This window comes from Capra hircus, chromosome 15 (assembly GCF_001704415.2).
Source record: "Capra hircus breed San Clemente chromosome 15, ASM170441v1, whole genome shotgun sequence".
Lineage (NCBI taxonomy): Eukaryota > Metazoa > Chordata > Mammalia > Artiodactyla > Bovidae > Capra > Capra hircus.
In genome coordinates, this window is record NC_030822.1 from 57,852,532 (window position 1) to 58,093,383 (window position 240,852).

Genomic DNA, 240,852 nt, shown 5'->3' on the forward strand with positions numbered 1-240,852 from the left:
AGTTTTATGATTTCAAGCCTTATACTTAAGTCTTTAATTTTAGGTTAATTTTTGTGAGTGGTATGAGATAGGAGTCCAATTTCATCCTTTTGCATGTAAATATCCAGTTTTCCTAACACCATTTATTGAAGATACTATCTTTTACAGGCGCTTCCCAGGTGACTGACTTCCCAGGTGGCCCAGCAGTAAAGAACACACCTGCCAATGCAGGAGACCCGGGTTTGATCACTGGGTCAGGAGGATCCCCTGGAGGAGGAAATGGCAACCCACTCCAGTATTCTTGCCTGGGAAATCCCACGGACAGAGGAGCCCGGCAGGCTACAGTCTATGGGGTCACAAAAAGTTGGACATGACTGAGCAACTAAATTACAATCCTTTACAGGCAGAGATTTTTTCCCCATCTGTTCTGTTGGTTGTTGAATTTCCAGAACCTGGAGGGCTGCCTGTAACATAGTAGGTGCTCGATAAGTATTTGTTGGGTTAATGAGTGAATGGCATTAGCAGAAGGGAAGAAAAGTGGGACCATCTAGGAAACTCCTCCAGTGCTCGTCAGCCCTCCTGGCCTTCTTGGATGGGAGGGTGGGGCCTGCCAGCTGAGGCAGGAGTGTGTCACCAGCCCTGGAGCTGGGGTCTTGGTGGCCTCCTCTGGTTCTGGGGATGTTCTGCGCAGACTGTCATGGTCTAGCTGTTGCCATGACTCTGGTCTGCTCCTCCCTTGGACACATGGGACTCAGCTGGCTACTGAGCAGCTTGTATTGACACAATAGTGCATTTCTTGGAATGGAGAACGATTTGGTACCCTGAGCTGCCATTACCTGGAAGAAGGAAACAGTCTGGGCCCCAGAGCCTGGAGTCCTGTGTGAGAACGCAGAGAGGTGGACAGTGGGGCGAGGCCAGGCCCAGAGCAACCCCAGCCTCAGCCCCGACAAGGGGAGGCAGTGAGGCCTTGAAACAAACTCGGTTAAGGAACATTCAGCCCACAGCACCCAGTGAAGAGGTAAGGCCCACTGAAAAGCCTGCATGCCCCCTGCTTCAGAGGCCACCGTCTGATTCACCTCGGTGCTCATGGGAGAGCAGTCTAACCCTCAGACCAAAGCAAGACTCTCAACACAACCCAACAGCCTCAACCTGCCTTTGTACCACCCTCTTCCAGAGTGGCAGATACCTGAGAAAATTCCCTCGGGCCTTAAAAACCATCTAATCCAGCCTCCACCTAGCACCCAAATCTCTATGACATCTCCAGCAAATGGTCTTCTAGCCTTTGCTTGAAGACATCCAGTGAGCAGAGCCCATCGCATTTTTGCAGAAGCCTTCCTTCTCTTGTCTCCCAGATCTGTTTCGCAAAACATTCCACCCATTCAGTGCCTTCCTTTGGGACTACTCAGAGGAAGCCGAATTCCATTTCAAGGTCAGAGTCGTCCCATCATCACGCCATCTCTAGGCCCCTCCCCTCACTTCTTTCAGCAGTGTAGAGCAGGAAGGACCCAGCACAGGGAGGGCTGAGGCCGTGCGTGACCCAGCTTAGAGTCTGCAGCGCTGTGCCATGCCGTGTGCCTGGGGCCCCATGGGTACCTGACAGTGTCCCTTGAATAAGTGGATGAGGCAAAGAATTGGTGCAAGTGTCTAAATGTAAGAGCAAGGAAATGCATCTCAGCAAGAATGTGACGTCAGCAAGGCCAACAATCGTTCACACCAGAACTAGTGCTAGTTCAGGGGACTTTCTCCAGAGCCCGTTATCAGAGGGTTTAGAGAACTTGCTTCAGTTTGTCTTCTCTCTTCTTTCTGGGTTTGGCCTCAAGCTCATCTGGCCCGTGTTCCCTCTGTCCTTACTTCTCTGCCCCTCTTCCTGTGACCACCTCCCCCGTCATCCTGTCCACCCTGCCTTAGACCCTTTGCTCTGGTTCTCTCTGCCCAGGGCTCTCTCCCTCGACATGCCCACTTGGCTAATTCCTCCTTCCTTCCTTCAAGCTTTTGGCTTAATCTTACCTGCTTGGTAAGACCAATCACGACCATTTCACTCAATACCTTCACCTGCTCCCATCCTGCCCTGGCACACCTGATCCCTCTTACCCTGCCGTACTTTCTCTTTTTCCCATAGCCCCTTCACCTCCTAATATTCTACAGGATTGACTTATGTTGATTCTTTATGTTCTGTCTCCACTGATAGACTGTTACCTCATTGAAGGGAGGGAACTTTGGGGGCTTTGTCAGCTGATAAGTCCAAAATACCTAGTACAGTGCCTGACACCTAATAAGGGCTCAGTAAATATTTGTTGGATGAATCTCCTACTCAGAGAACCCAGCAAGGCCCCAGGTCTGAATTGTCTACCATATGGCACAATAGGGGCTGAGCACATATTTGTTAATAGTTAGACTGATTGATTACATGACATAGCTTTGCTGCTCTATAGCATGTGTACTGGGTAGGCAGCTGAAGCAAGACATGTGTACACAGGCTCTCCTGCAGTCACCAAAGAGGTTGCCTCCACGGCCGCGGGTGCCCCCTGTGCCAGTCCCAAGCAGACCTGTGCAGTACAACTGGGTTCATGGTTGCCCCCTTTGCTTTCCAACCCATCTCACATCCTTCACGTGGCAAACTGAATAATGGCCCCCAAGATACTCAGGGATTAATCCCTGAATCTTTTGAATGTTACTTTATATGGCAAAGGAAGTTTGCAGGTATGATTAAAGATCTTGAGAGGGTGAGAGTCTCCTAGATCATCCCAGTCTGCCTTAAATGTAATTACAAGTGTCCTTGTAAGAGGGAGGCAGAAGGAGACGTGATGACAGGAAAGGAGGAGGCCGTGTGATGTCAGAGGCAGAAACCAGAGTGGTGAGCCTTGAAGGAGGAGGAAAGGGATGCAAGCTGAGGAATGCAGGCAGCCACGAGAAGCTGAAAAAGGCGAGGAAACAGATTCCTCCCTCAGAGCCTCTAGAGGAGCCAGTCCTGCCCAGACACCTTAACTTTAACCCTGTGAAACTGATTCTGGATTTCTGACCTCCAGAGCTGTAAGAGCACATACCTGCATGGTCTTAAGCCACTAAATTTTTGGTAACTTGTTACAATAGCCATAGGAAACTACTACAGGTCAGTCCACAGGCAGTTTCCCTTCACAACCACTAGCACAGGTATGTTTTCTCACGACGCATAGAACCTCAGACTCTCACAGACTCACGTTTGGGCAGGATGCTGCTGCAATGTCCTGGGTGATGGCAGCCCTGATAGCATTGTGTTGCTCCCAGTCGATCCATCTCATCCCTTATCTCTCCTCCTCTGCAGCTTTCCAAATGCTTTCCAAAGGTTTTGCTGCTCTGGAGCAGCGTCCCTGAGAAGACCTTCTCCATCTTCCTGCTTTGAGTATCTAATTAGTCCTAAATGAAGAGTCTTCCAAAAATGTACAGCACTTTGCACATTTGATGATATAATCACATTTATATGCTTGCTGTTGCTGGTGATCGTCAGCCTGGAGACTTACCTCCCCTCTGGGTCCCCATAGGTGATTTCAGGCACATAGAGAGCATAGCATGTCCCCTCATTTCCTAGGAACCTTCCAAATTCTAAAGCTCCACTTGTCATTTCACCAAACCAAGGTTGAGCGGACCAGCCCCTGAGTATTGATTCCCCCATGGACACAGATCACCATGAGGCAGGGTTCCCAGGACAGGGCTTTTTATACAGTAGTCAGCACAACAGTCCTGAAAGGTAGAATTATTATTCCCTCCTTACAGGTGAGGAAACTGAGGTTCAGGATACTGTGGAATGTGATTAGAAACCAGATATGGTGACCATTCATACTATGATCCAAATATTCCAACTGTCTCCTTTTCTGGGCACTTGGAAGAACCAATGAGTCAGTTCTTCGCATCAGGTGGCCAAAGTATTGAAGCTTCAGGATCAGTCTTTCCAATGAGTGTTCGGGACTCATTTCCTTTAGGATGGACTGGTTGGATCTCCTTGCAGTCCAAGGGACTCTCAAGAGTCTTCTCCAACACCACAGTTTGAAAACATCAATTCTTTGGCGCTCAGCCTTTTTAATGGTCCAACTCTCACATCCATACATGACTACTAGAAAAACCATAGCTTTAACTATACAGACTTTTATAGGCAAAGTAATGTCTCTGCTTTTTAATACACTGTTTAGGTTTGTCACAGCTTTTCTTCCAGGGAGCGTCTTTTAATTTCATGGCTGCAGTCACCATCCACAATTTGAGTGACCTCCCCCTCAAACACACACACACACACACACATACCCTCTACTGTTCAAAAGAAGTGGCGCAGGTGACTGCAGACCTACACAGGAAAAAGCCGGAGCTCTGCTCAGTGGCCTTCAGTCTCCAAGTTCAGGGAGCAGGGAGGAGCGGCTGATAGACAACAGGGCAGAGGGGCTAGGGGAGACAGGCCAATGATCAAAAGGATCAGCAGGCTGTTGGGAGCCCTAAAGGCCTGGATCGCAGTCCCAGAGCCATCTCCTGCAGCCCCAGAAGCAGTGCCCCATAAAACCGAATGGGTGTTTGAAGCCAGAGAAAGTCTGGGAGACAAGAGAGCTCTCATCTCTCCCGGGACTGGGCCGGAGACATGGTGGCGCGAGGCGCGGGTGGGGAGACAGAGCGTCGCCTCCACTTAAGTGCCTCCTCCCAGCACTGGCACCTCTGGAAGGCAGGCAGTGAGGGGGTGACGGTGGCACGGCGTACCCTCTCACCTGGGGTTCTTCTGCTCCCCAACCCCAATACCCAGAGCTTTGATCAGGGGTGGCAGCAAAGCTCTTGTCCCCCTGCAGCTTGCCAAGCGGCCTTCCGGGGAAACTGGAGCGCAGATTAGCGTCCTCATCCTGAACTCCCAGTGCGCATGCTCCGTGCAGGCTTGCGCTACAAGCCCGCACCCACGCTCGCCTCTCAGGGGTGCCGCCACCGGATGTTCTGATGCGCCAAATTCTGGGGAGTGGTGAGGATGTGGGTGAACAACCTTGCTACGTGCGTCACAAGGCCAGTCCCTTAGAGGAAGCCCCTCCCATGAGGGAAGGGATTCACACGATGGAGGTGCATGGAGACACGGTGACCTGGCTGGCGGGAGGGCTCAGGAGTTGGCTGCACTGAGTTTGCTCCAGCGCAAGTGTGCTCTGGAGGAAAGGGGGGCGCCCGATGGCTGGTGCTGGCAGACTGGTTCTCCAAAAACGAGGATGTCTGCTGTCAGGGGAAGGAGGACAGTGGCAGGGGCTTCACTCCCCTCTCTCTTTGGACGGCACACACAGAGCCATCTCCGCCATCTGCCCACAGCCTATAATTCAGCCACCCAGCTGCACTGCTCTGATTGTGGGGAGGGCAGATTACCGAGTGGAGCGCGATGGTTGGCAGGTGCTCGGGGGCCCAGCTGTCCTGGTAGCAAAAACGGGCTCCACGTGACACTGTACAGCTCGAGAAGGCCCAGCTCCCAGGACTCCTGTGCGTCTCCTTCCCAAAACGCAGACTGGCCCGCTTTGCCTTCATCGTTCTTTAGACCCAGGCTTCTCCAGCTGTCAAGTGCAAGTGAATGGTCCAGGATCTGGTTAGAATTCAGATCCCAGTTTAGAGCCTAAGATTTCTAGGTCGTTTCCCCATGCTCCTGCTGCTGCTGATCCAGGTACCACGTTTTGAGTAGGAAGTCTTTAGAGTTTACACAGCTTTTTTATGTATATAATCTCTCGGCTCACCTAACAACGCTGTGGAAAGATGGTGATACTATTTATTAATTGCTATCATTCTCAGTGCCTCCAATGCACAGCACTGAGCTCAGCACTTCATAAACCCTACCTCAGTCCTCACAGCACCTCAGCAAAAGAGTTCTTTCTCAGAATTTGCAGATGAGAAAAAAACTGACATTTTGAGATAATCCATAACCTACTCAGAATCATAAACCCCATGAGGGGTAGAATTAGAATTCAAATTCCCATCTTCTAATGCTGGGTCCCTCCTCTAATTATACATAATGTTGGCAAGTTTAAGCTTCTTTTAAAAACTAATGGTCAAGGATGTAAGCTCTGGAGCAAGTGTGCCTGTGTTTAGCAGAGATCCCGAGTCTGGACCCAACTCAGATTTCAATGCTAGCTTTGTTACTTGCTGGCCTGGTGGCTCAGACAGTAGAGAATCAGCCTGCAGTGCAGCAGAGCTGGGTTCGACCTCTTGGTTGGGAAGATTCCCTGGAGAAGGGAAAGGCTACCCACTCCAGTATTCTTACCTAGAGAATTCCACGGACCATAATCCATGGAGTGACAGAGTTGAACACAGCTGAGTGACTAACACTTTCACTTTTCACTTTTTTTCTTTGTAACTTGCTACCTGGGTGATTTTAGGCAACCTACTTAACCACTCTATTCCTGTTTCTTTCACTGAAATGGGGATGATAATCCTAGTTACTATGAGGATTATGTAGTCAGCTTTCTGTCTCTGTGGGTGTGGAACCTGCAGAAATGGAGGGCTGACTAAGAATCTTGAGTATTTACAGAGTTTGGTATCCATGGGAGGGGTCCGGAAGCCAATCCTCTTTAGATACCATGGGACAGCTGTATATACCATGATACCTCATATATATGTATAATCTTTGTAATAACCATAGTATTATCTATCTATTGTTGACCTTAAACAAATAGTTACTTCTTCAGCAGTGATGGACTTATTCAGGATCAGCAAAGAATTGCAATCTGGGGTCTGCAACCATGGCGAGTGCAAATCCCATGCAGCAAGGAGAAAAGAACTCTTTCATAGAGCGGAAGAGGAAGCTGCAGGGGCTATAGTGAGCAGAGAGTCCACTTTGGGAACTGAGAAGTCTAAGCAGAGTGGCTTTTCATTGGTTGAGCTCTTGCCAGGCTAGAAGAAAATGATTTTCCTTCTTCCTGTTGGACTCTGCTGTCATCTCGGGTGTGAGAACTCCCTCTTCTGACCTCCCTATTTTAATTGAGGTTCCTGTTTATTAATGTTTATATTATCTATCTAAAGAGATTACAGAGAGAGAGCACTTAGAGAAGTATCTGGCACTGAAATCAGTGATATTAATTACTTGCAAAATGGCGATATGGATACTAAGGATAAAAATTATCATTTAATCATGGCCTTAGCTTGTGTCAGACACTTTTCTAAGCATCTTAATGTAGTAACTAATTTAATTCTCGTAATAACCCTATAATCTAGGCATAATATTCATCACACTGTATAGAAGAGAAAACTGAGGCCCAGAGCTTTCACGACTTGCCCCAAATCACACAGCTAATAAGTGATGGAGCTGGAATTTGAACCCATTGGGGTTCACACAACACATCTTGACAGTGATTGAGTGTTTCCAGCGTGCCAGACACTGAAAATACAGCAGTGAACACAATAACCCCCCTGCTCTCCCAGGACTGACATGCTAGGGGTCCTAGAATAACACCTGCTGAGCACTCAGCATAGTGATTGGCACGTGGCAGAATTAGCTCTGCTTGCTCTCGTCCTCTTTTCTTGCCTGTGGCAGACATCACTAATTGATCACAGCACAGCTGTGATTCTTCCCCGCAGAGCTGGCCTGTGGCCCAAAAATTGGTCTCAAGACAGCCCTCCAGGCAGCCTCTGCCTAACCCTCAGGTCTGCACTGAGACCAGAGCTATGCGAATCCTGAGTGACTGTGCTGCAGTGGGACAAATGAGCATTTCTGCCCCCAGAGCCCGTGGTGTCAGCACCAGGAGGAGGCAGTTAGGACAGAGATAGACAGGGAGGCGTATATGGGGAAGAGCAGAGAAGCCAAGATTGACCAGGGTGGGGGATAAAAAGAATGGCCCACAGCCCTCAATCCCTGGTTCTTGGCCTGGAGCTCTCCAAAGAGGATGAGCAGGGTGATGGGGCTGGACTCTGATCAAGGGCTGGTCATCTACCTGAGGTCTGTCCCTCGTGGCACCAATTAGGACTGGAAATCCAACAAGGCTCAAGTGGGCCCCGGGTCTTGGGAGCCTGGTCAGCACCTCCTCCTGGTGCTGACACCACGGGCTTTGGGGGCAGAAACACTCATCTGTCCCACCGCAGCACAGTGACTCAGAACTGTGCTAGGCTCGGGGAGAAGTAGAAGGCGAGGTAAGGGGTGAGTAAGGGGCTCCCCCACCCAGGCTCTGGCGTCTGTTGCCTGCCACCCAGCCCACCCACTGCCCAGCAGTCGCTTCCCAGCCAGCAGAAAGCCGGGCTGCAATCCCCACTTTATGGTCTCTGCTAAATGAAGCACGAACTTAACTACATCACCCCTCTCCAACCCTGATAGGATGGGGAGGGGCTGGAGTGGCATGCTGGGCTGCTTCAGCCCCTAATCTAATCACCGGTATGGGTCATTTCAATTCCACACACCGGAGTGTGCTGGGGGCATGGCAGCTCATAAAAGCCTCCATGCTGGTGCTCAGCTAATTGTGAAGCGCTTACTGTCTTGCATGTGAATAACTCAGGACTGAGAGCTTCCAGCTGCTGAGATGGCATGTGAGCTGGGAAATGGGACAGGGAGAAGGCTGAGATGGGCCCTGTGGCAGGGAGAGAGGCATCGCCTTCTTGGAAGGGACACAGTAAGTTGGGTCTCTGCCCTGGGATGACCACTCACCACCTGGGAGTTGGCAGAGAAGCTCTTTACCTTAAACCCGAAGACCTGAAGTTTTCTGGAACCTGAGAACCACAGACTAGGGTAAAAATTTAAACGCTGCCCCTTTCTACTAACCTTGCCTTTAGATATATAATTAGATCCCTGAGAAGTGAGAGGGCCTGGGAGTCCTTAGGGCTGTACCCAGGGGAGGGCTGATGCCTTCGGGGGCAGCTTTGTACTGGTGGCTCACAGGGCCGCTCTTTGGTTCACTTGAGGACCTAAACCATCCAGCTTCAAGCTGGCCCCTGGGAGACTGGCTGAGTCACGAGATATTAGAGACCAAGGGCTCAGCATCCTTAACTACAGGGCTCCTTTCCTGTAGGACAACTGGGGGGAGAGGTGGGGATGTCCTGGGGGGAAAGTGAGATCCCTGTGGAGGCTGTGGGAGATCATAGCAGAAACCCTTGCAAGTTCTCCTGAGATAGAATGGCAAATGGAGGGCTGCCTGCCTAGCCAGGGGCTGCGCTCCACCAACTCTTTATTCTAGACATCAGTGAAGTCTCCAAGAGCTGGAGCTGTGATTTCTTGGTGAGTGCTGAAAAGACTTGAGATTCTGGGAAACAGCAGATGGTAGGAGCAATCACAGCTGGGAAAATCCCATTCTTGCTCTGTTCCTCAGTTTCCTTCCTCTGTGAACCAGGAATCATGAGACTGATAAGCACTTGGAGAGGCTGAGCCAACAATGCTTTGGAAGTAAGGGCTGTTGGTGCCCTGTCTTCCTCCCATTGCAGAGGGGCCCTCTTCCAGGAGCAGTGCTCTAGTGCCATTTGCTAATGACGGCTTTGCTTCCGGATGCTGACCTGACCCAGGACTTAGCATGTGTCCCCGGCTGCCATGTTGCGATCAGGGCCACTTGGCAATTGGACAGAGGAGATCCACACACTTAGGGCCGCACTCAGCATCCATCCAGGCTTCACTCCCGAAGGGCTTTTTCTTAGACGCTGACTTTGAGAACCTGGGAGCTATTCCCTGGGCAGGGGAAGCCAAGGGAACTGCGTGGGAAATAGGAAGTCCCTTGGGCAGTACCCACCCCCCCACCAACCTGAGTTGCCCACAGGGAGGTATATAGTGGCTTCAGTCCTTGGCCTTTGGATTCTGGAACAAGGACACTTCTGTCGAATCCAGCCGATAACTGTATTCTGATAGAGATTGCTAGAACAGAACCTCATGCTGAAGACTCAAGATTGGAATCCATCTGCTGATAGCAGGCAAGCCTTTTTATTTCATAATATATGACTTATCTTTCAAAGTGTGCTTAAGTACATTGCTTCATTCTCATCCTCAAAATTCTGTGATATGGGCAGAATAAATATACGCAGTTCTGATGTCAAACAGGGTAGGCTGAAGCTCAGAGAGGTCATTCTCAAGGTCCCCTGGCTAGGTAGTGATGGAGCCAGGAGCAAAGTCAGGTGCTTTCTCCAAGACAGGTGGAAAGGATGGAGACCCCATAGTGGGGACTTACTGCAAACCTTTGCCTCCTCTAATAACCGAGGAAGTGAAGAGAGATTTAGGGGTCAATTTAGAGGCTAACTGAGCAGGTCAAGGCAGAGGAGGCCAGGAATAGGAAGTAGGAATCGAGGAGAGAAACAGGTGGAGGTTTGCATGGACACTTCCTGTTCACAAACTTCTTCTCCTCCTCATTTCATTAACAGCAGCAGTGGAATTTCATGGACAATTGGCATTGAGCACTAACTGGGAGGTAATGAGAGAGGGAGGAGGCAGGTAAAGGCTGTTTGAATTTAAATTCTCTTTCTTCAGGGGGATGGGGGGCAGATTTTTTTTAAAGGCAATTTCAGTGCTGGAAAAAGTTGCAAGCAAACAGGAGTCCTCTGCAAGCAGTGTTGGGAGTGATGCCTGTCTCTCAGTCCCTCTGTGTTCTACTCACCAGCTCCTAGTGGCTGTTCTGAGTGAGGGATGCCGAGGGCCTGGGTGTCTGACCCTTGGCAGATTCAGTCCCTCAGACTTGCGGAAACACACTAGAAATCTGTCCCTTCATCAGTGGTGAGCTAGAACGTGTATCTCTGCAATAGTTACGGCAGAATTACCATGAAAAAAAAAAAATACTGTATGGACCTGGGCCAAGATGGGAATGAGTTAGAAATAGAAAAGATTTCTGTTCTAGGATTGTGTCATTGATCTGACAAGTGACGCATGCACACTCACACACACACACACACACACACACACACACACACACACACACACACACCAGGCCATGAAATATCCAAGGAGAGGAGGATGAGATTAGGTACATCTAAAGTTAGAGGAGAGGGGACAGAGTCATGGGGCAATCAGGTGGGAAGGGTGGGAGAAGGAGGCTGGAGTCTGAGCAGCGTCTTCACACAGGGACATACAGATGGATGAAACAGAAGACTAGAAGTACAGGCTTGGGTGGCAATAAACCCTTTCCTGAGGAGGCTGGCAGGCAGGCTGGCTTGGCTAGATTGAAGACTGTAATAGAAAACAACAAGAGGGACTGGCTGTCCAGTGATTAAGACTCCATGCATCCACTGCAGGGGCCATGTGTTTGATCCCTAGTTGGGGAACAAAGATCCCACGTGCCATGTGATGTGGCCAAAAAATAATAAAAATTATTTTAAAAAAAAGCAATGAGAAACGAAGAAAGTCAAACATTGTGGAAGGCTTGAGTTCTAATCTTAGTGTTCAGGTTATGAGGTCATAGGAAATGGCATAAGATTGGTTCATCAATCCAGAATTGACTACTGAGGAGACTGAACCAGAAATTGGTTAGTTACCCAAGTGCAAGGTGATCAGGGCTCATCTATCTAGACAAGAGGCTGTGGGCACAGATGGGAAGCTAAGGGGCCATCGAGACTCTGATGGCTAATTTTAAGTGTCACCTTAGCTGGCCAACTGATATTTGTTCAAAGATTATTCTTGATGTTTCTTTGAAGGTGTTTCTTAGATGTTTAAAGTCTTAAACCAGTAGACTTGGAGTAAAACAAATTAAACTTCTGAATGTGGGTGGGCGTCATCCAGTCACTTGAAAGCCTTATAGAAAAAGACCAACCTCCCCAGAAGCAGAGAGAATCCTGCTAGAAGACCAGCTTGGGACTCCAACTGCAATTCTTGCTTGGGTCTCTAGCCTGCCAGAATACCCTCTGGATTATGGACCTGGCAAGTCTCCACAGTCAAGTGAGGGTTATGGGCTGAACTGCATCTCACTCAGATCCATGTGTTGAAGTCCTAATTCCCAGCACCGCACAAATGGGTGTGCATATAGAAAAAAGGGGCTTTTAAAGAAGTAGTTAGGATTAAATGAGTTCCTTAGGGTGGGCCACTCCAATATGACTGGTGTCCTTAGAAGAAGAGGAAGCTTGGACACATATGTGCACACACAGAAAGAAAGACCACATGGGAACCCAGGGAGAAGGCAGCCACCTACAAGCCCAGGAAGAGGCCTCAGAAGACACTAAGCCTGTCAACACCTCGACCTTGGACTTCTAGCCTCCAGAAGTGTGAGAAAATCCATCTGTTTAAGCTCCCACGGGTCTGTGGTATTTTGCTATGACAGTTAGAGCAGGCTAATGCAAGGATAGTGGATTATAAACTTCCTGAAACTCCCAAGGGCCATGCATTAAGCTTGTCCCCCCAGCTCAGCGCCTCACGCATGGTATGTGTTTATGAGATGTGCTAGGTCTGGATCCCTTCCAATAGGAATGCACAGGGGAGATGGACTCCCCTGGGATGGACTCTCCTGAGATGGACTCCAGGAGACAGACATAGCTCCAGGATTCAGAACTTTGTGTTCTGGTTGGAACAAGGTTCTTCAGAAAGCAAGCCAAGTGAAGAATGATCTGAAATGGACTTATTCTGTATTCTCTGGTATGCCTAACATAATGCCTGGGGCTTCGTGGCCACTCAATACAAGTTTCGCTGAATGACTAACTGAATAAGTAACCACGACAGGACTGGAGATGGAGTGCGTTCTTAACACCTTTTAAAAACCAGTTTAAACATACACGTATGTTTGCATGTGCTTAGAAATTTTCTGAAAGAGGCTGCTAATGGTGGTCCCTTCTAGGGAGTGAACGGGGTAAGAAGCCAGGCTTACTTTTCCCTGGATACCTCACACTGTTTATGCATTTTCATCATGAGCGTATTACTCCTTGGTCATTCAATAGCTCATTAGATGATGTGTGTTCTGGGGGCTGGAGAGCTTTTTAACTCACCGTTCCTCTCCTTCCAATATTCCCCGAAAAAATGTTCAGCCTTCCCCAAGTGCCAGGAGAGCCCATGGATGGACACTAGCAACCCTGGGTCTTCCTAGCCACTCCACGACACCCAGAGGGAGCTCAGGGTGATGGCATAGAGCCCCAGCACAACAAGGTAGCTTTGGAAGAGCAGGCGGTCAAAGCGCTCCAGGAGGGCCAGCCACCCAAGCTCCTGTCGGTCCACCTGGTCCTGGGTTTGGAAGTAGCTGCCGATGGATCGAAGCTGGGACCAGACTTCCATCAGGGTCCCTGATGGGGCCTGGTACTCTTGACAGACGGAGGACTCTGTGTGAGAGGAAGATACTGTAGGTGAGCCAGGGGACACCATGGCTCCCCCTGCCTTTCCATCGAAGCCAATGGCCTTATCCTTCAAGGAAGGTTGAGGGCAAGTGGCCAGTGGGCTGGAAGATTGGGGATTCTCTCCCTACCCACTGAGGGGAGGCAAGGCTGTGCTGAAGGAACCCTGGAGAACACGGCAAGCAGGGTGATGAGTCTAGGTTACATCCTTCTGGGAGATTTTTCTGAGGTAGCACAGCCCTTGTTGACTTAGAGCCTTAGGGCAGGAATGGTTCTTCTTTAAACTGAGGTATAATTGATATGCATCATCATATTAGTTTCAAGCATACAACATAATGATTCAATACTTGTATATACTGTGAGATGATCACCATGATAAGCCTAGGTAACACCCATCATCTCACACAGTTACAGATTTTTGTTCTTGCGATGAGAACTTTGGGACTATAGCGTCTTGTTGACTTTCAAGAATACAGTAAAGTTAATGGGAAGTTGCTGTGTAACAGGGAGCTCAACCTGGTGCTCTGTGACAACCTAGAGGAGTGGGATGGGGTGGGAGGTGGGAGGGAGGTTCGAGAGGGAGGGGGCATGTGTATACTTATGGCTGATTCACATTGTTGTATGGCAGAAACCAACACAACATTGTAAAGCAATTATTCTCCTTAAAAATAAATAATTTTAAAAAACACAGTAAAAATAGGTACCACTTCATGCCTTTGCATGTCATCCTTGCCCAGGGGCCATACTCATGTTTGTATTACTCCCGTTTTAGTGTAAGTTCTGCCAAAGGGGGCACTGGGATGACCTGTATATTTCTGCACATTTGGCAACTAGAACCCAAATGTATACAAACTATTTGTGCATGTGTGTGTGCGTGCATGTGTGTGCAGGCATTCTGCTATTCTGAGGTCGGTGGCTCCAAACTGGTAAATAAAACTAGCTAAGGGGACTGAGGGGCTGATCTCTAGGCTAACATGGGGCTTTCCAAAGAGCCAGCAGAAGACTGTCTTGTCTCCAGAGAGTTGATGTAAAATGCAGGGCAGAGGCTAAGAAGCAGATGTTTCCATTTTTTCACACAGTGATTCTTGGCTACTGCTCCACCTGTGGGCACTGGGGCTGAGTGATCAAGTGAGACAAACGGGGACCTCAAGGCTTCTCACAAACCTGCTACCCCAGCAAGCTGGGCCCCGGGATCCATTTGAGGCTGGTCGGTTTCTGTGTCCCCTCGAAGACACAGGAGGGTCTGCTCCTGCTGGCTGCACTGCTCATCATAGAGGAATTTGACCAGCAGGATGGACTTGGATAAGCTGAGAACCAAGAAGGCCATGCAGACCGTGAAGAAGACCCCTGAGGGAAGGAGACAGCGGAGGTGGGGTTAGCAGGAGTCTCTGGGCCCCTTGCTTCCCTGTCTGAAAGGCAACATCAGATCTTGGACAGAAGTAATGCCAGACGGGCGCCTGGACTCCCCGGTGGTCCAGTTGTTAAGAATCCACCTGCCAACGCAGGGGACATGGGTTCCATCCCTGGTCTTGGATGATCCTACATGCCCTGGGGCAACTGAGCCCAGCGAAGCAGCTACTGGACCCACCAGCCTAGAGCCTGCGCTCTGTAGCTAGGGAGTAGCCCCTGTTCCCCTCAACTAAAGAAAGCCTATGTGCAGCAATGAATGTCCAGCACAGTGAAAAATAAATGAATAATTTTTTTAAAGGCCTGGTGACCCCGGGGCTGCTCACCAATCAGAGGGGTGCTCCCTGCACTCCTTGGCACCTCGTCAGACATGTTGACCCTGAAGACGGTATAGCCCACCAGCACGCTGGTCTTGAACAGAATCCTGGCTTGGCAGGTGGGTGGGAGATAGAAGCTGCTCAGGTCCACGAGCATCAGGAAGATGCTGGGGATCAGCAGGCTCACCACGTAGACCAGAGGGTGCCTGCGAATCACCACCTGGGCAGGGACAAGCAGTCTGTTGACAAGAGGGTCCAAGCCAATGGACTAGCCAAGAACACTGCCGTCCCAGCATTTTTACATAACATGAAAAGTCTACATAATTTATTTTTATTTTTTAAAAACTTATTTATTTAGCCGTGTCGGGTCTTAGCTGCAGCACATGTGATCACATGTGTGATCTTTCACTGGAGCACACGAAGTCTCTAGTTGTGGTGTGTAGGGTATTTGCAGCCCACTGGTTCCAGAGAGCACAGGTTCAGTAGTTGAGGTGCATGTGGGATCTTAGTTCCTCCACCAGGGACTGAACCTGTGTCCCCTGCATTACAAGGCAAATTCTTGACCACTGGCCCATCAGGGGAGTCCCTCTATGTAGTTTGGAAACAGAAGGTTATTTTGTGGTTTAGAAAATAGTGGGGCAGGGTGATCCTTTAAGCTCTTCTGCATAACTAATATGGATAATATTATTCATAATTATAAGAAGAAGAAGCCACCATTTATTTAGCACCTGCTGTGTGCCAGGCACTGGACTAAGCGTTTCATATGATTTGTCTTCTTTAGTCCTCACTGCAACTCTGGGGGCTGAGTATTATAACATCCATTTTAACCAGGAGACAGAGGATCCTAGAGACTAAATGGCTTGTCCAAATTCACATAGCTGGAGAGTGAGAAACTGTTTTAAAATCAGGTCTCACATCCAAAATCTTTCTTCTTAAACCACTTAGTTTGCAAAATATGACACTGGTTCTGGTTTAGTCTCTCTTCTTACTTGGAATGCACACACTTTAGTGCCTGTGTGTGTGTGTGTCAGAGACTGGCTAGGAGCAGATGGCACAATGAAACTAGGAGGGCTGAGGCGGGCTTGACAAGAGGTGGGCGGGACATACGGCGATCACAGGAGGAGGGCAGGCCCCCAGGGACTGGGGCACTGGCTGAGCTGTTCCTACCTGTAGGCCTGAAGGGGCCCGGGGCCGGCAATGTGGTTGAACCTGAGGGGAGAGGAGGCTGGGGGGACCCGTGGCATCCTCTTAGGAGCCCGGCCCGCGGGTGGAGGCTCCTTGGAGCGGGGAGAAATGGAAAGATAAACTCGTCACTCGGTCTCCCCCTCCCTCCAACCTCCAGCCACTGCTCCCCCTGCCTGCTGCTCCCAAACTGGACCAGGGCTCCCATCTCTGCAGGTTGCAGTCCAGCCTCCAAGAGCAAAAGTAGCTGTGAAGTGGGGCAACCGCAGAGATCCACCAGGGCCCCCAGCATGGCTGGGCAGAGAGCTGGTCCGGTAGCCGGGAATTTTTTCTTTTTAATTAATTAATTTATTTCTTGACTGTGCTGGGTTTTCGTTGCTGCCCACAGGCTTTCTGTAGTTGCGGCGAGCGTGGGCTCCTCTCCAGTCACGGTGTGCGGGCTTCTCGTTGCAGAGCACAGGTTCTAGGGTGAGTGAGCTTCGTTAGTTGCAGCCTGCGGGCTCTAGAGCGCAGGCTCAGTGGTTGTGGTGCAGGAGCTCAGCTGCCCTGTGGCATGTGGGATCTTCCTAGGCAAGGAAACAAACCTGTGTCCCCTGCATTGGCAGGTGGATTCTTAACCACTGGGCTGTGAGAGAAGTCTTATAGCTGAGAATTTAAGTCTCATAACATTACGGTGAGAGCCACTGGCATTTTGTTACACCCAGCTTCTCTGGGATGGTCATAGGACGTGTCTATAATGAACACAAAACCTATTCTCATCCTTCCTGGAGAGAAACAGGATATGACAGGGCTGCTGTCCCCATCAGACTGTGGACCCTTTGAGGGTGAGAATAGTAATTTTTAATCTCTCATGGGGGCAAAAATAATGCCTATTTTATGACAGAGGATGGGATGGTTGGATGGCATCATCATCGACTCGATGGGCATGAGTTTGAGCAAGCTCTGGGAGTTGGTGATGGACAGGGAAGACTGGCGTGCTGCAGTCCATGGGGTCACAAAGAGTCGGACATGACTGAGCGACTGTACTGAACTGATCAGTAGCTCAGTGGTAAAGAATCACCTGCCAATGCAGGAAACATGGGTTTGATCCTGGATTTGGGAAGATCCCCTAAAGGAAATGGCAACCCAGTCCAGTATTCTTGGCTGGAGAACCCAATGGACAGAGGAGCCTGGCGGGCTATAGTCCATGGGGTCAGAGAGAGTTGGACATGACTCCGGAACTAAACACACACACACACACACACACACACACACACACACACACACATTCAATAAATGTTCACTAAACAAATGAATGTTCTGAGCCCTGTGCTGCTAGATTTGAGAAAAAAAAAAAAAAAGTCTGAAACCTCCCATTTCTCTGATTCACCAAACAACTGAATGATTTCTGCATGTCAGAAAGTGTGCTAGACCCTTTTTCACGTGGAATGTGAGTTATTTAATACTCAGTGTGAGTTTGTTGGCAGGTAGTATGGCATCCTACTCTATAGATTTCTGAAAATAAGGCTCAGCCCCGTAAGTAAGCTGAGTAAACGGGATGTGCCCATGCACCTTCTGGTTCCAAGCTCTGAGCCCTTTCCCAGACAGCCCCCTCTCAGTTTGATCAGACCTCTAAGCTGAATTCAGGGTCTTCTCTCTCACCTTGGCCTCCCTGCCTGGAAAAGAATTGCATAGACGGAGTAGAAGGTGGTGGGGGAGGAGCCTGGCTGGGTGAGAGGAGATGTCACCTTGCTGGTGGGAGTCAGGGCTCCTCAGCCTTTGGGTCTGGGAGCATATCCTGACTCAGTGGAGCTCAGTAGACCAGGGCCATTTGGCCAACTGTAGTCTGACTGTGGTCTTCCGCATTAAACTTAATTGCCTGCAAACATGTAAACCAGAGTGACACTCACTGTTTTGCATCATTTGGTTAAAATACATCTCTACCAAAGTGCAGTCAACAAGAAAAACCATGAACTGTCAAAACCCTGCATCTCTCCTTGCCTTGTCGTGCTGTGCCAGGCGTGGCCGCGGTAGGTGGGGTGGGGAGAAGGGAGCTCAGGGCCAGAGTCCACACGAGGTCTTGCGTGGTGGGCCCCACCTGGGCTGTGGGATGGGGGGCGACCGAGTCTGCTGTCTCTGGAGGGTAGAAGCAAGAAGACCCCCCCGAGACTTCACGGTGGACGTTACATGAAGGAGATGAAGAGAATAAGAATGCTACCCCAAAGAGAAGCACAAGCAGGCATGTTTGGTTAAGCAAAGAGAGCCCAGACTTAGAGTCAAAGAACAGCAGAGGCCCTGAGCCCCTCCGTTCCATGTGCTGGTTTAAGGGACTCTGGATGGCATCAAACCTCTCCAAGCCTTGACTTTCTCCCCGTTTTTAAAAAACAGTTTACTTTTGCCTCGCCAAGCATCTTGGGTACAATTGAGATCAGCTGCTGTACTCTTTAAATAAAGTCCCCACGTAAATAGCACATGCTGAGACGATTCCTCTCCACCCAGAGGCTGATGCTGAGAGTGAATAGAAATCTGGGTCAGAACCAAAGAGGAGCAGTGTGGCTCCTTAGGGTCCCTGGTTCCCAAGAAAGTGCAATTTCACCGAACCTCAATGGCAAGCCACTCCAGTGTTCTTGCCTGGAGAATCCCAGGGATGGGAGAGCCTGGTGGGCTGCCGTCTCTGGGGTCGCACAGAGTCGGACACGACTCAAGCGACTTAGCAGCAGCAGCAGCAGCGTGTTCCGCAAGGTGTCAGGGAAGAGGCATGGCAAGAACTGAGAGGCTGGAAGGCAGGCTGGCTTCATGCAGTCGTAGGGAGTCCTGCACTTAGAAGGGCCCCATGCTTGGCTTGGTGTCATTTTGATGTTCTAATAATTTTCAAGCAAGGGACCTTGCATTTCCACTTTGCATGAAGCCCCACAAATTTATGTAGCCAGTCTCAATGTGAGGATAGTCCTCACTGGATATCGAGAGTAGTTGAAAGAAGAAAGGAAACAGGTAGACAAGGGTAGACAATTAGCTTGGGCTGTGAGATAAAGCAGAAAGTTCTCCAACTCAAAAAATTGTATAAGTTATAAGCTGACATAAAATCGTAAACTTAGGCCTTCCAAAACCACTTCATCCATTCTTCTGCCTTTTAGCAAGGATGAGCCAGTTCTTAAGATGGATCAAACAGTACCTGTAGTTTTGCTTTCCTTCAAGAACAAAGGACCCACCTTTTTCTTTAGGATGATTTGGGGGCAATACTACCTATGGACTAGTCTACTTTTCGCTACAAGCCCAGTGCAGCCTAAAGAAACTCTAATTTTATCCCACAGTTTTGAGAAATGTTTTATTCCCATGATCTCATTTGATCCTCAAAGCCCTTTATGCTCATGTTCAAGAAACATGAATTGAGCATGAACAGATGTCAGGCACAATCCTAAATATTAGAGTTAGAACTGCTGACAGGACAGGTCCCCGCTCTTGCCCCTGACTCCTGACCCCATGTCTTATGGGATCAGGAACCAGATTCTGACAGTCAGATGTTTCACAGGCCTGCAGACAGAAGTTTGCCCCAGAATGGACCATACCCAGAGTCTATACTTGATTTGATGATAACATTTGGGACTTTCTGAGTTTATATTTAGATGATATTTTCATCTTAGAGGGCTTCCCTGGTGGGTCAGACTGTAAAGAATCTGCCTGCAATGCAGGAGACCCAGGCTTGATCCTTGGATCAGGAAGATCCCCAGGAGGAGGGAATGGCTACCCACTCCAGCATTCATGCCTGGAAAATCCTATAAACAGAGGAACCTAGCAGGCTGCACTCCATGGGGTCACAAAGAGTCAGACATAACTGAGTGACTAACACTTCACTACTTTTTGGTCTTAGAATCAGTTCTGAAATGGGTTAAGATATTTGGGATGTTGGGATAGGGTGGCTATATTCTGCAGGTGGGACGGATATGAATTTGGGGGAGTCAAAATGTGGCAGACTCTATTGGGTTGAATGCTGTTGTTTATCACCAGTTCTGTCCAGCTCTTGTGTGACCCCCATGGACTACAGTCTGCCAGGCTCCTCTGTCCATTGGATTTTCCAGGCAAGAATATTGGAATGGGTTGCCATTTCCTTCTCAAGGGGATCTTTCCAACCCAGGCATGGAACCTGTGTCTCCTGCACTGAAGTTGATTCTTTGCTACTGAGCCTCCTCGGAAGCTCCACTGGGTTGAATAATGCTCCCCAAAATTCATGTCCTTCCAGAAGCTCAGAATACAGCCTTATTTGGAAATGAGATCATTGCAAATGAAATTAGTTAAGATGAGGTCTTACAGAACAGAGTGAGCCCTTAAGCCAATATGCCTGGTGTCCCTGTAAGAAGAAGAGAAGAGACATACAAAGGATAATACCTTTGTAAGCATGTGAAGATGGAGGCAGGCATTGGAGTGACGCATCCTACAAGCCCAGGGAAGCCAAGATTGTTAGCAACCACCAAAAGTTAAAGGAGAAGCAAGAAGCAGACTGTCCCTCAGAGTGCCCAGAAGGAACCAACCCTGCCTACATTTTGCTTACAGGCTTCTGACCTCCAGAACTACGAGAGAAGAAAGTTCTATTGTCTTAAAGTGGTACTTTGTTATGGCAACCCGAAGAAACTAATCAGGTGGGGACTTCCCTGGTGGCCCAGTGGTTAAGAGGCCAGGCTCCCAATGCAGGGGGCCCAGGTTCGATCCCTGGTCAGGAAACTAGATCTGGCATGCTGTAACTAAAGGATCCTGCCTGCTGCAACTAAGATCTGGTGCAGCCAAATAAATAAAATAAATAAATAATTTTTTTAAAAAATGGGTACAGGCGACTTGGCCAGTAACACACAGTGGGAAAATGTCACAAAATGGACTGGAACATACTGCTTCTCTTTAGCTGTGTGTCAGTCAAGTCCTGGTTCCACCAGTCACCTGTTATCCTTGGTAAATTGCTTAAGTTCTCTGCACCCCAATTCAACCACTTGTAAAAATGTGGATATGTGGAGTCCCCATCTTGTAGAGATGTAAGGATTAAACACAGAAACTTTTAAAATGGTGCCTAATACAGACTCAGTGCTTGGTTTTTGTGGTCGCGGTTATCATGCTTCCTTGGGCAGATTTTGAGGCCCATGATAGGAACCTAGAGTCTTGTTTTATTCATGCTGGTGTCCTTGGTGCTTAGCAATGAGCTTGGCACAGGATAAGAACTCAAAAGAGGTGTGTCGAGTTGTATTAGAGTCTGCTAATAATGGTTCTTTTAGTTCCAATGGGTAAGAGAGTGGAGTGAGCCCAAAGTGGGGCTCCCCTCTTGAAGTCAGTCTTCTGGGGGCCACTTCTCTGCAGCTCATGTCAGAGGCAGTGACCCCCGTATGCCAGCGGAATGGTACATCACCAGCTCGGCAAGACACTGCTCTCTGCAGAACTGCCCCTACCTAGAGCCCATCATTTCTAATGGACTAAAGGAGCTGGTGCCTTTAAATTCCACAGAAAGGGAAGAAAAAGCACTTTAGTTTCAGTCCGTGTTCTCCATTAGACACCCTTCAGGTGTTAGCAATATTATGCCACAATTTCATTATCCATTAAAGCCAGGTAATAATAAGTACACAAAGGTATTTGGAGCCTATTGATGTTAATGAAAGAGATCAATCTAATTCAGAATGTGTGTGAGGAGAGCTCCTTGGAGATGGAATAGGCCCCAAGGTTAGCCTCTAATTGCCTCCTTGATGATAGACCCCACCAGTACTCAATTTTGCATGACCGTCTTTATGACATAGTTGGAATTTTGACGCCCAGACTCACGCTTCATACAGAAGCCCATTTTCCTCCTCTCCCAAGCCCCTCCCAACATTCCCAATTCAGAAAGAACAGGAAAGTTGCTGCCATTTAAGTAAGATCCTTGTGCAAGAGTGAGAGCTTCTTGGATCTAGACCATGGGTCGAGTTGGTTTAGCAGAAAGTCCATGATTCACCCTGGAGGGTTTCTAGGGGTCCAAATTCTCTCTTTCTCTCTCTCTCTCTCTCTCTGGAGTGACCTGTAGAGCTTGGAAGGATCTTCTATCAAGTTTATGAGCTGCATTCAATCGATATCTCAACAAAATTAATCTACTCTAATCTAGAAAGGAATATTGCATCTGAAAAATAGGATACATGAGGCATATTCCTTCCACAAATGCCCCTCTTCATTTTTCTAGGAGTCTCCTATAGGTCTCCCAATTCCTGCTCACATGAGCATTTACTCCGGGAGAGGATATCTGGGGTCAGGGCTCACTATTGTTCCCACAACTGTCTGCCAGTTTGCATCCAATGCATGCAGGCTAAGTCACTTCAGTCGTGTCCAACTCTTTGCAACCCCATGAACTGTAGCTTGCTGAGTCCTATGTCCAAGGATACTGGAGTGTGTTGCCATGCCCTCCTCCAGGGGATCTTCCTGACTCAGGGATCAAACTGGCCTCTCTTATGTCTTGTGCCTTGGCAGACGGCTTCTTTACCACTACCACCACCTGGGAAGCCCTTGCATCCAACAAGAGTTCTCAAGTATCATTTCTACTACCCCATACTTCTACCATCATTCTTTAGAAAACAGAAAAGAAACAAAACAGTGCCAGACACGGGCTTCCCCGGTGGCTCAGTGGTAAAGAATCCGCCTGCCAATGCAGGAGACACAGGTTTGATCCCCAGTCTGGGAAGATCCCACGTGCCACAGAGTAACAAAGCCCATTCACCACAACTATTGAAGCTGTGCTCTAGAGCCGGTGAGCCGCAACTTCGGAAGCCCGAGCACTCTGGAGCCCGAGCTCCACAAGAGAAGCCCCAGCAATGAGAAGCCCGAGCGCACACCAACCAGAGAGTGGCAGCCATGCAGCAGCGAAGACCCAGCGCAGCCGTGAATAAATAGATAAAATAACTTAAAAAAAGGCACTGCCGTACAGAAATTGAATGCTCATCCTGTTTCGGGGAACCAGCGCCTCCAACAGTGTACTGAAGGAAGCCTCCCCTCCCGTGGCCGCTGGCTCGGGCACCAGGCTGCACACAGCGTCTGTGCCTCTGCTCTGGGCTCCCTGTGGAATGCAGCCTGACTCCAAGGTGTCAGCGGTGCTCTCTGATCAACAATACACGTCCTGGAGCCACACACAGATGGCGCGTTAGCAGGAACCAGCGGGCACCCGAAGCATTTGATTCAGTGTCAGCGGCAGCGTGTACATCAGGCCCAAGCGGAACATGCATTTAGATCTTTGTTCCTTCTTCTGCCGTCACCCTGCTTATTTAACTTCTATGCAGAGTACATCATGAGAAACACTGGGCTGGAAGAAGCACAAGCTGGAATCAAGATTGCCGGGAGAAATAGCAATAACCTCAGATATGCAGATGACACCACCCTTATGCAGAAAGTGAAGAGGAACTCAAAAGCCTCTTGATGAAAGTGAAAGTGGAGAGTGAAAAAGTTGGCTTAAAGCTCAACATTCAGAAAACGAAGATCATGGCATCTGGTCCCATCCCTTCATGGCAAATAGATGGGGAAACAGTGGAAACAGTGTCAGACTTTATTTTCTTGGGCTCCAAAATCACTGCAGATGGTGATTGCAGCCATGAAATTAAAAGACACTTACTCCTTGGAAGGAAAGTTATGACCAACCTAGAGAGCATATTGAAAAGCAGAGACATTACTTTGCCAACAAAGGTCCCTCTAGTCAAGGCTACGGTTTTTCCAGTGGTCATGTATGGATGTAAGAGTTGGACTGTGAAGAAGGCTGAGCGCCGAAGAATTGATGCTTTTGAACTGTGGTGTTGGAGAAGACTCTTGAGGGTCCCTTGGACTGAAGGAGATCCAACCAGTCCATTCTGAATGAGATCAGCCCTGGGATTTCTTTGGAGGGAATGATGCTAAAGCTGAAGCTCCAGTACTTTGGCCACCTGATGTGAAGAGTTGACTCATTGGAAAAGACTCTGATGCTGGGAGGGATTGGGGGCAGGAGGAGAAGTAAAAGACAGAGGATGAGATGGCTGGATGGCATCACAGACTCGATGGACATGAGTCTGAGTGGACTCCGGGAGGTGGTGATGGACAGGGAGGCCTGGCGTGCTGCGATTCATGAGGTCGCAAAGAGTCGGACATGACTGAGTGACCGAACTGAACTGAACTCTGCTGTATCTGTCCCCAACCCCATGCTGGGCAGCCAGGATGGGGACACAGCAGGTGATTAGATTAAGAGGAAGCTGGCCTTTTGCTGTCAGGACCCCAGCGGGTCCAATGTGGGCAGGAAACTGGGCTCTGAATTTCACATCATTGCCTAAAGGTTGTTGACGGAGACCAAGGTGACTTGACTACTCACTTCAGAGCTGGATATCTGGCATGGAGCAACGAAGAGAACACGAGCCATCACTGTGCACGTAGCGGGAACAGGGGAGTCGTGGAGGCTGGGAGAGGTCAAGGGGGCGAAGAACTGACCTGGAGAGTCACTCAGTCTACTTTGTCTTCCAGAGCTGCAGAACTGTCCCTGAGTTCGGCTCCCTGCCTCACCAAGCAGTATCGGCGACTCTTCTCAGGATTCTGCTCCCGAGGGCCAGGGTGGAAGGCAACCCCCCACCCACCCAAACAACCCACTGTAGCCCGCACGGCAACAGAACCCTGGGAAAAGCTCCCAGAGCAAGAAATCGGTTCACTGCCCTCTCCGGCTGCCCTCAGCGGAAACACTGAATGGAGAAGCAGCATGGCGGGGAAGACAGCAAAGAAACGCGGACCTGTTCCCTGTGATTCAGGGAAGCCTCTCCTCTCTTTAACAATATTTTATGCCTGTGCTCATCATATTTAAAATGGAGCTAGGACACAGAAAAACTTGACCACCATTGAGAAGACGATATTTAGGGTAGAGGGTGACATGTAACTACAAATAGCGGCTGCACTATGGAGAGATGGGGAGCGAGTGTGTGCGCGCGCACTCCCACACTCCGGCTTGCCTGCCCCTTCTCCCGTCTTTGTTTGTCTCCTCCGTGCAGTGTAGGTAATGGTGTGTGCAGCCTTCTCCGGAGTGCTTGGTAGGTGACTGTGTTCCACCTTGCACGTGCTACTCCCTCACATTTCCCTTTAATGCTCTCCATTATTCGGGCTGCATTAATAATGTTTGCAGGCTGATATCTTTAAAATTAATGAGGTGTTTACTCTGAGCCAAGAAACTCATTGAAATTAAAAAAGCTTTCTTTTCCACCGCCCCCCCTCCCTTTCCTTCGGTAAAAAAGTGGACAAACAAGCCACAATGTAAGCTTTGCTAAAAAACCAAGTAGAAGAGGCAAGGACTCAAGCCCTACCGCAAGGAAGGAGTGAATTGGGGTTAGCTGGTGCCCAGCATTATGCATCAGTCAGGTTCAAATCACAGCTGTATTTAAGAGGCCTTGTTTTAACAAGTGCTTTACTAGAAAACTGCATACCACACCTTCTAACCAATGGAGGGTTTCTGTGCCCTCAATAATTGCTTATTTCACCACCACCATCCTCCTTAGCAGGTAATTATCCATTGTAACCATAGCACCTTAGTGTAGTCTAATTTTTTCCTTCTTATTCAAAAGGTTTGTTTCTAGGAGAATTCAGCTGTACTTAATCCTGACCTGTCTGTAGCCTCTAGCTTTCAGTCAGATTACCTGGTCTGAAGGTCCCTCCCACCCCCCCAGCTACCACCATCACTAGCTGACTTTGTGCAGAAAAACAGGGTTGAACACTAATGACAAGTCTACTGGCTGCAGAAACTTGCTGCAGACCACATGTCAGGATGGTTTGTCAGGAGGGAAGGAGGAACGGTGCCCCTGGACTGCAAAGCAGCAGGCTTCACTGTCCTGCTCCCCACTGCCCGCTCCAGGCACCTAGTGGACACATTTCCCCAGGAACAATGCAGCCAAAAGCATTCCTGGTGGTGCATCTGAGAAGCCTGGGTTCTTATCAGGTCCGTGCTGAGCAGTTGTACTTCTCAGATCTGGAAACTACCAGTGGTCTCTGAGGATCCTGCTGGTGACAGGTTAGCTAATCCCTCAGGAAACTTAAGTTAATAATATGATAATTTTATGCATTTGCATCTGGAATAATTAATAATTTGCTTAATGTCACACAGGACATTCATACTGAAGAGACATTTTTCTCCTAAGTTTGGTTGCTGTGTGTGAGTTTCTTCTTTCTTTCTTTTTGCTTCTCAGTAGCAATTAGAAGTGAGAATGTTATATGTGCTGAAAGGCGTGAGGACTCCTGCTGCAGTGGCTGGTTCGGGGCTCTGTGTCTGAAAACCATCCTCTTTATGTTCATGAATGTAACCACTCCAGCAGGAGTCCAGGATCTAAGGCTGAACCTTTGGGCTCAGATGCAAATAGATGTCTGCAGCCATCCAAAAGAGCTGTGCTTAGGTGATACAAATGAGAAGATGCAGGAAAGCAGAGATTGCCCAGCCTGATAGGGGAGGTGAAAGTCTGCACAGAAGTGGGCAACAGGGACAGGAAGAGGGGTGGAACCTACATTGAACTGAATCTGTGCAAAATCTCCAGCGCTGTTCTGCAGGATGCGGTAGGTTGAGGACACAGAAAGAAGTTCCCATTCACTGTCATTCAAAAATGCCTTTCGGTCATGTGTAATGTCTTCTGTGCTTCTCAGGAAGGCCAGGTCTACATCTTCCACTGAAAATAACAGAAACAGTTGATTTCCCATAGAAACAGGCACCAAAGACAACCTACTTTTCTAATTCCCAATTAAAACCCTTCCTTTTAATTCTTGCTCCCATATGGACAGTCTTACTGAGATGGGGTTCAATATACCATTTTGAATTAGGGGTAATGATGAGGAACAAAAACTTTCTGGTCGTGAAAAAAAAGCAGCTATGAACTGAGGGTTTGCACTCCATTGTCTGTAGAATGAGAATTCTGTAACGTTCTCAATGGCAATGGAGGCCTAATATTGTGTTTTCAAACCAACAGCAACAAAGGGCCCTATCTCTGGGCACAGTACTGTGGTTAGTCTGAATTGCACCAGGAGCCAAATAACGGCAAGATTTTAGATTTACAAAAAGCCAGTTATGTGCAAAAATAAAATCAATTGAGGGGCCACATAACATAATTTCACCTTTGTGTGCCCACCCAGCACAAGTGCGTTTGCCCACTAGCAGACTATACTTCTCATGACTTACCTGTGTGCAGAATGCTACTGAAGGTTAGGCTGCAATTCTGGACATCAAATGGAAAAGCATATGTCTCCAAATTGCATGCAGAGACCACCTGGATGGGCTTGGAGTGTTTAATGGTCCCAGATGAGTTCACATAGACATAGGGAAGGTCAGGTGATCTTTCAATGTCCACACTGTGTGAAACAGAAGAGATCTTGTTGTTACAGAGTGAGCTTTCGTCATGTAATACGTAAACAGAACTGATTATGAGATGGTAGTGACCATATATCATCCCAGACTAGCCCAGAAGTGCAAAGACTGAATCACACTGTCCATGAGACAGTCATCTGGCAAACGTCGGTTCAGCGATGACAGCCTCATGGGCCAACTCACTTGCTACTGTTAAAACACAGATATAATCCAAGGGCAACATCAAGCATTAGCAATCAAATCTTTATCTTAAAGGGCTTCCCAGGTGGTGCTATGGCAACACACTCCAGTATTCTTGCCTAGATAATCCCATGTACAGAGGGGCCTGGTGGGCTGCTGTCCATAGGGTCACACAGAGTCGGACACGACTGAAGCAACTTAGCATGTATGCATGCATTGGAGAAGGAAATGGCAACCCACTCCAGTATTCTTGCCTAGAGAATCCCATGGACAGAAGAGCCTGGTGGGCTGCTGTCTATGGGGTGACACAGAATTGGGCACGACTGAAGCGACTTAGCAGCAGCAGCAGCAATCAAATCTTTATCTTAAAGGGCTTCCCAGGTGGCGCTATTGGTAAAGAACCTGCTTGCCAACGCAGGAGATGGAAGAGATGCAGATTCAGTCTCCGGGTTGGGAGGATCCCCTTGGAGGAGGGCATGGCAACCCACTCGAGTACTCTTGCATGGAGAATTCCATGGACAGAGGAGCCTGGTGGGCTACAGTCCATGGGATTGCAAAGAGTTGGACACGACTGAAGGGACTTAGCATGCACGCACACACTGTATCTTAAATGATGTCAACTCATGGCTTTGATACTGCTAACCTGAATGCTCCCAACAATGCAGCCCCTCTTCAAGTTGAGAAACAAAAAATAGTAACAATGTCTGAAATGCAGCAGCAACTGGCTTGAGTATTCTAAGCAGTCTACACCCCACAGAAACACAACCCAACACACTTACTACTCATTTATGATGATATCAGGGGCCCAGATGACACTTAGAGGTAGAGAGATCTCTCTAATCTCATCAAACATGCTGGAGTTCCAGGATAAAAACTCATCATCCCAAACCTGTAGCCAAAAAGAAAATGTCACAAAGAGGCAATGTCAGCCCCATCAAAGAACTGAAGAGGAATTTGAATGAATAACTCAATTGATCAGCCTGTTGCTACTATCTGTTAGGGGAGAGGACTTCTCACCCAGTTCCTAAAGATGTTTGCCCTAATCAGAAACAACAGCCATATATCTTACTCAGATTCTAATAAATCAGGAACATATGTAAGGAACTTTAAAAGGAAAGATAATATCTATTCCTGGGACTTCCCTGGCAATCCAGTGGTTAAGACTTAGAGCTTTCACTGCAGGGGGCATGAGTTTGATCCTTGGTCAGGGAAATAAGATCCCACATATGCCACATGGTGTAGCCAAAAAAAGAAAAAAAAAGATAATATCTATTCTTTCAAATAATTACATTTTTCAGCAGATCAATTTCAGGAGTCCAGCATGCATAGAAGGAAAAAAAAATAATCATTTACCTCACGATACCATATGCTTGTCTTTAATTTTTGATTCTGTGTATCCTGCAAAGCAAAGATTAAATACACACCAAATCTTAGAGAGTCAGTAAATCAAAGCCCAATTCAACAGTATGACAATTTAGAGGAAGAAAATTGCATCCAAGTAAATAATGTTGATTTTAAAAACATTACCTTGACTCTTTAAGATCTGAGTAGTCCCAGTTATTTATTACATACACCTGTTGCTATAAGCTTTACTGCATTATCTATGACAAAATGATGCTTTAACTGCACTTGACATGTTAAATGATTTGCTAATCTCTTTCCTACTTTAATAGTTACTCTGCCATTAATCAGACTAAAAGATGATATATAGTTATAGACAATTCTGGACTAAAAACATGAGACCAAGCTCTTATCTGTAATTAAGATGTTATTCCTAATCTTTGAATGAGTATTATTAATATTTCAATTGCCATTGGCAGCCTTTCCTGTTGTTACCTTATGTTTGGATTTCTCTGCTTATAAAACAGACTGAATGAGCTTAATCCAAGTGAGGTATATTTTTGCTGATATAAACAGATGTGATTTCCCCATTCTACAATGAATCAGCAATTAAAAAGGCAAAGACCCCGCAAAACAAAAAAAATCCTCTTCATTAAATTTTTTTCATATTGAATCTAGTAAAAAAAAAACAAAAACATGCTATAGTTACTATGTTCTTAGGGATTAAAAGAAAAGGAATATTTCATATCACATTCAAACATTAACTCAAAATGGATCATAAACCTAAACGTAAGAGCTAAAACTACAAATCTCTTGGAACAAAACATAGGAGTAAATATTCATGACTTTGACTTAGGCAATAATTTCTTAGATAAGACACCATAAGCACAAGCAACAAGACAAGAAGTAAATGGGACTTCATCAGAATTTAAAACTATTGTGCTTTCAAGTCAAATGACAGGAAGTCGATGACAATCCACAGTGTGGGAGAAAATACTTGCAAATCACATAGCTAGTAAGGGGTTTGTATCTAGAATATATAAAGAACTCTTATAGCTCAACAATAAAGATAAGTAATCAAAATTTAAAATGAGCATCAAAGAACATAATATAGTGAGAAGGAAACTCATGGAATGTGAGAAAATATTTGTGAATCATATAGCTGATAAAGGGTTATTATCCCGAATATTAAAGAACTTTTACAACTCAAAACCAAAATCCTTATATAAGAATGGACAAAAGACTTGAACAGACATTTGTCCAAAGTACTTATTCAAATGGCAATAAACACAAGAAAATATGCTCAGCATCATAGCTATGGACCAAACTGTGTTCTTCCAAAATCATATATGGCTGTATTTGGAGATAGGACTTTCAGGAGATAACTAAGGTAAAATGAAGTCACAAGGGTGGGCCCTCTTCCAAGAGGCTTGGTGGCCTTAGAAAAAGAGGAAGAGAGAATGATCTCTTTCTCCTTCATATGAAGACACAGTGAGAAGGCAGCCATCTGCAAGCTGGAAAGACAACTTTTACTAGGAACCAAATTGGCCAGAACTTTGATCTTGAACTTCCCAGATTCCCAAACTGTGAGAAATAAATGTCTGTTGTTTCAGTCACCATGTCTATGATATTTGTTATGGCAGTCAGAGTTAGAGCTGGCTTATACAATCTCTAATCACTAGGGAAATACAAATCAAAATCCACAATGAAATACCATTTCACTCTCATTAGGATGGCTACTTTGTTTTTTAAGCAGAAAATAAGTGTTGGTGAGGGTAATTGGAATTCTTGTGCACTATTGTTGGGAACGTAAAATGGTGCAGCTGCTATGGAGAACAGTGTGCCATTCGTAAAAACTTAAAAGTAGAACTACTACACGGTCCAGCAATTCCACTCCTTGGCGTTTACCCAAAAGAACTGGAAACAAGAACTAGGACAGATATTTGCACATCCGTGTTCACAGCAGCATTAGTCACAGCTGCCAAGGGGTGGAAGCAACACAAGTGTCCATCAGTGGAGGGATGAATGAACAAAATGTAGTGCATACATATAACGGAATATTACTCCGTCTTTAAAAGAAAGGCAATTCTGACACGTGCTACACTATGGATGAACTTGACGTCTTTATGCTAAGTCACAAAGTAAGCCAGTCACAGAAGGACAAGGGGATTCCAGCATACACTAAGTCTAGGTACTTAAGCCAGTCAAATTCAGAGAGACAGAAAGCAGAATGATGGTTGCCAGGGGCTGGGAAACGGGGAGTTAGTGTTTAATGGGTAGAGAGTTTCAGTTTTGGAAGATGAAGAGTTCTGGAGATGGACGTGGTGATGATTGTACAACAATGAGCATGTACTTAGTGCCATTGAACTGCACACTTAAAAAAATGGCTAAGATGGTAAATTTTATATTATGTGTATTTTACCACAGCAAAAATAATTATTTAGGGACTTCTCTAGCAGTCTAGTGATTGAGACTCCGAACTTCCAATGCAGGAGGTATGGGTTTGAATGATCAGGGAACTAAGATCCCACGTGCTGTGCGGCCAAAAAAATTTTTTAAATGACTACTCAATATTCTGCAATAACCTAAATGGGAAAAGCATCTGAAAAAGAATAGGTATGTATATGTATAACTGAATCATTTTGCTGTATACCTGAAATGAATACAATATGGTAAATCAACTATATTCCAATACAAATTTGAAAAAAAAATGAGCAAAGGACTTGAATAGATATTTCTCCAAAAGAAATATACAAATGTGGCCAATTAGCACTTGAAAAGATGCTCAACATCATTAGTTATTAGGGAAATGCAAATCAAAACCACAATGAGATACCACTCTACCCCACTAGGATGAAGAAAATTAAAATAACAAGTGTTAGGAAGAATGTTGAAAATTGGAGCCTCATACATTGTTAGTGGGATTTTAAAGTTGTGCAGCCACTTTGCAAAACAGTATTGTAGTTCCTTAAAATGTTAAATTTAGAGTTAACATATGACCGAGCAATTCCACTCCTAAGTGAATAATCAAGAGACTTGAAAACAAGTCCACACACTTAAAAAAACCTGTACAGGAATGTTCACAGCAGTTAAAAAGTAAAAATAAGCCAATGCCCATCAGCTGATGAATGGATGAACAAAATTAGTATATGTCCATTCAATAGAATATTTTCCAGCACTAAAAAGTAATGAAATATGATATATGCCACAATATAGATGACTCTTGAAGACCTTATGCTAAATGAAAGAATTCAGTCACAAGAGGCCATTTATTGTAAGATACCATTTATATGAAATGTCTAGAATAGGCAGATCTATAGAGGTAAAAATTAGATTAGCGTTTGCCTAGGGCTGGTGGGGATGGGATGCAGGATGTGACTGCTAACGGTATGAAGGCTCTTTTTGAAGTGATAAAATGCTCTGAAATTAGATATTGGTGATGGTTGCACAACTCTGTGAATATACTGCTGCTGCTACTGCTGCTAAGTCGCTTCAGTCGTGTCCGACTCTGTGCGACCCCATAGACGGCAGCCCACCAGGCTCCTCCGTCCCTGGGATTCTCCAGGCAAGAACACTGGAGTGGGTGGCCATTTCCTTCTCCAATGCATGAAAGTGAAAAGTCAAAGTGAAGTCGCTCAGTCGTGCCCAACTCTAGCGACCCCATGGACTGCAGCCCATCAGGCTCCTCCGTCCATGGGATTTTCCAGGCAAAAGTACTGGAGTGGGGTGCAATTGCCTTCTCTGGTGAATATACTAAAACCACTGAACTGTATACTTTAAATAGATGAATTTTGTAGTTAGGTTATACATCAATAGAGTTGCCATTTAAAAAATGTATTAATAGAGAAAAAGGAAACAATTTTTGTTGTTGTTTACTTTTTTAAATTTAAATTTATTTATTTTAATTGGAAGCTAATTACATTACAATATTGTATTGGTTTTGCCACACATCAACATGAATCCGCCACGGGTGTACACGTGTTCCCATCCTGAACCCCCCTCCAGGAGGGAGGAGGGAGAAGCCCTCCCTGTACCATCCCTCTGGGTCATCCCAGTGCACCAGCCCCAAGCATCCTGTATCCTGCATCGAACCTAGACTGGTGATTTGTTTCTTATATGAATATATAATATACATGTTTCAATGCCATTCTCCCAAATCATCCCACCCTCTCCCTCTCCCAGAGTCCAAAAGACTGTTCTATACATCTGTGTCTCTTTTGCTGATCTCACATATAGGGTTATTGTTACCATCTTTCTAAATTCCATATATATGCGTTAGTATACTGTATTGGTGTTTTTCTTTCTGGCTTACTTCACTCTGTATAATTGGCTCCAGTTTCATCCAACTCATTAGAACTGATTCAAATGTATTCTTTTTAACGGCTGAGTAATACTCCATTGTGTATATGTACCACAGCTTTCTTATCCATTCATCTGCTGATGAGCATCTAGGTTGCTTCCATGTCCTGGCTATTATAAACAGTGCTGCGATGAACATTGGGGTACACATGTCTCTTTCAATTCTGGTTTCCTCAGTGTGTATGCCCAGCAGTGGGATTGCTGGGTCATAAGGCAGTTCTATTTCCAGTCTTTTAAGGAATCTCCACACTGTTGAAAACATTTCCAGGGAATGTATAAGTAAGAAGGCTGATACAGACTACAGATAAATCCATTTCTTCCCATGGGCTTCCCTGATAGCTCAGTTGGTAAAGAATCTGCCTGCAATGCAGGAGACCCCAGTTCGATTCCTGGGTCAGGTAGATCCCCTGGAGACGGGATAGGGCACCCATTCCAGTATTCTTGGGCTTCCCTTGTGCTGGTAAAGAAGTCGCCTGCAATGCAGGAAACCTGAGTTTGATCCCTGGGTTGGGAAGATCCCCTGGAGAAGGGAAAGGCTACCCACTCCAGTATTCTGGCCTGGAGAATTCCATGAACTGTGTGGGGTCGCAAAGAGTTGGACACAACTGAGCAACTTTTTCACTTTTACAATCCATCATTAAAAGTTGCATTATTCAAAGAGAATAGAGATATAGAAGATCCAAGATGAAAATATGTAAAATAAAATGTGAAACGCTCCTCCTGTTGATTTTGGTTCAAAGGTAAAGAGTCATTTAAGTAACATTTGTACTTCTGTAATATTAAGTATAATACCAGTTTCAGTAAAACAATGGAGCTGGGGAGTTATGGCATGAAAGCAAATAAACAGGTCCATTTTCTTCCCTAGAACAAGATACATAAATTAAATTAATTTTCCAGGGAATTATCCAACCACATCAAAGATATATGATGTTTGTGCATAGGGTCAAGACTACCACTGTTCTCAGTCCAGGTTGGGTGGGGCTAGGGAGGTGCTATTGATATTTGCTCTTTGGAGGGGGTGCACCTGGAAGTGTGCAATACTCAAGACTATACAGGTGTGCACAGAGGGTGGCATAGTTTGAAAGAGAAACAATAAACTTTTAAAGTTCCCCTTTTCTGGAATCAAGAAAGCAAGTTGTTATTGCATAAATATTTCTAGGTACCTTTAGAAAAAAAGGATGGTTCACAAATACAGTAACCCCGTTATAGTTGTTCAACAAAGGCTAGCCTGAGTATACTTGCTCTACAGATTTTTGTGAATCTCAAACAGATACTTGGGAAAAGCAGGTTTTAAAATGGTATACACTTGTCCTTCAGAATCCATGGGGGATTGGCTCCAGAGGCTCCAAAACCTTCTTGGTTACCAAAATCTACAGATACTCAAGTTCCTTATGTATAAAACGGAGAGGTATTTGCATAGAACCTACACACAGTCTCCTGTATACTTTATGTCATCTCTGTGCTATAATTGCTGATTTGCTTTGGTTGCGTCTGACTCTTTGAGACCCCATCGGCTGTATCTCACCAGGCTCCTCTGTCCATGAGATTCTCCAGGCAAGAATACTGGCAGGGGTTGCCATGCCCTCCTTCAGGGCATCTTCCTGACCCAGGGACTGAACCCACATCTCTTGTGTCTCACGCTCTGGCGGATGGGTTCTTTACCACTAGCACCACCTGGGAAGCCCAAATCATCTCTAGAATACTCATAATTACCCAATACAATATAAATGCCATGTAAATAGTTGTCAGTGCATGGCAGGCAAATTCAAGTTTTATTTGTTGGAACTTTCTGGAATTTAAAAAATATGTATATTTTTGGTCTAATGGTTAGGACTCCATGCTTTCACTTTGGAGGACCCACGTTCAATCCCTGTCAGGGAACTAAGATCCCACAAGCTGCTGGGTATGGCTAAATAAATAAATAAAAATATTTTCGATGCAGAGTTGGTTCAATCCGCAAATATCTGCAGTCCTCCAGGACTGATTGTACAACGTGAAAACACTGAATTCACAGCATTTCCCTAAGAAACAGCTTGGAAGAGGGACAGAGGGGACTCCCAACCAATATCAGCTCTGTGGGGCTCAGGGCAGGGAGCTTACCTGTGGCCAAAGAATCAAAACATAAAACAGGAGCAACATTGAAATAAATTCAATAAAGACTTAAAAAAATAAGACCTCTAGTGAGAGCTCCAGGTTGGGCACACCTCTTTCTTCCAAGTTTCACTGGCTGAGACAGCCTGAGATAGATCATGTCTCACCCATGAAAGCACAAAAAGACTCCATTCTAGGCTTAGTTGCTTCCCAGGTGGCTCAGTGGTAAAGAATCCTCTTGCTAATCCAGGAGACACGTTTGATCCCTGGGTCGGGAAGATCCCCTGGAGGAGAAAAATGGCAACCCACTTCAGTATTCTTGCCAAGGGAGTCTCAAAGAGTTGGACACAGACTGAGTGTCTGAGAGTATATAGGCTTAGTTCCAGTCAACGAGGGTCCCCTCGTCGTAGGGAGAAAAGGTCCGGAGTGTAGTTTCCATTACCAAATAATACAGCTTTTCACTACTCTCTCCTAACAAATGCACCTTTACATCTACAAAGTGTCTGGACCAGTGTCTTCCCCACTGTGTATCCTGCTGACTCAGTCACGTGGCTGGAGAGGAAGGTCTCTATATCCTAATGTTTCCTTTCCACTGTCATTATATCCAGTTTGGTTCTTATTAACTGCCATGTTGATGCCTTGGCTTGTTTCTCTCTTTCTGCCCATCCCTTTGTCATGCTACACATAATAATAGTGTTCAGGATTTTTTTCCTAACATCTTAGAGGGGGTGTCTGGGAGGACTGGTTATTCAGCCCTAAAGAACACAATGTCAAAAAGAAGTTTGAGGCTAAAACTGAAGTCTTTTTTTTTTTTTTTTTCATCAAGAGAAACAAGTTTCTCAATGCCAGCTGGTGAACATAATTGGTTCTCTGGTGGCATTATTCACAGCTTTTCCCTCTGTGTATCTCTCTCTTTTTTTTTTTTTTCTTTAGATACCTTCCATCCTGCTTGTTAAAAGCAAAGGATATTTCAGAGAATTGGAATTCATTAGTCTTCCTAACAGAGGGAGTCTATTTAGATCTAAATTGGTGGTTAGCAAATATACAGATAATTCCCGGCACATTCTTATTTATCTTTCCCAGTTCTGAAGACTATAGAAACAGATGCCTCAACGTCTGGCTGGGAGGCTCTAGTCAATGGACTGGAATACAAAGGTATCTGTGATTCGGAATTGACAAAACTCAATAGAAACAAATGGAAACTCTTCACTGTTGAGTAGATTATCTCTATAATCAGATTTCCCTAAGGTACTCATAATACCCAGAAATTCTAAGACGAGACTGTAGTCTTTCATGTAAATAAAACAGGAGGCAAAACATTATAATGAAAGCGAGGTGCAGAGATGAAAGCTGGGCTGAAAGCTCTTCACTCTAAACAAAAGTTGCCAGCAGTTCAGCTGCTGGCAGATGCATCCAGCAAGTTATCTATTCACATTGGGAATGTCCTTGTCTGAGCAGAATCTGTGAGCAATTTTCCTCAAGTTCTTCAAACCAGTCATGCTTCTGGAACGAACCTAAGGATCAGCCCACCTGAATGTAATATAGACATTTGCAAAGACTAAGTCATTCATAAAGATTCTAGAATTGAATTCACATATCCTGATTAACTGATCAGGCAAATATCTACACAGCTAGCTTTGAAGGAAGGTGTGTGTGTGTGTGTGTGTGTGTGTGTGTGTGTGTGTGTGTGTGTGTGTGAAGTCACTTCAGTCATTTCCAACTCTTTGCAACCCTATGGACTGTAGTCCACCAGGCTCCTCTGTCCATGGAATTCTCTAGGCAAGAATACTAGAGTGGGTTGCCATACCCTTCTCCAGGGGATCTTCCTGACCCAGGGATTGAACTGGCATCTCTTATGTCTCCTGCCTTTGCAGGCAGGCTCTTTACCACTGAGCCACCTGGGAAGCCCGAAGTAAGATATATTGTCCTGAATATTGTGGTAAATAGGATCCTGAGTTTGAAAACCCTTCCCTCCAGTGGCTATTTTTAAATAATAATAATAATAATTATTATTATTACTGTTGATATAGGTTATGTTTAAATCTTTATTGAATTTGCTACAATATTGCTTCTGTTTCATGTCTTTTTTTTGGCCACAAGGCACGTGGATCTTAGCTCCCCCAGGTATTGAACTGGCACCCCCTGCATTGGAAGGTGAAGTCTTAACCACTGGATCACCAGGGAAGTCCCTCAAGTAGCTATTGATACATTAGGGTATGAGACATTTGGGGCTTGCCAGATGGCTCAGTGGTAAAGAATCTGCTTGCCACGCAGGAGATGGTGGTTCAATCCCTGGGTTGATAAGATCCCCTGGAGAAGGAAATGGCAACCCACTCTAGTGTTCTTGCCTGGAAAATTCCGTGGACAGAGGAGCCCGGCGGACTGCAGTTCATGGGGTTGCAAAGAGTTGGACACAACTTAGTGACTAAACAACAGCGGCATAATGTGTCATTTTAACAGTCAGCTATGTGCATGAAGAAATATACATACTTCATTGTATTCAAAGGAAGGAGACATTGCTGCCAGATTGGAGAATTGAGTAAAATTTCTTTTAGGAGCTGAGATTTGAGGGCTATAATCTTTTGTAGATGGAGAATGATAAAGAAGACGCATTCAGTTGAGGAAACGGCAGAATGAACAGGATACAGGCCAGACCCAAGAAGTTCAGGTTCATTGTAACATTGAGTACACGTAGAAGATAAAGTCAAGACAGGAGATAGGGATGAAACTAGAGGGATGGAATGTAAGGTTTTACATAGTTCAGAAGACAAGTTTTCCATATCCAATAAAATGATATGTCTAACACATTCTTGTAAAATATAGTATATTTCACAACAGTGGAGTAAAGCATTATCTTTGAAAAAATAATAGTGTTCTCCTTACCTATTATAATGGCTATGATTTGTTTTCTCTTATTAAGGTGGGAAGAGCTAGACCAAAAATTCAAATTTGATACCTTCAACTAGTTCAGACAAGTGAAACATTTAAAAAAAAACACTATTTCAAAAGATATTAATAATTCTCATCTCTTGATGTGACTGTTATGTAAGTGATCTAAAATTGTCAGTTGCCCTGAGGTACTGGGTAGGTAACAAGGAGTGGAGTGGCATGAACTGCATTGTTCTCAAGGCTTTGGCCTACAGGGCATTTCTTTGCACTTATGCGGACAGATCTGGATTTCAGATGTCATGTGGGCAACTAAGCATTGCCAGACCAGAAGCTCCAAGTTCACTGTCATCGATGGAATGATGCATTAAGTTCTTGCAGAGGCCTAGTGTTTTTTATAGTTTACAGCAATGATAATCTCAAGCTTTCAGGGTGTCAAATTATTTGGTGAATGTTAACTACTTTGCCCCGGTTTTCAGTAAGTCGTTCAGTGATTACTGTGTTTTTGTAATAAAGACTAAACTTCTAAAAAAAACCTCAATTTGATATTGTTGTTCCAAGGGAAAATATTAATATAAAAACTTTACTCCTTTCCCTTATCTCCAAATAAGCCTGTAAAGGAAAGTCGGAGCAATTCTACTTTACCTTCATCAATATGAAGTCAGAAAGCAGAAGGATGAGGAGAGACCTAGAAACCTGTCTCCGTCTCTTACTCAAAGCTGATGTTATCCCTGTGTTGGAGTTTCGTGTAACATGGTTCATATCATGTCTTTTTCAAATCATGCTTTTCCCATTGGACAATGTCCAATAAACAATACAGACATAATAACCTACTGACAACTAAATAGCAGGACTAATGAAATACGCCAAAGCCTTTGACTGTGTGGATCACAATACACTGTGGAAAATTCTGAAAGAGATGGGAATACCAGACCACCTGACCTGCCTCTTGAGAAATCTGTATGCAGGTCAGGAAGCAACAGTTAGAACTGGACATGGAACAACAGACTGGCTCCAAATAGGAAAAGGAGTACGTCAAGGCTGTAATATTGTCACCCTGCTTATTTAACTTCTATGCAGAGTACATCATGAGAAATGCTGGGCTAGATGAAGCACAAGCTGGAATCAAGATTGCCGAGAGAAATATCGATAACCTCAGATATACAGATGGCACCACCCTTATGACAGAAAGTGAAGAGGAACTAAAAAGCCTCCTGATGAAAGTGAAAGAGGAAAGTGAAAAAGTTGGCTTAAAGCTCAACATTCCAGAAAACGAAGATCATGGCATCTGGTCCCATCACTTCATGGGAAATAGATGGGGAAACAGTGGAAACAGCGTCAGACTTTATTTTTTTGGGCTCCAAAATCACTGCAGATGGTGACTGCAGCCATGAAATTAAAAGACGCTTACTCCTTGGAAGGGAAGTTATGACCAACCTAGATAGCATATTCAAAAGCAGAGGTATTAACCTTGCCAACAAAGGTCCATATAGTCAAGGCTATGGTTTTTCCAGTGGTCATGTAAGGATGTGAGAGTTGGACTGTGAAGAAAGCTGAGTGCCAAAGAATTGATGCTTTTGAACTGTGGTGTTGGAGAAGACTCTTGAGAGTCCCTTGGACTACAAGGAGATCCAACCAGTCCATCCTAAAGGAGATCACTCCTGGGTGTTCACTGGAAGGACTGATGCTAAGGCTGAAACTCCCAATAATTTGGCTTACCTCATGTGAAGAGTTGACTCATTGGAAAAGACTCTGATGCTAGGAGGGATTGAGGCAGGAGGAGAAGGGGATGACAGAGGATGAGATGGCTGGATGGCATCACGGACTCGATGGACATGAGTCTGAGTAAACTCCGGGAGTTGGTGGATGGACAGGGAGGTGTGGCGTGCTGCGATTCATGGGGTCGCAAAGAGTCGGACACAACTGAGCGACCTGAACTGAACTAGGCATCTCTTAAGTAGGTGAAGATGCAGTCCCAGAAAATTGTCTCTAAAATTCTAGATCAACATCAAAATAGAAAAGAGATTTAAAGGAGTTTTCTATTGGAGCATTGGTGTAAGACTACATTGTGGAGAGTAAGAGTGGGCATTTTCTGCCATTTGATTAAAAAGTATTTTCTAGGATCCTGGATATAGTGCTTTTACTAGTGTGAGTGGGGAAAGTAAAGCTGGGTAAAGTGAAACTGTTTGCTAAACGGGGGATTTGTTGTGTGTGCTCCATTTAAATGCATCTGCTTATGAGGAACTAATGAGTAGGGGTTTATCTAAGCTAGAGAAAAATTATGCTAAAATAATTTACATCAGATAAAAAATAATTTGAACCCTGGTATAATTTATACTTTTATTTTAAACTATTTTCCATCAATTTCAATACCTGAATCTCAGTCAAAAAATCAGAGTCTGTAATTCATAGCATAGCACTCAAATATTTACATAGAAAACTACCCAGAGGGATGGGATGGGGAGGGAGGTGGGAGGGAGTTCAGGATGGGGAACACATGTACACCCATGGCAGATTCATGTCAATGTATGGCAAAACCAATACAATATTGTAAAGTAATTAGCCTCCAACTAAATAAATTTATATTAAAAAAAGAAAAAATAATAATAAAATAAAATAAATTAAAGAGAAATTATTGAATTATTTTAACAAAGTACATTAAAATAATAACATTGTATTGTAGGATACATTATGCATGCAAATGTAAAGGGAACAGTTATGTGGAATTTTACTGTTGTAAGCTTTCTATATTTTATATGAACTATAATAACATTAATTCTAAGCACATTATATTAAGTTAATGATGGCTATGGAAACCCCTAAAATAACATCTAAAAATAATACACAGAGGGACTGCAAAAATTGATTTTTAGAGGAACTAAAATCAAATATTAAAAAATACTTAGTTTATCCCAAATAATTCGGGATAAGAGGAGCAGAAAACAGATGAGACAGCTAGGAAACAAATAGCAAGATGGTATTCATAAACGGACAAAACACTTCAGTTAACATGCACAGAGTGGCAGGTTAAAACGCAGTACCCGGGAACTCAGCAACTCAGTCACGTGGCTGGAGAGGAAGGTCTCTATATCCTAATGTTTCCTTTCCACTGTCATTATATCCAGTTTGGTTCTTATTAACTGCCATGTTGATGCCTTGGCTTGTTTCTCTCTTTCTGCCCATCCCTTTGTCATGCTACACATAATAATAGTGTTCAGGATTTTTTTCCTAACATCTTAGAGGGGGTGTCTGGGAGGACTGGTTATTCAGCCCTAAAGAACACAATGTCAAAAAGAAGTTTGAGGCTAAAACTGAAGTCTTTTTTTTTTTTTTTTCATCAAGAGAAACAAGTTTCTCAATGCCAGCTGGTGAACATAATTGGTTCTCTGGTGGCATTATTCACAGCTTTTCCCTCTGTGTATCTCTCTCTTTTTTTTTTTTTCTTTAGATACCTTCCATCCTGCTTGTTAAAACCAAAGGATATTTCAGAGAATTGGAATTCATTAGTCTTCCTAACAGAGGGAGTCTATTTAGATCTAAATTGGTGGTTAGCAAATATACAGATAATTCCCGCACATTCTTATTTATCTTTCCCAGTTCTGAAGACTATAGAAACAGATGCCTCAACGTCTGGCTGGGAGGCTCTAGTCAATGGACTGGAATACAAAGGTATCTGTGATTCGGAATTGACAAAACTCAATAGAAACAAATGGAAACTCTTCACTGTTGAGTAGATTATCTCTATAATCAGATTTCCCTAAGGTACTCATAATACCCAGAAATTCTAAGACGAGACTGTAGTCTTTCATGTAAATAAAACAGGAGGCAAAACATTATAATGAAAGCGAGGTGCAGTGATGAAAGCTGGGCTGAAAGCTCTTCACTCTAAACAAAAGTTGCCAGCAGTTCAGCTGCTGGCAGATGCATCCAGCAAGTTATCTATTCACATTGGGAATGTCCTTGTCTGAGCAGAATCTGTGAGCAATTTTCCTCAAGTTCTTCAAACCAGTCATGCTTCTGGAACGAACCTAAGGATCAGCCCACCTGAATGTAATATAGACATTTGCAAAGACTAAGTCATTCATAAAGATTCTAGAATTGAATTCACATATCCTGATTAACTGATCAGGCAAATATCTACACAGCTAGCTTTGAAGGAAGGTGTGTGTGTGTGTGTGTGTGTGTGTGAAGTCACTTCAGTCATTTCCAACTCTTTGCAACCCTATGGACTGTAGTCCACCAGGCTCCTCTGTCCATGGAATTCTCTAGGCAAGAATACTAGAGTGGGTTGCCATACCCTTCTCCAGGGGATCTTCCTGACCCAGGGATTGAACTGGCATCTCTTATGTCTCCTGCCTTTGCAGGCAGGCTCTTTACCACTGAGCCACCTGGGAAGCCCGAAGTAAGATATATTGTCCTGAATATTGTGGTAAATAGGATCCTGAGTTTGAAAACCCTTCCCTCCAGTGGCTATTTTTAAATAATAATAATTATTATTATTATTATTACTGTTGATATAGGTTATGTTTAAATCTTTATTGAATTTGCTACAATATTGCTTCTGTTTTATGTCTTTTTTTGGCCACAAGGCACGTGGATCTTAGCTCCCCCAGGTATTGAACTGGCACCCCCTGCATTGGAAGGTGAAGTCTTAACCACTGGATCACCAGGGAAGTCCCTCAAGTAGCTATTGATACATTAGGGTATGAGACATTTGGGGCTTGCCAGATGGCTCAGTGGTAAAGAATCTGCTTGCCACGCAGGAGATGGTGGTTCAATCCCTGGGTTGATAAGATCCCCTGGAGAAGGAAATGGCAACCCACTCTAGTGTTCTTGCCTGGAAAATTCCGTGGACAGAGGAGCCCGGCGGACTGCAGTTCATGGGGTTGCAAAGAGTTGGACACAACTTAGTGACTAAACAACAGCGGCATAATGTGTCATTTTAACAGTCAGCTATGTGCATGAAGAAATATACATACTTCATTGTATTCAAAGGAAGGAGACATTGCTGCCAGATTGGAGAATTGAGTAAAATTTCTTTTAGGAGCTGAGATTTGAGGGCTATAATCTTTTGTAGATGGAGAATGATAAAGAAGACGCATTCAGTTGAGGAAACGGCAGAATGAACAGGATACAGGCCGGACCCAAGAAGTTCAGGTTCATTGTAACATTGAGTACACGTAGAAGATAAAGTCAAGACAGGAGATAGGGATGAAACTAGAGGGATGGAATGTAAGGTTTTACATAGTTCAGAAGACAAGTTTTCCATATCCAATAAAATGATATGTCTAACACATTCTTGTAAAATATAGTATATTTCACAACAGTGGAGTAAAGCATTATCTTTGAAAAAATAATAGTGTTCTCCTTACCTATTATAATGGCTATGATTTGTTTTCTCTTATTAAGGTGGGAAGAGCTAGACCAAAAATTCAAATTTGATACCTTCAACTAGTTCAGACAAGTGAAACATTTAAAAAAAAAACACTATTTCAAAAGATATTAATAATTCTCATCTCTTGATGTGACTGTTATGTAAGTGATCTAAAATTGTCAGTTGCCCTGAGGTACTGGGTAGGTAACAAGGAGTGGAGTGGCATGAACTGCATTGTTCTCAAGGCTTTGGCCTACAGGGCATTTCTTTGCACTTATGTGGACAGATCTGGATTTCAGATGTCATGTGGGCAACTAAGCATTGCCAGACCAGAAGCTCCAAGTTCACTGTCATCGATGGAATGATGCATTAAGTTCTTGCAGAGGCCTAGTGTTTTTATAGTTTACAGCAATGATAATCTCAAGCTTTCAGGGTGTCAAATTATTTGGTGAATGTTAACTACTTTGCCCCGGTTTTCAGTAAGTCGTTCAGTGATTACTGTGTTTTTGTAATAAAGACTAAACTTCTAAAAAAAACCTCAATTTGATATTGTTGTTCCAAGGGAAAATATTAATATAAAAACTTTACTCCTTTCCCTTATCTCCAAATAAGCCTGTAAAGGAAAGTCGGAGCAATTCTACTTTACCTTCATCAATATGAAGTCAGAAAGCAGAAGGATGAGGAGAGACCTAGAAACCTGTCTCCGTCTCTTACTCAAAGCTGATGTTATCCCTGTGTTGGAGTTTCGTGTAACATGGTTCATATCATGTCTTTTTCAAATCATGCTTTTCCCATTGGACAATGTCCAATAAACAATACAGACATAATAACCTACTGACAACTAAATAGCAGGACTAATGAAATACGCCAAAGCCTTTGACTGTGTGGATCACAATACACTGTGGAAAATTCTGAAAGAGATGGGAATACCAGACCACCTGACCTGCCTCTTGAGAAATCTGTATGCAGGTCAGGAAGCAACAGTTAGAACTGGACATGGAACAACAGACTGGCTCCAAATAGGAAAAGGAGTACGTCAAGGCTGTATATTGTCACCCTGCTTATTTAACTTCTATGCAGAGTACATCATGAGAAATGCTGGGCTAGATGAAGCACAAGCTGGAATCAAGATTGCCGAGAGAAATATCGATAACCTCAGATATACAGATGGCACCACCCTTATGACAGAAAGTGAAGAGGAACTAAAAAGCCTCCTGATGAAAGTGAAAGAGGAAAGTGAAAAAGTTGGCTTAAAGCTCAACATTCAGAAAACGAAGATCATGGCATCTGGTCCCATCACTTCATGGGAAATAGATGGGGAAACAGTGGAAACAGCGTCAGACTTTATTTTTTTGGGCTCCAAAATCACTGCAGATGGTGACTGCAGCCATGAAATTAAAAGACGCTTACTCCTTGGAAGGGAAGTTATGACCAACCTAGATAGCATATTCAAAAGCAGAGGTATAACCTTGCCAACAAAGGTCCATATAGTCAAGGCTATGGTTTTTCCAGTGGTCATGTAAGGATGTGAGAGTTGGACTGTGAAGAAAGCTGAGTGCCAAAGAATTGATGCTTTTGAACTGTGGTGTTGGAGAAGACTCTTGAGAGTCCCTTGGACTACAAGGAGATCCAACCAGTCCATCCTAAAGGAGATCACTCCTGGGTGTTCACTGGAAGGACTGATGCTAAAGCTGAAACTCCAATACTTTGGCTACCTCATGTGAAGAGTTGACTCATTGGAAAAGACTCTGATGCTAGGAGGGATTGAGGGCAGGAGGAGAAGGGGATGACAGAGGATGAGATGGCTGGATGGCATCACGGACTCGATGGACATGAGTCTGAGTAAACTCCGGGAGTTGGTGATGGACAGGGAGGTGTGGCGTGCTGCGATTCATGGGGTCGCAAAGAGTCGGACACAACTGAGCGACTGAACTGAACTAGGCATCTCTTAAGTAGGTGAAGATGCAGTCCCAGAAAATTGTCTCTAAAATTCTAGATCAACATCAAAATAGAAAAGAGATTTAAAGGAGTTTTCTATTGGAGCATTGTGTAAGACTACATTGTGGAGAGTAAGAGTGGGCATTTTCTGCCATTTGATTAAAAAGTATTTTCTAGGATCCTGGATATAGTGCTTTTACTAGTGTGAGTGGGAAAGTAAAGCTGGGTAAAGTGAAACTGTTTGCTAAACGGGGGATTTTGTGTGTGTGCTCCATTTAAATGCATCTGCTTATGAGGAACTAATGAGTAGGGGTTTATCTAAGCTAGAGAAAAATTATGCTAAAATAATTTACATCAGATAAAAAATAATTTGAACCCTGGTATAATTTATACTTTTATTTTAAACTATTTTCCATCAATTTCAATACCTGAATCTCAGTCAAAAAATCAGAGTCTGTAATTCATAGCATAGCACTCAAATATTTACGTAGAAAACTACCCAGAGGGATGGGATGGGGAGGGAGGTGGGAGGGAGTTCAGGATGGGGAACACATGTACACCCATGGCAGATTCATGTCAATGTATGGCAAAACCAATACAATATTGTAAAGTAATTAGCCTCCAACTAAATAAATTTATATTAAAAAAAGAAAAAATAATAATAAAATAAAATAAATTAAAGAGAAATTATTGAATTATTTTAACAAAGTACATTAAAATAATAACATTGTATTGTAGGATACATTATGCATGCAAATGTAAAGGGAACAGTTATGTGGAATTTTACTGTTGTAAGCTTTCTATATTTTATATGAACTATAATAACATTAATTCTAAGCACATTATATTAAGTTAATGATGGCTATGGAAACCCCTAAAATAACATCTAAAAATAATACACAGAGGGACTGCAAAAATTGATTTTAGAGGAACTAAAATCAAATATTAAAAAATACTTAGTTTATCCCAAATAATTCGGGATAAGAGGAGCAGAAAACAGATGAGACAGCTAGGAAACAAATAGCAAGATGGTATTCATAAACGGACAAAACACTTCAGTTAACATGCACAGAGTGGCAGGTTAAAACAGCAGTACCCGGGAACTCAGCAACAGCAAGGAGTGAACAATTGGTATACACAGCGACCTGGGTGATCCTGCAGGGAATTATACTGAATGAAAGAAGGCAACCTCAAAGGTAACATACTATATGGTTCCATTTATATAATAGTCTTCAAATAACACAATTATAAAGATGGAGAAGAGATTTATTGGTTGCCAGGATTTGTCAGAAGAAAGGATTGTGTCTATAAGTGAGCAGCATCAGGGAACCCTGTGGTGAAGATTGTGTAGATCGATGTGGTGGTAGTGGAGGTCACACAAAGCTACACGTGTAATAAAATTACAGAGAAACACACACACAAATACACATACACACAAGTATATGTAATCTAGAGAAATCGGAATAAGCACCAATGTCAATTTTCCAGTATTGCTGCTATACCAAATTTATGCAAGATAAATCAGGGGGCATTGGGTGAAGGTTGAACAGAACCTCTCTATAAACTGACTTACAACTTCCAATAAATTTATAATTATTTTAAAATAAAAAGTTGGGGAAAAGCAACACCAAACTACTTGCTCTCTCTAAGAAATGACTTTGAAAACAATGCCACAGATACTGAAAATAAAAGGAAGGCAAAATATATACCATGCAAAAAAGAAACATAAAAACTTCAAGAAAAAAAGTATTACCAGAGGTAAAAAAGGGTATTTCATAATGGTAAAAGGTTCTATTTGTCAAGAAGACATATAATCTTAAATGTATATGCATCTAATAACACGACAGAGAAAGAGACAAACCACAATTATAGCTGGGGATTTTTATATACCTCTCCGTGAATTAATAGAACAACAACAAAAAAAATTGAAGTTGTAAGAATCCTTAGCAATACTATAAACATGTTTATTGAATTTATATTTATAGAACAGTGTACCCTTCTATTCAACATTGGACTAAAGGTTTGAGCCAGTGCAATAAGCAATGAAAGAAAAGGCATACAAATTGGAAAGAAAGAAGTACAACTTTCATTATCTACAGGCAACATGATCTTCTACACAGGAAATCTGAAAAAATCTACAAAAAGGCTGAAAAATTAATGTAATGGCAGGGTCAAGGCCAATATATATAGATCATTTATATTTTGTATGCTAGTGAGAAACAGAAACCTAAAATTAAAATACCATTTATGATAGCATCAAAAATGTGCATTACTTAGAGATTAAATTTAACCAAATACGTACAAAACCAAAAAATGCTAGACAGTACACAAAGAATTAAAGAGCTAAACAAATGGAGAGAGACAGTGTTGTCATGGATTAGACGTTAAGATTTCGACTCTCCTTTAATTGATCTATAGATTTCATGTAACCTCAATAACAAATGTCAGTCTTAAAGATGGAAATGAGTGAACTAATTCTTAAGTGTGTATGGAAATGTGAAGTACCTTGAAGAGTCAAAACAGTTTTAAAACAGAAAATTATGTTTGGAAGACTCACACCACCTGATTTCAAGATTTCTGTAATACGTAATAATTGACACAATATATTGATGTAAGGAGAAATATATTGACTAGCTGGACAGAACAGAATCCAGAAACTGTACAAAGAACTCTTGCAACTCAATAATAAGATAGCAAACAACCCTATTTTTTTTAAAGTAAAAGATTTGAAAAAAAGGTAAAAGATCTGAGTGAATACTTCATTTTAAAAGATAGATAGTTGACAAATAAGCACACAGAGGGATGTTCAACATCATAAGCCTTTAGTGAAATGAGTTTAAAACCACATTGAGATACCCACAAACCTGACAGAATGGTTAACATTTACAGAGATCGACAATATCAAGTGTGGTGATCATGCGGAGGAACTGAAACTCTCATAATTTGCAGGTGGAATATACAATGATACAGCCACTGGGGAAAGCAGTTTGACAGTTTCTTGTAAAGTTAAAATTGCCTTATACAACTCAACAATCCCACTCTCAAGTATTTATCCAAAAGAAGTAAAAACATATGCAAATATTTATAGTGATTTTATTCAAAATTGCTCGAACTCAGAAATAACTCACATGTCCAACAACTGGTAAATACGTAAACAAACTGCAGTATATTTGCATAATGGAATACTACTACTGATACGTGAAACAACACAACAAGTGAAAGAAGCCAAGAAACAAAGAGGAAAATACAATATGATTCCATTTATATGAGAAAGGCAAAAACATAGGGAGCAAAATAAAATCTGTGGTTGCCAGAGACTGGGGTTAGCAGAGGAAGGGATTGGCTTTAAAAAGATGAGTTTCAGTCTGTATAATATGTATCTCAAATTTTAAAATGCATCAAAAGTTCATAGGATGCAGTTAAATTAGTGTTTGGAGGAAAATTTATAACTTTAAATGCTAAAATTAGGAATGAAAATAGGTTTAAACTCAATAATACAACTTCCCAATTTAAGAAACTAGACAAAGAAGGACAAATTAAGTGCATAGTAAGCAGAAGAAAGGAAATAAACATAAGAGTAGATAGAAGTGAAATAGAAACTGAAAGGAAAATTCAAAAGCAACATTTGGTTCTTTAAAGAAATAAATTGATAAACAATTTGGCGATACTGGTCAAGAGAAATAAGAGAAAACACAAATTATTAATATGAGGAATGAAAGAGGTAGCATCACTGATGATCCTTTGGACATTAAAAGGGAATATTAAGAAAAAATAAATTTGCAACTCTGATAAAACAGACAAATTCCTTGAAAAATATAAATTCCAAAAGTGAAACAAGAATAGAAAATTTGAAAAAAATTGTATATTGTTAGTGAAATTGAATTTATATTTAAAAACCTTCCCACAAAGAAAACTCTAGCCCTAGATGGTTTTACTGGTGAATTCTATCAAACATTAGGGGAAAAAAATTATCTGTATTACACAATTCCTTCAGGAAATTGAGGAGGGAACACTTTTCATCTGGTTTTATAAAACCAACACCAAAAGCAGACAACTACATTACAAGAAATAAAACCATAGCCCAATAGTCCTCATTAACATAGATGCAACCTATCATAAGTAGGAATTCAAATGCAGAAATATATAAAAAGGTTTACATGTCAGGATCAAGTAGAGTTTATTCTAGGAATGCAGGAGTGGTTTACCATTTGAAAATCAATCAAAAATAATTTACCATATTAACTGCATAAAACAAAAATCATATGACCATTCAAATTGATTGAGAAAAATACTGGTGTAATTCATAACATTTATGATTTTAAAAATATCTCTCAGTGTACAAAAATAGCATGGGACTTCTTCAACTTGATAAAGATCATTTATGAAAAATCTAGAGCTAACACCATATTTAACGGTGAAAGATTTTTCCCTGAGGATGGAACAGATACAGATATGTGCTCTCATCCCTCCCATTAACACTGGTAGAGGTCTTGGACAATGCAATAAGACAAGATAAGAAGAATAAAGAGCACACAGATTAAAAAAGGAAGTAGTAAAACTATTTGCAAATGAAATGATTGCATATATAGAAAATATTAATTTTAAAAGAACTACTGGAATTAGTAAGTGAATTTTGCAAAGTCCCAGGATACAAAGTCAACATACAAAATTAATCCAGTTTCTTTATAATGGCAACAAATAAATAGAACATTTAAAGTTTTAAGTAATATTTATAACAGCATCAAAAATACTATAGAATAAGTTTAATAGAAACATGTATGACACTTCTACGTTAAAAATAATACACTGCTGAAGACACAAATAAATGGAGAGAAATACCATATTCAACAATTAGAAAACTCAATATTGTTAAAATATCAATTCTCCCGTTAAATTTCTCTGTGGATCTCACAGCATTCCAAACAAACTCCTAGCAGGTTTTTTTTTTAAGTAAAATGTGATAAGAATGAATATAAAATTTGAATATAAAATTTATTTGGAAGTACAAAAGACCTAAGAAGTCAAACTATCTTAAGAATAAAGTTCAAGGACACATACTATCTGATTTCAAGATAACAAATAGTCTGACACTTCTCAGTTAACTTAATTTTCAGTCAAGATACCAAAGCAATCCAATGGAAAAAGGGAAACTTTTTAAAAAATGGTGCTGGAACAAATTCTTTCTAAATGCAAAACAAAACACAAATCAGCAACAATAAAAACCTTGACCTATACTTCACACCATTATAAAAATTAATTCTCAACATATCATAGAATTAAATATAAGGAACTAAAAACCATAAATCTTCTGAAAGAAAATATAGGCAATGTTTTGATGAACATGGAGTAGATTTCTTAAGACAATATCCAGAAAGCACTACCATAAATAAAGGAACTGGTAAAATTGGACTTCATTAGATTTTAAAATTTTGTTCCTCATAAGCTCCATTAGACAAATGTGTAGGCAAGCCACAGCGGGAGAATAAACATTCGCAATACATAGATGACACAGGACTTGTATTCAGAACATACAAGCAATTCCTATATATCTATAATAATAATAAAAAGACAACCAACACTATAAAAAATAGGAAAAGACTTAAACAGATACTTCACAAGGAAAGATACACAAGTGGTCAATAAGCACATTAGAAAAGAGTCCCTATTTATTAGTCATGGGATGTATAAAATAAACCACAGTGAAATAGTCCTACGTGTTTACCATAGTGGCTAAAATTAAACAAAACCGGTAATACCTGATGTTGGTGAAGATGTGGGGAAATGGGAACTCTCATAGCTGATGGGTGGGAGTTATAACGTACAATCACTTTCTAAAACAATCTGGCAGTTTCTCATTAAATATATATATCTATTCTATGAGAAGTGGTGGTTACTCCACTTCTAGGTTTTACATATGTACAGCAAAATACTGTACAGAAATGTTCATAGCTTTATTCGTAATATACTAAAACTGGAAACAACACAAATGCTTATCAACAGGAGAGTGGATAAACAAATCATGGTATAGCCATAACCAAATGCTATCTATCAGTAAAAAAGAAAAACTGCTATGTACAACATGAATGAACCTCAAAAAACATTTCAATATATGTTAGGTGCAGACAAATACTGTTTGATTCCACTTATATGAGGTACCTAGAACAGCCAAATTCAGAGAGTCAAAAAGTACATTGGTAGATGCTAGGGGCCAGAGGGTAGGGTGGGGTGGAGAAGGTATATGGGGAGTTAGTGTTTGATGGGGACAGAGTTCCAGTTTAGGAAGGTGAAAAATTTCAGAGATGGATGATGATGAAAGTTGCATAATAGTGTGAATGTCCTTAGTGCTACTGAACTGTATAGTTAAATATCATTAAAATAGTATGTTTTATATTACTTGGCTTGTACCACAATAAAAAATATTAAAAAATAAATAAACATAGGGAAAACATTATGCTGAATGAAAAATCCAGACACAAAGTACATACAGCAAATTTTCATTCTTATAAAGTTCCAGAATTGGCAAAAATAATCTATGATGACAGATATCAGAATGGTGGTTTTCCCTGTGGATAGAGGGGATGGTGATTGGAAAAGAAATGGGGGATCTTTGTAAGGTGATGGAAATGTTTGATATATGGATAGGGATATGAATTGTGTGGGTGCATGCAATTATCAAAACTCATTGAACTGTACATTTAACATCTGTGCATTTCAGTATCTGTATATTATGTCTCAACTGGAAAAAGGTTTTGAAAAGTAAATTGGAAAAAAATTTTGAACCATGTTAACAAGCTCAGTAAAGTCTGATTTTAAAAGAAATCAAAGTAAATCTAGAATCTATTAATATTGAGACTTTGTAATTAAGAAAAAAGAGAAAGAAGGAGCAGAGATAATTATACAGTCTATCGTCTACTGAGGGTTAACTAAGATCTCTAGTAACTACATGCATTTTCTCATTTAATTCCCACAATAACCCATTTTTCAGCCATAGTAGGAAACACATGCTTTAATAAATAAATCTTTCTACCACCCTTAGCAAATGTCTTAGGTATAAAGTCCCTTAAAAACTCAGGAAACCAAGACATTTTTTTTCTCATTTTAAAACTGCAAGCAGTAAGTTGTAGAAGTTGTTTCATAAACCTACTGTTACCACCAAGAAATGCGAACCACATAAGATAATATCTATTACCATTTCTGGTTGCAGCGATACTCATAAAATATGTGTGTGACCTACGCCCACAATTCTGAAAGCATCTTAATTCTGTGAAATTCCTATTTCTAGACTATCTTCCCCTCACAGTGTAAGTTGGGGGCTAGTTAGCATGATTAGGTACCCCAGGCTCACTGCTAAGATGAGTCTAATATTAACTTCTCTATCGGCTCAATGAGAGTCTCAAGAAAAAAAACTTCTCTTGCATAAATAGCGGGTAATTTTACAAAAGAATCATGGGACTAGGAGATGGTAGGATGGTCCTTACCACATCCAGCACGGCGTGAACAGACACGTCCAAGTATACAGTGGTGGCCTGGGTCCAGTTGTGAACTGGCCTTACTTCCTTCCGATATGTCTGTAATAGCTGCTTGGTGAGATGATGCAGAGCAGGACTCCTGGAATGAGGCGTATCTATGGCCAGGATTCCTGAAAAAGAAAGCTGTCACTGTGAGGGTGAAAATAAGAACTTTGCATCTTCAGGAGACTTTAGACTGCCCAGGGCTCGGTCACTCCTGGAAGAATATAGTTTTTAGCTCACCCCAATCTGCTGAAGTTCACAACCAACTTGTGGACATTTTGTCAGACACATTTAAAGGATGCTGATGATACAGAAAACAAATTTACAAGTGACCAAATGGGAAAGAGGGGGTTAGGATAAATTGGGAATTAGGGGTTAACAGATACACAGTATGAAAAATAGGTTAAAAAAAAACCAAGGACCTACTATACAGCACAGGGAACTATATTCAACATCTTATCATAACTTACAGTGGAAAAGAAACTGAAAAAGAGCATATATGTGTAAGTAAAAGTGTTCAGTCGTGTCCAACTCTTTACAGCTTCATGGACTATAGTCTGCTAGGCTCCTCTGTCCACGGAATTTTCCAGCAAGAATACTGGAGTGGGTTGCTATTCCCTACTCCAGGAGATCTTCCCAACCCAGGGATCAAATCTCTTGTGTCCACTGCAGTGGCAGGTGGATTCTTTACCACTAGCGCCATCTGGGAAGCCCATGTGTGTGTGTGTGTGTGTGTGTGTGTGTGTAAATGAGTCACTTTATTGCACGCCTGAACACTGTAAATCAACTATACTTCAATAAAGAATAAAAAAATTAAGTCAGCTGATGGCCCAAATGCCCAATTTAGGAGAAATCTCACTGTAAAGATAAATAAACCAACTCCATCTCTGAGGGTGCAAACTTGAGCTACGTTTCCATCTTTACAGCTATCTTGCATCTTGAAGACAGCATCCTTTCTTTATTCCTGTATCACCCCCTCCTGGTACACAGGAGAAAGCTTCTGATGCACTTAGCCAGCTTCCTCCTTGGATTTTTCTTTCGATTTTTCCATTTATAATTCAAAAATCACATAGAAAAACCCAAGCAGAAACATGGACAAACCACTTGAATCCAAAGAGCTGTGTGGATTTCTAAATAATGGACTCAAGGAAAATCCAATTCATATTTTTCTCCTCAAAAATCATATTTGTTCTCTCACTTAGTCTGTCTTAAAATGCACTTGTCAGAAAACGAGATCTTCATTTTGGGAAAATTCTCTGAGGTCCCAGGGAACAACCATTTCCTGTGACCGAGGAATCTTGATTTGCGGAGGAGCCGTGATGAGCGTCGAGGCTGGAGAGGCCAGGGGAAAGGAAGCGAGAGAAATGAGCACCAGCAATTGGAAGCGACAGATCCGTGAGGGCTTTCTCGAAATTGCAAAAAGATATTTTGTTCACCAGCTTGGCCGGCCCCTGGGGGATTCAAAGCTTCCCTCAGTCATTGGACTGAAGCAAATTGCACACCCTCCCGCCACAGTGCAGGCGATCTCTATGTGTGGTGTCCTGCACGTGAATTCACCGCGACTCTCAGCGGTTTTGATGGTTATTTTGATGAGCTGCTGAAGGTACGCAGGCTCCATCAGGAAACTGTAAATGAGGTACCTTCCCCCTGTGCAACGATCCTGTTTATACCCGTCTCTTTATGAATGATACCGTGTCACTTGCCGCCACAGGCAGCAATTTCTATGATTTATCAATGCCAGTGTGACCAAAATGCTAACGACGGTGCTGGAGGGGACATCCAGACTCATTGTGTGCAGTGGAATATTCACTTTCATTACCATCCGAGCTGGGAATCTAATGAGCGTTTTAAACTCCCTAACTATTCATCCAACAAGACGCCAGAAGAGGTAGCCGCTCTTCAGGCGTGCGGGAACCAAGGTGGGTGGCTCACATCACGCATCATCTTTAGCTTTTGTGAACTGCGATTGTCAAAGATGCGCTATGAATCTTTGTTTTGTTGTTGTTCACTGGCTAAGTTGTGTCTGGCTGTCTGTGACCTCATGGACTGCAGCACGCCAGGCTTGTCTGTCCTTCACTATCTCCTGGAGTTTGCTCAAACTCCTGTCCATTGAGTTGGTGATGCCATCCAACCATCTTATCTTCTGCTGCCCCCTTCTCCTTCAGTCTCTCTACTTGGGACTGTTTCTTGCTGGCTGACCCTATGGGAAAGAATTCTGGACCCCAAAGCAAAATTAGTCTGGTGTTTTTCCTGTGAATTTCACTTACGGCAACTTCAGTTTTACCTCGCTTGGAATCTCCCAAGTCCCAGCTGGGAAAACACTGAAATGTGCGTGTTTCAATACAGGAAACCACCTGAGACAGTTAATAATTCTGAGAAATGAATGTTCTCTACACCCTCTGCTCATAGGGCCTCAAATTCCCCTCTGATATCTTTCCTGTGGATATAGGTCCCTAATGGATAAACATATTTTCAAGAATGAGTCAACGTCGTTGGGTAAAAAGAGAAAGTTCTGGAAGCTGGAAATAAGAACAAAAGAGCAACCAGGAGTGATAGAAAAATAAGCAAAGGGAAGCGTGCTTAAATAAACTACAGGGGGAAATAGTTCTTTGTTTAAAATGCAGAGAAATAATAAATTACATTTCTACTATGAATGCAAATTTGCCTGAGGAGAAAGATCAATTACAAGAGAGAGATTAAGGATTTAAGTGACCATTAATTAACAGTAAATTATGCCCCTTGAAAGCTAATGTGACATTCACACAAGCACTAAATGACTCACAGTTCAGTGATGTTTCAACAGACACTGATGGAAGCTATCAACAGACCCAGAAAAGATACCACTCTAGCACTGTCTCCTTGAATGCTAATGATCAGCATAAAATAATGCACTCATAAGATTTCTGAAAAGTAGAATGTGTTACGAACTGAGTTGTGAACCACTTCTAGGTGAAGAGAGGTTTTAAAAAGATGAGGATACACTAGAATTATTCCTTTGCTTTCCTTATTTCAGTGAGTTACATACATACCTATCTTAAAGTGTTCTGGGCACTTTGATGAAAAGAGCTGTTTCTGGTTTAATGAGTATACCACCTTTAGGACTATAAGAGACTAGAACTCCAGCAGGCTGGGACCTGGGACCTAGGGTCCTTCACTGTAGTGTTTGCACCTGGGCAAACATCTCCTGGAGAAACAGAATACAAAGAAGCTATAAGGGACTAAAAATAAGTATGTGCATGTGTAGTTAGGGCAAATTATGAACAAGATACAAAAACACCAAAATCCCAAATGCCACTTCTGAAGAGTGTTTGCCCCCCGCATACAACACTACCAAAGTGGTGGGCAAAATACCTAAGCCACGCCTCTGGCTCGATCACAGACCCACCCCTACCTTCATCCCATGTAAAGAGCCAGCTCAGCTCTGAGTGTGAGCTAGGGAACCTGTTAGTTGTATAACTTCTCCCTGCCGCAGCAGGGGCCCCAATAAAGACTTGCCTGAATTTCCTGTCTAGTCTCTGATCAATTTCTATTGAACAATAGATAACAGTACATATATCTGAGAGGTTACAATATATCTGAGAGGTTCCAAGGAAATAGTGGTTTAGGTGTGTGGTATTATTAAATACCTAATACTGATTAAATGCCTTGCTGTGTGCCAGGCACTGGGCTAGAGCCCTTTACGTAAATTATCTCATTTAACTTCTACAAGAGCTTTGTGAGATAGGTACTCTACAACCCTGTTAGGACTCACTTACAGGTGAGGGACTCTAGGCTTGGTGAGGTTAGTACTGCTGAAGATCACACAGCTTGCAGGAGAAGAGGATGGAATTTAAACAAGGCGGATCTGGATCCAAAGGCCAAGCTCTTACTCTGATACTACAGCGACCTGGCTCCCTGAGAATACTGGGAACAACAGTGAGTAGCCCTTCAAAAGGAAGAGTTGCATATGTACACTACCATGTGTAAAACAGCCAGCCAGTGGGAACCTGCTGTAGAGCACAGGGAGCCCAGCTCCATGTTCTGTGATGACCGAGAGGAGTGGGGTGGTGCTGGGAGGGAAGACGAAGAGGGAGGGGATTTATGTATACACACGGCTGTTCACTCTGTTCTACAGCAGAAACTGACACAGCCTTGTAAATCAATTATACTCCAATAAAATAAATAAATAAAAGAGTTGCATGGTGTACATTTTTGGAAAGAAACAACTCATTGTTATTTTCTGTCTTTGTGTGTTTTCAGGTCAACAATATCTTACATTTGCATTGCACCTGACAATTTCATAATGCTTTCTTATTTGGTCTTCATGAATATGCAAAATAAAAAGTTAACTTACAGGGAACCAGAATCTCTGAGAGGTACATGGACTCGCCCAGGGTCACATGGCTGGTGAGCAGTGTGGTAGGAGCACGTGGTTCTAATTCAGGCCTCCTATCCTATTCCAGCACACTGCCTCTGGGTCCAGCTCTAAATTGGTGGTTTGTTAAGTGCTCTTATATTTATAAATCAACCTGATATTAACCCAGTAAAATTTCAAAGGGTAAATACTCAGTATGATTTATGGTCAAGTGCTGACTATGAGACACTATTAAAACACTTTCTCTGCCACATTTAGAACAAAAATCAAGCGTAATACAAAACATTAAAAAGAGCAATCATTAAGAAGAATTTCTTCTATTTTCAAACCTTCATTTTTCTATTTTATCTTGCTTCGTTTAATGTTGACAATTATTTTCTGCTAAGAAACCCATTTGGCATTTAATGAAATTTCCTCTGTTTTCATTTTTATAATTAAGATATGCTTTTATCCTTTAAGTTCAACATCCAAGATTTTTAAACTTTAATGATAAGTGGCCATTTTTCTTCTCTATCCAATAAAAAAATCATTTCCAGCTGTTTGGCTACCAAATTCCTTCCTCATCTCTGTAATTGACTCATTCCACTTTCAGTTCTATTTTAAAACATGGAAATTCAGATATGAGCTCTAGGAGAACCCTCAGGAACAAAGGATGTTGGGAAACACTAGTGTGAACATAAATTTTTGATCTGTGTATGTTTTTTAGGAACCAATTGTATCCTAACTAAATGGTTCAATACGGTAGCGTTAATACTGGCACTATGGAAGTTTAATTCCAGAAATGTAGGGGGGAATATATATATATACACACACACACACACAACATATATGTATTAGTTTCTTAAGTATTTTTTTAGGGGAACTGTACATTCAAAACATGCAAGTTTCTACAGCTCATCTATAGAGAAACACTCCACATCTATACAGACTTTGTAGGACTGGATGTAAAACCCTAACACCAAAATGACACTCAGGTGTCTGTAGCTATGATGGATCCAAGGGACTCTCTGTGGGCTTCTAAAGACCAAGATTGTTTTGGAATAATAAAAATATACTCTTCAGACATACAAGTAAATCTGAGAAAGAATGCTCCAAACTCTCAACATCAATTGTTGTAAAGAGAGCTTGATTTCTGAGGAAGGAAAAATTTATCAAACAAACATTTATCAAACATTTCAGAGCATACTTTTAACTTTGTGGAAAGCCCCACTGTGTGGCCCTATGGATATACACACCTATAATTGTAGGAGCAAAGTCATAACAAAGTGTTGGTCTCCTTGTAGATTCACCGGACTGGCATTTTACAGATGGTAAATAAAAGCAAACACCTGTGAGGAGTTACATAGCACAACATAGAAAGGCTTGTCTGTAGGTTCTCGGCGTTAATATTCGATGCCTAGTAAAATCACTAACGTACTCACCTGAGGTAGCTGCCAGGACGAAGGGCCACAGAGGAGCCATTATACCTGCCAGTGTTCCCCAGGCACGTCCTGAGGATGAGAAACACAACTTGCCTGCTGGATAGAATGTCACTCAGTCTTTCCTAAAAGAGCTCCTTTCTGCTCCATTCTTCTCTGTTTGCCGGTTTATGCCGTCCTTGCTGATGCTATTTTGTAAACACTGAAGGGGACCAAAGGCAATACCAATGCCACACAAATGCTTTGGAGTTGGTGCCATTGCAATACCCCTTAACTTCTCCATTTGGTTCTGCCCCAGGATCAGATCATGGCCAACATTTCAATTTCCCTGACAGGAGATAGCTAAGTGAATAATGTAATCTAAGAGGAGCCCCTAAGGAGGGGAAATTCCACACTAATATGATTTCCTTTACAGCCTTTACCTAAGGCAATGCTCTTGCTGACATTCAGGACACTAATTTCATTAATAATTGAGATCCAAATAGCTGTTCTAAATCAGACTTATGCAGAACATCTTCAGCATTTGACAATGATTATTGGACTCTTGAATTACACTAAGCTAATGGAAACCTGGTATCATCAAATGAACAGCGACTGCGAACAGTACAGTGGGAAGAGTGGGTTTTGTTTTTCCTAATCCCCTTTCATTAGAAGAAACGTTGACTGTTTTTTCTGATAAACAGAAATGCTTCTTAAATTCTCACTGCCCACAGTGCAGAAAGTAACTACATAAGAGAGAATGTGTATAGGCTTATTAAAGATGAAATTACAAAAGTTTAATGTTCATAAAAAAGTTCTTTTTTCAGTTTCTGATTGAGCCCCACTCACTGTTAATTATTAAGGAAAAAGATACATCATTCCACATAAATTTATTTTCCATTAGTAGACTCCTAGATGCTCTAGAAACAAAAATTAAATTTCATACCATTTCCAGCATCTGTCTGCTTTTTACTCTAAATCAAATGTAGAGCCCACTGGCTTGAGATAAGTTTTCACGGAACAAATTGAGAGGAGAAATATATACCTGATCCCTGTTCTCCTAATTATGTGATCCCTTTGTTTAGAATCATGAGGCTCTCTCTCAGTGTACCCTGATTAGTTTCCCACTGCTGGTGAAAGAAGTTGCAAACACGGAAAGGGAGAAAACTAGGATGAATCCTGTAGTGTTGAGCTGGTTTTGGAAGTATCAGAGTGAGCTCTTGGTTTTCAACACAGGTAGCTAAATACAGAAATAAAAACAAATGTAAAGGTGTGTGTGTGTGTGCCTCTGTTCATAAATGCATATGTTCCTAGCTCTGTCCACTAGAGGGCCTGGGAGCAAGGACACCCCAATAGCAGTGAGCACGCCTAACACCCAGAACTTGGTCTCTAAATAGCACACGTACCTGCAAGGAAGAAATGAAGAAATGTGTGATTCGGGCCGGGACAGGAAAGTATAATATAAGAGTCTAGAACACCTCCTTGTACCATAAAGAAGTGCTAAAGAAATTATGGGGATGGGATACGTGGGCATGGCCAGCTTGAAGGGGCTCTCTCTGGCCCAATCTTTAATGATTTGACCTTCAAAACCAACAATGATGGCAAAGAATTATAACCTACAAAACAGGATAACAAATATTCCACAAGTCTATCCTGATTTAAATAAAGAGATGAATGTGAGGAAGGGAAATCTTTTCCTTTAAATTAGAATGCCAGCTAACAAATGTAGAAGAAAGAATGGAATCTTTGTAGTGATAACTAATTTACAGAAGAAACATCAATGGATGATGAAAACCAGTTGGTGAAAGTTGGATGAGGAACAGGACATTGACACAAAATACTTATTAATTACAGAGATTTAAAAAAATCTACTAGTGGAGAAGCCTGGCAGACAACACCTCAATCAAATAATGAAAATTAGCATCACCAGTTATGAGCTGTGCACCAGGAGACAGGATCTGAGGAGATGCAACAGCCCTTCTGTCTTCATCCTGCCAAAAATTCATAACTTGAATGTATCCTGGAGGAAACTCCATACTGAGGGACATTCTACAAAACAGCAGGCATGTGATCTTCCAAAGAATCACGGTTATGAAGGTTAAAGAAAGACTGAGAAACAGTACCAAACAAAAGGAGATTAAAGAGACCTGACAATTCGATGCCTGTGTGGTTCTCGAGTGGATACTTTTGTTACAAAGAACATTTTGTTAGAAATTTTCAAAATAAAAAATTGGGGAAAAAAAAGAACATTTTGGGGTGAACTAGTGAAACTCAACAGGGTCTGTAGTGACATAGTGATGTTAATTTCCTGATTTTGATTGTACTGAGATTATGTAAATTAATGTCCTTGTTTCTAAGAATAACTCTCTAAGTACTCACAGGTGAAAGGTCACCATGTTTGCAAAGAACTGTCAAATGGCTAACAGGGAGAGGGCAGTGAGTTATTTCTACTACGCTTCTAATTTTGCTGTGCATTTGAACATATTTCAGAAAAAAAAAAAAAAAAGGAAATGTAACCTAGCAGAGGAAACGGAATACAAAGTTAAGGAAAGTTTCAGAAATAACCTTGAGAGAAAGTGTTTGGTGCAGAGGTAAAGAATCTGCCTGCAATGCAGGAGACTCGGGTTTGATCCCTGGCTTGGGAAGATCCCCTGGAGGAGGAAATGACAACCCGCTCCAGTATTCTTGCCTGGACAATCCCATGGACAGAGTCTGGAGGGCTAGAGTCCACGGGGGTCACAAAGAGTAAGACACAAGTGAGAGACTGAGCAGGCACGCACAAGAGATAAGATCACCAAGGACTGGTCAGGGCCTCAAAGTCCCCTCACTCTCCAGAAATGCTCTGAATTGTTGGTTTCCACCTAAGATGAATTAGCACAGGAGAAAGGCAAGCTGCATACATCAGTGCACATTGTCATGGGCAGGGAACACAGAAGCTTGCCTTTATGCAAAGGTTTAATTGAGACGGTAATCAACATTATCATCCTGCCACACACTGTAGGAAGCCACAGCTCTAAGTCAACCCCTCCGGGACATGCTTGTCCTCCCTCCTGTCTCGCCTTCTCATATACCCATCTGTTACTGGAAGGCCATTGCTAATGATGTGTAATACAGGTACATTATGACCTTCATTAGCTAATTTAACAACAGTCTGGTGATCCTGCCTATTACAGCTTTTTATTGGCTGGTGAATTCTGCTGAGACAGAAAAGGTTTGTATGAGTGACTTATCTTCGAAGTAGTTTGCACCCAAATCCTTCCTGATCTTCCCTTGATCTCCCTGCTCTGCACCAGCAGATGACTCAGAGCTTTCTTTTCCAACCTTACTGTCCCATCTGGGTTTAGTTTATATATTTTCAGTGCCTTTACATTTGGTGTCTGTCCCTTGCTCAACCTTTAATTTCCCATGGAAACTGTCTCTTCTCACTGACTAAATTCAGCAGTTTTTACTCACATTGTTTCTTACCACCCATCAGTCAAAGAATTTACTCTCCTTCAATTCAGATCAGTCACTCAGTCGTGTCTGACCCTGCGACCCCATGGACTGCAGCACACCAGGTTTCCCTGTCCATCACCAACTCCCAGAGCTTGCTGAAACTCATGTCCATCGTGATGCCATCCAACCATTTCATCCTCTGTCATCCCCTTCTCCTCCTGCTTTCAATCTTTCCCAGCATCAGGGTCTTTTCCAATCAGTCATCTCTTCGCATGAGGTGGCCAAAGTATTGGAGTTTTAGCTTCAGCATCAGTCCTTCCAATGAATATTCAGGACTGATTTCCTTTAGGACTGACTGGTTCGATCTCCTTGCATTTCAAGGGACTCTCAAGAATCTTCGCCAACACCACAGTTCAAAAACATCCTTAGACATATCTTTAGGGGGCTTCCCAAGCGGCTCAAGTGGTAAAGAATCTGCTTGCCAATGCAGGAGACACAGGTTTGATCCTTAGGTCGGGAAGATCCCCTGGAAGAGGAAATGGCAACCCACTCCAGTATGCTTGTCTGGAAAATGCACAGAGGAACCTGGTGGGCTACAGTCCATGGGGTCACAAAGAGTCAGACACAGCTGAGCACACACACACAAGACATCTCTTTAGGAAGGATGAGTACAAGGTGAACCCTATTCAGGCACTTCAGACAAATCAGGGTATTAAAGTAAAAAAAGTGGAATTGTCAGGTGATATGCAGTAAGGCTTCTTAAATATCGCCTGGGAAAAAGAGACAATTTGAGGTTTAAATCTGCCATTCTCTAACAGCAGTTCAGGCCAGGTCAATCATTAAGAGAGCACCTAGAAATATATTTATTTCAGAGGTCCCCTCTCCACATTCCCATGAGCCTTTGCCCACTCTGTTTTCCATCACTTCCAAGTAAGATATGACACCCTTTAGATGGGCCAGTCTTTTGAAGAAGCAGGGGGAGACGGTTTATTATGCAAACATAATAAGGAAGTGTTTATTATGCAAACAGCAACTGAGTTATGTGTCCTTTAAGACTACTAAATAGTTTTTAATTACTGCTATATCAGTAAATCCCATAAATATGCAAATGCAATTAGTTCACAAAATAGGCCTTAAATATCTTTATTCCTCTCCAACAAAGTTCTTTGAAGTTAATCGCTAACTCTCTTTGTTCACTCCCTTGGCAGTCATGCTAAAATTGACAGGAATTTTGACAGATGTACATATTCAGGGGGAACCAAATTTTCTGAGCACATCTGGCCAGGCTGGAGGAGGAAAGCAGAAATGGTCACTGAAGCCAAACTCAAATATTTAATGAGTAGAGTCCCATACGAAATTTCTTCTGCTCCATAGCATTGTGCTCTGAAATAAATATCAAGGTAACCACTTGGGTTTCACTTCAAGTTCAAGGCTACATTCAACATTTGATTTTTCTCCTCGCACAGTTCAGTTCAGTTCAGTCGCTCAGTCGTGTCTGACTCTTTGCGACCCCATGCACGCCAGGCTGCCCTGTGGATTTCATTTTTTTTAATACTAATGTGCATTTTCTGGTCCCTAAAAATAAACAAAGACCCTGACCTTTTGTGGTTATGTGACATGGTTTTCTATGAGAACACAGGAGCTAAGGTTCCAGACTTTGGAGTCAGACATACCTTATCTTGCCTCCCAACTCCATCATTTGTTAGCTGCTCATGGGCTTGGTCAAGCTGCTTACTGCTTCTAAGCTTCATTCTTCATATCTGTAAAAAGGGTATAATAGGCTCTCTTTAGTTTGCTATGGTTGCAAGAGAAATTACCACACACTTAGCAACTTAAAACAAAGCTCATTTGTGACCTCAAAGTTCTCTAGGTCAGAAGCCCAGGCACAGAAAGGAATAAAATTCTCTGCTCAGAACCTCACAAGGCAGAAATCATGGTGGTCTACTGAAACGGGCTCTTACTGCATCAAAAGGGCCAACAGTGGGGACTGCCTTAGTGGTCCAGTGGTTAGACTCCATGCTCCCACTCCAGGGGCCATGGGTTCAATCCCTGGTTGGGGAACTAAGATCCTGCAAGCATCCAGAGTGACCAAAAAAAAAAAAAAGAAAAAAAAAGGGTTGGGTGGAACTGTGTACATCCCTTCCAAACTCTGCGTTCAGTGATATTAGTTAGTAGCTTGAAATCAGCCATGCTGGGAGCATTTGCCTTATGGGAACCAGCAAACACTAAAAATCAGGGTCCCTCCCACCAGCTGGTTACTATACACCCACTAACACACTAGTGCCCAATAACCTCCAACTTACAAGGCTTCACAGACCCCTCCATTACAGCACTTATTCAAGTGTAGTATCATTACTTGTTTACTCTCCTATCTCTTTCAGGATTCTGTGGAGTCCTTGTGGGCAGAGCACTGTGTCTTATTCATCTTTCTGTCTTCAGCACAGACCTTGCTACCTAGTGAGTGCTCATTAAATGTTTGAGAAGGATGGAAGGAAGAGAGGGAGGAAGGAATTAATAAATAGAAAATAATTTTGGTTTATGCAAGAAAGATGGTGCCAAGAAGGGCCTAGCTTTTTCACAACCACATCCAATATGCTCTTCTTTCACTTCATGGATATCTCATGAAGGATGGGGGAAAAAGATGATTTGGGTTTAGATCAAGATTGCTTTTATTTGGTTTGCTCCAGAACCTGCCAGCAAGACATGCAAAGGACAAACATGGGACACAAATGCAGGAAGTTCATGCCTCTCTTTGAATCTCTCAGAGGCGGCTTAAGATTCAGAGGTCTTGTGGTCATCAGGAGCGAGATGTCCCCCTGAAAGACGGACAAACATGGAATTGTGCGCTTGCTGTTTCTGTGTATGCTCCCCACAAGAGCAGTTCCAGGAAACTGCTTAGGCTGCGCTGTCAGGCCAAGAGCCTCACTCAGTGTGCCATGCTGGCCAGGCCTTATGCACAGGTCATGAGCCTTGAAGTCTTGCTGTGCCCACCCTGGGGAATCTCCTGTGACCTGTGGCTCACCACAGAGTCCAGCACTTTCTGTTTAGCTTCATTCAGGAGTGGAGAAGCCTGGAAATGGTCAATAACAGTGGCCAGTAAGATTTTTCTGGTTTGAGTCTAAATTTACGGATATTTCAGTCTCTGCTTTAGACTCAAGATGGGCAAGGGCTTTGATCTTCTAAAGCTTGTTTTACTTGTTCATTCATTCACTGTATGGAGAACTGTGCTAGACACTGGAGACCTAAAGATGAGAGGGTTCAAGGATCTTGGGGTGGAGGTAATAGATGAGAAACACCTAGACTACAATGAGATAAATGCCAGCAGACGGGTGAACTGGGCAAGATGAAATAAAAAGGGCACTTCTCTGGTGGTCCAGTAAAGACGCCATGCTTCCACTGCAGGGGGCACAGGTTTGAGCCCTGATCAGGAAGCTAAGATCCCACATGCTGTTTGGTTCGGGGAGGGGTGGGTGGGGAGGATGGGGGAAGAGCCTGGATTTGGGGTAGGTGAGGAGAAGATTTTTCACAAATGGCATTTGTTCTGGGTGAAGATCACAGTCAGCTGGGGGAGGAGAGACCTTGGAAAGCAGAAGGAATAACACATGAAAAGGCTGGAGAGTGAGATGAAAGAGCATGGCAGCACTAATAACACCATTTGCAGCAACTTCATGGACCAAGGGAGTATCGTGCTAAGTGAAGTGAGACAGAGAAAGACAAATATCATGTGATATTGCTTAACTGTGGAAGCTAAAAAAAAATGATACAAATGAACTTATTTACAAAACAGAAATAGACTCAAAGACATAGAAAACAAACTTATGGTTATCACAGGAGAAAGGAGGAAGAGGGATAAACTGGGAGTTTGGAACTGACATATACACACTGCTATACAGTCCTCTTTTTATTCCATCTTCCCCAGTTCACCCGTCTGCTGGCATTTATCTCATTGTATTCTAGTGGCAACCCACTCCAGGGTTCTTGCCTGGAGAATCCCAGGGGCGGGGGAGCCTGGTGGGCTGCCGTCTCTGGGATCGCACAGAGTCGGACACGACTGAAGCGACTTAGCAGCAGCATTCTAGGTGTTTCTTATCTATTACCTCCACCCCAAGATCCTTGAACCCTCTTATCTTATACAGCTAGTAGCAAAGAACCCACCTGTCAATGCAGGATCCGTAAGAGACATGGGTTTGAATCCCTGGGTGGGGAAGATCCCCTGGAGGAAGGCATGGCAATCCACTCTAGTATTTTTTCCTGGAAGAATCTCATGGACAGAGGAGCCTGGTGAGCTACAGTCCACAGGGTCGAAAAGAGTCGGATACAACTGAGCGACTAAGCACGCGCGCGCACACATATATAAAGTAGATAATAAGAACCTAGTATATAGCACCGGGAAATCTGCTCAATACTCTGTAATAACCTATATGGGAAAAGAATCCTAAAGTATGTACATACACCTGAAACTAACACAACACTGTAAATGAACTACACTCCAAAAAAAAATTTTTTTTTTAATTTTAAAAGAGAAGAAAAAAAAAAAAAAGCACATACTTTTCAGGGGGCTGCAAGCCTCACTTTGTAAAACTAGGGGGCAGAGAATTCCAGATTCACATGAGTTGAGTGGATTAACAAGTTCGTGTTAAAAAGTGTCAAGGGGGAAAATAAAACAGAAAAGTGAAATATTGCATAAGTCAGTGTTAAGTGCTGTTATTATAAAGCTGTCTCCAAATGGCCTGTAGCAATTATCCTGAAACTCACAACAGCTGTATTTGTCCCCTTTCTGCCACTGCTGAAATTTACACTGTCATTGCTCCAGGAGGAAGGCTTGGCACTAATAATAGGCTGGCTGACTATGGCTGGAGTGTGACAGACCTCTAGTTAGAGCCCTTGAAGACTGCCGAGTGGGAAAACGGAACGCTCTGAGAGCAAAGGGAGTGTGGTCAGAGCGCGCCTCCTTGTGGCAGCAGTCATAACTGCAGCCCCAGGAAACGCCAAGCTGTCTTCTATTTTATTACACGGTGCAATTTTCAGTGATTTTCAAGTCCCGTCTGGCCTCTATTCGTGTTACCACTCTTTCTCCTTTGTTCTGAATATCCCTCTTTGTACCCCCCAACATCAACTCACACCAACCTATCTAATCTACTTCCACTCTGTTTACAAATGTCAACTAATCCTTCCCTGCTCGTTTACTCTCCTTCCTCCAAACGCTTGGTTCCTGAGAATTTCCCAGTGACTCGGTGATTTCTCAAGGGGCTATCTCCCTACTCTGTTCCTAAGAGCAGGAAGAAGTAAAGCCTTGATGCTCTTTATCTGGAAGATTATGAATAGTGTTACTGAATGCATATTAGCAACTGCCCTCCACTCTTTTCCAGCAGCATATTGGACACCTTCCGATCCAGGGGCTCATCTTTCGGTGTCCTATCCTTTTGTCTTTCATACTGTCCGTGGGGTTCTCGAGGCACGAATACTGGAGTGGTTTGCCCCTCCCTCCTCCAGTGGACCACGTTTTGTCACAGCTCTTCACTACGAGCCGTCTGTCTTGGGGGATCCTGCACAGTATCGCTCGCAGCTTCATTGAGTTATGCAACCCCCCTCGCCACGACAAGACTGCGATCCATGAAGCGGATAATATTACACAGAGAGAATACAATTACGTAAAGTTGGCTGTCTTAAATTGTTTTTTGTTAATATATCTAAGAATTTGTGAACTCATATTTATTATAGAAGTACTCACAATAGAGATAACTAAGGAGAAACAAAGGCTTTAGCTTGACATGGCAGTGAAAACGATAGGAAAAGACTGTCCATCAGGAAGGGAGCCTGGCTGGCATACCTCACCTGTCCGCGGTTGGCTTTGAGCGGGGGCGGGGGGGAGTAGGCGTGGTGGGGTAGACAGGGGTGAACTCCAGGCATTTCCTGCTCTTTTCTTGGGCAGACAAATGTCAATCGTCCAAGGGAAGTTCTAGGAAAGCTCTGACTGACTGCCGTGCCTGCTCAGTTGTGTCTGACTCCTTGCGACCCCATGGACTGTAGCCTGCAGGCTCCTCTGTCCTTGGGATTTCCCATGCAAGAATACTGGAGTGGGTTGCCATTGCCTCCCCCAGGGGATCTTCCTGACCCAGGGATGGAAGCCCAGTCGTCTGCGGCTCCTGCATTGGCAGGCAGATTCTTTACCACTGCGTCAGCTGGGAAGCCCCCCTTAATTAAATGTTTACGTGTGTGTGTGTGTGTGTGTATGCTCAGTCCCATATGACTCTTTGTGACCCATGGACTGTAGCCCACCAGACTCCTCTATTCATGGGATTTCCCAGGCAAGAAGACAGGAGTAGGTTGCCATTTCCTACTCCCAGGGGTCTTCTCGACCAGGGATCAAACCCATGTTTCTAGTGTCTCCTGCATTGGCAGGTGGATTCTTTGCCATCAGTGCCACTTTGGAAGCCTATAAAAGTTCCAGGTATTGGCATTTGGAAGCAATAGCACACAGAAGTTGAGAGAAGGGAGCACAGAAACAGTGAAGAGAAATCTGAGATCTGGGAAGACTGCTGGAGGTTTCATACTGCAGAGTCCGCAAAGATTTGTGGGAGGCACTGATTTTATTATTTCTCCAGAAGACTATTACATTCCAAAGAAACTGATAATCAACTTTTCCAGAACCTAAGCCTGGCAGGCTACAGTCCATGGGGTCACAAAAGAGTCAGACACAACTTAGCAATTAAACAACAACAACAAATGGTATAGAAATATAAAAAGTTACCTTCAAATTAATACTGGAGGTGGTTTGGTCGCTAAGTTGTGTCCAGCTCTTGTGACCCCATGGACTGTAGCCCACCAGGCTCCTCTGTTCATGGGATTCTCCAGGCAAGAATAGTGCAGTGGGTTGCCATTTCCTTCTCCAGGGGATCTTCCTGACCAAGGAATTGAACCCAGGTCTCCTGCATTGCATGCAGATTCTTTACCAACTGAGCTACTAGCCCCTGCCAAAGAAAGTTCTTCTTGCCCCAAAATACTCAATGATGATTTTGCCATAAATTTTAGCAGTTGTTGTTGTTGTTCAGTTGCTCAGCTGTGTCTGATTCTTTGTGACCCCATGGACTGCAGCATGCCAGACTTATGTGCCCTTCACTATCTCCCAGAACTTGCTCAAACTCATGTCCATTGAGTCAGTGATGCCATCCAACCATCTCATCCTCTGCCATCCCCTTCTCCTCCTGCCCTCAGTCCTTCCCAGTATCAGGGTCTTTTCCATTGAGTTGGCACTTCACATCAGGTGGCCAAAGTATTGGAGCTTCAGCTTCAGCATCAGTCCTTCCAATGAATATTCAGGATTGATTTCCTTTAGGATTGACTGGTTTGATCTCCTTGCAGTTCAAGGGACTCTCAAGAGTCTTCTCCAACACCATAGTTCACAAGCATCAGTTCTTCGGTGTTCATCTTTCTTTATGGTCCAATTCTCACATCCATACATGACTAGTGGAAAAACCATAGCTTTGACTATATGGACCTTTGTTGGCAGAGTAACATCTCTGGTTTTTAATATGCTGTCTAGGTTTGTCATAGCTTCTCTTCCAAGGAGCAAGTGTCTTTTAATTTCATGGCTGCAGTCACCGTCCACTGTGATTGATTTTGGAGCCCAAGAAAATAAAGTCTCTGACTGTTTCCATTATTTCCCCATCTATATGCCATGAAGTGATGGGACTGGATGCCATGATCCTAGTTTTCTGAATGTTGAGTTTTCAGCCAGCTTTTTCAGTCTCCTCTTTCACTTTCATCAAGAGGCTCTTTAGCTTCTTTGCTTTCTGCCATAAGGGTGGTATCATCTGCATATCTGATGAAATTTTAGCAGAGGTACATGATTTCTAACTTGATCACATCATTTAAGAATAAGATATGAAATCCAAAATCTGAAGTCTAAACTATAATGGCATGAAGCCTAAACAATCCTGGAAGCATGTCGGGAATCACTGGAGTATTTAAAAACTTAAAAAATATAAAATTACATGGGCCCCACCTTCGCAGATTCCGATATTATGGTGAAAGGTGGAACCAAGCACTGGCATGTGTTTGAAGCTCCACAGGTGACATGTGCAATCAGGTCTGAAAATCGCAAGTTTAAATCAAAGCAAATAGATTCACTTACAGATGGGTGGAATGAATTACCCTTTATTCAATATTATTGAATTCTACTCCGATTCTTGTAAACAGAAACTGTCGAGATGTTTGCCCTGTCTCACTTCCCTTCGAGGATGGCCTTCTTCTCCAGTTCCAATGGCCATGCTTGGACTGTTCTCCCACCCACTCTGATCCGAGCCAATAGGACAAGGGATGGTCCAAGTGGACCACTAGACTCTCTCCCAGAACTTGGGCAATAAGTTACCAGCCAACTGGGTAGTGGTGCTGGGACTGGAAAAGGTCATGGACCCAGGGCTGGGTTAGCGGGGGTGGGGGGTGGATGTCCATTTCCACGGAGAAGCAAGGGATGATGACCAACTGACACTGATAAGAGAACAGAGCTGTAGAGAGGTCAAGGGTGAGAAGCCAGCGTTCAGCAAGTAGAGGAATGACCTCGATTGCCAACATGTCTCCAAGAACTGGCTTCAGTGCTTGTGCGGCCAGGCTACACCACCAAGAGGTTTTTGCCTCTGATTCAAAAAAAAAGCCCTCCCTGCTCCTTTTCACTGGGAGCTGTTTTGTGCTGGTTTCTCTTGCTTGCAACTAAAAAGTGAAAATGAAGTCGCTCAGTCGTATCCAATGGATTTTCCAGGCAAGAATACTGGAGTGGGTTGCCCATTTCCTTCTCCAGGGGATCTTCCTGAGCCAGGGGTCGAACCCGGGTCTCCCACATTGCAGGCAGACGCTTTACCGTCTGAGCCACCAGTGAAGTCAAAAGCCTTTGTTAAAACTATGGTAGGGACTTCCTTGGTAGTCCAGTAGCTAAGACTCCGCACTCGCACTGCAGGGGGCTGAGGTTTGATCCTTGGTCAGGAACTAGATCCCACATGCTGCAACTAAAGGTCTGGCACAGAAAATAGAAAAAAAAAAACCATGTTAGTTTGGCAAGGTGCTAAGTTTATACCCCAAATATCTTTCAGTTAGGTAAAGGATGTGAGCTGATGGTGCATATACATTTCTGAGCCTGTGTGAAATTATTCTTCACCACCATGATTATCTGCCTCACTGAACTAGAGGCGTCTTAAGGGAAAGAGGCTGTGCCTTCATCAGCCAGCCAGCACCGGGCATAGTCAAATGGTACAGTGGATACTCAATAAATGACTGTTGGATTCAACTCTGAGGCTTGCCAAATAATATATGTATAGTCTGCAAGGGCTATCATAACACAACACTACAGACTGGGTGGGGGCAGCGCTTAAACAATAGAAATTTGTTTTCTCAGAGTTCTAGAGGTTGGAAGTCCAAGGTCAAGGTGTCAGTAGCATTGGTTTCCTCTGAGTCCTCGCTCCGTGGCTTGCGGGGAGCTACATTCTCACTGTGTCTTCACATTGCTGCCCCTTGGCCTTTTTTTTCTGTGTCCTGATCTTCTCCTTTTATAGGGATTCCAGTCGTATTGGACTAACAGCCACCCTAATGACCCTATTTTAACTTAATTACCTCTTGAAAGGCCCTGGCTCCACATATTCTCCATGTAGAAGCATTCTGAGGTACTGGTACATGCAAATTTGGCGGGGGTGGGGGATGTACACAAGTCAGCTCAGAGCAATGTCTGCTCCTTCATTTATGTATCCAACTTGCTTTTATTGATTGTAATGAAACAAGCCTAGTATGATCCTTCAAACTAGAATTCTTGGGTGCTCCATCACTGCTAAATATGCCAACCTTCATATCCTTAGTCTGTAACTCTAAAAGGCTCTTAGCTAGAGATTGAATTTGCTCCAGATTATATAATTAGCCCTCAGAGGAAATCGAAAGCTGCAAACTTCAGAAAAATTGGTAAGTTCCTAGCAAAAAATCTTTTTTAGTATGGATTCAGCTTGGGTTTTTTGGTTTGTTTTATAAACAATTTTTTAAAGATTTTTTTTTTTATGTAGACCACTTTTAAAGTCTTTATTAAATTTGTTGCAGTATTGCTTCTGTTTTTTACGTTTTGTTTTTTTTTTTTTTTTGGTCGCAAGGCATGTGGAATCTTAGCTTCCCAACCAGGGATCCAACCCATTCTCCCTGCATTGGAGCTAAGCATAATATTCTACAGGTCCCTCCATGTTGTTGCAGATGGCAAATTTTCCCTCTTTTTTTGTGGCTGAGTAGTATTCAATGGCACCCCACTCCAGTACTCTTGCCTGGAAAATCCCATGGACGGAGGAGCCTGGTAGGCTGCAGTCCATGGGATCGCTAAGAGTTGGATATGACTGAGCGACTTCACTTTCACTTTTCACTTTTATGCACTGGAGAAGGAAATGGCAACCCACTCCAGTGTTCTTGCCTGGAGAATCCCAGGGCTGCCGTCTATAGGGTCACACAGAGTCGGACATGACTGAAGTTACTTAGCAGCAGCAGCAGTATTCCATTCTACGTGTCTTTATCTATTCATATGTTGATGGGCATTTAGGTGGTCTCCATATCTTGGCTATTGTAAATAATGCTGTTATGAACACAGGGATGCATGTATCTTTTTGAATTAGTTTTCTTTCTTTTGGGTATACACCCAGGAGTGAAACTGCTGGATCATATGGTAGTTCTATTTTTAGGTTTTAGAGGAACGACCATACTGTTTTTCAAAGAGACTGCATCAATTTATATTCCCACCAATGGTTTATGAGAGCTCCCTTTTCTCCACATCCTCACCAACATTTGTTATTTGTGGTCTTTTTGATAACAGTCACTCTGAAAGATGTGAAGTGATATCTCATTGTAATTTTGATTTGCATTTACCTGGTAACTGGTAACACTGAGCAATTTTTCTTTTGCTTGTTGGCCATATGTATGACTTCTTTGGAAAAATACCTATTCAGGTCTTCTATTTTCTGATTATGTTCTTAGTTGTTTATTATTGAATTATATAAGCTATTTATATATTTTGGATATTTACCCCTTATCAGACATATCATTTGAAAATATTTCTCCCATTCAGTAGGTTGTCTTTTAATTTTGCTGATGATATCCTTTGCTGTGCAACAGCTTTTAAGTTTAATTAAGTCTTATTTTATTTTTGCTTTTTTCTCCCTTTGCCTGAGGAGTCAGATCCAAAAAACAAATTGTTATGAATTTTGATTTGCATTTGCATTGAAATTTGCTATGAAACTTGATTTGCATTATCCTATCAAAAATGTTTGCCTATGTTTTCTTCTAGGAGTTTCTTCTAGACTCATGTCCATTGAGATGATAATGCCATCCAACCATCTCATCCTCTGTTGCCCTCTTCCCTTCGTGCCTTCAGTCTTTCCCAGCATATCATGAATATCCCCGGAGAAGGCAATGGCACCCCACTCCAGTACTCTTGCCTGGAGAATCCCATGGACGGAGGAGCCTGGTAGGCTGCAGTCCATGGGGTCGTGAAGAGTCAGACACGACTGAGCAACTTCACTTTCACTTTTCACTTTCATGCATTGGAGAAGGAAATGGCAACCCACTCCAGTGTTCTTGCCTGGAGAATCGCAGGGATGGGGGAGCCTGGTGGGCTGCCGTCCATGGGGTCACACAGAGTCGGACATGACTGAAGCGACTTAGCAGCAGCAACCAATATCCCAATCAAGCACATTTCCAGAATTTTTCTTCATGTTCTCTTTCTACTCTGTTTAACACATCTTTGCCTTCTGAATTTTATATAATTAGAATGATATACAGTGTATTATTTCATGCCAGTCTTCTTTTTCACAATTAAATGTTTTTGAAATTCAATTACATTGTTTTTTGTTTTTGAAATTCAAATATATTGTTTTATATTTATAAATGTTGTTATGTATAACAATAATTCTTTGATTTTTATTGCTGAGCAATATTTTATTACCTAGATATGACACAATTTGTTTATCTAATCTCCTATCGATAAACATTTCAGTTATTTCCAATTTGAGACTATTATGAATAAAGATATTATGGACATTCTTATTCAAGTTTTTTATGGATGCCCACTTTTTTTTTCTCCCAGGTAAAAACCTGGGAATGGATTGCTAGTTATTTAGAATATGTGTATGTTTAAAACAGAAGAAACTCTCAGTTTTCCAATGTGATTTTACCACCTTTTACTTCCACCAGTAATGTATGTGAGTTTGAGCTTCATATCTTTCCAAAACTTAATAAAGTCTTTTAAATTTTAGTCATTCTAGTGAGTGGATAGCAATATCACATTGTAGTTTTAATTTGTATTTCCCTGGTGACTAGTGATATATTGGTCATTCATATATCTTACTTTGTAAAGTATGTGTTCAAGTATCTTGCCCATTTTAAAATTGAGCTGTCTTTTTCTTAATAATCTGTAGGCATTCCTTATATATCAGGCTATAAATAATTTTATAAGATACATGTATTGTAAATATGTTCTCCAACTTTGTAGCTTAATAGTTTTTTGAGGAACAGAAAATGTTCATTTTGATGAAGCCAATATATCAATTTCTTCTTTTATGTTAAATGTACTTTCAGTTCAGTTCAGTCGCTCAGTCGTCTCTGAATTTTTGTGACCCCATGAATCGCAGCACGCCAGGCCTCCCTGTCCAACACCAACTCCCGGAGTTTACCCAAACTCATATCCATCGAGTCGGTGATGCCATCCAGCCATCCATCCTCTGTCATCCCCTCCTCCTCCTGCCCCCAATTCCTCCTAGCATCAGGGTCTTTTCCAATGAGTCAACTCTTCGCATGAGGTGGCCAATGTATTGGAGTTTCAGCTTCAGCATCAGTCCTTCCAATGAATATTCAGGACTGATCTCCTTTAGAATGGACTGGTTGGATCTCCTTGCAGTCCAAGGGACTCTCAAGAGTCTTCTCCAACACCACAGTTCAAAAGCATAAATTCTTCGGTGCTCAGCTTTCTTCATAGTTCAACTCTCACATCCATACATGACCACTGGAAAAACCATAGGATTGACTAGATGGACTTTAGTTGGCAAAGTAATGTCTGCTTTTGAATATACTATCTAGGTTGGTCATAACTTTTCTTCCAAGGAGTAAGCGTCTTTTAATTTCATGGCTGCAGTCACCATCTGCAGTGATTTTGGAGCCCCAAAATATAAAGTCCGACACTGTTTCCATTGTTTCCCCATCTATTTGCCATGAAGTGATGGGACCAGATGCCATGATCTTCGTTTTCTGAATGTTGAGCTTTCAGCCAACTTTTTCACTCTCCTCTTGCACTTTCTTCAAGAGGCTTTTTAGTTTCTCTTCACTTTCTGCCATAAAGGTGGTGTCATCTCTATATCTGAGGTTATTGATATTTCTCCTGGCAATCTTGCTTCCAGCTTGTGCTTCTTCTAGCCCAGCATTTCTCATGATGTATTCTGCATAGAAGTTAAATAAGCAGGGTGACAATATACAGCCTTGACCTACTCCTTTTCCTATTTGGAATCAGTCTGTTGTTCCATGTCCATGTTGCTTCCTGACCTGCATATAGGTTTCTCAAGAGGCACGTCAGGTGGTCTGGTATTCCCATCTCTTTCAGAATTTTCCACAGTTTATTGTGATCCATACAGTGAAAGGCTTTGGCATAGTCAATAAAGCAGAAACAGATGTTTCTCTGGAACTCTCTTTCTTTTTCGATGATCCAGTGGATTTTTGCAATTTGATCTCCAGTTCCTCTGCCTTTTCTAAAACCAGCTTGAACATCAGGAAGTTCACGGTTCATGTACTGCTGAAGCCTGGCTTGGAGAATTTTGAGCATTACTTTACTAGCATGTGAGATGAGTGCAATTGTACGGTAGTTTGAGCACTCTTTATGTTCTGTCAAACAAATACTTGCCTGTGTCTAGGTAGAAAAGATACTCTCTTATGTCGTCTTGTCTGTAGAAGCATTGAAATTTTCGTTTTACATTAAAAATAATTTTATGTATTTATTTTGGGCTGTGCTGAGTCTTCGCTGCTGTGCAAGCCTCTGACTGCGATGGCTTCTCTTGTTGTGGAGCACAGACTTCAGTAGTTATGCACATGGGCTCAGCAGTTGCAGTTTCCCAGCTCTAGAGCATAGATTTAAGAGTTGTGGTGCACAGGCTAAGTTACTCCACAGCACGTGGGACCTTCCTGGACCAAGGATCAAACCCGTGTCTGCTGTACTGGCAAGCAGATTCTTCACACTGAGCCGCCACGGTGGTTTTACATTTAGATCTTTGACCAATATGGAATTGGCTGTTGTATATAATATATAACACTATAATATTATGTATATAATATTCATTGTTTTTATACAAATATCCATTTTTAATCATCATTTATTGAAAATGCTTTTTCAGTGAATTGGATCAGCGTTTCTCTGAAAATCAACTGACTGTGTAAATTTATTTCTGGACTCTCTTGCGCTGTTGCATTTTATATTTGTCTATCCCAAGGTTTCTCAATTTCACAAGCTTTCTCAATCTCAGCACTGTCGACGTCTTGAGCCAAATAATTCTTTCTTGTGGAGAGGTTTGTTGTCCTGTGCATTATGCTTGCGTGCTAAGTCTCTTCTGATGTGTCTGACTCTCTGCGACCCCATGGACTTGCCGGGTTCCTCTGTCCATGGAATTTTCCGGGCAAGAATACTGGAGCGGGTTGCCATTTCCTACTCCAGAGGATTTTCCCAACCCAGGGATCAAACCCACATCTCTTATATCTCTTGCATTGGCAGGCAGATTTTTTAACCCTGCACCACCCACCTGACTCCCTCTCTAACCACTCCTAAACAGTGCCAGGTCTCAAGAAGCCACAGCTCAGACAGCCTGGCTCTCACTATGAGGGCCAACATTTTATAAAGTAGTCCACCCCACACAACAAGGACTTGTAATTTTTGCCCAACTTACGTGCCAGTGTTTTCCTACTCCTTGCCCACCCATTCAGCTCTCTGCGTAGACTTGCACTATCCCATATGGCAGCCGCTAACTAACATGGCTGTTTAAATTTAAATTCACTAAGATGAAATAAGGGATTTGATTTAGGTGATACCTGAATGGTCTAGTGGTTTTCCCTGCTTTCTTCAATTTCAGTCTGAATTTGGCAATAAGGAGTTCATGATGTGATCCACAGTCAGTTCCCAGTCTTGTTTTTGCTGACTGTATAGAGCTTCTCCATCTTTGGCTGCAAAGAATATAATCCATCTGATTTTGGTGTCAACCATCTGGTGATGTCCATGTGTAGAGTCTTCTCTTGTGTTGTTGGAAGAGGGTGTTTGCTATGACCAGTGCGTTCTCGTGGCAAAACTCTATTAGTCTTTGCCCTGCTTCGTTCGGTATTCCAAGGCCAAATTTGCCTGTTACTCCAGGTGTTTCTTGACTTCCTACTTTTGCATTCCAGTCCCCTACAATGAAAAGAACAACCTTTGGGGGTGTTAGTTCTAAAAGGTCTTGTAGGTCTTCATTGAACTGTTCAACTTCAGCTTCTTCTGTGTTACTGGTTGGGGCATAGGCTTGGATTACTGTGATATTGAATGGTTTGCCTTGGAAACGAACAGAGATCATTCTGTCATTTTTGAGATTGCATCCAAGTACTGCATTTTGGACTCTTTTGTTGACCATGATGGCTACTCCATTTCTTCTAAGGGATTCCTGCCCACAGTAGGAGATATAATGGTCATCTGAGTTAAATTCACCCATTCCAGTCTATTTTAGTTCTCTGATTCCTAGAATGTCAACGTTCACTCTTGCCATCTCCTGTTTGACCTCTTCCAATTTGCCTTGCTTGATTCATGGACCTGACATTCCAGGTTCCTATACAATATTGCTCTTTATAGCATCAGACCTTGCTTCTATCACCAGTCCCATCCACCACTAGGTATTGTTTTTGCTTTGGCTCCATCCCTTCATTCTTTCTGGAGTTATTTCTCCACTGATCTCCAGTAGCATATTGGGCACCTACTGACCTGGGGAGTTCCTCTTTCAGTGTTCTATCTTTTTGCCTTTTCATACTGTTCATGGGGTTCTCAAGGCAAGAATACTGAAATGGTTTGCCATTCGCTTCTCCAGTGGATCACATTCTGTCAGACCTCTCCACCATGACCTGTCCATCTTGGGTGGCCCCACGTGGCATGGCTTACTTTCATTGAATTAGACAAGGCTGTGGTCTGATTGATCAGATTGGCTAGTTTTCTGTGATTATGGTTTCAGTGTGTCTGCCCTCTGATGCCCTCTCGCAACACCTACCGTCTTACTTGGGTTTCTCTTACCTTGGATGTGGGGTATCTCTTCACGGCGGCTCCAGCAAAGTGCAGCCACTGATCCTTACCTTGGACGAGGGGTATCTTCTCATGGCCGCCCCTCCTGACCTTGAACGTGGAGTAGCTCCTCTCAGCCCTTCTGCACCCCTGCAGCCACTGCTCCTTGGACGTGGGATTGCTCCTCTCGGCCGCTGCCCCTGACCTTGGATGTGGGGTAGCTCCTCTCAGCTGCCACCCCTGACCTCAGACGTGGGGTAGCTCCTCTTGGCCACTCCTGCGCCATCGCAGCCTGGCGCTCTCGGTCGCTACCCCTGACCTTGGGTGAGGAGTAGCTCCTCTTGGCCACACTTCTGCACGGTCCGTCACAGCCAGCGCGCTTCTGCAGGGTGCCAAGGGAATATTTCATGCAACAATGAGCTCAATAAAGGACAGAAATGGTATGGACCTAACAGAAGCAGAACATATTAACAAGAGGTGGCAAGAATACACAGAAGAACTGTACAAAAAAGATCATCACAACCCAGATAATCACGATGGTGTAATCACTCACCTAGAGCCAGACATCCTGGAATGTGAAGTCAAGTGGGCCTTAGAAAGCATCACTATGAACAAAGCTAGTGGAAGTGATGGAATTCCAGCTGAGCTATTTCAAATCCTGAAAGATGATGCTGTGAAAGTGCTACACTCAATATGCCAGCAACTTTGGAAAACTCAGCAGTGGCCACAGGACTGGAAAGGTCAGTTTTTATTCCAATCCCAAAGAAAGGCAATGCCAAAGAATGCTCAAACTACCGCACAGTTGCACTCATCTCACATGCTAGTTAAGTAATGCTCAAAATTCTCCAAGCCAGGCTTCAGCAATAGGTGAACCATGAACTTCCAGATGTTCAAGCTGGTTTTAGAAAAAGCAGAGGAACCAGAGATCAAATTGCCAACATCCGCTGGATCATGGAAAAAGCAAGAGAGTTCCAGAAAAACATCTATTTCTGCTTTACTGATTATGCCAAAGCCTTTGACTGTGTGGATCACAAGAAACTGTGGAAAATTCTGAAAGAGATGGGAATACCAAACCACCTGACCTGCCTCTTGAGAAACCTATATGCAGGGCAGGAAGCAACAGTTAGAACTGGACATGTAACAACAGACTGGTTCTAAATAGGAAAAGGAGTATGCCAAGGCTGTATACTGTCACCCTGCTTATTTAACTTATATGCAGAGTACATCATGAGAAACGCTGGGCTGGAGGAAGCACAAGCTGGAATCAAGATTGCCGGGAGAAATATCAATAACCTCAGATATGCAGATGACACCACCCTTATGGCAGAAAGTGAAGAGGAACTAAAAAGTCTCTTGATGAAAGTGCAAAAAGAGAGTGAAAAAGTTGGCTTAAAGCTTAACATTCAGAAAACAAAGATCATGGCATCTGGTCCCATCACTTCATGGCAAATAGATGGGGAAACAGTGTCAGATTTTATTTTTGGGGGCTCCAAAATCACTTAAGATGGTGACTATAGCCATGAAATTAAAAGACACTTGCTCCTTGGAAGGAAAGTTATGACTAACCTAGATAGCATATTGAAAGGCAGAGACATTACTATGCCAACAAAGGTCTGTCTGGTCAAGGCTATGTTTTTTCCACTGGTCATGTATGGATGCGAGAGTTGGACTGTGAAGAAAGCTGAGCACTGAAGAATTGATGCTTTTGAACTGTGGTGTTGGAGAAGACTCTTGAGAGTCCCTTGGACTGCAAGGAGATCCAACCAGTTCAATCTAAAGGAGCCCAGTCCTGGGTGTTCAATGGAAGGACTGATGCTAAAGCTGAAACTGCAGTACTTGGCCACCTCATGTGAAGAGTTGACTCATTGGAAAAGACTCTGATGCTGGGAGGGATTGGGGGCAGGAGGAGAAGGGGATGACAGAGGATGAGATGGCTGGATGGTATCACTGACTCGATGGACATGAGTTTGAGTAAACTCTGGGAGTTGGTGATGGACAGGGAGGCCTGGCATGCTACCATTCATAGGGTCACAAAGAGTCAGACACGACTGAGCGACTGAACTGAACTGAACTGAAGATGAAATAACATTTAAAAGTCAGGTCCCTGTACTAGTCACACTTCAAGTGTGACATGTAGCTACTGTGTGTGTGCATGTGCACAGTTGTGGCCAACTCTTTGCAACCCCATGGACTACAGCCAGCCAGGCTCCTCTGAGTGGGATTTTCCAGGCAAGAATACTAACGTGGTTTGCCATGCCTTCCTCCAGGGGATCTTCCAAACCCATGGATCAAACCTGTATCTTTTGTATCTCCTGCATTGGCAGGCGGGTTCTTTACCACTAACACCATCTGGGAAGCCCCTTATGCATTATATAATAGGATATTTAGCAGTGTCTCTGACATCTCTGCTCATTAGATGACTGAAATACCCATTCCCTAATTGTGACAAATAAAAATGTCTCCACGTATTGTCAAATGTCTCCTGGGGGACAAAATTGTCCCTGGGGAGAGTCACTGGCATATCCTTTTGCCAATACCACATGACTTGAAATTACATAGTATAAGGTCTCCAATTTGTTCTTTTTTCAAGATTATATTAGTTATTCTATTGCCTCCACATTTCTATATAGGCATAACTCAGAGATATGTGGCTTCAGTTCCAGACCACTGCAACAAAGTGACCATCATAATAAAGAAAGTCACATGAATTTTTTGGTTTTGCAGGGCACATGCAAGCTATGTCTTCCCTATACTATAGACCATTAGGTGTGCAGTAGCATTATTTCTAAAAAAAAGTATACATATTAATTTTAAAATTCTTAATTGCTAAAAAAAAATTGGTAACCATCATATCAATTTTCAGTTAGTAGTATTCTTTTTGCAATAGTAACATCAGAGATCACATAACAAATATAATAATAATGAAAAGCTTTGCATTATTGTGAGAATTACCCAAATGTGACACAGAGACATGAAGGGAGCCAACGCTGTTGGGAAAATGGCATCAATAGATTTGCTGGATGCAGGGTTGCCAAGGCTTCCCTGGTGGCTCAGAGGTTAAAGCATCTGCCTCCAATGCGGGAGACCCGGGTTCAATCCCTGGGTTGGGAAGATCCCCTGGAGAAGGAAATGGTAACCCACTCCAGTATTCTTGCTTGGAGAATCCCATGGATGGAGAAGCCTGGTAGGCTATAGTCCATGGGGTCGCAAAGAGTCGGACACGACTGAGCGACTTCACCCTTCGACTTCGCCAACTTATATAAAACCACAGTATTTGCAAAGTGCAATAAAGGTAAGTGCAATAAAATAAGGTATGCTTGTGTAAGTTTTAGAATCAGCTTATCAATTTCTACCAAAAATTACCTGCAGAGATTTTGATGAAATTATGTTGAATCCATAGACGAATTTGGAAAGAATTAATATAACAATTACTCAATCTTCCTATCTGTCTTAGCTTAGGCTGACTTTATTATTTCATGATATAATAAAAATATCATGGGCTTGTTGACTTAAACAGAGGTTTAGTTCTCATAACTCTAGAGGCTGCGAAATCCAAAATCAAAGTGATTTATTCCTGGCACTCACTTCCTGGATTGCATATAACCACTGTCTCACATCATTATATAGCCCTTATTATAGACCGTGTGGTTTAAACAACAGAAATTTATTTTCTTATATTTTTGTAATCTGTAAGTCCAGTATCAAGGTATGCCTAGTTTGTTTCTCCTAAGGCCTCACTCCTTGGTTTGTAGATTGCCTCCTTCTTACTCTGTTTTCACATGACCTTTTCTCTGTACACACATGCCATTGGTGTCTCTTCCTCTTTTTAGGAGGATACCAGTCATAGGATTAGGGCTCCACTCTTATGACCTCATTTATCTTATTTCCTTCAATGCCCTATCTTCAAATACAGTCACACTACACATTAGAGCCTCAATGTGTAAATTTGAGGGGAACACAATTCATGAGGGTTATCAAATTTCCAAAGTATGCTTCCTTTTTTTTCAAAAAAAATTAATCAATTTATTTTAATTGGAGGCTAATTACTTTACAAAATTGTGTTGGTTTTTGCCATACATTGACATGAATCAGCCACGGGTATACACGTATTCCCCCATCTGGAATCCCCCTCTTACCTCCCTCCCCATCCCTACCCTCTGGGTTGTCCCAGAGCACCAGGTTTGAGCGCCCTGCTTCATGTATCAAACTTGCACTGGTTATCTATTTACCTATGGTGATATACATGTTTCAATGCTAATCTCTCATAACATCCCACCCTCGTCTTCTCCCACATAGTCCAAAAGTCTGTTCTTTACATCTGTGTCTCTTTTGCTGTCTTGCATATAGCGTTGTCATTACCATCTTTCTAAATTCCATACATATGCATTAACCCACTGTATTGGTGTTTCTCTTTCTGACTTACTTCTCTCTGTGTAATAGGCTCCAGTTTCATCCACCTCATTAGAACTGACTCAAACATGTTATTCTTTATAGCTGAGTAATATTCCATTGTGTATATGTACCACAACTTCCATATCCATTCGTCTGCCAATGTACATCTAGGTTGCTTCCATGTCTTAGCCATTGTAAACAGTGCTGCAATGAACATTGGGGTACATCTGTCTCTTTCAGTTCTGGTTTCCTTGGTGTGTATGCCCAGCAGTGGAATTGCTGGGTCATATGGCAGTTCAAAATTGTTGCTTTTGAACCATGGTGTTGGAGAAGACTCTTGAGAGTTCCTTGGACTGCAAGGAGATCAAACTAGTCAATCATAAAGGAAATCAGTCCTGAATATTCATTGGAAGGAGTGATGCTGAAGCTGAAACTCCAATACTTTGGCCACCTGATGTGGAGAACTGACTCATTGGGAAAGACCCTGATGCTGGGAAAGATTGAGGACAGGAGAAGAGGGTGTCAGAGGATGAGATGGTTGGATGACATTACCAACTCAATGGACATGAGTTTGAGCAAGCTTTGGGAGTTGCTGATGGACAGGGAAGCCTGGTGTGCTGCAATCCATGGGGTCGCAAAGAGTCAGACACGACTGAGCAATGGAACTGAACTGAACTGATGCAGTTCTAGATCCAGTTTTTTAAGGAATCTCCACACTTTTCTCCATTGTGGCTATACTGGTTTGCATTCCCACCAACAGTGTAAGAGGATTCCCTTTTCCCCACAACCTCTCCAGCATTTATTGTTTGTAGACTTTTGATGGCAGCCATTCTAACCAGCCTGAGATAGTACCTCATTGTGGTTTTGATTTGCATTTCTCTGATAATGAGTGATGTTGAGAGTCTTTTCAAGTGTATGTCTTCTTTGGAGAAATGTTTGTTTTTTTGGCCCATTTTTTGATTTGGTCATTTATTTTATTTTTTTTTTTTTAATTTTATGTTTATTTATTTATTTGTTTTTTTCTTACATGCGTTCCCAAACATGAACCCCCCTCCCACCTCCCTCCCCACAACATCTCTCTGGGTCATCCCCATGCACCTGCCCCAAGCAAGCTGCACCCTACGTCAGACATGGACTGGCGATTCAATTCTTAGATGACAGTATACATGTTAGAATTCCCATTCTCCCAAATCGTCCCACCCTCTCCCTCTCCCTCTGAGTCCAAAAGTCCGTTATACACATCTGTGTCTTTTTTCCTGTCTTGCATACAGGGTCGTCATTGCCATCTTCCTAAATTCCATATATATGTGTTAGTATACTGTATTGGTGTTTTTCTTTCTGGCTTACTTCACTCTGTATAATTGGCTCCAGTTTCATCCATCTCATCAGAACTGATTCAAATGAATTCTTTTTAACGGCTGAGTAATACTCCATTGTGTATATGTACCACAGCTTTCTTATCCATTCATCTGCTGATCACTTTCTAACACCGTACACAAAAATAAACTCAAAATGGATTAAAGATCTAAATGTAAGATCAGAAACTATAAAACTCCTAGAGGAGAACATAGGCAAAACACTCTCAGACATAAATCACAGCAGGATCCTCTATGATCCACCTCCCAGAATTCTGGAAATAAAAGCAAAAATAAACAAATGGGATCTAATTAAAATTAAAAGCTTCTGTACAACAAAGGAAAATATAAGCAAGGTGAAAAGACAGCCTTCTGAATGGGAGAAAATAATAGCAAATGAAACAACTGACAAACAACTAATCTCAAAAATATACAAGCAACTTCTGCAGCTCAATTCCAGAAAAATAAACGACCCAATCAAAAAATGGGCCAAAGAACTAAATAGACATTTCTCCAAAGAAGACATACGGATGGCTAACAAACACATGAAAAGATGCTCAACATCACTCATTATTGGAGAAATGCAAATCAAAACCACAATGAGTTACCACTTCACACCAGTCAGAATGGCTGTGATCCAAAAATCTGCAAGCAATAAATGCTGGAGAGGGTGTGGAGAAAAGGGAACCCTCCTACACTGTTGGTGGGAATGCAAACTAGTACAGCCACTATGGAGAACAGTGTGGAGATTCCTTAAAAAATTGCAAATAGAACTACCTTATGACCCAGCAATCCCACTTCTGGGCATACACACGGAGGAAACCAGAATTGAAAGAGACACATGTACCCCAATGTTCATCGCAGCACTGTTTATAATAGCCAGGACATGGAAACAACCTAGATTTGGTCATTTATTTTTCTGGTATTGAGCTGCATGAGCTACTTGTATATTAACTGGAGAGTAATTCATTGGAGCTGCTTGGAGATTAATTCTTTGTCAGTTGTTTCATTTGCTATTATTTTCTCACATTCTCATGACTGCCTTTTCACCTTGTTTATAGTTTCCTTCATTGTGCAAAAGCTTAAGTTTAATTACGTCCCATTTATTTATTTTTGTCTTTATTTCCATTACCCTAGGAGGTGGGTCAGAGAGGATCTTGCTGTGATTTTTGTCAAAGAGTGTTCTGCCTATATTTTCCTTTAAGAGTTTCTTGTCTTACATTTAGATCTTTAATCCATTTTGAGTTTACTTTTGTGTATGGTGTTAGAAAGTGTTCCTAGTTTCATTCTTTTACAGGCGGTTGACCAGTTTTCTCCATTGTATATTTTTGCCTCTTTGTCAAAGATAAAGTGTCTTTAGGTTTGTGGATTTATCTCTGGACTTTCTATTGTGTTCCATTGATCTATATTTCTGTCTTTGTGCCAGTACCATACTGTCTTGATGAGTGTAGCTTTGTAGTATAGTCTGTAGTCAGGTGGGTTGATTCCCCCAGTTCCATTCTTTTTTCTCAAGATTGCTTTGCCTATTCGAAGTTTTTTGTTTTTCCATACAAACTGTGAAAATAGTAGCTCTAGTTCTGTGAAAAATACCATTGGTAGCTTGATAGGGATGGCACTGAATCTATAGATTGCTTTGGGTGGTATATTTATTTTCACTGTATTGATTCTTCCAATTCACAAACATGGTGTATTTCTCCATATAATTGTATCATCTTTGATTTCTTTCATCAGTGTTTTATAGTTTTCTATATATAGGTCTTTTGTTTCTTTAGGTAAATTTATTCCTAAGTATTGTATGTCATATATGGCTTTTATTATGTTGAGGTACGTTCCTTCTATGCCTGGTTTCAATGAGCCAGAGTTTTGGCTTTGCTATTTTCTTTCTTTTGTCTGTTTTCTATTTCATTGTCTTATCCTCTTTTCTTTATTATTTCCTTCCTTACGCTTACTTTGAGTTTATTTTGCTCTTCTGTTTTGACTGTCTCACAGTCCTATAGTGGAACATTGGGTCATTGATTTAAGACCTTTTTCCTTTTTCTAACACAAGCATTTCATTTCATATGATTTCATAAAATCATACATTTCCTCTTGGCACAGTAAACATGGCATCGTACAAATTTTGATATACTGTGGATTTACTATTTTAAATATTTTCTAATTTCTCTTGTGATTTATTTATTGAGCCATGTATCATTTAAAATGAATTGCTGATTTAAAATTTTTGGATGTTTTCTAAATTTTTTACTGCTTTTGATTTCTAGTTCTGTTTTGGTCAAAGAACACATCTCATATGATTATAATAATTTCATTTTGAGAGTTTTTTTAATTCATAGCCTACGATTTATTGTTGTGAAAGCACCTCTACAAAGGAATGTGTATTCTCTGGTTGGATGTAGCATTCTATGAACATCAATTAGATCAAGGTGGGTGACAGCATGTTCAGGTGATATTTTTGCTGATTTTTTGGGAGGAGTCTCTTGTTCTACCTCTTCCTACAAGATGTTAAAACCTCCTACCACTATTGTAGAATTGTATATTCCTCCACCATTTTGTTCTTTCAATTTTTGTTTCATGGATTTCTGAAGCTCTGTTATTAGGCACACACCCATTTATGATTATTATATGTTTTCCTGATGACTCAGATGGTAAAGAATCTGCCTGTAATGCAGGAAACCTGGGTTCAGTCCCTGAGTTGGGAAGATCCTCTGGAGAAGGGAATGGCTACCCAACCTGGTATTCTTGCCTGGAGAATTTCATGGACAGAGGAGCCTGGCAGGTTACAGTCCAGGGGTGGCAAACAGTCAGATACGACTGAGCAACTCACACTTTCACAGCTTCCTGATTAGTTGATGCTTTCACCAGTATAAAATGACCCTCTGTGTTATAAGATCAATTTTGTCCTATATTAATACCCACTCTAGCCTTCCTATGGTTATGTTGCAGGGTGTCTTTCATCATTTGGGGCAGCTATAATAGAATACCATAGCCTAGGTGGCTTATAAACGACAGAAACTTATTTCTCAGTTTTAAAGGATCAATGTCCAGATCAGGGTGCCAACATGGTCAAGCTCTGGTGAAGGCCCTCTTCTGGGTGGCAGACTGCTTGTATACTTATATAGTTGAAAGACGACTAGAAAGCGCTCTACAGCCTCTTTTATAAGGGCACTAATTTCATTCATGGAAAATAGATGGGGAAACAGTGGAAACAGTGTCAGACTTTATCTTTTTTGGCTCCAAAATCACTGCAGATGGTGAGTGCAGCCATGAAATTAAAGATGCTTACTCCTTCGAAGAAATGTTATCACCAACCTAGATAGTATATTCAAAAGCAGAGACATTACTTTGCTGACTAAGGTCCGTCTAGTCAAGGCTATGGTTTTTCCTGTGGTCATGTATGGATGTGAGTTGGACTGTGAAGAAGGCTGAGCCCCGAAGAATTGATGCTTTTGAACTGTGGTGTTGGAGAAGACTCTTGAGAGTCCCTTGGATTGCAGGGAGATCCAACCAGTCCATTCTGAAGGAGATCAGCCCTGGGATTTCTTTGGAAGGACTGATGCTGAAGCTGAAACTCCAGTACTTGGGCCACCTCATGCGTAGAGTTGACTCATTGGAAAAGACTCTGATGCTGGGAGGGATTGGGGGCAGGAGGAGAAGGGGATGGCAGAGGATGAGATGGCTGGATGGCATCACTGACTCAATGGACGCGAGTCTGAGTGAACTCCGGGAGTCGGTGATGGACAGGGAGGCGTGGCGTGCTGCGATTCATGGGGTCGCAAAGAGTCGGACATGACTGAGCAACTGAACTGAACTGAATTTCATTCATGACAGTGCTACTCTCATGACTTAATTACTTTTCTAGAGGTCGCACTTCCCAATACCATTACACTGGGGGTTAAGATTTCAGAATATGAGTTTTAACGGGGGCAAAAACATTTAGTCCATTGCACATGGTATATTGGTATATCTCTTCTTTTTCCATCCATTTACATGTTTTTATATTTAAAGTACACCTCTTGTGTAAAGCTTAGTTGGGCCTTGCTTTTAATTGCATTTTGTTAATTTATGTCTTTGATTGTTATGTTTGCTCCATTAATATTTTAAGTAATTATTGATATGGTTGGATTTAGATCTCCCATTTTATGATTTGCTTTCTACAATTGTTTCATTTATTGTTTCTCCTTTTCTGCCTTCTTTTTCAGTTTTTTACTTTTAAAACTCCTGTTTAAGATTACCTGTTGGCTTTTTGAGCTACCAGGGAAGCATAAGAATGTTCAAACCTTCAGACAATTGCACTCATCTCCCATGCTAGTAAGGTCATGCTTCAGTTCAGTTCAGTTGCTCAGTCGTGTCTGACTCTTTGCGACCCCATGAATCGCAGCATGCCAGGCCTCCCTGTCCATCACCAACTCTCAGAGTTCACCCAAACTCATGTCCATCGAGTTGGTGATGCCATCCAGCCATCTCATCCTCTGTCATCCCCTTCTCCTCCTGCCCCCAATCCCTCCCAGGATCACACTTTTCCAATGAGTCAACTCTTCGCATGTGGTGGCCAAAGTATTGGAGTTTCAGCTTTGGCATCAGTCCTTTCAAAGAACACCCAGGACTGATCTGCTTTAGAATGGACTGGTTGGATCTCCCTGCAGTCCGAGGAACTCTCAAGAATCTTCTCCAACACCACAGCTCAAAAGCATCAATTCTTTGGTGCTCAGCTTTCTTCACAATCCAACTCTCACATCCATACATGACCAGTGGAAAAACCATAGCCTTGACCAGACGGACCTTTGTTGGCAAAGTAATGTCTCTGCTTTTCAATATGCTATCTAGGTTGGTCATTACTTTCCTTCCAAGGAGCAAGCGTCTTTTAATTTCATAGCTGCAATCACCATCTGCAGTGATTTTGGAGCCCCCAAAAAGAAAGTCTGACACTGTTTCCACTGTTTCCCCATCTTTTTGCCATGAAGTGATGGGACCAGATGCCATGATCTTCGTTTTCTGAATGTTGAGCTTTAAGCCAACTTTTTCACTCTCTTTTTGCACTTTCATCAAGAGACTTTTGAGTTCCTCTTCACTTTCTGCCATAAGGGTGGTGTCATCTGCATATCTGAGGTTATTGATATTTCTCCTGGCAATCTTGATTCCAGCTTGTGCTTCTTCCAGCCCAGCATTTCTCATGATGTACTCTGCATAGAAGTTAAAGAAGCAGGTTGACAGTATACAGCCTTGATGTACTCCTTTTCCTATTTGGAACCAATCTGTTGTCCACGTCCAGTTCTAACTGTTGCTTCCTGACCTGCACATAGCTTTCTCAAGAGGCAGGTCAGGTGGTCTGGTATTCCCATCTTATTCAGAATTTTCCACAGTTTATTGTGATCCACACAGTCAAAGGCTTTGGCATAGTCAATAAAGCAGAAATAGATGTTTTTCTGGAACTCTCTTGCTTTTTCAATGATCCTAACCTTTACACAAATAAACATTGTTAAGCAGGATTACCGGGGCTGGGTAACTGACAAGGGTGAGTGAGGTAAGGTTCAGCTCCTAGTATTGTTGTAAGTTTGTTTTCCCCAAAACTATGTTACTTACATGCCTTTGCAAGGAGTTAGCTGAGTGGCAGAAGCAGAAGGAGCATGAGGTTATTCCTAGTGGGGTGCAAGTTTTTAAATATTCCTCTTCACCACTGCTGCTGCTAAGTTGCTTCAGTCATGTCCGACTCTGCAATCCATAGACGGCAGCCCATCTGGCTCCCTCATCCCAGGGATTCTCCAGGCAAGAACATTGGAGTGGATTGCCACTTCCTTCTCCAACTACTTCATGGCAAGTAGAAGGGGAAAACGTGGAAGCAGTGACAGAATTCCTCTTCTTGGGCTCTGAAATCACTGTGTATGGTGACTACAGCCATAAAATCAGAAGATGATTGCTTCTTGTCAGGAAAGCTGTGACAAACCTAGACAGTGTGTTGAAAAGCAGAGATATCACTCTGCCGACAAAGGTCCATATAGTCAAGGCTATGGTCTTCCAAGTGGTCATGTATGGTTGTGAGAGCTGGACCATAAACATGGCAGAGCACCAAAGAATTGATGCCTTTGAAATGTGGTGCTGGAGAAGACTCTAAAAGTCCCTTGGACAACAAGGAGATCAAACCAGTCCATCTTAAAGGAAATCTTCCTTGAATACTCATTGGAAGGACTGATGCTGAAGCTGAAGCTCCAGTCTCCTGATTCGAACAGCCAATTCAATGGAAAAGTCCCTGATGCTGGGAAAGACTGAGGGCAGAAGAGGGAGTCAGAGGATGAGATGGCTGGATGGTATCGGCAATGCAGTGGACATGATCTTGGGCAAACTCTGGGAGATGGTGAGGCCTGGCATGCTGCAGTCCATGGGGTCACAGAGTGGGACATGACTGAGCAACTGAATAACAATTGACATTTTAGCTATGCCTTTTACTTAATTTTCTTAGTGATTGCACTAGGGATTAAAATATCCATTCTTAACTTTCCACAGTCCACTTTTAGAGTTAGGACTGTTTCTTCCCATGAAATGTAGTAACTTTGTAATCACTTAGTTCAATTTATTAGCTCCTGTTATTGTCATATGTATTCTATCTACATGCATTATATACATTATAAAGTGAAGTGAAGTTGCTCAGTCGTGTCCGACTCTTTGCGACCCCATGGACTGTAGCCCACCAGGCTCCTCTGTCCATGGGATTCTCCAGGCAAGAATACTGGAGTGGGTTGCCATTTCCTTCTCCAGGGGATCTTCCCGACCCAGGGATTGAACCCAGGTCTCCCGCATTGCAGGCAGACACTTTAACCTCTGAGCCACCAGGGAAGCCCCTATATACACTATAATAAAATATTATACTTTTTCCTTTACATAAATATGTAGCATGTTATACAGCCAATTCAATTACTCTTTTATTTTAAATACTGAATGTTTTAAATTCTAAATTTTTCATTTTGGTCTTGTTTATATTTTGTTATCTGTTGGAGTTTTCTAATTTTTAATTTTTTACGTTTGTTTTCCTTTACTTCATTGAACATTTATCTGATAATTCTAATATCTTGATCTGAACTGACTTTCTTTTGATAATGGGTCACATTTTCCTGGTTCTTTATATATCGAGTACTTTTTTATTGTATGCTGCACATTGTCATTTTGTTCAGACTGCTGCTGCTGCAGCTAAGTTGCTTCAGTTGTGTCTGACTCTGTGCGACCCCAGAGACGGCAGCCCACCAGGCTCTCCCATCCCTGGGATTCTCCAGGCAAGAACACTGGAGTGGGTTGCCATTTCCTTCTCCAATGCATGAAAGTGAAAAGTGAAAGTGAAGTCGCTCAGTCGTATCTGATTCTTAGCGACCCCATAGACTGCAGCCTACCAGGCTCCTCTGTCCGTGGGATTTTCCAGGCAAGAGTACCGGAGTGGGTTGCCATTGCCTTGGAAGAAAAGATGTGTATGTATGTGTGTTAACGTTTTTGTTTTAGCAGTGAAATTAATTTGGTTATATTCAAACTTTAAACTATTTCTTCTAGGGTGGGTAACAGCTCAAAGCTCAGCTGATTTTTTTTTTTTTTTTTTGGTCCTTTTTGAGGTGCTTTGTGTCTATGGTAGAAGAGTCAGCCAGAGACTTGGGCAGAGTCTACACAAGAACCCAAGAATACTCTACTTTTCTCCTTCTCAAAATTCCCTTTCTCACTTTTGAGTGGCTGTATTTAAATATCCCAAGCTCTAGTTTATGGTTCATCCATCCAGAAATCTGATTGGTTTTCTATAGTGCTTCAACCACTCTGTCCTGTTGAAATTACAGCCTGTTGTTAGGATAATGCTACCTAATGGGGCACACACCCTTTCTCAGAACTTTCTTTCACATTTTGATTCCCTTTTAAGACCTATATTTAATGCTCAGATCCTTCAAGTGGTTGTTTTTTGTCCAGAGTTTATAGTTTTTATCTGTTGGAGGGTAGGTTTGTTAAGATTTTATTCCTCTGTGTCAAAAGCAGTACTCTTGATTGCTACACTTTTATTTACATTTATTTTAAAAGTCAAGGACTTCCCTAGTAGTTCAGTGGTTAAGAATCCATCTGCCAATGCAAGAGACACAGCTTGGCTCTCTGGTCCAGGAAGATCCCATATGCCATAGGGCAATTAAGTTGTGCGGCACAACTCCAGAGACCGTGTTCCTAAAGCCTAGAGTCTGTGCTCCCTAACAACAGAAGCGAACACAGTGAGAAGCTGATGCACTGCAACTGGAGAGTGGCCCCAACTCACTGCAACTAGAGAAAGCCTGCAGGCAGCAATGAAGGTGCAGTGCAGCCAAAAAAAAAAAAAAGTCAACACTGTATCAGAAATACAGAAGGAAAGTATCACTTGCTGTGAACTGAATATAATCATAAAATAATGATTATTATTAATTTTTCAAACCAGAAAGTAAAAATAGATAAGAACTATAATAATAAATAAACATTTAAAATATAAATTCTTTGGTGAGAAAAATAAAACTACTTTTAATGTCATTTGTAAAAGAGACAATAGCTCTAGTAGGTCAGTTTAAGATAAAGATATCTTATCCTTGAATGGTTCATTTTTTTAGATTTTACCAATAGAGATTCCCAACTAACATGTGAATGAGAGTGGAAAAGCAAAAGATGTACCATAGTTTTTCTAGCATGACTAAATACAGCTAACCAAGAAAGGAAACACAAATGTCACTCTAACAAACTTCTGCTTCAAGAAATCTCTAGAATCTGCTCTGAATGTGCAGACTTACTCAGTAATGTCTGCAGGCTAATGGAGAAGGGGCTCTTGACCCCATCTAGTCTGAACAATGCATATTTAGCATTTGTAAAAATAAAAACTTTTTCAAGTGTCAGTTCATGTCATAGTATTTTCATGTTCATCAGATGAGCTCAGAACCAGCTCATTCAGAAACAAATCACAGGGTTGGTTTGCCCTCTGCCCATTCTCCTTGACTTGCCATCAAAATAATAATTTAGCATAAAATAAGTTACTAGGATCACTGCTCATCTTTTCATGAAGTTGAGGGAACAAAAATTGAGAATCCTCTTCTTCAAATAACAAGACTGACAATTTTATCTTTAATTTTGCCTGCATGGGTGGGCTCTCTACTTCTGGCACACTAGTCTAGTTACCCCCTGGCATGTGGGATCTTAGTTCTCCAACGAGGGACTGAACTTGCTTCTCCTGCAATGGAAGGCAGATTCTTAACCTGAGGACCACTGAAGTCCCAACATGACTAACAATTTTAAGTGGAAATACTTTCCCAAAGCTTTTTACTCCTTGGTACAAGAGCTCCTTGATTTGCAGAGACCATCTCTCTAATCTGGTGGCTCCAGGAAGATAATATGTGAACTCCCTGAAGCCGCTGACACTCATTCTATAGTGCTGCAGTTCCTCACAAAAATGGCTGGGTTTCAATCTATTCAGTACCCTGTTCCTTTGGTTTTAAGCTGCTTGCTAGGGGTTACTCTCGGAGAAGGCAATGGCACCTCACTCCAGTACTCTTGCCTGGAAAATCCCATGGACGGAGGAGCCTGGTAGACTGCAGTCCATGGGGTCGCTAAGAGTCGGACACGACTGAGCGACTTCACTTTGACTTTTCACTTTCATGCATTGGAGAAGGAAATGGCAACCCACTCCAGTGTTTCTGCCTGGAGAATCCTAGGGACAGGGGAGCCTAGTGGGCTGCGGTCTCTGGGGTCGCACAGAGTAGGACACGACTGAAGCAACTTAGCAGCAGCAGCAGCAGCAGCAGAGATTACTCTGGAGAAGTGTTAAAGACAATAAGTACAACAAATAATTGTTTCAGAGCTTCCAGTGTTCTCACCTTTGCCTCCTCAGGTCTGAAATTCTAAACTTTCCTCTCCAATGGCAGCTGAAACGCGTTAGTTGCTCACTTGTGTCGTACTCTTTGCGACCCTATGAACTGTAGTCCTCCAGCCTCCTCAGTCCATGGGATTCTCCAGGCAAGAATACTGGAATGGGTTGTTATGCCCTCCTCCAGGGAATTTTCCTGACCCAGGGATCAAACCCAGGTCTTCTGCATTGCAGGCAGATTCCTTACTGTCTGAGCCACCAGTGAACCCCTGGGGCTAAAAGCCCCATTTAATTTCTGCCCTTAGCTTTTACCCCTGAGGCAGAGATCATTCATTTATCCACCCTCCCCCCAACTCCAATTCTCCATCTCTTCAGTGCTGGCCTTTAGGCCATCTAAGCCTTGCCAATAAAGGTTAGCTTACAAAAGTGAAAGAGTTACAGCCCCTTAAGAGCATGAGACTCCAGGTAGGGAATTCATTCACTCTAGGCTACCCTCTATTCCTTCTAGCTGTGAATGATACACGCTCAGAAATACTTCGGGAAATACTATGGTTAAGATTCTCTAGGATCACTGCTTAAATTCAGGTTAAAATGCTCCATAAGTAGACAGAATATGTAATTTATCACCCAAACCTATACATTTGAGAAAGGTAGAGCTACTAACAATCATGCTTGGAAAATAGGGTTAAACTAGAATTGCACCAGCAATCTGGGACCTGTGGTTACCCCAACAGTAACCCGTCTTCTGCGAGCCAAGATCCCCATTGTCTTTCTCAACTCAAATAGCACCTCCTTAGAGAGGTCGTTGAAGGCTTTTTGTTCTCTTATTTGTTCATCTTTTGCAGCTAGGGTTTCTCTAAACCAGAATCCTCTTATATCTCACCTCAGGCTATAGAGAGAGAGACAGATTGCTTAGCTTAGAATCCTGTCTCTACCCTTACTAGTAGAGTCTTTGGCAAATAAACATTTCTGTGGTGGTTTACTCACTTGTGAAGCAGGTATTAAAAAAAAACAATCAAACTTACTTGGGAGGATGAAATGAGCAACACATGCAAAGCACTCAGAACATCACCTAGTCCATAGTGCTCGGCAAAGTTAGCTATCATTTCCTCTAAAAACGCCCCCCACTTCAAGAGTCAAGTATCTGATCATTTAAAAAATACAAGCAAAATTGTATATGTCAATTCTGCCTCATCCATTCTTTCCAATCTGATATTTTGAGGAGGAATATATTTTACTTTAATAGTGATCCTGAGTGAAAATAAAATTAAGTTGCCTGGAGCCCAAATTTATGTCACAGTACTTGCTGCATTATAAAAGTTTCTATTTGCTTTTCTTGGGTGGTAGCTTTCTAGTTTTTATCTCGTCATGTTTTTGTTTTTGTAGCAAGGTCCCAACTCTGACACATGTGGACAAAGTAGGTCCTGCCTGCCATTTCAGTAAACAAAGTATGTAGCAGCCATAAAGCCACCTGTTGTGCCCTGAGGGGAATTTGGGGCAGAGAAAACATTCTGACCCTCGATAGCACACACGTTGTTGTTCAGTCGCTAAGTGGTGTCCAACTTGTGCCCCATGGACCGTAGCACACCAGGCTCCTCACTCCTCCACTATTTCCAGAGTTTGCTCAAATTCATGTCCACTGAGTGAGTCGGTGATACTACCTAACCATCTTAATCTCTGCCGCACCCTTCTCTTTCTGCCTTCAGTCTTTCCTAGCATCATTTCCTAGGGTCTTTTCCAATGAGTCGGCTCTTCGCATCAGGTGGTCAAAGTATTGGTGCTTCAGCTCTAGCACCAGTCCTTCCAAAGAATATTCAAGGCTGATTTCCTTTAGGATTGACTGGTTTGATCTCCTTACAGTATAAGGGACTCTAAAAGATTCTTCTATTCTAAAAGAGTCTTCTACAGCACCACAATTGGAAAGCATCAGTTTTTTGGTGCTCAGTCGTCATGGTCCAACTCTCACATCTGTACATGACTACTGGAAAAACCACAGCTTTGACTATATGGACATTTGTCAGCAAAGGGATGTCTCTGCTTTTATAATACAGTCTAGGCTTGTCATAGCTTTCCTTCCAAGGAGCAAGTGTCTTAATTTCATGGCTGTAGTCATTATCCACAATGATTTTGGAGCCCAAGAAAATAAAATGTCACTGCTTCCACTTTTTCCTCTTCTATTTGCCATGAAGTAATGGGACCGGGGGCCATGATCTTAATTTTTTGAATGTTGACTTTCAAGCCAGCTTTTTCACTTTCCTCTTTCACCCTCATCAAGGGGCAATTTAGTACTTCACTTTCTGCCATTAGACCGGTATCATCTGCATATCTGAGGTTGTTAAGATGTATATCAAAGGAATAATTTCAGTAAGCCCAGACTCTTACATCTTTCCTACATAGAAAAATACTAAAATCATCTTGAGATGTCTTTTTTTGTGATTAGCAGTAATCTTTTAATGCTTGACTACTTTTTCCTTTTCACAAAAACTCCTATATATCCTTTTCCCTTAGGTCCTTGGAACAATTCCTCAGAACATGGCTGTATCCTAGGCTATAGCCCTCATTAAAGCTACAGAATTAAACACAATTCTCAACTGCACCTGTGTGTTTTGTTTTTCAGTCAACCCACAGAAGTCTTTTGCAAAGAGCTGGGAGCTAAAAGGGAAAATATTTTATAATGTAGACTTGCTAAAATCTATAATCTGGATTTTTGGCACATCCTACATAAAATGGGATGGTAATTTTTGTTTATCTTGAAGATAGCCAACTTACAATTTCTACTTATTAGGAAAGACTGCCTTATCAATCACATAATAGTTTTCTGTAAATTTGAGACTTTTGTCAATTTTGTGAGGACCACAGAAACGCTATTAGAGAATGAGGATGGTATGCTTTTGAGCTTTATTTTTTGACTCGTGTACTTCTGATCTTTTGTTGTAATAGAACACGTATAAAATGATTTAATGAATACTCATGTATCTACCACCTGACTTATGAAAATAGAACATTATCAGTATCTTTGAAGGCGCTTATATGACTCTTCCCCATCCCATCTCTTCCGTCACAGCTTCTATTCTGAATTTTGGGTTTATAGTGTTCTTGCTTTTATTTGTAGTTTAATCGTTTATCTCCATAGACAAAATATTAATATTTAAAAAATTTGTATAAATGGAGTCATATTGTATGCCATCATCTGTGCTTTGCTTTTCATCCCACAAGACTATGATCCTGAGCTTCATGCTTGTTATTGCATGGCTATCATCCATTCCTTTTTGATGTTGTATGATGTTCTGCTGAATGTCTATACAAGATTTGAGCAATTTATATACTTATATACTGTTGATTTATTTATTTCCTGTTTTGTCTGCTGTTGAAAGTGTTATGAATATTTTTGTACATATTTTGGTAAAAATGTTCAAGAATCCTTCTAGAATACTTACTTAGGGGAGGAATTGTTGGCCATGAGCCACGCATGACTTTAAAGTTTAGTTATTATTTAATTGCTAAGTTGTGTCCAACTCTCTGCCACCCCATGGACTTGCCAGGCTCCTCTGTCCATGGGACTTCCCAGGCAAGAATACTGGAGTGGGATGACGTTTTCTTCCCCAAGGGATCTTTCTGACCCAGAAATCAAACCTGTGACTCCTGCATTGGCAGATGGATTCTTTACCGCTGAGCCACTAGGGAAGTCCAATTTTAGTAGCCAATGTCAAAAGTGTTTTCCAAAGTGGTTGTGCTATTTTACACTATCAAACAGTGTAAAGTGTTCTTCCATTGCTCTGCATTCTCACCAAAACTTGTTAATGTGGACTTAAAGTATTTGGTCAGTTGAATCCATGAAATGATGTATTTATGGTTTTAATTCATGTGCTCCTGATTACCAGCGAGTTTAGCACCTTTAAAAATTTATTTTTGGTCACGCCCTGCACGGCATGCAGAATCTTACTTACTCAACCAGAGATGGAATTTGCACCTCCTGCAGTAGAAACAACCCACTCCAGTGTTCTTGCCTGGAGAATCCCAGGGATGGAGGAGCCTGGTGGGCTGCCGTCTATGGGGTTGCACAGAGTCAGACACGATTGAAACGACTTAACAGCAGCAGCAGTAGAAGCACCCACCAGGGAAGTCCTCAGCTTCTTTTTGTATGCTTATATTTCCTTTTCTGTGAAATGCCTTGCTTAGGCCTTTAGCATTTTTTTTTCTATTGCATTGTCTTTTAATTTGTAAGAGTTTTTCACTTAATTTACTTGTCTTTAATTAAAATATAGTTGATTTACAATATTATATTAGTTTCATGTTTACAGCATAGTAATTCAATATTTTAATAGACTTCACTTTATTTAAAGTTATTATAACAAAGGATTAATCTCCAAAATATACAAGCAGCTCATCCAATCAAAAGGTGGGCAGAAGACCTGAACAGACATTTCTCCAACAACATACAAATGGCTAACAAATACATGGAAAGATGCTCAATATCACTCATTATTAGAGAAACGCAAATCTAAACTATAGTGGTATTGACACAGCCACTATAGAGAACACTATGGAGATTCCTTAAGAAACCAGGAGAAAACTACCAGATGATCCAACAATCCCACTACTAGGCATATACCCTGCTGCTGCTGCTGCTGCTAAGTCGCTTTAGTCGTGTCAGACTCTGTGCGACCCCAGAGACTGCAGCCCACGAGGCTCCCCCATCCCTGGGATTCTCCAGCCAAGGACACTGGAGTGGGTTGCCATTTCCTTCTCCAATGCATGAAAGTGAAAAGCGAAAGTGAAGACGCTTAGTTGTATCCGACTCTTAGCGACCCCATGGACTGCAGCCTACCGGGCTCCTCCATCCATGGGATTTTCTAGGCAAGACTACTGGAGTGGGGTGCCATTGCCTTCTCCGAGGAAACCATAAATGAAAAAGACATATGTACCCCAATGTTCACTGCAGCACTATTTATAATAGCTAGGACATGGAAGCAACCTAGATGTCCATCAACAGATGAATGAATAAAGAAGTTGTGATGCTTATATACAATGGAATATCACTTAGCCATAAAAAGGAACATGTTTGAGTCAGTTTTAATAAGGTAGATGAACCTACTATACAGTGTGAATTAATTCAGAGAAACAAATGTCTATAAAGGCATATATATGGAATCTAGAAAGATGGTACTGATGAACCTATTTGCAGGGCAGCAAGGGAGACGCAGACATAGAGAACAGACTTGTGGACACTGGGGGAAACGAGAGGGGAAGGATGAATCGACAGAGTAACAGTGAAACAAATACATTACCACATGCAAAATAGCCATGGGAATTTGCATATGATGCAGGGATCTCATACCTGGTGTTTTGTGACAACCTAGAGGGATGGGATGGGATGAGAGGTGGAAAGGAGGTTCAAGATGGAGGAGACATATGCACACCTATGACTGATTCATGTTGATGTATGGCAGAAACAATATTGTAATTATCCTCCAATTAAAAATATAATTAAAAAACTATAAAAAGTCATTACAAAATAATGGCTATATTTCCCTGTTGTATATCCTTGTTGCTTATTTATTTTAATACAGTGTTCTTTATTTCTTAATCCCCTACCCCTATCTTGCCCCTCTTTTCTTCCCTCTCTCCACTGGCAACACTAGATTTATTCTCTATATCTGAATCTGTTTGTTTTGTCATATTCATTCATTTATTTTTTAGATTTCACATTATGTAGAATATTTGTCTTTGTCTGACATATCATTTTTCATGTAGTTTAAATATGTGATTCTCAAATGGAGGAGAAATTGCCCCTTAGGAAACATTTGGCAATGCCTGGAGACATTTTTAATAGTCACACAACTTGACAGGGAAAGTATGTAACAGGTTGAGATCAGAGATGATGCTAAATCATCCTATAAAGCACAGCCTCCACAGTAAAGAATTATCGGGCCCAGTATGTTAATCATGTCAAATGAATACTAGAGATTTGTCCTAGACACCAATATGTTATCAACTGTATGTGTTGTAAATATTTTTCCCAGTTTTTTGGTATCTTCATTTTTCCTGTGGTACTTTTTGATGATAGGAAATTCTTAATTTTAATATATTTAAGCTATCAATCTTTTCTTTTATGCACTATGCTTTTGTCTCTGATTTAAGAAAGTTCCCCATGCCCTAAGGATAGAGATTTTCCAATGAAATGTTTCATAAGTTTAAATTTTGCTTTTTTATATTTAAGCCTTTGATTATATTTGCTTATAACCTAAGAGTCCAAAACTAACTTCTATATGAAGAAATGAGGACTATTTATTTAAAATCCAGCTTATCCCCACTGGGTTACAATGCTGTCAAAACTGAAGTTTGCAAAAATGGGCTTATTTCTAGTTGTCTACTTTTACCTTTTTATCTGGAGGCTAAAGTTGTTTTTATTATCTTATAAAAGAAAAATTGAATCCCAAGAGTTTAAGGTTTTCATAAATTTCATGAAAATAGATTTTAGAAGCTTTTTTCAAAAGTGTTTCTCTTTTCTAGAGATATAAAAGAAGGGAATTTGATGTTATTTTGAATACCAAGATGAAATACTTCTCAAATCATTATAAAATGAACTTGTTAATTTCACTGACAGTTGTTTCACTTCTCCACAAACTACACTGCCTACAGTATACATTTCACAAAGGTTGGAAACCCATTTACTGACTGGCAAAATGAGAGCCTTTCCTCAAATATTTTTTAACATCTATATTTAACCTTATACATCATCCAACTCTTTTATCTAGGTGTTGTAACAGAAATACCCATATTCTTTCCTCAATAGGAAGAAAGACCATTTCCTAACTGCTGAGAAGCTGGCTCTTAAGGACATTCCCAACCAGATCATTCCTGGAAAGGAATCCATAGCTCAAAACACATTCACACCTGTCAATCAGCCTCAGCCATCAGCTTTCAAATCCAGTTGCTCTGAAGAAAGAAAGTGAAATCACTCAGTCGTGTCTGACTCTTTGCGACCCCGTGGACTGTAGCCCACCAGGCTCCTCTGTCCAAGGGATTCTGAAGCCAGTGGCAAAACTATTTACAGGGTGAAGCAGAGACGGAATATATGTAAACATCTTTGTTTCCTTTTCTCTTTTCTTTTTCTAACATTTCCCCTCCATTCTCATTTAGCCTACACAAGCTCCAAACTAGTATTCAATAACACTGAAGTGGGATCATTTTATTAAAAGAAACTATATACTTTGGAATTGAGGTAAATCAGAAGCAGAAGTATAAATCCACTGATTCAGAAAATAATTCAGAATTGGGACAAAAACTTTTCCAGGAAAAGAACTTTTTTTTTTTTCCAATTTTTTCCTTTGGGAAAATACTCTGGAAATGATTCCCTTTTTAAACGTATTTGCTATTGCTTGTTATTATTTTTTTTTCCTGAATATTCTTGAAATGATTATCAACTAATGATGCAATTAATCTGGAGCTTCAAGTATGGGTTTAAGGGAAAATGAGAAGGGGTTTTCTGTAGTGACAGTACTTTCCATGATACCTACATATCTGATCACCATAAAGATTGACAACTCATGGCAAAGCAATGATGTACAGTGGTCATTAAATACTCTGGTTGGACAGGGTGTCTCTAGCTGATTACCATGTCTGGGATAAGGTGGTAGTTAAACCCAAGGGGGCCAAGAGGATTTACCACATATACAGCTCTCAGATTCTATCAAATTTATTACATCTGGAGCACTGTTTAGAACCATATAGCAGAAAGACATTTACTCAAAACTCAAAAGAGACCTCTATTTACCAAATGGCTGTACATACATCTTTCAGATATAGGAGTATAGATCTCTGGCAGTCTTTTAAGGAAATTTTCATAAACAAGATTTGTAAGTTTCCAGCTCATTTAAACACATTAAATAAGCAATTTCCTAAAAATTGCAAAGGCACTTAGGAGCTGCTCTAGGAGCAATGTAGAAGTACGCAATGCTGCAAATAAACTGGACTGAGAAATCAGTTTGTTTTGCAGTGACCCCCTCCTCTCCAAGTTGAGGCCAGGAACACAGGATTACACAAGAGGAAAAAAAAAAAAGACAAAGCCACAAGCATAAAAAGTCCTACAACCATCAGACATAAACACACACTCGTTTTATGTGGAAGATTACGATTACGCTGCAAATTTTTACCTGCCAGGCAAGGGGACCCCCTGAATCTCCAGGTGAAGGAAGTAGCAGCAGTCATGGCCCAGGCTCCTGAGAATAATCAGGTCTCCCATGGGAGACGTACCTGATCTGTACCTGTTTCCTTTTGCCTCAAACTGCTCACATGCAGACTAGGAAGGCCTACAGGTGAAACATCACAATCACATGGACAACAATGCCAGGAGCACAGGAAAGGCCACCATCCACATAAAATTCACACTGAAGGTGCTGCCCAAGGGCTTAGATCAGGGCAACGATACCAGCTGTACGCCCTAAAAGAGATCCTTCCCTACCCGGCCTCCACACAGATTTGGAACAGCCAAGTGGCACATGTGAATGTGAAGTAGGGTTTAGCAGTTACCATTTCCACCAAATTGTTGAAAATAAATTGAGGGCACCTTAGCTCTTTATATGCCATCATATGTATCCGGCTCAAGCTTAACAAAATACTATGAAATTTTAGTTTGAATGTCAGAAAATCTAATTATGCGACAATGTGGCGATTTTTGCTCCCCACGCCCAGGTCGGTGTCAGGGTACCTCCCCAATCATCAGTGAACACAAGTTCTGGTCCGTTCGGTTAACTTTAGACGTCTGCCCACTCCATCGAGTCTCAGTCTTCCCTTTTCGTCAGGACGAAACACTGTTCGCGTCACTGGACTTGAAAACGACTCCACCGTGAGGTGGGACACCCTCTATTACCCGTTCCCTAAGACAGGTTCCCAAAATAGGGAGTAACTTTAACTCGTCTGTAAGGAGTCTTGAGCCGGCGGTGAGTCCGAAAAATGGGGAGGTTTTGAGGGCCGACGTCGGAGAAACAGACTTGGGAAACCAGGGTCCCGGCTCGGCAACACCACTTCCGGGCCGCAGACCGCCCGATCGACGTACAAGCTGACCGTTAGGCGCGGGCGGGGCCGGGGTCACGTGGCCTGCGCGGGGTCAGAGCCCGGCGTACGCGGGAGCACGCAGAGCGGCTCGGCCCGCGGCCGCGCGCCTCGCGTGCGCGCGCAGGCCGGGGGCGGAGCGTGTGGGCTGAGCCTCTGGCGCGCGGAGGGGCGGAGGTGGGGCTCGAGCCGGGTGGAGGTCGGAGGCGGGGCCTCCTCCTTCACCTCCTCCTCCTCCTCCTCCTCCTCCTCCTCCTCCAGCGAGGCTGGGCCGGCGGCGGCGGCGGCGGCGGGAGGCGGGTGACCCGCGGAGGGGCGTCTCGGCCATGACTGCGGAGCTGCAGCAGGACGACGCGGCCGGAGCGACCGACCGCCACGGCTCGGTGGGCCTCGCGAAGGCGAGCGCGAACCGGGGGGCGGGTTCCGGGTCCCACGGGGTAGGGGTGCGGGGCCCAGGCGGGTGCCGCGCGGGGCGCGGGCGGGCGGACGGGCGGGCCTGCGGAGATGGGGCGCGGGGCTGCGGAGGGCGCCCGGGCCCGGCGGGGGCGAGGGCAGCGCTCCGGCCGGGGTGAGCACCGGGGCTCCGGGAGGAAGCTGAAGTCTCTGTAAGGCTCGCTCACAGAGATTGAGGACACTTCTTGGGGTCCGGAGATGGGCTGAAGTTCGAGGGAGATAGCTAATTTGGGATATCAAAAATAAAGGGCTGGACGTGGGCTGCTGTCTGCATCAGGCATCTCTAAAGAGAGCGCTCCTGGCCCCCAGCCAGGGGTGAGAAACTTCGAAAAGGGACAGCTTTGCTAGATTTTTTTTTTTTTAATCCGTTTTAGGGCAGTGCTGTTTTAAGAGTCTAAAGCAGACCGAAGTTATCTTGAGTTAAAGCGAGGATTTTATCTACACCGTGTGAAAGACCAAGGGTCCTTGTTACCACTTCCTACCTTCTACATTTCCCTCCCCGCCTCCCCATATTTTTAAGCAGAAAGCAGCCTCCCCAGTTACTGCATTCATCACTGTAGATTTTTAGAAAGGGGGGAGGAACACCGTGATGAATAGAAGGTATGCTGATAATGCTTTCCTAGTCCTAGTATCTAAGAAGATTGAAATCAATACAGGGATTTCTGGGCTAAAAAGGTGAGAGGAAAAGAACACTGGTTTGAGAGAAAAAAGGCTAATGTCTGTGCAAAAAAAAAAAAAAAAACCTTGGGAAGTGGGCAATTTGAGAATGTCTTCTAATGTTACTTTGGAATGTTCTAACTTAACACTACCCGGTCACCCCTCAAGTGGTGCACTTTTTCAAGACAGAATGGGGAACCTGTACCAAGTATTTAAATGCGAGTTTGGAAGTGAGGAATTTCATAAACTATTTACAGTACAGAGCTGTCAGATACCTCCATGTGAGAAACCTTTTACGCCCCCCTTTTCCCCCCCCTCTTCGGACACTCAAGGGACCAATAGAGTATAAAGTGACCGCACTTCCTTTTTAAATTCCTGCAGTAAAAGATACCTCCAGGTCCTGGGCTCCAAAATGAAAGTAGGCAAATGGTGTTTCATGTGCTGATTTATAATAGAAATATTGTTAGGTGTTTACAAATGACCCTTGGAATGTGAGTCAGGATTTTCTCTCCTTTCACAGCTCAGTTCTGTTTGTTTAAAGGACAGTGACTTAAAAGCAGGTGGGAAAATCTTAGTTTTGAGATCGTCCTGTTGATTTAGGGAAGAGACTATTTTAAGGGAGGGCAAGTCATATTTAAATTTGTTGGTTGAGACCATGTGCCTTTTGGTCAGCAGCAACTGCGTTTGCCTCTGCTGCAGTTTGAGAGATGACCACTGTCTCAGCCTTCTCGGTGTAAGTGTTCATGTGTGAGGTGTTTGATGAACACTTGTATATAAGTCATAGCTATTTTTGGAAACCTTTGGAACTCCAGTGGCTGTGGCTGGCTGGAGGACCTGATTCCTGGCAACCTGCAGAGTGATGACATTTACTGTTCTTCCCAGCGATTCGCCCCATACAGACAAATGATAAGCTTGGAATGCTTGATAATGTTTGCCCTTTTGGTTTTTTCTCATGTAAAATTCCTGAAGTTCGCAGGCTAGAATGAAGGATCCTTATATGAAAAGTACCTTTCCCATCTCAGAGGAAAGACTTTGGTATTTTCTTCTTCATCTTGAATTTCAAGTTAGAATGAACTCTATTTTAAATTCTCTGAAGCAATTCTTCATTGCCCTGAAAGGATCTGGAATTATTCTAATTGAGGGGAGCTCTCTTCCCCTGACACTCAGCAGCTATTTAAAACTTAGAGTGATTCCTTTCCCTTATTGGTCAGCGTATATGGTATAGGCAGAATCTGTTATAGCCCCAAAGAACTTGAGTGGGACAAAAACGCAGTACTCTTGAAATCTGTTCTCAGTCTGCACATTTAAATCGCAGCTTCCCAGGTGCTGCTAGTGGTAAAGAATCCACCTGCTAATGCAGGAGACATGAGAGATGCAGGTTCAATCCCTGGGTTGGGAAAATTCCCTGGAGGAGGGCATGGCAGCCCACTCCAGTATTCTTGCCTGGAGAATCTCGTGGACAGAGGAGCCTGGCGGGCTACAGTCCATGGGATCGCAGAGTCGGATGAGACTGAAGCGACTTAGCATGCACCATTTAAATCAGTTCTTGACTTAGATGAAAACCAGCAGCAGTGTTTACTGTTACTGTAGTGCTTTCAGAGGGAGAGCATTGAGCAGTCCTGAAAGAGATCTTAGTTCTCTGCTTAGGAATTAAACCTGGGTAACATCTATTTCTGCTTTATTGACTATGCCAAATCCTTTCACTGTGTGGATCACAATAAACTGTGGAAAATTCTGTAAGAGATGGGAATACCAAACCACCTGACCTGCCTCTTGAGAAACCTGTATGCAGGTCAGGAAGCAACAGTTAGAACTGGACATGGAACAACAGACTGGTTCCATTAAAGGAGTACGTCAAGGCTGTATATTGTCACCCTGCTTATTTAACTTATATGCAGAGTACATCATGAGAAATGCTGGGCTGGAAGAAGCACAAGCTGGAATCAAGATTGCCGGGAGAAATATCAATAACCTCAGATATGCAGATGACACCACCCTTATGGCAGAAAGTGAAGAGGAACTAAAAAGCCTCTTGATGAAAGTGCAGGAAGAGAGTGAAAAAGTTGGCTTAAAGCTCAACATTCAGAAAACGAAGATCATGGCATCCGGTCCCATCACTTCATGGCAAATAGATGGGGAAACAGTGTCAGACTTTATTTTGGGGGGCTCCAAAATCACTGCAGATGGTGAATGCAGCCATGAAATTAAAAGATGCTTACTCCTTGGAAGGAAGGTTATGACCAACCTAGATAGCATATTGAAAAGCAGAGACATTACTTTGCCAACAAAGGTCTGTCTAGTCAAGGCTATGGTTTTTCCAGTGGTGATGTGTGGATGTGAGAGTTGAACTGTGAAGAAAGCTGAGCACCGAAGAATTGATGCTTTTGAAGTGTGGTGTTGGAGAGGACTCTTGAGAGTCCCTTGGACTGCAAGGGGATCCAACCAGTCCATTCTGAAGGAGATCAGCCCTGGGATTTCTTTGGAGGGAGCGATGCTGAAGCTGAAACTCCAGTACTTTGGCCACCTCATGAGTAGAGTTGACTCATTGGAAAAGACTCTGATGCTGGGAGGGATTGGGGGCAAGAGGAGAAGGGGACAATCAAGGATGAGATGGCTGGATGGTATCACTGACTCGATGGTGAGTCTGAGTGAACTCCGGGAGGTGGTGATGGACAGGGAGGCGTGGTGTGCTGTGATTCATGGGGTCGCAAAGAGTCGGACACGACTGAGTGACTAAACTGAACTGAACCTGGATGAAAACCAAGAGTCCTAGCCACTGGACCACCAAGGGCTAGAGGCAAAGTGGCCCTGGCTGTTGCCCCTGTTTGAAGCAAGAATATTTCAAGGAGGCAAACGGTATAAAAACAGATACAAAGTTTATTATTAGAGACACAGCACAATATATGGGAGAGCACACAGGAAAACAGTTCGTTTATCCAGCTCAGAATCCGGGCTGAGATACACACTGGGATAACACTGGGATAGCGTGTGGGCATCCTCTCTAATGAGGAGCGGTGCGGTAAGTCAGAAGTCAGGCAGTGACGCACACCTGGAGAGGAGCACAGGCGTTCAGAGACACACCCAGGGAGATGTGCGGCCACCCTGGATGAGGAGGAGCAGTGAGGAGATGATGTAAATCATTTATGTAGGTCTGTCCTTCCAGGTCTTTGTTTACCTCTGACGGATTATCTTGTTTCTGTCTTCATGCCTGACTGGCCCATGGATCCTCCCCAAGATGCGTGTGCAGCTTTTTGCTGAGACGGTTCCCACTGTAGAGGGCTGTGGGTGCATGTCCACACTTACTATGGAGTGGGGTCCCCTCCCTTTTTAACCCCCAAAAGCATTCCTTCGCATTGCAGACAGGGAAGTCTTCCTTGACCTCAGGAGTCGGCACCTTATCTCTTTGCTTTAGCAGCGCACAGCTTTTACCACTAGCTTTGTCCTTAGAGTGTCTGGTTGAGAACAAAGGCTCAGTTTTACTCCACTTGACAACCACCAGGTGTCCGGCCCAGAGACCCAGGACAAGCAATTTGAAGGCAGATTGGCTCTTACAAACCTGTCAACCATGGCAGCTATACTAAGGCTCATCACAAATCCTGCTAACGGAAGCCCTATGAAAACCTGTTTCTGAGAAAATTTAGTGCCTTCTTTTGATTTATTGGTTTTACACTCTCTTTTATCTTGTCTCATTACTTGTAATTTTTGGAACATCAGTAGTGTTTGGTTGGCATCCACAGCTCTCATGCCTCCAGCTACAAACAGTTCCTAGTCATACAGTACTTTTAGTAAATTTATAAAACACATTGACAAGTAACACTTCACCAGGCAAGATCTTGCCATATGTTTTCTTTCATCAAGGAAATTTAAAGTAATAGCCAAGTGAAACATATTTTTCAAGGAGAATAATGATGCTGATAATACTAGTAGATAACCTTGATTGATCAGGTACTATATGCCAGACTGTGCTCACAACTTAACATATTATCTCAGTACTTATGACAGCTTCAGGAAGTTTTCTTATTTCCTGTTAAGTAATTTGCACATTACCTACCTAGTAAAGGGTACAGCCAGGGTTGAACCCAGGGACTTCTGACTCCCAAGAGCTCAAGAAATCTCTGATCGTACTTCTAAGTTGATGGGCCCATAGTCTTGGGTCAGAACCTATTACTCTGTAGAACTGTCTTCCTGATGTTTTAAATTTTCAATCCTCACTGCACTCTTTCTCAATAGATTATCTTCCTCTCTACTTGAATGAGCTAACTGATACCTAAAGAGCTCTCTGTCTTATGCTTGGGGTCCTCCCCGCTTCAGAATCTTTTTTCTCTTAGTGGAAGATGTACTCTTCCCTTCTCCCCTCTTTTAGAGATGAATCTTAATCAGTGGTGTCTAGAAACCTTTTTGATTGTGACTCCTAGGGAAGAATACTCCTGTCATCTAGTGGGTGGAAGCCAAGAATGCTGCTAAATATCCTGCAGTGTACAGAGAGCTTCCCCTTCCACAAAACAAAAAGTTGTCTGGCCCAAAATGTCAATGGAGCTTAAGAAACCTGGTTTAGATGATGTTTCTTCTCATTCGCCTAAGTTTTGTTTCATCTTCTTTATGCTAGCCTAATTCCCAGGTACCTTTACTGCCTTCTTGTCCCTTGAGACTCAGGATATGGTCCATGGACCAGTAGCATCCATATCACCTAAGAGTTTGTTAGAAATGTAGAAATTTGGATGTGCTGGAACCAGCTTGTGCTTGTACTGCCTCTCCAGGTGACTGTATACATTTCTTCCCAACTCTCCGTTCAGTGACCTCATGTTAGTAGCTTGGAATCTCAGTCAAAATATTTCTACTAAGGCAATTAGTAGGCTGGACAAATCAACATACCACTGCCTGGACCTCCACCCTAGACCTGCAGAATCAGAATCGCCTTTGACAAGATCCCTGGGTGATAAACTTTGTGGAAGTGATCTATTTTCTGCTCCAAAGGATTCCCATTTTCCCTTCAGCTGTGCACACTTCTCCTCAGTCCTCAAACAAAATAGCAACAATAGCAAAATCATCTCTGCCTTGTTCTTTAATTTTGTTTACTGTCTTTCATTTTGTTTACTTTCTTGTAAGTCCACCTGTTTCTTCTCTAAAACAGTTTTCCAGTTACAATGTAATTCCAGCTCATTGTGGAACATTTGAAAAATACAGACCCAGGCAAGGTTTAGCTCTTGGCTGGTAAGAGGCCCCCCTCCCCAGGCCGAAGTAAGTTGGTTCCCAGATTTTACTTGAGGTGCAGCAGCAACTTTGCAAAAGCCCAGTTAGGAGGTGACTCTGGGGATCATTTAGGCTCCAGGAAGATGAGGGCTGATTGCCCACAGGCCTACAGAGAGGCTGACCAGGCAACAGAAGATTAGACTGTAGGGCAGTGAGTGGTTTTATGTGATCAGCATCTCTGAGGGCACCCAACGAGAGCCTTGCCAGCAGTAGGCTTTTAGTATTTGTAGCAAGTGAAATGGATCTGTTGGAGGTGACCAGTGACTAATCACCTTCTGGTCAGGTCAGTGACCTTTCAGTACTAGTTCTTTCTGCATCCTTGCTTATTCAAATTCTTTCTCAAGTCCCATTTTCGTGTTTTGATTTGTGATGATTTTTCATGGCTACTTTTTGGTTGATACTTATTTTGGCTTTTGCTTTTGTTGCTAGTTATTATCAACTGTTCTGCTTTTTACAGAAAAATTGCAGCATGTTTTCTTGAATCATTCACCGTGGTCTCATCACAGATGTACTACCGTAAGCCCTCACTTCTGAACTGATGACATCATTTTACAACTTTCTTATGAAAACTAGCCCTGGAAAAGATGTTTGAATTTATGTACTACAGCTTTCTTTTTTTTTTTTTTTTTTTTTTTGCGTGGAGGGATGGAGTCATGCTGCACAGCTTTATAGGATCTTAGTTCCCAACCAAGGATTGAATCTGTGCCCTTAGCAGTGAAAGTGCCAAGTCCTCACCATTGGACCACCAAGGAATTCTACATTGCACCTTTGCCCTAGAGTGCGAGGGCTTCAGTAGTTGTGGCACTCGGGCTTAGCTACTCTGTGGCATGTGGGATCTTGCTGAGCCAGGGATCAAACCTCTGTCCCCTGCATTGGCAGGTGATTCTTCTCCACTGTGTCACCAGGGAAATCCCCTACTATAGCTTTCTTGGTTTTTCAAATATAGTAACTGGTTTAGGGAGTTGATTTACTCGTGATCACAGGCTGTGGCAGAACCCTGGCCTCAGACTTTGGTTCCGTGTCCTGTTAGTGTGCCCAGTGTTGCTGCGACTGTACTTCCTGAGCCCTCTCCCCTGGGACCTTTGGGCCCTGTGCTGTATGTATGTTTGTTTGTGTGTATATATTTGGCTGCACCGGGTCTTAGCCGCATGCAGGATCTTTAGTTGTGACATGCAAACTCTTAGTTGCAGCATTTGGGATCTAGTTCTCTGACCAAGGGTGGAACCTGGGCCACTTCCGTTGGGAAGCTCAGAGTCCCAGCCATTGCACCACCGAGGAAGGCCCTGAGGCCTTTATTTTTCTGGCTTTTCTACATTTCTTCTCTGCTAGGGATGAACCTTTGCTTTCTTTGTTGTCACTGCCCTTTTATTAACTGCTTCCAGATCTGCATGTTTGATCCCAAATTGCAGATGACTTTAACTCCTCTTTTTCCAAATACTTTTTGAGCATTTCTACTTGAGATAAACATTTGTTGCCTCACTCCTTTGCCCAAAATTACTGTACCAGCCCTGCAGATACATACTTGTAATCATAGCATCTGCCATGTGCCAGTTTTTGGTACATTTTTAATCTTTATAAAAACCCTACAAGGTATGAATTAGTATGTCTTACTGCTGTGGGAAACCTCAGCCTCAGATATTAATATAGCTTCAGTTCAGTTCAGTTCAGTCGTGTCCGACTCTTTGCGACCCCATGAATCTCAGCACGCCAGGCCTCCCTGTCCATCACTAACTCCCAGAGTTCACCCGGACTCATGTCCATCGAGTCCATGATGCCATCCAGCCATCTCATCCTCTGTCGTCCCCTTCTCCTCCTGCCCCCAATCCCTCCCAGCATCAGAGTCTTTTCCAGTGAGTCAACTCTTCGCGTCAGGTGGCCAAAGTACTAGAGTTTCAGCTTTAGCATCATTCCTTCCAAAGAAATCCCAGGGCTGATCTCCTTCAGAATGGACTGGTTGGATCTCCTTGCAGTCCAAGGGACTGTCAAGAGTCTTCTCCAACACCACAGTTCAAAAGCATCAATTCTTTGGTGCTCAGCTTTCTTTATAGTCCAACTCTCACATCCATACATGACCACAGGAAAAACCATAGCCTTGACTAGACGGACCTTAGTCGGCAAAGTAATGTCTCTGCTTTTGAGTATACTATCTAGGTTGGTCATAACTTTCCTTCCAAGGAGTAAGCATCTTTTAATTTCATGGCTGCAGTCATCATCTGCAGTGATTTTGGAGCCCCCCAAAATAAAGTCTGACACTGTTTCCACTGTTTCCCCATCTATTTGCCATGAAGTGATGGGACCGGATGCCATGATCTTTGTTTTCTGAATGTTGAGCTTTAAGCCAACTTTTTCACTCTCCACTTTCGCTTTCCTCAAGAGGCTTTTTAGTTCCTCTTCATTTTCTGCCATAAGGGTGGTGTCATCTGCATATCTGAGGTTATTGATATTTCTCCCGGCAATCTTGATTCCAGCTTGTGTTTCTTCCAGTCCAGTGTTTCTCATGATGTACTTTGCATATAAGTTAAATAAGCAGGGTGACAGTATACAGCCTTGGCATACTCCTTTTCCTATTTGGAACCAGTCTGTTGTTCCATGTCCAGTTCTAACTGATGCTTCTTGACCTGCATACACATTTACAAGGTCCTAATAAATTTTTAAACCAAAGTCTGTCTCGCATGTGAAAAAATGACTTACTCAAGAATAAATTCTAAGTAGCACAGTTGAGGGGCTTCACAGGTGGCTCAAATGGTAAAGAATCCACCTGCGAATGCAGGCGATGAAGGCAGAAGAAGCAGGGTTCCTGCCTTGGGTTGGGAAGATCCCCTGAAGAAGGTAATGTCTACCCACCCCAGTATTCTTGCCAGAAAAGTCCTGCAGACAGAGGAGCCTGGCGGGACCATAGGCTACAGTCCATAGGGTGGCAGAGAGTCAGATGACTTAGCAACTGAGCACCTGCAGCATAGCACAGTTGAGACTTCATGCCATTCTGACTTTGCCTGCTGTAGTACCTGCCTTTCTAGAACCAAACTTTCTGACTACCTTGACAATTTATGGAGCACTTTAACATATATTTCTCATTGAACCCATATAGCAACCCTATGAAATAAAATTTAGTGTGAAGCAGAATTTGCAAAGTGACCCAACTAGTAAGTAGTAAAACTAAAACCCTGGCAAAGGCAATTATTTTTCTAGGATATCAGTATTTTTAACTACAATCTGTAGATGAATTTTGTTAGATGGACAGTTCACAGTATTTTACATTTAAAAAATAATCTTTTCATTTTAATAACAATTCCTGTATGCATTACTTCATTTCATAGTCACACCTGTGCTGTCAAAGCTTATGGTATACTCTCTTTTCCAGCTGTAGAAATTGATGCTCAAGAAAGTTGAAATTTGCCCAGAGGCTAATGTGTGGTGCAGTCGGGGCTACCTGGTGCTATTTCCACCATCAAGGCTTTCTAATAAAAACAGAGGCCAAAATGCCAGACATTCATAGCCAGATAAAGATCTGTGTGAGTAGATGCTAGCAGCTGCTACATGATGGTTGGTAGGTTAAATTTAAGATATCCTAAGAAAATATTTCCTTTTTCCAATATTCCTGCCCAATTTCCTGGTGTCTTTTTTTCTTGTTTGTTGTGTATATGCGTGTACATATGCAAAGCTCAATTTTTATTCAGTTGAGGTGAAATTCATATAATATAAATTACCTATTTTAAAGTATACATTTAGTATATTCACAACATTGCACAACCACCACTTCTGTCTGGGTCCAAGATATTTTTATCACTCCAAAAGAAAACCAAATTCTACTAAGCAGTCCCTCCACATTTCCCCTCCACTTTCCCCGCTGGCCACACTGATCTGCTTTCTGTCTCTGCGTTTTACCTGTTCTGGATAGTTCATGTAAACGGAATCGTATAATATGTGACCTTTTGTGTTTTGTGTCTTTCACTTAGTTTATTGAAGTTTATCCAAGTTATAGCATGTATCAGTACTTTATTCCTTTCAATAATGGCTGATATTCAGCTCTAGAACCAAACATGGAACAATGGACTGGTTCCAAATTGGGAAAGGAGTACAGCAAAGCTGTATATTGTTACCCTGCTTATTTAACTTATATGAAGAGTACATCATGTGAAATGCTGGGCTGGATGAAGCACAAACTGGAATCAAGAGTGCCGGGAGTAATATCAGTAACCTCAGATATATCTGCAGATGACACCACCCTAATGGCAGAAAGTGAAGAGGAACTAAAGAGCCTTTTGATGAAGGTGAAAGAGGAGAGTAAAAAAGCTGGCTTAAAACTCAACGTTCTAAAAACTAAGATCATAGCATCTGGTCCTGTCACTTCATGGCAGATAGAAAGGGAAATGAAAACAGTGACAGACTATTTTCTTGGGTTCCAAAAATCACTGTGGATGGTGACTGCAGCCATGAAATTAAAAGACGCCTACTCCTTGGAAGAAAAGCTATGACAGTTCTAGACAGTGTATTAAAAAAGTGAGACATCACTTTGCTGACAAAGGTCCATATAGTCAAAGCGGTGGTTTTTTCAGTAGTCATGTACAGATGTGAGAGCTGGACCATAGAAAAGACTGAAGGGTCGATGCTTTAGCACCGTGGTGCCAGAGAAGACTCGAGAGTCTCTTGGATAGAATTGATGCTTTTGAAATGTGTTGCTGGAGACGATCTTGAGAGTCCCTCAGATAGCATAGAGATCAAACCAGTCAGTCCTAAAGGAAATCAACCCTGAATATTCATTGGAAGGACTGATGCTGAAGCTCTAATACTTTGTGCACCTGATGCGAATAGCTGACTTACTGGAAAAGACTATGATGCTAGGAAAGATTGAAAGCAGGAGAAGGGGTTGGCAGAGAACAAGATGGGATGGATAGCATCACCTACTCAACAGACGTGAGTTTGAGTGAATTCCAGGAGATAGTGAAGGACAGGGGAGCCTGGCATGCTGCAGTCCATGGGGTTGCAAAGAATTGGACATGACTGACTGACTGAATAACATATATCTATTACATCTTACCTCATGTAAGATGTAATTTTTCCATTGGTGTACATTTGAGTTTTTCCCACCTTTTGTCTTTTGCGAATAGTACTTCTGTGAACATTCATGTCCAAATATTTGAGTGTGTGCTAAGTCACTTCAGTCATGTCTGACTCTCTGCGACTCTGTGGTCTGTAGCCACCAGGCTCCTCTGTCCTTGGGATTCTCCAGCCAGGAATACTGGAGTAGATTGCCATGCTCTCCTCTAGGGCATCTCCCTGACCCAGGGATCAAACCTGTGTCTCCTGCATTGTAGGGGAATTTTTTACCACTGAGCCACATGTAAAGCCCTAAACCTGCTTCCAGTTATTTTGGGTATATACCTAAGTATAGAATTGCTGGATCATAGGGTAATTCTATATATAACATTTTGACGAACCGTCAGACTTTTCCACAGCATCTTTACTGTTTAACATTCTCACCAGCCGCACACAAAGATTCCAGTTTCTCATATCCTCCCCAAACTTGTAATTTTCCATTTTTGCTTTATTTCATTTTATAGGAGTCATCTTTGCCCATGAAGTGATATCTCATTTAGTTTTGATTTGCATTTTCCTAATGGAAGTTGTTGTTAAGCATCTTTTCCTATGCTTATTGATCATTTGTATCTCTTCTCTGGGGAAATGTCTGTTTCAGTCCTTTGCCCGTTTTTGAATCGGGTTTATTTGTCTTTGGTTTTTGAATTGTAAGAATTTTAATATAATCTGAAATACTAGACTCTTATCAGATTTATGTTTTGAAAATATTTGCTCCCATCCTGTAGGTTGTCATTTCACTTTTTTGATAATGTCCTTTGTTGCATAAAAGTTTTTAATTTTGATGAAGTGCCACTTACCTATTTTTTTCTTCTGTCACTTGTGCTTTTGCGATAATATAAAAAGAATCTATTGTCAAATTCAAGATACTGAAGATTTACCTCTCACTTTCTTGTTAGAGTTTTATAATTTTAGCTCTTATACTTTAGATGTTGATCCATTTAGAGTTAGTTTTGAGTATTGTGTGAAGTAGGGGTCAGACTTTATTCTTTCGCAAGTGTATGTCTAGTTGTTCTACCACCATTTTTGTTTGTGGAGTGTGTAAATTTAAAGTGTACATCATGTTACTTTGGTAAGTGTTACATTACAATGTGTTTGCTCTTCTGATATTGCATTATTATTATGGTCAGGAAACCTTCCATTAAATCTCTATGGCTGTTTTAGTACTTGTTGCAAATTTTGCTCTTAAATGCTGTCAATCTTATGCCATCCTGAATACCATTTTTTGAAGAGGCTTTTTTTCCCCCATCAAATAGTCTTGCCATCCTGATCAAAAATCAGTTGACGAGTTGCCTGGTTGTCCAGTTGTTAGCAGTCTGCCTGCCAGTGCAGGGGACGCATGGCCCACCTGTGGTCCTGGACGACCCCGCATATCACAGGGCAGCTGAGCCCACGCGCCGCAGCTGCCGAGGCCCCGCGCCTAGAGCCCACGCTCCGCAGCAGGAGGAGCCGCTAGAGTGAGAAAGCTGCGCACTGCAGGGAAGAGGAGCCCCCGCTTGCCGCGGCGAGAGAAAGCTGTGTGCAGCAGTGAAGACCCAGCACAGCCAAAAGTTAGATAGATAGATAATAAAAATTTAAAAAAAAATTAAGCATCAGTTGGCCAGAGATTGTGACTCTTTCCTGGACTCCCAATTCCAGTTCAGTTGCCTATCTGCTTATCCTTACGCCAGTACTATACTGTCGTGATTACTCTAGTTTCACAGTACCTTTTGAAATCTTAGAGTGTGAGTGCTCTTTGTTCAATATTGTTTTGGCTATTCAGCGTCTTGTGAAATTCCGTATGGATTCGAGGGTCAGCGGTTTCATTTCTGTAAAAGTGATCATTGGAATTGATCTTTATTATGTTGCATTGAATCTGTAGATCACTTTGGGTAGTATTGACATATTAATATTAAGTCTTTGTGTTGGTTCATTTTATGTGTCAGGTTGACTAGACCAGGAGGTGTCCAGACGTTTTGTCAAACATTCTGGTTACGTCTGTGAGGGTGCTTCTAGATGAGATTAGCATTTGAATCGGTAGGGTGAATAAAGCTGATTGCTCTCTCTGATGTCTTTGGACCTCATCCTAGCTACAGAAAGCCTAAATGGAAAAGGCTGATAAAGAGGAAACTTTACCTACCTAATTGGGTGCAGGTCTTCTCTTGCCCTCAGACTGAAAGTTATGTCATCAGCTTTCCTGGTTCTCAGGCTTCCAACTCAGGTTAAAATGACCCCATTGGCTGGTTCTCCAGCCAGTGTAGATCTTGGAACTTCTCAGCTTCCAAAATCCCAAGAGCCAATTTGTAATAATAAATTTCTTAATTCACATATACTGGAAACTATGAATACAGGATTTCTTCACACACACACATGCACGCCCTGTTGGTTCTGTTTTTCTGGAGAAACTTAATATGGTCTTCCAGTCCATGAACTTGGATGTTTTTCCATTTATGAAAGTTTCCTTTATGTTTTTTCTGAGTGTTATGTAGTTTTTAGTATACAGATCTTTCACCTTCTTGGTTAAATTTATTCTGAAGTCTTTTATTCTTTTGGATACTATTATGAATGGAATTGTTAATTTCCTGTTTAGATTGTACACTGTTACTGTATAGAAACACAGCTGATTTTTTTCTATTGATCCTATGCTCTTCAACTTTGCTGAATTTATTTATTAGCTCTAGTGACTTTTTTGTGGACTTTTTTGGTGTTTTATATATCATATCATCTATAAATAGGGATAGTTTTGCTTTTTCCTTTCCAATGTAGCTGCCTTTTATTTACTTTTCTTTCCTAATTGTTCTGTCTAGAACTTCTAATATAATGTTGAATAATATTGGTGAAAATGGGCTTCTTTGTATTAAGACTGATTTTAAGGGGGACTCTTCCAGTCTTGTACTACTGTGTATGATGTTAACTGTGAGTTTTTTCCTAAATACAGGCCCTTCATCACATTGAAATGCCGTTCTTTTCCTAGTTTCCCAATTATTTATATCATCAAATGTGTTGTATTTTTTCTGCATTAATCAAGATGACCCCCCCCCAACTTCATTCTGTTAGTATGGTGTACTGCTTTTTTCTTTTTATGTCTTTGTCAGTCACATTCTCTTAGGCATCCATTTTCAAATACTTGACTAAGCTCCATCTCTTCATTCTTTGAGATGTGCAGAGTATACTCTTAGTGCTTAGTCGCTCAGTTGTGTCTAGCCCTGTCACCCCGTGGCCTGTAGCCTGCCAGGCTTGTCTGTCCATTGGGTTTTTTCAGCAAGAATCCTCCAGGGGATCTTCCTGACCCAGGGATCGAGCCTGCCTCTCCTGTGTCTCCAGCACTGCAGGTGTATTCTTTACTCACTGAGCCATTGGAAAAACCCATAGACTGTACCCTACCATTCCACTTTTCCTACCAGCTTCCTACCGCTTTCATCATGTTTGGTTTATTCAGTAGCTCTGTAACACATGGTTAAGCTTTCTTTTCCTAGTTTTAACCACTGTTAAACTAGCTGTTAACGTGTGCTAGATTAATCCCTTTAAAGTGCCTTTTTTGCCCCTCACATTTCTTCCCTGCTGAAGAACCTGTAATGATTTTATGTTGTTCATTAGCACCCCACTCCAGTACTCTTGCCTGGAAAATCCCAGGGATGGAGGAGCCTGGTGGGCTGCACTCCATGGGGTCGCGAAGTGTCGGACGTGACTGAGCGACTTCACTTTCACTTTTCACTTTCCTGCACTGGAGAAGGAAATGGCAACCCATTCCAGTGTTTCTGCCTGGAGAATCCCAGGGACGGGGGAGCCTGGTGGGCTGCCGTCTGTGGGGTCGCACAGAGTCAGACGTGACTGAAGCAACTTAGTAGCAGCAGCAGCAGATCAAGTCTAAACTCATCCTGACATTTAGAACTGTTCATAATCCCATCCCACGTCACCTCTCTGGTCCCTGTTATTTATAAAAGATGGAAACTACACACTGAGGCCCATCTAATAATAACATAGAATTTTGTTTCTAAAACTATAAGCATGTAAACTTGGTTTCTATATCTTTTCCTCTATTTTCTTAGTTTCTCATTTAGCAAATAGATTGCTAAATGACATTTTCTTAAACTTTTGAAGATGCATTTCATAAGACCTTGTCATATTAGTTTCCTGGACCTGTTTCTTGTATTTGGTTGAGGCATATATGTATTTAAAGAAATAAAAAAATATTGTCTTAGTGTATTCTAAAATAAGGAAAAACAAGGTGCAGGACTTTGTGTATAGTATGAAAGAAGACGTTCATGTGCATAGACCATTTCTGAAAGATGTCAGAAGCTATTAATAGTGATTACTCCTGGGACATAGAACTGGATGGAAGGAACAGGGAAATTTCCTTTCATTTTATATCGTTTTTTGCTGTTAGAATTTTCTACTCAGTGAATGTGGACAAAACAGATGAAAAAGTTTGAGTAAATAATGATTAGTTCTTTTTCCTTGCTTTTAATATTAGTTCAGACCCCTCTACACCATTTAGGATTGACTAACTTTTAAAAGCTTTTAATGCTTTTTAAAAACGTTAAGCCAGTTGATGAACTGAAACAGTGATTTTCATCATGTACCTAATTTTTGCACCATTAAAATAAGTTATCGATTTCAGGGGATTCAGTTTTATCCAGAAAAAATGGCTATTTGTCATTTGTGGAGTCATAAGACACTTTAGATTTCCATATCATGAGTAAATTGTACCAACATAGAGTTGTTACTGGAATAAAAACTGAAAAACTAGCAAGGCTTTTGCGGACTTTTTCCGTGGAAGTTGGAAAAGTTAGCGGCAGTCTCAGACTGTGTTAAGACTCTGTTATATAGCCTGGGTTTCTGGAGTTGCTGCTGTGTATTTTCTTTGACTCCTAGAGTAACCCTTTGCTTTCCTTGGATATTTAAGTTTTATTTTAAAATTAGAAAACCAGATCTTTGACTTTGGAGAGAATTTTATTAGGCACACCTTGGTATTTCTTTGGAGTAAAGTAGCATTTATCAATTACTTAGTTTTAAATTTAGAAATGTCCTTGTAAAAATAGACAGTCGAGATCAGTAAATGTGCATCAGAATGGTGAAAATAGCATTCCTGTTAGAAGAGATGGAATCATCTAGAAAGCACCCTTGTCACAGTGCCAAACTGGGTATTTTGAAGATTAGTAATCGCAGTAGTTTGCTCATCAGGAGTTTTAATTTAGTTGCAGTAGGATTAGGCTAGTTGTTTATTACAAAAACTTGATAACTGAATGTTTTTACCATGCAGATAATCCTGTTTATTGTTTATGATGAGGTGAGTTGCCGTCTTTGCTGTAAGAGAACCTGAGTACAGAGAAGCTTTGCACCAAAACCATGGAGGAGCTGAGCTCTTTCTAGAGATTTGTGTGTGCCTGTCTGTCTTTACTGCCTCTGGGCAAGAAAAGAGAGTGCTCTTTGTTTTATGAAAATGATGTGTATTTAGTTAGGAAATGCAAACCTGTTGGCTCTTGCCAGTTATTTGACTTCATTATGACTAGAGCACAGGCTTTGTCTTGTCTCTTGTTGGGTGTGTACTTTATTTGTAGCATCATAGTTACGGTGAAGTTAATATTTAAATCAATTTCGTGTGAAGTTGAGCAGAAACTGTGAGTTAGCGATGCACTGAGAGCCTAATGAGCTTAGCTTGTCTGTTGTTGTAACATTAACATGTCAGATATACCCACCAGGCTCCTCTGTCCATGGAATTCTACAGGTAAGAATACTGGAGTGGGTTGCCTTTTCCTACTCCAGGGGATCTTCCTGACCCAGGGATCGAACCTGAGTCTCCTGCATTGCAGATGAATTCCTTACTGTCTGTACCTGGGAAGCCCTGATCAGGATTTGGGTTGTGGGTACTACTGAGAATTTAGGTTTAGCTAAATATTTATAGGACTGAGTCATGTAATAGCAGTTGTTCATGTGTGCCAATAGCCTAGTTTATTCCTTGTGAAATGTGTTGTTCAGACTGTTAATAGTTATTTTTGAGTAATCATTTAATTCAAGATATTTGATGACAAAACTGGTTTTGTAAACCTTAGTTTTCTAATTTGCACAATGAAGATGATCCTTGACTATTTTAGGGTTGTTCCAGGGATTGCATGATGTATGAGGCATCCAGAGTTCCTGACAGAAAGGCGTTCAATAACTGTTAGTTACAATTGTGAACAGCACTGTCCTGTGGATAATTCACATTAGGTACTGTGTTGTGTGATTCTTATTTTTATGGAGGCAGGAATTTCACATTTAAACAGAGATCCACATGGTGAGAAATATCAGGTAAAGATAGTAAGTCCCATCCCTTTACAGGCTTGTTTGTTCCGTCAGCATGGGAGGTTAGAAAGGGCAGAGAATAGCAAGAGGCTGGAGTCCTTGAATAGTATGGGGCTTCCCAGGTGGCCCTAGTGGTCAAGAACCTGCCTGCCAATGCAGGAGACGTGGGAGACGCATGTTGATCCCGGGTCAGGAAGATCCCCTGGTGCAGGCAGAGCAGCCCACTCCGATATTCTTGCCTGGAGAATCCCCAAGGACAGACGAGCCTGGCAGGCTACAGTCCATTGGGTCACACAGAGTCAGACTGAAGTGACTTAGCACACACACCGAGTTCTTGAGGGAGATGAGATGGGTGTAACACTGTTCTTGGAGCTGCACAGAATGATTTTATATCTTTGTCACCTCTGCCCAATAGCTTTAAAAATAAAGGGAACCTGAGTTTCCTTTCCTGAGTGTAGTATTCTAGATGTGTTAATGTCTGCTGCTACCTGTTACAGCCTGGAGACAGAGGAGTGGGACTTTAACCTGTGGCCACATGTAATGGTTAGTAAGTTACTTATCATTGGAATACCATGTTCATTGATGAGCACTTATTTGGCATTCTGAGATCTCTGAAATTGACCTGCTCCTTAATTTACTATCCTCCACGTAGCACATGTGGTGTAGTTACCATGGTCTACACAAGTGGGCTTGGTCATAGCTGTTCCTGCCACCATGGCAGCCAAGTTACATGCCCTGCTGGTACTGCATGGTTAGCTTACTTGCCGTCTAAAACGACTTTAAAAGGATCACACTATGATTCAGCCGTAAAACAAACAAAAACTATGAAGAAAAGCATAGAAACAGAACAACAGGGTACAGATTTGATTTTATGTGAAGTAAAATATTTGTCTTTGGAGGAATGATCGCAATTTCAGATTTTCATGCAAAACTACAATCAAATGCGTCATGGGACCTCAGAAAGGAAGATACTGTAGGTGTTTTAAGCCTTTTTTGATGTTGCTGAGAAATATGCAAAAGAATTACCTAATGCATGCCAGGCTATGCACCTGGAAGCAGGGTGACTTGTTCTGTTTCTCAACATAAATGAGATATTTTGGAGCCACAAGAAGCTGATGTGACCGATTCATGTGTCTCCTAGGACTGTCGTGAAGGTATTGTGTCATAGTTTAGCAGCTGTTTTTCTCTTTGGTGGCACCATTTTATAACCGATGGCACCTTAGATTCAGTCTCTTCTAGTGTTTACATCTCTAGTTCCTGATGGTGGCTTATTTGGAACTGATTGTTCTACTAAGTAATCAAAACTGTGTTTCTGTAAAGGTACCTAAAATAAAAATAGGAAACTTGCTAAGATCAAGGTCAAATTTTAAGAATAAAATATTTGCATTGTTTTGCATTAAGTAGGCATTTTTGCCTGTTTTCTTCGTCTTCTCAGATACAACATGGCATAGAGGTTAGGGTGCAGACTCTGGAGGCGGACAGCCTGGGGTCCAATCCCAGCTCCAGTCCTTACTAGCAGTAACTTTCTGTAAGGTACTCAACCTCTCTATGCCTCAGTCTTCTGTCAGGCGCAGTGTCTCTCTCACAGGTTTGTTCTGAGAGATAAATGAGTTAATACCTCTGGAGTGTTTTGAACAGCACCGGGCGGGAAGAAAGCAGTGTGTGTGAGCTGTTATTCCATCTGGCATTGTCTTTTGTTGCAACACCGAGTGGTCTGAGGTGAAGGTGTGTTTGTCTATCCCACTCTTCCCTTCTTGGTTCCAGTTCAGGGCTGATACACTACCCATTTCCCCTTCCCAGTTGTTATTCCATCCTTTTTGGGGTACGTCAATTTGGACTTTTTAGAAAATTGGGTATGATTGAGCTATATAGATTTGCACACTTTTACACAGTATTATCAACGGAATTAGGATCCGTTTGGAAACAGACTTTTTGATACTTTACTTTTCTAAACATCACATGCTGGGTGTTTTCAGTGTTTTCCAAGGTTAGCTCTGGACACTTCTTAGTGCGAAAGTCCTCCTCCCAGTGCCCAGGCAGTGCCTGCCTGAGACAGATGCCCAGCCACTGCTGGGCTCGGCAGGGTAGGACTCCATTTCGAGCCTATGACCACGGCCTGCGACTAGAACAGAAAGACTGTTGATGCTTTTCTGAGGACTGCACAGGGGTGTTTCAGTTCGTTTTTTCTAGTGTGTGATACTTGAGTGTTGCATTGGGCCCTCAGCTGTTGAAGAACAGAGGATACTGTTTCTCTTACAGCTGGCAGGGAACTAGACTGCCTCTTGGAGACACAGCGCTAACTGAAGGATAGTTAGTGGTCAAACATCAGCTGTTGATTCGGGGCTTCATTCTAGGATAACCTTGAGAATAGTATAAATTAGATTTCTGCTGGCTGGACTAAATTTGAACTGTTCCTTTTTCAGTATTCATCTGAAAGATCACTATGTCTTCACTTGGGCCAACTGACTGTTTAAGTTGAGCTTACTTGTAAATAGGTGTTTTGTGTTAACTTTTGTCTTTGTGCAAAACAGGACCAAGTGCTTAGTGAAGACTTTGAGTCTGAAAGGGGTTATAAACTGATCTTGTAGCATGGAAGGTTTTGCCGTGATTCAGATTAATGAAGAGAAAACACTCCATACTTTATTCTCTCTGGAATTTTATTTATAATTCAGAAAATTTCGGCTTTATCTATACTTCTTTTTAATCAATCAGACATAAAGTTTCAAATGCGACATTGTTGGTGTCGTTTGTTAATTACATGATCGGAAACTTATTGTCAGTGAAAAATGACACACACAACTGGCATGTGCAGTGAAGCTCAAAATAGCACATCTTCATATCCATGCAAATTCCCTGGACTCCTTATAGTGACCTACTTACGCACTGCTCACAGAGAGAAACATGAGGCACTTTAAGTGTCCATTAAGGCTAGAATATTACATTTGAATGTTTTATGTATTTGTAATTTTACTCTTTACTTGTATTCCTTCCATAAGTACCAAAAGCATTTTCTATGATTAAGCTTTTAAGAGTCATACATTTGACATTTCACAATGTGTCTGACAGTCAGTACCTTGCTGCTTGGAGCTTGTTGGTTTTTTAAAGTAAGAAATGGAGTTCTCAAGCCTGTTTACCCTAGATGTTTATGTCTCTTCTTTACATGTATCCAGGTTTACTTTCTGATTGACGCATGTGTTCATTTTGTTTCTGAAATACAGAGCTGCCAAATGCTGTTAAATCAACTGAGAGAAATCACTGGCATTCAGGACCCTTCTTTTCTTCATGAAGCTCTGAAGGTTAGTTTCAAGGCCTCTGTGAGTCAACAGGTTTTAGACAGTTGTTCATATCATAGTGTGTCAGTTCAAGCTATTTTTATGCTGAAATGAAAGTGCATATGTATAGGGACAGACGTTCTAGAGCTCAAATGACCCAGTATCTTCAAACTATTAATTAGAAGAATAGGAAAAAGTTGAGGGTGGAAGAGACAGTGCAAGGAACTCTGCAGAGATTTAAGATACATATCAACTAACTGCCCTGTTTGGACCTTCTATGGATCCTGATTCAAACTAAAACAAATGAGTCAGGGCAGTTTAAACTGGTGATTTGTGTGAGGATAACACTGTGGGTTGTATATTTTTTTAAAGATACATTCTGAAATGTTGAATGATGATGATGTAATAAGATGCTTAGGATTTGCTTCATAATATCTGGGGGAGAGAAGGCAGAAGAGATAAAATGAGATTGACTGTGGCTCAGTGACTATCGAAGTCAAGTGATGGTCACTTGGGATTCAGTTATATATTCCCACTTCTATTGTATACGTTAGAATTTTTCCCTAAGGAAAGTTTAAAAAGTTAAAACGAAATAGAAGTGTGGTCACCACTAGAGAATATGGCACCTTTATTGTAGGCGCTGACTTCATTTGGAGTCTGATACATCATGCCTTAGCCATTGTGCAACTGGGAGGAGAGGTATCCAAAGCAGTGAGGTTTCATTCTTGTTTGCATGTTGTGGGAAATCGGCGCATGGCACTCCCTTCCTGTACCTGGGAGTGTGATAGCATCGCTTCAAGTTTCCTACCGTATATCCTAGAATTATACCTAGATTTAGTATGACACGAGGGTAGTAAGGAGTTATAACCCCCAAACTCACTTGCTGTTTATTTTAAATGCCGTGATGTTTGACTTTTGAAATTTGTTTTTTTCCCTCCCCTTAGGCCAGTAATGGTGACATCACCCAGGCAGTCAGCCTTCTCACTGATGAAAGAGTTAAAGAGCCCAGCCAAGAGACTGCTGCAGAACCATCTGAAGAAGAGGGGAGTGCTGCCAGCAAAGAGGAATTAGCAAGTAGGTATATCCTGGCTGGGCCCTTTTCTGAACTAGCAGAAATTAAGAGATGAGTTTCTGTGAGTGTCCTTTCCATCACATCAACCCTTTGGAAATAATGGTAATCATGGCTAATTACTGAGCCATAATGAGGTGCCAGGCACAATTCTCAGCACGTAAATGGTTCCATTCATTCAGCAGTTATTTAATGAGCCCCTGTTAGGTGCCAAGCACTCTTTTAGGCACTGGAGATGAACAAAAGGAACAAGAATTGCTGCCTTGTGAGAGATGAGGCCATGGAGGGAGTGAACGGGAGGCAGATTATGCAGAGGCTTCATAGCTGCTTGGCTTGTACTCTGAGCTGGAGGACCAGCCATTGGAGAGTTTGCTGCAGAGGAATGCTGTAAACTGGTTTCACTTCCTAAGGATCATTCTGGCTGCTGTGTTGAGAACAGAACTGTGGGAGGGAGTAGTGAGCATGGGGCAGATAAGGGAGCCGAGCACCGTTCAAGAAGCTGTTGCTGATGAGGGCAGCGTGGGCCAGGATGCAGTGGTGGAAGGGTGACAGGTGCTTGCTGCACAGGATCTGCTTACAAAGGAGCTGAGGGCTGTGACAAAAAAGAGAAGGGTTAAAGAGGACTCCAGGTTTTTTTCCTAAGTAGCTGCAAGGGTGGGGTTGTACTTAACTGACATGGGAATAATTACCGATGGAGCAGATTTGGGTGGAAAATGAGAAGATCGATTTTGGAAATATTAAATTTAAGAGGCCTGTTAGACATCAAGGTGGAGTTTCAGAAAGACAGTGGAGATCCAAGTGTGCCGTTCAGGGGAGAGAGCTGGGCTGGACCTGGATAAAACTTGAAATCATAAACTTGTAAATGGTACATAAAGTTATGGGAAAGGATGAGCTCTGCTAGGGAGTGGATATGGAAAAGAGAAAAGGTTTTATGTCTCAGCAGTAGGTACTTCCAATGTTGAGATGTCTGGGGAAGGTGGAGGGGGCAGTGAAGAGTATGGAGGCGTAGCAGGAAGACCCAGAGAGTGGTACTCTGGAGACCAGAGAGGCTTCTGGGAGGAGGATCTGTCAGCTGGGTCAGGTGGTATTAATCGATATTTGGGCAGTTTCAAGCTATTCTGAGTGCTGCTGCTGTGAATATTCTTATATGTGTCTTTTAGTGCACAATGACTTATTTTAATCCATATTTTTTTTGAGATGCATCCATGTTGGCTATACCTGTAGTTATTTCTTTTCATGTGTAATATTTCTTGATCTGAATACACAAGAGAATTGATAAATTTGTTGATTGACTTTGGAGTTGTTTTGAGTTTTTTTGCCATTATGAACAAATCTACTGTGAGCTATTTTGATTCACGGTTTTTCATGCACGTAGGCCAGAGTTTCTTTAGTGTTTAAAGACTCGCAATGTAATCGGTGAGTACTGAAACATGCCTGTCTTCATCTCAGTAGGTATTAGGTGTCTGAGATGGTAAGGAATCTGCCTGTAATGTGGAAATCCTGGGTTTGATCCCTGGGTTGGGAGGATCCCCTGGAGGGAAAGGCTACCCACTCCAGTATTTTTGCCTGGAGAATCCCCGTGGACAGAGGGGCCTGGTAGGCTACAGTCTGTGGGGACACAAAGGGTCGGACACGACTGAGCACTGAGCGACTAAGCACACAGCATTAGTGACATCTCCCACCATAGAGTTTGAGGGTAACTCTTGCTGTTACGATTGTTAGCTTGTAAAATTGTTGCTTGTGTTTTTGATATAAAATGATTGTCTTGTTTTTAACAAGAATTTTAAAAACTTAAATAATGATACTGATAATCTTTTCCTTTTTGACTGTTCATGTTCCTTCATGTGACATTTGTCTTGGTATCTTCTGCTGGTTTTTCTGTTTGTTTCTTTCTATTGATTCTTGATATTCATACTGATAGTGACCTTATTTCTTGATATGAAGCCATTTTTCTGGACTTGGGCATTGCAAATACCTTCTTGTTGATGACCTGTGTTTTTCCTCTGTGGTGATGAGCTAATAAATAGCTTTCATTTATTAATCTTCTGCTGTGGCTTATGCTTTTTGTTTAAGAACTCCTATACCATGACATCATAGGATATTCTGTTATATTTTCTTCTAAAATTGTAATGTTTTGCTTTTCACATTTAAATATTTAATTCATCTGAAATGGATTATTTTGGTAAGACATAAGATAGAAATATAGTTAGATCCATCACTGCCCCCCAGCACCTCCCCTCACTACCCAGGACCTTTTATTGAAAAGGCAGTACTTAATTTCTTTTTCTACTTTCTCATTATTAGTGTATAGGAATGCAAGGGATTTCTGAGTGTTGATTTTATATCCTGCAACTTTACTATATTCATTGATTAGCTCTAGTAATTTTCTGGTGGAGTCTTTAGGGTCCTCTCTGATGACCCAGAGAGATGTTATGGGGAGGGAGGTGGGAGGGGGGTTCATGTTTGGGAACGCATGTACACCTGTGGTGGATTCATGTCAATGTATGGCAAAACCAATACAGTATTGTAAAGTAAAGTAAAAAGAAAAAGAAAAAAAAAAGAAAAGGCAGTACTTACCCACTGATCTGCACTATTGGCTCTGTTACATTATTTTCGTGTTTTCCATTTTACTTCATTATCTGTTTTTAATTCTTAGCGGTATAGACCTAGGAGTGGAATTGCTAGATCATATAACAATTTATGCCTAAGTTAAAAAAAAATTCTAGAATACCTTTTTTTCATGACTGCAACATTATCACACTTAGAAATTAATAACAGTTTCTTAGTCTCATTAAATACTATTGTAGGAATTTCCCTGCTTGTCTCATGAACAACATGTTGGTAGTTGGTTTGAGAGTATAATGACCCGCATAAGATAAAACGCTAAGCTATGTTTGAAGTCTGGTTCAAGATGGCAGATAATAGAAGGATGTGCACTCATCTCCTCCTGCGAGAGGACCAAATTTGCAGCTAGCTTTGCAGGAGGACAACCTGCAAAAATTTGCAGCCAGACAGGACGACACTGGAACCCACCAAAAGAAGGTACCCCACATCCAGAGAAAAAGAAGAAGCCAAGGTTAGACAGCAGGAGGCATATAGTCATGAAAAAAATCAAATCCCGTATCTGCTGGGTGGGTGACCCACAGGCTGGAGAACAATAATGCCAAAGAAGTTCTCACACTGTTGTGAAGGTTCTGAACCCCATGTCAGGCTTCCCAGCCTCGGGATCCGACAAAGGGGCTGGAAGGCCAGGGAGTCTGGCCCTGAAGGCCAGCGGGATTTGATGATAGGATTTCCAGAGGACTGAAGGGAAAAAAGACTCCAGTCTTGGAGGATATAAACAAAGTTTTGTGTGCACCAAGACCAGAGGAGAGGAGCAATGACCCCACCGGAGGCTGAACCAAAACTACCTGCTAGGGTTGGAGGGCCTCCTGTGCAGGCGTGGGTCGGCAGGGGCTCACCACAGAGCTGGGGCCACTGGATGGCCCCCTTTGGCATAAACCCGCTTGGAGGTTGCCATTAACTCAACTGTAGAGCCTGTAGACCCCAGGGCTGGGTTGCCTCAGGCCAGAAAACTACAAGGGAGGGAGTGCAACCCCAGCCATCAGCAGATAATTGGATTAAAGCTTTACTGAGCATGGCCCTGCCCAACAGAGCAAGACCCAGTTTTTCCCATTAAGTTTTTCACCAGTCTCTCCCATCAAGAAGCTTACATAAGTCTCTTAGCCTCAACCATCAGAGAGGAGACAGAAGAAGCAAGAAAAACCATATTACAGAATGTTAATCATGATGAGAAAGCAGAAAGTTATGTCTTAGGTGAAGGGACAAGATAAAATCCCAGAAAACAGCTAAATGAAGCGGAGATAGGCAACCTTCCAGAAAAAGAGTTCAGAATAATGATAATGAAGATGATCCAGGATCTCAGAAGAGAGTGGAGACAAAGATGAGAAGATGCAAGAAATGTTTACCAGAGACCTAGAGGAACTAGAGAGCAGACAAATAGAGATGAGCAATACACTAGAAGGAGCCAGCAGCAGCATAACTGAGGCGGAAGCATGCATAAGAGACCTGGAGAACAGAGTCGTGGAAATCACTGCCACAGAACAGAGTATAGACAAAATAAAGACAAGAAATGAAGACAGCCTAAGAGACCTCTGGGACAATGTTAAACACACCAACGTTCACATTACAGGGGTCCTGAAGGAGAAAAGAGAGAAAGGATCTGAGAAAATACTTAAAGAGATAATAGGTGAAAACTTGCTGAACATGGGAAAGGAAATAGCTAAGCCCAGGAAGCACAGAGTGTCCCAGGAAGGATAAACCCAAGGAGGAGCCCACCAAGACACATAGTAATCAAACTGACAAAAATTAAAGACGAATAAAATATTACAAGGGAACTCCCATCAGGCTATCAGCTGATTTCTCAACAGAAGCTCTGCAAGCCAGAAGGGAATGCCATGATATATTTAAGGTGATGAAAGGGAAGAACCTACAACCAAGAATACTCGACTCAGCAAGACTGTCCTTCAGATTTAATGGAGAAATCAAAAGCTTTCCAAACAAGCAAAAGTTAAGAGAATTCAGCACCACCAAACCAGCTTTACAACAAATGCTAAAGGAACTTCTCTAGGCAGGAAACACAAGAGAAGGAAAAGACCTACGGAAAATAAACCCGAAACAATTAAGGAAACGGTAATAGGATCATACATATCGATAATTACCTAAAATGTAAACGGATTAAATGCATCAACCAAAAGACTTGCTGGGCAGATGAAAACATGTGCATCTATGCACTTCCATTTACCGCATCACTCTGCTTGACCCCCCGCCCCAAATTGTATGTAATTGTTTTATATTATTCAATTAATCATGTTCCCATTAAGACTTGCAGTTGTAATTATCTTTTTTTTTTTTGGCTACTGTTTGTGAAAACAGATAAACATCTTTTACTATTGTGATTATGTAACTGTCACTCGTTTAATACCATTGTATCGTGATTGGCAACAGAAAAATAGTAGAAAAACCTTTGAAAAAAAAAGTTTTAAAATCCAGGTGCATACCAGAATTATCTTGAAATTTTTTGAAAAATTCAAATGCTCAGGTATTGCTTATTTTCTCCAGAGCTCCAGATATGTTTCTAATGAGTAGTCATGTTTAAAAACAACTGGACTGTATGATGACCTTTTATCTAGTTTGTTTCACTTTTTCTCTTTCATATTCAGTACTCCCATTTCATTTAGTTTATGTTCTCCAGCTTTTCCATCTCTTTTTAAAATTTTCTTTCTCAAGCCTTTATCAGGTGTAGTAGAAAAGCTTTTGTATACATAAATATAAATATGTATTATATATATTTTTAAAAACTTATGAATTTTTGCCTAACTAAAAAAAGCATGACATTTTGATTCTACTTGTTTGACTTAGTATGAATAGAATGAATGCTTGATTTCTAATTAAAAAATAGATAATGCATGAAGCAACAAAGGTTTACTGTATGGCATGGGACTATAGTCAATATCTTGTAATAACCTATGATGGAAAATAATTTCAAAAATAATATATGTATATTTGTATAACTGAGTCATCTTGCTGTGCACCTGAAACATTGTAAGTCAACTATACTTCAATAAAAAATATATGTTAAAAAATATGTTTGAAATGTTTTTAAGATTCCTTTTATCTGTAAATTCCCTATCTCTTTTTTAGTCATGTTTCATACGTTCTGGAATTTGCTGTTTGCATTTCTGTGGTGTACTTTAATGAAGTTTTATGTCCTCTGTCTTTCCTGTTAATTTAGGTGCTTATCTGGCATGACAGTGTCATAGGTAGCACTGTGTATGTTTCTTCTGTTTTGTCATATCAAGAAGCAAATAATGTCTGCTTACCCCCTTTTTGTGTTGTTAAAATTGTTGGGGTGCTCAGGTTGTCAGCTTGATTCATTTATCATAAAGTTCCCCACCTAGTGTTTCTAGCCACCATTGGTGATTATTGCTTAGATTCTTTATTTTATTGGAGATTTCAAAATGATAATATTTTATATATCATTACCTTGTAATTTATTAGTTAGAATCCCTTTTCTCAGTTGTGGTAAAAACACATTAACAAAATTTACATTTTAACCATTTTTAAGTGTATATTTCAGTAGTGTTAAGTATATTCACATTATTGTATAAAAGAATCTCCAGAACTATCTTGTAAATCTGAGACTTCATTCCCATTAAGCAACCCTTTTCTCTCTGTACCCCACCCCTGGTAACAGCCTTCTGCTTTCTGCTTCTATGAAGTTGACTACTTTAAATACCTCATATAAGTGGAATCATATAGTATTTATGTTTTCATGACTAGCTTATCTCATTTAACAGAATATCCTCAGTGTTCATCGATGCAGTGGCATGTGACAGGATTACCTTTCTTTTCTTTCCAAATTTTTTCCTTATGCTAAATTACACATAACATGAAAGTTACTATCATAACCATTTTAAAGCATACAATTCACTGGTATTATGTACATTCATGTCATCATGCAGCTATCATCACCATCCGTCTCCAGAACCCTTTCTTTGTCTTGTGAGACCGAAACCTGTACCCATTAAAAAGTAATTCCCTATTACTCCCTCTCCTAGCAACCTCCATTCTTTCTGTTTTCCATGATTTTAACTACTCTTAAGTACCTTTTAAAAGTGGGATCGTAGCGTATTTGTCGTTTTGTGCCTGGCTTGTTTGACTTAGTGTAAGGTCTTTAATGCTCATTCAGATTGTAGCATGTTAGAATTTCCTTTCTGTTTCAGGTTGAATAATACTCCATTGTATGTGTATACCAGATTTTGTTTATCCATTTATCTGCCAGTGGATATTGGGGTTGCTTCTACCTCTTGACTCTTGTGAATAGAGCCATTTGAACTTGGATGTGCAGATGCCTCTGAGACCCTGATGTATACCCAGAAGTGAGATGGCTAGATCATATGGGAGTCTACTTTTAATTTTTTGAGGAGCCTCGGTACTGTTTGCCGTAGCATTTGCACCATTTTATAATGCTACCAGCAATGCAGAAGAGTTCCAGGTTCTCCAGATCCTCACTAATACTTGTTATTTTCTGGGTTTTGGTTGGTTTTGATGGCCATTCTAATGGATGGGAGGCGATAGCAGCACATTGTGGTCTTGCTCTGCGCTTTCTCTGATGATTAGTGCCACTGAGCATGTTTTCATATGCTCGTTAGCCATCTTATATCATTTTTGGAGCAACGTCTATTCAAGCCTTTTGCCTATTTTACAGTCAGATTAGTTCAGTTTTTATTGTTGTCGAGTTGTAGAAGTTCCGTATATATTCTGGATATTAATTCTTTATCAGATATATGATTGGCAGATATTTTCTTCGATTCTGTAGATTGTCTTTTCACTCTTTTGATTGTGTCCTTTATGCTTTTAAAGTTTTTACAAAGTTTGATTTAGCTCTGTTTGTTGATTTTTGTGTTTGTCTCTGCTTTTGGTGTCTTATCCAAAAAAATAAATGTCATGAAACTTTCTGTGTTTAACATTTTGAAGAATTGCCAAACGGCGTTCCTCTAGCTTTCCCAGCAACCGCACCATTTTACATTCCCACTAGCACTACACAGGGTTCTCACTTCTCTACATCTTCACTGACGCTTGTTATTTTTAGCCTTCCAGGTGGGTGTGAAATGTTAATCTCATTGTGGTTTTGATTTGAATTTCCTAATGGCTAAAGAAGAAATGGAGTAGCCATCATGGTCAACAAAAGAGTCTGAAATGCAGTACTTGGATGCAGTCTCAAAAACAACAGAATGATCTCTGTTCGTTTCCAAGGCAAACCATTCGATGTCACAGTAATCCAAGTCTATGCCCCAACCGGTAACGCTGAAGAAGCTGAAGTTGAATGGTTCTATGAAGACCTGCAAGACCTTTTAGAACTAACACCCAAAAAAGATGTCCTTTTCATGATAGGGGACTGGAATGCAAAAGTAGGAAGTCAAGAAACACCTGGAGTAACAGGCACATTTGGCCATGGAATATGGAGTGAAGCAGGGCAAAGACTATTAGAGTTTTGCCAAGAAAGTGCACTGGTCATAGCAAACACCCTCTTCCAACAATACAAGAGAAGACTCTACACATGGACATCACCAGATGGTCAACACCGAAATCAGACTGATTATATTCTTTGCAGCCAAAGATGAAGAAGCTCTATACAATCAACAAAAACAAGACCAGAAGCCGACTGTGGCTCAGTTCATGAACTCTTTATTGCCAAATTGAGACTGATATTGAAGAAAGTAGGGAAAACCACTAGACCATTCAGGTATCACCTAAATCAAATCCCTTATGATTATACAGTGGAAGTGAGAAATAGATTTAAGGGCCTAGATCTGATAGATAGAGTGCCTGATGAACTATGGAATAAGGTTCGTGACATTGTACAGGAGACAGGGATCAAGATCATCCCCATGGAAAAGAAATGCAAAAAAGCAAAATGGCTGTCTGAGGAGGCCTTACAAATAGCTGTGAAAAGAAGAGAAGCGAAAAGCAAAGGAGAAAAGGAAAGATATAAGCATCTGAATGCAGAGTTCCAAAGAATAGCAAGGAGAGATAAGAAAGCCGTCTTCAGAAATCAATGCAAAGAAATAGAGGAAAACAACAGCATGGGGAAGACTAGAGATCTCTTCAAGAAAATTAGAGACACCAAGGGAACATTTCATGCAAAGATGGGCTCGATAAAGGACAGAATTGGTATGGACCTAACAGAAGCAGAAGATAACTAAGAAGAGGTGGCAAGAATACACAGAACTGTACCAAAAAGATCTTCATGACCCAGATAATCACAATGGTGTGATCACTCACCTAGAGCCAGACATCCTGGAATGTGAAGTCAAGTGGGCCTTAGAAAGCATCACTACAAACAAAGCTAGTGGAGGTGATGGAATTCCAGTTGAGCTGTTTCAAATCCTGAAAGATGATGCTGGAAAAGTGCTGCACTCAATATGCCAGCAAGTTTGGAAAACTCAGCAGTGGCCACAGGACTGGAAAAGGTCAGTTTTCATTCCAGTTCCAAAGAAAGGCAATGCCAAAGAATGCTCAAACTACCGCACAGTTGCACTCATCTCACACGCTAGTAAAGTAATGCTCAAAATTCTCCAAGCCAGGCGTCAGCAATACATGAACTGTGAACTTCCAGATGTTCAAGCTGCCTTTTAGAAAAGGCAGCGGAACCAGAGATCAAATTGCCAACATCTGCTGGATCATGGAAAAAGCAAGAGAGTTCCAGAAAAACATCTATTTCTGCTTTATTGACTATGCCAAAGCCTTTGACTGTGTGGATCACAAGAAACTGTGGAAAATTCTGAAAGTGATGGGAATACCAAACCACTTGATGGGCCCCTTGAGAAACCTATATGCAAGTCAGGAAGCAACAGTTAGAACTGGACATGGAACTACAGACTGATTCCAAATAGGAAAAGGAGTACGTCAAGGCCGTATATTGTCACCCTGCTTATTTAACTTCTATATCTATATATTTAGCAGAGTATATCATGAGAAACGCTCGGCTGGAAGAAGCACAAGCTGGAGTCAAGGTTGCCGGGAGAAATATCAATAACCTCAGATATGCAGATGAAACCACTGTTATGGCAGAATGAAAAGGAACTAAAAAGCCTCTTGATGAAAGTGAAAGAGGAGAGTGAAAAAGTTGGCTTAAAGCTCAATATTCAGAAAACGAAGATCATGGCATCTGGTCCCATCACTTCATGGGTAATAGATGGGGAAACAGTAGAAACAGTGTCAGACTCTATTTTTTGGGGCTCCAAAATCACTGCAGATGGTGACTGCAGCCATGAAATTAAAAGACGCTTACTCCTTGGAAGAAAAGTTACGACCAACCTAGATAGCATATTGAAAAGCAGAGATGTTACTTTGCCAACAAAGGTCCGTCTAGTCAAGGCTATGGTTTTTCCAGTAGTCATGTATGGGTGCAAGAGTTGGACTGTGAAGAAAGCTGAGCGCCGGAGAATTGATGTGTTTGAACTGTGGTGTTGGAGAAGACTCTTGAGAGTCCCTTGGACTGCAAGGAGATCCAACCAGTCCATTCTGAAGGAGATCAGCCCTGGGATTTCTTTGGAAGGAATGGTGCTAAAGCTGAAACTCCAATACTTTGGCCACCTCATGCGAAGAGTTGACTCATTGGAAAAGACTCTGATGCTGGGAGGGATTGAGGGCAGGAGGAGAAGGGGACGACAGAGGATGAGATGGCTGGATGGCATCACTGACTTGATGAATGTGATTCTGAGTGAACTCCGGGAGTTGGTGATGGACAGGGAGGCCTGGCGTGCTTCGATTCATGGGGTCGCAAAGAGTCGGACACAACTGAGCGACTGAACTGAACTGAACTGAATGGCTAATGATGTGAAACATTTTTTCATGTTCTTATTGGCCATTTGTGTATCTCCTTTGGAGAATTGTCCATTGAAAATCTTTGCCCATTTTTAAAGTTTTTTTTTTAATTATATATTGTTTTATTATATTAAAGTTGGTATTTTTGTTTTTCAGTTGCAGGAATTAATATATTCTGTACATAGTTCCCTTACCAGATACACGATTTGCAAAATTTTTCTCTCATTTTATGGGTTGTCTTTTCACTATCCGTATGATATCCTTGGAAGCCCAAAGATATTTATTTGGTGATGTCAAATTTATCAATTTTTTCTTTAACTCTTGTACTTTTAGTGTCATCTGGAAGACGCCATTGTCTAATCCAAAGTCATGAAGAGTTACCTATTTTAAGAGTTTTGTTTTACCTCTTATCTTGAGGGCTTGATCCACTGTTTGAGTTCATTTTTGTAAATGATGTGAGGAAGGAGTTAAAAGTCATTTTTTGCCTGTGGATATCCAGTTGTCCCAGCACCTTTTGTTGAGAAGATATTCTTTCTCTGTTGAACTGCCTTGGTACCTGTGTTGAAAATCAGTTGACTACAACTGTGAGGTTTATTCCTGGACTGTCAGTTCAGTTCCACTAATTCTGTTCCATTGATCCATACATTTATTCTTAGGCTGGTAGACAAAGTCTTGAGTGTTAGTTTTACGTTCTTGGTGATTTTTTTCTTTATAAATTATTTCATTGCTCATATATAGAAATTCGTTTAACTTTTGTTCATTGATTGCTTATCTAACTGCCTGTTATTATTCATTATGCCCATTTTCCATAGATTATTTTGGGCTTCATTGTATGTGGGAATTACGAGTTTTGTTTCTTTGCATTCTTTATTTTTTTAACTTTTATCTTATTTTCTTATCACACTACCCGGAACTTTGAGAGCCACGCTGAGTAAAAGCCCTCACAAGAGACATCTTCATCTTACTCTTGCTTTTAAAGGAAATTTCACAATTCAGTATAAAGTCTGCTGTGGGTTTTCCATGGATAATTCTTTCTCAGTCTAAAAATAGTTTTTCTCTTCCTACTTGGCTTGGAGTTTTTATTCCTTGATAGAGGTTGAATGTTATCAAATACTTTTTCTGTATCTATTGAGATGATCATTTTTTCCTTTTAATTGTTTAGATAATGAATTTTACTGGTCTCTTTTCTAACATTAGCTTGGTATTTCATTTCTACAATGAATTCAGCTTGGCCTTAATATATAATCTTTCGTGGTATGTTAGCAGGATTCTGTTTTGCTTATATTTAGGCTTTTTACACCTATGATCCTGAGTGAGCTTGTCATTTTGCCTTTCTCTTACTGTCCTTGATTGGCTTGGGATGTAACAAGGTGTTATGCTGACTGTAAAATGGGTTGAGGAGTATATTCCCTATTCTCTAGAGTAGTTTGTGTGGGATTGAAAGTACCCATTTTTTGAATGTTTAACTTTTAGCTGCTACTTTACAGCAAGTACACTAACCTACAGGTATGAGATATATTCCTGACTCTGAAGTAAGGCTGCAAAAGGGGGTAGTTGATTCATTGCACTTTAGCAGCTTGTTATTACTGTACTGTTAACTAATCTTAAGGCTACAGTGTGGCAGTAAGTTATTACTTTGACTCTGGCATGGAGTAAAAAGTTGTTTTTTCACAAATGAGCCATTGTAGTGAGAGCTAATTTTGTGACTGCTTTTACCTTTTTGCCTTCAATATAGACAGAAAGGCAGTGTTTCCTGCATGTAGACTAATTAAATTTCTGTTTATCTTACAGAAGTGATAGACCTTACTCACGATAGCAAGGATGATCTTCAGGCTGCCATTGCTTTGAGTCTGCTGGAGTCCCCCAAAATTCAAGCTGATGGAAGAGATCTTAACAGGTTATTGACTTAATTTATAATCTTTGCTCCACACCTTAGTGTATAGGTCAAAGACAGTTCTGCCAGGCTTCTTTAATTGCACCTAAATGAAACTTCTTTTATGAGAAAATTTAAATTCATGTTAGCTTACTTACTCTTCAGTTCACTTTTGAAGAAGCTAAATATGATAAGAGTCTTATTGCAGCCTGCTGTCTTTGAGTTCAGTAGAAACTGCAAGGTTTTGTAGTTTTCAGTTGATAGGATGGAAACCAAATTAGAGCAAATATCTGATAAAAATACATATTCTCTTTTTTTTAAGGTGTCTGTGAGTTCATATTCTGTTTGTAAACCTTGAGCCTTTGTAAACTTTGAGAGTTACGTGAAAATGAAAGTTATCATTAACTCCCCTGTCTCAGAAGTGACTAGAGGGATATATTTTTTGAATTAGTACTGATTTAGTGATTGGTATTGTTCACAAATACCCAGTTCCAAGGGTGGCATGTTAGTTTGTAGACACGTTGATCCCCTCCTATTGCTGAGTTGCTTAGGACCATGATATGTGTGTTAAACAATTTGGAGGCGCTTAGCTTTTGCCGAGTGTCTCTCTTGCCTCTTTCAATGGCAAGTCTGAAATAAGGCACTTTCATTGAAATGTAAAACTTTTAATAGTCTTGAGTCTCAACTCAGTTCCATCAGGGGCCTTACTGATAATAATCTCTGCTAGGAAGGATTTTAACAACTTCATGTTTAAACCTTACTTTTCATTTATGTTAAAACTAAAGTTATGATATGCCTAGTGATAACTCAGTAGTGTACCTGACATTTTCAATTTCCTATGAAAGGTTATCTACAGCCTCCTTATAGTATAACTCTTTTCTTTTTTGATGTGTGGTATTTTGGCACAATATAGGATGCACGAGGTAACCTCTGCAGAAACTAAACGCTCAAAGAGAAAACGCTGTGAAGTCTGGGGAGAAAATCCCAATCCCAATGACTGGAGACGAGTTGATGGTTGGCCAGTTGGGCTGAAAAATGTTGGCAATACATGTTGGTTTAGTGCTGTGATTCAGGTATGAAATTTTTAAGAGGCAACTGTGTCTTCTGGAGACAGTTTTGTAATGTATTAAGCTGAAATATGAGAAACACAGCTTTGAAAAAAATGCAGACAGATAAATAAACTGGAGCGTTTTCCCCACGGTATGATTGTATTTCGGTTACTTTCTTACGTTTCGGACCTAGACGCTCTGGTGTCTAAAGCGGGCAGTACAGAAAACAAAGTCTTCTCTGCTTTTAAATAGGCTGAGTGTGTGGTGTATTCCAGCAGAGCACGAGTTAATTAACAAGGAGAAACCAGTCTTTGAGAGGCTATTGTAAGGGACCAAGCAGGAAGGAAATGGTCACGGCCTGGAATGGAAAAGTGGCATAAACTGTGGTAGGTGGGAGTAAAAACATTCTCAAGGTGTTCAGGAGATCAGACGTATAGGGCATGGCAGGCAGCCTAGTAGGGATATGTGCAGGAAGGGCTGAGGAAGACCACATTTCTGACTTGAGCTACCAGGTGGGCAGCAGTGCCATTTGACACCAGAGGAGGAATAATTTGCATGTGTGTTACACGTGGGGTTTGGTTAGTTTTAAAACATGCTTAGTTGTAGGGTCCACATGGAACTACTGGGTAGGCAGTTATCTTTGTGAATCTGTTGTTCAGTAAAAAGACCTGAGCTGCAGATAAAATTCTGGGAATCAGTAGCCTGTAGTTGGTGATCAAGCCCCATGGATGGATGGATGAATTGCCCTGGGGAGCATGTTGCCTCTTAAGCCTAACGTGGCTGCAGTGCAGCACCTGACCCCATCCTGCAAGCTGCTCCTTCACAGTACTTGACAGCAACCCAACTGCTCAGCCAGAAACTGAACCCTCTGCTTCCACGCTTAAAACCCATGGATTCCTTCAACTTACTCTTTGCCTGGCACTGTTTTCACACTGGGGAAACAGCAGTAGATAAAACAAGGCCCACACTCCCATGGAGTTTGAAGAGAGTGGGACATACAGGATACAAATTACAGGTCAGGTGGTGCTGAGGACTATAAAGACGGATGAGAGTGAGCGGGACTGAGAGGGAAGGGGTGCTGTTCATTCAGGGGGTTGGGTAAGGCCTTTCCGCCGCAGTGAGCATCTGAGCAGAGGCTGGACTTGGGCGAGGCACTGGATGGGCCATGTAGTTACATGAAGAACGTTTCTTATGGTCACATAAAGAACGCTGCAGACGGAGCGGACAGCATACAAAGACTCGGGGTCAGGAGCTTAGTACGTTGAGAAATAGGGAGAAAGCTGGGTCTGAGCGCCAAGGGGGAGGAGCAGGCAGCAGTGACGACAGCGGTGGTGGGGGGACAGGGAGCCTGGGGGTCATGCCGAGGACTCAGTTAGGAGAGGTGGTAAGTGTCGGAAGGTTTGGGGCAGACAAGGGGGAGAACCAGGCAGCAGTGACGACAGCGGTGGTGGGGGGATGGTGGTGGGGGGACGGGGAGCCCGGGGGTCATGCCGAGGACTCAGGAGTTAGGAGAGGTGGTAAGTGTCGGAAGGTTTGGGGCAGACAAGTGCTGTGATTCTGCTTCCGCTTTAAGCGGCTCACTGGCTTCTGTTCACTGGAAATTAGGGACGCCAGTCAGTTCTTTCCTTTTGAGAGAGAGGGAGAGATTGACTGAGACTGAGACCCTGCCCTGAGTTGACGTCCCTCCTGTGAGAGCTGATGATGAGGAGACAGCTGAGAAGAGTTTCAGAGGAAGCACGGCTGGCTGGGCCAGGGAGCGTGTGGGGAGGGCTTGGCCTCCAGGAGCAGGAGGGCAGGAGAGTAACGGCAGAGGACAAGGAAGAAGTGACGACTGCTAACTCAACTTGAAATGGTTCCTAAATAGTCATTTTTTCCTCTGAAATAAGCACCACTTTCTGAGACAGCGTGGAAAAGTTGACTGAATCTCTTTAAGAGGGTGAAAGTTTAAAATAGTTGTCAACAGCGGGAAGTCAGTTGGCACCAGAGCACAGTAGTAGAATTTCTAAAAATATGAAGCCCTGCTTGAGCTTATAGACTTAAATGTATAGTGGTATCAGTGTGTCCTGCTTTATCGACGAGACTTTTTCTCCTGGCAGTGTTCCATACTGCTTAAGTATAAAATTAAGTTCATCTAAGTTGGAGGATTTGCTGGGTTAGATTAAAGAACGAAAGGGCAGTTTGAGAATTTAATTAAGGGTGGTTAGAGATCATGGGATCGAAGCTGGGGAGAGGGCAGAATGATGACAGGAAGGAGGTAATGACTGGGGAGACAGGGAAGATACTCATTTGCTTGGGTTCCTGATGATGTCAAGAGACAGGTGTCCTGTGAGCCAGAGGACAGGTTATGGTTCTGGAGAGGGGTGTTCTGAATTTGTGGTCTGACCTCTGGCAGTTGTTTCAGGTACTGACGTATCCTGGGTGTGGATGAGGGTGTAGAGATGGAGCCGAGGAGTAGGTCACAAGAGGTAAGATGCTCAGGGAGCTGGAGGTCCCCAGGCTGAACGAAAGTCCCTGTGTTCCCTCCATGAATAAAGCCAGACAGCTGCTGGGTGCCTAGTGCTGTTCTGAGCCCTTGAGGTACAGAAGTGAACCAAACCCAGACTGAGCCTTGCCCTTAGGAAGGTAGGTTCTTGTGAGGCAAGATGGACAAGGAACAGTAAGTAGAAAGCAATACAAACTTAACTTAGTTAACTAGATAGCTAAGTTTCTATACTATGTTAAACTGTGTTCGGTGTGGTGGAAGAGAGGAGGGTGAGGGAGACTGGAGCTGCCTCGGGAGGGCGGGAGGAGTTTCCCACGTCGACTGCTAGGTCAGGCCAGGACTCTTGAGGGGCTGAGACTGGAGCACATGCCTGGGCAGCAGGCAAGAGAGAGAGCCCATAGCTGCTGGGGGCGGGGGCAGGGGTTGGGGGTGTTCCAGGCGACGGGATGTGCCTCGCAGGACCCCAGCATGGGCGCGAGCTTGGTGTGCTCAGAGTCCCGAGTGGCTGGAATGCTCGGAGTGGAGGGGAGGGTCATCGGAGGTGTTGCTGGAGAGGTAACTTGACTTTTGTTCTGAGTGACATGGGGAGTCGTCGTGCAGGTTCTGAGCGGAGGATTGATGGACTCTGGCTTGAGTTTTCAAAGGCTCCCTCTGGCCCCTGAGGAGAGCAGAATGGAGGGGTGAGGATGCAAGTGTTAAGAAGTGTGAAGGGGGCTGCCGCAGTCGTCACCGCAAGGCATGCTGGCCGGGGCCAAGCTTGTGGCCGTGGGAGTGGAGGAGAGGTTGGAACCTTGATTTATTCCCAAGGCAGAGCTGAGAGGGTGTCCCATGGGTTGGATGTTGACCGAAGTCACCTAGGAAGGATGGTGGACTTGGGGTAGTCAGAAGACCTCTCACCACATGACAGTCCTCAGTGACTCGGGAGCTCTGTTTCTGTCACACATATTAGAAAGATAGTGAGAAGGACCTGTGTGGAGAGTGAGCTGGTAGAGAGGAGGTTCTGGAGGCAGGGAGATGGTGTGTGCAGGGCAGGGAGTTGGATTAGGTGCTTGGGATGGAGGGAGAGGAGGTGGTTCTAAATAAAACAGTGCCCCAGAGTCAGAGTGCAACGGCCTTCTTACTGGATGTCAGTGGTTAGTAAAAGGAAAGGAGTCAAAAGATGATTCTGAAGTTCTAAACTCTGATGCCTGGAGGAGGAGGATGTCATTAGTGCTAGAGAGACTTCAGGAGGAGCAGATGGTGGACGGCCAGTCAGTACTGGATCGGGAAATGTGAGTAACGTTAACTCACACTGTTGTCATTTTTAAGAATCACAGCATCTTTGGGGAACGCCAGACTTTGGTGAAGCTGCAGAGGTGTAGTGAAGGGACTTGGGGATGTAAAACCATTTTTCTCGTGGTGGAAGAGAAGTCCTGGAACTTTGCTGTTAGCACAACAGGGATGAAACTGAGAGGAGTGGAGAAGGGCTAGGTAGACAGGGGAGGTGGGAAGAGAAGAGAGCAGGTGGCAGGTAGAGCTGAGCATCCCAGGCCTGGCTCCAGACAGAACTGTGCTATCCTAGCCTCACCTGACTAAAGTTGCCAGGCCAGGTGTCCATTCCTCCTGTTGGCTGAATCCCAGTAGAGCTTATGATGTTCCCAGTCTCGGTGTACTACTGGCTGAATCCTGTAGAGCTTGTGATGGAGTCTGGGAGGTCGGAGGCCCATTGTCCACCCAGGCTGCTGCTTCAGGAGTTCTGATCTATGGGCTGGAAGGCTTTTTCACTGGAGGAGTCTGTTGGGATGAAGAGTTAGGGTCATACAAGAGATTTTTTAAAACATCAGCTTTGAAAAGAGAGTTAGTCATAGTTGGAAAAATGTGTAATTTATAAGCAATAAAAAGGAATTCCTCTCCCTAATTCTGCCAGTCCGAGATATCTACTGTTATAATTCTTAAAATACAGTACTTACGATAAAGAGTAGAGAGTAATGAACACAGCTGTACTCGCCACCCAGTTTTAGAAGGAAATGTTTCAAATCCCTGTACTGTTGAGTCCCTGTTGTGCCCATTCCCCCGTGTGTGCCTGCCTTCCTAGATAAACCCACAGGTGTATGTAACCCTAAACAGTGTACCATGTTGTTTTATATAATTAAACCTCATATGCACAGCATAGTACTCTTATTCTTCTACACAGACTGTTTCTGAGATGCATCCGAGTTGATATATGTAACTCTGGACCATTCATTTGTACTGTGTAGAAGTCTGTCTTATGAAAACATTGTTTCTACAGCATTAATGACTGTATAATAATCTGCTGTACAGGTGCGCTATAGTTTATTTAATCTTTTCCTATTAGCCATTAGGTTACTTCTAGTTTTTCTCTAAAAAGGGTTAACATTCTTCCTGCTTAATTTTTATACATAGCCATTATTTCCTTAGAACAGAAATACCAAGTTAATGGTTATACACATATTTTTAAGATTAAAAAATTTTTTTTTTTGCTGCAGTTATTTTGAAAGAAAGGCTATTAATCCATTTCCTTCTTTATTTCAGTCTCTGTTTCAATTGCCTGAATTCCGAAGACTTGTCCTCAGCTATAGTCTACCACAGAACGTACTTGAAAATTGTCCAAGTCACACGGTAAATTGTTGAGGAGTCTTCACTGTTCAGCCCCTTTCATCCCAAAGGCCTTTAGATTTTGGTTAAAGCTGGTGACTGTGATGTCCTCTGGCTTCAGCAACATTTGTTTCCGTTTCCTGATGATCCCTTTTATTTCTTTGTGACAAGAAATAAGGATTTACAAAAATGTGAAGTTAAGCAGGAATAAAATGAGAAAAATAGTTCTAAGAAAGCAACGGGTCACTGTGGTGGCCTCAGCTTCTCTGCCACTGGGCCTCCTTCAGGCTCCTTCAGCCACTTGCGCTGAGACATGCAGAGTGGATGACGTGACGCGGGAGGCCTGGAGCGTCATAGAAGAGCCTTCAGCTCATTCTTGCCAAAGGGGGTAGCCTCCTGCCCAGATCAGCCCTGCCCCGCCAAGATTTCTCCTCGTGGTGCTGTTCCCAGCAGGAGGGCGGGCAGCGGCTTTAGGGAGGGAACACTTCTGCTTTCGGACAGTGTGCGGCCTCTGGCTTCTGTCAGTACACAGGTAGTCTTGAGTTTAGGGCAGTCCCCACCACAGCCCTTATCAGAATGCCTGTAACAATTTGAGACCTGACTCTGATCTAGATCTTCCTAAATGTAAATTAGGGAGTGATTGTTAACAACTTTTCTCTTTACGCGTCCTAATTTTCCAAATACGAGGTTATAAGAGTACATGTGGCCATCTTTCCTGCAGGAAAAGAGAAATATCGTGTTTATGCAGGAGCTTCAATATTTGTTTGCCCTGATGATGGGATCAAATCGCAAGTTTGTCGACCCTTCAGCAGCCCTGGACCTCTTGAAGGGAGCCTTCCGATCACCTGAGGAGCAGCAGGTACAGGAAGCCTCTAGTCCTGGAGCTGGCAGTGGTGCCTTGTGACCATCACTGTGACGCTGCTTTGTCTCAGCTGTAGAATAAGCTGTGACCGTGACGGTGTAGGACTTTAGTGCCTGCTTTTGCCCTTTATAACGCTTAAGGAACAGGTGGTAAAAAGAAGGTACGTGCGTGTGTGTGTTGTGTAGAGGAGGCTGGCAGTGCTAAAGGAAAGAAGTAGTAGAAAGAAGAGAGTGTTCCAGGGACTGTTGAATTAGAAAGGAGGAGTGTGGAAGATACCTCAGTGAATCACGGCAAAGGGTCACCGGGGAAAAGAAAGTCCGTCCTTTTTCTGCACCTTTGTCTTGGAATGGCCCAGATCGAAATCCTAATTTTAAAACTGTCTAAACCCGAGTTCAGTAGCTTTTCTGAGCAGTCTTTCTTTTCTAGTCTCAAGTCTATTCCTTTCCCTATCTCCTATTAAAATCAAAACTAGCACTGTTCATACAATTACTTTTTTTTCCCCTCTGTTTGTCTAAAGGTCTTACAGTTCTACAGAATTCTCAAAACATTCCAAAATGTTTCCTTTCTCCCTACAGATCTCCTATTCTAGAAGACTACAGTCTGTTCTTTGAACCTTTCTAAAAGGCCTAGCTGGAAGTGTTTGATAGTTTGTTACAAATAGATGTGGCTGGAAGGGGCAGCGTTCCATTTCCTCCTAGTCAGAGATCCCCTAGCGCACCTTGTGTGCTGTCTGCAGCCTTGGGCTCCAGTGTTCCTTGTATCTTCATGATATTTGGACCTGAACAAGGAATCTTGCACAGTAATAGAGCCTTACTCATTGGTGGGGTGAGGGCAGAGTTTCATTTGCCCGCATACAGTGTCGAGTCTAACTCTTCTGCACTTTGTGCCTCTCTTACAGCAAGATGTGAGTGAGTTCACACACAAGCTCCTGGATTGGCTGGAGGACGCCTTCCAGCTAGCTGTTAATGTTAAGTGAGTGTGGCGGATTTGTGCATTCTCCTCATAGCGGTTCACTGAGAATGATGTTACAGGAGATTATTCTTCTCAAGTAGAAATGACTGATTTTTACCAAACCCCATGGGGTAACCACTCACAGTTGTCATTGTTTATCCCCCTTCCCTTTCGTTTTCCCCTCTATAGATAATCACATTAACCTGTAACTTTTTACTAAAAGGGCCATAGCTATTAACTTTTAAAAGTCAACACCTGTGCTGTAAAATGTATTGAAAGGTCAAATCAATCCTTGATGTGAGAATGGAGGTGTAATATGAATACGTTGAATTTAATTGTTTCAATCACTGACAGAAGTAAAATTCAAGGCAAAGAATATAAATACCTCTTACCAAATATAGATGCAGAGGTATTTGTTTCCTAAGCTTTTTTTTTTTAACTCTAGATGGAAGAAGTATGTATCATAAAACAGCTTTCCAATACATTTAAGAAGGGATTATAGAAATAAACTTTTCTTTCCATTTCCTTGTGCCACAAGGAAAACTTTTTCATTTGAAAAACTGCACAAGAGGGCTCATTCTTGCTTTTATACAACTTCTATACCTTATACACTTCTGCCACTGGATATGGATGTTATCTGTTGAATGTACACACATACATGTATTTGCATGTATGACTTCCTTACCAGACTTTCAGCTCCTTAAGACCAGCAATCGTGCCTGTTGCCTTTGTGTCTCCAGAATTTAGTACAGTGCTGGGCATATACTTGATCAGTGTGTTTTTGAACTAAACTTGTTCAGTGAGTAACTAATCCTTTACTTTAGACCATACCTGGCTCTTAATGAAAATGTTTTACTTTTGCTTTTGAATGATTGTTTGATTTAGTATATTGCTTACCTCATCCAAATGATACAGAATTGTTTCCTTGTTTTAAAAGTAGCAATCCCAGGAACAAATCTGAAAATCCAATGGTGCAGCTGTTCTATGGTACTTTCCTCACTGAAGGGATTCGTGAAGGTAAATCCTCTGCTCTAAATGTTAATTCTCGACTTGTGACCACATGTGTATTTACTGTGAAGAGGCTTGAGAGTCAGACAAGTGCAGGTCTGAATACTAGTTCTGCCTCTTTGGTGTGTGTGACCATGGACAAGCTCCATGATCCTAGATCATGTATCCTCAGTCTCTTCATCTGCAAAATGGGCACAGTGTTTGTTGCAGAGATGTTATATTGAATTGTATAATATTGCCCAGCCCAAACCTGGTATTAATATCAGATGTACACTGATATTTATCAGTTTTCTCTGTTTTTTTCAGACATAATATCTAAACTCAAAGTTCCGTTGAGTCAGACTGCCAAAAAATGTGTATCTCTTCTAGTGGCTTACCTAGCTGTGCATTGGACACGTGGCCAGCCATTCCCCATCTAACCCTTGTCGTCTTTTACCCTTCTGATAGGCTCCTTAAAACAATCTAATCCACTGTCACTTCCCCAAAACAGCATTTCTTACTGTCATATACAACTAGCCAAGTGTTCAAATACCCTATTTGTTTTATAATTGTTTGTGTATATAAATAAATAATTTTATGTATGTAAAGATACGTGCACTTCCCTATGTGTATACTTTTTTACCATTTGTGTTAATCAGGATCAAATGTGGTTCATTTGTGACTGGTTGATATATGTCTTTTCAGTTTTTTCCAGAATCTGCAGACTATCCCATCCTCCCATTCTTTCTTCCTTGAAATACATTTTTTTTTTAAAGAAATTAGGTTATTCTCTTATGTTCTCTACAGTCTAAAGTTTTGCTGCTCACTTATCTGTGATATAGTTTAACATATTCCTCTCTGCTCATCATTTCATACATTGATAGTTGGATCTAGAATTTGGCCAGATTCAGGTAAGGCTTTTTAAGTAGTCGAGACTAATCTGTAGATGGCAGGACAGCCTTTGATTAGGAGGCATGTTACCTCTGGTTGTCTTTCTTTTTTGTGAGGTTAGCAGTTGTCAGTGATCTGTGAATGGATCCACTGGTTCATCAAGACCATGTATACTTCTAACCTGTTTTCAGCAAATTGCTGAATTAAGATGATACTGTTTCTGTGGTGCCAGGAAAAAAGCTTTAGAAAGCAGTAGTGATGCCTTTAAAAAAGCAATCTGTCTCTTTGCCTAGGAAAGCCCTTTTGTAACAATGAGACCTTCGGCCAGTATCCCCTTCAGGTAAACGGTTATCGTAACTTAGACGAATGTTTAGAAGGGGCCATGGTGGAGGGTGACATTGAGCTGCTTCCTTCCGATCATTCAGTGAAGTACGGACAAGAGGTGAGTTGGATATTTTTGCTTTTGCCAGTGACAAAGCCAGTTAAATAAGACTGAGCTTTTGGGCAGACTGTTTTCACGTCATGTATTAAATAACTTCTTACACTTAGCAGGATTTGTACTAGCCTGAAGTGTCTTTATGAGTTGATAAGAGTAGTGAGTCTTAGTATTTGATAATTAAATTCTTGTAATTTGAGTTAATCATATAAAGGTTGTATGCTGCCTCTGATGTTTTAAGTATGATCAAGTTTCTCTCTTTCTGTTGAAGCCTACCTGTACCTGAGTAGGGAGAACCCACTGCCTCCATATTTTCGGAGGGTAAAAGTACAGTGATTAATTCCTATGGTATGCCATTTAGAATATCTTCCCTATTATAGTATTTACTGTTCTCAATTGTAAATTCTGCCTTTGCTTTAAATTTTTTTTAATTTAAGATTGATTTATTTGTTTTTGTGGGTTGTAAAGAAAGGGGGAAGGTGAAGGACGAGTAAGGGTAATTAATATCTTAACATTCCCATTGGGTTAAGAATTAGTGAGTTATATTGTAGCATAATTGCCAGCACCACACAGCTTGAATTACTCTCCTTTCATCATACATTTTGAAACAGAATTGTGCTTTTTATGAGTCCAGTCCAGTAATTACTTACAAGAGGAAGAAAATCTTTCTTGAATTTAACGGGGAGCCTGACATGAGCCGTGTCAAAGTACATTAGCTGTAGAGCAGTGTTAGAACCGGGAGAGAACTGTTGCCTCCCTGGCTTTCCAAGGAGCGTGTTGATTCCTGATTGGGAGACGTAACATCTGTGCCATCTGTACAGAGCTGACGCATGCTCTTACAAAAGAGAAAGAGCGTTTATTCACAACTTGGACCTCTGGAGACTTTTATTCAAGACTCGGACCTCTCTATTAGAAAACATAGAAAATAGGGCCTGTTTAGATTTAGCTCTGAGGAGGTCAGGCAGACTGTCTGGTTCACCTCATGCCGACAAGGCTATGTGGAGGGAATATAGCTATGTGCACCTTTGGTAAAGGGAACATGTTAAAGTTACTGGTATGAACCTCTGCCACACAGGTGAATTGAACAGAAATGCCTTTCCTGGTGTAGTCTTTCCTCATCTATGATCAGTGACAGTTGAGATATATATATATTTTTTATAACTCAGTACTTTCTTTTCTTGAAACTCAAGGTAACTTAATAGGTTGATTTGTTGAAGTCCTTTGTGATATCCATAAATTCTTGGAATTCAGAGATTTTTTTCAGAACCCTCAGAATCATGAGGCTGTTTCAATTTTCGTCTTTAGTAGTAAAGGGGATTCAAACTGTGTGTGAATAAGTAGTATAGAGGACGTGTACACGTATTAGTCTTTTTAGACAATTTCTGATTGGTTGGGCTAGCTATTTTCTCCAGGTTTTAAGCCTCTTAAATGCTGATGATGTAGTGAATGATATGTAGATTTTTGGTACAGGTCATATATTTAAAGGTCAGTATTTCTGACGATGATAGTTGAATTAAAATGTTGTTCACTGGCTTGTCAGTTTGGAGTCTTGAGGAGTGTTTAACCATATTCTGTAAGAAGGCATGATTCTGTATGGGCATTTTTACTATTTGGGATTAAAAAGAAGTTTCAGTATGAGTTTGATTTGAATATAAATTCTATACCAAAAGAGAGTCTAATGAGAGAGAGTTTAAATCTGGCTATTGCTGTTTCCTAAACTTAACTTTTCGCTCCTGTTATTTCTACTCTTGATTTAGCGTTGGTTTACAAAGCTACCTCCAGTGTTGACCTTTGAACTCTCAAGATTTGAGTTCAATCAATCCCTGGGTCAGCCAGAGAAAATTCACAATAAGCTTGAATTTCCTCAGATCATTTATATGGACAGGTGAGTTCTGTGGTTGACTGTCTTCTTGATGTGCTGTGGCAGAAGTCAGCTTGTACTAAGTGTAATGTCCGTAGTACTCTCCTGGAGGTCTTGATAATATGCAAATTTGGATTCAGTGGATCTAGGTGGGGGCCCAAGAGTTTGCATTTCTAAGAAGTTCTTAGGGTGATGCTATTTTCTGATCTCTGGACCACAATTTGAGTAGTTAGGCTTTAGGTGAAAGCTCTGCTCTCTGTGATGATGAACAGTATGTGGAATAGCTGCTGTGTATTTCTTTCTCATCTGAATACTATTTGTATTCCTGAAAAAAATACTAGACAGACTGACATAATTTTAAGTCTGTTTTATCAACATATAGTTTACATACAAAGAAATGTTACCATACTTAAGTGTCCAGCCAATGAATTTTGATGACTATATGCAGTCAAGTAACCACTACCGCAGTCAAGATACAGAATATTTCCATCGCCCATGCCCCTTTATAGTCAGTCCCTTCCCTCTACCCTCAGGCTGCCACTGACTTATTCTCTGGCCCTCTAGTTTTGTCATTTATAAAGTGTTACAATTAGGGGCATTAATATTCATTATGCACCCTGTTGTGGTCTTTCACTTAGAATAATGTTTTTGGAATTTATATGTGTTGTTGCATGTATCAGTGATTTCTTTCTTAATATTGAGTAGTATTATATTGTATGATGTACCACAATGTTTTTTCCATTAACTAATTTAGGGACATTTCAGATGTATCCAGTTTTAGGCTATTATGAATATGAATTTTCATATAAAAGTTTTGGTGTGGCTTTTAGTGCTTCTGGGTAAGATACCTGGGAGTGAGATTCCTGGTTATTGTATGAAAAGTATTTTTTTAACTTTATAAGAAATTTCTAAACTGTTCTCTAAAGTGGCTATATAATTTTGTGTTCCTATCAGCAGTGTATGAAAGCTACATTTGCTAAGTTCTCACCAGTATTTGGAATTATCAGCCTTTTAAATTTTAGCCATTCTGTTGGGTTTATTGGGGCTTTTCTTGGTGGCTCAGATGGTAAAGAATCCACCTGCAATGTGAGAGACCTGGATTTAGTCCCTGGGTTGGGAAGATCCCCTGGAGAAGGGAATGGCTAGCACCCACTCCAGTATTCTGGCCTGGAGAACTCTTACGCACAGAGGAGCCTGGCGGGCTAGCCCATGGGGTGGCACAGAGTCAGACATGACTGAGCGACTTTCATTTTCACTGTTCATTGGGTTTATAGGAATACCGTTATTTTTCTTTTGACTTGTATTTCCATGATAATGACACTGAGCATCTTTTTGTGTGCTTAATTAATGGTCATTTAGATATTTTCTTAGGGGAGGTATCTCTTGCCCACTTTTTAGTTTGGTTGATTGTGTTCATACTGAGTTGTAAGAGTTCTTTATATATTTTAGATATGAATCTAAATCTGTCTTTGTTTGTCTCTTCTATTTCTTTACTAGTGTTTTTAGAAGAGCAGGAGTTTTTAGTTTTGATGAAGTCTAATATATCAGTTGCCCTTTCATAGTTTGTGCTTTTTGTATTCTAATTAAGAAATCTTCCAACCCAGGGTCACAAAGTTCTTTGATATTTTTTTCTAGAAACTTTGTGACCTTTACTCTTACGTTCATGTCTGTGACCATTTAGAGTTTATTTTCATATATGGTATGAGGTAAGGGGATATTTTTGCAGGAGGTGGTAAGGCGGCATGTGGTTATCCAGTTATTTCAGCATCATTTGTTTAAACAGCTCCCTTTTCTCCACTGAATTACCTTGATACTTTTAAAAAAAATTAGTTGGACTTAAATTTGTGGGTCTTTTTCTGGAGGTTTTATTCTGTCTGTGGTGTAATCTTATGCCGGTGCGCACACTATTAACTACTGTGATTTTATTATAAATCTTGACATCAGATAGTATGAATCTCCTGCTGTGTTACTGTTTTGTTTTTGTTTTTTAATATTTTGGCTATTCTCAGTTCATTTCTATTTAAGTATTAAAATCATCTTGTCAAAACCCCTGGTAGCTCCTGGGATTCTAATTGGGACTGTGTTGAATGTATAGATCAATTTGGGGAAATTGACATTTTAGCAGTTTTTAGTCCTCTAGTTCCATGAGCATGGTATAGCTTCATTTATTCAACTCTTTGTTAATTTCTCTCAGCAATGATTTATAATTTTTTTGTGTACATCTGGTTATTTATTCCTAATTAATTTTTGCCTTTGATGTTATATGGCCTTGGAAAAAAAATTTACTTTTCATTTGTCCTTTACAGATATATGGAAATGCAATAGATTTTTTTCCTCTTTCTTTTTTAATTGACTTTGTGTCTTTTGGCATTACTAATAAATTCAGTTATCAGTTCTGATGCATTTTGTAGATTCCTTGAGATTTCCTATGTACATGATCCTGTTATCTGCAAATGAAGGCAGTTTCACTTCCTCTTCTATCTATATGAATTTTATTTCTTTTTTTTACCTTATTGCACTGACTATGCCTCCAGTAAAAACATTGAATAGAAGAGGCAAGAGTGGTTCTTGGATTGTTCCTGATCTTAGAGGGGAAGACTTTTTTTAGTCTTTCATCGTTAAATATGATGTTAGCTCTGTATTTTCATAGAGCTAACATAGAACTAACCCTGTGTCTGATTAAGGCAGTTTCCTTGTATCCAAAGTTTGCTGAAACTTTATGTTATTAATGTTTTTAAATATAAATTGTGTTTGTGGGATTATTATTTGCTTAGGTATATGTATAGGAGCAAAGAACTTGTTCGAAGTAAGCGAGAGTGTATTCGAAAACTCAAAGAAGAAATAAAAATTCTGCAGCAAAAACTGGAAAGGTGAGTTGTAGACATCTTTGTACTTAGAATGGGGTATTAAAATTGGATAATTTGCCTTTATCTAAAAATTAATTCAGAGTTTAAGTATTAACTAATATATTTTATAAAATGGATAAGGAAAATGTGAAACAGTCTTTAAGATGGGCAGTGGTGGTCCCAGGACACCTTTGACCCAAGTCACATGGTGAGTTATTGACAGTGTACTGAAGGGAAGCCAAGTTCTGATTTCATAGCTCTTTACTTTTTCTGCTTTCCTTGCCATCGTGTTCACAGACACAGGAGAGGTAACTATCACAAAACTCTAATCCCTCTGTCTTGAGAAAGCAGTCTTTTAAGTGCCTGGGAAAGGTAAAACAAGTCAGCAGCGCTGACTCAAAGAGAGTGCTTGTATTTTTGACACATACGAAGTCCTTTCTCCTGTGGAGAAGTCATTGTTCATGTGTTCTTGCTGACTGCTTTTGTGAAGTCACCCTATGACTTCCTAAGAAGGAATCAGTGTAACGTCTCTCTAGTCAGAGACTATTAATTTAGTCTTTAGGAAGGAGAGTCCATACAGTGTCAGTGGCTTTTTTTTTTTTGGCCTTTATCTACTTACTATTTTTGCTGCTACCACTATGCTACCTCTGACTGCTTCATTGCTGGCTCAGTAATTTCCCTGAGAGGCAAACCCTGCTATACCAGCCTGAGAAAGACCCTGCACCTATGGGTGCCACTTCCCAGCTCCCTCCCTCTCACTTAGGAAGAATTTACCCAAGAGTTGTTAGGATCCATCATCTCATTGTCTTAATATAGACTTTAGCTGAAAATTGAGTCCTCAGATACTCTTGGAAGTGATTTACAGGACTTTATACCTATAGCAATATTTTACTTTAAAGGTTTGAGTGATACTCTATAAGATTGGAAAGTTATAATTGTTTTCATACAACATACCTGGTATATCTGAGGTATTTTAACTGAAAAATACTCAATTTGCCAGTAACCAGCTAGGCATTCTGACTTATTTAGATTTTAAATAGCATACAGGAGTATTTTCTGTAGTATGAATATGACTTTCTTTTTAAAATAAAGTGACTTAAATTTTTGGATAATTTTACTTGAGTAATTATTTTTGAAAAATTGCTTCTCTGTGTGTGACATAGTTCTGGGAATCTTTGCAAGGAACTTGTTAATGGATACCATTAGGTAATAGAACTGAGGTGGGAATGGATGGTTTTTATGGTTTGTTTTATCCTTTCTTGAATTTGAGTTTTCTTACCAGGTATGTGTATTACTTTTATTATTTAAAAAGAAAAGTTCACCATTTCTTCTGTAAAAGTATCTTGATATAAAATTAAAAATAAGATTTCTTGTGCACAGTGTAGACGTCTTTTTTGAAACCACTTTCATTCTAATTCTACTGAATTAATACATTGTATGAAGTAGTTGGTCTAAAGGAATTCATTAGAAGAACAGGAAAATGATGATGTCATAGAAATGAAGATAAGTTTCTCAAAGAAGATTTGTTCCTGAAATTTTGTATAAGTATCATGTTAAAATACAACAAACCTGGGAAGAGTTACGTATGTAAAATGATGGCTTAAAACCTTATGACAGATTATCAGTGCTGCAGTTCTACTAGAAAGAGGTTTCCTTTGGTCCAAGGCAGTCATGTATTAATAAATTCTTTCAATAAACAGTGCTTAAGAAGACATTTACCATGTCTGTGGGATAGACAAGGAGTTCAGAGATGGGAGATGTTCCTTCAGTGTTAAAGGGAATGACATACTGAAAGAAGACCATGGAGAAAATAGATCTTGAAAGATCAGTCAAGTTTAGATAAGTTGATGGCTGAAAGTAAGCCAAAGATACAGATCTAAGGACTAGAAACAGTTATTTAAAGTTCCTCTAGCTTTATATATTTAACATCCTTTTCTTTGCAAGCCAAAACTCTCTGTGGCAGGCAAATCCACAGGAGAAATCATTCTGTTTCTCTTTTAAATTAGAGAGGATGAAGTGTCTTTGCTACATATCCTCTAACGTGGTTGATTTTGAGTTGCATTATATTTTACTTTTCATTTCATAATGTCCTTTTTGATATAGAAACAGAAAATTTTACTTCTCCGTAGTTCTGTGGCTGTTTCTTTCACTTTATTCAGAGAAGAAAAATGTGAAGTGATTCTCTCCTTTTGTAAATGGAATCCCAAAATTATAGTTTACCTGTACCTGTGAGTCAACTTATGTACCATTTAGACTCTCTACTGCAGTGAACTGTAGAATTCACTAAAGTAAGTCTCTTTTCTTAGGGTAACATGTGCTAGTAATGGCAGAACATTGGGTATTACTAAAATAATTAGTTATTTTGATTACATATTGAAGACATTTATTATTTACTGATTCCTAAGAAATCTTCAGTAATTTATGCCTGGCCTTCTCTGTTAAATGAGTATGTGAATCATAGTGTACGTAGGACTTAAACTCTGACCATTGTCAACACCTACTTCCCATTTCCAGCTTTCTCTCATATTTCCTAATTGCAGATTACTTGATCTAAAATGCAGCAAAGGGAAGAAACCTTGGGTACATTGGATTGGTACAAAAGTGTTTGTGGTTTCAGACCCTGAATTTTAAATCAGTATAACTTGGCTCAAACACATCTTTATTAATCAAAGTAGGAACCATTACAGTCAACACATTTTTGCCAACGAGAAAAAAGTATGCTTATTCCTGTAGCATAAAAATCTGTACCCTGTGATTCGATGAACTCTTGGAAAGCATTTTCTGCATCCTGCTGGTTGTGGAAGCGTTTTCCCTGCAAAATGTTGTTGAGATGCTTGAAGAAGTGGTAGTCAGTTGGCGAGAGGTCAGGTGAATATGACAGATGAGGCAAAACTTTGTAGCCCAGTTTGTTCAGCCTTTGGAGCATTGTTTATGTGGCGTTTGGTTGGGCGTTGTCATGGAGAAGAATTGGGCCCATTCTGTTGACCAGTGCTGGCTGCAGACGTTGCAGTTTTCAGTGCATCTCATCCATTTGCTGAACATACTTCTCAGAGGTAGTGGTTTCACTGGGATTCAGAAAGCTATAGTGGATCAGACCGGCAGCAGACCACCAAACAGTGACCGTGACCTTTTTTGGTGCAAGTTTGGAAAGTGCTTTGGAGCTGCTTCTCTGTCCAGCCACTGAGCTCATTGTCACTGGTTGTCATGTATAATCCACTTTTTGTTGCGCATCACAAACCATAAGAAATGGTTTGTTGTTGTGCAGAATAAGAGAAGATGACACTTGAGAGTGACAAGTTTGTTGATTTTCAGTCAGCTCATGAGGGTACCCAGTTTCTGAGCTTTTTCACCTTTTTAATTTGCTTCAAATGCCAAACAATCACAGAATGGTCAACACTGAGTTCTTGGGCAACTCATCCTGTAGTTGTAAGAGGATCAGCTTCAGTGATCCTCTCAATTGGTCAACTTCTGGTGACCAGCCACTATGTTCTTAATCTTTCAGGCTCTAGGTTCCTTTGCCAAACTTCTAGAACCACCACTGCACTGTACATTCGTTAGAAATTCCTGGGCTAAATGCATTGTTGATGTTGTGAGTTGTCTCAGCTGCGTTATGACCCATTTTGAACTCGAATAAGAAAATAGCGTGAATTTGCTTTCTAGCTAACATCATTTCCATAGTCTAAAACACATATAAAATAAACAAGTAATAAGCCATTAGCAAAAAAAACATAAAGCAAGAAGTGTACATTAAAATGTATAACATAACCACATTTATTTAATATATTCCAACATCAAATGGCAAATTTCAGCAATGCAAAACTGCAGTTACTTTTGCACCAACCTAATAGTTCCAACAGCATTATTTTCAGATTTGAATAATGATGATATATCTCTCTTCCTTTAACAAATAGAGTTTACTTTTATGAGTAGAGCCTGAATGTGATTTGAATTAAGAGAAAGCACCATTGGTGTGACTTTGAATGGGAGCCCACCTGAAATGCTTTCTGTCAAGTATAAAGATTCAGATTGTCATCTGTTTTCACTTTCGTAGTTAGAAAAGTTTTGCTCTGTAGATTAACGTATTAAATATTGTGTAGCCTTTAGGGATAAGCCTTTCCATTGACTCTCCATATACTAATGCAGCGAGCCTGAAAGAACAAGATGCCTTGGCACTAGAGTACCGTTTTCTCTGCCTTGTAGGTATGTGAAGTATGGCTCGGGCCCAGCCCGGTTCCCGCTTCCGGACATGTTGAAATACGTAATTGAATTTGCTAGTACAAGACCTGCCTCTGAGAGCTCTGCATCTCAAAGTGGGGCGTGCATTACAGAGCCACTTTCTTCAGCACACTGCCTGACTTCTGACCTGACATCCAAGGAAAGGTAACAGAAACAAGTTTTAAAATAGTACATATTGGGGATTTCAACTTAATCTGAGCTGTGTGCCATGTTTCCACCCCGATGAACACTCGCCCCGTGAGAGCTCATGGGCCATGAGCTCTTTGTCTTATAGGGAAGGGTTTTGCCACTTAAGTGATTGTTCGTAATTCCCACCCATGCATTCGTCTCACCCAAGGAATAGTTGGGATTATTACAGAGATGTCTTGAACTGTCTGGAACAGTGTTCATTCTCTGCCAGGCCCAACTGGCTTGGAGGTTGCTATAAGCTAACTGCCATGAAAGGCCTTTCCCAGAGGAACAGTCAGCCACTGATTTTCTAAAACATGGCATTCACTCGTCTGCTGAAGGAGTCTGCACGTCTGAGTAAACATCAAGCAAAGGGAAACTTATTTACAAGTAGAAAATTAGAATAAGAGAAAGAACTGGCTAGAAATTGAAGAGGACAACCTCCAGCGGCTTATCCAGCAAAGAGACGGAGAGGCCATGGCCCGCAGGCCTTGATTCTCTTCTGGCTCAGCTGTGTGCAACAGCCTTTGTGGTCTGGAGGAGCCGTTGGGGCCAGCTCGGATCAAATGTGATCTGTGTGTCCTGGCTAGCAAAAACACTAGAGCCTATAGAAGAGTTTAGACTTTTTTATGTTTTTAAAAGAAACCCAATCATTCCTTCGCCGCCCTTGCCGCCCCTCCCACACACACGTGTTACTATTCATTCATTCATGTGTGTGCAGAGTGCCTATTTGGACAGAACATAACAAATGGTAATAGCAGTTATCTCTAGGGGATGGCTCAAGGCACGGGGTGGAGGGAGCGTTCCTTTACTTTTATACTCTACCTATGTGTGTGCGTTTGGATTTTCGTAGACTGTTTTCATGTCCTTTGTAAAATATAAATGATTTTAATTTTTAAAAAGTGGTTTTATCAGTTTTAATAATATGAAATGATACTGACTGATATTAGATTTTAAAGTTGATCTGTGTGTGTGTGTGTGTGTGTGTGTGTGTGTAGTCTTTTTTGAGATTGAGACATCTCCTCTTTTGCTTACACTGGCTTTGTTTTCCCATATGTATAGGTCCTCAGGGAAAAGAGGTTTGCTCCGTTATTTTGTATATGGGAGAGAGGCAAGGAGGAAGGGGAGTGAGAGTTTAAGTCAGAACTGGGAAGTTTATGTTCTTCGGTTTTGGTGTGAAACAGAAACCTAAGTATACTTAGATTCATTTGTATTCCTGCTGATTTGTCTGTGTGCAGTTTTTTTTGGCGGTAATTAGTAGATAAATTAACAGTTACTTTACATCATTATTCTCAGTTTATAACAATGATGTAAAGTGGCTGGCATCCACCTCTCATAGCTGAGGTGTCAGATTCCTTACCCGAGGCTACTACCGTCTCCTTGGGTGTTGAGCTGAGATGTGGTGGAGCTGGAGTTGTCTGCCTGCAAGTTCTGCGCCCTGTGCTTTCCCAGAGTGCCACCTGGTTTGCGTTCCTGCGTGTTGGGTATACAGCTGATGCTGTTTTTCTTCTGTGTATTTTGTTCCTGGATCCACCTGTCCATCTCACTTTGGTCAGTTACATCTTGGGAACACAATAGTTGATCCCTTGACCACTCCACTCCCCATCTCCTCTTTGCCATGTTCCTTCTCATCCTTTCTTCTTGAGAAGAAGGTTCATTGTTACACGTGGTTAGAAAGCAAGTACCATAGACTTGTAAACTATGTGAGGCAGATGTGAGTGTAATCCCTCCCTGTCCTTGACTAGCTGGGTGAACTTGGGAACACTGGTTTATTTCTCTGAATCTTGGGTTTGAAAGTTGGTAAAATAGGATTGGTGATAGTACCTGCCTCATCAGCAAGCTGTGTTAAATGAGATGATGCCTGTAAAGGAAAGGTTTGGCTCAGTAACTTTATAGAGTAAACACTCACAAATCGTAGCTGTGCTTTCCCACAGAGCAGCGTGCTTTACAGAGTGTATTAGTTTAGGCAAAGATGTATTTTGGAAATGGAGGAGAAAATGGCAACCTGCTCCTGTATTCTTGCCAGGGAAACCACGTGGACAGAGGAGCCAGGCAGGCTATAGTCCACGCATGTATGCTAAGTTGCTTCAGTCATATCCGGCCAATTATTTGCGACCATATAGACTGTAGCCTGCCAGGCTCCTCTGTCCATGGGATGCTCCAGGCAGGAATACTGGTGTGGGTTGCCATGCCCTCCTCCAGAGCTGCAGTCCATGAGGTCCCAAAGAGTCGGACATGATTTAGCAACTGAGCACACACACATAGTTTGGAAATTATCATGTGAGCATTTTTTCTTTTTTTAATCTTCCTTCAGTTCAAGTAAAGAGAGCACGTCTCAGGAAGCTGAAGGAACCTTTTCTTCCTCTGAAGATTCTGTACACAAGTCTAAGATGGCAGAGCAGCCACTTACACCTCCCCGTTCTTCCGTGGAAATGCCCGCACACCCAGCTCCTCGAACAGTCACAGATGAGGAGATAAACTTTGTTAAGACCTGCCTGCAGAGGTGGAGGAACGAGATTGAACAGGATATACAAGGTTGGCTCTTTTTGCTTGTCAGAGGGTTACTCTTTGCCTTTTCTGTTTGTGTGAATACATGGAAATTAGGCACCTTGGAGACACGTCCTGTCATTTCCATGTACTCTGTTGAATTTGAGGAATTGTGACCTCTTTGGTACTTTTTGTTCCCTGTGAGATTAGGTCAGACACTTTGCTTTAGTAATATAACCATGAAAGTTCTTCCCTAGATTTCTTCCTCAAACTTTCTGGGAATTCCTGGGTATCTTGGATACACAATGCCACTCCCCTTAGAGAATTTTCTGCGTCTGCTGGATTTCTTTTCCTGTAGCTTATCTGAACTCTGACTTCAGGTGACCCAAACTTAGAATTGCAGTTTCCTGAATTTCCACTTTAAAAATTTTTTCTGCATACAGTATGCTTTATTGACAGTTAAGGAGGCAAAGAATATTTGATTAATGCATGCAGTGTAAAATCATATTATTCAGCATTTTGTTCCTAAAATCCTTTGGCCTTGTCTCGTTTCTTGTCCTCCCCTTCTTTCTCCTTTTATCTAGGAGCAATAAATAAGTAAAGGATACAAATTTAGTTTCCTCCCAAGTTTTTTTTTAGAAATCTTAATGTAGTTATATTAAACTATAAGTCTTTGTAACCTAAAGCACTAGCTTCTTTAAAACTGCCTGCTTCCTTATGGTTCATAGAGAGAAGCTGAAAGGGTGACAACCTCAGGTAGAGAGAACCTGAAAGGGTGGAAACCTCAGGTAGAGAGAAGCTGTAGTCTTTGCGGAGCTAAAGCTGCATGTGTGACATGGGATGAAATCATTATAACTGAGTGTTCTTTTTTTAACAGACTTAAAGAACGGTATTGCAAGCACTACCCAGACTATTGAGCAGATGTACTGTGATCCTCTCCTCCGTCAGGTAGAATGAAAATTGATGGGGAAGTAGTCAAGGCATGTTCTAATGGTGCTAATGGGCAGATACAGACAGAGAAGTTGATGGTTTTCTTTGAAACTGAATGGAAACTTCCCTAAGATATAAGAATTAATTTTGGAAAGAAATATGTATTATTCTGTGTTTTAGGCTGAAAAAGAGCAGTGTATCTTCCTTCTACCACCAACAGGATGTAAAACATATTTGTCCTGAGTCTGCCACATGGTATTTTTTCCATGTATTGGAAAGGTTTGTTGTTAAATATTAATAAAATTTCTCATAAAATGGTAATTAAGCAGTACAGTGGAGAAAACCTGACCAGGGACTGGTTCCCCATCCTTTGCAAAGTACCGTGATCCTTCATGATCCTTTGTTTAGCAGTATGATTTTTTAACCTTTATGTCTCTATTAATTCCAAAAGAGAGGTAGGCAGGGCAGAAATTCTTACTTTCCATATATGTTTTTATTTAGAATAACATTCTGGGCATAGACGGGAAAGAGGCTGCAGTTAGGGGACTGCCCTCCATGGGCTTCTGTGTAAATGCGTGACTGTGGAAGGAGAGCCCTGTTTCTAGGGTTACGGGAAACCATAGTTGTGTTGCATAGCAAGAATGTACCGTGTGAGTCTTGGGTGTTGACCGTTTTCTCTTTTCTATTCTTTAAAAAATTTACCACCGTAAAAACAAGTCAAGGTACTGATTGAATGTAATTTTACTTTACTGACTCGCCTTTCTTTCACCAATACTTAACTTAGCACTTAAGTGTTACTGTTACTTTCTCCATATTGCCAGCAGGGGTGGCGGGGCAGGGGAAGATTTTCAGATTTTGAAACAAACAAGTATGTAGTTAAAAAGGTCTTCACCCCAGATAAGTGGATGATTACCTGCAAGAAGAAATATAAAGACCATGTGACTGATTCATAATGAAATATGCTAACTTAGATTTTAGTTAATAGAAAATTTTATTGATTTTAGTTAATAAAACTTAGTCCTAGAACAGCATAACTTCTACAGGTCCCAGGTGTGGTAAGCATCTTCTCAACATGAGTGGTCATGGTGCTTCTATTTTTAGATAGACTGAGTTTGGAACTGGGGGAATAAATAGGTCTCAGTTATCTTTTGTTTTAGATCTATAATCATAGGAGTTTATAGAGTTGAAAGAGGTCTCAGAGGTCATCTAGTTTAGCCGTCTGATTTTAAAGATTCAGGAATGGAGACATAATTGGGAGATTCCAAGGCTGTGTTTTTTTCAGTTCATCTTGAATCAACAAGATGTTTTGTTGATGTGAACCCTACATCACACACGTGTAAATGGGCAGTTTTCTTCGGTCTTATGGTTGGGTATGCTTCGGAATTTTCGTCACGTAAACTCCTGTCGGTTGGCTTTGCTTTCACCTAACACGGGGAACCCTTTCTGACTTGCAGGTGCCTTACCGCTTGCATGCAGTCCTTGTTCACGAAGGACAGGCGAACGCGGGGCACTACTGGGCCTACGTCTATAATCAGCCGCGACAAGTCTGGCTCAAGTACAACGACATCTCTGTTACCGAGTCTTCCTGGGAAGAACTTGAAAGAGATTCCTATGGGGGCCAGAGAAATGTTAGTGCTTACTGCCTGATGTACATTAACGACAAGCTACCCCACTTCAATGCAGGTAAAAACACTGTAAGCTGAGGCCAGGCTTGGAGAGATTGTGTACTTCTCAGGGAAGGGAACAGTCTTGTAGTTTAAAAAAAAAACAATTAAACTCAGATCTATTAGAAAGTAATGATGTGTTTAAGAAACACAAATAGTATAAAAAAGAAGAAAAAGGAAAAATAAGTTTGCTTTCCTACTTCCTTGAGCCCAACAAGTATCCATTCTTAGGCTCCTAATGTAGTCTTCTAGAAATGTTCTGTGCAGATGCTAGGTTTTATTTATTGATATCTCACCTATACCCCATTTTTTTCCCACCAAATGAGATATTTTTCCATTCTGTTTGGCATCTTTTTCATTGTTTTTCTTAGCAATCTCTCTTTTTATGAATAGAACCAACTTATTCCTATTAACAACTGTAAAATAATTCCATTGCATTGAGTATATATATAATTTATTAAACCAGCCTCCTGTTGATGCTTTTAAGTTGCCTCTAGTTTTTCCCTTTTTTAGTGACATTCTTGTGTGTGTATTTTTTGCACCTTTTGGAGAACAGCCAGATTTTACAAGTGGATTTGCCTCAGCGGTTTCAGACTTCTCATAATACCGCTACTAATGCCTACAGTAATCGTAATTATCGTTTATGCTGGTACTTTCCTCCTTACTGCATGCTTTCAAGCTTTATTTCTCTAATAACTTATTAACTCTAACACGGAGGAGGCAGGGCAGAAATTCTTATCACCCATATTTTCCAGCTGAGGTTCTGTACTTGTCATATAGCCAGTAAATATTTTGGTTCCAGATTCTGTGCTGTTTTCCATGTATATTACACTTTCTTTTTTCTTTCACATCCAAGATCATACAGGGCGTCTTCTTTTAATGTTCAAACTGTACTGTGTTTCATAAGTAAGGAAACATATAAGCATTTTGTCTGGGCGGCAAATGATCTTTCTTGTGTGCTTGGTAGGTAGGGGATGGAGAGAATGCTCACTTCACAGTAACTGATCATCCTAAATGCATGTTTGCAGTGTGAGGGCAGGAACAGCTGCTCGTGGGTGTTTCTGTACAAACGATTGTTCTGGCTGTGGGTGGTATATAGGGGCCTTGTTATAATGGGTATGGCTCATCTATAGAAATAGACAAAAAGTGGGAACTGTCATTTAGTGAAAAGACTAGTTAACAGCAACCAGTATGTGGATGTGCTACTCTTCAGTAGGTTTTTATGATTTGTTTCGGTTGTAGGGTTGGAAATGAGATTGAATATGTCATTGATAGCCTTGCCATTTTTCATCATAACCTTTAGTGAACCCCAGGTATTATTGATCTAACCTTTGTATCCCTTTGCTTTGTGGTAGCACTTGATTATGTGAAACTTTAGGCAGTATAAATGTCTTGGTTTTCACTTTCAACCATCTTGAGATGGATATACTTTGTTATTTAATTCAATTTATTATTATTATTTTTTGACCACTCTATATTGCATGTGAGATCTTATTTCCCTGACCAGGGATCAAACCCATGTCCCCTACAGTGGAAGCTCAGAGCCCCAACCACTGGACCACCAGGGAAGTCCTGGAGATGGATATTCTTATCAGTGATAGGGGCATTGTTTACACTGATAAAACTGTTTATCTTGAATTTTCCATTGAATCTAATGATTTTCTGAATTCCCAAGAAATGTTTGGTTTGTTCTTGCTATTTTGTCCGTGATTGGCCTCTACTCCAAATCCTCTCTTGTTACCATTGATTGATTCATTTAACAAATATTTAATGTCCCTCCCTTCCAATATGCCAGCCACTGTTATTGGGGTACCATGACTATTGGCCTGGTACTGTCAGTACTTCGGACAATGGATGGATTGTGTGTGTATTTTTCATTAAAAGTAAGAAAAAAGACAAAGTGTCTTACTTTCTTTTTTTCTGGAAAGGAGCTTTGGTTTCCTTGAGACCTTTTGCTTGGTGGGACTCTATTTTAACTGTGTCTTTGTTCTTCCCTAGAGGCGGCCCCGAATGAATTAGATCAGATGTCAGAAGTGGAAGCCCTGTCTGTTGAACTTAAGCATTACATTCAGGAAGATAACTGGAGGTTTGAGCAGGAAGTGGAGGAATGGGAAGAAGAGCAGTCTTGCAAAATTCCTCAGATGGAATCTTCCACCAGCTCGGCATCACAGGACTTCTCTCCATCACAAGGTATCTGAGCAGGGCATTTATGCCAGTGACTTGGGGAGTTCACGCTGCACTCCGGTAGCCAGCCCTGTGCACGTCCTCTGAGTGAGCCATGCCATGCTCTGCGCAGTGGGATCAGAGTTGGTGTTGCACAACCTGACAGCCTAGCTTGTGGCTCTAGACAGTCAGTTCTGCTGAGCAGAGGTACCAGCAGAAAGATGAGCAGCTAGCTGCCTGTACTTTCATTCTGTTTAGTGTTTATTTCCCAGGTTGCGGGAGAAACTATGGTAAGATTAATAGGTAGATTTTATGAAAACTGTTCTGTAAAGGTGATCTCCCTAACGGATAGTTGTTTATAGGAAGCCTTTTTGCCATGAAGAAGTACAACATTGCTGCTGCTGCTGCTAAGTCGCTCAGTCGTGTCCGACTCTGTGCGACCCCAGAGACGGCAGCCCACCAGGCTCCCCTGTCCCTGGGATTCTCCAGGCAAGAGCACTGGAGTGGGCTGCCATTTCCTTCTCCAGTGTACGAAAGTGAAAAGTGAAAGTGAAGTCGCTCAGTTGTGTCCGACTCTTAGTGACAACATTGGGAGCACATTAAACTTTACAGAATCATCAGTGACTCCTTGCTGAAGTAGCTGTTTCTTTTAGCCACTAGTTTCTAGGGGAAATTTACATAATTTTTTCAAAAGGTTAGTTAGAAGGTGTGCACATCAAACTTTGTATCCAGTCCTGCTTGCCTTGTACAGTGTTCTAGTGGTTTTATTACCAGATGCTGATTCCTACCTGCTATTCTTTCTCAGAATCTTCAGTAGCCTCTTCCCATGGGGCTCGGTGCCTGTCCTCTGAGCATGCTGTGATCGTGAAGGAGCAGACTGCCCAGGCGATAGCAAACACAGCACATGCCTATGAGAACAGTGGCGTAGAAGCTGCACTGAGTGAGGTGAGAGGGGCCTAGAAGCCCAAAATCAGGAGGGGTGGGCTTTCGGCAATAATTGCCACAGTTTTCTCACATTTCTATTATTCTGTGTCTGCTGCATTTAACCAATCCCTCTTTATTTCTGTTTTTTTCTTACTCTTTCTCTCCATTCTGCTGCCACAGCTTAAGGAAGCTGAACCCAAGAAGCCCATGCCCCCGGAAACAAACCTTGCAGAGCAGTCAGAGCAGCCCCCACAGGCTCGTGACGCAGAGTCTGCTGCCCAGCCTAATGCTGAGGTCTCTGAAGTCGAGATTCCCAGTGTGGGAAGGATTCTGGTTAGATCTGATGCAGATGGATATGATGAGGAGGTACAGAGATGAGTCAGGGTCTAGCTGTCTGTCGTCAGTCTTGTGTTTCCTGCTCATGTGACTGAGCATAGCTGTGTAAGGCGTTCAGCAACAGTGTTTTCTCCTAGACATAGGTGGTGGGCGAGAGGGCCTTAGTCACCATCATACACCGCTGCTGGCAGGTCTCTGCTCAGACCTGTCCTTACGAGGCCACTGTGGAGTCCAGGTGGCTCAGAAAGGTAGAATTTAGTTCCATATGTCATATCCTGAACAAATATTGCCTTTTAAATCAGGAGTCTTTGGTAACATTAGTCCATTGCATTTCCTCCAAATACTAGAATTTCAGTTGTCTAGTGAGCAGGTCGAATGTGAGTTGACCTGGTTTTGACTCTGAAGCTCCGGGGAGAAGCTGCAGATTTCCGGGTTGCTCGCTGTCTGGCTCCTTTGCAGCTGTCACCGCACACTAACAGTCCTGAATCCTGTCCTCAGGTTTCTGGGGGACGGTTTGTTTTTTTTTAATCATTGCAAGGTTTTCACTTTATAAAGTCCTGTTTGTGTACCTGCTAGCTTCAGACTGTTTCAGATGTGCTGTTCACCTGAAAGACTGGTGTATTCAGGATGGACACCCAAACCTCAGAACTCAGGTGGAATTCTCTCCTCAGACCTTTCCCCTTTGAGAGCTGTAATTTACCTTGATTATGTAGCAGTGCCATATCGTAGGTATTTTTAGACATACCTCTTTATTCATCTGCTAAATTAGAGAGAGTCTATAGGAATACCTTGTCATGGGCAAGGTCTTGTGCTCGTGCAGAGGGCCAGGGGCTGCTAGTGTTGAGCGGGGTGTGTGAGCCTGCCCCTGCAGTGGCTGCTGGCCGGGGGGCACGCCGCCCTGCTTCCCTGCGGCAGTCTGTTCACCTTTCTTTCACAGTCTTCTTCTGAACCTTTCTCCTCTGCTTTCTCTCTGTGTTTTGTGCCCTCTTGTGGTAGGTGATGCTGAGCCCTGCCATGCAAGGGGTCATCCTGGCCATAGCTAAAGCCCGTCAGACCTTTGACCGAGATGGGTCTGAAGCAGGGCTTATTAAGGTATCTCTGTTTTGTCTTGTTTTTTTAATTATAATTTAGTTAGAATTAGGATTAAATTCTAATCCTTATACCACAGGGATCATAATCATGGGGCAGTGATTATATCAGATGCTGAAAAAGTGTTTTTCATTGAAGTAAAATGTAAAACTCCCTTCACTGCCCGACTAACAGCACAGCCATCCCACGGCACTGAGGGCTCCTCCTCTCGTGGCACTAACGCAGCCTCAGTGCTCAGGTCACACCCGGCCTGGAGTAACCTCCTTGTTCTTAGGAGGCGCCTGTTAATAAAGCTGTGAATGAGACCTTGCCTTTGTAATTTGGAGGCCATAATATAAGAAAGTAGGCCATGCTTTTTAGGGTGCTTGAATAGAATTTAAGATTCTTAAATACATTTATTTGGATTTTTAAATTTCAGGTCCTTGATACTCAAAGATATGGCTGAAACAATTAAAACTTTTGTTTTTCTGAGCACTGTATGAGGAAAATAATTTTCTTGTGAGTACAGGATGTCTCTTGTGCCAGAGGAGTTTTGTCCTTTTTGAAAGGCAAAGAGATTATAGGTTCCAGTTGCCTCTGTCATTCCTCAATAAGAACTTCTTAGAAGTCTTCTTAGAGTGATGAAAACCTCCTTAGGCAGCGGTTTCTGTGTGTGTAAGCCCACCATGCCCCCTTTTCTGACTACCAATTCTGTCTTCAATAGGCATTCCATGAAGAGTACTCCAGGCTCTATCAGCTCGCCAAGGAGACCCCCACCTCTCACAGTGACCCTCGTCTTCAGCACGTGCTCGTCTACTTCTTCCAAAATGAAGCACCCAAAAGGGTAGTAGAGCGGACCCTTCTGGAACAATTTGCCGATAAAAATCTTAGCTATGATGAAAGGTGAGAAGGGAGTACTTTGGGGAACCACCCTTCCTTCCATTTTGACTAAGTCCTCTGAAGGGGAAACTGTCATTGCTTTCTTAACTTTGTCCACAGATCGATCAGTATTATGAAGGTGGCTCAAGCAAAACTGAAGGAGATTGGTCCAGATGACATGAATATGGACGAGTACAAGGTGAGGTCTTCACTTTACATCTACAGAGCAAACATATGAATTTCTAAGGCAACCCTAAAATTAAAAAACAAAAATGTAAGGAGGCCGAGCTGTTGAGACATTTGGGGCTGTCATTTATATGTTCTTCTCGCGCATGCTAAGTCACTTCAGTTGTGTCCAACTCTTCGTGACCGTGTGGACTGTAGCCTGCCAAACTCCTCTGTCCGTGGGATTCTCCAGGCAAGGATACTGGAGTGGGTTGCCATTTCCTTCTCCAATATGTTCCTCCTCGTATAGTAAATTATATATACGCACAAATATACTTATAATCCAATTTGTACAACTTGTAGTAATACTAATAAACTTTATATATAAGCTATAAAGCAAACAATTTTATATTATCGCCAAGTGACTCCCACTGCCTCTCAGAAAAAGCTGAGTCAGAATGAATGATCTTTTCTTAACCCTTTGAATGGCCAGTTTCTTTATGCCATTCTCTTCAGCCTATCAGCACTTCATTTCCCTTAAATACTCACTTTAGCCTTGTCCTAGGCAATGCAATTCGTGACTTCATGGGTTTGGTTTGCTTTAAATAATAGTCTTCTAATATTTCTGTATTCAAATCTAAATGCATTTTATGCATTAAAATGCATGCGTGACTACAAATTTCCAAAAACGAAACACGTCATGTAGGTACGACACTGTTGGGTGCCACCTTGGTGTGCCCTGGCCCCCACCCCCCACCACCCCCCCAGGCAAGCTTAGTGTTGTTCCTGAGATTGGAGTGGCCCTGACCTTTTGTCTTCCCTCGTCTGAATGGCTTCCTCAGGACTCAGGAGGCCATTCATTCAGACCAGAGCTGAATGACTTTGGCGTGGGTGTTGGAAGTTAAGATCCGAAATTCTAAAGCTCACGTGAAAGGAATGTTTCTGTTCCTCGGCAGCAGGAACAGGACATGGAAAATTAAGGTCGGCGGTAGACTTTTATCATAAATGTCCAGTACTTTATTATCTGAAAGCTTTTGTGTCTGCTGTTTTTGTGCCGGGCTGTATGAGCTCCGTAAGTATTAGTGCTGAGTTTGAAGCTTGCTATGGGGGAAAAGGTAGTAGTTTCGGTCATAATCATGAATGGCTGTCATTCCTTTTCAGAAGTGGCATGAAGATTACAGTTTGTTCCGAAAGGTGTCTGTGTATCTCCTGACAGGCCTGGAACTCTACCAGAAAGGAAAGTAAGTGGCGTCTCATGTTACCGAGCATGCTGGTTGTGGATGCCCACCAGGAACTCTCAGGACCAGAGCCCCTTCCACACACACCCTGTGTCTCTACCTTTCTCAGTGTTCTGCTTCACGTTTGCACTGAACATCACACATGTGTCTTCATCTTCTATATAATGATAGATTTCTTGGTTGAGAGATATAATGGCCAATTTTCTTTGTGATAAATGAAAATGTACTCAGATGGTGAATTTTAGAGTCATCGTGGACCGTAGTGAGCCTCTCGTCCACTTCCTTGTTGTAGAGTTGGGAGAAACAGAAGTCCAGGGAAGTGCCATGATTTGCCTTGAGCTTCCCGGCCAGTTTGCAGGGGAGCTGAGGCTGGCTGTGGTCTTTGGGCCTCAGGCTTTTCCAGCTGCACCATGCTGCCTCCATGCTGAAGACTTTTCCATCCCTGCAGCCGGTTCCATTCTTGTATTAGAGAGCGATGGGGACTAAGCCCTGGGTTTGGGAAAGGAGCACTGAGCTGTTTTTCATCAATAACTTTCTCAGGTACCAAGAGGCACTTTCCTACCTGGTGTACGCCTACCAAAGCAATGCCGCTCTGCTGATGAAGGGGCCCCAGCGGGGAGTGAAGGAGTCGGTGATCGCTTTATACCGAAGAAAATGCCTTCTGGTGTGTACTCTTGATAAAGCCTGACGATTTTTGTGTTTTATTGTATTTATTTACCTCTGTTCCTAGAAGCCAGGAAGAAATAACATAAAACAACAACAACAAAAACCCTCCTGCAGGTTTTAGATTGTGCTAAACCCTCAAGAGTAGTTTTACCTTGAAATAGGTGAAGTCACTTCAGTGAGCATCATGCTGCTTCCGCCCCTGATAGGACTTGGGTGAGAACCGCATCTCCCCTTTGGGTGCCCTTCATGTGTGCCGCCTCACAGCTTATGTCACACGCCTCTGCTAGATGGTGAGTTCCTTGAGCATAGGTCCTTTTCTCAGTCAGCCTGGCACATAGTATGCATCTAGGAAACGTGTGTTGTCTACGTTCCCTAACTAATAAGCTAGTAGATGAGAAGCTTTAGTGATGTCTAAAGAGACTCCAGTTTTTAAAAGGTTTGAACCATAAGGACTGGTCCTGCTGTTCTGTTAACGTCCTTGTCACAAACCACAGGAGGTCTAGTGCGGTCGTTTTGCACTTGGCTGCTGCGTGGGAAGGCGCACCCATAGTCTGCCTGCCTTCCCAGGGGTCCCTCCAGGTGCTTGTCATCAGAAAACTGCAGAGGCAGCTTAACCTCAGGCTAAGCTTGCATTGGGCCTCCCTGCCACCCAGCAGGATCACCCTCCACCAAGGAGGAGTCAGGCCTGCATTTCTGCCACTACCTCTTGTTAATGCCAAATGGAAGAGATTAAGTTGTGACATGTATGTATCTCAAAAGCTTTATTTTCTGATTATACTTGGATTCCTGTGTCAGTTATAGATATGGCAGGGCACTTTGAAGCTGAAAAGGGAGCCTTGTAGATTTGATGGACCGCAAATGCTTTTATTTTTTAAATCACCAAATAGAGATTACGTTTTGAAGGTCCTGCTCAGCTGCCACGGGAAGGCAGTAGTAAGGATTTGGCTTCTTTCCATCTCTGGCTCTCAGCTCCCGGTTTGTGTCAGAATCGCCTAAGGGGCTTTCACATGTTGGTGGCCCAGGCCTCCCCCAGACGGTTAGACCAGTCTCCTGGTGAGGGGACTGGGCACCACCTTGTCTTCTGCAGGTGATTTTTGATTTTTGGTGAAGACTGAGAACCATCGAATAGGTCTTTTGGTAGAAGCAGGTGTTAAATATGACCTTGACTTATAAGTTGAGGCCACTTGGTAAGAGGCTTTGCTGCATTCCGATCACCTTGGGAGCATTTAAAAAGAAAAATCCCAGTGCCTAGGTCAGCCAAATACCAATCAAATCGGCATGAGTGCATTGGGGCATCTGTGGTTTTTAAGGATCCCCAGGCAATTCCAATGTACAGTGAAGTTTGGGAACTACTTGTTTAAATATTTGTCGTCTTTCTGAGACTTTTTTCCCCACTGTTTTTTATCCATAGGAGCTGAATGCCAAAGCAGCTTCTCTCTTTGAAACAAACGATGAGCACTCTGTAACAGAGGGTATTAATGTGATGAATGAGTTAATCATTCCCTGTATTCACCTTATCATTAATAATGACATCTCCAAGGATGACCTGGATGCCATTGAGGTCATGAGAAACCACTGGTGCTCTTACCTTGGGCAAGATATCGCAGGTGTGTTGTTTGTTGCCATTGCCAATAATTTTTAAGACCCTTGAGAGTTCTAGAAATGACAGTTGGACTAACTCTCTAGCAGCGGTTGTCAAACCTTTTTAAGGGATTGGAATCCCCGAGCATATAAAGGCTTGAAAATTACATCTGTTGTATTGAAACAAGGAACAGGACCCTGAACCCCTGTCCTTAGCCTCCCCTTACCTCCTCTGTGGTTGCTGAATCACCTCCACAGCCAGCCACACAGTACTATTTGAAAAAAAAAAAATCACTGCTCTCCAGCAATGTTAGACTGCTGTTACTTTTCCGTCTGCCAAAATCTGAACTTGAACTTTGTAGTTTAAATATTTAAAAAATCTCTTTATGTTGCTTGATTACCAGTCGGTGCCATAGTTAAATTTTCCTGTGACTTGAAGTTGCAAGACATAAACATTTTATTAACTGCGATGCCTTCAAGGTTAATAAATTAGTAAATGGGATGTTTGTGCCTGTCCAAAGCATTTTGGAAAGGGAGCCTAAAACTAGATATTTTTAGGTGAGTTTAGTTGCCTTAGAAAGTTGTTATGTATCCTAATATGAAGCCTCTTTGTTGCTCACTGATGTAAAGATATTCTGTTGATTTGTCAAAGTGTTCAAGTTTATGATATTTATTGAAAAAATCTATAATAGTAGCTAAGAATTTCATTTTAATGTTTTCAGTTTTTGTTTAAACTATGTGTGACATAGCTTTACTTAATGCCATGTACACACTGGTATATTTTAATTGAAGGATGAGACCAGCGTTATCTTTATTGCAGTAGTATGTTTACAGCACATTATATTTATGGTACTTTCTCAAATTTTAAAGGATGATTGATTAGAAGACATGTCCATAATGAAGTGAATATATAGTGTTATCCTGCTGCATGTCAGATGACTTAAAACAATGACCTAAAACTTTTCTTAGTCGGCAAATAGGTCTTTGCTCTTGATTTGGTCTGAAGGAATAGTCATTTGTCATTAGCTGGCCAGAGCAATGCTTTGAACTTGGAGGTTGTTGCGGACTTACTAGTTTTAACTCAAAGAGATTTATTTAGCTGTATGCTAACCATGCATTTTCCCTCCACAGAAAATCTGCAGCTGTGCTTAGGGGAGTTTCTACCCAGACTTCTAGATCCTTCTGCAGAAATCATTGTCTTAAAGGAGCCTCCAACTATTCGGCCCAATTCTCCCTATGACCTTTGTAGTCGATTCGCAGCTGTCATGGAGTCAATCCAAGGAGTGTCAGCTGTGACAGTGAAATAAGCCCCTGCGTGTTGAAGACCCAGCCTGGTCTTTGGTTGACCGTCTGTTGCACAGAAGTCTGTTGTCACAGTGTTCCCCCTGGGAAAGGGATTAGGTGGGAAAGTGAGACTCAGATCCAGATCCTAACTATGCTGTGTGTGTCAAGAAGGATTGAAAATGAAACTGCACTTTTTAGGTACAGAATCATAGAAGCGATTTCACAAAAAAAGGCAGGAACCAGTGTGTTACTTCGTTGACTTGTGGCAGAAGTCCTGAAATGTCTCTTGTCTCTACAAGACAGCCTGGGTTTTTCTGAGCCTCAGAGTATCCTTCAGGCATAAGTATTTTTGACAGCAGACTAAAAGGGTGATTCATCAGGACCTGAACTGTATGAACAGCTACTCGTTATTTTATCAGATACAGATGACATTAAAAAAAAATTTAACTGCAAGGGAGGAGATGAAAAAATGGGTTGTTGCCTGGCTCTTGACAGGAGATGAAAAAATAGCTTGTTGATGAGCCACCACCCTTTCACGTGTGGGTAGAACATAAGGTCATGTGGCAGTAAGATGCTGAAAAGTCAAGAAGAGCTGCCTCTCCTTTCTTTCTTCTATTTTATTTTATATTTTTAATTAAACCAGAAAACCTCATACCCAGTCCTGAGTGAAAGAAAGGAGAAAGCATTAAGGACATCAGACGGAATAGCAGCGTTGTGAAACTTAACTAAAGATCACATTTTCATAGTTGTTAACTATTGGAAGGTAAAATTTTCTAGCATCTGAAAATGGCTAAGGCTGCTGCTGGTCCAGAAGAACATTTTGACACCCCACCCCCTTTTTTCCTTTTAAAAAATAGGGGATGTGGGTTTGTAAAAAGAAAAAGAATATATATATATATGTGTATATGTAGAGAGAGAAATATCCCATTGACCATTTTTAAAAGGCTCCAGATTGGGTATTGTGTTTTAACCAAATTTTAAAGATTACCAGGGGAATTGTGGGAGGGTCAAAGACTTGCTACAACTATGCAGATTTTATAAATGTGCAATAAAAGTATTTGTTTTATCTTTGGTATGCAGTATGGCCTTTGTTTTCATATGTTCTATTTTGGAAATGGATGGACTCAGTAAGCATTTCTCATGTTTCAGTTTTTCTTCTTAAAAAGAAAAGGGCAGATTAAAGGGTTAAGAAGCTTGATGGGAATGAGAAGTGTCAACTAAAAATAGTCACAACCTGAAAGCAGAGAGTGGTTTTATTCGGTGGGAATTTTTAGAACTTCAAGCCTGGGAGGCAGCCTCTCAAGTAGCCCTGAGAAACTGCTCCAGGGAGGCGACGGGGAAAGGAGTCAGGTTATGTAGAAGTTTGTACCAGAGAGGTAGATAGTCTGAACATCAAAGATTACTGTTAATTAAGGAAAACCAGCTGTCACAAGGAGTTTGCATCTATGGGAAGATGCCAGCATCTGGGCTCACTGAGCTCGTTCCTTCCATATGCATCTCAGCTGTCTGGGGGCGTCGTTCTCCCTTTTCAGGCCCTCTGGGCTCAGAAGTGAACATTTGGAGGGCCTGAATCACAGATGGCTGTGACCTCCTTTCTGGATATGGCAGGAGATACTCCCATTTCACAAAGGCAGGGCTCTTCTTGAGCAACACCTAGTGGTGTGTGATTTCATCTTATTTGCTGGTTGCGTTGCATGTACGTGTATTCACATCATAATTTGATTTAGAAGGCAAAAAAGTTATTTTCTTGAAACTGAATATTTTATATTTTGGTCAAATGAATGGTTAAGCCATCTTTTACAGATATTCAGAGGTGCTTTTGTGTTTTAAAGCTCACTGCAAAGATTTTTTTCATGGCGAAATGATTAATTTTCTTACTCATTGATTGTGTGTGTGCTAAGTTGCTTCAGTCATGTCTGACTCTGCGACCCCATGGACTGTAGCCCACCAGGCTCCTCTGTCCATGGGATTCTCCAGGCAAGAATACTGGAGTGGGTTGCCATTTCCTCCTCCAGGGGCTCTTCCCTACACAGGGAGCAAACAAACCCACGTCTCTTGGCATTGGCAGGTGGGTCCTTTACCATTAGTGCCACCTGGGAAGCCTTTTACTATTTACCATTTTCCTTTTGCTTTTAAATCCCTGTCATTCCTGAGTGCTGTGCATAGTTATGTAACAACCCTGGGATGATAATGAGGACTGTTGGCTTGCCCAAGGTCACAGGTGTCCTAGGTAGTGGAGCCAGGACACTTGTCCTTGGTGCATCTCACTTCATAACCTGTGCTATTAACAACTACTTGACTGCCCTTGGAAGTCTTGTAAGATATTTTGTGTTGTGCCTTTTCACATTAGTTATTTCCTGATCAGCTTTTGAAAATCTACAGTTGGTGAAGAGAGGAACAGCTGGGCATCTGTAGTGGTGGATCTGCTCAGACCACCCAGCGTGGTGCTGGGGCTGCTTTAGGTACTGCTTGATTTCTTTTAGGATCAGGAAAGTGCCTCAGGCTAAGAATGGTTTTACTTATTTCAAGGGTTGTGAAAAAGAAGGATGAGCGAAAGGGATGTTGGGGACAAGGTGGGAAAAGAACCAACCTGACTCTTGACCTGGAATGATTCAAGAGTTTGGGCAGGTTACATGACTTCTTCATGACTTCCCTGGAGACTGGGATTCGCCTCTCCCTGATTAACTGGCATTGCAATCCTTTTCTGTTGGGGTTTGTTAGCTCTTTAAGAACTATTGTTCAGTCACTCAGTCGTGTCCGACTCTGCGACCCCATGGACTACAGCACATCAGGCTTCCCTGTCCTTCACGATTTCCCAGAGTTTGCTCAAACTCATGTCCATTGAGTTGGGGATGCCATCCAACCATCTCATCCTCTGTCATCTCCTCCTGCCTTCAATCTTTCCCCGCATCAGGGTCTTTTCCAATGAGTCTGCTCTTCGCATCAGGTGGCCAAAGTATCGGAGCTTCAGCATCAGCCCTTCCAATGAATATTCAGGGTTGATTTCTTTTAGGATGGACTGGTTTGATCTCCGTGTAGTCCAAGGGACTCTAGAGTCTTCTCCAGTGCCACAGTTTGAAAACACCAATTCCCTGATTGGGTTGGACAGTTAGAGCCCATATGCCACAACCGAGACCCACTACAGCAAATAATATTTTAAAAAATAATCTCTTGGTTCTTTTTTATGGCAGGAGTCCAATTACTAGCTCTTGGGTAGGGTGTTTTACGGTTCTTCAGAGGACGCTGTGCAAAACCTCCGCATCATTCCCTGGTGCAGCTCTGGGGCTTTCTGACTGACCCCTCCCAATCTCAGCTCCTGCTCTCGCCAGCCCCACCTTCCAGCAGTGCTCCGGACAGTGCCACCCAGACTGCCTGCCCCGGCACCCATTCAGGTTACAGAAGACCTAGCCATCCACGCACCAGGAAAGGCAGCACTGGTGCTGCCCCCTCGCCCCACGCAAGCCAGCCCCCGGCCGCGGGCTGCTCCAGTGGAGGTCAGGCACCCTCCTCTGTGCCTCTGTCACCAGGAGCTTCTGCCGCTCAGCAGGGTGGGATGGGTGCATTTCAGATACCGTCGTTCCTGCTGGGAGCAGCTGCATCTGTGAATGGTTCTCCTGTGGTCCATCTGCCTGCCGCCCCCCTCTCAGGGAAGGGTGGAGACATCACAGTGCTCCCGACTGTTGCGAATTCCCTTCCAGGAATCCTCCCTGATGAGTCTGGGTACTTCTTTTAGGCGGACTGTGTGAAGGGTGACCACCAGTTTACTTCCTAGCAGCAGAGTGTTGAGCCCCTGCCTTTAGAGTGAGTACTAGTACTAAGTCAATTCACTCGTATGCAGCTCTTTGCAGGCCTTAAGGACTGTAGTCCACCCAGCTCCTCTGTCCAGAACACAGGGCTTCCTGAAGAACCCAAGGCATATGTCACCCATTGGATTTAGCTTTGAGGTACTATTCAAAATTCTGGGCAACTATAAATATGGACGAGGTAGCAAGAACACCTGGCTTTAAAAATAAATCCATCAATTAGTTAAGTGGGATGTGATTCCAGTTTCTTTCAGTTCTATATCAGAGGCCAGTGACTGCAAACATTTTCCGACCTCTGAGTTTTGTATTACCCTAACCGTGGCTGCTAAGACACACCTCCAGTCCAGAAGCCCATGAAATTATTTCTGATTTTCCTCCCATTCCAAAATGTGTTTCACCCTTGTGACTTTCCCCTTAGAGTTAGTCCCAGAGGCTCAGAAGGGTAACAGATGAATATTTTAACAGGAACTTCCTGGAATGCCTTCTTTGCAAGTGGTGAAATGTTCAGATTCAAAGGAAGGCCAGTGGAGAAGATAGCACGGAACTCATCAAATTCTAACGGCATCAGGTTTGGCAAGTCCCTGAGTTATTTTCTTACAATGCCTTGCACATAATAAAAGCTTTTGGCTTGAAACCTTAATTGATTGATGTCCCTTTTTGTTTCTCATACATATGACAACACACTTCTCCATGTGTAACCACAACAAAGAAATGTTTTTAATGCTAATTTGCCACAAATGTATGAGAAAAGACTGAGCTGAAGCTAAGATTTAATGAGTTCTATTTTTATTTCTCATTATTTTCCCTACAAAGTAGGTAGATAAGCACGGTGGCAGTTTTAGGTGAAAAGCATCTTCTTCCTCAGATTCTTTCCCGAAAAGTAGATTCTGTCCAGAATGCAGATCACTTCCTTCAGGGGATGACATGCTATTGACTGGGAATCAATCAACAGGGCCTGCTCCACTCCCGAATGTTTTTTTTTAATGCCTTTGTGTCCTTTTTAAAGGAGAGTTAGAAAAACACTTTTTTTTTTCTCAACAGATGTTTAGTTTGTGCCCTTTCTTTGCAGAGGAAGTCATAATCACATGCTGATGGAAAACATCATCAGCACCTGCACCCTAGGGATTAGGGTGAGGGCTGCAAGCCACCAGCAGGAGCAGGTGAGCTATCTGACAACAAAGACCCTGTTTAGACCCCAACAAATGCACGGAGAACGAGATTTTTCTTATAGGTCTTTTTTTCTTCTGCTGCTGGGATGCTAGTTTCTCCTTTGTTCTGGTGGATTGTCAGCAGCCCACCCCCGTGAAGCAACCACTTGGCGCGATGAAAGAATGCCACAGCATCCAAACCTTGGATTCAAGTCTCTGCCAGCTAATTACTCACTGTGGGCATGTTGCCTAAATTCTTCATTTCCTCATTAGGAAAACAAATAATATCTGTTCTCCCCAGCTCAAAAAAATGAAAAACCATCAAAATAACAGTAAATAAAGCACAAGATATGTGAAAGTGCATTGTCATTCTTAAACCCCACCCAGCTGTGTGGCAGGGATATGGCACAGGGACAAGGTGTTAGGAAAGGGGTGTGCTCCTGCTGCAGGTCAGCTGAGCTCCTATTCCTGGCCCCATGCTTGGCTTCCTGTGGTTCTAAGAACACAGATAACGTTCTTCAGGAGAGAGATGGAGAGAGAAGAAAGTGTAAGGCAAGGTCTGGTTCCTTCCTACTTCACCAGCCTTCCCTTAAACTTTCTTCTCTCTCCATCTAGAACTGCTGTCCACCCTTTAGCTTTTAGCCAGTTACCACTTCCTTAGGGTACCCACTCATCGAACCTGACTAGGTTAAATTCCTCCTATTGCATAATCTTATAGAACTATGTGGTGGTGGTGGTTAATCACTCGGTGGTGTCCGACTCTCTTGCAACACCACAGACTGTGGCCCGCCGGGCTCCTCTGTCCATGGGATTTCCCAGGCAAGAATACTGGAGTGGGCTGCCATTTCCTTCTCTAGGGGATCTTCCCCACCCAGGGATCAAACCCATGTCTCTTGCATTGGCAGGTGGATTCTTTATCACCAAGCTACCAGGGAAGCCCATGAAACCATGTACCTTCCCAAGTTTGTAAAGTCTGTCTCAATTAACAATTTGCACCGATGTGACTCCCTGTCAATATTTGTCTCCCCTAATTGCCTAGAGGAGGGGCAGGGACAAGTTTTGTCTTACTCCTGGTTGCTAGCACAATGCCTGGCGTGTGGTAGGTGGACAATAATATTTGTTCAAAGAGATGGATGAATGATGACATGGGTCCTCCTTGTAGATCCTATGGGATCCAAGGAGAACTCTTGGATATTTGAGCTTCACTCCTGATTGAAACTTGGCCTCGAGATCTTTGAAATGTAATCGAGAAAGGGTAGTTGATAAAATGAACATCAAAACCAGAGAAGGCCAGAATACAAAGTTGATGCAATCCCAATCCCCTTTTATACTCAAAAAGTCATTTACCTAAGGCTTTTGGATCTGTGTATGTGAAATGAACATATACAAAAGGATATATGTAAAAGGGAGAAGAACTTTCTGGAGAAACCGATCCCTACAGGATGCTATTCTGGGTGAGAAAGTAAGTGAGTCAGGTACTGCAAAGTTGCGCCGGGGCAGCTCATTTCCTCAGAAAAAATAAAGGGAACCGCTATGGGCTATGCTGGCAAATGGTTTATTCTTGTGTTGGTGTGTGCATATTCTTGCTTGAGCAATGGCTACCTCAAGATGCCAGGGCTCTTCAATCAAGAAGGAGAAGCATCTGAACACAAGCAGTACAGCCTCAGGGCAAAGTGCACCACCAGCGTGTGGAGGGAGGGTCTCCTCCGTCCTGCGAGCAAAGGTGCCTTTGAACTTGGAGAAGCAATCTATCTGAGGACATTGGAACCATCACCCTTAGTTGTACTCCTGTGGGAATTGTCGATGGGGGTCAGTGGTGACTCTCAGCCGATTAGGGGAGTGGGAGGCAGATGGTAGTGAAAGGAAGAGGGCGGGTTTGCAGGGTAGTTTCAGCTGATGAGTGGGTTTACGAGCAAGCAGGAGGCTTCCTCTTGAGGACCTGCAGAAATTCTTAGGGAAGATTTGGGGTGGATGGTCAGGAAAGGGGGACAAGCAAAGGAACTGGGGTCATTGTTGTGAAAGGGACTTTATTGGCAGCTACAGCCTAGGTAGGCCATCTGACATTTGGATGAAAATGTAAGGGATTTATGATGTGAGTCTGCATATGGTAAAAGGTAGTTCCAGGAAGCTGACAATTCTTTCCAGGTATATGCCCGTGTTGGGCAGTCCTTGGGCACAGCCACGCCAAGGATCTTCCTAGTGTCAGTGCTGAAAGTGCCCTGTTCTGGGCAAACCAGGATTGTTGGTCACCCTATCACTCACACCATTTCTTACCTTCATGTTTTGGAGACAGAGCAGACCTCATACAGCCTCCTAACAGAGCAGAAATAAGAATATGTCTTCCCTTTGGAATATTAAGAATCTATAGATATATTGTGATGCTCCCTTTCAAATCATGCACCTGAAGCTGAAAATGAAAGCAAGGAGGGTTCCTATCCTGAGATGTTATTCTAGGCCAATATTTCATTTTCAATTGCCGAGGTATATTCTTAAACTTTTCTATCTACATGTAGAGTAGACTAGTTTTTCTAGGATGGATGCAATTTTGTAATGTTTTCCTTGGTAATAGAAGAATCAAGGATATAATCCATAAGTTTAAAAGCATTTTATGTAAATAAAATCTAAATCAGATAAATATGCTTTTAGAAGCTGTGCTTTGATTTTTCATTCTGAAATTAGGATCATCATATCACTAAGACAGTCAAATTCCTGAACAAACAGGACAGTGACCACCACCCCTAAAATGAGGCAAACAAATATAGAGTGAAGAGGGTAAGGAAGAAAAAGGATTCTACTGACATTCCTCTGTCCCAGAGATTCCTTGGCAGAAGCTTGTCCTAGATGAGCAGGGTCCTAGATCTTGGCATTAGGTAGAACGAGCCTTCAGATACCTCTGCTGGAGCACAGGATGGTGGGGCTGTTGTAGGAACAGCCATGTGGGGAGAAGTCACATCTTCTTTTCCCAGGCAGGCTGAGAAGGCGAGGAGTAACCCACCAAGGGCCAGGAAAACACCAGCAGCCCAACCCAGGTAGAGGGCATCTCCGAACTCCCACCGAGGCACAATCTCAGGGATGCTGTCATCCCAGAAGTCTTGGATTGTGGCGTAGGCCACCCAGGAGACGGGAAGGAGGGTAGTGGCCGCAGCTGATGCCTCCAAAGTCCCTCCCAGGAGGCAAAGCCTCCTTTTAAGCACCCGTCTGATCCTATGAAACTGGAAGTATTCAGCTCCAAAGCCAGAGAGCAGAAGCCCCACGAGTCCGAGCCCATGGGAGGCCACCATGAGGATGCGGGATGCCTGGAGCTCCCGGGGCAGAGACAGGAAGGACTCAAAGGCCTTGCACACAGTGGCGACTTCCTCCTGATCCACGCAGACCTCCCAAAGCCCCATGGTCCAGGTCTCCATTTCGTTCAGCTCCAGACTGAGAGTCTTCCACTGGGGAAGGACAGTGGTGACGCATAAGCAGACGCAGCCAAGGAGAGAAAGGAGCAGTCCCCCTAGCTGGATTTTCCCCTGGAAACTCCAGGACATGGTTGCTCCCACCAGAGAATAAAGGCAGAAAGCAAAGGAGAGGCGGCTCAGTGACTGCGTCAGGCAGGACTTTTGGGAAATTGAGCGGAAGGACTTTCACGTTTGGAGAGGGTTCCTGTTTCAGTTTTCTAGGCAGCTGGTGCCAGGAACTTGGCAATGTTTGGGTTTAGGGGGTGTGCCCAAGATTGGATGTGGGGGTGGACCCTGGGGGAGGGGCCCATGAGAGGCAAAATAGTCAGATAGTAAACCATCAATACATATTTGATGAGTACATTCAAAAAATTACTCCCCAGGTCCAAGAAGACAAGAATGATGTTCTGGGAATACACACTTATGTAATCTTTCTGGAGGGTAACATGACGTCATGTTTTACACTTTTTGTTGTTTTTGGTTAGTTGCTAAGTTGTGCCCGACTCTTTGTGACCCCATGGATTGTAGCCCATCAGGCTCCTCTATCCATGGGATTTTCCAGGCATGTATACTGGAGTGAGTTGTCATTTCCTTCTCCAGGGGATCTTCCTGACCCAGGGATGGAACCCATGTCTCCTGCATCTCCTGCACTGGCAGGCGGGTTCTTTACCTCTGAGTCACCAGGGAAGCCTTTTACACTTTAAAATATATACACGGGTGCATGCGTGCTCAGTCACGTCAACCATGTCTGACTCTGTGGGACGTTATGGACTGTCACCTGTCAGGCTCCTCTGTCCATGAGATTCTCCAGGAAAGAATACTGGAGTGGGTTGCCATGCCCTTCTCCAGGAAATACATGCATACTTTGTCCCAACACCCTACCTCCAAGAATTTACCTTAATTTATTGTGAATATATACAAAGATGTATGAAAATACCCTTTGAACTAGTGTTGATCATTGTGTATTATTATATACAGTTCAGGAGCTGTTTTAAATTGATGTAGAAGAAATTTTAATGACGTGAAAAATGTTTTTGATATGTTAAGTGACAAAAACACTGACCAAACAATATTTACGTTCACTTTCAGGTTCACTTTCACAAAAAAGTGCATACATCTGTATCTATATGTATTAATATGTATGTGTGTTTGTACATATATATGTATGTGTGTGTGTATTTATATATACATATATGTGTGTGTATGTATATATATATATATATATATATATATATATATATAATATACCACAACGTGTTAACCATGGTTATTTTTAGTGGAAAGAGCATGGATAGTTTTTTATTTGTGCCTGGGAGGGATTGGGGGCAGGAAGAGAAGGGGACGACAGAGGATGAGATGGCTGGATGGCATCACGGACTCGATGGACGTGAGTCTGAGTGAGCTCCGGGAGTTGGTGATGGACAGGGAGGCCTGGTGTGCTGCGATTCATGGCGTTGCAGAGTCGGACACGACTGGGTGACTGAACTGAACTGATGTATTGAGTTGGCCAAAAAACTCGTTCGGGGCTTTCCATAACGTATAATGGAAAAGCCCAAATGAACTTTTCGGCCAGCCCAACATTTTATACATTTTACAGATTTAATCATTTAGTGATTTCGTAGGCAGAAAGAAAAAAAAAAATCTATCCAAGGAGTTTATTCAGACCCAGAATATAGCAGGAGGTAAGCGCTTCCACTTCCGACTCAGCTATAAATAGATGGTAGTCACACCAGCTTTCTTTCCTAGTTGTTGCTGCTGACAAGAGGCAGGTTCCGACAGGAAAGGAAATAATTCACATTTACTGAGTGTGGCTGAAAACCAGACTTTTGGCCAGATTCTTTATCCTTATTTAATGTTCACACCCGCGCTGTGAGATACACGTTAGGTAGCTTGCCAAGGTCCCCCAGCTGGTAAGCAAGAGATCCAAGTCTCGAACCCAGGGCTGGAGCTCTGATGTTTCCCGTTTGTCTCCCGCCAGCGCAGAGATGCTTCCTGCCCTGAGCCTCCGCACTGGTGACACAGCATGCCGCTGTGGGCTCATCTTTATGGCAAAATATGAAAGAAAACTGGGCTTTATTATATTGAAGACATAAATGTTGACCAACGTATTCCCCTATTTACATTTTAATCTGAGTGCCCTGTAGTACACTAGGAGGTGAAAAGAGGGCCTGGGATAGTAAGGGGAAAGCATCTGAAAAAACAGTACCTTGACTTAACCTCAATGACACCTCAATGCTTAAGCAGCCTTATTAACTTATCAGTCTTGTTGGGGTGGACAGAGGTGAGCAGAATCTTCTGGAATGTCTCCTTTTCTTTCATGTTTTATTATGGCAAATTTCAAACATACATAAAAATAGAGCAGATGGCATAAAGAAATCCCGTGTACTCTCACTCAGCTTCAGAAATTATTCACTGATAGCAATCTTGTTCCATCCATACCTGCAGCCACCGCTCCCCGTCCGTCCTTTAATCCTGCCTTGAAACAAATGGGATGCTCTTTTAAATTGCAGTCTCCTTCTGCTGCTTTTCCAGCAACCACATGTTCTAATCAAAGCGATGGTAAAATATTATGCTTCCCTGGAAACACTGTCTGCTTGTTCTATATCCATCCAGAGTTGTGTTTGACACTTTGTTTGCTGAATCCAGGCATGCCACATGTGTGTGAGACATGTTAGGTCAGGAGGCTTTCTTTCAGACACTGCTCCTTACTTCTTTGGCTTTTCTTCAGAGCCCTTTCTTGTGCAAATCTGTGAGTTAGGAGATACACAAACCAGGATAAGTATGAATTATAAAAGAGGTCAGGTAAGGGAAAACAGAACCCATTCATTTGTTAATTTCTTTAAAAAAATTTAAAATAAATATTTGGCTGTCCCAGGTCTTAGCTGTGGGATGTGTGATCTAGTTCCCTGACCAGGGATCAAACTCTGGCCCCTGCATTGGGGGCATGGAGTCTTAGCCACTGGACCACCAGGGAAGCCCCTTAATATCTTTAAAATTTTTTTAAAATTTATTTTTTATTCAAGTATAGTTGATTAACAATGTTGTGTTTCTGGTACACAGCAAAGTAATTCAGTTATATAAATATATATATATATACACACACATATAAATTCTTTTTCAGATTCTTGTTTGTTGTAAGATATTAAATATAGTTCTCTGTGCTATACAGTAGGACCTTGTTATTTATCTGTTTTGTATGTAGTAATGTGTATCTGCTAAACCCAAACTTCTAATTTATCCCTCTCCCCCTTTCCCCTGTGGTAACCTAGGTTTGTTTTCTGTCTGTGAGTCTATTTCTATTCTGTCAATAAATTCATTCATACCATTTTTTTTTTTAGATTTCACATATAAGTGATATTATATATTTTTCTTTCTCTGATTTATTTCACTTAGTATGATAATCTCTAGGTCCATTCGTATTGCTGCAAATGTCATTATTTCATTCCTTTTTATGGCTGAGTAATACCCATTGTATATATAGTACATCTTTTTTAATCCATTCATCTGTCAATAGACATTTAGGTTGCTTCCATGTCTTGGTTATTGTAAATAGTGCTGCTGTCAACATTGAGGTGCATGTATATTTTCAAATTAGTTTTCTCCAGATATATGCCTTGGGGCTTCCCTGGTGGCTTAGAGGGTAAAGCATTTCCCTGCAATTTGGGAGACCCAGGTTCAATCCCTGGGTCGGGAAGATCCCCTGGAGAAGGAAATGGCAACCCACTCCAGTACTCTTGCCTCCTCCATGGATGGAGGAGCCTGGTAGGCTACAGTCCATGGGGTTGCAAAGAGTCGGATATGACTGAGCAACTTCGCTCACTCACTCACTCATGCCTATGAGAGGGATTGGTAGATCATATGGTAACTATTTTTAGTTTTTAAGAAATTTCCATACTGTTTTCCATAGTGGCTGCATCAATTTACATTCCCATCAAGGGAACAGAAGGGTTCCCTTTTCTCCACACCCTCTCCAGGATTTCTTATTTGTAGCCTTTTTGATGATGGCCTTTTTAAGTGGTATGAGGTCAAACCTCATTGCACTACTTTTGATTTGCATTTCTCTAATAATTAGTAATTTTGAGCATCTTTTGACCTACTTTTTGGCCATCTGTATGCCTTCTTTGGAGAAATGTCTATGTCTTCTGCCAATTTTTTTGATAGGGTTGTGTGATTTTTTGGTTATTGAGTTGTATGTATGAGTTGTCTGTGTATTTTTAAAATTAGCCCCTGTTGGTTGCATCATTTGCAAATATTTTCTCTCAGTTTGTAGGTTGTCTTTTCGTTTTGCTTGTGGTTTACTTTGCTGTGCAAAAACTTATAAGTTTGATTAGGTCCCATTTGCATATTTTTGCTTTTGTTTCTATTGCATTGGGAGACTGACCTAAAAAGACATTGTTATGATTTACGTCAGAGAATGTTTTGCTTATGTTTCATCTAGAAATTTTATGACATCACGTTCTACACTTAAGTCTTTAAGCTACTATGAGTTTATTTTTGTGTATGGTATGATGGAGTGTTCGAACTGCGTTGATTTACATGGCAGTCCAGCTTTCACAACATTACTTGCTGAAGAGATATACCACCCCCCTGCCCCCTGCCACATTGTATATTTTTGCCTTCTTTGTCGAAGATTTATTGATGGTAGGTGTGTGGGTTTATTTATGGGCTCTCTATTTTGTTCCATTAATCCATATGTCTGTTTTTGTGCCAGTACCTTGCTGTTTGATTACTGTAGCTCTGTAGTACTGTCTGAGGTCTGGGAGGGTTATGCCTCCAGTTTTTCTCTTTTTCATCAGTATCGCTTTGGCAATTCTGGGTCTTTTATTGTTTCATATAAACTTGAGCATTATTTGTTCTAGTTCTGTGAAAAAATTTCATGGGTAATTGGAAAGAAATCTCATTAAGTCTATAGATTGCTTTGGGTAGTATGGCCATTTTAACAGTATTAATTCTTCTAATCTGAGAGCTGTTAATTTCTTTTTCTTAACGCAGTTCATTTGTACTTGGGTACATTGTGGGTAGCAATCCCATTCCATTCCCTATGGTCTTTCCTGTTCTTCCTGTCTGACTCTTCTTTGTCCTTTGTTGGAAATTTGAAGGACAGTCTTTAGCTTATCCAGTGCTCAGGAAGAGGTGGAACTTCTACAGTTTAGTTTCTTAGAAGAAGATTCCAGAACGTCAACCTAATAACTCTTTCCTAATAACTCTTTTCCTCTTAGTTCAGATTCCTTCTTACTGTGAAACCTCCCTGATTCAATCTGAGACTGGGTACTCCTCCAATATTTCTTCTGCCCTTTGTATATTCCTTAGAGGTAGATTAAGCTTCCAGGGCTGTTACTTGTACAGATCCCTTCCAAAGGCTGCAGTTGGTTTTGTATTTTTTATTTTACATTCTTTTCCTTAAAGACTCCTCCCCCTCCTGACAATTGTGTAAGAGTTAGTTAGGTCCAACAACATCTGGATCAATCTCTTAACTACCTCCAAGATAGTAATGACCATATTTTCCTGAGATTATTTATTCACATATTTAGGATTCCCAGCCTAGCAGTGTCTGTCATATAGTAGTTGCTCAATAAATATTGTTACAAGTTTTCAGGAATTTCACCGGCAGGTCCTTCTTTCCTCACTGGGCATTTGTTAGTATAAATATTTAGATTTCAAGGAGAGGCTGACAGGTCCACCAAACAAAAGTTGGTTAATTTTCTAGAGAGAGGCACTTCTCAAGATATTATGGCTTCCTGTCTCAACCCCAAATTCATTTCCTTTATTATGTCACAGGAAGATTGTCCTGCCTCACTAGTATAAGCAGATTGTCCCATGGACACTTAAAAATGACAAGGACCTTCAGGTTAGCATCCACTTGGGGTCTACCCTCTCAATGTACCTTTAAAAATTTTTTTGAAAGCATTTTAATCAATGCAATATATGTTTATTGTAGAAAATATAAAAATCAGGGGAAAGAAGAGAATAAACACCATCAATTCATCACTAAAAGTTAATTTGGTATACATACTTTATATATGTATTTGTATATTTATTATTTTTAATACTGTAAGTTTATAAGCGTGAGCAGAAATGAGAATATCAGGAATCCTTGCAGTTGGTCACAAACTGGAGTAGGCGTGTCACACATATTCACATGGTAGCACTTTGCAGTTACAAGTGGGAGACGCTGCTCTCATCAGCTTTTTATGTGGCAGCCAAGTGCTGGCAATTTTAATTAGGTCATTTCATACTTGACGCTCATACTTGTTCTGAGAACACCTTGCAAATTAATTACTCTTCTACACCTTCCCCAATAAGGACCTTATTTTTGTCTGAACCAAGTTTACATGTATGTTCATTTTTTCTTTAGAGCTTTATAGCTTATAAAGCTTTATAATTAACCCTGTGTCCAGATCTGTGGGTCGAAAGATTCCCTGGAGAAAGAAATGGCAACCCACTCCAGCATTCTTACCTAGAGAATCCCCATAGACAGAGGAGCCAGGCGGATTACAGTCCACAGGGTGGCAAAGAGTTGGATATGACTTAAGTGACAGCATGCAGGCATGTACGCACAGAGTATATTGTGAACATCTTTTAGTATGTAACACACTTGAAAAGTGAAACAAATTTTTTAAAGTTTTGATAAAATTGATTTGTGACCTCTGACAGACAGTACTAAGTATCATGTTCCACTCCATTCAGTACTAATGTTATTTATACTTCAGTTCAGTTCAGTCACTCAGTCATGTCCGACTCTTTGCGACCCCATGAACTGCAGCACACCAGGCCTCCCTGTCCATCACCAGTTCCCGGAGTATACCCAAACTCATGTCCACTGAGTCAGTGATGCCATCCAACCATCTCATCCTCTGTCGTCCCCTTCTCCTGCTGCCCTCAATCTTTCCCAGCATCAGGGTCTTTTCAAATGAGTCAGCTCTTCGCATCAGGTGGCCAAAGGACTGGAGTTTCAGCTTCAGCATCAGTCCTTCCAATGAACACCCAGGACCAATCTCCTTTAGGATGGACTGGTTGGATCTCCTTGCAGTCTCCATGGGACGCTCAAGAGTCTTCTCCAACACCACACTTCAAAAGCACCAATTCTTCTGCCCTCAGCTTTCTTTATAGTCCAACTCTCACATCCATACATGACTAATGGAAAAACCATAGCCTTGACGAGACAGACCATTGTTGACAAAGTAATGTCTCTGCTTTTTAATATGCTGTCTAGGTTAGTCATAACTTCCCTTCCAAGGAGTAAGCATCTTTTAATTTCATGGCTGCAATCACCATCTGCAGTGATTTTGGAACCCAGAAAAATAAAGTCAGCCACTGTTTCCACTGTGTCCCCATCTATTTGCCATGAAGTGATGGGACTGGATGCCATGATCTTCGTTTTCTAAATGTTGAGTTTTAAGCCAACTTTTTCACTCTCCACTTTCACTTTCATCAAGAGGCTCTTTAGTTCTTCACTTTCTGCCACAAGGGTGGTGTCATCTGCATATCTGAGGTTATTGATATTTCTCTCAGCAATCTTAATTCCAGCTTGTGCTTCTTCCAGCCCGGTGTTTCTCATGAGGTACTCTGCATATAAGTTAAAGAAGCAGGATGACAATATACAGTCTCAGCGTTCTCCTTTTCCTATTTGGAACCAGTCTGTTGTTCCATGTCCAGTTCTAACTGTTGCTTCCTGACCTGCATATAGGTTTCTCAAGAGGCAGGTCAGGTGGTCTGATATTCCCATCTCTTTCAGAATATTCCACAGTTTATTGTGATGCACACAGTCAAAGGCTTTGGCATAGTCAATAAAGCAGAAATAGATGTTTTTCTGGAACTCTCTTGCTTTCTCTATGATCCAGCGGATGTTGGCAATTTGATCTCTGGTTCGTCTGCCTTTTCTACTTAGGTAATATAAATAATATAAATATATATTTAATAAATGTTACACATACGTATGGTGCTTCCTAGGTGGTGCTAGTGGTGACGAACCCGCTTGCCAGTGCAGGAGAGACAGGAGATTCATTCCTGGGTCAGGAAGAGCCCCTGGAGGGCATGGCAACCGACTTCGGTATTCTTGTCTGGAGAATTCCATGAACAGAGGAGCCTGGTGGGGTACGGCCCATAGGGTCGCTAAGAGTCCGACAGGGCTGAAGCGATTTAGCACGCACACACTCACACACTCATAAATAAATAAATAAACATACATACATATAACCTATGCAATATGAAAGGAGTGCGATTATGGGCATACTTTTATTTATGAGGTGATGCCACGTCCTTGCACAACTGCAGAGAGTACCATTCACATAAATTCTGATGGTCACTGCAGTCCATGAGAATGAATACTTAACGAAAAAAGATCAAGATGGGCTCCTTGGGTCTTCAGGCTACATATATTTCACAGGAAAGCGTTTTGCAATTGAGAAAGGTTCACTTGGGACTGGTTATTAAATAAAACCATTTCACTTCTAGTGAAAAACCGGCGGGAAAAGACCAACTACTTCAAAAGGAGCTAGTAAACGCGTCTACGCACAGTTTGCCAACTACGGGACACCGTGGAAAGTCCCCGCCAGGATCGCCGCGGTGCCTGCTGGGAGCTGTAGTGCAGCCATCGCTTTTCGTGAGGGGATCTGGGCCCCGCGAGACTCCGTTTCCCGGCAGGCCGCGCGCCAAGGCAGCCGGCGGGACGGGAGCTGCCGCGCTGGCTGCGAGTGACCCTGTCAGTTTTGATTCTTGTGGTGGCGATGGCTTCGTTCGTGACGGAAGTCCTGGCACACTCCGGGAGGCTGGAGAAGGAGGATCTGGGCACTCGGATCAGTCGCCTGACCCAGCGGGTGGAAGAAATCAAGGTGAAGCCGGAGCAGCGGGCGGCTGGCTGTAAAGGGACGGAGGGAGGAGCCAGAGTGGGTGCAAGTATGTGGGGTGAGAAAGGGGCTTAGAGGGGAGCCCAGCCTGGGACTGGGACTGCGGAGCCGAGGAGGCTGGGACGGTGGGAAGAGGCGGTGGCTGGGGCAGTATTGGGAGTGGGGTTAGGCTGGGGAGCTATGGGATAGGGGGACGAAGGGAAGGCGGTGGAGACCAGCAGAGCAGGGAATCTGGGACTGGAAGCCCGAGGCGTCTAGGGCGCGGGGGATAGCAGCTGGATAGAAACGAGGGCAGCGTCACCCCACCCCTCTTCGGTGTGTAGTTTCCTCCTCTGTATGATTCGTGGATGAATGTGATAGCTTTGGGAGGATTGTACCGTTCTCCTCCCTGAATTTTTGTCATTAAAAACGTATCAGGACTTCATTAAACTCAACTCTCTTCACCCCCAGGCCTTTGAGACTATGCCGAGTGTTATAAAACACGTGAATAGCACTTCTTTGGATCTTGCTGTCTTGCAATTGATACAAAAACAAAAGGCACCTAACCACACACAGTTTCACTTTGTACTACTGTCATTACCTTACATTTGTTACTTGCCACATCTTTGTTGCTTTCTTCAGTTCAGTTCAGTTCAGTCGCTCAGTCGTGTCCGACTCTTTGCGACCCCATGAATCGCAGCACGCCAGGCCTCCCTGTCCATCACCAACTCCCGGAGTTCACTCAGACTAACATCCATCGAGTCTGTGATGCCACCCAGCCATCTCATCCTGAGTCGTCCCCTTCTCCTGCCCCCAATCTCTCCCAGCATCAGAGTCTTTTCCAATGAGTCAACTCTTCGCATGAGGTGGCCCAAGTACTGGAGTTTCAGCTTTAGCATCATTCCTTCCAAAGAAATCCCAAGGTTGATCTCCTTCAGAATGGACTGGTTGGATCTCCTTGCAGTCCAAGGGACCCTCAAGAGTCTTCTCCAACACCACAGTTCAAACGCATCAATTCTTCGGCGCTCAGCCTTCTTCACAGTCCAACTCTCACATCCATACATGACCACTGGAAAAACCATAGCCTTGACTAGACGGACCTTAGTTGGCAAAGTAACGTCTCTGCTTTTGAATATGCTGTCTAGGTTGGTCATAACTTTTCTTCCAAAGAGTAAGCGTCTTTTAATTTCATGGCTGCAGTCACCATCTGCAGTGATTTTGGAGCCCCCCAAAATAAAGTCTGACACTGTCTCTACTGTTTCCCCATCTATTTCCCATGAAGTGATGGGACCAGATGCCATGATCTTTGTTTTCTGAATGTTGAGCTTTAAGCCAACTTTTTAAACACCTTGAAAAGAGTGTACCCTGTGGATTTAAGAGAGCAAGTTTGGCACTGAACCATAAAGGCACAAAAAAGGTTTTATTTTACTAAAATGATTTCCTAAGTGTTAAGTATTCATGTCACTGGCATCTCCTGGAATATGGCTTTAGGATTTTTCATTGCTTTTTTATATGAAGGAAGGAGGACCGACTGTTAAGCTACAGGCTCCTCCCTGTTCTGGAACTAACTTGCCTTTCTCCAGTTTATTTTCCCATCCAGACAGATGAGAATTACTTTCTATTCTCCAAGCAGACCCACTTTTCCCCTAGTTCCCAGATTTTATTTATGTTGCCACCTCTCCATCTTTTACCTGTTAGTATTTCTACTCATTCTTTAAGTTCCATCTCAAATGTAGTTTCGTGTATGAAAAATATCCCCATTTACCCTTAGGCAGAGGTGCTCTGTTTCTCAGTTGTGCTTCTGGAGTACCTGAACTCTTGTTATATTGTATTTCTGTATTCTGATTACTTAGGTGTATACTCTTTCCTACCTAAAAGGAATTTATTTGGGACAAGCATAATTTCCTTGGTTCAGTGGTAAAGAATCTGCCTGCAGTGCAGGAGACACAGGAAACGTGGGTTCGATGCCTGGATTGTGAAGCTCCCCTGGAGGATGAAATGGCAACTCACTCCAGTATTCTTGCCAGAAAAATCCCATGGACAGAAGAGCCTGGTTTACGCTCTGTGGGGTTCAAAAGAGTCAGACATGACTGAACAACTGAGCATGCACATAAGCATCATTTATTCTTGTCTCCCAAACATTGACTAATTCAGTGAAAAATATTCAATAATTTATTAAATTATTTTGCATTAAAGGAAATAATGGAACTCAGATCAACTTAGGGTTTTAAGATTGTGTGTGCTCAGTCACTCTGTTGTGTCCAACTCCATAGCCCCATGGACTGTAGCCTGCTAGGCTCCTTTGTCTGGGGAATTCTCCAGGTGAGAATACTAGAGCAGGCTGCTATTTCCTACTGTAGGGGATCTTCCCAACCCAGGGATCAAACCTGCATCTCTTGTGTCTCCTGCATTGGCAGGAGGATCCTTTACCACTAGTGCCACCTGGGAAGCCTGAATTATTTAAGATTAGGTCTTGTAATTTTATAAGCAGGAAAATAGACATTCATAAATCAATTGAGGTATACAGATTATGGTCTTAATTTATTCATTTACTTTTTTTCCTATTAGATATATGATTAAAATTAGTGACTGTAGTCTGAACTGATTTGATTCAAAATGAGAATTTCTGACTCTGCCTTTCTCTTTTTCAGTGTTTGTACAATTCTTGGGCACTGTTGGGATTTGTTGATCATTGTCTTCTTGTACCCTTGTGTTATGGGACTCTTAACGGTAGGAGAAATGTTTTTTTCAGAGAAACCCATTGGCTTGGAGGGAAAGTGAATGGGTATGAGTAACTGGCAAAAAGGCCCTGACTTGGAAGATACCTAACAGAAGACGAGCTATATATTTTGAGAGTTCCCTACTCATCTCATTGTAACTTTTTTCTTGTATAATAGGGCGAGGTGTGCAGTATGATCAGCAAGAAGTACAGCGAATTCCTGCCTAGCATGCAGAGCGCACAGGACCTGGTTACCCAAGTGGATAAGCTATCTGATGACATTGGCTTGCTGAAATCTAGGATAGAGAGTGAGGTAAGAATAGTTGGTTATGTGGGATAGGTTTGTAGGGAGAAGGTTCAGCTTCCTGATTCCAAAGACAACTCAGTTTACAACTTTTTAAAAAATCTTCATTTTTTTAAAAAAAGAAAAGTTATTTATTTATTTGTCTGCACCAGGTCTTAATTATGGCATGTGGGATCTAGTTCCCTGACCAAGGATTGAACCCTGGCCACCTGCTTTGGCCGTCTTAGCCACTGCAGGGAAGTCTACCAGGGAAGCCAACACCAGAAAGGCCTTAATACAACTTTTAAAGACCTCACTTTCCTTATTGGTGAATCGAAGTTGAATTAGATGACCTTAAGGTAACTTCCAGTTTTAAAATACAAATGTTTTCCAAAACTATATACAATTTCTTTTTTATGGTAAAAAATTTTAAGCTATACTAATAATGTCTTGCATTTTAGTTCACTTTATAAATTTAAAAAAAAATAGTCTCAAGATTTTAATGTCTTCATAATAAAAACAGATAAAGCATATATGTGAATCATTTGGCCTTGTTTCTTATCATCTCCTACTTTAAAATGCTTTTATCTCTTAACGGCACACATTCTCTTATATCTGCAGCTGGCCTCAGCATATTAAAGCTTCAGCACAATCTTTGTCTTTTGGCTTTCTTGTGGAAAATTGACTTGATTGCCAGTCACAACCACTCTACTTCCTGTCATAAGGCCACTTTCCTTGGACATGCAGGGAATCTCTGCCCATCTTGTACTGTGCCACTTTACACTTTATGGGGCTAGTGCTTACTATACTTCTTATGGAAAGTCTGGCAGTTTTTAAGAATGTTCACCATGTTTGCCAGAGTACTTTCATCACAAAGGAGTAAGCCAATGTTGAAACAGGAATATTACTTCATAATTTAAAAATTACACTTTTCATATACATTCTCTCCCCAGGATTCTTCCCTTACAGTTTTCTTTTAGGAAAAATAAGCAGTTGAAAAAAATCAAGGTGATATTAGAGGTTTAAATTGAGTAGGTGTCTTGTCCATCTATTTCTAAATTTTCACTCAGGGTTCATTGATAATCCAAAATCAAGATATTGAGATATTCTCAAGGTCCTAAAGGAAAGACATCAAGTCTCTTCTCTGTGTGACAGTTCCTAAAGAAGGAAAGGGAACAGATGTGTTTTTAAAAGTTCTGTATAAAACTTGAATTGCAAGTGGGGAAACCACTAGCTATTTGGAAAATCTATTTAACAGTGAGTTTACCTGTCATTCTGGTTAGAGGTTTTAATAGAAATAAATCCATTACTCTGCAACTCTGGCACCATTCAAATAATATATTCAAAGGGTATTGTCAGACAAATAAGTCAGTAGTGCAATCATAGACTGTGTTATTAGAAATGAAGTATCTGGAACAAGAGAGTAATGGACTGTGTACGTTTTCCTGGCCAATTATGACTGGCCAAGATTTAGTCAGTTCTGATTGTTGTATTTTTAAAGATGACTGGTCTTGACGAGAGGGTCCAGACCTGACCACCATACCATCTGAAGAACAGTGAAGAAACTGAGGGTATTTAGCTGTGAGAAACACTTTCAATATTTGGAGTCTTATCATTTGAGAAAAAGATTCAAATTTATGACTAGAGAGGGGGAATTCGATTCAATAGGTGGACTAAAGGGTTTATTCAGTCATTTGGTATATTTACTGAGCATCTGTAACGTGCCAGATACTATGGTAGTTGGTGAACTAGATGGTTTTTTATTTCAAAATGTGAATCTCATGTGTGCTATAGAAGAATAAAATAATGTGATACACACTAAATAGGAATAATTCAGTTAAAGAGAGGAGATGTTGCTAAAGGTGTCTTCCTGTACGAATTGGGGTCCAAACCAAAGTCTGAAGTGATAGGTAATTAAGCAAAAGAAGAAGGAGAAATGTTTAGGTAGGCACAGGGGACAGCATGGTGCAAACACGGAGGCAGTGGAGAGATACCACTTTTGGAAAGCTGCACGTATTCCATATGACAGATGTTTATAGAGTGTGGTGGGAGGGGCCAGGAGATGAGATTAAAAAGGTAAGCCAGAACCATGTGTATCAGTTTAAGCAGTAAGGATTTTCTTGATTGCCCTATAGAAGCCATAGAGGAGTTTAAGTAGGGGAGTGATGTCAGATTTGATTTTTAGGAATCCCATTCTGCTTGCAGTTTGAAGAAAAGACTTGAGGGAAAAGAGACTGGGAAATGAGAAGGCAGTTGAAGCATCAGGAGGCAGTTAAAGTAATCAGGCAAGACAGGCTGCGACCTTCACCACAGTCAGTGGCAATGGGCATAGAGAAAAGTGGATGAATCCTGGGGACTTTCAAAAGATATAGGCTCTTTGGGAGTTGCTGATGTGACGAGTTAAAGATGGAGGAGTCACTGGTAACTGTGGAACTAGGTTATTGATGTGCCATCCATTGAAATAGAGAATCTTGAGGAGGAGTAGGTTTTGGTTGAGTTTAAATATGGGCTGCCTATATGAGATCCAAATGGAGCTGCGCAGTTGGCTTGTATGAAGATGGAGGCTAGACTATTGTGAAGAAAGATGGGGCAGGGCCAGAAACTTGAAATGCAAAGGCTCAAACAAGATACATATTTTTTAATCATGGTCTCCAGGCTGGCAGGCTGATTCTACAACCCAGGGCCTGGCTGTTCTAGTGCATTCTGAGTCAAGAACTGTGGTGGATAGTCTGTTCCCTACAGTAGTAGCCAGTGGCTGAACGTTTTTGCACAGCACCCAGAGCCCCAGTTTCTACAGGGCAGTGTGCAGTGGGCTGCATGATAGAAGAAAACTCCTGAGCTTAGAGACCGTAAACGTCTTCTAATGGGTAGTAAGCATGCTGGACTTCTGTCATGAAGGAAAATACTATTTCTGTTATTCAAATGTTTGTTTACTACACAAACATTTTTGAAAAGATAGTTCAGAACAAAAGATAGTGCATTGCTTCGCTTGCAAGGTGGTGCTGAAGTGTGAGAAAATCCTAAAAAAATTGTCTTCCAACAGTCTGTAGAGCAGTGGAACTGGCAGCTTTTGGTGGTTTGGTGGGCACGGAGGATCTCAGACCCCATCTCAGGCCTACTGAATTTGACGCTGCATTTTAATAAGATTCACCAAGCAATGTATATATGCATGTTATAGTTTAAGAAGCACTGTGTTAGAATTTTGTTGTTGTTTATGTGGTTGCAGTTGGTCTCTCCCCATGTCCAGTGATATCTGGAGGTTCAGAGAAAATAGAGGGTATAGAGAAGACGCATCTGTTTTCTTAAGACCCAGATTTGGAAATGGTAGACATCACTTCAGCTTATATTCCACTGGTGGGATCTTAGTCACATGGTCACACCTGACTGAGAGGGACAGTGAAAACAGATAGTGTAGTTGGGAACAGCCACATGCTGTTCCTATGAGAGCGTGGATTTCAGAGGATAGTTTGCACATCACCCCCTCCATATACATACTTGGATTTTAGCGAAATGGTGTGGACTTGAGAGAGCTGCACTTAGAAATTGAAACTATGAGAATGGAGAGAGTATATAGAGCAGGGTTTTTCAGTCTAGGCACTGTTGAATGCCTAGATTGGGGCTGGATATTATTCTTTGTTGTGGGGGGCGATCCTGTACATTGTAAGATGTTTAGATGTTGAGTATCCCTGGCCTCTACTCACTAGATGCCAGTAGAGCTCGCTCACTTGTGACAAGCCAAAATGTCTCTAGACATTGCCAAATGTCCCTGGATGGGGGTGAGCAAAAAATGTTTAATTTTTTGAGAACCATTGGTTCAGAGTAATAAGAAGGCCAGGGAGAAAGGAATATCAGTATGTGTGAAGTGATCAGAGGGAAAATGAAGGTCCTAAAAGAAAATAAAAAGAAATGGCCAAAGAACTAGGAGAAAAATGAGTAGAAATTGGTGTCATAGAGCTAGGGGAAGGAGAATAACAGTGTACTCATGAATGGTTAAGTACTGGTGATACATACTTTAGACATAGCAACAGGGTTTATTGATATTTTTTTCTTAAAGATGGGGGAACTTTTAACATATTTAAATCTGACGGGAGGAGCCATCCTCTAGTAGATATTGAATCACTGTGTAATTCATGAATGAAGAATGAATTAGTAAGAGGTAAAAGATAGAGAAAAGAGGAAGTAATTGATAGTGCAAAGTCCCTGAAAAGGTGGGACAGAATAGGAGGTGGATCCTCACTTAACCTAAGAAAATCTTCCTATTGGTTAGAACTATTCAACTCTAGAGTGAATTGTCGCTTGGCCATGGGGATACCCTTCTAGTAATCCAGGTGGGTGAGTTCTCTGTTGTGAGGTAACTGCTTAAACTAAGACTCGTTGCTGACAAGAGTATATTATGTTGATGACAATGGGTGTTTCTGAATAAGACAAGGATTTGGGCCATTTGGACCACTTCAGGTCTCTTCCTACTACATTCTGTGATTTTTATTCCATTCTTAACCAGCATTTAAATTTAATCATGAGTTATATTCAGCTAATAAGGCTTAAATTGATTATAATAAGTGTTTTATTTCTTAGGTGTAGCATAGCTAAAAAGTACTTGTCTTTGATATTGTGAATTAGGTCCGCCGGGATCTTCATGTATCAACTGCTGAATTTACAGACTTAAAGCAACAGTTGGAAAGAGACTCAGTAGTCCTCTGTTTGCTTAGACAGCTACAAGAGGTCAGTAAATTCAAACCAAACTTTAGTGCTTTGGTGGTGAGAAAGTTGGTTTTTTTTTTTTTTTTCCAATTGGTCTTATCGTTTAATGAGTATCCCTTGACTATGTGCTATTTTTTTCATATTTTAAAAACAAACAAGCAGACAGACTTGAAACAATAAGATGTATCAGATAAAATACCTAATAACTATGCTTATCTTTTCAGTTTTCTACTGCTCTTGAGGAATATAATTGTGCATTAGCAGGAAAGAAGTATATTTCTGCTGCTCAGCATCTAGAAGAGGTATTAAAGACTTTCTCTAAAGCATGAACAAGTAATGCTACTCTTGTTTTAAGTAAAATTTTGTGTCACATGTATTCCTTATTGTTATACAAATATGTTCAAACTGCCTAGAGTACAGATGAAATGTTTAACAGTGATTCCATTTCACTGCCAGGCCCAGAAATGCTTGAAGTTATTGAAATCCAGAAAATGCTTTGACTTAAAAATATTGAAATCTCTCAGCATGGAGCTTACAATACAGAAACAGAACATACTTTATCACCTTGGAGAAGAGTGGCAGAGGCTAATTGTATGGAAATTCCCACCATCGAAAGGTGATGCTGACCTCAGTGAACTGCTTTGCTTGATCTGCCTGAACCAGTTTGGCTTCAGAGTGTATTCCAAATATTTTATATTGGGAGAGAAGACGGCTTCATTTATTAATCTCCCAGTTCTATATTGAGTTCTCATTTAAGCAGAATGCTGTTAGGACCAAGATGCCTGTTACTTCCTTCACACTTCTCTCTAGGAAGGAGCAGAGAAGGGGGAGATGGTTGGGAGGGGTCTGTGAGGTGAGGGTGTGCTAGAGGAGGTGGAAGCACTTTAAGCCCCCAGTTCTACTCCACTGTAGAGTGTGTCATTCCCAGAGCTCTCATCCCAACAGTTTATCTTTTCTAAAAAGCTTAAAGGAGCTGTTCGACCTTTCTCTCTCTTGCTAAGGAAAACGGGATCAATGGGATAGGAGTTTGATCCCATTTTTTCAGTCCTTGGGGAAAATCGGTGACAGAATCATGAGAAATGGGATAACTCTGGCCCTGGCTTTTATTTATACTACTTGGCTCTCAGCCCCTCTGCCCACCTCTGGGTGTGAACTCTTTTTTGTATCTTGTTTATACAAAGTAAAATCTCTGCGGGTATATTGAAAGACATGCCATTAAATCCAGTATATTTTCCAACATTTAATCTTGAAATTTAGTCTGTTTCAGAGGAAACCTCAGAGTCTCCCCTTTCTTCCTTCCCCTTATCCACTTTGGCCTTCAAATACAGTGTATATGTATGTATGTACATAGACACTCCGCCCCCTCACACACACCCCATGTGTATCTTCAAGGAAGTCATCCAGAAGTTTTAGATTCTATTTCCAAGCAGGTTATAAAATTAAGAGAAGATGGCAGTTCTTTGTTGTAACACACCCTTCTTGTTAAACTTGTTTGGCAGGCTGTTCTTTCCTTCATAAGAGGGAACATAGAAGAGGAGGCCTTAACTGAAACTAGGATCTCACTTTTTATTCTTTGCCTTCATTCAGTCATTCAATATATTTTTTGTTGTTGAGGTATAGTTGATTTACAGTGGTATGTTAATTTCCTCTGGACAGCAAAGTGATGCAGTTATACACACACACACACACACACACACACACACACATTTTAAAATTTTCTTTTCTGTTATGATTTATCATAGGATATTACATATAGTTCCTTGTGCTGTACAGTAGGACCTTGTTGTTTATCTGTTCTCAACACATATTTAATATGCAGTTATTGTAGGTACATCATCTTTTGCACTCAGTGTGATTCTTTGAGCATTTCAAAAGAAGTAATTTCTTGTTTTAAAGTGATGCCAAGGATTTGTATGCAGTAATTCGTACTTGCTTGCATTGGAAGTGTTTTGTACTAAAACCACGTTTTTAGGACTCTTGGTAGACAGTGGGCTCTCAGTAATAGAAATGGGAACATCTTGTATTGCTGAGACAGCTGATATTTTTTTCCTTCTCCATAGATATCAGCAACTTGGAATCTTGCCTGCAAACAGAGCTTCATTTATGCACCGAACAATCTCAGAAAGAAGAGAAGAACCCCGTGCCACCAATCAGTTCTGTCCTCTTGGCATTTTCTCTTCTTGGAGAACTACATACCAAGCTTAAGTCATTTGGTAAGACATCCTACTTTGTTTCATTTACATGACATTTTCAGAAAGTCCAATGTTAAAAGAATGACAGGAAAAATTAACAAATATTCTCTGAATGATATTGATGATGGATCATAAGGTTTGGCTTTATGATTCATTAAGTAGAATTGTTATAAATATTACCCTCTTCATTAAGGGCTTAGCTCCTTTCTTTTTTTCTTTTCTCTCTCTTTTTTTCTCAAACTAGCTGCTGGTGTTTTTTATTTTTTAATAATTTAAATAAAAATCTGTAAACAATCTGGGAACCTTCAGTGGAAAACCTTGCAGTGCATATGGCTGTTGTGGAATGTCCTGGTATATGTTTTTTTGTTGTTAGGCTCAAAGATCTTTTTTTTTTCTCAAGTGTCTTCAGTGATTTTTTTTTATGAGTGTCCATATAACTTTCAGGTCAGATGCTGCTGAAGTATATCCTTAAGCCTCTGGCATCTTGCCCATCGCTTCTTGCTGTGATAGAAAGCCAACCTAACATCACCATCATTCGTTTTGAATCTGTGATGACTGACTTGGAACATCCATCACCAACTGAAGTTTTTGCCAAGATCAGACTGGTACTGGAAGTAGTCCAGAAACAACTTCTAGGTGTGTATTCCCAAGGCCATGCTTTCATATTTTGGAAAAGTTGATGTGGTATTTGAAAGTAAATATTATTTTAAAAAGTGGATAAAAATGCCGCCATTCTGAGTGAATGGAGGATGGAGGTGAGTAAATTATGTCTTGGGAAAAAAGTAGTTACCTTTCTATTTCTTGCTCTATTTTGTTTTCCTTCTCTGCCTAGTGTTGACAGGTAAGATCATCAGTGGTACCCCATATTCTTTGTTTGTAATATATAGTTGGATTTTGGGATGCATTTCTCTCATGGGACTTCTAGGGACATCATATTTTGGGATTTTTGGTTAGTTATAGGAAAAGCAGAAATGAACTAAGTGCTGCTTTACATATTTCAGTGGGAAAATCCCCATCAACCTAGTTGATATAAACAAACTTGAGTTTAACATGAATTCATTCCAACTCAGCCTACTGGTTAGATCTTTATATATTCACCCTTGAAACAACCAGTTTCTGTGTTGCTTGAATCATTTTTTGGCTGTCACACTATTAAAAGTAAAATTTCTTCTGTTTTTTTATTATAATACTGTCATTTTAGTCTATTGACTTACCTTCTTTTTGGTTTTCTCAGTTGTCATATTGAATAGTCAAATTAAGCACTCTTGCTGTGGAAAAAATAAAAGAAATGCTGCTATTGTTTGTAAGCCTTCCTGACAGTCACATAATTTATTTATATATAAATATTTTATTATTTTTTATCAAAGTATAGTTAATTTACAGTTTTGTGCCGATCTCTGCTGTACAGCAAAGTGACTCAGTTGTATACATATAGACATTATTTATTTATATATAAATAATTTATATGTAAAGCAAGGAATTCTTTCTAGTTTTGATAGCAGAGAATAAAAAATTTTAAGACTTGCATGAACTGCAAAAATCAAAGGTAGTTTTCTTCTTGTTCCTTTACTTAGGGAGATAATGTACTCTTGTTTTTATTAGATATAACAAAAGATTGTAAGCAAAGAGTCCAAGGATTGGAAAGAACTAGAAAGGTAATCAATCCAGATATCTCTGATGCTTGACTCTCCTCTTAACACTCCCATCAACTGGTCACAATAAGCCTGAGCACCTTTTGAGAGTCTATCCTACCTCTGCGCAGCTCTGAGTACTGTCAAGTTTTTGTTTGTTTTTTTTCAAAATTGTGTCTCTTCTGTATTAAATACTCTTGCCAAAATGCCCTTTTTGGAAATTGAATCTTTAAGGTAGTTGTTTAAAAAATATATTCAAAATATATTGCGCTGTAATATCTGCTTTACTGATGCTGTTTCTACTATGTGGAGCTGTGTAGAAGTCTAATTCTTTGAAATTGGTCTTTGAAATTCTTTCCAGTCTCTCTTATTATGTCCCCTACATCTTACCACCATCTTTACTTTTTTTTAGATGAAATAATGTTAGATCTTCTTATCTTCAGTGATCTTCTATGGATATATTCCATTTCTTCCATAGTCCTTTTTATTACAGTATGGTGTTCAAAACAGAACAAAGTATCCTAGGGATAGTCTGAACCAATTCAGATTCATCTGGGAGGATTATTCACTCCTTCAGTCTCAGTTTCAGGTTTCTGTTAGTATAGCCAAAGGCTGTTATTACACAGTTAACTTACTGAGCTTGATGTAAAGGAAATCCCACATCATACTCAGTGCCAATGGCTGCTTTCCTGTCTTACACTTGGCTTTTTACAGTTAACATTAATCTTTGTTAGATTTTACTTGATAAAAGTTTGCAGTGCGTTAACTATCCTTTCTACTTCATGTTGAATGCCAATTTGATAATCATGTTTTCCTGTAGCTTAAGTCAGTGATGGCCCTGGTGGCTTAAGACAGGGCTGGATTGGAGGGTGCTCTGGGAGCACACTGGACTGTCTCTTCAGGTTGACATCGGTCCTTTAAGTGCTCAGTCCACTGTGTTTGGAAGTTTCCTTTGTACCTAGGATATTCAGAGCAGAAGACGACTAACTCCCTGTTGCTAGGTTCTCTTCTCATCTCTAATATCTTTCAGTTAATATTCCCTTCCTTCGTACTTGTTTTCTCTTCTTTGCATCAGCCATAACACCTAAAACAATGTTAACAAATATTAATGCCATTGTGCATTCCTGACTTAAAACTGATTTTAATGGAAATAAATGGGGCTTTTTTTTTTTTTTAATGGTTTCTTCTTCCCCTAAATATAACCTAAGGATCATACTTTGTAGTCTTAGTTCTTTTTGGAGTCCTTCCACTTTCTTTGCATCTTAGTTATTCTGAAACTTCATAAAGGTTTTTACCTTCTTTCTTCTGTTTGTCTTTGGTTATATGCTCCTTTCATCTTTTAAATATGTGTTTTTTATTACTAAGCATCATTGTACCAACAGCAAAAAAATTTTTTAAAAGAGGATAAAAAATTCTTTTGGAAATAATTTGGCAAAATATATAAAAAGTCTTAAAATATTTGTATCTTTAAACCAAGATTTCAACTTCTAGGAATCTGCCCAGAAGAAATAATCTTAAATATATGAGACCATTTTTAAAAAGCCCCATTTATTTCCATTACAATCAGTTTTAAGTCAGGAATGCACACTGGCATTAATATTTGTTAACATTGTTTTAGGTGTTATGGCTGATGCAAAGAAGAGAAAATGAGTATGAATATTAAAGAGAAGAATTTACTTGTAAATGATGTGACTGTATACCTAAAAAACCAAAAGACTACTAAAACTTTTATAATTAGTAAGAAATTTACTAAGTTGTCTAGGTACAGTATAAATCTATAAAAATCAGATTTCTTCTCTCTAGCAACAATCAGTTATAAAATACAAAGATACCTTATTTACGATGGCAACATAATCTCTTAAACTCTTAAAGACAAGTTTAATAGGAAGAATATATGTAAAGGAAAGCATAAAACTTACTGAGGGCATAAAGGGAAGGGAGGCTATCATGGATTAGAAGACAATCTCGAAGAATTGTCAACTCATTCCAAAATAACATATAAACTTAACACATTTCCAATCAGTTGCTTGCTATATATTTTTTGAATTGGGCAAATGAATTACTCTAGAGCTTACCTCAAAAAATATGAGACTTGCCAGTAAAGATTTGAAAAACAGGAGTTGGAGAATTTTATAATTAAAACTATGTTTTTGACATAAGCTCAGTGGGATGAAAAAGAGTCCAGAAGTAGACCCAGGAATAAAAGGGAATTTACCATTTGGTCAGTCACGTTTTAGTTTAGTGGGACAGACAGTTTATTAAATAATAGTGCTAGCAAAACTGGCTATGTGGAATGAGACAAAGTTAGATTCCTGCTTCGTGCTTCAGAGGTACATTCCAGATGGATTAAAGCTTTATATGCAAAAAGTAGAACAATAAAAGTGTTGGAAGAAAATTCACAAGAATACTTAAATATTATTGGGAAGCTCCAAATACATAAAGGAAATGATTGACAGATTTGACTGCATATAAATGTCAAATTCTGTATGGTAAACAGTACCATAAACAAAGATTATATTATACTGGGAAAAAATATCTGCAGTGCGTTTGAGAGACAAGGAGTTGATTTTTAGATTTTTTCCAAAGAAAGAGAGAACATAGTAACAGAAATAGGGTAACAAATATGAATAGGCAATTTATGGAAGAAAAGGTTCAAATTATTAATAAACATAAAAATATGTGTGGCTCAATCTCCCTAATAGTGGAATGAAAATCACACCATCAGAGTAGAAATTTCCACCCTTAAGGTTGACAAAATTCAGAGATCTGTGTAAGACACTTTTGGTAAGAAAATAGAAAGGTAGGCTCCTTCATTGCTTTTGTGAGTGTTTTTCAGTGAGTAATCTGAAGCACTATAGTTATGCTAAGAATTCATCCCTTTGACCCAGGTAGCCCACTTTTTAATTCCTTATAGATGTCATATCAACAGTATATATGTTTGCATGTTTAAGTACTGTATATACTTGCATACTGGAATGGGTATCATCTGAAGAATGGTTGTATAACTTAACAGTTGAGCCATAGTATGGAGTTCAGTTCAGTTCAGTTCAGTCACTTGGTCGTGTCCAGCTCTTTGCAACCCCATGAATCACAGCACGCCCGGCCTCCCTTCCATCACCAACTCCCGGAGTTCACTCAGACGCACGTCCATCAAGTCAGTGATGCCATCCAGCCATCTCATCCTCTGTCGTCCCCTTCTCCTCCTGTCCCCAGTCCCTCCCAGCATCAGAGTCTTTTCCAATGAGTCAACTCTTCGCATCAGGTGGCCAAAGTACTACAGTTTCAGCTTTAGCATCATTCCTTCCAAAGAAGTCCCAGGGCTGATCTCCTTCAGAATGGACTGGTTGGATCTCCTTGCAGTCCAAGGGACTCTCAAGAGTCTTCTCCAACACCACAGTTCAAAAGCATCGATTCTTCAGTGCTCAGCCTTCTTCACAGTCCAACTCTCACATCCATACATGACCACAGGAAAAACCATAGCCTTGACTAGACAGACCTTAGTCAGCAAAGTAATGTCTCTGCTTTTGAATATGCTATCTAGGTTGGTCATAACTTCCCTTCCAAGGAGTAAGCATCTTTTAATTTCATGGCTGCAGTACTATGCAGCTATTAAAAAGAAGTGAAGTAGAGCTAGATATCTCAGAGATGGCCATGATCTATTTTCAAGGGATAAAAAGTTAAGTGTAAAATCTATGGCATGAACCCATTTAATAAAAATGGAAGTGTGGCCCCTTATTTGAGTATTATATTAGTTTACTAGGGCTTCCATAACAAAATACCACAGGCTGTGTGACTTAAAAAGCAGAAATTTATTTTCTCACAGTTTAGGAGGCCAGAAGTCCAAGATCAAAGTGTTAGTAGATTTGGTTTCTCCTGAGCCCTCTCTTCTTGCTTAGCAGACAGTCTTCTCACTGTCCTCACATGGCCTTTCCTCTCTGTATGCTCATCCTTGATGTCTTTCCTTTTCTTAGAGGAATACCAGCCATAGTGGATTAAGGGTAGGGCTCCACCCTTATGACCTATTTAAAGGTGAGTCCTGTTTCCAGATGCAGTTACATTAGGGCTTCAACATGTGAATTGTGGGGGACACAGTTTGATCTCTGTCAAGTATGTGTTATAAATGTAAGGGAGGAAGAATACAAACCAAACTCTTAACATTGGTTTCTTGGGCACAGAGAGACAGAAACGTGTGGATATGGAGACGGAAAATTACCCTTTTTCTTTAGAAACGTTAGTGGTGTTGATTTTCTAGAAAGTATAAGTTACTAAAATTTACCAAGTAGGGACTCTGAACGTACAAATAGTTGTAGAAGAAATTTGAAAAATTGTTAAAGATTTCCTATTAAAAGGTCACCATTAGGCACATAAAGTTTATGGCTAAATTCTAGGTACCCTTCAAATTACACATAATCCTTTTTGATAATCAAGCTCTTTTGGTCAATAGAAAAGGATAGATAAGTATCCTGATTAATTTTTTAAAAATAAGCATAAATTTGATATCAAAATGTACACGCAGAGAAAACATAGAATGATTTTATCAAGTCATTTTATCACTAGCTAAATTTACAAGCTCAGTTCAGTTCAGCTGAGTTGCTCAGTTGTGTCTGACTCTGCGACCCCATGGACTGCAGCATGCCAGGCTCCCCTGTCCATCACTAACTCACGGAGCATAGTCAAACTCATGTTCATCGCGTCAGTGATACCATCCAACCATCTCATCCTCTGTCATCCCTTTCTCCTGCTTTCAGTCTTTCCCGGCATCAGGGTCTTTTCCATGAGCTCAGATCCCATTAAAATCGCATTTTTGGTTGGACATTTAATTGTGATTTCAGGTGACTAATTTTGTCAATTCTGTTTTGAGAGGAAGCTTGACAAATTCCTAATATATTTGCTGAAAATGTCTCCTAATATTGTCTGCTTTATCATCTTAAAATTTTTTGCATAGCAAAATTTTGCCTTGCTCCGTTTTAGCAAGTTGCACTGCCATTTATTGTAGAATTCGTGGTATATTTTCTTCCAGTCTCTTTTTTTCCTTTACTGTTTCTACCAGTTCCTCCAACTTTTGCATCTTCACTTGATTCTGCATCAATAGTATATTTTAGTTTTAAATTTGAAGGTTTGTTTACAGTTATTTTCTTAAACAAGAAAAATATATCATAATGAAAATAATAAGCACTTCAATTTAACTCTTTTTTTCAGTTTATATAGTTATTACTGTGACCTGTGCTGTATGCACAGAATATTCAGGTACACACATTATAGTGTTACACTGATGCAGAGGAAAACAAAGTCATTGGAATGGAATGAATCTGTTTACTCTGACTACATCGAAAATGTGTTTATATGAAATACCAGAAGTAATATACGTGCCTGAAATGAGCACTACAGTACACATACGTGGTGGTATGGTTAAAGTGAGATGTGGTCTTATCAAAGTAACAAAATTGTGTTTAACAGAAAAGTATTTTACTTTACTTCCTTTGTTTTTTTTTTTTTTAGTTTAAAATTTTTATTCAAAAAATGTATAGAAATCCCATATACCCTTCACCCAGTTTTCCCCAATGTTAGCATCTTGTGTAACCATAGTATAGGATCAAAACCAGGAAATGGACTGTGGTACGATTCACAGAGCTTATTCAGATTTCTCCAGTTTTCCTTGCGCTCATTTGTGTGTGTGATTAGTTCTATGCAATTTTATGACCTGTGTAGATTCATGTACCTACCACTACAATCAAGATACAAAACTAGCCTATCACCACAAGGCTCCCTTGCTGCTGCTGCTGCTAAGTCGCTTCAGTTGTGTCCGACTCTGTGCAACCCCATAGATGGCAGCCCACCAGGCTCCCCTGTCCCTGGGATTCTCCAGGCAAGAACACTGGAGTGGGTTGCCATATCCTTCTCCAATGCATGAAAGTGAAAAGTGAAAGTGAAGTCGCTCAGTCATCTCCGACTCTTTGAGACCCCGTGGACTGCAGCCTACCAGGCTCCTCCATCCATGGGATTTTCCCGGCAAGAATACTGGAGTGGGGTGCCATTGCCTTCTCCCTTATGCTACCCATTATAACCACACACCTTTGCTTCCAGTTTTTGAAATTACTTAAAATTAAAAAAAATTGAGTTCATCAGTCACACTAGCCCCATGTCATGTGCTCAGTAGCAAAATGTGGCTGATTGCCATCATATCAAACAGTGCAAGCCTAGACTTCTGATATTATAAGATAGCTCAAGGGTTTGAGGTAGTATGGTCACTTTTTTTTAAGGTTCTCTTATACTGTTTAGTTAGTTAATAATGAAAGTTGCACAGTCATGTCCAGTTCTTTGCGACCCTATGGCCTATACGGTCCCTGGAATTCTCCAGGCCAGAATACTGGAGTGGGTAGCCTTTTCCTTCTCCAGGGGGTCTTCCCAACCCAGGTCTTCCTCATTGCAGGTGAATTCTTTACCAGCTGAGCCACAGGGGAAGCAGTTAATTAATTAACTTCCTCAAAATGTGTTAGAAAAAGCCACCATAAAATATACCGTGGAAGATAGATTGAAGTATCCTGTTTGACAGACTAGATATTACATGATAATGTAAGGTATTTATTGATATTTTGCTTAGAATAAACAAAGGATCTCTGATCCTTTGCAGAGATGAGAAACTATGTTTATTTATTATTGGAGAAATGGGATTTTATTCTAAACTAGTTTCAACTTGGTGTGCAGAACTTCTGAGTGCTTGTCATATTATCAGATCGGTGGGTTAGCAGTGGATGATTATAATGTAGATAGCTTACTACCTCATTGTTACAGAGAGCAGGCAGGCAGTCTTATACTGCAGATGACTCATCTGAGCAGTGAAAATACAATAATAATTGTGGGTCATGATTTTCCCACATAGTTGAAGTAAGGTAGAATTACTTGTGCTGTTTTCTTCCCTGTCATCTTAAACTTGAAGAGTTCTAGAAAAGTAGGGAATTTGAGAATATATCTGGTGTGTGAATAGCTTCTTGTTTAAAACTTTTTCTTTTGATTTCAGATTTACCTCTTGATGCTGACCTAGAAAATTTAAAGACATCTAAGATCACACTGGCTGAGATGCTTGGTGACATGATCTGGGAGGACCTATCTGAGTGCCTTATTAAAGATTGTTTGGTTTATTCTATCCCGACAAATAGCAGCAAGTTAGAGCAGTATGAAGAGGTAAGAGCAGAGGTGTCACTGAAGGTCTGGGGAGACCGCAGGGTCTTGTCAGTGCCCTTTGTTTATCTTAGAGATCATTTGTTCTTTAAGAAAATTATTCATAAGGTGTGGATGCAAATTCCCTATAACTTCATTTCTCTTCTGGCTTGCTGCCTTTTGATTGGAAAGTATGCTTTCTTATTCAGTGTTAATATGTTTTCATTAGGTACTTTTGAAAAACAATTGTTTTTATATTTGTATCAGCTCTAGTAGGTACTAGGCAATACTTTACTTTTTGGCTTCTTTCTAGTGTTTCCTCAAACACTGAAATAAGTACAGAAGTCCCCCCTTATGTTTGGGATATGTTCTAAAACCCTCAGTGAAGATGTGAACCTGTGGTTAGTATTGAGCTGTAGATGTATATGCAGTGTTTTTTCTATACTAATGGGCAGGTAGTGTATATAACACGGATATGCTGTGTACAAAAGGATGATTCATATGCAGGACAGGGCGATATTTCATCATGCTACTCAGAACAGTGCACAATTTAAAACTTAGGAATTGTTTGTTTCTGGAATTTTTCATTTAGTATTTTCAGACCATAGCTGACTGCGGGTAAGGGAGGGGGATGACTGTATATTTACTAAAAAATTTGTTGCACTTCGACTAAGCAGAGTCAGAAACTCCTAATGAAGATGCTCTTCCTGATGAGTTAAAATGTATAATATTTTCTACCTAGTAATGGATGGTCTGTTCTAAAACTTAACCATCTGCTCATTATTCTTTTCTGTACATTGGATTTGAAATTTTAATATTGAAAAGGAATATATGTATATAATTCTTTACTTTCTTTCTTTTTCTTGCATTTCTTTCTTAGATCATACAATCCACTGAAGAATTTGAAAATGCCTTAAAGGAGATGAGGTTTTTAAAAGGAGATACTACTGATTTGCTGAAATATGCCCGTAATATCAATTCTCATTTTGCTAACAAGAAGTGTCAGGATGTGATTGTGGCGGCTAGAAACCTAATGACCTCTGAAATTCACAACACTGTGAAGGTATGGGGGGGATGGTTATAGTTTATTACACTGAGTTAGGAAGCAGCTTATTTTTGAGATGATTGTGGTAGAATGGAAGAGCACATGATATTTGCTGAGGTCATTGAGGTGAGTTATTAATTTTCTTAAACATTAGCTTTCTCATTTTGAAAGGGATCCTAAGATCTACCTCTTTCATAGGGTATTGTGGGATCCAGGCAAGATAACACACATAAAAGCGTTGTATAAATTGAAAAAGTGTACATGAATTTAATGGATTACTATTGTTGAAATCATAGAGTATATCAACCTATAGTTTTCTTGACTTTATCACTTGAATTTTTAATATGCAATTTTGTGACAGATACTGTTATATCCAGAAATTATATCCTGTTATGAAAATGTTGACTTTATTGCTTAGGCTAATAGAGGTGAAGTTAATAAAAGGAAACCAAAAGATACGATCTTTGTATGGTATAAACAATTATCTGTAAAATCCATGGACAAATTATAATTTGCACTGAGAGTAATTTATTCCTTTGACCTTAGATAATTCTGTATGTTTTTCTGTTTTTTTAAAATATCTTGCATATATAAAATAATATTTAGCAAATATAAGTGTTATTTAGATTAAAAGAAGACATAGACTAAACTAATTCCTTAGAAAATTCCTCAGCCGCTTTTCTGTGACCACTGAGAGGACCATGCTCTTCTCCCCTCTGTGCTGTCTGCACGCCCCTTTCTCCTGGGGTTACCCTGTTGTAGTGCCCGCTTCAGTAAAATATTTAATTAGCCATTTGAGCCCCACAGATATTAACACATTTTGGTGTAATCTGGGGATGTGAGGGGAATTGAAAAGCACTCACTACTGGGAACTGGGCTGCAGGGTTTCTACATGAAAGTCAGTCATGTCACTCTCATGCACAAAGCCCGGTGGCTTCCTGTCTCATTCAGAGGAAGACCCAGTCGGCTTACCGTGGCCTGGGTAGGGATCAGGGAAGCCTTCCCCTATTTCTTAAACTCTTTTCTTGCTTTGATTTTCTTCCCTGGTAGCTCAGTTGGTAAAGAATCTGCCTGCAGTGCAGGAGACTCAGGTTCGATTCTTGGATTGGGAAGATTCTCTAGAGAAGGGATAGGCTACCCACTCCAGTATTCTTGGGCTTCTCCTGTGGCATAGCTGGTAACGAATCCACCTGTAATGTGGGAGACCTGGGTTCGATCCCTAAGTGGGGAAGATCCCCTGGAGAAGGGAAAGGCTACCCACTCTAGTATTCTGGCCTGGAGAACTCCATGAACTATATAGTCTGAGGGGTCCCAAAGAGTTGGTAGGACATGACTGAGTGACTTTCATTTCATGTTACTTATTGTCAATAAGTATTTTGTTTGAATTATTGTTTTTCCCTGCTAGAAACTACGCTCTGTGTGGGGAAGGTTGGTTTCTTTTTTCCAGTTTGTTTTGTTCTTTACTCTTTTGCTTACCTCTAGCATTTGTTTACCTTTGTTGTACCTCTAGCATCAAGAATATACCTGGTGCCTACTACTGTGTACTTAGTACTCAGTAAATATTTAGTGAATGAATTACTATATATCCCAATAGCTCTGTCATAATTCCTTGTTATAAATAAGATTGTTACTAGATTGCTTTGTGACTCTGGGCTAAATCTTCTAGCCTTGTTGGACCTCAGTTTCCTTTTATGTAACGTGACAGAATTGAACTAGATAATCTCTGAACTCCCTATTCAACTAGTTCTGACATTCTGTAAGACTGTGTTTTCCTCCCAAATATCCAAATCCTAATGATGGCACTTCCTCTAGATCAGAGTTTCTCAGCAATGCCACCGTTGACATTTGGGACCAGATAATTCTTTGCTCTGGGGCCTGTCCTGAAGGATGTTCAATAGCATCTCTAGCCTCTACCCACTTGATGCCAGTGGCACCTCCCCTGGTTGTGATATTTGTATTCTCATTGAAACGTTATAACAGCCCTATAAAATAGATGTTATATAAATTTTATATATAGATGGCAAGTCTGATGTTTAATGTTTAATGTTTTTTTAAGACTTGAAAAACACTTAAACTTTTTCAGAAATTTTCCATAGAGGCCTAGTATGTGCTGAGCAGAGCAGCTCTTCTTGAGGTAGGAATCTGCTGCTTCCACCTGCTTAATCCCCGCACCCCCCCCCAACCTTTTTTTTGGCTCCTGAAGCATCTTTGAGAAGCAAGATTTGAAAACCATTAGTTTAGTGCAATTTCTTCATATTGCAATGAAAAATTTGAGGTCAAGAGAGGTTAAATGACTTTGTTTAAAGTTAGGGTAGAAAATATCACTGATGTTTCCAGACTAGAGGCCTAGTATTCTTTCCTTTGTGTGTGTGTGCTCACTCGCTTTAGTCTTGTCCAACTCTTTGCGACCCTGTGGAGCCTTGTTTGTCCGTGGGATTCTCCAGGCAAGAATACTGGAATGGGTTCCCATGCCCTCCTCCAGGGGGTCTTAGCAGCCCAGGAATCAAACCAGTGTCTCCTGCATTGCAGGCCATATTCTTTACTGCTGAGCCACCAGGGAAGCCCCGTTCTTCTCTTTAGTTTTCACCAAATCTGGGAATTCTCATTCCGTGTAAATGGAGGGAACGTTTTTGGATTTTGTTTGGAATTTTGTTTTTAAGAGCAGCGTAAGCTAGCTTGAATGTGTTGTTTCTTTGGCTAAGCTGAGACATGTTTCTGATGGGAAATAATTTAATAACAGTGGAACACAAAGTCATACTGGTGTGCATTAATCCAATAGTCTAATCTGAGAAAGAGGATTTTTTGAAGGTCCTTTCCTTTACGTAAAATCCTGGGTCAGTTTCACAGCTTTGTTGTTTCCACCAAGAGTAAGAAATGCACAGAATGAAAAGAATGGCCCAGTAAAGGGCATTGCTTATTCCTTATGACATCCTTTCACCCAAGATTGAGCAGTCATTAAAGTACTGCCAAATTCACTCATATCTTGAAATTATTCTGTAGATCCACAGCTTAATTGTGATGGAAGCGGTCAGTATCTTACTCCTCACCATCTGCATGCATCTGGATTATTCTGAGGACAATGCATTTTCTGTGTTTGACTCTTAGATTACTCCTGCTTCTAAGATAAGTGTACCAGACTTACTTCGTCCTAATGAGGACGACAAGCTACAAGTACAGAAAGTGTCCACAGCTCAGTACAATGAAGTGGCAAATTTAGAGCCTGAGAATACGTTGGACCAACATTCCTTTTCTTTGCCCACATGTCGCATCAGTGAATCTGTGAAGAAATTAATGGAACTTGCCTATCAGACTTTACTGGAGGCAACAACCAGCAGTGATCAATGGTATGAGTTCTGAGTTATCTGAAAATGGCAATGACTTGGTTAAATGTGTATCTAAACTAGACAGTTATTAAGAAAATTAACTGGAATTCTTGGGTTTTCTTATCCTATTAGTTAATATTTTTCCCCTAAAGAATCAGTATAGCACACAGATATGTATTGGTAATTAACTTTTACTTATAACAACATATAGTCTTACAGCAAAGTATGAGAAATAAAATCATATATGTGGATGGACAAATGGATTTGACATTAAAAATTGTTAATGCCTTTTTAACAAAAGGCTCTTTAATTTTTTACTTTCAACCTTTTATTTGACTTGAGTGGTATTACATGAGAAAGCTCTTGTGAAGAGCATAGAGTGCTCCCTGGGAAATAATTAATACTCCAATGTTAATTAGCATTGGTGGTGGTGGTCATAGTGATAGTTGTACCATCTGCTTCAGCATGCTCTGGCTCTTTAGCCTAACATTCATTTTACCTTTTGAAATCTAGTTCCCAATTAATTTATAGTTTAAATACTAATTTTAAGCAGTAATAGTTTGTTGGGCAGCCAAAGGTAGAAGGAAAAGAATGAAATGCACCCCCTTTCCAGAAGATTTCTTCTAATCAACATCATATTCAAGATACCTAAACTGGATCCCACATACTTCCATATTTGAATCTCTTTTTGTTTAGTAGGCTCCTTCCCCTACTCCTGAACCAGACTGAGGAGACGACGGTAGGCTATAGCCCAAGTTGATCATAGAGTGGGTTTTCCACAGCCTCTTTAGTTTGAATCTGTATATCATAGTTTTTTATTTCACAGTCTCATAGGAAAACCGTTTCAGTTAGGGCTTGACTTAATCAAATTGCATCTTCCAAGGGACTTCTGAAGTTTTAATCCCCATGTATAAACAAACCCCTTTATTCTGTTCCAGAAAGAACATGCATACTAAAATACTTACGTGACTTCAATGAATCATTATATTCACAAGTCTGTCTGGTTTTAAATATAAGGAGGAAGAAAAATGTAATACACGTGAAGGGAATTGTATATATACTCTTTTGGCATAATAAGAGCTTCCCTTTGACTCAGCTGGTAAAGAATCCACCTGCAATGCGGGAGACCTGGGTTTGATCCCTGGTTGGGAAGATCCCCTGGAGAAGGGAAAGGCTACCCACTCCAGTATTCTGGCCTGGAGAATTCCATGAACTGAATGGTCCATGGGGTCACGAGAATTGGGCACTGAGTGACTTTCCCTTTCACTTGGCAGAATAAATATAGGAGTGAATGGGGCTTCCTAGGTGGCCCAGTGGTAAAGAACCACTTACCAATGCATAAGACACAGGAGATGCAGGTTTAATCCCTGGGTCTAGAAGATCCCCTGGAGGAGGAAATGGCAACCCACTCCAGTATTTTTGCCTGGAAAATTCGGTGGACAGAGGAGCCTGGCAGACTACAGTCCATGGTGTCACAAAGAGTTGGACATGACTGAGTGACTGAGTATGTATGCGGGCATTTTTACATGGCATTCACCTGAAATATACCCAAGCAGAAGTTAGGGATGCAAGGCAATTTTTCATAAGATAAGACCAAACTATAGATATATGTGTGTGTATGTGTGTGTATTTTTAAATTTGCTTATGTGGCTGCACCAGGTCTTAGTTGTTGGGTCTTTAATTGCAGCATGTGAACTCTTAGTTTTGGACTGTGGGATCTGGTTCTCTGACCAGGGATCTTACCCACGTCCCCTGCATTGGGAGTGCAGAGACTTAGCCACTGAACCACCAGGGAAGTCCCACCAAACAACAGTTTTGTATACTGAATGTCTACGGACATCCTTCTCATCAAAAAATTAGTTTTAATAGGACAAACAAAAACACAACTACACCAACCCACTTTCCTATTATCAAACTTCAAACAGCAACAATGCAATGAAAATAAAATCAAATAATTTAGTCAGGTATCATAGTCATCAAGTTTTAACAGTGTTTTTGTGTATAGTGAACCATAACTAATCTTTAATAATCATTGGTGGAATTCCTGTGACTTACTCAGGGTACATAGTTTTAGTTAGTCTTAAGTAGAAGTAAGCTCCATGAGCCTTTTATTTGCTCTGAGAGCTTTTTAATAATAATTTTCAGATGTTCTAAGACCAGGCTTAAAGGGCAAGAAATCTTGAGGTTGGATTCTCTCCTAGAAATATTGATTCATGTCCTTGCGTTGGGGTGAAAAGGAGAAAAGGTGGAGGCTGAAGGCAGACTGGCCCTGACAGCACCAGTGAGTGCCTTTATTGATGCCTTGCCCTTTGCAGAGTGCGCCAGTGAGCAGGTGACATTTGCTGAGGCTTAGCTCCATTCGTTACTGAAGGGATACTCGGAGTCCTGGCAGAACACAAATTGATAAATGGAAAAGAGGCTTTGGGTTGAACATCACTGCTCTTAACGCTGTGAATGGGCCCAGGTTTTCAGACCTGCAGTTCAGTTGGTAACTCCTAGCTGAGAATTCATTCCATCCAGAGAAATGGTGTTCTCAGCAGTGACCAAGACAGCTGTAGTCTTAGCTGCAGACTTAGCTTAGTCTCTCCAGCTGTAGTCTTAGTGGGGAACTCTCATTTAAGGTGCACTGACTTTGAATTTTTTTTCTCATTGCCTTTATATCCTTATGTGTTTCTCTTGAAACTGTGTTTTCTTTTTAGTGCTGTTCAACTTTTCTACTCAGTGAGGAATATCTTCCATTTGTTCCATGATGTTGTACCAACATATCACAAGTAAGTGCCACTGTGTCTGACTTCTGTATAATATTGTGGGCTTAAAATGTTTTGAGTCAGGTTAAAACAGTAACTTTATATTCCCACCTAAGATAATTGGCTGCTAAAATTTACAATACAGTGCAATAAACCATTTAGAATACATGTTTAAAGAACATCAGTCATTTACTAATAAATTAATAAGGGTACTATGCTGCTGCTGCTGCTGCTGCTGCTAAGTCACTTCAGTCGTGTCCAACTCTGCGCGACCCCATAGACAGCAGCCTACCAGGCTCCCCTGTCCCTGGGATTTTCCAGGCAAGAACACTGGAGTGGGTTGTCATTTCATCTGTAGTATAGTAGGTGAGACAGATTTGAAAACTCAAGAGAACTTTTACCCTATTAGTGATGGTAGGTATTTTCAAAACTGTCTCACTTTACTTGGGTGCAAAACAAAAAGGTCATCCATTGCTCTGTATTGCTATCTAGTAAACATCCCACATTTTTTCCTTGGCATTCATAGCTTTGCAGACTTAATAACTGGTGGCATTAGTGGTAAAGAACCTGCCTGCCAGTTCAGGATACTTAAGAGATGCTGGTTTGATCCCTGGGTTGGGAAGATCCCCTGGAGGAGGGCATGGCAACTCACTCCAGTATTCTTGCCTGGAGAATCCTGTGGACAGAGGAGCCTGGTGGGCTATGGTCCATAGGGTTGCAGAGAGTTGGACATAACTGAAGTTGCTCCGTCTTCCTCCGCCTTTTCTCCTTCTCACCCCACCGCAAGGACATGGATCAACATTTCTAGGAGAGACTGCATGTGACTTAGCACACACACACAGCTGCTCTTCTTAGTGATCTTAGGCTGTATTTACCTCACATCTTGGGTTTTTAAAGTTTCTTTTCATATTAATCTGATAAGTTAATATTTAAGCCTCCAGGAGTTCTCTCTATCATCCAAATAAAGTGTTTTGGATGGCTTTATAAATATTTTAAGTAATATGTCAGCAAAGCTATTCCTTTAAGTCAAGAACTCTGGTTTCAAAGAAAAGGTCAGTTTAATGTTTATAGATTTTTTTTTTTAATGTTTATAGATTTTTGAACAATTGAGATGTTTTTAAGTAGGCCCAATTATTTTGTTCTAAAAGACCACTTATTTATTGTAAACTTACTATTTTTATTTGTATTCTCTTTGCTGTGGCTTAAAACTTTTAGTTCACTTTCTTCTTAGTTAGGTAAAGGAACAGAGAAAACACCTTCAGGTCGGTTGATAGCCATGTCCTTGGAGATTCAAAGACAGTTGGCTTAGAGCTTTTTGTGCTTAGAAACATTTTTCACACTGGGGTGGAGTTAGATTTGTTGTTTTCCCCATTTGTATGATGTGAGAACTTTCTGCTAGACCAGTGGTTTACAAACTTTAGTGTGTTTCAGAATCACCAGGAAACTTTGGTAAAATACAGATTACCAGATTTCATGCCCCAGATATCTGATTCAGTAGGGCTGCAGTAACGTTGTTTGGTCGTTATGTCCAACTCTTTGAGACCCCGAGGGCTGCAGCACGCCAGGCTTCCTGGTCCTTCACTGTCTCCAAGAGTTTGTTCAAATTCATATCCATCGAGTCAGTGGTGCTGTCCAACCATCTCATCCTCTGCCACACCCTTCTCCTCCTGCCCTCAATCTTTCCTAGCATCAGGGTCTTTTCCAGTGAATTGGCTCTGCACATCAGGTGGCCAAAGTATTGGAACTCAGCTTCAGCAGCAGGGTTGGAATAAAGCCTAGACTTTTTAGCAGATTTCCAGGTGATGCTGCTATTTTCTTGCTAGGGAACCATACTTTGAGAACCACTGTTCTATTAGCGTTCTCAGCTTTGGCAGTGTTTTAGACTCTTTCATGGACCTTTGAGAATATATATATTTGCTTAGCCCTCATTGTAGAGATTTTGATGTATAGGTGTGATTTAAAACTCAGATATCTCTGTTTTCTAAAGCCCTGTGATGATTCTGACGTGTAGCCCAAAGTGGGGACAACTGTCTTAGGTTGTTAGTTTCCAACTTTGTATATTCTAGCCTGACATGGAATGGAAGTTTTAATTGAAAACCAGGAAGTTTTAATTGAATGACTGCAAGTGGATATGTAGCAGAGGTTTAAGACAAGCTGTCTTCCCAAGCTAGGCAGATAGACTATGTGCAGATGAATGAAAACTGATTTTTAATCTTTTATGAAGATTTAAAATCACCTGGGGGATTTAAAAATATATAAATGCCCTGATTTCACTCAGATTGTGTTCTGTTTGGAGAGTGAAATCTAAGCATCTATATATTTAAACTTTCTCAGATGTCTCTAATCTGCAGCCATCTTTGAAAACTAGTGAATTGGAAAATAGTTAAGTGCTTCATTGTATAAATGAAATAGGAGTTTGGAGAAAGAGGAAGCAAATCTATATTTCAAAAGACTTAGCAGTGTTCAATTTTAAGGGAATTATGTATAGCTATTCTAGGCTGCTTGTACAAAGAGGCGACACAGGTAAACATCCATTCCCTTGCTCTTTCTTTCTTGTTTATCACTGGGCTAGTTTTATTGAAGAAGGTCTCACGCAGGCAGAACAAACTCACTGCGTGGGAGTGGGAGCGATGAGTTTACGTCTTGTTACGTATAACATTTATACAGCAGACAATGATTAATACCTAGAAGAGTCAACTTCAATAACAGGTGATTTCTTTCTTTTCCTTCGCTTCCTCCTGACTTAGGGAGAACCTTCAGAAACTGCCACAGTTGGCTGCCATTCACCACAACAACTGTATGTATATTGCTCACCACTTGCTAACCCTTGGGCATCAGTTCAGATTGCGTCTTGCCCCCATTCTGTGCGACGGCACTACTACTTTTGTGGACCTTGTACCTGGCTTCCGGAGACTTGGTAATGATGCCTTAAATGTAGGAAAGCATTTTGATAATGCAGCTTATCAGACTGGTATCTTTGTAATTTACAAATGAGACCTGTTTGAAATTAGATAGTGGTCCCTGAGCTATATTGGAAGAGAAGGGGCATTTAATTTGCAGGTGTTCCTAGTTATTTAGCTTTATGAAGTGAATGAAATCTTCTGAAAGCATTACTTTTTCATGACATGATTCTGTGGTACATTTAGGGTTCCAAACTGCATTGCTGGTGTGTGGTGAATTCACCAAATTAGAGTTATGTCAGTAGAGTGACATGTCCTGAGAGGTGTAGTGTGACAGTCCTATTAGCACTGTTCGTGAGAGTCACTGATGTCAATGCTTATTTGTTTGCAAAACCTCACGCCAGCTCCCTTCTATTCTGCCTCCCTTAGCTTTATTCCTGACTATTAAAAATCAAAAGAAATATGGGATATCAGTATGTTTACTGTAATGATAGCCTAGGAAAAGCAGAGAATCTGTATCATTTACTTAGCTTTTCAATTCCTGACTTCCCCCTGAGGTAGTGTAGATACATCAGAAGAATAAGCAGTGGCTTCTACTGTAGATGTAGTCTTTCTTGTCTGATTCTGGATAGACTGTTGAAAAAAGCTCACTGTTCTGAGGATGGGCCTAGAGGGACTGGCTGATGTATTAGAAGTGGTATTTTTGTTAATCATAACCTTAGGGCTACCTTATGTTAACTAACAAGCAATTATTTTCAAATAGGCAAAAACAGATACCAGGTTCCATCTTGTCTCTCCTCTTCCACCGTGTGTGTAATTGAACAATGCTCAGAATTCTTTATTCTCTTTTCTTGTCACAGGGACAGAGTGTTTTCTGGCCCAGATGCGGGCACAGAAAGTAGAACTCCTGGAAAGATTGTCAAGTGCTAGAAACTTTTCAAACATGGACGATGAGGACAGTTATTCTGCAGCAAGTAAAGCAGTGCGGCAGGTGGGGAGCTGTTGTTACCTCTGCAGTTCATGCTCTTTCTTTAGATGCTTCCTACTTGTTTTCAAGCAGCAAAGTGTACGTACGTGGCAGGTAGCTCAGTTGATTCCCCACAACTCCCTGTGGAAATGTGGCCACCTTTTCTAGTCACGTTGATGGCCTTTCCTTTCCTTTCCCCTGCCCCACCAAATCAATAGGAAGCTGTCTTCCCCTCAGGCCAGTAGTGCTCCTAGTTATCTAATAAGTCTGCCATCGCAAGTATTGGGTTGGCCAAAAAGTTTGTTTGGGTTTTCCCATAAGATATTGCAAAAAACCCAACTGAGCTTTTTGACCAACCCAGTGTTTTAACCCATAAACTTTGAGAAGTTTGAAATACTAGCTTTCATCTTAATAAAAAATGCTTCTCTCTCTTAAGTGACTTACCTTTTTACTCCAGTTTTCCTGTCCACCGGGTAAGTATTTTTCATCAAGCAAGGATATCACTAGGGTGAAATATTCGAGAAACATGTGTTCTGCCTTACATCACTTATATAACACCTCTTCTTCCACACACACAGAAATGGTAAATGTAAATCTAGGAAAATGTGAGTTGTAACAACCTCTGTTCCATGTAAAGATCTGTGTTTTTCTGACAGGTACTGCACCAGCTAAAGAGACTGGGAGTTGTGTGGCAGGATGTCCTGCCGGTGAACATATATTGCAAGGCTATGGGGACTTTACTCAACACAGCGGTCTCCGAGATCATTGGCAGGATCACTGCCCTGGAGGTAAGGGCCACTAGACGCCTCTCCAGACTTGAGCTGTAGTTGTTCTTCCAGGTGATGTTGATGCCTCATTTTTAGTCAACACAGATGGTAGAAGAAATTGTTCGTGTTTCATGTCTAAGTCATTATACTGTTATTTTCTTACTGTTGTCTTAATTCTGTTTTGCTGGAGTCTTGCTAATCTTTGTCCTTCCTATCTAAGAAAGTAGGATTATACGGCTGACGCCACCTGGCATCTGTGTAAATTATGAGTGAGGAGCCTGGAAATAGGGCAGTGCTCCCAAAATACAGAGTGTGAAGTTGTATACTTAATAAGTGAGTGGATCGAATACTCTAATTTAGTAAGATAGAATGCAGCCTTGTGCAGGTGCCACTTTACCAGCACTCTGTTGACATTGGGACTATATGTGTGATCCTGCAGGAGAGTTGCCTGGACTCTGCGAGCTGATTCCTCTAAAGTATAGATTGGCTAAATCTCTGTAATAAGATTCCCTGCTTTGCAGCACGCTGCACCACTTTCTACTGGAGAAACGGATTCTTTTATGCAGGCAAATGAAATTACCGACAATCTGTTGAAACCTATTGCGTGTCATTCTAGTTTGGGGAGTATTGTCAGAACTGATGAGATCAGTAAGATCTGCTAAATTGGTTGGAAAACATCTTACTGCCACTGACCCCCTGAATAGCATGCACCAAAGATCTCCTTTTTTCTTACCACTAAACTGGTCCAATTCTGTTCTGTCGTGTTCCCTTTGTGCAAAATCAGGACATCTCTACCGAAGACGGTGACAGATTGTATTCCTTGTGCAAAACAGTGGTGGATGAAGGACCTCAAGTATTTGCACCTCTGTCTGAAGAAAACAAGAATAAGAAATACCAAGAAGAGGTTCCAGTCTACGTGTCAAAATGGATGCCTTTCAAAGAACTGATGATGATGCTACAAGCCAGTTTGCAAGAAATTGGGGATCGGTGGGTAAAACCCTTCTGTAGGATTTGTTTATGTCTTCACAACTGTAAGAGAATATTAGTGCCATCAAAGGCAGTGCTTTTCTCTGTTTCTTAATGTTTCTCAGGAAAGTTTCATATCGAGTAGCAGTAACTGGGGCCTTTGCATGGCCTGTTGTAGTGTGGATCTCATGACCACTGTTCATATTTGATAATGTAAGGACTTCTTGCTTCTGTTATTTTTTGTCTTGAGCATGTTGTTTTGTCATGCTCTACAGATAGTGATCTTGCACTTACAAGAAGTGCAATCTTCTGACACCTAGATGGAAATTCTTGCCCATTTTAACCAACAGTGGATGCATTTTAAGATCGATTTTGATATGTTAATAGAGAAGTGACTTTTACCTGTAAGAATATTCAGCATCAAACCATTGTTTGATTGAGCAGGAGTTGTTCTACAGGGACTCAGTACCACACACATAGAAAGGACTCATCTTTTCTTCAATACAGTGGATGTTGTTTTCTCTCAGCACCATGAGTTGACATTGCTGTGCTCTGTAATTGTGTTCTTTGTTGTATCCTGTTGAGTGTGTGAAGGTCATTGATACTGTGCAAAACAGGATCGATATTGGCTAGTTGCATATCCATGGATGCTTTAATTATTGTCTTGGTATATGATTAACAAGCACACATAACCTTGCATAGAGAACGCACTGAATAGGCGTTAAGGTCCGTATCCATCTCTATAGCTACTTGTCTAGCTGATTCAGGTTGGTTTATTACAGATGCCCAAGTATATTAGACTAGCTATCCTCGATGTGTGTGAGTTGTTCCCAGCACATACTATTCATTCTTAAACAAGGTAAATGCGATTTTTGCTTGAAAAAAACAAAATCACCTCAGAAGACCTCTAACTGCACTTAGTACAAACTTCAATTGATTCATCTGTTGTTTACAAGTCGTTGGTGGGTTATGTCTTCAGATAAGACTCCAGAGGGCAGCAGATGAGAAATTTTGTTTCTGCTGTTAAAAGGGCCCTCTTGCAGCCCAAGAATGATCATTAATTCTTTGTTATAAGAACAGTTATAATACTGTTCTGAGAACAGTTATAATACTGATATATCTCAGCTTCTTTTCTTCTGCCTAGGAAGGTGTTTCTCCTCCCAGAGATTTCAGTAGATATAAGGATAAAAACTAATTGAGAAATTTTTTTTTTACCAAAGTAACTATCTCTAGTTGTGTAGTTTAAACATTTAAAAATAAAAAAAATATACCTATGAAGGAGTACAGTGTATATAACATATTCACAGGTCTAAAGAAAAAGAGTAAAATAAATGTTTGCATACCTATTACCCAACTTAAGAAAAATATTATCATTACCTTTGAAGACCCTTATGTGCTATTCCCCAAATGGTTCCCCCACCCCCAGAGGTAGCTGTCTTGAATTTTGTGTTATCTCCTTGCTTTTCTTCATAGTTTTACCACATTCGTACATATCCCTAAATATAAATTTTAGACTTGCCTGTTTTTGAACTTCCTGTTAATGGAATCTTCTATAACTTGCTTCTTTTGATTAGAAAATTCATTCATGAAAGTGTGTGTAGCTATAGTTCATATGCCCTGCTGTGTCATATTCTGATAATAGTCATAGTTCTTTTAAAAAATTATAATTAACATATTATATTGCGTTCCTGTTTAAAACATAGTGATTTGATATTTCTATGCATTATGAAGTGATCACCACAGTAATAGCAGTTACCATCCATCACCAAAGTTGTTACAATATTGATTGTTTTCCTTATGGATATGTTATATCCCTGTGACTTATTTATCTTATAGTTGCATATTTCATAGTTTATTTCTTCTGTTGTTTCACATTTTCACCAGTATTTGGTATTATCAGACTTGAAATTTTTTCCTAGGCTAGTTGCTATGAAATGGTAGCTCATTGTCCTTTCAATTTGTATTTCCCTAAATTCTAATGACATTGAGCATCTTTTTAGTGATCATTTTTTTTCTATTGTAAAATGCCTATTCATTTTTTTAATATTGAAAAATCTGTGCTTTTTTGTGGAAAAAAAGCATTTTAATGCATAATATTATTAAGTTACAGGTGTACAATATGGTGATTCAGTTTTTAAAGGTTATACTCCCTTTATAGTTATTATTGGCTATATTCACTGTGTTGTACAATATATCCTTGTAATTTATTTTATTAGTTTGTACCTCTTAGTCCCCTACCTCTAAATTCCCTCTCCCCACTGGTAACAATTAGTTTTTGTTCTTTCTGTCTGTGAGCTGTTCATATTTTTTACCCTTTATTCTACTGATTTTTTTGTGATTTTATACATATTATTTTGTGCCTATTCTTTGTCAGTTAAAATGTGCTGCCTGTGGTTCACTTTTTAAAGTAGTTACAAATCCCATTTCTCTATATAACCCTGTGAGCATGTGGTCATAATTGTCAAGTTTAAACGGGCTTAGTGAGTGTAGAATAAGGGAGAAGAGTTTTTATCTTTCTAACTTGGTCTCTTCATCTGTCTATGCTCATACCAAAATGCAGCCAAGAAGCAGAAGATGTTAAAGATACTGAGTGGCAGGCTCATAAAGAAGGGGGAAAATGCCAGAATTTGTTTTATTTCCATTTTAACACATTATTAAATCAGTGTCATTTATATAACAAATCACCGGGCACAGGGAGTAGTTTCTGCAAAAATCCCCTGGTCAATAATGAGTTAAACAAATACATGTTTGGAATCAAGTAAGCAATTTAAAAACTTTGCTTATACATAGTAGGAAATAGAAATTGTATTTTTTTATTTTGCAGGTGGGCAGATGGAAAAGGGCCCTTGGCAACTGCATTCTCTTCCAGTGAAGTAAAAGCTTTAATTCGTGCCTTATTCCAGAACACAGAAAGAAGAGCAGCCACCCTTGCTAAGATTAAATAGCTCCATCTTCCTGAGAAGGCCATGTCTTGACCAGGTGGATTCCTCTTGGCGTAATCACTCTTTTAAAGACTTGGAATCACTGATACATTGTGGAAGTTTGATTTCACTCAAGAACGCCTTACCTCCTGGCCTGTATGTTCAGATATCAAATGAAGTACCCCAAGTTGTTGACTTTTCAGCCACCCTCCCATGATAAGAAACTCTAGGGTGACGTTATTTCATGTTGCTCCCAGGGTCTGGGGACTGTATCTATTGAAAATATAAGCCCTGGCCTTGGATCAAGGAATCCAGGAGATTCCAAGAGTCAGGATAAAGAATATGTGAGGAATGGGAGATTTATTTTGGAGGGCAAGGGAACTATATTTGGTCTCGTGGGAATTAAAGAGACTGCTTTTAATTTTTCTTTCCAATAAATAATGATTTTCAGAGTTATGGGTGAGTGTCTTTAATAATATGGGAGCTTAACAAAGGAGGCCATCAAGTTCTCCTGTCTTTTGTGCCATTCTTTTTATTGACATTTATGATCCTCACAGATTACTCACTGACTTATCTTCCTTCTTCATGATACTCTCTGATAATTTCTCAACATTCTTAGGACCCCTAAGACTTTCTTTTAGTATAAATTTTGGGCACTTTTTGCTGTTTCAACTAAATGCTTTTTTTTTTTTTCTAACCTTGCACACGGCTCATAGGATCTTAGTTCCCTGACCAGGGATTGAACCCAGGCTGTAGGCACTGAAAGTGCAGAGTCCTAACCTGTGGACTGCCAGGGAATTCCCAGACTAAATTCTATTTTTTTTTAATTGGATTTTCTTTTCTTCTCCTTTTTTTTTTGTCTTCTCAAATTCCACTGTTTCTGTACCTGTCAGATGGCAAAGGTTTTAAATTGCCAGTGTGCCTTTGGTATGTACGTGCTGTGAGGCGCAAACTCTGGGTTCTACAGCCTAATCCTTCGTTTGGTGAACGTGGTTAATCCTACAGCTCAAATTTCTGTGTTTGTAACTCTGCAGCCATTGGAGGTTTATATTAGATTGAAGTTATTCTCTGTAGAACTCTGGATTGTATCTCTTCATGCAGAACTATGATTTCCTCTTGTGAAAAGAAGAAGAGTGTCACGTGTGTGCGCCTTGGAGAAAGTTTTGTCTGGAGGAAGATTTCAATGCCATGGCCTGATTCCTCAGGCTTCAGCCCCTCAGTCCCCGCATGCATAGAATAAACTGCCTTCAATTATTCCCGCTTCTCCTTGTTCTTAGTTCAGGCTCAGCCACTAGACATTCTGGTTGCTGAGTTTTCCTTTTACCTATTTAGAGGTCATAGAAGAATGAATTAGAAAGAAGGCTGGTGTTTTTTCATCAGAGAACTTAGCTGTGGTTAATGACAACCTATTTATTTATACTCAGCATACCCTATTATGACAACGCACAGAAAAAAGATGCCTGAACCAACTTTAGTTTTTTTGAGAACAAAGAAATTGTCCCTTGAGAGAGGGGGAGGGGACCATTTTCACAGATGAAGAAAATAACTGTTTTGAAAATCCACCCAATTTGAGGTAGCATTCTTATTTTTTTCAGTGATGGAGAGAATGGGGAACTAAGGACAGAACTGAAATACATGAATTACAGGACTGTTAACACACAATAGCAGATTTCTTTTGTTCATAGAAGCTATTCCTGTTGCTTGACAGGTGTAGCAATTGAGGGGTGGGATCTCTCATAACTCAATAGCGTGCTCCTCATCCCTTCTCCTCCCACCATTAGCACAAAAAACTGCATCACAATTCTTCTGAGGCTGGCTAGACTCCATCCCTCAGCATTTGTTCCTCTGATGAATACTCTGTATATTATAGCACACAGAGCGGGCAGACTTCAATTGCCAAGGCAATGAACAACTGGTGTTTAAGTGAATATTTGTTCTGGTCAGAGATGAGCCATCTGACTGAGCACCATGGGAGTAGGGTCTTGCAGCTCTCACTGAGACCTTGAGGTAAGTATTCTGATCGGGGACCTAGGATGGACTGGGAGGAGAACTGTCTTCTAGAAAGAATGTGGATTATGGGAGTAAGGGGATTTTTTTTTGTTTTTTTTTGTTTTTTTTGATGTGGACCACTTTCAAAGTCTGTCTTGAACTTGTTACAGTGTTGAACTAACCCTATCCCTAACCCTAATTGATTTTGGACTTTTTTATGTTTTTATGTTTGGGGTTTTTTTTTTGGCCAGGAGGCATGTGGGATCTTACTTCCCCTACCAGGAATCAAACCTGCAATGCCCCCGCATTGAAAGGGAAAGTCTTAACCACTGGACTGCCAGGGAAGTCCCGAGGGTAAAGGAACTTTAAGAGGCTTGACTCTTGTGTCTGTAGGTCAACGAGAAGCTTCTTCCCAGATTACACCCAGAACTATACCAACGACAGGGAAATGAAATTCCAGAAAGGGTCTCCAAGGTTTTAGTAAAACAGAAAGCTTTTGTTAAAAAGGCCACCCCCCGAGGTATCTCGATAGTGGTTCTGTTGCAGTGTGGATTCTGAATCGTTGGTGACCCATGCATGGTCACTTTTGCACTGGATTCTCTCTGAAATGGGGATCCTCCAGATGGCACTCTCTGCTCAGGCCTAGGAGTAGCACAAGGCAGCTAGGCCTGGTCCATGGGAACCGAGGCCGAGGAGCTTGTCCATTCCACCCTGGCCTTACTTTCTGGCCTTGGTCAGCGCAGCAGGGTGGCCCAGACTGTATGCATCTGTATTATGAATGGCGACACACCACTGAACAATTACTTGTGAATAGATCAGACAGTATTTTCTTTGATTAATAACATTGTTAAAAAAACAGACGTGGGCTTCCCTAGTGGCTCAGTGGTAAAGAATCTGCCTGTATTGCAGGAGACGCAGGTTTGATCTGTGGGTCTGGAAGATCCCCTGGAGGAGGAAATGGCAACCCACTCCAGTATTCTTGCCTAGAAAAATCCCATGGACAGAGGAGCCTGGTGGGCTGCAATCCAGGGGATCGCAAAAAGTCAGACATGACTGAGGGAGCATTCTATTGTTTATTTGATTTCCTATGATTAAGTCTATCTTCTGAAAGTTCTGAGAGGTACACATACATCCTCTGGGGATGTTTTTGTTATAAGAAAACTGGCCCGAAGGAGTAATTTGCCCAAGTTTTATATGGCACAGCTAGCTTGTGCCATATAAAAATGAAGGCATGTACAGGAGTGACTTCTTAGCAAAGGGAGGTAGCTCTAAATTCAGGAAGGAATAAGGCTATTGAAAATTGCTTCACACACAAAATGTCATGGCACAAAGCAGTCTTTTTAAATTGGGTTTTGGTTTTGCTATAACTTCCTCCTAAAAATAGACATTTTGCTAAAGCCTAAAATTTCCTGAAAGTTACAAAGCCCCAATTTTGAGAAGTTTTTCAATTATATGGTTTAGACAGACATTCCTCTCCTTGTCATGAGGAGCTTGGTTGAGAAGTTTGTGATGTCACATAATGTAACTGGAGCTAGCCTTAGATGTCTCGAAACCATGTTATGAAATCTCTGCCTTGAGTTTGGGGAGGAGGGCAATGATGCTGATGAGCTATGTATAAGTTCTGCACTCCTCCTCAGGAATCAGAGTGCCCCAGATTTCTTGTGTAGTGTGAGAGAGCGGGGTGGGCGTGGATAGGTCTTAGCTACACCTGCTATTGAAGAAGACACTAGTACCAGGGCTGAAGACACCTGCTCCCTCCCTTGCCTCAGCTTTACAAGTGGTCCTAAAACTCCCTACATTGATTCTACTTACATTTACTGGGTGCAGGCATTATTCAAGTCACTGAACAATGCCCCCCTCAGAAAAACCCCACAAAAATTCCCTGTTTCTCTGGTGGTTCAAATTCTGGTGCTAAAGAGATAGGTTTATTTATAGTGATGCTTCCTAAGGCATCACTATGAACAAAGCTAGTGGAGGGGATGGAATTCCCGCTGAGCTAGTTCAAATCCTAAAAGATGATGCTGTGAAAGCACTGCATTCAATGTGCCAGAAAATTTGGAAAACTCAGTGCCGGGAGCCAGTGTGAGGAATCCCGCCCGTGACAAGGTCATGAGGAAGGAAGCTGACATACGCAAGGCGTGCTCAGACTTCAGGGGCCCCTCTGGAAATTCCTAAGCATGTACCCCAACAAAAATCTGCTGGTTTTTGTGCTCTGCTTTTCCACTCTTCTGACATTCTCTGGAAAAAGTCAATTCAGGGCTTTAGTCTTCTGCATTTGAAAGAGTGTTTCAATCCAAAAAGCCCTCTGATGGCTTTTTAGCCTGCCTGCAGGACTCGTACAGCTGCGCGTGTGATTGTTTGAGGCCTCCTGACTGCAGGAGGCACAGGAAGCTTAAAACATCCTAGGAATGTAGGGGCTTCCGGGGAGTCAAAATCTTTAGAATAGGACTGATTAAAGGTTTCATTTGTTGAGCCAATACTTGCTGCCAAATTTTCATATCCTTTATTTTTAGATATAGTTGGTATATAGAAAAACAAGTAGTAGACCTGGTATTAGCAACATTAGATCTTTGAGTTGAGTACCTTCTTTGTTATAACCCACTGCACCTTTGTTCTATAGAGATGTAACTTCAGCGCTTTAAGGAGATGCAGATTAAAGAAAAACACTTCAGGGGAAACAAAATTAACATTCATTAAGGAAGAGAGCCAAAAAGTTAACAAGCCTCTTGGCCAGAAGATAATGTAAATCACCTGAGACCTTTTGTATACAAAATGATATACAGAGTCTGGGTTGCGAACGCTACATAATTTTGTGTTACCCATTGATCTCCATGTTTTATCAAAAGTATAAAAGGCCTTCTGAACAATAAAGGAGGGGACCAGTTTCTCGGACTAGTCTCTCGGCCAGGTTTCTTGGGAATCTGGCTCCGCCCCCCCGGTGTCTCTCTCTCTCTTCTTCTCTCTCTTTTCCTCCCTCTGATCTTTACTTTAATTTCAGGCTGAATTTCCACCTGGGGCGCGGAGGCCCGCCAGGTCTACTTTCTTGCCCTGGCTGTTAAGACCCGCGCGAAAGGGAGCTTAAGGCGAGGCACCCTTAGATATTCAAGCGAGTGCTGGTGGCTCAACGTAGATGGTGCAAATTCCTTGTCTGGAATTTTATTGGTCTTCCGCGTAACCCAAGCTATTCAGCCCTCTTCCTCCACGTAATCTTCCTATTACACTATAGTTTCTTAATCTAATCTTATATCAATCAATAAACAAGTCTTTCCACGCCAACGCCGTCCACCCTTCGAATTCCCCGGATCCACCGGGGCTGGACCCCGGCAACTCAGCAGTGGACACAGGACTGGAAAAGATCAGTTTTCATTCCAATCTATAAGAAAGGTAATGCTAAATAATGTTCAAACTACTGCGCAATTGCACTCATCTCACATGCCAGCAAAGTTATGCTCAAAATTCTCCAAGCCAGGCTTTAACAGTACATGAACCAAGAACTTCCAGATGCTCAAGCTGGGTTTAGAAAAGGCAGAGGAACCAGAGATCAAATTTCCAACATCCATTGGATCATAGAAAAAGCAAAAGAATTCCAGAAAAACATCGACTTCTGCTTTATTGATTACAGCAAAGCTTTTGACTATGTGGATCACAACAAACTGTGGAAAATTCTTAAAAAGATGGGAATACCAGACCACCTTACCTGCCTCCTGAGAAATCTGTATGCAGGTCAAGAAACAACAGTTAGAACTGGACATGGAACAATGGACTGGTTCCAAATTGGGGAAGGAATAGGTCAAGGCTGTATATTGTCATCCTGCTTATTTAACTTATATGCAGAGTACATCATGTGAAATGCTGGGCTGGATGAAGCACAAGCTGGAATCAAGATTGGGAGAAATATCAATAACTTCTGATATGCAGATGACACCACCCGTATGGCAGAAAGTAAAGAGAAACTAAAGAGCCTCTTGATGAAGGTGAAAAGCTACCTTAAAACTCAACGTTCAAAAAACTAAGATCATGGCATCTGGTCCCATCACCTCATGGCAAATAGATGGGGAAACAATGGAAACAGTGACAGACTCTATTTTCTTGGGCTCCAAAATCACTGCAGATGGGGACTGCAACCATGAAATTAAAAGACGCTTGCTCCTTGGAAGAAAAGCTGTGACCAAATTAGACAGCATATTAAAAAGCAGAGATATTACTTTGCCAACAAATGTTCATATAGTCAAAGATATTGTTTTTCCAGTAGTCTCGTATGGATTGAGAGTTGGACCATAAAGAAAGCTTAGCACCAGAGAATTGATGCTTTTAAACTGTGGTGTTGGAGAAGACTGTTGAGAGTCCCTTGGCCTGCAAGATCAAACCAGTCCATCCTAAAGGAAATTAGTCCTGAATATTCATTGGAAGGACTGATGCTGAAGCTGAAGCTCCAATACTTTGGCCACCTGATGGGAAGAACTGACTCCTTAGAAAAGACCCTGATATAGGGGAAGATTGAAGGAATGAGAAGGAACAACAGAGGACGAGATGGTTGGATGGCATCACCAACTCAATGGACATGAGTTTGAGTAAGCTCCGGGAGTCAGTGATGGATAGGGAAGCCTGGCGTGCTGCAGTCCATAGGGTCCCCTGGCGTGCTGTAGTCCATAGGGTCCCAAGGAGTCGGACACGACTGAGCGACTGAACTGAACTGAAAGAGAAAATAAACACATGAAATAAGTAAATTAGGTAATATGTTTGAAGATTTTAAATGTGTGGAAGAAATAAACATGGGGTGATAAATCCAAATTCCTTTGTCCTTCCAGGGCTGGAGGAAAGGGGAGAGAGCTGACATTCTGAATAGGATGGTTAGGGGAGGTGGGCAAGCTATGTGGATGTCTGAGTGCAGACAACTCTGAGCAGAGAGACCAGCCCTTGCAAGTCCTAAGGTGTGAGGAGTGTGTCTGGTGAAGAAACAGCGGAGAGTGAGGGAGAGAGGGGAAGGAGAGGTGCTTAGAGAAGTAATGGGGGTGTGTGGGGGGGTGGGGAAGATTGTGCATGAAAAGGATTTTTAGGTGTTTTTTTTAAAACAGAGTCAAATCAGAAACTTTTAGTAGCTTCCAAAAAAGAGAAAATATGTATAAATGTAGAGAAAATAGTGTGGTGAACCCCTAGGTAGCTACCATCCATCTTTGGCTTTTGTGATCATGCAGTCAATCTTGTTTCATCTGTGTCCCTGCACCCCTCATCCCCACCACTGCCACCCCATTGCTCTTGAAAACACACACTGAATTGCTGAAGCAAATGCCAGACAGCACTGTCATTTTAAACCCAGGGCTCATTCTTGAGAAGTCTGAATGCTGTTTCTTGTGAAGCTTTCTCTTTTTCCGTCTCTCCGCCCCTGTCGTTTCTCTGCTCTGCCCACAGGAAGTGTCTTCTAGCTGGCAGCCTCTCCCTTTTATCCCAGTGTCAGTTCCTCGCTCAGGCTGAGCCCGTGTCCACCCCGCTCCCTTTCCCTGAGCACTGGCTATTAAATAACAAACGCCTCAAATGCCGCTGATGGCTGACTCGCCACCACTTGCCCCTTGTGTCCTCCTCCTCTCTGCCTAGCCACTTGCTCCAGTTAACCCAGTTCCATGGTTTCTGCGTGTTCCAAGGTTGCCCAGAAAAGAGTCTTCTTGCTGATCATCTCATCAGAGAGGATATCTCCTGATGAGAGCGATCCCTTAGAACCAGGGTCTCCTGGCTTCCTCTCACAGACAATCCCAGTAGACTCGGTGTCCCAGCTCCAGCTCTTGGGTGTTGGCTGGACTCCGGGACTGGCTTGGTTTCAGGCAGAGTGGCTCCCTTCCCTCCGGCCTGTCTGGGTGGAATGGCGTCAGGAGTGGAGCAGCTGCTGGCTGGCTTCTGTCTCCCGTTCCCATTCTCTGACTTCAGAAATGCTGCCTGAAAGAGTATTCATTGTTTTCATGTGCATGAAGGGCTCCATTTATGCCTGATGCAGCATGATAAAAATTATGCACAGCTTTAAATATCTCAGATTAACCTTGTTATACATTTCATTTAATTTCCATGCTAAGCTCTGTTCCTAAAGGCATAGTCTAAATAGTTTGCCATATCTGTATCTACCTTATTATTACTTAAAACTAAAAAATTAGGGCTTCTTGCTCACCTTCTCTTCAGTCATCTTTTCTTTTGTAAAATTGACTTTAATCGCAGTAGGTCTTTTGCCCCCTTTTTGAAAATTGGGGCACTTTCTCATTTCAAGGATGACATAACCTGGATTTGGGATTACATCTGAAGTTTCTTTTAAGTCCCATAATTCACCTGTGTCTGCAACTGTGAAAAACCCAGGTTTTCTTTTTCTGTCTTTTCACCTAACAGGCTCCATTTCCTCCATTGTTCTAGCCTTCCCAGGCTGAAGATCGTTCTCCTTGATAGGAACTGGGGAGCAAAATGGTGTTTGCGTGTTCAGTTCTCTTTGTGTCACTTTTTTAACATCACGTGATCACGTGTGCGTGCCTGCACGCTCAGTCCTTTCAGTCGTGTCTGACTCTTTGTGATCCCAGGGACTGTACCTTTCCAGGCTCCACTGTGCATGGAATTTCCCAGGCAAGGCTACTGTATCCAGTTGCCATGCCGTCCTCCAGGGGATCTTCCCGACTCAGGAATCAAACCCTAGTCCCCTGCACCTCCTGCATTGCAGGGGGAGTCTTTACTGGTGAGCCGTGGGGGAAGCCCCATTATCAAGTATAGCAGAACCCTTTTTTCCTTTTCTTTCAGTGACCATCCTCTTTTGCTGCTCCCCATCCACTGTCAAATTCATTGAAATAATGTTTTTCATAAACTTCAGCATATTCTTGGTTTTGATGTTACTGACACTATCTTTTCATGTCCAGGCCATTCTTCTACTTTTGCTTATAAAGGGCCTGCTTTTGTTGCTGTTTTATTTAACTCATCACTGGGTTTTCATTTGAGCTTCTTGTTTTTTTATTGTATTGTCATATTTATTATACAGTCAGATTTTCGGTTTGGAAATACTTTCTCCTCTTTCATTTTTAAAAAAATTTTGGCCACACCTCAAGGCATGAGGAATCTTAGTTCCTCAACCAGGAACAGAACCCATGCCCTATGGTGGAAGCATGAAGTCTTAACCCCTGGACCACCAGCGAAGTCCTTCCCCTCCTCTTTCACTCAGAGAATGAAGTATTTTTAATTTTACTTATTAAGCTATAATTGATCTATAATGTATTAATTTCAAGTATATAGCTTCAGATTCTTTTCCATTATGATATATTATAAGATATTGAATAGTTTCCTGTGCTATAAAGTAAATCCCTGTTATTTATCTATTTTATATACAGTGGTGTGTGTCTACTAATTCCATACTATTAATTTAATCCCTCCCCTTCTGTTTTCTTCTTTGCTAATAGTAAATTTGTTTTCTACGCCTGTGAGTTTGTTTCTATTTTGCAAGTAAGTCAACTTTTTTATAAGTTGCATTAAAAAAATTCTACATATAAATATTATGTCTTTTTTAAAAAGTCTATAGCCTTGAGATGATTTCTGGCACCTTTCTGTGCTCTTTTTTCTTTTTTGGCTTCGCCATGTGGTTTGCGAGATCTTAGTTCCCTGATGAAGGATTGAACCTGTGCTCTGCAGTGGAAGCTCATAGTCCTAAGCACTGGACTGTCAGGGAATTCCTTTTCTGTGCTCTTTGAAATATGCTTTCCTAAAACCAGGAACTGTGCCTTGACCAAATCATTTCTTCCTTGGCTATTGTGAAATTTGCAATTGTTCTCTAACTGATGTTTTGAATAAAAAGGTCCCCTCTTTGCTTCTTTGGCTTTCTGAAAAGCAATCATTAGCAAAGCAATTTAAAAAACACATTAGACATCCTGGTTTTTAGTAGAATGGAACCTCTAGCAGACTTATGGAAAGCAGAAATTCCCTATGTCTCTGTGTCAACTTCTTGTTTATTAGAAAAAAAAAAATCAGCCACTTTTTCCATCTGGCTGGGTGGTACTGCCGTGGATGCTTATGGAGTATTATTTCTAATTTTCTGTTTCTCTTTGCCCCAAGTATCTAGTTGTTTATCATTCACTTTTTCAACCTATGAGAACTTAACTTGGGGTTCTTGGGAAAGTACAGTCTTAACTCTCTGGTGTTTGTTTTTGGCTAATTTCTGCCAACAGATCAGTAAGGAACAAAGAGTAGTTCAGTCAGAGGAGAAGCAGACCTATATGACAACTAATTTTTTTTTTACAAAGTCATGGTCTCATTAAGAAAGTAATATTATTTTTCCATGAAGCAAAGACAGTAAAAATGTTTTTTTTTTGCTTTGCACTGAATTATATTTCCCCTTGGAGTTTGCTTCAGAGTAGAAGAAAAAACTCCTGAAAAGCCTGAATCCTAGTTTTCTGTTTTTTGTTTGTTTCTTTGTTTTGTTTTCTGGGGAAGAGTAGTAGAAGCTTTGGATGAGTAGGTGGGAATGAAAAAGGAAGAACAAGAAGAAAGAGCTTTGACCTTTTGGAGGATCATTGCAGCGGCCAGCTGGTCTACCCAGACTTGGGTGGGAGGAAGGGTAGAAGAGGCAGGGTTGGGGGTGGGTGGGTAAAGTGCCAGCCCGGGCTGTGGAGTCACACTGACCTGGGTTTCATATCTGCGTCTACATTTACTTAGTTCTGTGACCTTGGACACGTTTTTTATTCTAAGTCTCAGAATCTTCATTTGTTAAATGAAGTTAAAGACTGAGGTCATGGGTTTGCTGAGAAGACTCAATGAGAAGATTTATGTAAAATGCAAGGCACAGGGCCTGCCACAGAGTGATGACCACACAGACGTTAGCTTCAGCACTTCAACCTCAATGAGCTCAAGCTTAGAGTTTAGTTATGTAGGAGTTTCTCCAACTAAACTGGAACTCTTTGTGGTCGAGAATGGTATCTAATGCTCTTCTTGGACAGAGTACACTTAATAGATAATCATGAACTGATTTGAGGTCAGCCCCACACAATGTGTGACAGCTTGGCTCAAATAAAAAGCAGGGCACATTTGTGGCATGACCTGGAGTGTCCTTGTATGTAGTCCTTGTGACCTCTCATGTGGGAAGGGTTTGACATTGTTTTCCTTGACTGTGTGCAGATATTTGTACTTATGTGTGTGTGTGTGTGTATATATATATGTATAGGTACATATGTATATGTTTATGCAGATGCATACAAACCTATTTGTTTAGAATTCATGCCACCTGGAGGTGCAAGTTATTGATAACTTCAGCTCTTGTTATCACGACTCTTCAGCACTAACTGAAGGCCTGACATTGTCCCTGAAACCCTGACAAATTCTATAAGGCTACTGAAACAGGGAAGAGCAAACCATCCCAGTGCACTTGGAATTTAGCATGTTTGGTTTATATTCTAATTCTTTGGAAGTTTTTCTCTAGCTTTGATAGGCTAACTTTTGATCTTTATTGTTTTGTTGTTATTATTTTATTTTTGGTTGCACTGGGTCTTCGTTGCTGGGCAAGAGCTTTCTCTAGCTTCAAGGAGCAGGGGCTCTCTTCCTTGCAGTCCTCGAGCTTCTCACCACAGTGGGTTTTCTTGTTTTGGAGCACAGACTCGAGGTGTACAGGCTTCAGTAGCTGTAGCTCGTGGGCTCAGCAGTTGGGGCTCTCCAGCTCTGGAGCATGGGCTCAGCAGTTGTGGCACACGGGCTTAGCTGCTCTGAGGCATGTGGAATCTTTGTGGACCAAGGATTGAATCCGTGTCCCCTGTATTGGCAGGAAGATTTGAATCCACTGTGCCACCAGGGAAACCCCGATAAGATAACTTTTAAGTAGAATGGAAAGTTAACCAAAATAGTCAATCTCCCAACAAACCTGGACAAACAGAGCTTTACTATATGACCTTATTGTTAGAGGAAGTGGTTTCCCATTTGGTTTTGTTATGATAATAATTATTTTGGGGTGGAGGTTGAAGGGTTTAAGTGACAAGTTTTTTTTTTTTTTTTTAAAGCAGGCAACAAAAAAGACAAATCAAAGTGCATTTCTTTTTCTCGAAGTCTATTTGGCTGTCTCCAGGAGTGAGCTCCAGAGTGACACGGTGAGAGGCAGGTCCTGGAGACTGCTAAATGAACTCTCCCCTCTGGCCCAAGTCTGGCAAGACAAATGAAGGAGGAGAACTTCTAAGCATTAAGCTGTAATCTCAGGACTTGCCTGGTGACCTCATGGTTAAGAGTCTGTGGGTTTGATCCCTGGTTGGGGAACTAAGATCCCATATGCTATGGGGTAAATAAACTCATTTGCTGCAACTACTGAGCCTGCATGTTCTGGAGCCCTATGTACCACAGCAAAGACCCAATGCAGCTGAGGGGAAAAAAAAAAAAGAAAAGCTGAAGTCTCCAGTCTGACAGAGGAAGAAAGAGCAAATGCGTGATAAATTCAGTGGGGCCAAAAGAATGGAGAAGGGATACAATCGTCATAATGTTCACAGAACCCCATGGAAGGTGTGGTAACCTCAGACTCTCTTGCATTTTATAGTTATTTTAGGAAAATGAGTCATGTCCATTACATTGGTGTTGTTAAATGGTCACAATTTACATTGATGACTGTGCCTAGTTGCTGAGGGGTCATGTGTGACCTGGATCAACAGAAGCCAAAGACTGTATGTTTTCACGTTTAATCCTAAGAACACTCTTTTGAGAAAGAAGGATATTACTATCCCAGTTTTACAGATGAGGAATCAAGGCACAGAGAGATGAAGTGTCTTGCCCAAGGTCACACAGTGGATAATACAAAGTCAGGGTTCCATCCCAGGTTGGTTTGACTCCAGAGCTGGTGCTCTTTTCACTGTTTTCATGAAAATACCTTCTCACCCAGGGGTCTTTCTGGCTCTAGTGTGTCCCCAGATGTGTTAATTGGTGAGGTCTGCTGTAACAAAGCACCAGAAGTTGGGTGACTAAAGTAACAGAAATGTATCATCTCACAGTTCTGAAGGCTAGAAATCTAAAATTAAGGTGTTGGCAGAATTGGTACCTTCCGAAGGATCTGTTACAGGTCTCTCTCCTGTCCGTCTTCTCTCTGTGTCTCTTCATATCATCTTCCCTCTGTTCAAATTCCCCCTCTTTTAAGGACACCGGTCAGTCATATTGGATCAGGGCCCATCCTAATGACCTCGTTTTAACTTAGTAACCTCTATAAAGACACTATCTCCAAATAAGGTCACTGTCTGAGTCACTAAAGTTAGGATCTCAACACATGAATTTCATGGAGGGAGGGCAATTCAACCCGTGTGTGTGTGAGTCACTAGGTCGTGTCTGACTCTGTGACCCCATGAACTGTAGCTCACCAGGCTTCCTGTCCATGGAATTCTCCAGGCAAGAATACTGGAGTGGATTGCCATTCCCTTCTCCAGAGGGTCTTCCTGACCCAGGGATTGAACCCTGGTCTCCTGTATCGCAGGCAGATTCTTTACCACGTGAGCTACAGGGAAGTCCTAATTCAACCCATAACATCAGATAAATCACCTACAGGTCATTCTCTAGCAGCTGCCCTTCAGATGATTTGTTTGCAGCTAGGGGACTTTTCCCATCACTCCTTATTTTCCGTGACCATTCTATTTAATCTGTTAACCAGTGAACATAGTCATCTTCTAAGTGGGCCTGCTCACTGGAGTGAGCTTTAGGTCAATAAAGCATTCAGTGGGCTCTAATTTAATTAACCAAGTTACTGGGACAGCTGCTGCATAACTCTGGTTTACGGACTGCCAGAGTTCACTGCTGATCCCAGGCATTCCTGATGAAGCCTCAGGCCCCAGGGAACTTTTGCTCCTGTTTTGGCAGAAAAAGAGAGGGAAGCTGAACTGCCATCTAGAATTTCCTACCCTCAATGTGTCTTTCAAAAGTATATGGGAGGGAGGAGAGGGTGAGATGTATAGAAAGAGTAACATGGAAACTTACATTACCATATGTAAAATAGATAGCCAACAGGAGTTTGTTGTATGGCTCAGGAAACTCAAACAGGGGCTCTGTATCAACCTAGAGGGGTGCGATGGAGAGGGATATGGGCAGGAGCTTCAAGAGGGGATATATGTATACCTATGGCTGATTCATGTTGAGGTTTGACAGAAAACAGCAAAATTCTGTAAAGCAATTATCCTTCAATAATTAATTAATTAATTAATTTAAAAAATTCCATAGGCAAAAAAAAGAAAGTATATGGGAACCACCTTAAAAGTCAACGCCCTGCATTTTCATCTACCTCTTTTTTCATCTTGCCACAAATCAAGTCAGTTCTCTCCCATAATTTTAAAAGATTCCCTGGTGGCTCAGTGGTAGAGAGTCTGCCTGCCAATGCAGGAGACCCAGGTTTGATTCCTGCTCTGGGGAGATCCCACACGCTGCGGAGCATCTAAACGCATGTGCCAACTACTAGCCTGTGCTCTAGAGCCTGGGATCTGCAACTGCTGAGCCCACGTGCCGCAGCTAGTGAAGTCAGCACTCTCTAGAGCCTGTGCTGCGCCGCAAGAGAAGCCCCTGCAATGAGAAGTCCGCACACTGCAGCTGCAGAGTACCCCCCACTGGTGGCCACTCGAGAAAAGGCCCACGCAGCGATGAAGACCCGGCACAGCCATTAAAAAAAAAAAAGGTTTCCAAACATCTCCCTCCGCTGGACTTGTCAGCTTCTCGTGTCCCACCGGTCCAAGCTGGCTTAGTTCCTCAAGCCTCTTCCTGTCTCCCCCACCTAAACACTAGCTCAAGATCTCTCTTCCTCCAAGGGCACCAACGTAGTCCGTCTTTCTCTGACCTTCTCAGGTCTGTTGGGAGGCAGCTCTGGAGAAGGGGAGAGAGCTCTGGATTTAAAGTCAGAAGATTCAGATGCGTGTTTTGGCCTTGTCACTGGACTCACCAGCATGAACCTCGGCATAGCGTTTCGCCCCTCTGCGCTCAGTGTGATCATTAATCAAATGGAGATAGAAGTCTCCTGCCTCGTGTCCCTCCCAGGGTGGTCATGAAAACAGTAAACTTCAAAGGAGCTGTCCCCACACAGGATGACGTGAACATGAAGAGAAATCGGATTTTGCTTATGTTGTATGTAGCATGCAACATGTTACTGGGGCCATTTTGTTGCCTCTGTTTTGTGTGTGTGTCTGCGTTGGACCATGAATTCCAAGACAGCAGAGGACTTTGTGCAGTGGCCCAACCTCACCATCTGCAATCAGCCACTGATGTGCTTTGGATAACTGATGAAAGCCAGTCTTGGAGAAGAAAGAAGAGACCAGTGAGTGACAAAAAAAAGTGAAATTTAGTTGCTCAGTCGTATCTGGCTGTTTGCGACCCCATGGACTGTAGCCTGCCAGGCTTCTTTATCTATGGAATTTTCCAGGCAAGAATACTGGAGTGGGTTACCATTTCCTTCTCCAGGGGATCCTCCCGACCCAGAGATTGAACCCAGGTCTCCAGCATTGCAAACAGATTCTTTACTGTTTGTGCTACGAGGGAAGCCCAGTGAATGCCAAAATGGATATCAAAACAATTTGTACATGGAGAGACTGACTGACTTTCTCTGAGTGACAAAGCTTTTACAGTCACATCAGTCGTTTAACATTGATTTAAGGTGTTTGCTATTGCTGACCTGGAGCAGATGTTTAGGAAGATACTTCTAATCAAACACATGATTGATGTATTTTGCTACTCCGTTGTGTCTTGATTAAGGCAGCTGCGAAATGCCCTTTGTGTCCAATAGTGACACCGCTGACTCCCATGTGGGGAATTCCTACAGTTCATATTGCACCAAGCATTCCCTACGGTTACGTCTTTAGATATAAATCTGAACGGCTCCCAAAGCAAATGGCTTTTAAGCACAGTGAAAAAGAGGTCTTTGATTAACAAAATGAGCAATCTGGGGAGGTCACTTTTATTTATAGTATGTAAATCACAGACTTGATAGTTTATTTTTGAGCTTAAGAAATCTTCCAGAAACAATGGCTGCTTCTTTGCAGGCTTAGAAACCGTTTCCTAGAATATGGGTCAGGTCATTTCTTTGAAGATTTGAACAAGCCTGGCTTGGTTTCCCTTTCCTCCTGGGAAGGCAGGCTCCCACGGGGGAAGAGGGAGCTGCTTTCCCGTCCCTTCCACCACTCTATTTTTTAAATTTATTAATTTATTTGTAATTGGAGGGTAATTGCCTTACAATGTTGTGCTGGTTTCTGCCATACATTCTGCTTTTCATGGCTGCCTCAGTGGCTGATGAGGGACAGTGCAGGGCAGGGATGGGATGGGACTAGGACGTGCTGGCTACTGGGCAAGGTGCTAGGAATGACTATGTATTAATACAAAGAAAAGGCATTACTAATTTTGGATTTGGGGGCTGAGAGGAGATGTTTTGTGATGGGTTAGCAGTCGAGCTATAGCTTGAAGCACCAGAGAAGTTTTCCAATCATGAAAACATGAGGGAAGTGCAGCCTCAGTAGAGGCATGGGGGTGGGAGTGGGGGTCTGCTTGAGGAATATTCTAGGGCATTGACTGTAGATGGAATAAAGTGTCCAAGGAAGGAAGGATCCAATGAAATCCGAGGCTAGAAAAATTAGTTTGAGATTGGATTGTGAGGGGCATTGAATAATTAGCTTGAAGAACGTGCGTTTGACCCTGCAGACTTTGGGGAGTAGGTGCACGCTTCTGTAAGTAACAGAGGGGCCTGGTCGGACCTTTGTTGAAGACGGAACCCTGGCAGGCATGTGGAGCGCGGGTTATGAGGGGAAAGAAGGGAGGCACAATACGGGATCTAGAAAGATGGTACTGATGAGCCTATTTGCAGGGCAGCAATGGAGATGCAGACACAGGGAAGACAGAGTCTGTGGACGCAGTGGGGGAAGGAGAGCGTGGGACACACTGAGAGAGTCACACCGAAACACACACACACTACCATATGTAAAATTAGGTGGCCAGTGGAAATTTGCTGTATGATGCAGGGAACTCAAAGCTGGTGCTCTGAGACACCCTAGAGGGGTGGGATAGGGTGGGATGGGTGGGAGGTTCAAGAGGGAGGGGACATCTGTATACCTGTGGATGATTCATGTTGATATATGGCAGAAACCAACACAACATTGTAAAGCAATTATCTTCCA

At 41.7% G+C, this 240,852-nt stretch overlaps 4 protein-coding genes and 1 long non-coding RNA gene across 11 annotated transcripts; 3 read left to right on the top strand and 2 right to left on the bottom strand.

Annotated features, from left to right (window-relative positions):
* HTR3B (5-hydroxytryptamine receptor 3B) lies at positions 12,908-103,478 on the bottom strand. The gene is made up of 11 exons (XM_018058924.1): positions 103,460-103,478; positions 103,222-103,416; positions 58,828-58,896; positions 53,020-53,180; positions 28,906-28,950; positions 28,332-28,441; positions 27,187-27,356; positions 26,523-26,680; positions 14,886-15,096; positions 14,317-14,499; positions 12,908-13,140 (listed from the first exon to the last, which is right to left on the bottom strand). The coding sequence occupies exons 1-11, from the start codon at positions 103,476-103,478 to the stop codon at positions 12,908-12,910; spliced, it is 1,554 nt and encodes a 517-aa protein (XP_017914413.1).
* On the top strand, positions 103,392-173,302 carry USP28 (ubiquitin specific peptidase 28). Of its 7 annotated transcripts, none has more exons than XM_018059758.1 (26): positions 103,392-103,548; positions 124,087-124,164; positions 125,085-125,214; positions 137,393-137,498; positions 138,388-138,547; positions 143,538-143,624; positions 144,322-144,459; positions 145,361-145,434; positions 146,351-146,430; positions 147,585-147,733; positions 149,485-149,612; positions 152,363-152,458; positions 156,635-156,814; positions 159,153-159,373; positions 160,203-160,273; positions 161,710-161,938; positions 163,918-164,109; positions 164,888-165,027; positions 165,187-165,372; positions 166,339-166,434; positions 167,135-167,313; positions 167,410-167,488; positions 168,616-168,695; positions 169,233-169,356; positions 170,770-170,965; positions 172,071-173,302. In XM_018059758.1, the coding sequence occupies exons 1-26, from the start codon at positions 103,477-103,479 to the stop codon at positions 172,244-172,246; spliced, it is 3,447 nt and encodes a 1,148-aa protein (XP_017915247.1). In that variant the 5' UTR covers positions 103,392-103,476; the 3' UTR covers positions 172,247-173,302. The 7 variants fall into 7 exon arrangements, with proteins under 7 accessions (XP_017915247.1, XP_017915251.1, XP_017915248.1 ...); XM_018059762.1 differs by having other exon boundaries at positions 165,187-165,300; XM_018059759.1 differs by having other exon boundaries at positions 146,354-146,430.
* Positions 175,726-177,513, top strand: LOC108637640. The gene is made up of 4 exons (XR_001919185.1): positions 175,726-176,024; positions 176,492-176,594; positions 177,096-177,186; positions 177,289-177,513. It is a non-coding gene; the product is annotated as an uncharacterized LOC108637640 (long non-coding RNA).
* On the bottom strand, positions 180,012-180,704 carry CLDN25 (claudin 25). The gene has a single exon (XM_005689465.2). The coding sequence runs from the start codon at positions 180,702-180,704 to the stop codon at positions 180,012-180,014; it is 693 nt and encodes a 230-aa protein (XP_005689522.2).
* On the top strand, positions 189,249-224,215 carry ZW10 (zw10 kinetochore protein). Its single transcript, XM_005689464.2, has 16 exons — positions 189,249-189,445; positions 192,337-192,471; positions 197,062-197,163; positions 197,367-197,444; positions 197,599-197,758; positions 199,203-199,355; positions 199,779-199,970; positions 207,984-208,147; positions 209,004-209,186; positions 212,274-212,512; positions 215,191-215,262; positions 217,986-218,155; positions 218,999-219,129; positions 219,762-219,893; positions 220,657-220,859; positions 223,663-224,215. The coding sequence occupies exons 1-16, from the start codon at positions 189,341-189,343 to the stop codon at positions 223,781-223,783; spliced, it is 2,340 nt and encodes a 779-aa protein (XP_005689521.2). The 5' UTR covers positions 189,249-189,340; the 3' UTR covers positions 223,784-224,215.

Bases quoted from the DNA above. Each gene is read 5' to 3' on its own strand.
- USP28 (XM_018059758.1), top strand. From the start codon at position 103,477: ATGACTGCGGAGCTGCAGCAGGACGACGCGGCCGGAGCGACCGACCGC. The intron at 165,373-166,338 runs GTACAGAGATGA...CTCTTGTGGTAG, and splicing joins CAGATGGATATGATGAGGAG to GTGATGCTGAGCCCTGCCAT. The intron at 167,314-167,409 runs GTGAGAAGGGAG...CTTTGTCCACAG, and splicing joins AATCTTAGCTATGATGAAAG to ATCGATCAGTATTATGAAGG.
- HTR3B (XM_018058924.1), bottom strand. The intron at 28,951-53,019 runs GTAAGGACCATC...TTTGCTTTGCAG, and splicing joins TTCACGCCGTGCTGGATGTG to GATACACAGAATCAAAAATT. The intron at 14,500-14,885 runs GTGAGCAGCCCC...TCCTTCCCTCAG, and splicing joins AGGGAGCACCCCTCTGATTG to GGGTCTTCTTCACGGTCTGC.
- CLDN25 (XM_005689465.2), bottom strand. From the start codon at position 180,704: ATGTCCTGGAGTTTCCAGGGGAAAATCCAGCTAGGGGGACTGCTCCTT.
- ZW10 (XM_005689464.2), top strand. From the start codon at position 189,341: ATGGCTTCGTTCGTGACGGAAGTCCTGGCACACTCCGGGAGGCTGGAG. The intron at 192,472-197,061 runs GTAAGAATAGTT...ATTGTGAATTAG, and splicing joins AATCTAGGATAGAGAGTGAG to GTCCGCCGGGATCTTCATGT. The intron at 197,445-197,598 runs GTATTAAAGACT...TTTCACTGCCAG, and splicing joins CTGCTCAGCATCTAGAAGAG to GCCCAGAAATGCTTGAAGTT.